Below are 288,358 nucleotides of genomic sequence, written 5' to 3'. Positions count from 1 at the left end.
ACATTCCGCAGCATGTCAATTCTTTGTGCGGAATCCGCAGCGGTTTTACACCTGCTCCATAATAGAAAACCGCAGGTGTAAAACCGCAGTGGAATCCGCACAAAAACCGCGGTAAATCCGCTGATATTCTGCAGGTAAAACGCAGTGCCTTTTACCTGCGGTTTTCACAAATCCGCTGCGGAAAAATCCGCAGACCTCAAGAATACGTGTGCAAATACTCTAATGGTGTTAGATGTTTTCAGTTAATGAGATGCTCGGGGCGGGACTGTAGACAGAGTCTTATCTTGGTACTCTAGGCTAGAGAAACCAAGAAGCGTGAATATGCTTCTGCCTGTTCAGTAACTGAAGTGCCTCCACGGACGCACGTTCAGTTAAAATCTATGTTGCTATGTAGGAAGACTTCCTGCACGGCAACAGTTAACAGCTGCCAGCCATTCAAAGGCCGGCAGCTGACGTCATTGTGCACGTTGCTGGCGTATGACGTCACTGCCATACGCAGGATGTCCACGTATTCACAAATCCAACGTTTATGTAAACTAGAAGCTTGGGCTGATAAATGGCAAATGAGCTTTAATGGGGATAAATGTAAGGTCATGCACTTGTGTAGAAGTAATAAGATGTATAACTATGTGCTTAATTCTAAAACTCTGGGCAAAACCGTCAATGAAAAAGACCTGGGTGTATGGGTGGATGACAAACTCACATTCAGTGGCCAGTATCAGGCAGCTGCTACAAAGGCAAATAAAATAATGGGATGCATTAAAAGAGGCATAGATGCTCATGAGGAGAACATAATTTTACCTCTATACAAGTCACTAGTGCGACCACACTTAGAATACTGTGCACAGTTCTGGTCTCCGGTGTATAAGAAAGACATAGCTGAACTGGAGCCGGTGCAGAGAAGAGTGACCAAGGTTATTAGAGGACTGGGGGGTCTGCAATACCAAGATAGGTTATTACACTTGGGGCTATTTAGTTTGGAGAAACGAAGGCTAAGGGGTGATCTTATGTTAATGTATAAATATATGAGGGGACAGTACAAAGACCTTACTGATTACCTTTTTAATCATAGACTGGTGACAGGGACAAGGGGGCATCCTCTACATCTGGAGGAAAGAAGGTTTAAGCATAATAACAGACGTGGATTCTTTACTGTAAGATCAGTGAGACTATGGAACTCTCTGCCGTATGATGTAATGAGTGATTCATTACTTAAATTTAAGAGGGGACTGGATACCTTTCTGGAAAAGTATAATGTTACAGGGTATATACTGTATACTAGATTCCTTGATAGGGCGTTGATCCAGGGAACTAGTCTGATTGCCGTATGTGGAGTCGGGAAGGAATTTTTTACCCCAATGTGGAGCTTACTCTTTGACACATGGTTTTTTTTTGCCTTCCTCTGGATCAACATGTTAGGGCATGTTAGGTTAGGCTATGGGTTGAACTAGATGGACTTAGTCTTCCTTCAACCTTAATAACTATGTAACGTGCCGTATGTAGTCTATCCACTACAACCCTAATCTTTGTTTGCAGGATTGTAATATGGATACTAAATAATTATCCCTATATTGATGATTGTTCTGCTATTAATCCGTAGGTTTAGCCCTCCTGTAGATATTAGTACACTGTGTTCCAAATTATTATGCAAATTGGATTTAAGTGTCATAAAGATTTAATTGTTTTGTTTTTCAAATAAACTCGTGGATGGTATTCAGGGCTCAATGGATCACTGAAATCAATCTTAAATTCATGTGATAATTGGTTTTCCAAGTGATTCTAATTAAAGGAAAACTACTTAAAAATGATGATCCACATTATTAAGCTGGTCACAGTGTTCAAGTAACATGGGAAAGAAAAAGGATCTCTCTGCTGCTGAAAAGCATCAAATAGTGCAATGCCTTGGTAAAGGGATGAAAACATTAGAAATTTCCCGAAAACTTAAGCGTAATCATCGTACTGTTAAGAGATTTGTGGCTGTATCTGAGCACAAATGTGTTTGTGCTGATAAAGGCATAATGAGGAAGATTTCTGCCGGGCAAGTTCATCAGATTAAGATAGCAGCTGCTAAAAAGCCATTACAAAGCAGCAAACAGATATTTGATGCTGCTGGTGCCTCTGGAGTCCCTCGAACCTCAAGGTGTAGGCTCCTTCAAAGGCATGCTGTGGTGCATAAACCTACTATTTAGCCACCCTTACAGTGTTCACAAGCAGAAATGGTTGTATTGGGCCCACACATATATGAAGACTAATTTCCAAACAGTCTTGTTTACTGATAAGTGTTGAGCAACCCTGGATGGTCCAAATGGATGTAGTAGTGGATGGTTGGTGGATGGCCACCATGTCCCAACAAGGCTTCTGTGATGAGGGAACAGCCGCCATCTTGGACGGGCATACTAACAGAGATTGGCGTGACTCCATTTTGCCTCCTGGTCACAGGTCTGCAGAGAGGAGTGCTCCTGGCCCCCACCTTTTCTAATGAACATAGTGCCTATTAGTATGGTAATCGGCTGAGCTCAGAGGAGATTGCAGAAGGTACTTCAAAGCTCAGTTAGGAAGCCACACCAGCAGGGGGCTTGGAAATGCTCAAGGGCTTAATTAAAGCACGCATGTCAAGGGGCCACTGGATACACATCTAGTATGGTCGTCCAGCCGAACCGTCTCTGACATGGAATCGTGAATTATGGACGCATCGTCCGAGGTAGCGGCTCATAAAAAATATTCCCCTCGTCCTAAAGAAATGGTGCATCTAATGGTGCGACTCCTGTATCCGTGGGAGGTCTGAAACCCGAGATATAGAGATCAGCCTCCCACAGGGACCGAATGGGTCCAGGTTTGATCCCAGTACGACCGGCAGAACAAACCACAGGCGCTGGTACTGCCCGTGTGCTGATCCGATCATCCTGAGAGCAGTTATCCCATTTATTAGATATTGGAACAAATATCGCAGGGAGGCAGAGGGGTGGAGATTGCTAAGCCCACCCAGCTACAGGGGGAGGGACACGGCAGGGTTAAGAGCTGGAACATGTGGAGAGTGACACACACAGAAGATGACCAGCTAAGAAACAGGGCATATGCCAGCCAGAGGGGGGCAAGCACACGCTTTCTGGGGGCTGCCCGGCAACTAAAGTTTTGGACCTGCGGAACGCTGCGCCCCCCGGCTTCCACAAGCGACCTCTAACCTGGTAAAGTGACCTCCAGCTTTATACCTTAAGCCTTGTATCATTGTTGTCATATTGTACTCTGACTGTAACTCTTGATATATTGTGATTGTATATTTCTTGTAATTACCTAGTGCGCCCTTAAGGCAATTAAATCATAAATTAATTTTGGGCTGATCCTTTTACTCTGATTGCGAATCTTAGAATACCCAGTGTGGGTAACAGGGCAGTCATTCCGGCGGCCATTTGCTCTAGGTGCAGTTCCAGTACTGACCTGAGAGACAAAGGGGGCGCCGGTGAGCTGTGCCTGTGTAGTGACGTCACGGATTGGTGACGTGGAAGGAACAGGGGCTTCCTTCACAGTGGTGGCAGCGTACGTGGGATCAGAGTAATAGTGTGCGTGGGACCCCTACTCCCAGACACTAAAGACTACCAGTGGTAACTTTCGCTGCTGGGGTCTTAAGGTCAGCCCAGCACTAGACGGTCAGAGTGTAAATATAATAAGTTGTGTGCAAGGTCAGGGTTACAGCTGTGTCAGTAACCAGAGGTTCCAAAGATGGCAGAGGGCACCAGGAGTGCAGTGAGGGCGCAGGCCAGTGCTATGGTCGATGAGGAGGTGGTGGTGGACTTTACTGTTCAAGGCGAGGGGGAGCTCAGCCCAGACTCCCCAAGGAGCCAGCCACCCGTGCTTAGTCCGGCAAGGGACTACCCACCACCTACCCGCCCCAGCCTGTCCACATCAGAGGCCCTTGTTGCAGCGGCAGTGGCACGTCTCGAGGCGGGTAATGAAGACGCCTATATGAGACTCATGGCAGCTGCAGAGAAGGCAGCGGAGGCCGAGCGTGCAGAACGCCGTGAAGCGGCGGAGCAAGAGCGTGCAGAACGCCGTGAGGCAGCGGAGCGGGCTGAGAAAGCTGCAGAGCGGGCAGAGAAAGCTGCAGAGCGGGCAGCGGAGCAAGCAGCGGCGGAGAGAGCAGCAGCGGAGAGAGCAGCGGAGCGCCAGCACCGACTGGAGATGGCTCAACACGGGCTCCCGCTGGACGCCCCAGCACCACCAGAGTCCAGGGTTTCCAAAGTCCGGGCCGAGGACTTCCCTCTGCTTGAGAAGGATGGAGACCTGGATTCCTTCTTGCTGGCCTTTGAAAGGACCTGCCTTCAACACCATCTGGCCCCGGATCAGTGGGCAAGATACCTGACCCCCCGTTTGAGGGGTAAGTCCCTGGAAGTTTTGGGGGACTTACCTGCCGGGGCGGAGCAGGACTACAGCAGCATCAAGCGGGCCCTGATCCAGCACTACAACCTCACCCCGGAGTCCTACCGCAAGAAGTTCCGGAGCCTGCAGCGGGGCCCAAAGGACACCTGGACCGACCACATGCGGGCGTTGCTGAGAGCTGCAGAGCACTGGACCTCGGGTCTAGCGCTCACCACCCGCCAGGAGGTCCAGGAACTGTTCGTCACGGAGCAGTTCTTGTGGAACTGCCCAGAGGACCTCCAGCAGTTCCTCCGTGACCGGAAACCAAAGGGGGCTTCTGCTACAGCCGCCCTGGCAGATGAGTATGCCAATAACAGGGCGCCTGAGCCGAAGAAGCCTGCCAGCAGCACCTGGAGAGGGGGTAAGCCCAATCCTGCCCCTGTTTCCCCAGCCCCCAGAGTGCAAGGGGTGTACCCCCCTGCTGCCCTCTCCAGGCCAGGCGCAGAACCCAGACGTTGTCATCACTGCAACCAGCTGGGACACTTCAAGTCTGCATGTCCCCAGCGTCTTAAGGCCCCATCCCTGTCCCTGGAACCGTCCACTGTTTTATGTGTGGGAGGGGGTGGTGGGAGGTCCCTGGACAATTACCAACCCGTCACTATCGGCCGCTCAGCGGTCATGGGACTGCGGGACACAGGCGCTGAACGAACCCTGGTACGTCCTGAGGTGGTGTCCCCTCAAGACTTGGTACCGGGAAAAACCCTTTCCGTCTCCGGAATTGGAGGCGTGGAACCAGCGCTGCCTGTCGCCAAGGTGTTTTTGGACTGGGGCGCCGGGAGGGGAGTGCGGGAGGTGGGAGTAACGTCAAATATTCCTGCCAATGTATTACTTGGGACCGATTTGGGGCGGATAGTGTCTCAGTATGTGGCCACTGAACCCCCAAGTTCGGCTCCCCAAGAATGTCATGACTCTACTGTGAATGTTGATGTGTTGAATGTGCCTCCAACAGTGGAGGAGGGATTGAAACCTGAGGGTAATCCATGCACGGACACCACACACACAGGGCTCACAGGGAGGACAGGTGAGGAGACTGTAGGGGAGAGCTCAGAGGTGGAGGGAGGGGCTGCTATGGGCAGTGTAGGGCCCCTAAGTGAATCCAGCCTGCTGAGTCTAGGGCCCCTGCAGGAAGAGGAACAGGCCATGGGGGGAGGAGGCGTCCCGGGAGAGGAGCCACCAGGTAAGACCCCAGGGCAGGAGTTCCCCACACCCGGGATGTCAGGATGGCAGGGAAGTCTGCCTGACCCGGCGGCTTGGTCAGGAGCCGGAGGGAAGCAGGCGCTACCCATGGGCACAGCGGTCGTGGCCGCTGTCACCAGGAGTGGGAGCGCCGGAGCCCAAAGAGCCTTGCAGAGGTCCGACGGCTTCCCCCTCTCTGACCAAGTGGCGGCCGAGTCATACAGCGGCCAGGAGACAGATCCCGGGGAGCTGACAGCGGATGTGGCAGTGTCGTCCATTCTCGCCACATCGAGTCAGGGATTTCAGGCAGCGTTGGAAGCTGATGCTAGCCTGAAAGCTCTCAAGGAGCAGGCGGCACAGCCTCCTGGGGAGTCAGACCGCGAGCGGGTGGTCTGGGACCAGGGATGGCTGTTCCAGGTAACGGTCCAGCAGGGTTCACCGGAGGCGTGGCCCAGGGACCGACAGTTAGGGGTACCCTATCCGCTCAGAGACAGAGGAGGCAGGGACAGCCTCAGAAAGAGAGGGAGAGGCAGAGACAGCCTCAGAGAGAGAGGGAGAGGCAGAGACAGCCTCAGAGAGGGACAGAGGAGGAGGCAGGGACAGCCTCAGAGACAGAGAGGAGGAGGCAGAGACAGCCTCAGAGAGAGAGAGGAGGGGGCAGGGACAGCCTCAGAAAGAGAGAGGGAGAGGCAGAGACAGCCTCAGAGAGAGAGGGAGAGGCAGAGACAGCCTCAGAGAGGGACAGAGGAGGAGGCAGAGACAGCCTCAGAGAGAGACAGAGGAGGAGGCAGGGACAGCCTCAGAAAGAGAGAGGGAGAGGCAGAGACAGCCTCAGAGAGGGACAGAGGAGGAGGCAGGGACAGCCTCAGGGAAAGAGAGAAGGAGGCAGAGACAGCCTCAGAGAGGGACAGAGGAGGAGGCAGGGACAGCCTCAGAGACAGAGAGGAGGAGGCAGAGACAGCCTCAGAGAGAGAGAGAGAGGAGGGGGCAGGGACAGCCTCAGAAAGAGAGAGGGAGAGGCAGAGACAGCCTCAGAGAGAGAGGGAGAGGCAGAGACAGCCTCAGAGAGGGACAGAGGAGGAGGCAGGGACAGCCTCAGAGACAGAGAGGAGGAGGCAGAGACAGCCTCAGAGAGAGACAGAGGAGGAGGCAGGGACAGCCTCAGAGACAGAGGAGGAGGCAGAGACAGCCTCAGAGAGAGACAGAGGAGGAGGCAGGGACAGCCTCAGAAAGAGAGAGGGAGAGGCAGAGACAGCCTCAGAGAGGGACAGAGGAGGAGGCAGGGACAGCCTCAGGGAAAGAGAGAAGGAGGCAGAGACAGCCTCAGAGAGGGACAGAGGAGGAGGCAGGGACAGCCTCAGAGACAGAGAGGAGGAGGCAGAGACAGCCTCAGAGAGAGAGAGAGGAGGGGGCAGGGACAGCCTCAGAAAGAGAGAGGGAGAGGCAGAGACAGCCTCAGAGAGAGAGGGAGAGGCAGAGACAGCCTCAGAGAGGGACAGAGGAGGAGGCAGGGACAGCCTCAGAGACAGAGAGGAGGAGGCACAGACAGCCTCAGAGAGAGACAGAGGAGGAGGCAGGGACAGCCTCAGAAAGAGAGAGGGAGAGGCAGAGACAGCCTCAGAGAGGGACAGAGGAGGAGGCAGGGACAGCCTCAGGGAAAGAGAGAAGGAGGCAGAGACAGCCTCAGAGAGAGACAGAGGAGGAGGCAGGGACAGCCTCAGAAAGAGAGAGGGAGAGGCAGAGACGGCCTCAGAGAGGGACAGAGGAGGAGGCAGGGACAGCTTCAGAGACAGAGGAGGAGGCAGAGACAGCCTCAGACAGAGGGAGGAGGAGACAGAGGCAGCCTCAGAGAAAGGAGGAGGAGGGGGCAGAGACAGCCTCAGACAGAGAGAGGAGGGGCAGAGACAGCCTCGGGGAGAGGCAGAGGAGGGGGCAGAGACCATGGTAACGCTGATGGGTTGTCCCGGCAAGGAGAAGGTGCGGAAGGGCGCATGGGGGAACACAGGAATGTGATGCCCCCTAGCGCCCTCTAAAGCAGGGAGGTGTGATGAGGGAACAGCCGCCATCTTGGACGGGCATACTAACAGAGATTGGCGTGACTCCATTTTGCCTCCTGGTCACAGGTCTGCAGAGAGGAGTGCTCCTGGCCCCCACCTTTTCTAATGAACATAGTGCCTATTAGTATGGTAATCGGCTGAGCTCAGAGGAGATTGCAGAAGGTACTTCAAAGCTCAGTTAGGAAGCCACACCAGCAGGGGGCTTGGAAATGCTCAAGGGCTTAATTAAAGCACGCATGTCAAGGGGCCACTGGATACACATCTAGTATGGTCGTCCAGCCGAACCGTCTCTGACATGGAATCGTGAATTATGGACGCATCGTCCGAGGTAGCGGCTCATAAAAAATATTCCCCTCGTCCTAAAGAAATGGTGCATCTAATGGTGCGACTCCTGTATCCGTGGGAGGTCTGAAACCCGAGATATAGAGATCAGCCTCCCACAGGGACCGAATGGGTCCAGGTTTGATCCCAGTACGACCGGCAGAACAAACCACAGGCGCTGGTACTGCCCGTGTGCTGATCCGATCATCCTGAGAGCAGTTATCCCATTTATTAGATATTGGAACAAATATCGCAGGGAGGCAGAGGGGTGGAGATTGCTAAGCCCACCCAGCTACAGGGGGAGGGACACGGCAGGGTTAAGAGCTGGAACATGTGGAGAGTGACACACACAGAAGATGACCAGCTAAGAAACAGGGCATATGCCAGCCAGAGGGGGGCAAGCACACGCTTTCTGGGGGCTGCCCGGCAACTAAAGTTTTGGACCTGCGGAACGCTGCGCCCCCCGGCTTCCACAAGCGACCTCTAACCTGGTAAAGTGACCTCCAGCTTTATACCTTAAGCCTTGTATCATTGTTGTTATATTGTACTCTGACTGTAACTCTTGATATATTGTGATTGTATATTTCTTGTAATTACCTAGTGCGCCCTTAAGGCAATTAAATCATAAATTAATTTTGGGCTGATCCTTTTACTCTGATTGCGAATCTTAGAATACCCAGTGTGGGTAACAGGGCAGTCATTCCGGCGGCCATTTGCTCTAGGTGCAGTTCCAGTACTGACCTGAGAGACAAAGGGGGCGCCGGTGAGCTGTGCCTGTGTAGTGACGTCACGGATTGGTGACGTGGAAGGAACAGGGGCTTCCTTCACAGCTTCAATGTCAGCAAGGAGGTGGAGGAGTCATGTTTGGGGCCGGAATCATGGAGAAATAGCTGGTAGGGACCTTTAAGGTTCCTGAAGGTGTGAAAATGACCTCTGCAAAGTATATAGAGTTTCTGACTGACAACCTTCCTCCATGGTATAAAAAGCAGAAATGTGCCTTCAGGAGCAAAATCATTTTCATGCATGACAATGCACCATTTCATGCTGCAAAGAATACCTCTGAGTCATTGGCTGCTATGGACATAAAAGGAGATAAACTCATGGTGTGGCCACCATCTTCCCCTGACCACAAGCCTATAGAGAACCTTTGGAGTATCATAAAGCAAAAGATGTATGAGGGTGGGAGGCCGTTAACATCAAAACAGCTGCTCTGGGAGGCTATTCTGACTTCATGCAAAGAAATACAAGCATAAACTCTCCAAAAACTCACAAGTTCAATGGATGCAAGAATTGTGAAAGTGATATCACAGAAGGAGTTCTATGTTAACATGTAACTTGGCCTGTTAGTAAGTTTTCGCTTTAAATAGCTGTTTTGTTCAGTGAATGTGACCTCCTAATGCTGCAAATTCCACAAATGAGCATTTTCAGTTCTTTAAAACATATCAAATGTTTAGAAATTCTACTGTGCCTAATAATTTGGAACAGTGCATTTTAAGTTTTTATTCATTTTGGTGATTATACTGTTATCATTGGGAGGTTTCTTCAATAAAATTCGATGTATACTCTAATGGGTGATTACTTTTATTAGACTGACTGTCCTTTGCACCAACCATTTAGGAAAATCCGATAAAAATGTAATTTGCATAATAATTTGGAACATAGTGTATACAATGTATTTAGTTCTTTCTATCACTATTTTGTTCTACTTATCCAAGTTACACTCCATATTCCAATAACTGGATTAATACTACTAATACTAACATACCATCACCAGAGTGTAAATATTATATCACTTGATATTATAATCTCTTCATTGCATATGTAATCTCTATCATCCATATAGCATTCTCACTGCTGTATTATATCTCTTATTACACTGTTGTTTTACCAATCTTGAACTAACACTTATTGCACTAATGCCCTCATAATATCAAACCCCTAGGGAATATAAGCACTAATGTTAACCTCATATACTGTAATGCAACTGATAGGTATGTTGTTACATTATAGCGGTGGCTGGTCCCAATCTTGTATAAACCTCTGCCTTCCCTTGCGGAACTGGTCACACCACAATTAGGCCTACTGTACTGTCCTATGCATTTGCTCCTATGTTAACAAATAAGAGCATTCTAATATAATTAGCACCAGTTGTTTATATCTATATCACTCATCCCTGTGCCTATTTAATGTAGCATATGCATCAAAGCATTTAACATCGCCAACACGCACACACACGCGCACTGGAGCAGAGATAGATTTTACTACTGGCCACGATAAAAGCCACTATTAATAAAAGTTCTATTTCATCTCTCATTGCACTGACCCAAGCCAGGGGGAATGAGGGTACATATGTGTTTATACTGGGGGGGGGGTATTTACATTTCAGTACTTTTATATTTCAGTAGGGGGGACCATCATAATGAGTGGAGGGACTGTGGAGTCATAGAATGTTGGCGTTGGAAGGGTCCTCCCAGGGTCATCATGTCCAACCCCCTGCTCAATGCAGGACTCACCCATCTCGGACAGATGTCTGTCCAGTCTCTGAAGATTTCCTCATAGTGTACATGTGTGGTGAGTTGCGGGCCGGGCCGGTGGGGGGATTTAACTGTGGGATACCATACTGTCTCTGTGGGTGAGCAAAAGATAAGTGGGCCTAAATAATGCAAAGATCCCCTAAATAATTAACAAAACAGCTCACCAACAATTGAAGGCCTTGTTTGTATAAAAACATACAATTTTTATTAATTCAAAGAAAATGACACACAAAGAACCATAAAGACTTTGAGATGGTGCAAAAAAAAAAAATGTGGCTATACCATAGATAATTGACACAAAATAACAGTCTTCATAAGAAACAGTTTTTTGAGAATAATTCAATATCATATCTGCTCATACAGAGTTATGAATCTGGACCTTAGCCAGACAAGGGGAAGAAGATCCCAAACAGAAAATTAATTTTGACAAATGATATAACCTAGAAAAACCTAACAGAATAAAGGGTAAGTAGCCAATAAAGTGCTTCGGGCATAACAAGGATATGGAGCCATATGTGATAAGTAACATTAACGATTAATCATTAAGTAACGATTAATCACAATGATCTTTTATGAGCACTATTCATTTCCAGCCATAATGCAGAAGGCTTTCAAACATTATGTTGCCACATAGTGGTGATAATTAGTAAACGGCAGACTGTGATTTGTCAAACACTTTTCATGAATAATTTTACTCCACTCGAATCCCTGATGGCATAGATTAATAGATCTAGCATATATATGGAATAAAATATTAGCTATGGACTTACATGATACCCCCAAAGATAAATATTTTGGTAAAGTATATGCAACAGCACAAGTGATAAAACACTGGTGAAATTACTACCAGTAACTATAAAGTGCTACGTGCAAACAAATACAAATTCTGAGGAAATTCCAGCACATGTGCTGTGCAGTATCAGCAAGTATCATATCCATATTTTACAACTAGGCATCAATAATTACTACTATTAAGTACAGATCAGCCATGTTCTAAGACCCCCTAACACACATTTTAAGTAGGCTTCTTCTGAAGGGGTATACAGTGACTAAGGTTGTCAGTCTTTTAAATGGTCCCTTAATAACCTCAGTAAATGTATGGCACTGCCGTCATGGTTAAATGATTAATTAGTTTGTATATATAACTTAATTCAAAGTGAAAAAAAGAACACCAATAAAAGATACAGGATTCCAAGGTAGGTCCTGTGAAAAAGTGCTGAAGTGCCAAGGCCCTTCAAAGGGCTAAGAAGAAAAAGAAAGAAAACCAACCAACTTCCCCAAACTTACTTTGGGGCCCAAGGATCCAACCACCTGCATCACCCTGTGTCAGTTATGGCCACAGAGAATGGAAGGGAGGATTTGTGCATCACACGGGTGAAAGGCAAAGATCTTAGGGCCCCAACGAAAATAGTGCAAAAGAAATTAAAATCTTTTGCGAGTAGATCACCTAGGGGAAAAAAAATCAAAATTCATGTTAACATCCCCATTGACACTTCCCTCTCAGCTGCCACTAAGCTTCTGTCTCTCACTTCTTCCTTCAGCCTCACTCAATGGTCTTCTGCAGCCACTCACAAAGATGGTCACACACTGGACCTCATCTTCACCCGCCTCTGCTCCCTATCTAACCTCTCTAACTCACCTCTCCCTCTTTCTGACCACAACCTACTTACATTCTCTTCCCTCTCCACTCCTTGTCTACAGTCCCCAACCCACAAACTTGCACACCCTCGCAGAAATCTTAAACACCTCGATCTACACTCAGTCTCTGAATCCGTTCTCCCTCTTACAGTAATAAGTTCCCTACACAATGCGGATGCCGCTGCTGCTCTATATAACACCACAAAAGCTGTAGCTTTGGAATCTGTTGCCCCTCTCACACATACCAAAGCTCGCAAAATCAACAGACAGCCCTGGCACACCAGCCTGATCAAAGAACTGAGGTGAGCCTCCAGGGCTGCTGAGCAGAGATTGAAAAGCTCCCACTCCAACTTCATCGCATTCAAACAGTCCCTCACTACTTTCAAGGCCACACTCGCCGCAGCTAAACAAACCTCATCTCTCATATCCTCCCTGTCTCACAACCCTAAACAGTTATTCAATACCTTCAATTCTCTCCTCCGTCCCCCAGCACCTCCTCCCTCCCCACTCATCTCAGCTGAAGACTTTGCCTCATTTTTCAAGCATAATATTGATAACATCAGAGAGTTTTGGTCGACAACCCCCAGAGCCCTTCCTCCCAACTGCCCAGCCATCCACCTCCAAAACCAACTTCTCCAACATTACAGAAGATCGACTCTCCACTCTACTCTTAAGATCGCATCTCACCACCTGTGCATTTGACCCGATCCCATCCCACTTCATCCCAAACCTCACCACAGTCTTCATCCCAACTCTAACCCATCTCAATCACGCCTATTTTCAAAAAGCCCTCTCCTCTGTATCTAGCCATCGCCCTATATCACTTCTCCCCTATGCCTCAAAACTACTGGAACAACACATCCATCTTGAACCGTCTTCCCATCTCTCTTCCTGCTCCCTCTTTGACCGCTTACAATCTGTCTTCCGGTCACACCACTCCACTGAAGCTGCCCTAACTACGGTCACCAATGACCTATTAAATACCATGAGCAAGCGACACTACTCTGTCCTCCGCCTGGACCTGTGCTCTGCCTTTGACACAGTGGACCATTCCCTATTACTACTGACCCTCTCATCCCTTGGCATCACAGACTTGGCCCTATCCTGGATCTCATCATACCTAACAGACCGGACATTCAGCGTCTCCCACTCGCACACCACCTCCTCACCTCGCCCCCTAGGAGTCCTGCAAGGTTCAGTCCTAGGGCCCCTGCTCTTCTCCATTTACACCTTTGGCCTGGGACAGCTCATAGAATCTCACGGCTTTCAGTATCACCTCTATGCTGATGACACAGATCTACATCTCTGGACCAGATATCACCTCCCTACTAACCAGAATCGCTCAATGTCTGTCCGCTATTCTATTTCACTCTTCTTTTCAGCTAGAATTCTAAAACTTACCTTGGACAAAACAGAATTCATCATCTTTCCCCAACTCACGAGACCCCCCCCCCCCCAACGAACCTATCCATTACAGTAAATGGCTGCCCACTCTCCCCAATCCCACAAGCTCACTGCCTCAGGGCAATCCTTGATACTGATGTCTCCAAACCACATCCAAGCCCTTTCCACTTCTTGCCGCCTTCAACTCAAAAATATTTTGCGGATCCATACATTCCTAAACCAAGAATCTGCAAAAACCCTAGTCCATACCCTCCAATCTATTCTAAACTCTGCTGCCTGACTAATCCACCTGTCCCCCCGCTATTCCCCAGCCTCTCCCCTGTCAATCCCGTCACTGGCTCCCTATTGCCCAGAGACTCCAGTACAAAAACCCTAACCATGACATACAAAGCCATCCACCACCTGTCTCCTCCATACATCTGTGACCTTGAATCCCCTCCGATCCTCACATGATCTCCTTCTCTACTCCCCTCTTATCTCCTCTTCCCACAATCGTATACAAGATTTCTCTCGCGCATCACCCCTACTCTGGAACTCTACCACAATATAGAAGACTCTCGCCTACCATCGAAACCTTCAAAAAGAACCTGAAGACCCACCTCTTCCGACAAGCCTACAACCTGCAGTAACCACCGATCCACCAAACTGCTGCACGACCAGCTCTACCCTCACCTACTGTATCCTCACCCATCTCTTGTAGATTGTGAGCCCCTACGGGCAGGGTCCTCTCCTACTGTACCAGTTGTGACTTGTATTGTTTAAGATTATTGTACTTGTCTTTATTATGTATACCCCTCCTCACATGTATAGCGCCATGAAATAAATGGTGCTATAATAAGTAATAATGTTAAAGCATACAGAAAATAAACAATAGGGTGCAAAGATCCAAGAAGTAGCCTGTCTATGGCCCCTGGGGTCCAGTCGCCACATAGGTACTGCACCTCAGGTAAGGAGGTGGCACCACCCAGGACTCTTAACAGTGACATCCAACAACACACACCAGTTCAGTCAGGGCACCTGGGCGTACCCTTAGGGAGGAAAGCCTCATCCCAGGCTGGATAGGAATAGGTGGGAGTGGGTGGGGTAGGTAAGAAAAGGGGAGGAGCTAAGAAGGCAGGAAGAGAGTGCAGAGAAGAGTGAGAAGTGGAGCTGAGCAGACGTGAGGGTCTGCAGCTCCTGACAGCCTGAAGACAATTGAGAGACAGAAGGAAGCTCCCGGGAGGAGAGAAAGGGTTCTAGGGGAACGGGCAGAGCAGAAGCCACCCGTGGAGCCCATATCCACGCCAACCGTAGTCGGGTGGAGGGACCAGGTCGCAGACGGGAGCGGCCCCAACTTAGTGGAATACTTAAAGTTCAGCTAAGAAATCGGAGTCTGTGGCTTTTGCAAATCACAGCCACATCCACCCATACTTCGCCAAAACGGCAGCCATATAGAATCCAGGGGACTGAAAGGACGTCACCTGACCAAGTTCATGGCTGCTGGCTTGGGTCACTGTGGGTAAGGCGCTGGGCAGGAGAAGTGGAAGCTGGTGCAGTGAGACTGCCAGAGAAAGGCATATGAAAGGCGTCCTGGAAAGGTGCATCCCAATTTGCCTGGGAGTTTGCTGGACCACTGACCCGGAGAACACAGCATCCGGCTGGCGCTTGTGGACTAGAGAACTGTGAGTAAAAGTGGAAACTGCACCCTGCTGTGTCCTTGCATTATTCCTACAACACCTGCCCAGCATAACCACCACCATCATCTTGTCATACAACACTACATCTGCCCTGGGGTTAGCTCTACCCATGGAGAGCTGCACCAATACTGCATCACCATCTGCCCCAGAGGATCTGAACTGCAGTGTCGGCCACCATCTCATTGCCGAAGTCCACGGGTGGTGTCACGAACATTTTCCTCAATTCCCTATAAACTATTTTTCCCTTTAATTACCATTTCACTTCTATTGGACACCCAGGGCCACGGACCGGGTCACTGCTGCCGTGACACATCCCCTTTAAAGAACTGTCGGACCCGGCCAGAGTCCCCCACGGCCCTTGGGGGCACTCCAAATCCATAAAGGTCAGACTGCAGGAGATGTGGAAAAATGAAGGAACCTAAAAATAGGATTAACATTGAGATTAAAAATAAAAAAGAGATTTGTACCCGTCAGAAAAATGGTGTAAAGCTCATGATTTCCTTCAGATCTTTTGGGCATACGGTATCAATCCTCCAAATCCAGCGTGATTCTAGTTGTGCTAGTTTCTTCAAGTCTCCTCTATTATTCACATGTACCCCATCAATGCCTCTTACTTTTAAAACTCTTGCATGGCAATCATGCACTAGTTTAAAGTGTTTGGGGATGAGCTTCAATTGAGAAATATCAATTGAGGGACACACCCATCACCCCCCCCCCCCCCGCGCGGCGGTGTGACGCGGGGTCCCAAACATTGCCATGGTGACCCGATGTCGTTATGACGACATCTGGGTCAGCAGAGCTAGGAAAGTTGTTTGATCATGTTCAGTGCATGATCAGCAACTTTGTCAGTGCAGAGCTGATAGTTTGCATAGTATTGGGATGCGGCTGCATCTTCATGCTATACAAGCGTTCAGCTGGCATAACATGATAGTCCCATAGTGGGACAAGGTAAAAAAGTAAGTTTTTTTTAAATAATAAAAATATATATAAAAAAAACCAAAAGATATATCCATAAAAAAGTACACATATTTGGTATTGTCGCGTCCAGAACGACCTAACTTATATAACTGTCCCACTAGTAAACCCCTTAGTGAACACCATAAAAATTGGTACAAAACAATGCTTTATCATGCCATCAAACAAAAAGTTAAATAAAGCGTGATAAAAAAGGATATAAACATGGTACTGCTGAAAACATCATCTTGTCCCACAAAAAAACACGGCTCTATCAGCGGAAAAATAAAAAAAGTTATAGCTTTAAGAATAAAGAGATGCAAAAATAATTATCTTTTTCTATAAAGTGATTTTTATTTTGTAAAAGCGCCAAAACAAAAAAAGATATAAATGAGGCATCGCTGTAATGGTACTGACTGTGACGCTGCAGGGAGGCGGATGCTAAGGGTATGTGCACACGTTGCGGATTCTGCTGCGGATTTTTCCGCTGCGGATTTGGAAAATCCACAGTGCAAAACCACTGCGGTTTTCACTGCGGATTTTCACACGGTTTCTTCTGCGGATTCCTCTGCGGGTTTTCAACTGCACTTTCTTATTGATGCTGGTTGAAAACCGCTGCGGAATCTGCACAAAGAAGTTACATGCTACTTCTTTTAATCCGCAGCTTTTCCGCAGCATGTGCACTGCGGTTTTTGTTTTCCATAGGTTAACATTGTACTGTACACCGCATGGAAAACTGCTGCGGATCCGCAGCGTCAAATCCGCTTCGGATCCGCAGCAAAAACCGCAACGTGTGAACATAGCCTAAGAGTGGACCCGCTGGACCATGGAACAGACCTACCCCTGGGCGAGCTGACCTAATGGAAACCGACCCCTATACAGGGATCGTCAGGAGCAAGCCCAGAGGTCACTAGAACCTCAGAGACCGATACCAAGAGGGGCGGCTCAAGCAGTGAACAGGAGATAGGATTGAATGGAGAGATGGGAGATTGAGAGATACAGGGGTGCAGGAGCCGTGAACACAGGTACTAGGACACAGACCGCAGCAACGGAAAAAAAAAGGTGAAACACAGATAGAGGATTATGCTACCAGGGCAGGGTACTGGAGTACTGATATATAGAAGACAGGAGAGGATACAAAGGCACGAGCGTGCGGTTGAAGGCATAGCAGTGCAAATGTATACAGTAGCGGTAAGGGCGCAAGCACACGATGCGGCAGGCGCAGGCCAGGGTTACAGAGCGAGTAGCAAGCAACCAGGCACATCCCCTTAGAGGAGGTGTCCAGAAATACCCAATGATTTACCCAGATTAGCTGCTGGGTTTTAATGAGCCAAAGCAACCAAAAGCATAAATTACAGGGAAAATGCGCGGGTGCTCTTTAAGGGACCCGACGCATGCGCAGATGCCGGGAAGAGCGTGCGAGCGGAAGCTGAGGAGATACATGGCGAGACCAAGCAGAGACAGAGCCAGGAGAGAAGACAGAAGGACCAGAACCAGCAGCGGGGGGATGGACCGCGATGGACTACGTAAGTGACCGGCAGGCAGGCACAGCGGCGGTGACACTGACCCGAAGAATAAAACTGCTTTATCAATTTTACCACACACGGAATGACATAAACCCTCACCACCACCCACAATAAATTCCTGAATTGCTGGTTTTTGTACATTCTGCCTCCCAAAAATCAAAACAGAAAGCGATCAAAAAATGTCATGTGCCTGAAAATTGCAAAATAAAAACGTCAACTCATCCCGCAAAAAAAAAACAAGTCATCACATGACTCTGTCAGCCAAAATATGGAGAAATTATAGCTTTCAAAATATTGTGATGCAAAAAAAAATATTTTTTGCAATAAAAGCATCTTTTAGTGTGTGACAGCAGACAAACATAAAAACACGATATAAATCTGGTATCGCTGTAATTGCACAAACCCGAAGAATAAAGTCGTCTAAACACTTATACTGCACGAAGAACGGCGTAAAAAATGGATGTTATGATTTAGCATAAAGAAAATGTTGCTGTTCCTTGGAAATAGTGCTATCCTTTGTTTGCCTCTTTGATTACTACTCATTTCATCCTTTTTAAGTCCATGAGGACTTTCCTCTGTTTAGATGTAAAATTAGCATTTTTAGGTCTCACTGACATTTTCTCAAGTTCCTCAGATACCAGTTTCACAAAAATCTCAATATTACGGTGGAGATTCAAAGATGGAAATTTTTATGATTGGGGTTTAAACCCATAACAACCGCCGATACGCCTTTTAACGGTGGCAGTTAAGGGTACTTAAACCACAGCGCCGAGACCCCAAAGAACATGATCGGGGTCATTTATAGCGACCCGTTTTGCGATCGCCGGTAATTAACCGTTTTAAAAAAAAATGCGGCGTGTCATTCTCTGTCCTCTGATGTGATCGCACATCAGAGGACAGAGAAATAGGGGGATTTGGGGACCCTGTTATACTTACCGGTGTCCCTGTGTCCTCCTGCGTCCCCTCCTGGCCGCCGGCTTCTTCCTCCGGGAAGAAAATGGCGGGCGCATGCGCAGTGCACCCGCCGTGATGTGCCGGCCGGCAGAGGAAGATTCTTCCTCTTGTTTTATTTTGGTCACTGTGAGGGTTAGGGTTGGGGCTAAAGTTAGGGTTGGGATTAAAGTTAGGGTTAGAGTTGGGATTAGGGTTTGGATTAGGGTTAGGGTTGGCATTAGGGTTATGTTTGGAGTTAGGGTTAGGTTTGGGATTAGGGTTAAGGTTAGGGTTGGGGTTAGGTTTGAGGTTAGGGTTGAGATTATGATTAGGGGTGTGTTGGGTTTAGATTTGGTTAGGGTTGGGATTAGGGTTAGAGGTGTTTTGGCGTTAGGGTTGTGATTAGGGTTATGGTTAGGGTTGGGATTAGGGTTAGGGGTGTTTTGGGGTTAGGGTTTTGATTAGGGTTATGGATTGGGTTGGGATTAGCATTAGGGGTGTGTTGGGGTTATGGTTGGAGTTAGAATTGGGGGGTTTCCACTGTTTAGGTACATCAGGGGGTCTCCAAACGCGACAGCCAATTTTGCGCTCAAAAAGTCAAATGGTGCTCCCTCCCTTCTGAGCTCTGCGGTGCGCCCAGTGGTTTACCCCCACATATGGGGTATCAGCGTTACTCAGGACTGATTGGACAACTTTTGGGGTTCAGTTTCTCCTGTTACCCTTGCGAAAATAAAAAATTGGGGGCTAAGAAATCATTTTTGTGGGAAAAAGAATTTTTTATTTTCATGGCTCTGTGTCAAACTTCTGTGAAGCACTTGGGTGTTCAAAATGCTCACCACATATCTAGATAATTTCCTTGGGGGGGTCTAGTTTCCAAAATAGGGTCACTTGTGGGGAGTTTCTACTGTTTAGGTACATCAGGGGCTCTGAAAATGCAACATGATACCGGCAGACCATTCCATCAAAGTACCGTATATACTCGAGTATAAGCCGAGATTTTCAGCCCATTTTTGGGGGCTGAAAGTCCCCATCTCAGCTTATACTCGAGTCATACCCGGGGGTCGGCAGGGGAGGGGGGCGGGGGCTGTGTAATTATACTCACCTACTGCTGGTGCGGTCCCTGCTTCTTCCAGCGCTGCATATTTTTCCTGTACTGAGCGGTCACATGGTCCCGCTCATTACAGTAATGAATATGCGGCTCCACCTCCCATAGACGTGGAGCCGCATATTCATTTCGGTAATGAGCGGTAACTGTGACCGCTCAATACAGGAAGAAGATGCAGCGCTAGAAGAAGCAGGGACCGCGCCAGCAGTAGGTGAGTATACAGCGCTGCGCAATATTTACCGCTCCTTGTTCCGGTGCGGCTCTGTCATCAGCGTCCTCTGGCTGTGACGCTCAGGTCAGAGGGCGCTGTGACATAGTCAGTGCGCGCCCTCTGCTGAACGTCACTGCTGAAGACGGAGCCGCACGAGGAGCAGGTAAATATTGAAAGTGCCGGGGGTCCTGAGCGAAGAGAGGTGAGTATGTGATTTTTTTTTTTTTATCGCAGCAAAAGCATATGGGGCAGTGACTCTACGGAGGATCTGTATGGGGCCATAACGATTGTGCAGCACTATAAGGGGCAGTGACTGTACGGAGCATCTGTATGGGGCCTGTCATGGTTCCCAATGGCAAGGGAACGTAAGAAACATATAAATAACGAACGAGCTCTCGGGTGATGGAAACTCGAGTTGACCGTGAGCTAAATCTACCACACAACTAATAGTGGCCAGGGAGCATACCTACGACTTCCTAGATGCCACGCGCCAGCCGGAGGACTAACTACACCTGGTAGAGGAAGAAACAGACCTGGCTTACCTCTAGGGAAATACCCCAAAAGATGATAGCAGCCCCCCACATGTAATAACGGTGAATTAAGAGGAAAAGACATACACAGTATGAAAGTAGATTTAGCAAAGAGAGGTCCACTTACTAGATAGCAGAAGGATACCAAAGAGGACTTCACGGTCAACTGAAAACCCTTTCAAAAACCATCCTGAAATTACTTTAAGACTCCTGTGTCAACTCATGACACAGGAGTGGCAATTTCAGCCCGCAAGAGCTTCCAGCTACAGAGAAAAACAAAAACTGCAAACTGGACAAAGATACAGAACAAAAGGACAAAGTCCACTTAGCTGATCAGCAGACTAGTAGCAGGAACATGCAACCGAAGCCTCTGGTTACAATGATGACCGGCAAGGAAATGACTGGAGAGCAAGGCTAAATAGGAAACTCCCAAACACTGATGGAAGCAGGTGAACAGAAGCAGCAAAGAGCAAACAAGTACCAGTACCACCAGCAACCACCAGGGGATCCCACAAAGCGGATACACAACAGTACCCTCCCCTTAAGGAGGGGGCACTGAACCCTCACAAGAACCGCCAGGGCGATCTGGATGAGCCCTATGAAAGGCACGAACCAAATCCGAGGCATGAACATCAGAGGCAGTTACCCAAGAATTATCTTCCTGACCATAGCCTTTCCATTTAACCAGATATTGAAGTCTCCGTCTGGAAATACGGGAGTCCAAGATCTTCTCTACGACGTACTCCAATTCACCCTCCACCAGCACAGGAGCAGGAGGTTCAGTAGAAGGAACCACCGGTACCTCATATCTCCGCAACAACGACCGATGGAAAACATTATGGATAGCGAAAGATGCCGGGAGGTCCAAACGAAAGGAAACAGGGTTAAGAATCTCCAAAATCCTATAAGGACCGATGAACCGAGGCTTAAATTTGGGAGAAGAAACCCTCATAGGGACAAAACGGGAAGACAACCACACCAAGTCCCCAACGCGAAGGTGGGGACCAACACGACGACGACGGTTAGCAAACTGCTGAGTCCTCTCCTGGGACAATTCCAAATTATCCACCACTTGTCCCCAAATCCGATGCAACCGATCCACTACGGCATCCACTCCAGGACAATCCGAAGATTCAACCTGACCAGATGAAAAACGCGGATGAAACCCAGAATTGCAAAAGAAAGGAGAAACCAAAGTGGCAGAACTAGCCCGATTATTAAGAGCAAACTCCGCCAACGGCAGAAAGGTAACCCAATCATCCTGATCCGCAGACACAAAACACCTCAAATAAGTCTCCAAAGTTTGATTAGTTCGCTCCGTCTGGCCATTGGTCTGAGGATGGAATGCAGACGAAAAGGACAAATCAATGCCCAACCTGGCACAGACTGCCCGCCAAAATCTAGACACGAACTGGGTACCCCTGTCAGAAACGATGTTTTCCGGAATACCATGCAAGCGAACCACATTTTGAAAAAACAGAGGGACCAACTCAGATGAGGAAGGCAACTTAGGCAATGGCACCAAATGAACCATTTTAGAAAAACGGTCACACACCACCCAGATGACAGACATCTTCTGAGAAACAGGGAGATCCGAGATAAAGTCCATAGAGATGTGCGTCCAAGGCCTCTTAGGAATAGGCAAGGGCAACAACAACCCACTAGCCCTAGAACAACAAGGCTTGGCCCGAGCACACACATCGCAAGACTGCACAAAAACACGCACATCTCGAGACAGGGAAGGCCACCAGAAGGATCTAGCCACCAAATCTCTGGTGCCAAAAATTCCCGGATGACCTGCCAGAGTAGAAAAATGAACTTCCGAGATGACTCTAGTGGTCCAATCGTCAGGAACAAACAGTCTACCAGACGGACAACGATCAGGTCTATCCACCTGAAATTCTTGCAAAGCACGTCGCAGGTCTGGAGAGACAGCAGACAAAAAGCGGCGCTTAAGCTCCCAAAAGGCCTCCACAGCAGCAGGGGACCAATTGGCAACATCAGCACCCTTTTTAGTCAAATCCGTCAGAGGTTTAGCAACGCCAGAAAAACCAGCTATAAATCGACGATAAAAATTAGCAAAGCCCAAGAATTTCTGAAGACTCTTCAGAGAAGTAGGCTGCGTCCAGTCGTAAATAGCCCGAACCTTGACAGGGTCCATCTCAATAGAAGAAGGGGAAAAAATGTACCCCAAAAAGGAAATTTTTTGAACCCCAAAAACACACTTTGAACCCTTTACACACAAAGAATTCTCCCGCAAAACCTGAAAAAACCCTCCTGACCTGCTGAACATGAGACTCCCAGTCATCAGAAAAAATCAAAATATCATCCAAGTACACAATCATAAACTTATCCAAATATTCACGGAAAATATCATGCATTAAGGACTGAAAGACAGAAGGTGCATTAGAAAGGCCGAAAGGCATTACCAAATACTCAAAATGGCCCTCAGGCGTATTAAATGCGGTTTTCCACTCATCCCCCTGCTTAATTCGCACCAAATTATACGCCCCACGAAGATCAATCTTAGAGAACCACTTAGCCCCCCTTATGCGAGCAAACAAATCAGTCAGCAAAGGCAACGGATACTGATATTTGACTGTAATTTTATTCAGGAGTCGATAATCAATACAAGGCCTCAGAGAGCCATCCTTTTTAGAGACAAAGAAAAAACCGGCTCCTAAAGGTGATGAAGAAGGACGAATATGTCCCTTTTCCAGGGACTCCTTAATATACTCGCGCATAGCAGCATGTTCAGGTACAGACAGGTTAAACAAACGACCCTTTGGAAATTTACTGCCAGGAATCAGATCTATGGCGCAATCACAATCCCTGTGAGGAGGGAGTGAACCAATTTTAGGCTCTTCAAAAATATCACGATAATCAGACAAAAATGCCGGAATCTCAGATGGAATAGATGACGAAATGGACACCAAAGGAGTGTCCCCATGAGCCCCCCGACATCCCCAGCTTAACACAGACATAGCTTTCCAGTCAAGGACTGGGTTATGAGACTGTAACCATGGTAATCCAAGCACCAAAACATCATGTAAATTGTACAACACAAGGAAGCGAATCACCTCCTGATGGTCTGGAGTCATACGCATAGTCACTTGCGTCCAGAACTGTGGTTTATTACAAGCCAAAGGTGTAGAATCAATACCCTTCAGAGGTATAGGGACTTCCAGAGGCTCTAAATCAAACCCACAGCGCCTGGCAAAGGACCAGTCCATAAGACTCAGAGCGGCGCCAGAGTCCACATAGGCATCCACGGTAATAACTGATAATGAACAAATCAAGGTTACAGACAGAATAAATTTAGACTGCAAAGTGCCAATTGAAATAGACTTGTCAACCTTCCTAGTACGTTTAGAGCATGCTGATATAACATGAGCAGAATCACCACAATAGAAGCATAACCCATTTTTACGCCTATAATTCTGCCGCTCGCTTCTGGACATAATTCTGTCACATTGCATTTTCTCTGGCGTCTCTTCAGAAGATACCGCCAAATGGTGCACGGGTTTGCGCTCCCGCAAACGCCGATCAATCTGAATCGCCATTGTCATGGACTCATTCAGACCTGTAGGCGCAGGGAACCCGACCATAACATCCTTAACGGCATCAGAAAGGCCCTCTCTGAAAATTGCCGCTAAGGCGCACTCATTCCACTGAGTAAGCACAGACCATTTACGAAATTTTTTGCAGTATATCTCAGCTTCATCTTGCCCTTGAGATAGTGCTATCAAAGCTTTTTCAGCTTGAATCTCCAAATTAGGTTCCTCATAAAGCAACCCTAAAGCCAGGAAAAATGCATCCACATTGAGCAACGCAGGATCCCCTGGTGCCAATGAAAATGCCCAATTTTGAGGGTCACCTCGCAGCAAAGAAATTACAATCTTAACCTGCTGGACAGGATCTCCTGAGGAGTGAGGTCTGAGAGAAAGGAATAATTTACAATTATATTTGAAATTCAGAAACCGAGATCTATCTCCGGAAAACACCTCTGGTGTAGGGATTTTAGGTTCAGAAATAGGAGTATGCATAACAAAATCTTGTAAATTTTGCACCTTCGTGGCAAGATTATTTAAACCTGCAGCCAAACTCTGAGGATCCATCTTTAAACAGGTGAGCTCAGAGCCATTCAAGGATTATAAGGAGAGAAAGGCAAAGGCTGTAATTAGAGCTGAAATACAACTGATCCAACTATGGAGCAAGCATAGGGGGGGGAAAAAAAAAATTTACAGACTTCTTTTTTCTCTCCTTTCTTCTGCCAATAAGTTTAACACAGGCCGGTCATACTGTCATGGTTCCCAATGGCAAGGGAACATAAGAAACATATAAATAACGAACGAGCTCTCGGGTGATGGAAACTCGAGTTGACCGTGAGCTAAATCTACCACACAACTAATAGTGGCCAGGGAGCATACCTACGACTTCCTAGATGCCACGCGCCAGCCGGAGGACTAACTACACCTGGTAGAGGAAGAAACAGACCTGGCTTACCTCTAGGGAAATACCCCAAAAGATGATAGCAGCCCCCCACATGTAATAACGGTGAATTAAGAGGAAAAGACATACACAGTATGAAAGTAGATTTAGCAAAGAGAGGTCCACTTACTAGATAGCAGAAGGATACCAAAGAGGACTTCACGGTCAACTGAAAACCCTTTCAAAAACCATCCTGAAATTACTTTAAGACTCCTGTGTCAATTCATGACACAGGAGTGGCAATTTCAGCCCGCAAGAGCTTCCAGCTACAGAGAAAAACAAAAACTGCAAACTGGACAAAGATACAGAACAAAAGGACAAAGTCCACTTAGCTGATCAGCAGACTAGTAGCAGGAACATGCAACCGAAGGCTCTGGTTACAATGATGACCGGCAAGGAAATGACTGGAGAGCAAGGCTAAATAGGAAACTCCCAAACACTGATGGAAGCAGGTGAACAGAAGCAGCAAAGAGCAAACAAGTACCAGTACCACCAGCAACCACCAGGGGAGCCCACAAAGCGGATACACAACAGGGGCCATAATGATTGTGCAGCACTATAAGGGGCAGTGACTGTACGGAGCATCTTATGGGGCCATGACAATTGTGCAGCACTATAAGGGGCAGTGACTGTACGGAGCATCTTATGGGGCCATAACGCTTGTGCAGCATTATAAGGGGCAGTGTCTGTACGGAGCATCTTATGGGGCCATAACGCTTGTGCAGCATTATAATGGGGCAAGTGACTGTACGGAGCATCTTATGGGGCCATAACGCTTGTGCAGCACTATATGGGGCAAGTGACTGTACGGAGCATCTTATGGGGCCATAACGCTTGTGCAGCACTATATGGGGCAAGTGACTGTATGGATGATCTTATGGGGCCATAACGTTTGTGCAGCACTATATGGGGCAAGTGACTGTATGGATGATCTTATGGGGCCATAACGTTTGTGCAGCACTGTATGGTGCAAGTGTCTGTATAGAGCATCTTATGGGGCCATAACATTTGTGCAGCACTATATAGGGCAAATATCTCTATGGAGCATCTTATGGGGCCCTTATTACCCTTTATGCAGGATTATATGGGGCATATTTTAATATGGAGCATCTAATGGGGCCCATCAAACTTTATGGAGCATTATATGGGGCTCCTGATTCAATATGGATTCAAAAACACAACCTACTGATGTCTCAATTAATTTTACTTTTATTGGTATCTATTTTTACTTTTGAAATTTACCGGTAGCTGCTGCATTTTCCACCCTAGGCTTATACTCGAGTCATTAAGTTTTCCCAGTTTTTTGTGGCAAAATTAGGGGGTCGGCTTATACTCGGGTCGGCTTATACTCGAGTATATACGGTATGCATTTTAAAACATCACTACTTCCCTTCCGAGCCCTGATGTGTGCCCAAACAGTGGTCCCCCCACATATGGGGTATCCGCGTATTCAGAACAAATTGGACAACAAATTTTGGGGTCCAATTTCTCCTGTTACCCTTGGGAAAATAAAAAATTGGGGGCTAAAAAAATCATTTTTGTGGGAAAAAAATATATATATTTTCACGACTTCTGTGAAGCACTTGGGCGTTCAGAGTGCTCACCATACATCTAGATAAGTTCCTTGGGGGTCTAGTTTCCAAAATGGGGTCACTTGTGGGGAGTTTCAACAGTTTAGGTACATCAGGGGCTCTGCAAACGCAACATAACGCCCACAGACCATTCTGTCTGCATTCCAAAACGGCGCGCCTTCCCTTCCGAGCTCTGCCATGCGCCCAAACAGTGGTCCCCCCCACATAAGAGAAATCAGTGTACTCAGCATAAATTGCACAATAAATTTTGGGGTCCAATTTGTCCTGTTACTTTTGTGAAAGTAAAAATTTGGAGGTGAAAAGATTATTTTTGTGGAAAAAATGTGATTTTTTATTTTCATGGCTCTACATTGTAAACTTCTGTGAAGCAGTTGGGGGTTCATAGTGCTCACCACACATCTAGATAAGCTCTTTGGGGGTCTAATTTCCAAAATGGGGTCACTTGTGGGAGGTTTCTACTGTTTAGGTACATTAGGAGCTCTGCAAATGCAACGTGACTTCCGCAGACCATTCCATCAGTCTGCATTTTAAAACGTCACTACTTCCCTTCCGAGCCCCGATGTGTGCCCAAACAGTGGTGTCCCCCCCCCACATATGGGGTATCAGCGTACTCAGGACAAACTGAACAACAAATTTTGTGGTCTAATTTCTCCTGTTACCCTTGAGAAAATAAAAAATTGCGAGCTAAAAAATCATTTTTGAGGGAAAAAAAAAGGGATTTTTTTATTTTTACGGCTCTACGTTATAAATTTCTGTGAGGCACTTGGGGGTTCAAAGTGCTCACCACACCTCCAGATAAGTTCCTTAATGGGTTTAGTTTAAAAAATGGGGTCACTTGTGGGGGGTTTCCACTGTTTAGGCATATCAGGGGCTCTCCAAACGTGACATGGCGTCCAATCTCAATTCCAGCCAATTTTGCATTAAAAAAGTCAAACGGAATTCCTTCTCTTCCAAGCTCTTCCATGGGCCCAAACTGTGGTTTACCCCCACATATGGGGTATCGGCGTACTCAGGACAAATTGCACAACAACTTTTCAGGTATAATTTCTCCAGTTACCCTTGTGAAAATAAAAATTTGGGGGCGAAAAGATCATTTATGTAGAAAAAATGTGATTTTTTATTTTCACAGCTCTACGTTATAAACTTCTGTGAAGCACCACACATCTAGACAAGTTCCTTAAAGGGTCTAGTTTCCAAAATGGTGTCATTTGTGGGGGTCTTCTACTTTTTAGGCACATCAGGGGCTCTCCAAATGTGACATGGCGTACAATCTCAATTCCAGCCAATTCTGGATTGAACAAGTCAAGCGGAACTCCTTCTCTTCCAAGCTCTGTCGTGCGCCCAAACTGTGGTTTACCCCCGCATATGGGGTATTGGCGTACTTAGGACAAATTGCACAACAACTTTTGGGGTCTAATTTCGCCTGTTACCCTTGTGAAAATAAAAATTTGGGGGCGAAAAATAATTTTTTTGCAAAAAAGGTGATTTTTTTATTTTCACAGCTGTACGTTATAAACTTTTGTGAAGCATTTGGGGGTTTAAAGTGCTCACCACACATCTAGTTAAGTTCCTTAAGGAGTCTAGATTCCAAAATGGTGTCACTTGTGGGGGGTTTCCACTGTTTAGGCACATCAGGGGCTCTCCAAACACGACATGGCATCCGATCTCAAGTCCAGCCAATTCTGCATTTAAAAAGTCAAATGGCACTCCTCTTCCAAGCCCTGCCGTGTGACCAAACAGTGGTTTACCCCCACATATGGGGTATCGGCGTATTCAAGAGAAATTGCACAACAAAATTTGTGGTTCATTTTCTATTTTTACACTTGTGAAAATAAAAAAAAATGATTCTGAAGTAAAATGTTTGCAAAAAAAAAGTTAAATGTTAATTTTTTCCTTCCACATTGTTTCAGTTCTGAGGAAGCGTCTGCGAAAAGGGGGGGCCACAGCGGCGTGGCGCAGGTCATATTCATCATGGGTAAGCACTGATAGATAGCTATGAGTTTATTTCTTGGGGGTTTCTCGGAGGATTGAAGAATCCTGATACGCACTTTAGCGGTGACATTAGCTGATGGGATAGTTTTGTTTCCCTCACTTACGTATACTTTAATATGATACTATATAGATATTGATTATTGTACTATTGCGGACACCACTGCCACATGTCCACCCGATTTTCAAGCTTGATGTTATGTATGACATTATTTATTGATGTAATTTTGAGATATAGTTAATAAATTTATATATTTTTACTAAAGTGGATGTTGCGGACATTACTCCATTTTTCTCTGGCGTTATTGTTCTAATTAGGAGTGTTCGGTTAAAAGGTGCTATAGACCTCACCACATGGTATTTGGTCTTTGTAGCCATTTATCATTGATGGTTCTAAGGTTGGACTATATTTATCACATTGTTTCAGTTGCTGTGAAGCACGTCAAGGGTTAATAAACTTCTTGAATGTGGTTTTGAGCACCTTGAGGGATGTAGTTTTTAGAATGGTGTCAAGTTTGGGTATTTTCTATCATGTACACCCCTCAGTGACTTTAAATGTGAGATGGTCCCTAAAAAAAATGGTTTTGTAAATTTTGCAAAAATGGGAAATCGCTGGTGGTCAACTTTTTTTTTATTTTTTATAATCTTTATTTTTTTTATATAGCTCTAACATATTCCGCAGCGCTTTAAAGTTTGCACACATTATCATCGCTGTCCCTGTTGGGGCTTACAATCTAAATTCCCTATCAGTATGTCTTTGGAATGTGGAAGGAAACCCACGCAAACACGGAGAGAACATACAAACTCTTTGCAGATGTTGTCCTTGGTGGGGTTTGAACCCAGGACTCCAGTGCTGCAAGGCTGCTGTGCTAACCACTGCGCCACCGTGCTGCCCGCTGGTCAACTTTTAACCCTTATAACTTCCTAACAAAATTTTTTTTTTTTTTCAAAATTGTGCTGATGTAAAGTAGACATGTGGGAAATGTTATTTATTAACTATTTTGTGTGACATATCTCTCTGATTTAAGGGCATAAAAATTCAAAGTTTGAAAATTGCAAAATTTTAAAACTTTTTGCCATATTTCCTTTTTTTTCATAAATAGTCGCAAGTAATATCGAAGAAATGTTACCACTAACATGAAGTACAATATGTCACAAAAAAAAATTCTCAGAATCAGCGGGATCTGTTAAAGCGTTCCAGAGTTATAACCTCATACAGTTACAGTGGTCAGAATTGTAAAAATTGGCTCGGTCATTAAGTACCAAATTGGCTCTATCACTAAGGGGTTAAAAATGTCGACTTGTTTACCTTCAGATTCTGTGGTCACTTCTGTCCCCTGCAATTCCTCTAGGGTTCCAGTGGATACTCTTTCTTGTGTAGTCCACATGTTCTCTTATCCATCTGCTTTGTCAAATATTTTCTTGAAAACCAATTTTTGAGCAAAGAGGTTCAAGTCTTTATCAGTGCAAAAAGATCAGGGGCAGGGAAAAATGTAAGGCCTAAAGTCAACTTCTTTGTGTGCAGGTGCTAAAACAATGTTAGACAAGTTGATTAACTGTAATTTATTTCCTGCTGTCCCCGGATTTTTGATATTTCATCTTCCCATTGCTGTGCATTTCTTGATTACCAGCTTTGCGTTTATTTCTTGTAATTACATCTGGTTCTCTTCTGCGGTATGGTGAACAAAAACCGTGAGCACTGCTACGGGGGTGCACGGGTAGGTTCCCACACCTTAGTATCATAAATATCGAAAACCCGGCACTCAACTTAAATGCAACTTGAAATTTATTGCGTAGTACAGAAAACGTTTCGGTCTAATGCGACCTTCTTCAGTTACGGGCCCGGGCACACACGCTGACAAGCGGTGGACACCGCGTCAAGCTCCGGATCCATTAAGCTCCCAGCCCACATAGGACTAGGGCAGTTATACTTCAGTTATTCCTACCAGACCTACTGAATTCTGCTCACCAAGCGACACGCTATTAACCTTATGTACGTAACTGAAGAAGGTCGCATTAGACCGAAACGTTTTCTGTACTACGCAATAAATTTCAAGTTGCATTTAAGTTGAGTGCCGGGTTTTCGATATTTATTTACTCTTCTGCGGTATGACTCCACACTAGTTCCACTGGAGGACATAGAGTTAATAGAAGGTGACCTATTCCTTTTTATTTCCTTTGGTGTAATAGTATACCATTTGTATACTCTTATTTTGGAAGTCATGAAGGTCTCTCTGAAATTTCTTGACTTAATTTCTTGGACCTCTTTCTCCCATGTAGGAAATTGCGCGTCAATCTCCATTTTAAAGGATTCCATTGCCCCTGCAGTCATCTCGGAGGTAAGTTTGTTTTGAATAGTTTCAATTTCTCCTTCCAATTCTTCAAAATTCTTTTTATTGGTTAAATTTAAGAGTTCCATTAAGGATCTAGAGCACAAATTACACGTTTCTTCCCATTTTATTCTAATGTTCTTAGTTCGAATTACCTCATCAACAAATGAGAATAAAGGTAAAACCTTAATTCTAAACCCCCTAGGAATCAGATTTTTCAAAAGGTAATTCTCTAAAAACATCTTATTTCACCAAATTCTAAGACCGGACCGCAGCGGGACCGCCCCTGGGTGAGTATAATCTAATGTCTTTTTCACCTCTATCAGGTAACATCGGCGGCTTATCTACAGCATGAATGCTGTAGATAAGCCCCTGATGACGGTGAGCTTACCTCACCATCGATTTTGGGGGTGACAGGTTCCCTTTAAGGGAAAATTAAATCCAAACCTACAGCATCCTGTGTGAAAAAGGGATTCCCCCCCCCCTTAAAACATAGATTAACTCTGGTTTATCACATCTTTGGGAAGCTGAGTTCAATTTCCCTATGCACACCCTGATTACTGCCACACCTGTTCTCAATCAAGAAATCACTTAAATAGGACCTGCCTGACAAAGTGAAGTAGACCAAAAGGACCTCAAAAGCTTTACCTCATGCCACCATCCAAAGAAATTCTGGAACAAATGAGAAACAAAGTAATTGAGATCTATCAGTCTGGAAAAGGTTATGAAGCCATTTCTCAAGCTTTAGGACTCCAGCGAACCACAATGTGAGCCATTATCAACAAATGACAAAAACGTGTAACAGTGGTGAACCTTTCTAGGAGTAGCCGACTGACCAAAATTACCCCAAGACCATAGGGACAACTCAAGCTAGAAGTCACAAAAGACCCCGCAACAACATCCGAAGAACTGTAGGCCTAACTTTCCTCAGTTAAGGTCTGTGTCCATGACTCCACCATAAGAAAGAGACTGGGCAAAAATGGCCTGCATGGCAAAGTTCCAAGACAAAAACCACTGCTGAGCAATAAGAACATAAAAGCTTGTCTCTGTCTTGCCAGAAAACATCTTGATGATATCCAAGACTTTTAGGAGAATACTCTGTTGACTGACGAGACAAAAGTTTGTATGATATCATAACAAAAATGCCCGCAATTAGAAATAAGTACTGGGGGAATAAGAAATTCTATCTTAACATTTCTTAAAAATATTTATTGATTCATAAACAGTAAAGCTGTGTGCACACGATGTGGATTTAGTGCGGACCCGCAGCGTTTTTTTCCGCGCAGAAACGCTGCAGATCCCCACTGTGATTTACAGTACAATGTAAATCAATGGGAAAAAAAAAAAAGCTGTGCGGAAAAATCAGTGCGGAATTTCTGCGGATTTCAAAGAAGTGCATGTCACTTCTTTTTTTCGGATCTGCAGCTTTTCTGCACCCCTCCATGTTAAAAAATCCGCAGTGGCAAAATCTGCAGAAAATCCGCACAAAATCCACAGCAATTCCGCATGAAAACCGCACAAAATCTGCATAAAAACCGCGGCAAATCCGCGGCTGCGGATTCTGCCAGGAGCTGCGGATTTTGTGCAGAAAATTCTGCACCTCTTTTCTTACGTGTGCACATAGTTTAAAACCATAAATAAACCTATAAAGGTAAAAAACAGGGATATGGACCTCCAAAAAGAGGGAGACGCACAGTGAGGCGCAGTCAAATCAGGACATAGTCAAATTATAATAATGCAAAAAAAGCAGGAGTTCATCTTTTGCAAGAAATCAGTATAAAGCTCAACACCATGGAAGGATAATATTCATATTCATAATATTAATATTCATTCAGAAGTGATCCTGATATCATCAAAAAAGAGGCATACTGATAAGGTGTAATTACAGTGGTATATCAAAAAATGTATTATAATCAGACAATTAGACAACAGCATGGTCAATTCAAAAGGCATAAAAAGATACAGTAGTTGCTATATACAGGAATTCACAAAATAATGAAATGCTACAAGGCTAAAAAATTCATATGTATAATGCCTGTTTAAGCATGGAGATAATGTGAACTATGCAAAGATACAATCATAATATGAAGACAGAATAAGCGGTACATTACCTAATGACAGTGACCATAGAAGAGATTGAAGTGACAGCTGTGCCTCCCCACTTCAACGCTTGTTTCACTCACGCTTCTTCCGGGGCCTCTTTAAACTCTGGGGGACAGGATGTTATATAGTAGCTATGTCCAATCAGATCACACAGTATACAGGGAGAAAAAAGAACGGACGTAAAAAGAATGAAAGAGAAGACTGTGTTGGAGGGATTTTATGGAACTAGTGACTTCAGGAAGGAGATTGCCCACTGATTGATACAGTATAAGCGGCGCATTTGCACTCCTGCTGCATCCCTTTTGTGCAAAAAGAACTTCTTGAACGATGCGCTGTGAACCACTTATTAGAACGTAAGCGGGTCACGTGATAGTGCACTTCAGGAAGTCAGGAAGGGTATGCCGGGTGCGCATGAGCACAACCAACCGACCATGGGTTATATAGAGCTGCTGCTACCATAGTGGATTAAGAAGATTGCAACCATGTCATGTAGTCAACCAATTGTCCCACAATAATGTGAGAAATACAAAATGAGTGTAAGGATAATGTATTAAGGTAGATGGGTAAAGAAAAGATGTTAACACCCCCATTGAAGTGAAAGAGTGTTTGATGAAGGCAAAGATAGATTGTAAACAAACAAAAAAAGGAATGAAAAAATAAGGTGTGGGGAGATGAAAGAAATGAGTGAATAAAGAGAGCAATTTTATTGAAAACATACCAACAATCTAAAAAAAATCATGTATAATGGAAGATATGGGAAAAATATAGGCCCATATAAAAAATCTTAAACAGAGTAATGATATGTTTTTCTAAAATACAGTATGAATTATTAAATTTATGTATAAAAAATAGTGCAAAAGATTAGTTAACATGGTTAGAAAAAAAATAAAATGAATAAAGGCATACATTCCATATAAATAACAGAATAACATAAAAGGAAGGGAAAGGGGAGAGAGGGATTTTGGGAATTAAAATGGTAATAAGAGATTTACATCATTTGGAAATAAAAAACAAATAGGCATGCTTACATAAAAAGACCAATAAAAAAAAGGAAAAACAAGATAAAAAGAAGAGGGCGGGACACTGGAAATTGATAGAAAACATAACATAGTCGTTTTTATTCTCTTGTCCTCATGCTTGTTAAAAGCTAGGTAAACAGTCCTCAAATGCTGTTGTAAGGAAGAGGATTCCTTGGAGAAAAATCTTCCTTATACCATGTAACGTACCAAAAAAGGGATTACGCCACTCTACGATAAGTACGGTAAATGGTGCATTAGAAAACAACAAAAAACGAATGCTGACCAACAGAAAACCTACCAACACAAAAGAAGTAACAAAAAATATTTATAATGAGACACACAAAATCAAACGAACAACTATAAAGATAAAAACAAAACCTCGAAAAAATATATGCAGTAACGCCAATTTACAGAAAATAACCAAATCCTGATGTTTCATTTAAGACCTGTGGTGTCAGAGAGCCCAAACAAAAGATTCATCTGCTCTCTAATTGGGCCAAGGTTTTACCCAAATCTCCTCCCCTTAGCCCCATATCAATCTGATCTATACCCTTTATTTTTACATGTCTAGAGTTGCAATTATAAAATTGCTTAATATGATATGGTATGGTTTTGAGGAGGGTAAGGTCATCCAGTTTTTGCCTTATCTATATCTTGGATGTGTTCCCTCACCCGTACCTTCAGTTCCCTGGTGGTAAGGCCCCAGAAATCTTCTGGCATGGACATTCTACGTAGAGTATAACGCCCTTTGAAGTGCCGTTCAGATGTTTTCTTATGTCAAATGTTTTATTGCCATCAATGTTTAAATGTTTACATTTCTTACCAGTTTTTGCTATTGTCAATATGGTATCTCACTACTAGGGTGACCAGACGTATAATGATCTCCACAGTGGTACTTATATAAAATCAATTTTTTATTAATATAAACCAGATAAAAATATATATAAGTTATACATACCAAGAAGGGTACATAATCCAGAAAAAGAGGGACTACACTACCATAGGATTTTAATAAAACAGAGGCTGTATGTATGTGAATAAGTTACCAAATTACCACCAATGAAATGTCAGAATAAATGATAGATATATAAATATTATCCCTGCCTAATATATACACATTTCCAGAACACAGGTGTCACTATTCATAAGTATGTGGGTAAGTCTCAGCTTATCCTCGTGATAACCTAGTGTATAGTAGACTATGAGAAATTGACATTCATAAGGTGGATAAGTAATGATTTATCATGTACCTCACAAACAGCCACGTGAAAATTCCTTGGCGTCCCTCTGCAGTGTGGGTGAAGGATTGGTGTAGGCCTGCTGTGCTGAGAGCCCTGATACCACATGCAACAGCTCAACCTGCTTTCAAGCTGAGCCACACTCAGGTGGCACAAATATAAGTTTCGTAAACTACTATTGTCAGAAAAATTTAAGGATAGTAACATGGGAAGTTGACTCAAAGATAGTGGAGGACTGCCGGTCTCGGAGGCCTACTGCTACAGGCAGCACACATGAAGGAGACCCAACCAGGGGTCTACACATTTACAAAAATTTGTGTCAGAGACCCACAAAGTGGCATTAATTTCACCACAGTAGAAATAGTACAATAGGGACCGATAGGTCTTCCACTATACCCAACCCAGCAGATGTAGAGTTGGACACCCAACCAGGAGTGTTCACATTTGCAAAAATTAGTGGCAGACACCAACAAAGTGGCATCAATTTCACAAGAGTAGAAACAGTACAATGGGAATTGACATCTCTTCCACTACAGCCAACCCTTCACATGGACACCCAACCAAGAGTGTTCACATTTCCAAAAATTAGGGCCTGACACCACTGAAGTGGTATCCATTTCACCAGAGTTGAAATAGTATAATGGTGACTGATTTCTCTTTCACTACAGCCACCCCAGCAGATGGAGAGACCCATTCAGGACTCTCCACATTTTCCAAAAATTATTGGCAGACACCACCAAAGTAGCATCAATTTCACAAGATTAGAAATAGTATAATAGGGATTGATATCTCTTCCACTACAGCCAACTCATTACATGGACACCCAACCAGGAGTGTTCACATTTCTAAAAATTAGGGCCTGACACCACTGAAGTGGCATCAATTTCAAAAGAGTAGAAATAGTATCATAGGGACCGACATGCCTTTCACTACAGACTACCCAGCAGACGTACACCCAATCAAGAGTCTTCAAATTTCAAAACATGAGGGCCTGACACCACCGAAGTGGCATCAATTTCATGAGAGTAGAAATATGTATAATAGGGACCAACACATCTTCCACTACAGCCAACCCAGCAGACCAGCCATGACTGTTCACATTTACACAAATTTGTGTTAACATCTGCAGCAGCAACAGGAGGCCCAGAAGCCACCCTAAAGATATCACAGAGTGCAGTTACGCGAGATTAATGCAGCACACAAAAAAAATGCAAAATCACCTAGTCTGTACAGTCTAAGATTGGGTTGCAAAAGTCCTTGGAGATCCATGACTTGTTCATCTTGATGAAAGTTAGGCGCTCTACACTTTCAAAGGAGAGCCGGCTGCGCTTATCAGTCTGGACACCACCACCATAACACTAATATTAGCTTTATAAGTGTTATTCATAAAAGCAATAACACAGGACGTTGTATCTGATATAGAGATGTCTGTGTGTTAAGTTTTGTTGCAGAAGGCATAAAGTTCCAAAGACATCTGTCTGGAGAATCCATAATTTATTACCTTGTTATTACTAGTGTTGAGCATTCCGATACTGCAAATATCGGGTATCGGAAGTTCCCATAGTGCAATAATGCACTATAATGGAGTGTGGGCGGTGCGTGGGCGGAGACTGTGCGGGACCGTGGGGGGGTCTGTGCGTGCCTGCCGGGGCCCTGTGCGGCATGCCGGGGCTCTGTGCTGCCTGCCGGGGCTCTGTGCGGCGTGCCGGGGCTCTGTGCGGCGTGCCGGGGCTCTGTGCGGCGTGCCGGGGCTCTGTGCGGCGTGCCGGGGCTCTGTGCTGCGTGCCGGGGCTCCGTGTGGGCTGCCGGGGCTCTGTGCGGGCTGCCGGGGCTCTGTGCGGGCTGCCGGGGCTCTGTGCGGGCTGCCGGGGCTCTGTGCGGGCTGCCGGGGCTCTGTGCGGCGTGCCGGGGCTCTCTGTGGGGCTATGTGCGGGCTGCCGTGGCTCTGTGCCTGTGTACAGTTATCATCCGATGGGACTTCAAGTCCCATCGGACGATGCCTGCTACAGTGACAGTGATTGACACATTAGCTAATGATGGGACCGTAGTAGTCCCATCATCCGGCTAATGTGAATGTGTTAAATGTAAAAAAAAAAACTACATGCTACATACTACACACATACATACTACATACATGCTACATACATACTACATGCATACTACATACAAACTACAAGCTACATACATGCTACATACATAGTACATGCTACATACATGCTACATACATACTACATAAATACTACATACATAACAATACATACATACTACATACATACATACTACATACAATACATTCATACATTACATACAATACATACAGACATACAGTGCATTAAACATAGAGTTCATACTCATCTTACAGATGCGTCATTTCCGGGGCGGCTGCGGACTGGTATTTGTAGCCGGGGGGGGGGGGGGGGGGATGCGGCAATATCCATGGCCCCTCTCTAGGCTATGAATATCAGCCCGCTATAAAATATAGGGGGACCCCGCGTCATTTTTTTGGGGGGTCCCCCTATTTTAATAGCCAGTAAAGGCTACGCAGACAGCTGCGGGCTGATATTCATAGCCCAGGCTACAAATATTGGCCCCCGGCCGTCGGCTTTCCCCCTCTGGCGCAGAAAATTTGCGCGGGAGCCCACGCCGTTTTTTCCATTTTTTTTTTAATTCAATGCTCATTAAGGCCTCTTTCATACTTGCGTCGGTACGGGTCTGTCGCTATGCGTCGGGCCGATGTACTGACGCACGTTGTGAAATTTGTGCACGACGTGGGCAGCGGATGCAGTTTTTCAACACATCCGCTGCCCATTCTGAAGTCCAGAGAGGAGGGGGCGAACGTTTTTTCGTGCCGACGGTCCGCCAAAACACGACGGATCCATTGCACGACGGACGCGACGTGTGGCCATCCGTCGCGATCCGTCAGTAGTACAAGTCTATGGGTAAAAAACGCATCCTGCGAGCACATTTGCAGGATCTTTTTTTTCCGCCGGATCCGTTTTTTTCTCATAGAGTTGTATTAGCGCAAGATTGCACCTGATGGCCACACGTTTCATCCGTTTTTTGCAGGATCTGTCAAAAAAGCTGTTTCCACCGGACGGAAAACACATACAGAGGAACGGTTTTTCTGTCCGGTGAAAAAACGCACAGCGACAGATCCGGCAAAAAACTTATGAAACTGAGATGTGAAATGATGAATCCGGCCTCCGAATCCGTTTTTTCATGCATGTTCCCATTCAAATCATGCACATTTTCCGTTTATTTATTTCCAAAAACTGCATCAAAACCGCGCAAAAACCGCACCAAAAACTGCATCAAAACTGCATCATAACTACACCAAAAACTGCATCAAAAACCTGCACCAAAAACTGCACGAAAACAGCACCAAAAAAACGCATCAAAAACCGCACCAAAAACCTGCACTGAAAACTGCATCAAAACCTGCATCAAAAACCGCACCAAAAACTGCATAAAAATCTGCACCAAAAACTGCATCAAAAACCGCACAAAAAAATGCAGCAAAAACAACCAAAACCTGCATCAAAAACAGCACCAAAAACCTGCATCAAAAACAGCACCAAAAACTGCATACAAATCTGCACCAAAAACTGCATAAAAAAACCACACCAAAAACCTGCACCAAAAACTGCCGTTTAGATGTGTTTTGGTGGTTTTTGGTGCAGTTTTTTATGCAGGTTTTGGTGCAGGTTTTTGATGCGGTTTTTGGTGCAGTTTTGATACAGTTTTTGGTGCGGTTTTTGCGCGGTTTTGATGCAGTTTTTAAATAAATAAATAAACGGAAAATGTGCATGATTTGAATGGAAACATGCATGAAAAAACAGATTCGGAGGCCGGATTCATCATTTCACATCTCAGTTTCATACGTTTTTTGCCGGATCCGTCGCTGTGCGTTTTTTCGTATGTGTTTCCCATCCGGCGGAAACAGCTTTTTTGACGGATCCTGCAAAAAACGTATGAAACGTGTGGCCATCAGGCGCAATCCGGCGCTAATACAACTCTATGAGAAAAAAACACATCCGGCGGAAAAAAACAGATCCTGCAAATGTGCTCGCAGGATGCGTTTTTTTTACCCATAGACTTGTACTAACGACGGATCGCGACGGATGGCCACACGTCGCGTCCATCGTGCAACGGATCCGTCGTGTTTTGGCGGACTTTCGGCACGCAAAAAACGTTCAAGTGAACTTTTTATGTCCGTCGCGTCCGCCATTTTCTACCGCACATGCGCGGATGAAACTCCGCCCCCTCCTCACCAGACTTCAGAATGGGCAGCGGATACATTGAAAAACTGCATCCGCAGCCCACGTCGTGCACAAATTTCACAACGTGCGTCGGTACGTCGGCCCGACGCATAGCGACGGACCTGTACCGACGCAAGTATAAAAGAGGCCTTAATGAACGTTGAATTAAAAAAGAAAAAAACGGCAATTTTCTGTGCCAGAGGGTGAAAGCCGACGGCCGGGGGCTAATATTTGTAGCCTGGGCTATGAATATCAGCCCGCAGCTGTCTGCGTAGCCTTTACTGGCAATTAAAATAGGGGGATCCCCCCAAAAAAATGACGTGGGGTCCCCCTATATTTTATAGCCAGAAAGGCTACGCAGACAGCTGCGGGCTGATATTCATAGCCTAGAGAGGGGCCATGGATATTGGCCCCCCCCGGCTACAAATACCAGTCCGTAGCCGCCCCAGAAATGGTGCATCTGTAAGATGCGCCAATTCCGGCACTTAGCCCCTCTCTTCCCACTCCCGTGTAGCGGTGGGATTTGGGGTAATAAGGGGTTAATGTCACCTTGCTATCGTAAGGTGACATTAAGCCGGGTTAATAACGGAGAGGCGTCAATGAGACGCCTATCCATTATTAATCCAATACTACCGTGTTTCCCCGAATATAAGCCAGTGTCTTATATTCTTTTTACCCCCAAAAGTCCCACTATGGCTTATTTTCGGGGTATGGCTTATATTAGCGAAAAAAAAAGGCGACTTAGGGGCAGAGCTGGGCTTTACATTAGTGCCTTTTTGGTGCCTTTACACCCCCGTTAGGCTGCCGAAATACCTTTGTGAAGTGGCCGTTTTGTCCTGTCACTCAAGTTGGTCAGGTCGGATGGGCGTGGTCACAGCGCTGTTTCTCCCCCAGAATCCTGCTCATCATTACGTTGGTGGCGTAGTGGTGTGCGCATGTCCAAAGAGAAGATCCACTGCCCAGGAGATTCAAAACAGCGCGGTCTTCGCTATTCGCCGTTTACCGGTGGGCGCGGCCATCTTTCCTGTGGCTGCGCGTGCGCAGATGGAGCGCTCTGCTGCCCGGGGCTTCAGGAAAATGGCCGCCGCGATCTCCATCTACGCACGCGCGGAATCCCGCGGCCATTTTCCTGAAGCCCCGGGCAGCAGAGCGCTCCATCTGCGCACGCGCGGCCACAGGAAAGATGGCCGCGCCCACCGGTAAACGGCGAATAGCGAAGACCGCGCTGTTTTGTTTGTTTAACCCTGCACTCGGGGCCACTAGAGAGAGGACAGAGGGGACCGAGGCAGTCAAAAGGTACCATGGCTTATATTTTCCACGTGTTTCCCACTACGGCTTATTTTCGGGGTATGGCTTATATTAACCGCCCCTTCTCTACCCCCCACTACGGCTTATTATCGGGGGGTGGCTTATTTTCGGGGAAAGACGGTAGTAAAGGGTTAATAAAACACACACACATTAGGAAAAAAGTATTTTAATATTCTTCATTTCCCCATACTTACCATACTTCAGCGCCTGCAAAAAACGTAAAATAATAAACCGTATACTACCTGTCCGCCGTAGTCCAATTAATAACGAGTGTTCCACGACGATCTCCCCTATAGAACAGTGACATCGGGTGATGCCACTGCTCTATAGGACCTTCAGTGACACTGACAGGAGACAATGGCTCCTGCAGTGCATCACTGAACTATAGTAACCTCTGAGTCTTACTTTGTCAATAGCTGCGTGGGAAAATTTCTCACAATGGCATATAGTGAGACTAGGGACTTTTTTTTTTTTACAGCGGCGGAGGAATACAGTGCGGAAGGATACCTTCCTCCCGTTATTGTGTTCCTGAAGCCCCTGAGAGCGGTCGCATCAGCTGATGCTGCCATTCTCCACGGGAGATCGTCGTGGGACACTCGTGGATTTCTGCGGACAGGGAGTATATTGGTTGTTTGTTATTTTAATCTTTTTTTACAGATGACACTGGCTTCGGAGAACAAAGTGACAAGTGATGGTGAGTATGAACTCTATGTTTAATGTACTGTATGTCTATATGTAATGTATGAATGCACTGTATGTAGTATGTATGTATGTATGTAGTATTTATGTAGTATGTATGTAGCATGTATATTGTATGTATTTAGCATGTATGTAGCATGTAGTATGTATGTAGCATGTATGTAGCATGTAGTATGTATGTAGCATGTAGTATGTATGTAGCATGTATGTAGTATGTATGTAATATGTATGTATGTAGTATTTTTTTTTTACATTTAACACATTAGCCGGATGATGGGACTACTACTGTCCTATCATTGGCTAATGTGTCAATCACTGTCACTGTAGCAGGCATCGTCCGATGGGACTTGAAGTCCCATCAGATGATAACTGTACACAGGCACAGAGCCCCGGCACGCCGTACAGAGCCCCGGCACGCCCGCACAGAGCCCCGGCACGCCCGCAGAGCCCGGCACGCCCGCACAGAGCCCTGCACAGAGCCCCGGCAGGCAGCACAGAGCCCCGGCAGGCCCGCACAGAGCCCCGGCAGCCCGCACAGAGCCCCGAGACACCCGTACAGATCCCCGGCAGGCACACACAGACCCCGCCCGCACACACAGACACGCAGTGTCCGCCCACGCACCGCCTACACTCTCCCCCCCTCCAGAACAGGATGTAGAAGGGACAGAAAGGGCTTATTTACATTCTCATATTTGTGTCCCATTGACTTGCATTGGTATCGGGTATCGGCGATATCCAATATTTTTTGGATATCGGCCAATCCAATCCGATACTTCTGGATATCGGACGGTATCGCTCAACACTAGTTATTACCAATTAAAATACTTTCTTTCCTAGGTAATGCACATGGCCATTCCCCTTTCTTTTGGGGGTGTAACACAATTCTTGTTGCTTGGGACCTGAAGGCAGACAAGAATTGTCCACTGAGAGAAACTGGATGTGTGTATTTTCTTGCTTCCGATGCTCGTTTGTATCTCAACCCAAATTACCGTATATACTTGAGTATAAGCCGACCCTGGTAAACTCGAGGCACCTACTTTTTCCATGGAAAACTGGGTAAGCTTATCGACTCGAGTATAAGCCGGGTATGCATTGTTGCCTCATCCCTGTCCTGCTATGTGTGGCTCCCCTGGTCCTGTCCTGGTATGTGGCTCCCACTGTCCTGGTATGTGTGGCTCCCCCTGTTTTATTCATGGCTCCCCCAGTTCCGCATTGCTCAGCTCCCTCGGTCCCGCATTGCTCACCTCCCCCGGTCCCGCATAGCTCAGCTCCCCCGATCCCACATTGCTAAACTCCCCTTGTCTCGCAATGCTCAGCTTCCCCGCTCCCGCATTGCTCAGCTCCCCAAGTCTGCATCTCCGTTGTCCGGCGTCGGCTGCTCTCCTCTCCTCAGCAGTCACGTGGTACCATTCATTAAAGTAATGAATATGCGCTCCATGCCTATGGGAGTAGAGACGCGTCCATATTCATTTCCTTAATGAGCGGTACCAAGTAACCACTCAGCACAGGAGAGAAGAGCTGCTGGCGCCGTGACAACGGAGATGCAGAGACGGAGGGTGAGTATGATGTCCGCTCCCCCTCCCAGCATTCTGGACAATTGACTCGTGTATAAGCCAATTGTGCTGAAAATCTCGGCTTATAAACGAGTACACAGTGCCTTGCAAAAGTATTCGGCCCCCTGGAACTTTTCAACCTTTTCCCACATATCATGCTTCAAACATAAAGATACCAAATGAAAATTTTTGGTGAAAAATCAACAACAAGTGGAACACAATTGTGAAGTTGAACGAAATATATTGGTTATTTTAAATTTTTGTGGAAATTCAAAAACTGAAAAGTGGGGCGTGCAATATTATTCGGCCCCTTTACTTTCAGTTCAGCAAACTCACTCCAGAAGTTCATTGTGGATCTCTGAATGATCCAATGTTGTCCTAAATGCCTAATGATGATAAATATAATCCACCTGTGTGTAATGTGTAATGCACTTGCTCTGTGATAGTCTCAGGGTTCTGTTTGAAGCACAGAGAGCATCATGAAGACCAAGGAACACAACAGGCAGGTCTGTGATACTGTTGGGGGAGGATCTGAAGTGATCCTTCACGGTTGACTGAGTGATTTTCAAATTAATCCACAGGGGGCGTTGCTGGCAACTGAGAATGACCAGACTGAGACATGTCTCTGGGAGGATCGAGCAGATCTCTAAGCCCCATTTATTATGTCACTTCGTTTGTAGTATTTAGAAAGTTATACTTCAACCAATAGTATAAAATCACGCTTGCAGCACTTAACCTATAAAAATACAGGAAAACCGTAAACAACATATATGGCCGTGTCTACGTGGCTTAGAAAAAAAACATAACAGCCTGTGTGTCAAGGTCTCCCAGAACAATACACCCTCAGTCTCATATCTTATTCAGGTTAGAACAATCTGGCCCTAAACAACTATGAACTTTTACCTAGTTAAATAACAGAATTTATCTTATAAACAACAAGATGGAGTCGAAAAGTACAAAATGAAGCCCGCTTTACTCTTTCTTAATTTTGGTCCTTCACAATCCCCCCTAGATACATTTTGTTAACTAATGTCCAGCATCAGAGGTACTATCCCAAGCTATAAGCTCGAGGGGTACTGGTCTTCACATGACTGGTGCCGTGTTACTAGCCATTGCTGTTGCGGCGTACCTGTCCCTCCTGTATGCTAGAATTTGCGAATACATTTTTGATGACGGTGGTGGGGATCTTTTGAAGGTAGCTATGCACTTGGCTTCAACATCTTCATCAGATAACTTTGTGAAATCGGTGTAGACAAGAGCAGGGGTGGCAACGCTTTTGGTATCATCAATAGCTGTCTTAGTGCAGAATTTCCTAATACATACAGAAATACACCAAAGAACAAGTTTTAATATTACATACATGACAAGAATAAAGGCAGCGATGTGTAACAAACTTTGCAAGATTCCAGCTATCCAGCCCCCAATTCCTTTGAACCAATTAGCTGGATTGAGAAAGGAGAAGGTGTCTGCTCACCAACTGTCTTTATTACGATCATTGTCTTTATTATATTGATCTCTGAGTCTTTGAATGTCTTCTAACTTTAACTTCATAGTGCTATTGGGATCTATATAATGACAGCAAGTGGGTCCAATAACCTGACACATACCACCCTGTGCTGCTGTTAAGTAATCCAGTACTATAGTATGTTCATTAGTGACTATGATAAGTTGGTTTTGAACAGCAACAGTAGTATTAAGTATATCCAATATATCCCAAATTTGGTCATCTAGATAGTCTGTGGCCCTAACCAATTTATCCCACATTTGTGTAATCATAGGGTAAATGAAAATAGAACTGACAATTTTATTGGCTATACCCATCTGTACTACATGAGGTCTCCCCGAAGGGCGGGGTGAGTTATCTGCAGCTCTTTTATATAATGCATGTTTGGGTATAGTCTGTGTATCCAACTGTTTATTTGAGAGGACAAAGGTGGCCGAGGTCAATCGACCTAGAGTACAAGTACCCTTTACCCCTACTGGCAACCATTTATAAGCATTGTCTCCACACACCCAGAACATATCAACAGGTAAATCCCATAAGGCTGAATGTTGTAGTACCAATCTATGGACTAAGTCTATAAATGCAGACACATTATGAAGCATACACCAAGTCGGAGACTGTCCCAAAAGACTACAATAACCCACATCAGGATTCCCGCAAGTGAGGGTTCCTGGCACATACCAGAGGACTCATTACAAGGTATATTGCCAGGAATACTAGCGCAGATGTATTTAGAACCTTGTAAAAGCAGACTAGAAAATGTCCATGATGTATTATGTATCATTCTTTCTAACAATATTGGTTTGAAGGCATCAGTAGAGTGTGAAGTCACATCAAAACTAATTTGTAAACCGTACGTTGGAACTTGGCCTAGATTGGTTAAACTAATCCTATTCTTAGGTACCCAAGCTCCTTCTTTATAGGCCAGATATTGAAGGTGTGAATTGCTCCCTGAAAGGTTACCTTGCCACCAAGGGTACCCCACCCATCCCACAATAGGTATACCAACAGTAGTATTCCATAATTTAGCATTATCTGTGGCATTGTTAGCAAATGTGTCAGAATAGTTGGTCCAGATAAACAACTCCTCAGGCGGGACGGGTATAGCCAAAAAGGGGATACTTGTGGCCGAGACTGGCGAATGTGTGCAAATCCAACAGTCTGCCAAAAACTGGGAATTATCCAACAATCTTCTCATGATGTTGTACAAACTTATTATTCAAGGATGTTGGGGAATTTAAGCTGTCCCATGTGGTTACCAATGTTATTATAGAAAACGCGAAAAACCAAAACATTATGTCCCCTTATTTGCTACTAGTCTGTTTGACCAGCTTGCAGTGCGATACGTGGATCCATGTCGGCCTTCCTTCCAGCTTTACTGATGTAGGAGTGATGAGGAGGACTTGATAAAGACCGTCATACAAGGGTTCCAGTCCGTGTTTTCTGATATGCCTTTTCACGACCACAAAATCACCAGGCTTCAAGTTGTGACAAGTGTCGGTTTCTGCTGAATCTGGAAGGGAAGAAGAAACTAGAGCATGGGTGTTAGCAAGATTTTTACTAAGCTGAATAACATATTGAACAGCACGGTCAGTTTCTTCTGATAACTGCTGAGGCTGGAAATTTGCAACTGAGGGCCTGGTACCAAACAATATCTCATATGGGGACAGGCCATGTTTTGAAATAGGGGTAGTATGAATATGGTACAGTACAATGGGTAGGAGCTCTGGCCATGGAGCAGTTGTCTCCTGCATCATTTTGGCCAATTGTCCCTTCAGTGTGCCGTTCAGCCTCTCAACTTTCCCACTGGATTGTGGATGGTACGGAGTATGGAGGGCTACAGTGGATCCAAGCATTGTCAGTACCTCCTGATACACATAAGAAGAAAAAGCCGGACCTTGGTCACTTTCAACGACTTCTGGAACACCATATCTGCATATGACTTCCATCACCAGTTTCTTTGCTGTAGTTTTTGCAGTCATGTTGGTGACGGGGAATGCTTCCGGCCAACTGGAGAACATGTTGACAACCACCAGACAATATTCATACCTTCCAGACTTAGGCAACGTGATGTGGTCCACCTGAAGCCTTTGGAAAGGATAGTCAGGCTTAGCAAGATGCTTCGGGGGTACACATTAAAGTTGACCGGGATTGCAGTCTGACAGATGTTACATGCACGGTTGAGTGCTGTCAGGACTGTAGAAATACCTGGAGCCCAGTAGAATTTTTGTACCAGGGCTAGGGCCTGGTTTTTTCCTCGATGTGTGGGCCCATGTGCCCACGTGGCAATAGCAGGGTACATCCGCTTAGGGAGACACAGAAGCTGGTCCTTTTTCCAGAGACCATTGTCCATACGTGCTCCATCAGCCTTCCACTGCTTCACTTCTTCCTTTCGTAACATTCTCTGCATCGTCATTTAGCGGTCTTGCGGGGTCCGACAGAAAACCTCAGTCTGTCGTGGATCATCAGGTTCCTGTAGAGTCAGTGTTTCTTGTAACTGTTTACGCTGAGAGCGTGTGGTCACCATAGTTAGTATGGTCGGTTCAACGGGTAGGAGAGCAGCAGCTTTTGCTTGCATATCTGCAAAGGCGTTACCAAGTCTGTGGACTGTTCCTAGGACCGTGCGCCTTGACCTTGATAATGGCTACCTGGGTAGGTAATTTGATTTAGTCCATGAGGGTTTTAACAGCTTCAGCATTCTTCACTGGAGCCCCGGCGGTAGTAATAAACCCTCGATTGGCCCATAAAGTTCCAAAATCATGAGCAATACCAATTGCATACCGTGAGTCCGTGTATATATTAGCCCGCCTGTCCTTGGCCAAAATACATGCAGTAGACAGAGCCTGAAGTTCTGCTTTTTGTGCGGACTGTGAGGGCGGGAGCGCAGCTGCGTACACTACAGTGTCTTCCGTAGTAACAGCGTATCTGGTGTGGAATCTGCCAAACTCATCATCATATCTTGAACCATTCGTGTATAACACCAGATCAGGATTTGGAAGTGGATTTTCGCTGACATTTGATGGAGTAGCTGTCTCTTCAGTCAAGAGTTGGGAACAGTCATGTTGGAAGTAATCCTCATCACTGCCATCTTTCTTGGGGACCGGCAGTAAAGTAGCGGGATTGATTGTAGTACAGTGATGCAATTTGACATAGTCAGGCAAAAGGAGTGAACATTGCAGCCGCAAATGTCGTTGTACAGTCAGATGTCTTGGCTATTGGAGTGTCAGTATTGCCGCATTATCATGCGGGGCAAAAATGTGCCTTTCAAGTCCAAGAATTATGCCTGCAGTCTTGTTAAGCAACGAGTGAGTGGCGTGAACTGCCCTTATGCAACTTGGTGATGCCCGGGCCACGGGGTTGAGGCGGGCCGAATAATAGCCCAGTGGTCGTTACTTATTGCCATGTGATTGTGTAAGTACCCCTGCTGCATGTCCTTCATTCTCAGACACATACAAATGGAACGGTCGAGTATAGTCCGGGATGCCCAAGGCAGGGGCAGAAGCAATAAGCCGCTTTAGTTCAGAGAAGGCACGATGAAGGCTTTCCATACAAACCGGTGATCTTTCCTTATAGTTAATTATACCGTCTTTTAAGGCATTGTAAAGGGGTTGCATTATGCGGGATGCATCCGGTATCCACTGACGACAATAAGTACATAGTCCAAGAAAACGCTGGAGTTCAGTCTCATCTTTCGGAAAAGGAAGGGAGCTGACGGCTATCTTTCTTCTGTGAGGTGTCTGACACTCTGAAGGAGACAGTGACCCAAAAATATCACTTGACCCAGGCAGAACTGAAGTTTCGAGGACGAAACCCGACAGTTCAGATCTGCCAGATACTTGAGGAGGCTAACAGTGGCAGCAATGTCTTCCTGCTCTGTCCGTGCACACAACAAAAAATCATCCACATACTGGAGCAGCGTAACATAGGGGTGATCTAACTGCCAGGGTAAAAGACACTCACCCATATTTTTTGCAAACTGATTTGGACTATTTTGGGCCCCTTGTGGCATAACTGTCCACATCAATTGTCCTCCCTGATACGTGAATGCAAACAGAAACTGGCAATCTGGGTGTAATGGAATGCTGAAGAAGGCATTGACAAGGTTGATGACTGTGAACCAAGCAGCATTCTGAGGTATCTGGGACAAGAGTATGTGGATTAGGCACCACCGGAGTTTCCAGAACAGTAGCTGCATTAACTGCCCGTAGATCTTGTACCAGCCGGTACACAGGGGGTTGGCCTGGTGAGGCCTTTTTCTTAACGGGAAACAAGGGTGTGTTACATGGGGAAACACAGGGTACCAGGGCACCATTATCGAGTAACGTTTGTATTTGCCCCTTGAGGCCCCGCTCCTGATCATGTTTCAAAGGGTATTGATGGACTTTGGGAAAAGGGGCACCAGGTTTGAGAAACAGTTTTACTGGTTCTACAGGCATTTTCCCTATATAATCTGGCCCTTTTGACCAAAGTTTGGGTGGTATCTCTGAGAGATATGGGGTGAGTCGCTGGTCCTCAGGCATTATTGGGGGTGGATCTGGGCCTATCGGGGCCATCATTACAGTGGGAAGGGCGTGTAGGATACAGATCTCCTCACTATCTTCATCTGCATAAGGGTCATATAATGTAAGGACCATCTGACCATCATCTTGGAATTGTATTCTGGAGCGGAACTGTGATAATAAATCTGCCCCCAGTAAATTTACCGGACATGTGGGAGAAATTACGAACTGAGCAGTAACTTCAGGGAAAGGTCCCACAGGGATTGGTTTTGTAAGAGTATGTTTATTGGGTCTGCCATCTACTCCAATTAAAACAAACTCTTGATCTGAGAATTGAATAGGGATATCCATAGGTGCATCTGATGACTTGATTATGGAATTGGCCGCCCCAGTGTCTACCATGAACTTAAAAAGGGTGTCCCTGACAAGAAGCCAGGAAGCGTGACTGATGAGCATGCCCCAGGTTTGGTGGAGGACATTGTGATGGCAGACCATGGTTGGCCACCCCTTCAGAATGGGCGATTATCAGGATTTTGGGGCTGTCTGCAACTAGAGTATCCCCCAGGGTTCCCAGTATTCAGGTTACGACTGGAAGGGGTAACTTGATGGTAGCATCTGTCAACAGGGGTATGACATTCTCTCTGAAAGTGACTGAGTCGGACACAGCGCCAGCACGGCAAGCGAGAACTGGTGCGGCAGGGCTGGGGAGGGGGGTTCCCAGACATAGGGTGGGAAGGGATATTGGAGTAGGGGACTGGATTTGTGTACGGTGGGAGGGCAGGAACTGGAATCTGCTGCTGCAGCAGGCCACTGATAAGGAAGGAGCTGTGTGCTTGCAGCTGGGGTGGGGGCTGGGGTTGGTGTAGGAATCGCTGCAGCTGCTGGTTTAACCTTTAATTTCCCTGCTGATGCAGGAGTGGCTAAATTCTGAAAACTTTTTACTATTTTCAATGCATCATCCGGAGTGGAAGTCTCGATATCAGGTCTGACTGACATTATTGCCTCTTTCAATTCATATTTAAGGCTGGACACCAAAGCTGCCACAAAAAGGTGTGAATGGGCTTTATTATACAGTGAAAACCCCAAATCTTTAAACACTACCATAAGACGCCCATAAAACTTCTGGGCAGTCTTTCCCTTGTCCTGTGTGACATCTGTGAGGGAGGTAGCTTGCTCCGTTAGTCTATCTTGTGCCCAAACTTTTAAAGCATTGCAGAAATTAACACCACTCTCATACGTTCCCCCATCCAAATTCACATTATGGGTTATGCCACCCTCAATAATTGGAAAATACCCCTCCTTAGCCTTCACTCGGAGTAAGTGTAACAGATCTCTCCGGGGAGTGGAATAAATTTCTCGATTCGCTGACATTTGTCTATAAAAGGCCATGGGGGAGGTTTCTGGATCGGGTAACTGGTTGCAAAGGGTGTTTATTTGGAATGGGGAAAAGGGGGTATACTTTTGCCTGTCAGGAGTAGTTTCCACATAATCTTCTTCAAATTCGGATATTACTGACTCGGGGGCAGGAGGAGGTGGCGGTAGTACGGGCACAAGAGGTATCTGCTGCGGAAGCGGGGCAGGAGGCTCTGTTACAGTTAGAGATTGTATTGCCTGATGGGCCGTTAGGCGGCTATCGAGGACAAATCGGACCTCCTCCAATTTTATGGAATTTTCCTGTATACACCGCTCTATTGCTAATACTATGACCATGGTGGCATCCTTCCTGGGATATTGAAAGATACTGGCAGACATTAATGGTATGGCCATTGTACGTTGAAGCATTGTACCGGGGGGGACAGAGGAGGCATACAGGATTGCGTTCTGGACAGCCTTGGTAATTGTTTGGACCTAGGAATGTTGGTAGGATTATATCGTGGTCCCACTGCATGTATTACATATTGACACGGCAGCTGTCCTGCTTTGGTTGCTGCGACCTGTCCTGTTTCTACCTGGCTATACGTTCGTATATATGAATTAGATTCTTCCTGTATCATGGGTCCGCCTTTCTGTAAAATTGTTACGGCCAGTCCTCCAGCATGGTGGAGTTGATTATTTGCGGCATTTACTATGGCCCCAACGTGCTGCTTCGTAAGATCCCCTGCCTCTATCCTAAAGAGCACATCATGACGGTGGGGTCCAGGAATAACATTGGAATACATTTTCTGGAAATCTTCTATCTCCTCTGTGTATCCTGTCTCTGACCGGGTGACTAAAGTAGGAGGTCGTGGATTCTCATGACCACTAGCAATACTAGGCATAGCAGGGACTGGTGCTGGATGATAAGTGCCGTCAGCGTTTAGCAAGGGAAAGGTGGGGGCTACAACTCCGGGTCTTCTTGCTCCACAATTGTAACAGACCTCCACTGAGAATTAGTAACTCTGCATACATCACAAATCCACCCGGCAGGATCATAGGGTAGGGGCGCACTGAATTTTGGCAATCCAGGATATATTGGTGCTTTGGGGTTGAGGGGAACGGAGCTTACAGTAGGGAGAAGAGGCTTGATTTCCTGGGGAGGGACCATATTATCTAGCAGGGAGACCCCCTGTCCCAGATCCTCATTTTTAGTTGTTTGTCTTTCTGGCACATTACCCTCAGTCACTTTCTCAATTCCTTCTTGCACCACAAAACATCCAGTCTTTGTAGTAGTAGACAACTTTCCTTTTTCAACGTAACAATAACAGAAACAACCAGAATTCACTTCCTCTTCTACTTCCACATAACCTTCATCACACAATTCATGTGACAGACCATGGAATTCCTCAGCGTCTTTAAGCAAACCATTATCAGTTAACCTTCCCTTGTTCTTTCTGATACCCTTGTCCCATAACGTAGGCTGTAGCCTCCCGCCCTTAGGAAAACCCATGATTGAGAATATTTTTCCTGCATTCCTGACAGATTTCTTTCACCGTCTTTGAATCATAAGACTAACAGTATCAGATCCATCACACAAATCCAAACTCTTCTTTTTCTTCCACGGAAACATGATTCTCCTTTAGAGCTAAATATCCTTACTTCAGTTGTACAGTACTGGAGCGGCCGTTCAGTCTGTTCCACCGGGTATGTCCCCCACTGGGACAACCCAAAATTCCAACACAGTACTCAGTGAAAGGAGGGTGTCTTAGACTATCCCTCCGGACACCCCTGGTTATATATATATCTATATATTCCTGAGTTACGTATCCTACCCATCTTCGATCACCTCACCACGCCTGATTCTAACAGTGATCAGGATTTCAGGATATTTTGACTAAAAAGAGAATTACATCACTGGTCAATCCGGGGTGTCCGTCTTTTATGAGGTACGGTTCGAACACTGGGCCCCCAACGGAACTACACCTCTATGTGATTCCACCCAAGAATCACCCCACCATTGGGGACAACCTCAGATCCTCTTTGCAGTAACAAACACAGGAAATCCACAACAAACGGTCAGTCTGAACAGTATAACCGCCAAGTTACCGGGGTTGTTGTGTGGGATGATCAGTCCCAATTTTCCAGTGCCTGTGTCCAGTCCGAGGGTCCTTTTTCTTGTTGTCCTCCGGGGGGCAGAAGCGTCCCTGTTTGGGGGCCCCACGTTGGGCACCAAGCTGTTGGGGGAGGATCGGAAGTGATCCTTCACGGTTGACTGAGTGATTTTCGAATTAATCCACAGAGCATTGGCGGCAACTGAGAATGACCAGACGGAGACGTGTCTCTGTTTGGGAGGATCGAGCAGATCTCTAAGCCCCGTTTATTATGTCACTTCTTTTGTAGTATTTAGCAAGTTATACTTCAACCAATAGTATAAAATCACACTTGCAGCACTTAACCCAAAAAAATACAGGAAAACCGGAAACTACATATATGGCCGTGTCTACGTGGCATAGAAAAAAAACATAACAGCCTGTGCGTCAAGGTCTCGCAGAACAATACACCCTCAGTCTCATATCTTATTCAGGCTAGAACAATCTGGCCCCACAACAACTATGAACTTTTACCTAGTTAAATAACAGAATTTCTCTTATAAACAACAGATGGAGTCGAAAAGCACAAAATGAAGCCTGCTTTACTCTTTCTTAATTTTAGTCCTTCACAATACTGTTGTGGAGAAGTTTAAAGCCGGATTTTTGATACAAAATGATTTCCAAAACATCCCAAGGAGCACTGTGCAAGCGATCATATTGAAATGGAAGGTATCATAACACTGCAAATCTACCAAGAACTGGCCGACCCTCTAAACTTTCATCTCAAACAAGGAGAAGATTAATAATAAATAATAATCTTTATTTTTATATAGCGCTAACATATTCCGCAGCGCTTTACAGGTTGCACACATTATCATCGCTGTCCCCAATGGGGCTCACAATCTAAATTCCCTATAGTATGTCTTTGGAATGTGGGAGGAAACAGGAGTACCCGGAAGAAACCCATGCAAACACGGGGAGAACATACAAACTCCTTGCAGATGTTGTCCTTGGTGGGATTATAACCCAGGACTCCAGCGCTGCAAGGTTGCAGTGCTAACCACTTAGCCACCGTGCTGCCCATTGTTACAGCCAGTCCTCCAGCATGGCGGAGTTGATTATTTGCGGCATTTACTATGGCCCCAACGTGCTGCTTCGTAAGATCCCGTCTCTATCTTGGCGGTGGATGCCGCGTCGGAGAGCACTGCAGCTCCAGGAATCTTCCTATTTGCTCATAGCAGGTTTGCCTACAACAACCACGCTGAACTAATTTTGATATATTAACTGATGAAGGTCACAATTGACCGAAACGTTTTCCTGTATTAACTACAATATTTTTTTCCTGCTGCATCCTACCTAAAGTTGAGTGCTAGGTCTCTTACTATTTGTCTATGGTTTGGGAACCTGTCCTTAGCACCCCTTCTCTAGTAGTGCTCACGGTTAAACTTTCCAGATACATGTCTGAGGGCGGTACAGAGGAAACTAAATGAAACTGGTTATACAACAAACATGATTGATTTTATTCTAAGACTGTTGAAATTAATATTGAAACAACTATTTTCTGTTTGGTGACACCTTTTATATGCAACAATGAGGGACTGCGATGGGTGCCAATATGGCGCCTGTGTATGCAAATTTAACTATGATGGCCATGGAGGAGGACCTCGTCTATGTGTCCAACCACTTTAGCAAAGTTTTGCAGTGGGGGAGGTACATAGATAATGTCCTCCTCCTATGGTTGGGCTCCTTACATGAACTTATGGAGTTTCATTGTTTTCTTAATGGGTTGGATCCGGATATAAAATTTACTTTGGTTCACTTGGGAGACTGAAATTCAGTTTCTTGATGTGATGATTAAAAATAACAATAGGCAATTGAGTATAGCATTGTTTGTGAAGCCTACTGAAAGGAATAATGTGTTAAGATTTGACAGCCACCACCCACGCAGGATGGTGGAATCACTTCCGTATAGCCAATATTTACAAACAAAAAGAATCAATAGTGATGCTACTACATTGGAAAAATCTTTGGACGGAATGACAAAAAAGTTTTAAGACCGTAAATACCAGAAACAACTCCTTGATAAAGCAACTCCTTGATAAATGGATGTGATTTATGTGGATAGATCTATGTTGCTGGAAAAAAATTCAAATGGGGATGAAGTTACTAAAAGGTTACCATTAGTGACCACATACTGTGAGGAGAGTAGGAAAATTACCAACATAATTAAACGGCATTGGCCAATGCTAGGAAAATGTCTTCCAGAAATAGTGGAATATAGGAGTCCATCTTTGATTTCATATAAAAGAGCTAAGAACATAAAGGATAGGATTGTCCTTTCTGATATAGGCTCACGTATAGCAACCATACAAACATCTCTAATGGGTAAAATTAGAACTGGATGTTAACCTTGTCTTAGTTCTATCAAATGTCCTAATATGATGAAGGGTGATTGATTTCAACACCCTGTAACTAAAGAGATTTTTCATATTAATCACTTCCTGACATGTTCATCTGAATTTATCTATCTCCTCCAATACCCCTGTAATTTGTGGTACGTGGGGGAGACTTCCTGGGATTTCAAAACTAAGATAAATCACCATAGATACACAATACGTAAATAGAGGTTAGACTTACCAGTATCCTTAACACTTTACATAAAAAAGACACTTTGAAAGAGATTTGAAGTTTAGGATCATTGACAACGTGCCACCTCTTTGAAGGGTTTGGTATCCAGTGAAGATGTTAAAAATTAGGGAGTTACAATGGATTAAAAAATTAAATACATTAAAACCATGCGGTCTTAACTCAGATTACAAACTAGGTGTTATTCTTTAGGTATGCTGTTTGCCTCTATTTTCTCTGATGGTTATCTCTCCTCCTTTATTGTGTAATTTACCAACTGGTTTAATAACCATAGATTTTTTTCCTTTTCTTACAGACTGTAATGCTGCTGGGGACTTGTTGGGACACATGATTCATCCCATTATGGATTTACATCAATATTGCAAATTATAGCATGCCATAATTTTCTTTTAGGAGTTATCTACATTTTGATTATTTTACCCTATATTGTCATAAGGATCCATAATAAAAATAAAAATGACCATACTGTGATTAAAAGACTCGCTTGTTGCAGACAATTGGGCATTATATGGAATGTCCGTTTTGGGGACAGAGGTTGAGTGCTGTGCCCTGTGAGGGGAACATAACTCCCACTGACCCCCTAGGTTAACAAGTTGCCAGCCCCAGCTCTTGGGGGGTGTTCCTGTTCCACTTAGGAATAATCCGTTGCCCTTATCATTTATGCTATGGGTCGTTTCAAGCAAATGGTCATTAACAATAAGCGGGTTGGATCTTTTGCAGTTCCGCCGACTGTGACGCTGTATCCACTTTGTATGGGAAGAATGTGTGGCTATGATCCCTTGAATAAGATGGCCCTGGGTGCTTTTAATAGTATATACGCATATACGCGGTCGCCATGAATGAGGGGCACAACTGTGCATGCGCTAGTAAATTTCCAATCATAGAGATAGCGCTGTAGTCGCCGGAGCGCAATTGTTCATGCACAGCAGATCACTGTGAGAATTATTCACGGTGATCTGCTGTGAAGACACTGTGCTTGAACTGCGGTGACCTCATCACTGGCATTTTCCCACGGTCCAGAGGTCAACGCAATTCAGCACTGCTGGGAGCGCAGCCTCAGTGACGTCACTGACACTGAAGCTCCGCTCCCAACAGCTCATTCACCAGTGGTTTTCAGCTGGGAAGGTCGCATCTTGGCACTGTCCTAGGTAGAAAACGAATTATCCCCAAGACATGGATTACGGCGTGGGACAGAACGACCTACAGGTATGGTATATTGTTGCTTTTTTATTTTACTTTTATTACAGGAGATCGAGGGCTTTGGTGGTATTAGGTGAGGTCGTAAGTATAGTTTAACCCCTTAACGACCGCCGATACGCCTTTTAACGGCGGCCGCTAAGGGTACTTAAACCACAGCGCCGTTAATTAACGGCGCTGTGGAAAAAGTGAATAGCGCCCCCCAGAGTCGGATTTTCTCTGGGGTCTCGGTTACCGGGGGTAGCCGAGACCCCAGAGAACATGATTCGGGGGTTTTTTACCGACCCCCGAGTTGCGATCGCCGGTAATTAACCGTTTACCGGCGATCGCAAAAAAAAAACAAAACGCGATTTCCCATTTAATTTCTCTGTCCTCCGATGTGAACTTAAAATCTTAAAAATGGCGGGCGCACGTGCAGTGCGCCCGCCGGCTGGCACCTGGGAGATCTTTGGGGTCTCGGCTGCTGGGGGTAGCCGAGACCCCAAAGAACATGATCGGGGTCGTTTTTTACCGACCCCTGTTTTGCGATCGCCGGTAATTAACTGTTTACCGGCGACCGCAAAAAAAAAAAAAAAAAAAAAAAAGTGATGCGTAATTCTCTGTCCTCTGATGTGATCGCACATCAGAGGACAGAGAAATAGGGGGATTCGGGGACCCTATCATACTTACCGGTGTCCCTGGGTCCTCCTGTGTCTTCTCCTGCCGGCCGGCTTCTTCCTATAGAAAGAAAATTGCGGGCGCATGCGCAGTGCGCCCGCTCTCTGCTGCCATCTGCCGGCCGGCAGGAGAGAAGAGTTGGGGCTAAAATTAGGGTTAGGGTTAGGGCTAGGGCTAAATTTAGGGTTAGGGTTGGAGCTAAATTTAGGGTTAGGGTTGGGGCTAAATTTAGGGTTAGGGCTGGGGCTAAATTTAGGGTTAGGGTTGGGGCTAAAGTTAGGGCTATAGTTAGAGTTGGGGCTAAAGTTAGGACTAGGGTTGCGGCTAAAGTTAGGGTTGGGATTAGGGTTTGGATTAGGGTTGGCATTAGGGTTACGTTTGGGATTACGGTTAGGTTTGGGATTAGGGTTAAGGGTAGGGTTGGGATTAGGGGTGTATTGGGATTAGGGTTAGGTTTGAGGTTAGGGTTGAGATTAGGATTAGGGGTGTGTTGGATTTAGGGTTCTGATTAGGGTTATGGTTGTTTTGAGGTTAGGGTTGCGATTATCCTTAGGGTTGTGATTAGGATTATGGATCGGGTTGGCATTAGGGTTAGGCCTCTTTCACACTTCAGTCTTTTGGCGTCAGTCTGAAACGGCCATTTTCATCAAATAGCGGATCCGCCATTTTTTTTGGCGGTTCCGCTATTTTCCCATAGACATGCATTAGCGACGGATTGTGGCGGATGGTCGTCCGTTCCATCCGCCATGTGACGGATCCGTCGAGATTTGGCGGACGTCATCTAGACATTGACGGCCATTGTAACGTTTTTTGTCTGCGCCGAAATGGCAGTTCGCGACGGATCCGTCGCGTTCGTCATCCCATAGAATGGCCGCCTATGGGCGACGGATCCGTTGTTACCGTCATTTCAGCGGATCCGTCGCCCCAATCCGCTTTTTCAATTGCGCATGCTCCAAAAAGTAGATACTTTTCCCAGACAACCCCCAAGTAATGGATCCGTCAAAAAAACGGATCCGTTAATACCGTTTTCTCAACAATTGTGACGGATCCGTCACTATGTCGGAGCTGACTGACGCCAAACAACTGAAGTGTGAAAGAAGCCTTAGGGGTGTGTTGGGGTTAGGGTTGGAGTTAGATTTGGGGGGTTTCCACTGTTTAGGTACATCAGGGGGTCTCTAAACGCCACAGCCAATTTTGCGCTCAAAAAGTCAAATGGTGCTCCCTCCCTTCCGAGCTCTGCCGTGCACCCAAACAGTGGTTTACCCCCACATATGGGGCATCAGCGTACTCGGGATAAATTGGACAACAACTTTTGGGGTCCAATTTCTCCTGTTACCCTTGTGAAAATAAAAACTTGGGGGCTAAAAAATTTTTTTTGTGGAAAAAAAAAATATTTTTTATTTTCACAACTCTGCATTATAAACGTCTGTGAAGCACTTGGGCATTCAAAGTTCTCACCACACATCTAGATAAGTTCCTTGGGGGCTCTAGTTTCCAAAATGGGGTCACTTGTGGGGGGTTTCTACTGTTTAGGTACATTAGGGTCTCTGCAAACGCAACATAATGCCCGCAGACCATTCTATCAAAGTCCGCATTCCAAAATGGGGTTCCTTCCCTTCCGAGCTCTGCCATGCGCTCAAACAGTGGTCCCCACCACACATGGGGTGTCAGTGTACTCAGCACAAATTGGACAACAACTTTTGGGGTCCAATTTCTCTTGTTACCCTTGTCAAAATAAAAATTTGGGGGCTCAAAAATCTTTTTTGTGGAAAAAAAATTTTATTTTTATTTTCACGACTCTGCATTATAAACTTCTGTGAAGCACTTGGGCATTCAAAGTTCTCACCACACATCTAGATAAGTTCCCTGGGGGGTCTAGTTTCCAAAATGGGGTCACTTGTGGGGGGTTTCTACTGTTTAGGCACATCAGGGGCTCTGCAATTGCAACATAACGCCCGCAGACCATTCTATCAAAGTCTGCATTCCAAAACGGCGCTCCTTCCCTTCCGAGCTCTGCCGTGCACCCAAACAGTGGTCCCCCCCCACACATGGGGTATCAGTGTACTCAGGACAAATTGGACAACAACTCTTGGGGTCTAATTTCTCTTGTTCCCTTGTGAAAATAAAAACTTGGGGGCTAAAAAATCTTTTTTGTGGAAAAAAAATATATTTTTTATTTTCACGACTCTGCATTATAAACTTCTGTGAAGCAGATGGGCATTCAAAGTTCTCACCACACATCTAGATAAGTTCCTTGGGGGGGTCTAGTTTCTAAAATGGGGTCACTTGTGGGGGGTTTCTACTGTTTAGGTACATCAAGGGCTCTGCAAATGCAACATAACGCCCGCAGACCATTCTATCAAAGTCTGCATTCCAAAACGGCGCTCCTTCCCTTCCGAGCTCTGCCATGCGCTCAAACAGTGGTTTACCCCAACATATGGGGTATCAGCCTACTCAGCATAAATTGCACAATAAATTTTGGGGTCCAATTTCTCCTGTTACCCTTGAGAAAATAAAAAATTGCAGGCTAAAAAATCATTTTTGAGGAAAAAAAAAGGATTTTTTATTTTCACGGCTCTACTTTATAAATTTCTGTGAAGAACTTGGGGGTTTAAAGTGCTCACCGCACATCTAGATAAGTTCCTTAAGTGGTCTAGTTTCCAAAATGGGGTCACTTGTGGGGGGTTTCTACTGTTTAGGCACATCAGGGGCTCTCCAAACGCGACATGGTGTCCGATCTCAATTCCAGCCAATTCTACATTGAAAAAGTAAAACTGCACTCCTTCTCTTCCAAGCTCTGCGGTGCGCCCAAACAGTGGTTTACCCCCACATATGGGGTATCGCCACACTCAGGAGAAATTGCACAACAACTTTTGTGGTCTAATTTCTCCTGTTACCCTTGTGAAAATAAATATTTTGGGGCAAAAAGATCATTTTTGTAGAAAAAATGCGATTTTTTATTTTCACGGCTCTACGTTATAAACTTCTGAGAAGCACCTGGGGGTTTAAAGTGCTCACCACACATCTAGTTAAGTTCCTTAAGGGGTCTAGTTTCCAAAATGGGGTCACTTGTGGGGGGTTTCCACTGTTTAGGCACATCAGGGGCTCTCTAAACGTGACATGGCATCTGATGTCAATTCCAGCCAATTCTGCATTGAAAAAGTCAAACGGCGCTCCTTCTCTTCCAAGCTCTGCGGTGCGCCCAAACAGTGGTTTACCCCCACATATGGGGTATCGGCGTATTCAGGAGAAATTGCACAAAAACATTTATGGTTAAATTTCTGTTTTTACACTTGTGAAAATAAAAAAAAATGGTTCTGAAGCAAAATGTTTGCAAAAAAAAGTTAAATGTTCATTTTTGCCTTCCACATTGTTTCAGTTCCTGTGAAGCACGTAAAGGGTTAATAAACTTCTTGAATGTGGTTTTGAGCACCTTGAGGGGTGCAGTTTTTAGAATGGTGTCACACTTGGTTATTTTCTATCATATAGACCCCTCAAAATGACTTCAAATGTGATGTGGTCCCTAAAAAAAAAATGGTGTTGTAAAAATGAGAAATTGCTGGTCAACTTTTAACCCTTATAACTCCCTAACGAAAAAAAATGTTGGTTCCAAAATTGTGCTGATGTAAAGTAGACATGTGGGAAATGTTATTTATTAACTATTTTTTGTGACATATCTCTCTGATTTACGGGCATAAAAATCCAAATTTTGAAAATTGCTAAATTTTTAATTTTTTTTGCCATATTTCCATTTTTTTCATAAATAATCGCAAGTAATATCAAAGAAATGTTACCACTAACATGAAGTACAATATGTCACGAAAAAACAATCTCAGAATCAGCAGGATCCGTTGAAGCGTTCCAGAGTTATAACCTCATAAAGTGACAGTGGTCAGAATTGTAAAAATTGGCCTGGTCATTAAGTACCAAATTGGCTCTGTCACTAAGGGGTTAAGAAAATTAAAGGAGTCTGTGTCTTTCAATTAAAGGACTTTTTTCTGGGTGTCTGTTTACTTACAATGTGACTATGGGGTCAGTAATGGGAGCGTCTTAATGACGCCTCTCCATTACTAACCTCGGGGCTTGATGTCACCTGATGTTGACATCAAACGCCCCCCCCCCATTACTCCACTTGCCACTGCTACAGGGCAAGTGGGAAAAGTGAGGCTAAGTGCCAGAATTGGCGCATCTTATAGATGTACCTTTTCTGGGGTGGCTGAGAGCTGATGTTTTAGCTGGGGGAGGGGCAGTATCCATGGCCCCTTACTAGGCTATTAATATCAGCCTGCAGCTGTCTGCATAGCCTTTGTTGGTTATTAATTATGGGGGGGGGGGGGGGACCTCACGTCTTTAGGGGGGGTCCCCCATTTTAATAGCCAGTAAAGGCTAAGCATACAGTTATGAGCTGATATTAATTGCCTGGGAAGCTCCATGGGTATTACCCCCTTGCCAGGCTGTAAACATCTTCCCCCAGTCGTCGGCATTCCCTCTGCTGGTTCCAAAAATTAAGTGGGAGCCCATGCCATTTTTTTCCTAAAAATAATCTTTAATTAATTAAATACATGTACAGTAAGCTGCACACACACACTGTATAAATTGTATTTGTCACAGACATCTATATATCTACCTATTCTATTTGTATTTACTGTATGTAATCCATTTCTTCTATCCCGTCGGCTCCGGCAGTGATTTTACAGAACACGGCAGATGATTTACCGGCTTTTCTTCTATCTATGCAATATAAATACATATATTTATTATTATATGTAATGTGTTACTGACATATATACGCGTAGGAGATAGATATATCTATATCTATATTCGTGATGAGCGAATATACTCGTTACTTGAGATTTCTCGAGCATGCTTGGGGGTCCTCAGAGTATTTTTTAGCACTCGATTTAGTTTTTAGCGCCGCAGCTGAATGATTTACATCTGTTAGCCAGCATAAGTACATGTGGGGGTTGCCTGGTTGCTAGGGAATCCCCACATGTAATCAAGCTGGCTAAGAGATGTAAATCATTCAGCTGAGTTGAGGAAAACTAAATCTCCGAGCACTAAAAAAAAATACTCGGAGGACACCCGAGCCTGCTCGAGAAATCACGAGTAACCATTATATTCGCCAGTAGCGTATCCAGGGGGGGGGCAGCCGGGGCATGTGCCCCGGGCGCAGCAGACAGGGGGGGCGCCAGCGGGCCGCCTGATGATGCGGCGGTCCAAGGAGGGGGTTGGCAGGGCCAGGGAGCGGGGGCTGTCTAATTATACTCACCTACTCCTGGCGTGGTCCCTGGCTGCCCGGCTTCTTCCTGTACTGGGCGGTCACATGGTACCGCTCATTACACTAATGAATATGCGGCTCCACCTCCCATAGGGGTGGAGCCGCATATTCATTACTGTAATGAGCGGTAACGGTGACCGCTCATTACAGGAAGAAGCAGCAGCGCCGGGGAAGCAGGGACTGCACCGCGCCAGGAGCAGGTGAGTATACGGGGAGGGGAGCGCTGCGCGATATTCACCTGCTCCTCGTTCCAGTCGCCGGTCCGTCTTCTGCAGTGACACTGAGGTCAGAGGGCGCGATGACGTAGTTAGTGCGCGCCCTCTGCCTAAACGTCAGTGCAGAGGAGGCGGGATATGGAGCGGCGGCTGGAACGAAGTCAGGTGAATATTGAAAGTGCCGGGAGCCTGAGTGACGGAGAGGTGAGTATGTGATTTTTTTTTTTTAATCGCAGTAACAGCAAATGGGGCAAATATCTGTATGGGGCATCTTATGGGGCCGTAACATTTGTGCAGCACTATATGGGGGCCATAATGTTTGTGCAGCACTATATGGGGGCCATAATGTTTGTGCACCACTATATGGGGGCCATAACGTTTGTGCAGCACTATGAATTATATGAATATTATTCACTCATCACATATATATATATATATATATATATATATATATATATATATATATATATATATATATATATATATTTTCTAACTTGTCACTCTGTAATTATACTTTACGCGGCAGATGATTTCCCAGCTTTTGTATCTAAATTATATATATATATATATATATATATATATATATATATAATTTGCTTGTGTGTTTTGACGAATATTTCCTTTGAAAACGATGTGTAAAAATGACAGAATTGCTCTATGTAAAAGCTCATGTTAAAATCGGATAGCAATCGCACTGCATTCTGATGTAAATCGGATGCTAATTGGGAAAAATTGGATTATATTGGACTGAGGAAAGCAATTGTTAAATTGTTACCATCCACCTCTCGTGTCTCCCTTTTTCCTATAGATTGTAAGCTTGCGAGCAGGGCCCTCACTCCTATTGGTATCTATTTTGAACTGTGATTTTTGTTATGCTGTAATGTCTATTGTCTGTACAAGTCCCCTCTATAATTTGTAAAGCGCTGCGGAATATGTTGGCGCTATATAAATAAAATTATTACTATTATACTCGCATAAAAAACACGACACTTGCATTACGCTTGTCCGACTCTGATGCATCAAAATCGGACCGATTTTAAAAATCGCCAATGTATCTCCAGCCAGTGATTTTATCAAAACTGCAGCAAGTGGCTCAGTAAGTGATAAATGGCTGGAATCAGTATATACACACACACGCTGTGGGCCAGTACGCTGTGATTTAGGCACATAGGACCTCGTTGTCCACGCCACAGCCAATCCCACACGTCTCCTTTGACAGCAGTGAGCACCGATTGCCTGCCCCGTGACCAATGGCACACAGCTGGTGCTGCACAGATTCCCGATGGTGACGACCCCTATAACAACACGGAGATAATAAGGGAGCGGTCTCACTATAGACTCTGCTTGGTGAAAATACAAAAAGTGACGAAAAATGAAAAGAAAAATTGACACCAGTACTCGACCTCATGACACGCCTTTACCTTGGCAGCAGGGGAGCATATGGCACTGAGGTGACCGCCATTTTTCTCCGCAGCTAACACTATAATCACTAGTGTCACTTTGGAGCTAAGGCGACCACAAGTCCCAGCACACCATGACACTCTGCAGTACGAACAGCAGAATTACCAGCACCAGCCCCGTTATAACAGACCAGACCTTTAACTTTCCCAGAAACTACAACTCCCAGAGTGCATTGCGATGTGAGCTACAAATTCATCCGCCGCTCAGAAAAAAAAAACCTCCTCATTACTCATCTTTCCCATATAGTCATTCCCTTCACAGACAGTAACCTGCGCGCCAGTGCAGAGACAGGCGGGACGAGCAGGGGAGTAAGCATCCGTATCGTCACTTTACAGCGGAGGAATACAGCGCGGAAGTCAGGGAGTGATCCTGTCAGTTTTCGCGCCTTTTTCGCAGCGCAAGGTCTTCTGGGAAGAGACTCGGTGTTTGCTACGAGAAGTGCGGGGAATTGGGAGAACTTTGGAGCCGGGAGGACGCGCTCACCGCCGCTATGCCGAGAGACGAGGCCGACCAGGAATCCTCCAATTCCTCGGACGGGGGCCCCGGGGAGCTGGTGCGGGAGCAGCTGGACAGTCTGTGCCGGGAGCTCAACTTGGACCAAGAGACGGCGGCCGAGACCATGAGCGACTTCACCAAGACGTGGAGCACGTACAGCCTGGAGGTGAGCGCTGCCGGGGCTCTGGGACGGACAGCTGGGGAGGCTGCCGTCACCTGAGGGAAAAAACTGGAAGCTTAGTACCTGGAGGGGAGGGCTAATGGGGCATCTGGGGTGCAGTAGTAGGGCGTGGTCTGGGAGTGTGGGCTCCTCCCACTCCTCAAGTTTCCGGCTCCACAGCTCTGGTCACTACTGAGCATGTGCATAAAGTGCAGCACAGATTCATCGCCTGTAGGACAGCACAGCCCTGGTCACTACTGAGCATGTGCATATTATATAGTGCAGATTCATCGCCTGTAGGACACCACAGCACTGGTCACTACTGAGCATGTGCATATTATATAGTGCAGATTCATCGCCTGTAGGACCCCACAGCCTTGGTCACTACTGAGCCTGTGCATATTATAAAGTGCAGCACAGATTCATCTCACCTAAAAGCCGAGATCCTTAGATCAGGAACAGAACGGACATTTCAGAACTTTCACTAATTCTAATGACAACATTTCCAGCATGTCCTGCATTGTACTACTGCACCCAATTCATTATATATTGTTGGAGTCGGTCCATTTTCTTCTGACACCACAGCCTTGGTGCATGGGGTGGCCTGAGGCTTATGGGGCTAGTGGGGGTGCACTGGTTGGGGGAAGGACGTGATGAGAGCTGCTCTGGAGGCACTGGTTGGGGATGGTCTGAGGTGATGGTGGACTGAAGGGTGCTGGCTCCCATTAGATCCCACTGCCCTCACTATGATACCCCAGAAGCTGTTTCCTACCAGGTATGGTGCTGTAAGGAAAAAAAAAAGTTACTAACTTTAGAAGACTCTAATTATAAAGATCTGAGGTCTACCTATTTCTTTCTTTCTGAATGACAAGTAACTTGTGTTTTTCTCATAGGGGGATGTCAAGCACTGGTTGGCCTGTGCTTTATACGCTGCATGTCGGAAAGGTTTCATCCCAACCGTTGGGAGAGGTGTAATGGAGGGTAACGGGGTGTCTCTTACCCGTATTCTTCGCTCTGCCAAGTTGAGGTTGGTTGACTCTATATCTCCCCTTTCCCCCTTTTTCTTTTTGTCCTCTGTTTTCTACCTGAAATAATGGTCTCATCATGCCCATCTACGTTCCACAGTCTGATACAGTTCTTCAATAAGATGAAGAAATGGATGGACATGTCCAATCTTCCCCAAGACTTCAGGGAGAGAGTGGAAAGGCTTGAGAGGAACTTTGAGGTTTCAACTGTAATATTCAAGAAGTTTGAACCAATATTCATGGATATATTTCAAAACCCTCATGAAGAGCTTCCAAGACTGCCCAGGAGCAGAAAGCAAAGGTAACCACAGAATACCGGTAGGTGATGGATGTCTTATTACTGGGACCACATTAATCACCAGAACAGGGGTCCTGTGTGACAATTATACCTTCTTGATGAGGAGTCCAGTCGCCCCAGCAGTTGTCTATGGGACTGATCTACATAGTGCAGTACAAGGCACAATAATATTGCGCTCTCGTGATGTGAAGACAATAGTGAGACCTTTCCTGGATGTTCAGTCTGGATTCTCTTATTGATATTTAAAAGATTCTAAGTCAGGACTGACTGTCAGTAAATCAGTCACAGAGGTGATGGGTCCTGCTTTACTATTGGACTGTAGTATTGATATTTGTGGTCTGCTTTTCAGGAAACTGCAGTGTAATGCGAAGGAGCTCTTTAACTTCTGCTGGACATTGTTTGTGTATACCAAAGGTGAGTGCGATCGGCAGTTATTTCAGACTGTGCCTTTGATAAAATGTCTTTGTTGTATAGCGTTGCTTTACTTTTCAATTTTTCTTTTTTAGGCAATTTCAGCCTAATAGGGGACGACTTGGTTAATTCCTACCACTTGCTTCTGTGCTGCCTGGATTTGGTTTATTCCCACACGTTGCAGTGCTCTTATAAGGATGATTTGCTAAATCCATCATTCACAGGTAAGCGGTTGTATTGTTTGCTATTCAGCTAGGAAACTGATTCGTCAAGACATGAGGAAGAGTCTTCTGGAGTAAGGTTTCTTTCACACTTGGGTCATTTTTTGGGGAAAAAAACGGATCCTGCAAATGTGCCCGCAGGATGCGTTTTTTGCCCATAGACTTGTATTGCCGATGGATCGCGACGTATGGACATACATTGTGTCTGTCGTGCACTGGATGCGTCGTGTGCTGGCGGACCGTCGGCACGAAAAAACGTTCAAGGGAACTTTTTTTCGTACGTCGGGTCCGCTATTTCCTTCCGCGCATGCTTCATCTCCATAAAGCATTTCAGCCGATGGAAGCATGAAGTGCTCCAAAATCTCATCTCCTGATAGCTAGCTGCATTGACCCTGCCCTTGATGAAACACAGTGGACCAACACCAGCAGCTGACATGGCACCCCACACCATCACTGACTGTGGGTACTTGACACTGGACTTCAGGCATTTTGGCATTTCCTTCTCCCCAGTCTTCCTCCAGACTCTGGCACCTTGATTTCCGAATGACATGCAAAATTTGCTTTCATCAGAAAAAAGTACTTGGGACCACTTAGCAACAGTCCAGTGCTGCTTCTCTGTAGCCCAGGTCAGGCGCTTCTGCCGCTGTTTATGGTTCAAACGTGGCTTGACCTGGGGAAATGCTGAAATGCTTTATGGAGATGAAGATTTCATTTTTCAGCACGACCTGGCACCTGCTCACAGTGCCAAAACCACTGGTAAATGGTTTACTGACCATGGTATTACTGTGCTCAATTGGCCAGCCAACTCTCCTGACCTGAACCCCATAGAGAATCTGTGGGATATTGTGAAGAGAAAGTTGAGAGACGCAAGACCCAACACTCTGGATGAGCTTAAGGCCGCTATTGAAGCATCCTGGGCCTCCATAACATCTCAGCAGTGTCACAGGCTGATTGCCTCCATGCCACGCCGCATTGAAGCAGTCATTTCTGCCAAAGGATTCCCGACAAAGTATTGAGTGCATAACTGAACATTATTATTTGATGGTTTTTTTGTTTGGTATTAAAAAACACTTTTATTTGATTGGTCGGGTGAAATATGCTAATTTATTGAGACAGGTTTTTTGGGTTATCAGGAGTTGTATGCCAAAATCATCAGTATTAAAACAATAAAAGACCTGACAAATTTCAGTTGGTGGATAATGAATCTATAGTATATGAAAGTTTAATTGTAATCATTACATTATGGTAAATAATGAAATTTAACACTATATGCTAATTTTTTGAGAAGGACCTGTATAAACATTAAATAAGTGGAAATCTGTTTTTCTGATGTTGTATTTCCATGTTTTCATGTCATCCCTAATTAGTGAGGTAAAACCCCACATAGTTAACCCCTTGACATTTCTTGATTGAGGCAGTTGGGTGTGTGTCACCGGTTCAGGAGATAAGCTGGCTCCACACAGGGCAGAGGCTGGCGCTGTTCCACAGCCGAAATCTGCCTTTAATGGCCAGACATCACTCTGAGTATTTAAGCCACACAAACCCACCTTGGCATTCGTTCTGAGCGCCCATTGCCCAGATGATAGTAGGTGTCGGGAGAGAATGAACATATGTTTCACTTAAACGTGGCTGTTCTCCATGTTTTGATAATTTTGCACACTTACCGTATATACTCGAGTATAAGACACCCCCCCCCCCCCCCCCCCCCTGTAATTTTGCCACAAAAAACTGGGAAAACTTAATGACTCGAGTATAACCCTAGGGTGGAAAATGCAGCAGCTACTGGTAAATATCATCAGTAAAAATAAATACCAATAAAAGTAAAATTAATTGAGACATCAGTAGGTTACGTGTTTTTGGAATATCCATATTGAATCAGAAGCCCCATATAATGCTCCATAAAGTTTATGATGGCCCCATAAGATGCTCCATATTAAAATATGCCCCATATAATCCTGCATAAAGGTTAATAATGGCCCCATAAGATGCTCCATATACACATTTGCCCAATATAATGCTGCACAAATGTTGATTATGGCCCCATAAGATGCTCCATAAAGAGATTTGCCCCATATAATGCTCCACAAACGTTAATTATGGCCCCATAAGATGCTCCATACAGACACTTGCCCCAATTGCTGTTGCTGCGATTCAAAAAAAAAAAAAAAAAAACACTAACATACTCGCCTCTGTCGCTCAGGCCCCCGACACTTTCAATATTCACCTGACTTCATCAGGCGCCGCTCCATCTTCAGCGTCTTCTGCACTGACGTTCAGGCAGAGGGCGCGCACTAACCACGTCACCACACCCTCTGACCTGAGCGTCACTGCAGAAGACGCTGAAGCCGGCGCTCCCCTCCCCGTTATACTCGCCTGTTCCTGGCGCTGTGCAGTCCCTGTTTCCCCGGCACCGCAGCTTCTTCCTGTATTTGAGCAGTTACCATTCATTACTGTAATGAGCGGTACCATGTGACCGCTCAGTACAGGAAGAAGCTGCGGCGCCGGGGAAGCAGGGACCTGCTGGGACCGCACCAGGAGCAGGTGAGTAGAATTACAGTCCCCGCTCCCCCTCCCCTGCCGACCCCTGGGTATGACTCAAGTATAAGCCGAGAGGGGGGCTTTCAACCAGGGTGGATTGATTTAAATCACGCCGATTTAAATCATGATTTAAATCACGATTTAAATCAAAAGATTTTTTTCTATTTAAATCGGATCGATTTAAATCATGATTTTAATCATGATTTAAATCACTGATTTAAATCAAAAGGTTTTTTTTAATATAAATCACGATTAAAATGAGAAGTGAGAGCAGTGCGCATGTGCGCCCATAGTTACACGGACGAAACTAGGGGCAACGATCTAACGCCAGGGTGAGGGGGGGACCCCAAAGTAAGTAAAAATCTTTTTTGTTTTACTATATGGCAATAGGTAGGTGTTTAAAAGCAGCATGTCTTAATTGTATAAACTATTAATAGCCTCCACATTTTGTTCATACTGCCCCTTTAATTCCACACTTCTAGCTTGGTTTCACTTTTGGTTTAGTTTCTTTTTCCATTCAGTTGACATGCCCAAACTTGTTGGATAGTCAGCATCCTACAGAAACCTCTGGAAGAGCATGGCATTGTGAATGTTACACATATACAGTCTTTATTCTACTGAGTTAAACAACTCAGCTTTATCTCATGATGGAAGAACCTTTGGATGGTAAAATATTTTCCTCAAAAAGCAGTTTATTGAAAAAAATCCGATTTAAATCAAAAAAATCCGATTTAAATCAAAAAAATCCGATTTTTTTGATTTTTTTAAAAAAACATTGATTTTTATCCACCCTGCTTTCAACCCCAAAAAATGGGGTGAAAATCTCAGCTTATACTCGAGTATATACGGTAATTTTTTTTTTTTAATATTATGTGAGGTTGTCACCCTTTTTAAAGTTTTGACATGTCCATAGTTTTCAACTATTTTGAAAATGTAATTCTTTTGTCTTCTTTTCTTGTCTGACCAGCAAAGTTGACCACTTCAGATAATGATGATGGCGAAGATCCTCCTTGTGTCATCAGTACATTATGTGACTATTACGATGGTCTTACAGTAGAAGCTAAAGGAATAAAGCAACATTACTTTAAGCCTTACATATCTAGATTGTATGACAGAAAGGTACGGTTTCTATTGTCATGTACTAAATATTAAGATGCAGCTCTAACTTTGAACGCCAAGCCTTTAGGGTTAATATTATGCACTAGTTATCTTTTTTTTTTTTTTTTTTTACAAATATATATTTACATGTGTATTTTGAGATATAAATATTTTTTTGAAAGGGAATTTTACTAAAAATGTTTCACAGTTAATCTTTTTAATGGTATTTGTTTTTCTGCACATTGGTGACTGCAAAGCGAGAAGTCTTTCTGTACTCACAGCTGATTTATAACCATAGACTATATCAAAGTTGAACTGAATTTTCATGTGATCATAAATTGACTGTGAGAAGGCTCAGAAAGACAGATGAGTTACAAGCTCACCAACAAAGAATCGGTAGCGATTATGAAGGAGCGAACGATAAAAAAAAATATATCAAATTTTATTTAGATATTTTAAAACATGCTTGACAAATTGTATAGTCAATGACACAGAAGATTGAAACTTATAATCACAATGGGACATGGTAACAAGAACTACAAAACAGGAACACTCCTCATAATCTAGCATATCTGGAATAATATAGAAATATTATAATGGGTATCGATTGGACTGATTGAAACAAATATTACCAAACATGTTATGAAATGGATACCTATATACCCTTGTTGTAATACTGCACATGTAAAGGACGGATCTAGAAACTATGAAAGACCAAATTTATATGTAGTAGGAGTGGAACCATAATAGGAATGACACAGTGGAGGCACATAGTCACACATCCGTCAAAATCGCTGATCCATAATGCAAGAGGTGTGTGTCCTGCTTACTCGGATTTCAATTAATTCAATAGATACATATTATAACACTAGATGGTGGCCTGATTCTAACGCTCAGGTATTCTAGAATATGTATAGTAGTATATAGCACAGCCCACGTAGTATATAGCACAGGCAACGCAGTATATAACACAGCCCAGTTAAAAAAAGAATTAACATAAAAAATAGTTATATACTCACCTTCTGGCGGCCCCCGGATCCAGCCCAGGCATTTAGTGATGCTCCGGTCCCAAGAATGCATTGCGGCAATAACATGTGATGATGTAGCGGTCTCGCGAGACCGCTACGTCATATCCGGTCATTGCGCAATACATTATTGGGACCGGAGCGTCATGAGGAGCGGGAAAGGCGCCGGATGGTGAGAATATAATGATTTTTTATTTTTAACATTAGATCCTTTTATTATTGATGGTGCATAGGCAGCATCAATAGTAAAAAGTTGGTCACACAGGGTTAATAGCAGCGTTAAGGAACTGCGTTACACCGCGTTATGCCGCGGTGTAACGTCCGTTTAACGTACTGCTAAACCGCTATGGGGGCACTGACTGGAGGGGAATAGGGAGGGGGCACTGATTGGAGGGGAGTAGGGAAGGGCGAATTCGCGGCCGGACTGTGGCCGTCGCTGATTGGTCGCGGCCGCGACCAATCAGCGACGCGGGATCTCCGTGACAGACGGAAGTGACCCTTAAACGATTATATAGATTTCAGTATTATTCTACATACGCTAGATTATGAGGCATGTTCCTCCTTTATAGTTCTAGTTATCATGCCCTATTGTGATTGTTTTAAACTTGTGTTATGGACTATGCAATTTGTCCATTATGTTTTACAATATCTAAATTAAATTTGATATTTTTATTATCGTTGATCGTTTACTCCTTAATAATTGCTATTGGTTCTTATGTTCTAACTAAGCAGGATCATCATACTATACATTCTTTAACTCATTCTGCAGTCAGCATGAACGAATGACTCTATTATCGCAGTCATGTTAGTTAGGTATGTGCGCACGATGGTATCTTCGTTTTGTCTTTTTTTTTTTTCTGTTTTTTGCAGTTTTGTCACAAAACGTAAACATATTGAACTGGTTTAAGGTCTGCAGCATGTTAATTCTTTCAGTGTTTTTGCAGCGTTTTTTCATCAATGCTATTGACATAGGAAAAAATTATGCAAAAATAAGTGTTTCTTTATGTAGCATTTTCAGCAAGTACTTAACATGTCACGTACTCAGATGCAGAGTTTCAGAGAAATGCAGGCTAGGGACCATGCATCTTGGATGACTGGTCTGAGGCAGGTCACTGGCTGCGTCTCCCGTTTCCCAATCCCTTCGACAAGTCTCCCCCCTCACCTGATTGTGTTGTGTAGCCCACAACAATTTCAAAACTTTGGTAAGCCAGCTGCTGCAGAACCATGGGTCCCAAACTAGAAGCATACTGCAGAGGAAAATTAAGGGTGTGTTTTTTTTTTTTTTTCTTTCTTTCCTGCCCTGCTGGTGGAGTCATACAGGACGGATCCAGGATACACAATGGTTGAAGAAATGCGGTTTTATTATAGACACGGCAATCCGGCGAATGGTTCCTGAGAAGTCCACATTTTTCTCACATTTTTCTCACTTTCAAATTGGCTGACGATCTCTGCGGCAGATTAACGTGTAAAGGGAATCTGTCACCTCAACCCCCCCCCACCTCCCGGGAGTTTAAAGACCTATTAATATGGGCATACACGTAATAGAAATGTTACATTAGTCCTACCTGTCTGCCTCATATTAACGGTCTTGATGCTAAGAAATGTTATATTCTGTCTTTATGTTAATGATTTCTTCCAGGATTCGGGGCGTGTGGTGCTGTAATAAATCCCTTCCTCCTGTCTCCATTATAATCCTTACCCTGTCCCATCAGCGTAAGTTAAGGCCCGGTAATCCCGTGCCCTGCACTCAGAAATACATACCCCATCCTCCATTCTATGGGCACTGCATTCAGGTATCTTCTGCACAGGCAAGTCACTGTGTTCTCCAGTGTGTGCCCCGATAATACGCTCTCCCTGCACAGTCATCGCTAGGAACCATGAGTACATGATGATGACTATGCAGGAAGAGGGGAGAGCACCTTAGGCTACTTTAACACTAGTCCATCGTACGGGCCCGTCGCAATGCGTCGGGCCGACGTACCGACGGACGCTGTGAAATAACTGCAAGACGTGGGCAGCGGATGCAGTTTTACAACGCATCCGCTGCCCATTCTGCAGTCCGGGGAGGAGGGGCGGAGTTTCGGCCACGCATGCGCGGTCGAAAATGGCGGACGTGACGCACAAAAAAATGTTACATGTAACCTTTTTTTTTTTTTTTTTTGAGCCGACGGTCCGCCAAAACACGACGCATCCGTCGCACGACGGATTCGACGTTTGTCCATACGTGACAATGCGTCGCTAATGCAAGTCTATGGAGAAAAAACACATCCTGCAGGCAACTTTGCAGGATGCGTTTTTTCTCCAAAACGATGCATTGCGACGTCCGTCACACAACACAAGTGTGAAAGTAGCCTTATCAGCGCACACACACCGGAGGTTACTGGAGCGGAAGTCGCCTGCTGAGAAGATCTGTGAATGCAGTGCCCACAGAAGGGAGGGTGAGGTATGTATTGTGGAGGGGAGTGCAGGGCGCAGGATTAATGGGCCTTAACTGACGCTGATTGGAGGAGGTAAGTATTACAATGAAAACAGGAGGATGGGATTTCTTACAGGCACCGCACGTCCGGAAGAAATCATTAACATAAAGAGAGAATATAACATTTCTCTATCGCCTCTCATTGGGGGACACAGGAACCATGGGTGTATGCTGCTGCCACTAGGAGGCTGACACTATGCACAAAAAAAAGTTAGCTCCTCCTCTGCAGTGTACACCCCACGGACTGGTATTATGCACTTCAGTTTAGCTTAGTGTCAGTAGGAGGTGGACACGGGTCTTTCATTAGACCCTTATCTACCTCAATGTGCGACGTTTTTCTTTTAGGTTTTCCGGAGGGATACAGGGTGAACAGTCACACCTGTAGTCCCACAATGCGGACTATGAGTATGGCGTGTACTGCCACCCCGTATCCTCATAGATCGCTCAGCAGGACCATGATCCTAGCACACAAGCGTACTCAGAAGTCCTGTCCTGCCTCCATCCCTCACCCACTCGCCCACCAGAGCCTGTCGGTTGCGGAGACGAGGACGTCCATTAGCTCCGTGGACGTCTCATCCCTTTTCAAGTTAGTACCGGCGTGGGATATTTGAGGTGAGTATTTTCCCAGAAAAAGGGGGTGCTTTATTTAGGGGGTTTCAGATGCGGGTCACCTTGCATGCAGGGATGTAGGGGTCTTTTCCCTGGAGCAATATGCATGGGCCTCCCATCTCTTCTCAGCTGCGTCGCCGCTTCCGTGGCTGCGCCAGCGCTGCCCCCTGTTCTGGCGCGACTGCCTTTTCGGTTTTCTGCCTTTTCGGTTTTCCGCGCTGCTTTCTTGCCCCTGTGACCGCGCTGTTCCGGCCGCTCTCAGCGGCCTCCTTACCATCGGTACCAGCGTGGCCTTGTCAGGCCGCCGCACCGCTTTGGGTCCCTGCGGCTGCGCTGCTCCGGCCGCTGTAAGCGGCTGCCATGCCTTTTCTCCAGCGTGGCGGCTTTGCCAGGCTGCCGAGCCGCGTCCTCCCTGCGGCGCTCTGTTCCGGCACCGCGGCCCTTCACTGGCAGTCACCGGTCTCTTAATTTAGGCCCCGGCCTACTTCCGGTGCCGGACTCCGCCCCCTTCCCTCTTTCATCGGGCGGGCTTTTCTCCCACCCGACAATTTCTCACTGCGGCACCACCCTTTCTCTTCCCAATGGTGCCATCTTGGGACTCCCGAACCACGAGTCCTCTCCTATCTGTACCGACGTTTGGCACCACTTCTCAGCGGTCACCATCCGCAGATCGGTCCCAATTGCGGCAGGAGCCCATACCACCCTCCTGCCTAAAGGACTACTTCTCGCCGGAGGCCCATACCACAAGCCGGACAGCTTTCTCTGGAATCCGTTTTTCGTCTGCCGTGAGTAGCTCTGCACTGCACACTGACACTCCCCTCTGCCCCCCTGTCCCCTAACCCTCTGGCATTTTCTTCAGGGACCTTTTTCAAAATGTTTACCTCTAAAGGGGGCCGCTCTCGTCCTCCTACTTCTTCCTCCTCCTACTTCTTCCTCTAATTCCTCTGCCTTAGTCAAATACTTTGCATGTTCGTCTTGTAACTGCAAACTTCCCTCAAGTCCGTCCTCTCCACTCTGTCAGGCCTGCAGCAACCCGATTGTTCCCAACGCCCAGGATCCCCCGGCCGCTCCGCTTGAGAGCGATACCCCCACCCCAGGCTGGGTTTTCTCTCTTGTCACAATCGGTGGCGGATCTAACACGGGTGTCTCAAACACTGGTGTCAATGCTGGACCGATTACCTCTGCAGACTCCCGCAGTAGCCAGCGGGTCACAGCAGCCTCCGTCCGAGCCCTCCAGCCGCAAAAGGTCCAGACAGGAACGCCGGTATCTCACCACACGATCCGTCTCTGCGGTCGACTTTCCCCCCGGTCCTCCTCCCCTGAGTCAGGCGAGGCGTTCTCAGATGTGCCTTCAGAGGATGTTACGGAGCTGGATTCGAACCAAATCGCTACCATGAGGGATATGGTTCAGAATCTCATTGGAGCGATAAATCAAACCTGTGGCATCAAGGAGTCCTCTACGGTACCCGCAGATCAAGCGGTTTCGTTTAGACGGGCTAAACTACCTTCCAAGTTTTTCGCTCCTCACCCGGAATTCTAGGAGATTATGACCAGAGAAAGAGAGAACCCGACCAGACGCTTTCAGAGAGGAAAGCGACTTGGCGTTTTATATCCGTTTTCTCTGGAGCTCACCGCTAATTGGACTGCTTCTCCTTCGGTGGATCCTCCAGTTTCCAGACTGTCCACCAACACGGTCCTTCCACTGTCCGGCAAAGCATCTCTGAAGGATTCCAATGATAGTCATAGAATCTTTCGCGAAGTCAGCCTTTGAAGCGGCCTCAGCTAGTCTTTGCCCGGCCTTTGCTTCCACTTGGGTTTCAAAATCCATATCCAAATGGGCCAAACAACGCCGTCGGGGCATTCTGGACAGGGCTCCACTTGGACAGCTGGCGGAACTTGCCAACCAGATTTCTCACGCGGGTGAATATCTGGTCTCCGCCTCCCTGTATGCCGCGTCTTGTGCGGCTCAGGCGTCCAGCAACGCGGTTGCCATCCGCCGGACCGTTTGGCTTAAGGCCTGGCAGGCGGATTTGTCTTCCAAAAAGTCCCTTACCAGCCTGCCTTTTCAGGGGTCTCATCTCTTTGGTGCTAAGCTGGACCAAATCATTAAGGACGCCACGGGGGGCACAAGTTCCCTTCTTCCCCAGGCCATAACTCGTCGTCCTCCTCCTAGACGTCAATTTCGGTCTTTTTGGCCTTTTCGCCACTTTGCGGCGTCAAACTCCTTTCCCCAGCAGCAACAGAGACCACAAGCACGTCAGGAGAAGAAGCCAGTATCCTTTAGGCCCACTCCTTCCTGGCGTCCTCGCTACTCCCAGGGTAGATCCTCCAGGTCCAGGACTGGAAGATCCATCTCGGCAAGACCCCGGCCCACCTCCAAGGCTGGGCGGCCGTCTCTTCTTCAGGGACGTCTGGATCTCCTCAGTAGAGGACGCATGGGTCAGGGATGTTGTATCCTCGGGATACAAGTTAGAGTTTGTTTCCCCGGGATCGTTTCTTTGAATCCCGACCTCCAAGAGACCCCGCTCTAGTTACAGGTTTCCCGGCCCAGAAGAACGGTTCACAGGTTTCTATTCAAACCTTTTTGTGGTACCGAAGAAAGACGGCAAGGTTTGTCCCATTCTGGACCTCAAATTACTGAACACGAGAGTTTGTCTGAAGCACTTCAGGATGGAATCCCTTCGTTCAGTAATTGCTTTCATGGAGGCTCAGGAATTTCTGTATTCCATAGATATTCAGGACGCCTACCTCCATGTCCCGATATTCCCGGGACATCACCGATTCCTGCGCTTTGCGGTGCTCCAGGAACATTTTCAGTTCTTCGCCCTGCCGTTCGGTCTTGCGACCGCCCCAAGAGTTTTCACGAAGATCATGGCGGCGCTGATGGCCATCTTGAGGGTCAGAGGCCTGGTTCTGTTTCCATACCTCGACGACATCCTCATCAAGGCTCCGTCCTTTTCTCAGGCTCACGAAAGCCTGTCCATCGTTCTCGACACCCTAGCCCTTTTCAGGTGGCTGGCCAACCGGAAGAAGCCCTGCCTTATTCCTTCTCAGCGCATCATCTTTCTGGGCATGCTCTTTGACACTCATCAGACCAAAGTCTTTCTTCCCGAAGACAAGAGATCCATCCTTCGTCGGGACATACGCTTGCTCCAGGGTCCTCGGCCTCCCTCCTTCTGATCAGCCATGAAGGTTCTGGGGAGGATGGTAGCAACATTGGAAGCGATTCCCTTTGCCCAATTTCATTCGCGACCCCTCCAGCAAGCCATTCTGTATCAGTGGGACAGATCTGTCTTCTCCGTGGATTGTCCGATCCGACTCCCCGGGTCAAACTGTCTCTCAACTGGTGGCTGACGTCACCTCTCATCTCCCAGGGCAGGTCCTTCCTTCCAGTTCACTGGCAAGTGGTGACGACGGACGCCAGCCTGCTCGGCTGGGGTGTGGTGTTTCGCCATCTGACTGTTCAGGGCCGTTGGTCGGCACAGGAGTCAACTCTGCCGATCAATGTCCTAGAGATTCGGGCCATCTTTCTGTCCCTCCGTCACTGGGAAAGGATTCTCGGGGGCCTACTAATCCAAATCCAGACAGACAACACCACGGCTGTGGCTTATGTCAACCATCAGGGGGGGACTCGGAGCTCCTTGGCCCTTGCTGAGGTATCAAAGATCCTCCTCTGGGCAGAGGCAACGGTCCCGGTGATATCCGCGGTGCATATCCCCGGCGTGACAATTGGGCCGCTGACTTTCTCAGCCGTGAGGGTCTCGCGGCAGGAGAATGGTCCTTGCATCAGGAAGTCTTCCATCAGATTTGACTTTGATGGGGACTCCGGACGTGGACCTCACGGCGTCTTAAACGAACAGGAAGGTTCCTCAGTTCGTCTCCAGGTCTCGCGATCCTCTTGCAGTGGGCGTTGACGCTCTGGCCATTCCTTGGTCACAGTTTGCGCTGCCCTACCTGTTCCCACCCCTTCCCTTGCTTCCCAAACTGTTGAAAAAAATCAAAGCGGAAGGGGTGCCGGTCATTCTGATCGCCCCGGATTGGCCCAGGAGAGCTTGGTTCGCGGAGATCGTCAACCTTCTTGCGGACGCCCCCTGGCACCTTCCAGACAGGCCCGATCTGCTGTCTCAGGGTCCGATCTGCCACCCGAATTCTTGGTCGCTCAGTTTAACGGCGTGGCTGTTGAGACCACAGTTCTAAGAGCGTCTGGCTTTTCGGACCGGGTGATTCACACCATGATCCAGGCTCGGAAGCCTTCGTCTTCCAGGATCTACTTTCATACCTGGAAGGCTTACTTCCGTTGGTGCGAGTCCAACCGCGTTCCATCTATGTCCTTTTCCCTGCCTTCCATCTTGGCCTTCCTTCAGGCAGGACTGGATTCGGGCCTTGCTCTTAGTTCCCTAAAGGGCCAGGTTTCTGCGCTCTCCATCCTTTTTCAGAAGACTTTATCTTCTCGGCCACAGGTTAAGACCTTCCTTCAAGGAGCAGCCCATGCTGTCCCTCCGTATAGGGCCCCGGTGGATTCATGGGATTTACATCTGGTCCTGGACGTTCTGAGGGTTTCCCCCTTTGAGCCTCTCAGGGAGATTCCCCTTTCAGTTCTATCGTGGAAGGTGGCTTTTCTTGTGGCCATCACTTCTATCCGCCGCGTTTCAGAGTTGGCGGCCCTCTCTTGCCGACCTCCGTTCTTGGTCATTCACCAAGACAAGGTGGTCCTCAGGTTCCTTCCTTCCTTCCTTCCTTCCTTCCTTCCTTCCTTCCTTCCTTCCTTCCTTCCTTCCTTCCTTCCTTCCTTCCTTCCTTCCTTCCTTCCTTCCTTCCTCAACGAGGACATCGTTCTACCTTCCTTTTGTCCAGCTCCGACTGTAGCGATAGTTGAACAAGCTGGACCTCGTCAGGGCAGTGAGGATCTACCTGGATAGAACGTCCGCTTTCCGGAAGACGGATTCTCTTTTCGTCATTCCTGAGGGCACGCGTAGAGGCCTACCGACTTCTAAAGGGACTATTGCTCGCTGGATCAGAATGGCAATTCTAGAGGCTTACCGGGTCAAGAACAGAGTGCCCCCCTCCTGGTATAAAGGCTCACTCTACCTGGGCAGTCGGCGCCTCCTGGGTGGTGCGCCACAGGGCTTCCTCTCTACAGCTTTGCAAAGCGGCAACCTGGTCTTCCATCCACACGTTCGCCAAGTTTTAAAGGTCCATACCTACGCTTCGGCAGAAGGATCTTGCAGGCGGCAGTGGTGAGTCCTCTGACCTGATGGAAGTACGTTTTTCCCACCCTAGGGACTGCTTTGGGACGTCCCATGGTTCCTGTGTCTCCCAATGAGAGGCCATAGAGAAAACAGGATTTTTGGTTGCTTACCATAAAATGTTTCTCGGAGCCTCCATTGGGGGACACAGCACCCTCCCATGTTATTCAGTTCTATTGTTCTGTGTTCTATGACTGTTCTCGTGTTTACAGTTCTCATGTTTTTTTCTCCTACTGCTTTCTCACTAACTGAAGTGCATAATGCCAGTCGGTGGGGTGTACACTGCAGAGGAGGAGCTAACTTTTTTTTGTGCATAGTGTCAGCCATCTAGTGGCAACAGCATACACCCATGGTTCCTGTGTCCCCCAATGGAGGCTCCGAGAAACAGATTTTATGGTAAGCAACCAAAAATCCTGTTTTCTCCGCATCAAGACCATTAACCCTGCTGTTCTGTTCGGGTCATAGTGACCCGAACAGACTTTTTGCGGCCCTGTAGATTTTTTTCTGTAAGTCTCTAAAACTTGAGACTCCTTGACTTTTCCTCATTTGGGGGGACCTACATATGAGTATATATATATATATTTTTTTTTTCGTTTACTTTTTGCTACACGAAAAAAGTTACACTAGTTCTGTTCGGGTCATAGTGACCCGGCATCGTTTTTTACAGCTGTGAGGCCATATTTTCAGTGAAATAAAGGACTTATAACCTCAGTTGGGTCTATTTATTGCATCTACTATTGTATATCAATTGATTTTTTTCCTAAATTATTTCAATGGGGTCGTACGCGCGCTCTACGGGGGGTATGCATTGAGATCTGCGCACCATAAAAATGGCTTTATATTGATTATTTTTGGTGCGCAGTCTATTCTAAAATGTAGAGTGCATCCGGAGAGATCACTAGGTGTGCACTACACGTGTATATTTTGCGCAGAACGGACTGCTCAGAACGCGCTGTCTAAGACGGTTTTTGTTTGTAAATCTGAGCTGTAAAGTCTTGCAAATAATTTTTTTGGCTAAGTAAGTCTGTCTTCCTGGCTTATCTGCTTGTTTTCAGAAGTTTTCAAAATGTTTGATTTGATTGTTTTGATTTTTTTTTTTTTTTACAAAAATGTGTATTTTTCTATTTTCGTTTTGCTCATTGATCTGTTTTTTCAGAATAAAAACAAAAAAAAAAGATTTCTGTTTCATTTTTCTTTTTTTTACTACCAAACATGTTCACAAACAGTCTAGTAAGCAAAAAGTTATAAAAAAAAATGAGTTAGAGTGTCTAAAATCAAGGTTTAATAAGCCGGGTCATAGTGACCCGAACAGAACTAGTGTATAGTAAATGCGAACAGAACAGCAGGGTTAATATGAGGCAGACAGGTAGTCCTAGTGTAACATTTGTTACCTGTATGTCCATGTTAATATGTCATATACGTCCCGAGGGGTGACAGGTTCCCTTTAATCTCTGTGCCGGAGATCTTTTCTGCTCATTTGCATGTAAAAAAAAAAAAAAGTGGGCGTCTCGTGAACCATTCATTGGATTCCAGATATCAAGGTATCATTTGACGTAACTTCTTATGACCTGCATGTCCATGTTAGCCTACTGACAGATTCACTATAAATTTATTTATTTATTTTTTTCCCAATTAAAAATGTAACTTTTGGAGTATCCAACTCTGTCATATTTGGTGTGTGTGTGTGTGTGTGTGTGTGTGTGTTTTTTTTCTTCATTGTAATTAAAAAAAAAAAAATGAGTGGTAACTCCTGTGGGACGTGCAGTGACTACCATTTTGATAGTTGCCTTTCATTTACCAGGCTATTACAAAAACGGTGATATTTATTGTAACATTTATCCTTCCCCACATGTATTTCAGATCATAAGAGGAGACTGTTTGCTGGATCTTTCAAGTTTTACAGACAATAAGTGCGTACATGTAATGGTTACATTTTACTTGCTTCCTAACTACTCCCTTTAATTATGGTGAAGCTTTTCTGCCATTACTTAGCTGCGTAATTAAAACTTTTAGGCTATGTGCACAGTTTGCGGGGTGACCTGCGGGTTCTCCCGCAGCGGATTTGATAAATCTGCAGGGCAAAACCACTGCGGTTATCCCTGCAGATTTATCGCGGTTTGTTCCGCGGTTTCCGCTGCGGGTTTCCGCCTATACTATTGATGTTGCATATGCAGCATCAATAGTAATGTTAAAATAATAAAAAAAAAAGTTTATATACTCACCCTCTGACGTCCCGATCTCCTCGGCGCTGCACCCGGCGGTCCGGTTCCAAAGATGATGTGCGAGAAGGACCCTTCGTGACGTCACGGTCATGTGACCGCGACGTCACGGTCATGTGACCGCGACGTCACCGCAGGTCCTGTTCGCACGGCAACTCTGACCGGCCGACCGCGTGCAGCTCCGAGAGGTGAGTATAACATGATTTTTATTTTAATTCTTTTTTTTACACACAAATATGGTTCCCAGGGCCTGGAGGAGAGTCTCCTCTCCTCCACCCTGGGTACCACCCACACATTATCCGCTTACTTCCCGCAACGTGGGCACAGCCCCATGCGGGAAGTAAGCGGATCAATGCATTCCTATGTGTGCAGAATCGCAGCGATTCTGCACAAAGAAGTGACATGCTGCGGAATGTAAACCGCTGCGTTTCTGCGCGGTTTTTCCCGCAGCATGTGCACAGCGGTTTCCATAGGGTTTACATGTAACTGTAAACGCTATGGAAACTGCTGCGGACCAGCAGCATCAAAATCGCCGCGGATCCGTGGGAAAACCCGCAAAGTGTGCACATAGCCTTAAGGGGTTCTCCGAGAATATCCTACAAATGGCCACCATTGCATATTTTAATTTGGTCATGTGTCAAGATGGGTTGCAACCTGAAGAAACACTGCTCAAGACATGTCTTGACTGTCAGAGGAGCAGGCTCATGAACACACACATACCTGATCTGCTCACTCATCTGCAGGGCTGGATCAGGAAAAAAAAAAAAAATTCTTGCTGGTTGGCTGAACAGCACAGCCATCCTCCCTCCCAGCTTCATCTTGCTCTGCTCATTTGTAAACTTGATCTACTGAATACAGGAAAGATCTTTGTACTGTGTTAGCCTACCGAATAGTCAGTCCGGCAGCTTTACAGCAGCGAACCGAGACTCGAATAGTCACAGCATAGCTTGGCACAAGGAAGGAAAAAACATGTTCTGCTCAGCTCAGTCAGCCGTTGAGGTGTGTTTTTTTTTTTTTTTTTTTTTTTTTTTTTTTTTTTTTTAAATTTTGTTCCTCCCCCGCTCTTCCATTGAGTAAGCAGATCAGGTATGTTTGTACACGATGCTGCTCCTTTGACACTGGAGACAAGTTTTTGAGTTTTCACTTTCTCGGAGAACCCTTTTAAAGAGTAACTAAGCTTTAACTGTGCGTGGGTTAAGTACTTGTGGGCTTTTTTAATTCCAATCATTCAAACATCCATCCGAGAGGAGATGGAGTGCAGCTCTTGCCTGAGTTTACATGCTGTACGGAGTCGGGAAACTATAGCCTATCCTTTTAATTGAATCTGGTCTCCATTGTTAGTGTGTGCTAAGGCAAGAGCTGTGCGCTCCTGTCACATAAAAAGTGCCTCTCTTGGCGGTAGTGGGTGGGAAGGTAGTTTGAGTGATCAGTGAGGTTCTTGGGACCCCATCAATCTGCTTGCAGTTAAAAGGGCCACATGAATATAAACAAAAATGAGAAATGTTTAGTTACTCTTTAAGGTATTTTACATTAAGTGGGTACTGTTTCCAACAAATTCACACTTGATTAACAGATGGAGATGCACCATATTTTATTGTACTAAAAAATGCACCTAAATTTAGACAAAAAATCTAGTAATTAAAATCTGCAAGCTGTTCTGAGGCGGTGTAGGGGTTAATGTAACACTTGCATAATAAACATTACTAATGCATAATGACTGTTTAGAGATACTGCAGAGCAACAGCTGAATCAGGATGTACTAGACTGATGCAGCTGAGCGTATCCTTAAATCACAAATTGTCTACATTTTGTGACATAAAGCAGACTAGTACCTGACCGTTTTCTTTACCACAGCATTGCATGTCAAATTCTGCCTTCCTGTCTGTGCTGCAGGCCCAACATTTTGCTCTGCACTTCCCTTTTCAGCTCCACAGCCATTGGAGCTTCACTGACGTGGGAGTAGGATTAAAGTAGGGGCAGCGGGGCACAGATATGTATCCATAAGCACAGCGCTGGAGAAATGGGGTGCTTTCTCTCTTGCCCTGAACTGAACAGAGTGGCCAGAGTCTAGCAGGGTGAGAGAATACCTAGCTGCAATATTCATTGTGACCAGGAGGAGTGCTACATGAGTCAGAGGAAGGTGGACTTCTGACTGCAGACTACAAGGCTGGGTGCTCACAATCTGGAACTAGCAGCTCATGTTTGCTGCGTTCAAAGCGGTGCCATCTGGTGAACGCAGTTGTATATACACACATGTTAACTGAACCATGCGGGTTCAGTTCAATACATTCCATAGGGGAGACTTCTCTTGCGTAGACTAGCGTCACCGCAAGTGAAATTGACGTGTTGCGGTCTGGAAAGATGCGTCGCATGTCAGTCTCCGCGGGTAAATGTCAGTCGTCTGTGGACACATAGAAGACATGGCTTTTCTTGAAATCCCATCCTCTATGCCAGTGATTTTCAACCAGTGTTCCGCGGCACACTAGTGTGCCGCGACACATGGTCGGGTGTGCCGCGGGGAAAGTTCCCCAAACTATGGTGCACCCTTTGTTTTGTACCCCGGCAATGCGCAGCGATGCGCAGTCACGGAATAAGGCTACTTTCACACACAGCATATTTGCTGCGTATTTTTACGCGCGCGTATTTTGCTGCTGCTTTACCTGCGTTTTTTTACGCAGGCAAAAAACGCAGCTGCTTTCACACACTGCGTTTTTTGCTGCGTTTTTTGCAGCTGCGTTTTTTTCAGCATTGTGTACTGAAAATAAAGTTTGTTTGAAAAAAAAAAAAAAGGGGAAAAAAAAAGTCATTGAGGTCATTTCCTCTCTTTATGACTCGGAATACAATACACACTGGAGTTAACATCATGTCGATTCTGCCAGCTGCAATGGCCTTGAGCCAAAGACGCCTCAGCAAGCGGAACAGACATCAGCTGGGGTTTACTAACCCCACTGTCACTAACCCCAGGTTACTAGGGCAGGCGTCAGTCAGACGCCCCCCCTCGTAACCCTGTACGGTAAGGGTATGTTCACACGATCCTGATTTCAATCCTTTTTTTTCAGGACAAAAACCGCAGCTCTTGGCAGAAAACGCAGGTGCGTTTTTGGTGCGTTTTTGATGCGGTTTTTAGTGCGTTTTTTTATGCAGTTTTCTCTGCAGATTGTCTGTGTTTGACACAAATAAAGCTTTAACTGCAGTGGGGGAAAAAAAAAAAGAAATGATGTCATTTCCTTGTCCAACCCTTTTCTTCTTCCATCCTCCATTTTGGGACTAAACACCAAAATGAGTGGACGTGTTTTGAATGACAGCGCTCCGCAGAGTGCTGAGCGTAGGCCAGATCACAGCTCGCGGATCCAGCTCTATCCAGCTATTTAAGTCTACGTTCACATTTGCGGTCTGTGCCGCAGCGTCGGGCGCCGCATGCGTCATGCGCCCCTATATTTAACATGGGGGCGCATGGACATGCGTCGCACTTGCGTTTTGCGCCGCATGCGTCACTGCAGCGCACGCATCCGGCCGCAGAGGACGCAGCAAAAATGCAAATCAATCAAAAAAAGGACGCATGCGGCGCACAACGCAAATGTGAACATAGCCTAAGTGCCACGTATTTAAGTGCCACGTATTTCTTTGCCACGTGCCACGTATTTCAGTGCCACGTATTTCAGTGCCACATATTTCAGTGCCACGTATCACGTATTTCAGTGCCACGTATTTCAGTGCCACGTATCACGTATTTCAGTGCCACGTATCAAAGTGCCACGTGCCACGTATCAAAGTGCCACGTATTTAAGTGACACGTGCCACGTATTTCAGTGCCACGTATCGCGTATTTCAGTGCCACGTATTTAAGTGACACGTATCACGTATAAGTGCCACGTGTCACGTATTTAATTGCCACATATTTAAGTGCCACGTATCAAGATTTTCCATGGAGAACAGACACATCCAGAGATATGTCTGCTCTCCACGGCTGCAGCAACACACTGACAGGAGCCATAGTTCCTGTCGGTGTGTCACTGCGCATGCGCGAGCGAGTTTACCGGCGGTCATTGACCCCGGCACTCTCGCTTAACGGCAGTGCTGCGTGGGAAAGTTCAACGCAGCTGTACTGCTGTTAACCGAGACGCCGGAGTCATTGAACTCCGGGACAGTACGCGATACACTGCTAGGAGCTTCGCTCCTGGCAGTGTATCGCCGGAGAGCAGCCGATCGGCGTGGGACACTCGTTTTATGGATTCTGCGGACAGGGAGTATGGATTTGGTTTATTATTTTTGGATTTTTTCCTGGAGGATCGAGGGCTTCGCCTACAAGTGTGCTGTTGGTGAGTATATACTCTATGTTATGTGTTGTATGTACTGTGTGTCATGTATGTGTATTGTGTGTAGGTGTTTTGTGTAACTTTACAATTGTGCTAAGTCGCCGGACACAGGGACAACTCTCCCATCCTAATGCCGGATGGGAGTAGTAGTCCCATACGGCGACTTAGCACAATGGTGGCACTAGCGTCGCATGGGGACACACACACACACACACACACACACACACACACACACACACACACACACACACACACACACACATCGATCAGCAGCCCCACGTTTAAGGACTCCATGCTGCTTCACTGGGGGGCGGGGGCTTCCCTCTTCCTGTCCGACGTCACGTCCGGTCCTGGGTGTCAACCCCTCCGTACAAAGACGCCGACACCCAGGACAAAGGCGCTGTGTGTGGAAGGTAATATGGGGCCCTAGGGGGATACGCAGACACGCCGCTGCGTAAAGAATTGACATGTCAATTCTTTTTACGCCGGCGTGTTTGCAGACAAAAGCGCCGCGTTTTTTTGCGGTGTGTCTGAACGGCAAAGTGAATTTCTCATTCACTTTGCCGGCAGACGAAAATGACATTGCGCATTTTTGAAAAGCGCCCGCAAAATAGCGCTCAAAAATGCGCTATGTCTGAAAGTAGCCTAACACATGCGCGAGCTTTGAACGCTCGCGCGACTTAATGACGTCACCGAGGCCGGCGCGTCATCCTGAGAACGGAGAGACTCTCGCATTTGCCCGCCGCCAAGGTAATGCCCGCCAATAATGCTGTGTATAATCATTAAGTCAGCAACAGCTCATTAACCCCTTCCCGACCTTTGACGCCACGTAGGCGTCATGAAAGTCTGTGCCAATCCGACCCATGACGCCTATGTGGCGTCATGGAATGATCGCGTCCCTGCAGATCGGGTGAAAGGGTTAACTCCAATTTCACCCGATCTGCAGGGACAGGGGGAGTGGTACTTCACCCAAGGGGGGGTGGCTTCACCCCCTCGTGGCTACGATCGCTCTGATTGGCTGTTGAAAGTGAAACTGCCAATCAGAGCGATTTGTAATATTTCACCTAAAAAAACTGGTGAAATATTACAATCCAGCCATGGCCGATGCTGCAATATCATCGGCCATGGCTGGAAACACTTATGTACCCACCACCACCGATCTCCTCTCCGGTCCTCCGTCCGGTGCTCCGCTCCCCTCCGTCGTACTGTCCGCTCCCCCGTCCTCCTGCCCGCTCCCCCCGTGCTCCGATGCCACCCCCCCGTCCTCCGATCCACCCCCCCATGCTCAGATCCTCTTCCCTCATACTTACCGGGCCTCCCGGTGTCCGTCCGTCTTCTCCATGGGCGCCGCCATCTTCCAAAATGGCGGGCGCATGCGCAGTGCGCCCGCCGAATCTGCCGGCTGGCAGATTCGTTCCAGGTATATTTTGATCACTGAGAGGTTATATCTCAGTGATCAAAATAAAAAAAAATTGTAAATGACCCCCCCCCCTTATCACCCCCATAGGTAGGGACAATAATAAAAAAAAAAGAAAATATTTTTTTTTCTGTTTCCACTAGGGTTAGGGTTAGAAGTAGGGTTAGGGTTAGGGCATGTGCACAAAAAAAAACTAAAAACAGGGAGAGACTGAGAACTGTTGAGGAAGAGCTTCGTGTGTGTCTTTCCACCATTCCTGCCAGGATATCCCTTTTGTGTTTATCGAAACAGGCCCAGGTTTCACACTGAGTGAGTATAAATACATTTAGAATCTATATTATTAACTATATGTTGAATATGTACTGTTTTAGTGTCATTTTGTGCCATTTTGGTTGGTGGTGTGCCCTGGGATTTTTTAAGTATAAAAAGTGTGCCGCGGCTCAAAAAAGGTTGAAAATCACTGCTCTATGCTGTCACAGCTGGCCGCTGCAGGTTTGACGCTGCATAAATACGCAGCGTCAAACCCTCAGCAGTTCTTGATCATGGGCACGTACCCTAAGGTTACATTCCCACAATGAGCTTTTGGTGAGGTTTTTGAAGCTGCAGAATTTCTGAACCTATGTTTTAAATTGGATTACTTGCGGATTTTAATTTTGTTTTTGTGTACCCCTTTTTTTTTTTGTTTTAATACATGTATCTAGTTTTTGATGCTGCATTTTTTTTTCTGTGTGTGAGATGCTTCAAATAAAGCTGCTTTGCTTTTCATACCTCCTGGTATTTGGCTTTGACAATTTTTTTTTTTTAAGGTGCGGAATACATGCTTTTTTTGTGTTTACACGGCGGCAAAGCGCTAATAATGCATGTGCGTTTTTTACTTGCTAATTTTTCGCATGTAATGCAAGTGTATGGGGAATATGCACACCGAAAACTCTGCTTTCAAATTTGAAACACGCAATGCAGGTCCGTTTACACTGAGTATATAAAGGCACAGTGGACATGAGATTTCTATAAATCTGATCCACTTTGGTGGAACTGTAAAGGTACCTTCACATTAAGCGACGCTGCAGCGATAGCGACAACGATGCCGATCGCTGCAGCGTCGCTGTTTGGTCGCTGGAGAGCTGTCACACAGACCGCTCTCCAGCGACCAGCGATGCCGAGGTCCCTGGGTAACCAGGGTAAACATCGGGTTACTAAGCGCAGGGCCGCGCTTAGTAACCCGATGTTTACCCTGGTTACCAGCGTAAAATGTAAAAAAAACAAACAGTACATACTTACATTCGCGTCCCCCGGCGTCCGCTTCCTGCACTGACTGAGCGCCGGCCCTAACAGCAGAGCGGTGACGTCACCGCTGTGCTGTACTTTCACTTTCACTTTACGGCGCTCAGTCAGTGTGGGAAGTGGACGCCGGGGGACGCGAAGGTGAGTATGTACTGTTTGTTTTTTTTACATTTTACGCTGGTAACCAGGGTAAACATCGGGTTACTAAGCGCGGCCCTGCGCTTAGTAACCCGATGTTTACCCTGGTTACCAGTGTAAAACATCGCTGGTATCGTTGCTTTTGGTGTCAAACACGACGATACACGCCGGTCTGACGACCAAATAAAGTTCTGAACTTTCAGCAACGACAAGCGATATCACAGCAGGATCCTGATCGCTGCTGCGTGTCAAACTAAACGATATCGCTAGCCAGGACGCTGCAACGTCACGGATCGCTAGCGATATCGTTTAGTGTGAAGGTACCTTAAGACACTGTTTTTGACGCATCAAAAATATGCGGCGTTAAAAACGCACCGGAAGCTCATCATGGGAACATAGCCCTAAGATGCACTTAATCTTTAGGCTATGCTCACAGGCTACATTTTTGCTGCATTTTTTTTTTCTGCAGGAAAAACCTGCTCTCGGCAGTAATGCAGTCGTTGCTATGTTTTTCAGGATCTCAAAGTTCAGCTTTGCTTGCATTGCTCATGGTTTTGAGGTGGGAAGGGGTCACCAATGCAAGACATGTGAAACCATAAAACCATTTTTTCCAGGTCGTCCCTTATGACAGCACCACAAGGAGGTTGCTCTTCATATCCTTGATAGGGACAGGAACACAGAAGAGGTTAAATAGCCCCTCCCCACCTCCACCCTTCAGTGTTTTTCCTGTCCCTATCAGGGACAGACGCAGGAGAGAGTTCTCCAGAAGATTGAATTTACCTGATTCCGGAGTCAGGTTTCGGAGAGCAGGCGCTCCCGAAGGCGGCCCTATCCCCCTGGAGGGGGCTCTGGCCGCGGGAGTCCCGTTGTGGAAATCTCCCCAGGTCGCTGGATACCGATGGAGGTCCCTCCGCGACGAAGGTAGAGCTGTGCGCTCCCTTAGGGCCGCCCCATCCCTTCACAAAGGGGCTCTGGGGCGGCAGCTGCGGCCGCGGTGTCCGGCACTTGCTCAGGGCTCCATGTGCGGCTGGCGCTGACATCGTTCCCCAACTTCCTGCCCAGGCTCCAGGGTCGGACGACGCCGATGACAACTTCCGGGGGGGCGTGGCCAGAATCCTGGGGTCGGCAGCGCCGGTGCATTTCCGGGTACGCCGGAAAGCCACAGGGGAAAGCAGCGGCCGGAACAGAATGGGGTCCGGATTGTGCGCCAGAATCTAGGTCCCAGGCTGGTCGGCGTGCGTTCCGGATAACGCATGCGCACTACAGCTGAGGACCTGGAATCACCATGGAGGCCAGCAGCTGAGCTCGGAAGGAGGACGAATCAGATGTCTTGAAGCTGGGTAAGACTGACTACTTAATGACGGACAAACTGACAGCACACTTGACTCAGTAAGATGGAAGGTGCTAGTCGTCCTGACGTCCAGTCCTCAGAGCCGCCCACGGACCATGTGAGTAGTACGTGGTATGGGATATTTTACAGGCTAGAGCCATAGCTACAGGGATTTCCTTTACCTTTACAGGATAAGGACATTCCTGAAATGCCAACTGTTAAGAAAAGGACCATCAGATGTCCGTTATGTAACACCAAACTCCCGGATGGCCATAAGAAGAAGTTATGCGAAAAATGTATCGCTAAACTCCTAAAAGACGAACAGTCTTCGCTATTAGATAGTATTAAAACAATGATCAGAGACGAAGTCCAAGCTACGGTATCTACAATGGTGCCACCCCAGTCTCCGCGGCCTAAAAGACCTAGATTAGATATGGACTTAACTTCTGAGGAAGGCGAGGTCTCAGGTTACTCTGATCCGGGCTCAGACGAAGAAGATAATTCGTCGGCTGTGTTCCCAGAAGAACGGAAAAAATACCGGTTCTCATCCGAAAATACAGACGTGCTGCTAAAAGCAGTTAGGAGCACTATGAAAATAGAGGACTCGTCCGAGCCATTATCAGTTCAAGATGAAATGTTCGGAGGACTAAGAACTCGCAGAAAGAGTTTTTCAGGTCAACAACCACATAACAGCAATGATAATGGAAGAATGGGAAGACGTGGGAAAGAAACTAATAGTCCCAAGAGACTTCAAGTACCGTCTTCCCTTTGACCCGGAAGAAACTAAAGTTTGGGAATCGGTCCCAAAAATTGATATTCCTGTGGCCAAGGTCACAAGGAAAACAGCTATTCCTTTTGAGGATTCGTCAGGGTTAAAGGACCCAATGGATAGAAGATCAGAGGATCTTCTCAAGAAAGCCTGGGAGTCGTCAGCCGCCATTATGAAGACGAACATAGCGGCTACCTCCGTAGCAAGATCCATGTGTCTTTGGGTAGACGAGCTGGAGAGCCATATTAAAGACAGAACTCCAAGAGAAGAAATCCTGAAATCTTTCAGTTCTAAAAATGGCGACTGATTTCATGGCGGACGCTTCAGCGGAATCAGTACGTTTTGCTGCAAGGAATAATGCACTTTCAAACGCAGCAAGAAGGGCCTTATGGCTGAGATCGTGGACAAGAGATACACAATCAAAAAATAAGCTGTGTTCGATTCCATTCTCAGGGTCTCACGTCTTTGGTCCAGTGCTCGACGAGCTTCTTGAGAAAGCGTCCGATAAGAAAAAAGGCTTCCCTGAAGAGAAGCCAAAGAAAACACAATTCTTTCGGAAAACTCGCTCCCACCCAAGACAAGACTACAGAGGGAAAGGGAAGTCCGGCAGATGGAGCTACCCTAAAGGGGGTAGAGGAAGAGGTTCCTTTCGAGACCAGTCAGCAGGACCCAGCAAACAATGACGACAACAACATAGGAGGAAGACTACAATACTTCCTAGAGGGATGGCAGAACATTTCTCAGAATCAGTGGATTCTGCAGACAGTTGCACAGGGGTACAAGATAGAGTTTACTCATCTACCCCCCAAGAGATTCTGTTTGACTCAGACGGAGTCGTCAGCAGTACATCACAGGCTAACAGACATACAGGAACTCGTAGAGTTACAGGTCATAGTTCCGGTACCCCATCATCAGCATTTTCAGGGGCATTACTCCAGTCTGTTCTCTATAAAAAAAACAAACGGAGAATACCGTACAATAATAAATTTAAAGCCATTAAACAGATGGGTAGCATACAAACGCTTCAAGATGGAATCTCTCAGGTCAATTATACCATTAATAAAAAAGAGCTCGGTAATGTGCACAATAGATCTCAAACATGCATATTATCATGTTCCCATCCATCCCTCACATCAAAAATTCCTCAGATTTGCAATAAGAAGCCGCAAGGGGATCCTTCATTTCCAATACCAGTGTCTACCATTCGGTCTCTCCTCTGCCCCGAGGATATTCACAAAGCTCATGACGGAGGTCATGGCCTATTTAAGAGAAAAAGAAGTTCTCATTGCACCATACCTGGACGATCTGTTGCTAATAGCAGATTCATCTCAACAGATGAAGAATCCTTAAAAATTACCATGGCCCTCCTGAAGCGTCTGGGGTGGATAATAAATCTAAAAAAGACAAGTCTCGAACCAGAGACACGGAAAATATTTCTGGGAGTACTACTAGATTCCGAACTGGAATACTCCTTCCTACCAGACCAAAAACAACGGTCACTCAAAAAAGAACTTCAGACGATAAAGAAACGCAAATTCATTTCCATCAGGAAGGCTATGAGGGTTCTAGGACTGATGACCTCATGTATCCCCAGCGTACAGTGGAGTCAATTTCACTCCAGAACGCTTCAAAGGGAAGTTCTTTCCGTATGGAACGGGAAAGAAAATTCTTTAGACAACAAGATGCGGTTACCCAGCGAGGTAAAACGGTCCCTCTCATGGTGGATCGACATAAAAAACACGAAAAGAGGAAAACCATGGAGAATATCTCCATGCGTAAATATAACCACCGATGCAAGCTCAGGTGGCTGGGGAGCCCACATAGAAGGACGATACCTTCAGGGGACATGGCCACCATCGGTACGCAACAGTTCCTCCAATTACAGGGAACTCAGAGCGGTCTGGGAAGCACTAAAGGGGTGCCAACACGAGGTGCAGGGACACCATATCCGAGTCTTCTCAGACAATTCGACCACGGTAGCCTTTCTCCTGCATCAGGGAGGACCGAGGCACCGTCCACTTCAAGCGCTAGCAGAGACAATATTCTCCTGGGCAGAGGATACTGTGAAGTCCATCACAGCAGTTCATCTAAAAGGCTCACAAAACCAAATAGCGGATTTTCTCAGCAGAGAGAAATTGCAGCCGACAGAGTGGTCTCTAAACGGAGAAGTCTTTGCTCAGCTAATCCAACAATGGGGCACTCCGCAGGTAGATTTATTTGCCACAAAGGACAATACAAAAACAAAAGAATTTTTCTCATTAAATCCAGGAGACAATCCAACTGGCATAGATGCCTTGGCTCAACATTGGGACATGGAACTTGCATACGCGTTTCCTCCCCTAGCTCTAATTCCCAGAGTTCTGAGAAAAATTCAGGAAAGTCCAGCGGTAGTGATCCTAATAGTGCCATATTGGCCCAAGAGAAGCTGGTTTCCTCTGCTGAAGTGGATGGCGATAGAAGACCCAGTGTTACTACCGCTGATGCGGGATCTTCTAACGCAAGGACCTCTGGTCCATCAAAATCTAAAAATGTTACAACTCTCAGCATGGATCTTGAGAGGGAAATCTTGAGATCAAAAGGACTGTCAGACTCGGTTATCTCAACCATGAAGGAAAGCAGAAAGCCGGTAACCTCGGCTATATACCAAAAAATTTGGAAGAAATGTTGTACTCAAACCAATACTCCAATATCCGTTCTACAAGAACCAGATATCTCCCAAATTTTAAATTTCCTCCAAACAGGGTTTGATATGGGCTTGGGGCCTAGTACGCTGTCATGAATCCCCAATGGCTAGGGATAGCACAGGACAAGCAAAGTACAAATAGATAACGGACGAGCTCTAGGGTGATGGAACCTGGGCTGACCGCTGCCCTACGCCTGACAAACGCAACTAGAGATAGCCAGGGAGCGTGCCTACGTTGGTTCTAGACGCCACGCACCAGCCTAAGAGCTAACTAGTACTGCAGAGAAAATAAAGACCTCACTTGCCTCCAGAGGAATGAACCCCAAAAGATATAGTTGCCCCCTCACATGTATTGACGGTGAAATGAGAGGAAGGCACACACATAGAGATGATATATATAGTTTTAGCAAATTGAGGCCCGCTGTAAACTAGAAAGCAGAACGATACAAAAGGGGACTGAGCGGTCAGCAAAAAACCCTAATCAAAAAAACCATCCTGAGATTACAAGAACCCATGTGCCAACTCATGGCACATGGGGAGAACCTCAGTCCACTAGAGCTACCAGCTAGCATAGAGACATAATAAGCAAGCTGGACAAAAAAACCAAACAACTGAAAATCAGCACTTAGCTTATCCTGAAAGATCTGGGAGCAGGTAGGCAGGAACCAAACAGCACATCTGAATACATTGATAGCCGGCAAGGGAATGACAGAAAGGCCAGGTAAAATAGGAAACACCCAGCCTCTGATGGACAGGTGGAAACCAAAGGCCGCAACCCACCAAAGTCACCCAGTACCAGCAGTAACCACCAGAGGGAGCCCACAAACAGAATCCACAACAGTACGCTAAAAGTACAAATCTCAGCGTTAAGTGCCTTTTATGATTATCCATTAGCAAACCATCCCTGGATAATGATACATCAAAGCTACGCAACGTATCAGACCGACAATAAGAAGTTCAGTACCCTCATGGAACCTCACATTGGTACTTAATGAATTACGGAAGACTCCATACGAGCCACTTGATCAGTCAGACCTAAGATCTGTAACATTCAAGACTGTCTTTCTGGTCGCAATACCGACAGCAAGGCGAATAGGCGAAATTCAAGCCTTGTCCATAACAGATCCATATTTAAAGATACAGGAAGACTGCATCATTCTAAGGTTGGATCCTTCGTTTCTTCCAAAAGTTGTGACGGACTTTCACAGAAGCCAGGAAATAATTTTGCCTACGTTCTGTCAGAACTTTAACAATGAAAAAGAACGTTCTCTCCATTCCCTGGATGTTAAGAGAACAGTTTTGCAGTATTTGAAACTTACAGATGGCTGGAGAATTGATCCAAATCTCTTTATACAGATGTCGGGGAAAAAGAGGCAAAAAAGCCTCAAAAGCGACTCTAGCTAGATGGATTAAATCTACTATTTGCGCTGCATATACTTCAGCTGGTGAATCCCCTCCAGAACATCTAAAAGCCCACTCTCTGAGAGCAATATCTGCTTCATGGGCAGAGAGCGCGGGTGCATCCATGGACCAAATTTGCCGGGCGGCAACTTGGTCTAGTTCAAATACCTTTTGTAGACATTACAAACTAGACGTTCTGTCAAAACAGACCGGCTTTGGGAGGAAGGTCCTCCAAGCTGTAATCCCGCCCTAAGTTGGAGTTATTTGGTATTTCTCCTTGTGGTGCTGTCATAAGGGACGACCTGGAAACTAGGAGTTAGACATACCGGTAACGGTATTTCCAGGAGTCCATTATGACAGCACCTATTATTTACCCTCCCTTGAACTCCTGTCTGATGTGTGATATAAACATGTATAGAGAGGAAGTTCAATAAAATTGCGTTGTATCCATCCTGGTGTGGTACTTGGTAAAATCACTGAAGGGTGGAGGTGGGGAGGGGCTATTTAACCTCTTCTGTGTTCCTGTCCCTATCAAGGATATGAAGAGCAACCTCCTTGTGGTGCTGTCATAATGGACTCCTGGAAATACCGTTACCGGTATGTCTAACTCCTAGGTTTTTTCTCCTTTGTCTCATTGGGGGACACAGGACTGTGGGTGCATGCTACTGCCGCCAGGAGGCTGACACTAAACATAAAAAAGTTAGCTCCTCCTCCGACGCATACACCCTGACGAGGTACATCTGTTTTTTTTTTTCCCCAGATATTAATTTTTTTCGTCCCCGGCTTCTGTCGGCTCTAGGCCGCGGGCAGAAGTCCCGCCCCCTGTATCCTCATGCGAGCACCGGAAATTTAGCTCCCGGCTTCAGCCGTCACTAGGCCGTGGAAATCCCGCCTCCGGAAGATGTTTCCCCACCCAGGGATTGCGTTGGGACGTCCTACAGTCCTGGGTTCCCCAATGAGACAAAGGAGAAATATGGATTTTTGTGTTACTCGACATAAAATCCTTTTCTCTGAGATGCTCATTGGGGGACACAGCTCCCGCCCTGTTAGCCAGATGGCTCCTTTTTGTCTTTTTTTTGCATTTATCAGTCGGTGGGGTTGTTTCTGGACATGTTGGTCCTGCATTAAAGCTGATTTACTTTTTGTTCTCCTACTGCTTTTGCACCAAACTGGGTTGCCTGCGGCCAGTGTCAGGGTAACCTTTCTTTATGTTTACTTAGTGTCAGTCTCCTGGTGACAGTAGCATACACCCACAGTCCTATGTCCCCCAATGAGCGTCTCGGAGAAAAGGATTTTACAGTACTACAAAAATCCATATTTTTCTTTGGGGGGGGTTGTAAATTTTGATCAAATTATTTGGTGAAAAAACATTCTGGAAAAAATAGTAACTATTGTGAACAAAAAAGGTCATGTGAGGTCGTGAAAAAATAGTTACAAATGTAACAGCAGGGGGAGGGGTGAATTGGTCAGGAATAGGTTACCGAAGACGTTGGCAGAGCATTGCATTAATTGGACATTGTTTACTTTCACACTTTGGTTGGCTTTTGAGTTGATCAGGTATTCAGTTTTACACCTTGATCAGTCAATATTTACTTTTCGCAAATTACTAAATTACTAATCCTAAACTGCCATTCTCAAGTGAAGAAACCAGGACATGGTTTAAACTTGCAAAAATTACAAATATAAATAAACTGTTTCACATCATAATGTACCTGTTCCTTTATTATTATTTTATTTTTTTATTTTTTTTACTGAAAAGCAGCAAAATCTGATACTTGCTTCTTTTGTACTTGCTCATTGCTTTCTATGGGTGAAAAAAAAACTTTAAAAATGCTGAAAAGTGCCGTTTTCCAATTCAGTCAGGGAAAAATAAAACTGTGCACATGAGATTTCTGAAATCACATTGCTCTTGCTGGTACTGTAAAACACAGGTTTTAATTTGCATAAAAAAACTCAACAAAAACACAACATGTGAACATAGCCTAAGGAATACTTTATCTTGCTAAAGTCATCTTGTAGTCCAAAATTATATTTGCTGGGGTTCCATATGTTTTCCGAGAGTAGGTTCTAGATCCACTTCACATTGTAGACTGTTTGGGGTTAGGCATGTAACATTTTTTTTTTTTTTTTTTTACAGTAAATTACTAAATAAGGAGTATGAGGAGTATGTCCTAACTGTAGGAGACTTTGATGAACGAATGTTCTTGGGAGCTGATGCAGATGAGGAAATCGGTACCCCTCGTAAATTTTTGACTGAGCTTCCATGTACTGTAGGCAACAGTACACCAAGGAAAAATTTGGAGTCCAGTCTCCAGCAACATTTTGAGAAGGTAGCATTCAAGGTCTTTATTTGTTTTTTGCTTGCAAACTGTCACTTGTGATAACTGGCATGAGACAATAGTGAGAGGGGCTAGCATTACCCTACCAATGTGCTGTCATTTTAGTATTCTGGGACATATTAGCAGATCTGCAGGTACAGATATCTGATTGGATTTGAACCTGCTGTAGCCTACCAAAGTTCAGTATTTTAAATCTGATTTTAAAACCTTAATAACTTGGCATATTGGGCCTTTGGGAGAAAGCCTTTTTTTATTTATTTCATTCTTGTATTCCAAGTGCCATAATTTACTCATTACGGTAAAAAAAAATTTTTCTGGGGAGAAGTGGGGAAAAGTGCAAACGAAGAGCAATTCTGTTCTTTGATGTTTTGAAGTTTACTCTAATTATGTGCTGCATAAATAGTGTTAACTTTTTTCATGCGATTATAGTACTTTTGAAGGTATAAAGTTTTATAATTTGTACAATAAATGCACTGTTTAACAATTTGTCTTTGTGTCTCTATATACTGAGGGGCACACATTTACAGTCTTCACTCAAAGGAGATGTATGACGGCTTATGTTTTACGTGATAATTAAGTGGTACCATTTTCTGGTACATTTGAATTTTTGGTCACTTTTTGGAGGTGGAATGACCAAAGTAACAGTGATTCTTGAAATTATTTTTTTTCTTTCATTAAAAACTGTTCACTCTTCAATTCAATTGACATGTTCACTTCATTCTGCAGGTCAGTACGATAAAAACAAAACCCAATGCGTTAATTTTTTTTGCCATTATCTGAGACCCATAACTTTTTTTTTTTTTTCTCCCTTCATTGGGGGACACAGAAAACCATGGGTGTATGTTGCTGCTGCTGCTAGGAAGCGGACACCAGGCAAAAAAAAATAAAAATTAGCTCCTCCATAGCAGTGTACACCCATTTTGAGGACTCTGAGACTCACCCCAAGCTTTGGGGAGGGAAATGAGGAAAAAGCATTTTTTTAAATTTTTTATAGACTGGTGGATTTTAGTCTGATTTTACGGTAGCTTACCGGTGGGATGTGGTGGAGCATGGTCGCTGCTACAGGAAGCTGGAGGTGAGGGGGGCCCTGGGCTGTCATAAAATTTCAGCTTTGATCAGAGTCCCCTTGCTTTACCTTTTGATTTCTCTGTGGTGGGCTTTGAGAAAATGGTTGCCAGAGACAACGCATGCGCAGATTAGGGTCTCTGCTCCTGACCTTTTCAGAGAACTCACAACTTTATTGCTGTTTCCCCTACCTGGGGTTACCCCAGGACAAGGTGGTCCTGTGTCCGATCCCTTCCTTTCTTCCGAAGTTCGTTTCCTCATTTTACTATAGTGAAGACATCGTTTCTCCTACGTATCATTGGGGGACACAGGACGAATGGGTGTTATGCTGCTGCCACCAGGAGGACACTAAGTTAAACACACACAAAAGATTAACTCCTCCCCTGCAGTATACACCCACAGACTGGACAATCCAGAGCCAGTTCTTACTTAGTGTCTCAGGAGGCACTTGGGTCCTCAGGACCCCACCAATTTTTTTGATTTAACGGAAAGAAGGGAGCGACAGGCAAATTTTTTAGCTCTGATCTCTCCCGCACCAACAACGGGCAAGTACACGGAGCGTTCCTCCTGTATCCTTTCCCGCAACGATGGATGCCAGCCCTGGCTCACCTTTCAGTGTGGCGACGGTTCCCTAGCGTCCCGATCTCCTTCCATCCTTCTCAGGCGACCATGGGGACTAATCATCCACCTAAGTCTCCTGGAGCCAGGGCACAGCCGGACAAATTGACAGGGCGTCCGCGCAGCCGCCCACTGCACCACCACTGAATATAGTGGCTGATACATGGCGGCAGTAGCTCTCCACCCTCTCCCTATCATGGTGAAGGTGGATGGAGCATCGGTCCCATCGCACAAGGTAAGTGCGGGGACCGACCAGCTGGCAGCAGGGGGCCCCCCTTACTCTCTTCTAAATGCGGCCCTGCAGCCGCGGGACAATGTGCGGCTCTGCAGCCGCGGGGCAGCGTGCGGCTCTGCAGCCGCGGGGCAACGTGCGGTTCTGCAGCCGCGGGGCAGCGGGTGGCTCTGCAGCCGCGGGGCAGCGTGCGGCTCTATAGCCGCTGGGCAGCGTTTACTCTCTGAGAGGGCTCGGCGGCTCCCAGGCCTGGGTCGGACTACAGCGCCCGCCTACAAGCATGCCGCCGCCCGCCCACGACACGCCCCCTCCCTGGGCGCTTCTCGCTCCCGAGAAGCGCCCTTCTCACTTCTCGGCGGCCATCTTGGACCAGGAAGTGCGCTGGCGGCTCTGCAGCACCGCAGCGCTCAGGACAGGAGGAAAGCTTCAGGATCTCCCTGCCAAGCCACCGCGGATCCTAGGTGAGACGCACCCAATAGGATTGCCTCCCCCCCCCTGCCAGTACGCTCACTCCACAGCAAATATGTCACAGTCTAGGCAAAAACGGACTGGAAAGACCCACTCTGTTATTTTTGCTGTGTGCACCTCCTGCAAGATTTCTCTGCCCCGAGGTCACACCACCCCGCTGTGCTCTGCCTGTGAAATGCCCGCGGCACAGGATAATCCGGCCTCTGACCCGGAATGTAGTGAGCCTAGTACCCCCGCATGGGCGTCCTCCCTTGCTCGATCTGTGGCATCCTTGGAAAGGACGATACAGTCCCTCCGTGAGCCGTCCCTTACCCAGGGTACTTCCAAGGATGATGTAACGCGGTCTAAGAACCCCTCACGGCCCAGAGGTCGTACCGTTTCCAGAAGCCCTCACTCATATAGAAAGAAGTCCAGGGTAATATCTCCGGTCCGTGATGAGCCTTCTGGTTCAGAGAGCGAAGTCTCTCGTCACTCATCCCCAGATCATAGCAGGGAATCTTTTCTGGACGACGCTTCCAGCGTGTCCTGTTCCCCAGAGTACCGTCATGACCAAGAGACCCTTGATTCTCTCATAGACTCTGTAAGTCAGACTCTACAGTTAGAGGAGGAAGCCCCGTCTAAGGCGGCTCATCCCGTGTCATTTGGGCGGACTACAAAGGCTCATAGGTTTTTTCCCACGCATCCTCAATTCAAGGACATTGTCGATCTCCATAGAGTCCGTCCGGATAAACGCTTCTCAGGTCAGAAGGCCATGCAATTGAAGTATCCGTTTGCTCAGGACCTTGCTAAGGAGTGGTCTCAGTCACCCTCCGTGGACCCGCCAGTGTCGCGGCTAGCCACAAAGGCGGTTCTATCTTCCTCCGAGGGCGCGTCCATCAAGCATCCCACGGATAGACAAATTGATCAGATGGCTCGCTCGGCTTTTGAAGCTTCCTCGGCTTCTCTCTTTCCTTCTTTTGCCGCCACATGGGTTGCAAAAGCCATGACTCATTGGGCCGAGTCTTTAGCCTCTACTGCACTTCATGCCGACTTACCCCCTGAGGTTTCTCACCTGGCCACTCAGATTGCCAGAGCGGGGGACTTTGTAGTTTCCGCATCCTTAGACGCGGCCAACTGTGCCTCACAGGCAGCGGCCAATGCTGTCACGGTCCGCAGATCCCTTTGGCTCAGGGACTGGAAAGCGGACTCAGGATCCAAAAAATCTCTCACGTCCCTTCCATACCAGGGTGAACGTCTGTTTGGGGACAAACTAGATAAAATGATCGCAGACTCCACAGGGGGAAAGAGCAAATTCCTTCCCCAGCAACGGACCTTTCGTCCCTTTCGCAACCAACAGGGCCGAGGCCGATATTTCCGTTTCGGTTCCAACTGGTCCAATCCTTCCTCCGCGCCACCTGGCGTCGGGAGAGGTCAGCGCAAGGACAGAACCTCCCAGCCATCTTACAAACCTTCTCCCTCTTGGAGAGGCAGACCCAGACAACAGGGGTCCAGGGGGTCCAGATCTAACAGGTCTCCTCCTCAATGACTCTTGGCAGACGCCAAAGGACACCGACAGAGTTGGCGGCCGCCTACTCTTCTTTCGGGACGCGTGGCTCTCGGTAGTTCCCGACCGATGGGTCCGCGATCTGGTATCCGTCGGTTACAAGATAGAGTTTGTCTCTCTTCCCCCATCTCGTTTCTTTCAGTCCCCTCCTCCCAGAGCAAGGGTCCGTCAGTATTTCCAGGCCATAAAATCGCTATGGGACGACGGGGTCATCATCCCGGTACCTCAGGACGAAAGGTACCAAGGTTTTTATTCCAATCTTTTCATTGTACCAAAGAAGGACGGCTCCGTACGTCCGATATTGGACCTCAAACTCCTCAACAGGTACGTCCGTGTACGTCAATTCCGAATGGAGTCCCTCCGCTCGGTAATTGCCTCTCTGGAAGAGGGCGAGTTTCTTGCATCTCTAGATGTTCAAGACGCTTACCTGCACATTCCCATTCTGCCGTCTCATCAGCGTTTTCTCCGCTTCGCGGTCCAGGGCCACCATTTTCAGTTTGTCGCCCTACCGTTCGGGCTGGCCACCGCTCCTCGGGTGTTCACCAAGGTCATGGCGGCTGCCGTGGCCATTCTCCATGCTCGAGGCATAGTGGTGTTGCCCTACCTGGACGACATTCTTATAAAGGGACCCTCTTTCCGGTCCTGTTCAGAGGCGGTAGATGTCACTATAAATACTCTTTCACGCCTGGGCTGGAAACTCAATTTCAAAAAATCTTCCCCAGTCCCGGCCCAAACCATACCCTACCTGGGCATGATCTTAGACTCCTCTCAGGGTCTAGTACTCTTGCCTCCGGAAAAGGTATCTACTCTACAGAGAGAAGTCCGGAAGCTTGCTCAACCTCGCTCTCACTCCCTACGCTTCTCCATGAGGGTACTCGGCAGGATGGTGGCGGCAATGGAGGCAGTGCCCTTTGCGGTTTTTCACCTCCGGCCCTTACAACACGCCATTCTGGCAGTATGGGACAGGAATCCCGCCTCGCTCGACCGCCGTCTCCTTCTCTCTCGCCAAATCAGACAATCCCTCAGGTGGTGGACCGAGAGGTCCTCCCTGACTCGGGGGAAGTCTTTCCTTCCGGTGCACTGGCTGGTTGTCACAACGGACGCCAGTCTCTTCGGCTGGGGTGCAGTGTTCCAGCGCCACTCGACCCAGGGTCGCTGGTCGCCGCAGGAGTCCCAGCTACCCATCAATATCTTAGAGATTCGGGCAATCAGACTAGCCCTCCATCATTTTCAGCAGTTCCTCTCCGGACGTGCGGTAAGAGTCCAGTCCGACAACGCTACTGCAGTAGCCTACGTCAACCGCCAAGGGGGCACTCGCAGCAAGGCGGCCATGGTCGAGGTGACGCTAATTCTCCGTTGGGCCGAGGCACATCATTCCATACTCTCAGCAGTTTTCATACCAGGCGTGGAAAACTGGGAAGCGGACTTTCTAAGTCGCCACAGCCTCGATCCCGGAGAGTGGTCTCTTCATCCCGCAGTCTTTCACCAGATCTGCTCTCGTTGGGGGACCCCGGACGTGGATCTAATGGCATCCCGCCTCAATTGTCAGGTTCCCGTCTTCATGGCCAGGTCTCACGACCCCTCAGCCTTCGGAGCCGACGCTCTCGTCCTCTCATGGCAGGGCTTCAGTCTCCCATACATCTTTCCCCCAATTCCCCTTCTGGGGAAGGTTATCAGGAAGATCAAGGCAGAACGGATTCCAGTAATCCTCATCGCTCCGGATTGGCCACGCAGGACATGGTATGCCGAGATGGTTCAACTGGTCTCAGACGTACCTTGGAGGCTGCCGAATCGCGCAGACCTCCTGTCTCAAGGGCCCATTTACCACCCGAACTCAGAGGCCCTGTGTTTAACGGCGTGGCCGTTGAGTCCTGGGTTCTGAGGCAGAAGGGGTTGTCTCAGACGGTGATATCTACCATGCTCCGTGCACGCAAGTCTTCTTCTATGCGCATCTACCACCGCGCTTGGAAGGCATACTTCGCCTGGTGCAGGGATCGGAGGGGTTCCCCCCTCCGTTTTTTCTATTCCTCACATTTTGGAATTCCTCCAATCAGGCGTAGACTTGGGTCTTGCACTCAGCTCTCTTAAGGGCCAAATTTCTGCTCTCTCGGTCCTTTTTCAGAGAAGGATCGCAAACAGATTGCAGGTCAGGACCTTTATCCAGGGGGTTTCTCATATGGTTCTGCCTTACAAGATGCCTTTGGAACCATGGGACCTGAACTTAGTTCTCTGTGCTCTTCAAGAGCCACCTTTTGAGCCCTTGCACGAGGTGTCTTTGCTGTTCTTGTCTTGGAAGATTGTCTTCCTCGTGGCTGTCACGTCTATTCGACGTGTCTCTGAGCTGGCAGCTCTGTCGTGCCGACCTCCTTTCCTCGTGTTCCACCAGGATAAGGTAGTTCTGCGGACATGTCCGACTTTTCTTCCGAAGGTCGTTTCCTCCTTCCATCTTAATGAGGAAATTGTTCTTCCCTCACTGTGCCCTGCGCCTTCCCACCCCACGGAAAGGGCGCTCCACACTCTGGACTTAGTGAGGGGTCTCAGACGTTATGTCTCCAGGACTGCGTCTTTCCGTAGATCAGATGCCTTGTTTGTTCTTCCGGAGGGGCCACGGAAGGGACTACCCGCTTCCAAGGCCTCCATTGCCAAGTGGATTCGCTCCGCCATCCAAGAGTCCTACCGTGTCAAGGGTCACGCTGCACCTCCGGGGATCAAGGCTCATTCTACCCGGTCAGTCGGCGCGTCCTGGGCCATCCGGCACCAGGCATCGGCAGCACAGGTCTGCAAGGCTGCTACATGGTCCAGTCTCCATACATTCACGAAACACTACCATGTGCACTTTCAGGCCTCGGCAGACGCTTCCGTCGGTAGGCGAATTCTACAAGCGGCTGTGTCTCATATGTAGTTTGTAGGCTCGCACAGCACTCATAACTTCTGGTGACCCGCCCAGGGACTGCTTTAGGACGTCCCATTCGTCCTGTGTCCCCCAATGATACGTAGGAGAAAAGGAGATTTTTGTGTACTCACCGTAAAATCTTTTTCTCCGAGTCATCATTGGGGGACACAGCACCCTCCCTGTTAGCCTAGTTGGCTCAATTGTTTTTTTCAGTCTGTGTTTGTTGACTTTGACATGTTTTCTGTTTGATAACTGGTTTACTCCTACTGCTTTGTTACCGAACTGGCTCTGGATTGTCCAGTCTGTGGGTGTATACTGCAGGGGAGGAGTTAATCTTTTGTGTGTGTTTAACTTAGTGTCCTCCTGGTGGCAGCAGCATAACACCCATTCGTCCTGTGTCCCCCAATGATGACTCGGAGAAAAAGATTTTACGGTGAGTACACAAAAATCTCCTTATTCCCTTCGCTTTGTACTTATCTTTCTCATCCTCAAGAACGATCGCTAAAGAAGCTGGACCTAGTGAGAGCTCTATGTCTCTACCTCTCCAGAATGGCACCCTTCAGATGAGTGACTTCTCTGTTGTAGTGCCCGGCGGTCATTTGCAGAGTCCTTCCTGCTTCTTGAACTACCATGGCCCGTTGTTTTTTCCATTCCTAAAGCCTGTCGAATAAGGGACAGAGTGCATCCACTAAGGCTGCTTTCACACTAGCGTCGGCACGGGGCCGTCGCTATGCGTTGTGAAAATAATGCCCGACGTGGACAGCGGAAGCAGTCTTACGACGCTTCCGCTGACCCATTGTAAGGTCCGGGGAGGTGGGGGCGGAGTTTCGGCCACGCATGCGCGGTCGAAAATGGCGGACACGACGCGCAAGAAAAGTTGCATGTAACTTTTTTTGTGCCGACAGTCCGCCAAAACACGACGCAACCGTCGCATGACGGTTGCGACGTGTGGCCATATGTCGCAATGCGTCGCTAATATTAGTCTATGGGGAAAAAAAGCATTCTGCAGACAACTTTGCAGGATGCGTTTTGTTCCTCCTAAACGACGCGTTGCGACGTACAGCCAACAACGCTAGAGTGAAAGTAGCCTAATGGTCGCTGCTCACTCCACTCGTGCAGTGGGACCTCCTGAGCTGTTTATCACCAGTTGTCAGCTTCGCAGCTTTGCAAAGCTGCTACATAGTCTTCCACTCATACCTTCTCAAAGTTCACACCTACACCTCGTCAGTTGTGAACCTCAGTAGAAGGGTCATGCAAGCCCAAGCTCAGACTTGAGTACTGTCCTTTTTGCAAACCCTTGGGACTGCTTTTGGTCATTCCGTGGTATTCTGTGTCCTCCAATAAAGTGATAGAGAAAATAAGATTTTGGGTTCTCTCCGTAAAAAGTTTCTTGGTGCCTTCATTGAGGGACACAGCACTCGCCCTTGTGTAAAGTTATCTTGGTTCGGCTATGTTTTCAGATACATTCTTGCCTTTTTGTTGCTTCTCCTACTGCTTTCTCACTAACTGATTAACTTTGTACCAGTTGGTGGGTGCACACACTGCTAGGGAGGAGCTTATGCTTTTTTGCTTAGTGGCAGCAGCATACAGCCATTATTTCCTGTGCTCCCCCAGTGAAGGCTCCAAGAAAGATTTTATGGTGAATAAACAAAATCCTTTTTTTTTTTTTTTTGAAACTGTTTTATTAGCACTTTCTTATTTTGCATAGTAACTTCTTTATCAAATATGATTTCATTTTCTTGCTAAGCTTTGATGAGCAAAAAGCTTCAATTCTGTTGTGTTTTGTTTTTTTTTTAAATGGCCAATGAGCAGGATAATAAAACTGGTATTTTAATAGCATGCATCAATGAGCTTTTTGTATTCTGTGCTTTATTTGTATGAGAATAACATTTAGCAAATAATTATTTTTCTCCATCTTGTTCTGAGTTCTGTATTATTTTGCTACATTCATTGTGAGGACTAAATTGTGGGGGCATTGATGGACTTGGAGCAGGTGCATTCTTCCTCTGTCCTACCTTGTTGTGACAGCGGCATATGAAAGATTAAATTGCCAGAATTGGGGAGAGCCCCAATGACCCAGGCAGTTGCAGCAGAAGCCAGGCTGTGTATGTCACTAGGGTTTCTGCAGCTGATCACACTGCAGAACCTATCCTGTGTGTTTCATTACTGATGTATACTGTACGTCTTGCTCATTGCAAAGTGATGTGCTCATAACTGATATACAATTGTGCTCAAAAGTTTACATACCCCAGCAGAATTTGTGCTTTCTTGGCGTTTTCAGAGAATCTGAATAACGCCAAAACGTTTTTCTCCACTCATGGTTAGTAGTTGGGTGAAGCCATTTATTGTCAAACTACTGTGTTTTTCTCTTTTTAAATCCATAATGACAACCCAAAACATCCAACTGACCCTGATCAAAAGTTCTCACACCCCATTTCTTAATAGTGTATTGCCCCCTCTAACATCAATGACAGCTTGAAGTCTTTTGTGGTAGTTGTGGATGAGGAACTTTATTTTCTCAGATGGTAAAACTGCCCACTCTTCTTGGCAAATAGCCTCCAGTTCCTGTAAATTCCTGGACTGTCTAGCATGAACTGTGCGCTTGAGATCTCCCCAGAGTGGCTCAATGATATTGAGGTCAGGAGACTGAGATGGCCACTCCGGAATCTTCACTTTGTTCTGCTGTAGCCAATGACAGGTCGACTTGGCCTTGTGTTTTGGATAGTTGTCATGTTGGAACGTTCAAGTACTTTTCATGCTCCGCTTCCGAGCTGATGATTGCAAATTGGCCTCCTGTATTTGCTGATCATGTGCTGCATTCATTTTTCCTTCAACTTTGACCAAACTTCCTGCGCCTTTGTGGCTCACACATCCCCCAAAACATCAGCAATCCACCTCTGTTCTTAACAGTAGGAATGGTACTCCTTTTATCATAGGCCTTGTTGATCTCTCTCCAAGTGTAACGTTTATGGTTGTGGCCAAAAAGTTCAATTTTGGTCTCATCACTCCAAATTACCTTGTTCCAGAAGTTTTGAGGCTTGTCTCTGCGGTTTTGCATATTGTAGATGAGATCCTTTGTGGCATTTGCGCAGTAATGGCTTTTTTCTGGCAACTCAACTATGCAGCCCATTTTTCTTTCCAAGTGCCTCATTATTTTGCGTCTTGAAACAACCACACTGCTAGTTTTCAGAGAGTCCAGTATTTCAGCGGATGTTATTTGTGGGCTTATCTTTGCATCCCGAATAATTTTCCTGGCAGTTGTGGTTTTGTTTTTACAGAGCCCCTGATTTTCCATTTGATGATCACAGTTTGAACGCTGCTTGGCATGATCAATTCCTTGGATATCTTTTTGTATCCCTTTCCTGATTTATGCAGTTGAACTACTTTTTCCCGTAGATCCGTTGACAATTCTTTTGCTCTCCCCATGACTCACAATCCAAAAGCGTCATTGGCTGGATGAAAGATGCAAGAGTCGGTCTGGATCTCAGAAACTCACTCAACTTTTATGCGCACACACTGATTACAAGCAAACAGGTCACAGGTGAGGATGTTACCTTTAGTAGCCATTGAAACCCATTTGTGACAACTTCTGTGCATGTTATCAGGCCAAAATCACCAGGGTATGTGAACTTTTGATCAGGGTCATTTGGATGTTTTGGGTTGTCATTATGATTTTAAAAAAAGAAACCACAGTAGTTTGACAATAAATGGCTTCACCCAACCACTAACCATGAGTGGAGAAAAAGTTTTGGTGTTATCATTCATGTTCTTTGAAAAAAGGCCAAGAAAAGCAAAAATTCTGCCGGGGTATGTAAACTTTTGTCTGGTTGGCGCCGTTCTACTAAATAAAATGATACCTTGGTTGATGAAATCCGTCTTGTGGTTGTTGTTTAACTGAAGACTGCAAATAAAGATTAATGAGATTCTGGGGCAGCCTGTAGGGAGTTTGTGGTGCTCTGCTTACATATGCATTTTTTTGGCTTATGACAGGTCACTGATCTCTCAATGAGTTACCCCCTATTTTACATACTGCATAGAATTATGGTGGGAGGAAAAAAAAATTCATCAGTCCGGCGGTGCTTGCGCTGTAGCATGATCTGGGGGATATTATGTAATATATTAATTTTATTTTGACATATGGTCTTGTTGTTAAAAAAAAAAACAAAAAAAAAAACAGAAAACAACAAACAAACGAAAAAACTAAATTTCTTAAAGGAAACCTGTCACCAGGCGTTTTTAACTAAATGAGCCACCTTGTGCAGCACTAATGCTGCATTTTCTCAAGGTGGCTTTTAGTTAAGGTCCCTTCCAACGCTGAAATAATCGTTTTTATAATTTGCCCCTCATACCTGTAGTCTGTCCGGGGGGCATGTCTTTTTCCCCCCGGACGCAAACTCCTCCCAGCCATCCCTCAGCTCCTCGGGGCGCCGTCTCCTCTGCAGTCATTAATGTCCCCGGCGCCTGCGCTGTAAGGTTGTTTTTTTTTTTTTTTTTTTATTGCAACAAAACTGTTGAAATAACATGAAAACAAGCATATTATCCACTGCATAATGCTACAGCGCCATTTCCTGCCTCAAACCATAATTATACGCAGCATGTAAAATGAGGGGCAAATCAGTGATCTGTCATAAGCTATACAGATGAATATGTAAGCAGAGCACCACATAAAGACCCCCACCCTCCCTCCACAGGCCGCCCTGGAGTATGGGAATCTCATTAACTGAAAACTACAAATACAGATTAAACAACAACCACAAGACTGATTTCATCACCCAAGGTATCATTTTAATCAGTGTAACGGCGCCAACCTGACACTGTCTGTAGGTTGCTGAGCAAAATTCTGCTGACAGGCTACCTTTAATCCCTTCATGACCCTGGGTATTTTCGTTTTTTAGTTTTTGTTTTTCGCTCCCCTCCTTCCCAGAGCCATAACTTTTTTATTTTCTCCTTCGCCTCATTGGGGGACACAGACCGTGGCACAAGGAGAATTTAGTCCCCGGCTTTTTCAGCCGGACTAGACCGTGGGTGTTATGCTGCTGCCACTAGGAGGACACTAAGTGATACAAAGAAAGTTAGCTCCTCCCCTGCAGTATACACCCTCCTGCTGGCCCTCAGCTAACCAGTTCTTGCTTAGTGTCTGTAGGAGGCACTTGGGTCTGTTTTCAGACCCCAACTTTCTTATTTTAATTTTAATTTTTCTGTAAATTTTTATTTTTTATTCAACGGAGCGCGGCGGCTCCATGCCGGGACGCGCACCGTTGGTGAGTAGAACCTGGCAGTGATGGGCTTCTGCAGCGGGATATTCACAGGCAGTCTCAGGCTTCCCTGTGGCCCAGCTCCTTGAGGTAACGCTCCAGCCGGCTATAAAACTTAGCTCCCGGCTTCGGCCGATGTGTAGGCCGCACCCCAGAAGCGCACTGTGGCGCCTTAAGGCGGCTCTGCCTTTTTTCCTGGCGTTTTTTGCCTGGCACGAAAGCTCTCAATTTTCTCGAGCAACGGGCGTGACCACCCCTCACTTCTACGCTGGCGCCGGCTGCAGAAATTTACGCCCCGGCTTGGGCCTATTCATGAAAGTCTCGAGGCTCCGCCCACGTCGTGCCTGTGGCTCCGCCCCCTGAATTGGCGCTTCTCGCTCGCTGCGAGATTTTACCTACACCCGCATGACCAGTATTCCTGGTCTTAAAGGCACGTGACCAGTATTCTCTGGTCTTAAAGGCACGTGACCAGTATTCTCTGGTCTTAAAGGCACGTGACCAGTATTCCCTGGTCTTAAGGGCACGTGACCAGTATTCCCTGGTCTTAAGGGCACGTGACCAGTATTCCCTGGTCTTAAGGGCACGTGACCAGTATTCCCTGGTCTTAAGGGCACGTGACCAGTATTCCCTGGTCTTAAGGGCACGTGACCAGTATTCCCTGTTTTTAAAGGAGCGTGACCAGAATTCCCGGGTCTTAAAGGCACGGGACCTGTATTTCCTGGTTTTAAAGGCACGGGACCAGTATTCCCTGGTCTTAAGGGCACACGACCAGTATTCCCTGGTCTTAAAGGCACACGACCAGTATTCCCTGGTCTTAAAGGCACATGACCAATCCGAAACTGGTCATAAATGAGGAGCCCTCTTCCGCTGAAGTTTATCCCAGTGTAACTAGTTCCCTCAGTCTAAACTCCCTTGTAGAGCTTTTGCCATCCAGTCCGGATATGCGATTCACTGGATAGAAGCCTCTACGTGGGACGCTATGCCTGGTCTGATTTTTAAGGGTGACAGGCACTTTAAAGGGCGCCGGTCTCCCCACACAATCAACAGACGGGCACATGAAGGTCGCTTCCAGGTATCCTTTTCTGCATCCAGGCCTAACGCCAGACAACCTGTCCTGTCCACCCGGAGACCTGAACTCTGTGGATGTACAGAGGCACCCTTTTTCGGGCGTCTGAGCACCCCCCTCTGCATCACCACTATTTAACAGAAGATGCAAGAAGGCGAATGTTCCCTCTCCACTTCCCTGTTAAGAGGATGGTGGATCGAGGCTCCTAATTTTTAACTCTGCAATGACCTGCTGGAAGCAGCGGCGCATTCTGCCACTCGGCAGATTAACCGGGTACAATCTCCTGTGGTTTACCTACCAGTATCCCTGCCCGATATGTCCTCAATTAAAAATGCCACGATCTGTCAAATAGCAAATCTGGTTTGTTCCGTTTTGCGGCTACGGGTCCAGCCCTCTACCCTCCCTAGCCGCCGCATGGATTGCTAGAGCAACGGTCTCCTGCCTGGAGACCTTAACTACTTTGATTCACACCAGTACCCCTTTCCTGAAGACAGTTCAGCTGGTCAATCAAATTTTTGAGCGGGAGACTAACGAAGGATCGTATGTTCCTACAGCCCCGACCAACAGTGAAAGGGTTGTCCAGGACAGTCTAGATCTAAGGGATCTTGGTTCCTAAAAGGGGAATGAGAAGTAGGACCGATCCCGGACCTCAAACTTCTAACAATTTTTTTCACAAGGTTCTTCTTCGAATGGAGTTCCTCCGCTCAGCCATTACTTCAACAAAAAAGGTGCAGTTTCTGGCATCCATCGACATTCGGGATGCCTAACCTCTTCAAAAATTCCTTTGCTTTTCCATTCGTGAACAGCATTTAAGTCACGACCTTGTCCTTCGGCCTTGCTACCGCACCCAGAGTGTTCGCAAGGGTCATGGCGGCTGTCATCTTGCACCTAGAGGCGTGGCCGTCCTGCCCTGTTTGGCCGACTGTTTACCCGCCCTTGCAGGACTACGCTAAGTCGCCAATATCACTTGTGATACCCTCTCACCTGGGCTGGTGGCTAGACTTAGACAACTTCTCATTTCCAGCCCAGCAGATATCCTTTTTGAGGATAATCCGGTACTCTTCCAGAAGGATGGTAAATTTCCCTCCAGACAAGGTCATGGTTTTTCAACAGGGAGCTCTTGCTCACTCATCCCCTCATTTCATTTGATTTGCTGGGAGAGTTCCAAAAAAAAAAAAAAAAAACGGAGACGACAATGGAAGCAGTTTCCTTAGCTCCGTTAGTTTTCAGCAAGTCAAGCAGCCTTTCAGACGATAGTCTCTGAGCTCCTTCTTCATCCAGGGTTTTTTTCTCCCGGTTCCATGGTTACTAGTAACTTCCAATGCCAGTCCTCTTCTCCCGATCATTGCTCTGGAGATCTCAAAGGTAGTCCTGTAGTAGGTCCACTACCTTATGGCGGGTCAACCCATCCGATTTCAATTGGACAACGCCACGGCTGTGTCATACGTCAATCATCTAGCGAGTACCCACGTTCAAGCACCATGGCCAAGGTACCTCACATGGGCCGAGATCTATCACTCGGTGATCTTGGCAGTACATATCCCAGGAGTAGAATTCTGGGCTGCGAACATATTTAGCCGTCAGGGTTTCACCTCAAGTGAGTGGGAACTTCACCCGGACGTCTTCCATCAGACCCGCCTTCACTGGAGCTCTACAGTTGTAGTTCGGATGGCGTCCTGACTGATCGCCTGTGTACTCGAGTTTGTTGTTCGGCCTCGAGATCCAAGAGCCATCGCACTGCATGCTCTGGTTATTCCGTGGTACCAGTTTCCACTTCCGAAAGCTTTTCAGAAGCAGAAAGGGCCCCAGTGATCCTCGGAAATCCGCACTGACCACGTCAGTTCGCTTGCGGAGCTGATAGCTTTCTGTCTTTCTGCAACAAAACTGCAAGTAGGGACCACCTCGCAGGATGTTTTCACATGTAGTTTTTTCCCTATTGCATACCGTTAGATCATTGGGATCTATTCTATTAGGGAAGGTCGCCCCCTTTTTTCTCGGCGATATCATCATCCTGACGAGTCTTCGGTGCTAACGGGTCTTTTCAGACTTTTTTCCCTTATTTCCTTCAAGGCAAGGTTGTCCTCAGGCCTTCCCCGTCCCTAGTTACCAAGGTGGTATTGTATTACTACTGTCATGAGGGCATAGTTCTTCCCTCATCTCTTTTGGCACCAGTCCACAAAATGGAATGAGTTCCCCATATTCCGAACGAAGCGAGTGCTTTGAGTAGGTACGTCTTGAGGACGGCGTCCTTCCGAAGGTTGGACACTGTATCTTGGGTTTCCTAACGGCAAGAGGAAGGCTTCCTGACGTTTACAGGAAGGGTTTGGCCGTCTTCATCGGCCATTTAGCCTGGTGTATTCCTTTCACCATCCAGGAGTCCTTCCGTATTAGATGACAGCCTATCTCCCTGTCTATCGTGGGTTCTAGGCACCAAGCGTCGACAAGACACGCCTTCAAGCTTGCGGATTTGTCCAGTCCGCATGCATTCTTGAAGCATTATAATTCCCAGACTTCCACAGATGTGACTCTGGGCAGGCGGACTCTGTAGGCCGCGGTGGCGCACTTGTAAGTAGCAGTTACACAGGGCCTGATCTGACGTTGTCCCCACCCAGGGACTGCTTTGGTACGTCCCACGGTCTGTGTCCCCCAATGAGGCGAAGGAGAAAGAGGGATTTTTGTGTACTCACCGTAAAATCCTTTTCTCTGAGCCAATCATTGGGGGACACAGCTCCCACCCTGGTATTGGCTTATGCTTGTTTTTATAATCCGATATGCTATACTCTCATATATAATATGACATGCTGTAAGCTAATATGTTGTTACTGATCTCCTACTGCTTTTTGCACCGAACTGGTTAGCTGAGGGCCAGCAGGAGGGTGTATACTGCAGGGGAGGAGCTAACTTTCTTTGTATCACTTAGTGTCCTCCTAGTGGCAAGCAGCATAACACCCACGGTCTAGTCCGGCTGAAAAAGCCGGGGACTAAATTCTCCTTGTGCCACGGTCTGTGTCCCCCAATGATTGGCTCGGAGAAAAGGATTTTACGGTGAGTACACAAAAATCCCTCTTTTCCATCAATATGGCCATGTGAGGGCTTATTTTTTGCCGGACGAGTTGAACTTTTGAACGACATCATTGGTTTTAGCATATCGTGTACTAGAAAACGGGAATAAAATTCCAAGTGTGGTGAAATTGCAAAAAAGTGCTATCCCACACTTGTTTTTTGTTTGGCTTTTTTTTTTCTAGGTTCACTAACTGCTAAAACTGACCTGCCATTGTGATTCTCCAGGTCATTACGAGTTCATAGACACCAAACGTGTAGGTTGTTTTTTATCTAAGCGGTGAAAAAAAAAAATCCAAACTTTGCTTAAAAAAAAAAAAAAAAAATGCGCCATTTTCCGATACCCGTAGCAACTCCATTTTTCACGATCTGGGGTCGGTTGAGGGCTTATTTTTTGCGTGCCGAGCTGACGTTATTAATGATAACCATTTTGGTGCAGATACGATCTTTTGATTGCCCATTATTGCATTTTAATGCATTGTTGCGGCGATAAAAAAAAACAAACATAATTCTGGCGTTTCAATTTTTTTTTTTTTCTTGCTACGTTGTTTAGCGATCAGGTTAATCCTTTTTTTATTGATCGGGCGATTTTTGAACACGGCGATACCAAACGTGTATATTTTTATTTTTTTATTTTATTTTATTTTGAATGGGGTGAAAGGGGGGTGATTTAAACTTCTATATTTTTTATTTTTTTTTGCCATGCTTCAATAGCCTCCATAGGAGGCTAGAAGCTGGCACAACTCGATCGTCTGTTAGGCCGGGATCACAAATACGCGAGATACAGCCGAGTTCTCGCAGGTGAAATGCCTCCTCTGGCGCCGGCATTCCGGAGCGTGCAGCTGCACAGCAACACATGGAGCTGCACGCTCCGCTCCCAAGTTCCGGCGCCAGAGGAGGGATTTAATCTGCGAGACTCGGCAGTATCTCGCGTATGTGTGATCCCGGCCTTACATAGAGGTGATGTACAGATCACCTCTATGTAGCAGAAATACAGCATTGCTATGAGCGCCGACCACAGGGTGGCGCTCATAGCAATCCGACATTAACAACCATAGAGGTCTCAATGAAACCTCTGGTTGTCATACTGACGCATCGCTGACCCCCGATCACGTGACGGGGGTCAGCGATGAGCACATTTCCGGTCACATGGCCGGAAGCGCTAATTAAATGCCGCTGTCGGCGTTTGACAGCGGCATTAAGCTAGTTAATAGCGGCAGGTGAATCGCGATTCCACCCGCTGCTATTGCGGGCACATGTCAGCTGTTCAAAACAGCTGACATGTCCCGGCTTTGAGATGCGGGCTCACCGCTGGAGCCCACATCAGAGCAGGGGATCTGACCTCGGACGTACTATCCCGTTCAAGGTCGTAAAGGAGTTAATACTGCAGAAATGAAGAGGAGAAAAAAAAATGACTTCCACAAATATTGTGTTTTTAAAAATGCAGAACTGTCTCTTCAAATAGATGCATACATTGTCTATTTCTTACTATGATCAAATAGTCTTTTCATTGGTCCTGTCTAAATTTTAACTAAAATAACAAAATTGCAGAGTACTCGCATAATGACATATTCAGGCAGACTAATTACGGTAGTTTGGTTTCTCCCGTATGTCTAACTTGCTGTCCACTGCCTATTGTGGTGTGCAGTTTCTCTAGCATCTGAGATAATGTAAACATGTTAACTTTATTTCTTTATGAAGGCAAATGTTGAGGTGTTCTGTTCTTTCCACTTTTGGCATCTGAAGAGAATGTGCTTATATGGGAGCTGTTACAGCAAACTGACCTCATGATCTGCCCATTATTTAATTTCCTTATTCTCTAGCAAAGCATCTGACCAAAATTTCAGTTGGAAGTATTGTCTTCGGAATGTGGTTGTAAAGCACCTCAGACCTTGGGCCTAACGCCTAGTCAGTGGTGACATTGCTATCTACCAGAGCCTTCTGGTAAATTTCTGGCACATTGTTCCGTCAGTAGTATTTATTATATGGTAATGTGATATATTGTTCCACAGAAGAGGTCATTTGCTCCATCCACTCCATTAACTGGTAGACGATACCTGAAGGAGAAGGAGGCGGTAATCACTCCGGTCTCATCAGCCACCCAGTGTGTGAGTAAGCTTCAGAGCATGGTGAGCGGACTCCGGAATACCCCCAGCGACCAGCTGATTACTATCTTTAAGTAGGTATCAGCTATACTTTATTTTCTTGCTCCTATATTAGTGATGGAGGTGTCAGACGTGTGTGGTTTTGCTCTAGGTCATGTGCCCGCAATCCGATTGAAAATATACAGAACACAGTGAATGAGGTCCAGAGACGCTTTTGTCATCATTATACTCAGCCATCAGGAGATCAGCCTGGTTCTCATATTGGTAAGCTTCTTGAAACCATTTGCTTGGACTTTTTTTGTTTTAGTTAATACATTTGGCATTACTTTTGCAGCAGTGATGTCGCCACTACAGTGTACGTCACCGTCTACATCAGCTGAGCTCAGTGATGTCTGCAGAGGTGATGTGCTCTGTAGTCCATGTAGGGCAGCTTGTAAAACAAAGGCAACTCTGTAGAGGAGAGACGTTGCTGGAACAGCGGAGAGTGAATACACGCTATTTTAGTCATTTAAACTAGTTCACGATGATGGACTGAATAAAGTTATTTGTAGGACCCCCCTCTAACCTGTTTAATAGAAAATTCTAAACTGCAACTTTTGCATATTAAAGCACTTATGTACATTAATAAACAACAAGGCCTATCTTTGTTTTCTATTTTCAGACTTTGCTGTTAATCGATGGAAGCTGGCCGAGATTTTGTACTATAAAGTATTAGAATCTATTGTTTTTCAAGAAATCAGGAGGCTTAATGGGAAAGACTTGACGGTAAGACGAGAAACTACTTGACCTTTCCTCACATTGATGCTTAACTGTAGGCTAAAAATTCACTGAAATTATTTGGCACCTGACTCGTAGGCTGGGTGCCCACGATCCGGATGTAGCAGTGCTTTAGACGCAGCGCATGTTTCTTTCTCGCCTCATTGGGGGACACAGGTAACCATGGGTGTATGCTGCTGTCACTAGGAGGCTGACACTATGCAAATAAAGAAGAAGTAACTCCTCCCCGGCAGTATACACCCTCCGACAGGCACCAGGCAACTCAGTTTTTGCTTAGTGTCTGTAGGAGGCGGACCTGGATCTAACCCCAGATCCGCATTTCTTTTACAAGGATTTGTTTTGTTTATTAACCTTTTCCCTTTCTTTTTCAGATTTTTCCTTCAGGGTAACGGTGCAGTTTTCTCACCCTGTTTTCCCCACTTTGAGCGACCGAGAGAGCAGTGTGGTATCACCCACATCGCACCCTCTCGGACCCGCTGGGCAGGACTTGTCCCCTGTCAGGGTGACCTTCTTCCTCGGTGGCCAGTCCTGCCCATTTTCCCCTTCTCATCCCTCTCCTCGGAGTGGGCTGAGAGGAAGACGGCGGTCACTTCTGCGCCGGAGAGTTTGTGGCGCGGGAAGGAGGACTTCTTCCAGCACCCTCTAGTCTACAAGGGATCCTGGTGGTTCCTCATCTCCAGGTAAGGGATCTTCAATCAACAAAGCCCCCCCCGCCCCCCTTCCTTCCCTCTCCCTGCCCTGCAGAGATCTCCATATAGCTTACCAGGCTTACCCCGGGGATAGGAGAGAGGGTCGCATTTTCAGGCGCTGGGATGCGCTAAACCGTGGGGAAAGGCTTCACATTAACGCCGGCATTCTTTCCCGCCATTTTTTTCTCTGTCTCTCCTGGCTTTAATCCTTTTTTGGCGCTTGAGCGCCCTCTGGTGGCGGCCGTCATTATTGCGGCCAGGAGTTTTTTCCTCCTGGCTTTTTCTTCACTTTCTTTTTGGCGCTTGAGCGCCCTCTGGTGGCGGACGGTATTATTGCGGCCAGTAATCTTTCAGTGCTGTTGGGGGCGTTTCTTCTGCTTCCCCTTCAGCGCTTGTGCCCGCCCACAGCGCCGCGCTGTCTCCGCGCTCTTTACCGCATCCTGCTCCCTGTCAGCGTCTGCTCACCGCGTGGGACAGAAGTTTTTCAGGGGAACACGGGCACCTGCAGCTGCCGCTGTCACTGGTTTTTTTGGCAGGCTCAGCGCTACTGCTCTCTCGGGCTCTACTCCTCCCGGCAGTACTTCTCCGCTCCAGGACAAGGTAATATCCACCTATGTCCGACCCCACCCCGGCCTTTGCCACTACACAGCCATACATTACGCCTGCGCTCACTGTAAGAAAAAGTGGGCCTCAGGTCACCCTTCACCCTTTTGCCCGTCCTGCGTTCCTCCCATCATGTCAGCTCCTCAAGAAGCTCCTAGGTCCCGGGATGAGTGCACCCCCCCCCCTCCCCCGGAGTGGGCTGTTGCAATGTCTCAATCAGTGTCCGACCTGACTAAGGTTTCTCAGTCCCTGGTCCAGGCACTTGAACGTATCCTGCTTCTCTCTAATGCCACCAGTGCCACGAACGCCTCACACGGCGATTCGCTTGCACCTGTCCTAGACCCTCAGAGGCAGACTGGACAAAAGAGACAGAAAACGGACCTTATCTAGATCCTCGTCCAGTTCCCTGGACTGGATACCCCTATCTGCCCGTTCCCCCTCCTCGTAGGCGGACGTCGGGTCTGATCTATCCTCTCAGTCGGAATCTGTCTCTGATGCAGATCAGACTTCCGAAACACAGGAGATGGTTGATAGCCTTATTTCGGCTATCATTCAGAAGCTTGATCTTAAGGAGGTTGAAGTGAGCTCTCAGGACGTCTCCGTTGTGTTTAAACGGATTAAACGTCCTTCTAGGTTTTTTTGTTTTTCGTAATCACAGGGAGTTTGACAACACTACCTCTACACACTGGGAAAACCCTGGCAAGCGTTTCCCTGGCAGGAAACTGCTTGACGTGTTATACCCTTTTCACTCTGACCTTGTCTCCAAATGGTCCGAGTCTCCTAAAGTCGACCCGCCCGTCTCCAGGCTATCTTCGCAGACGGTTCTGTCTATCCCGGACGCAGCTTCCCTTAAGGACCCCACGGACAGGCAAATCGAGGCATTAGCAAAATCGGCATTTGAGGCTTCCGGAGCCTCCCTTTGCCCTAGTTTCGCCTCGTCCTGGGTAGCCAAGGCTGTCTCAGCCTGGGCCAAAACCCTGCGCAGGGGCATTTTGGCCTCTGCTCCTGCTGAGGAACTGTCTGATTTGGCGCATCAGATTTCTCTTGCAGGAAAATACCTCATGAATGCCTCCCTTGATGCAGCGGCCTGCTCCACCAGGGCTAACGGCAACATTGTGGCCATTCGCCGGGTCCTTTGGCTAAAAGCGTGGAACGCTGACCCCGCTTCTAACAAAAAAAAAAATCCCTCACTGGTCTGCCCTTCCAGGGTTCTAGACTCTTCGGCACACAGCTGGATCAAATGATCTCGGATGCTACGGGTGGTAAGAGTACCTCCTTACCCCAGTCCAAGCCTAAACGTCCCTTCAACAGGAGGGGCCCCCAGTCCTTTCGTCCCTTTCGGTCCTTCGCCTCCTCAGGAAACTCCAACCAGGACCGTTCTTCCTCGCAAGGGGACCGAAGGAAACCTTCTTTCAGGCCTCAACCGTGCTGGAGAGCTAAGAGCCACCCCACAACACCATCTGGATCTCGGGGCCACAGGTCCTTTAATAAATGACGGGTCGCCCCCACCTGGAAATCCCTCCAGGGTGGGAGGTCGACTTCTCCTGTTCTCAGAGGTGTGGCTATCGGTAGTCGACGTCGCCTGGGTCAGGGAGATCGTCACTTCGGGCTATAAGATAGAATTTTCTTCGCCCCCAGGAAGACGTTTCCTGCTCTCGTCCTCCCAAACAGCCCTCCCACCTCTCAGGACTTCTCCGTAGTTCCGGTGCCTCATCGTGGGAGGTTTTTGGGTTTTTACTCAAACCTGTCCGTGGTTCCAAAAAAGGACGGTTCTCTTTGTCCAATTTTGGATCTCAAGTGGCTGAACCGCCATCTCCGGATTCGGCGTTTCAGGATGGAATCTCTACGCTCGGTGATCGCGTCTATGGAACCGGGGGAGTTTCTGTGTTCCGTGGATATCCGAGATGCGTACCTTCACGTCCCTATTTGCGTACGTCATCAGAGATTCCTCCGGTTCGCGATCCAGGGTCATCACTATCAGTTCACGGCCCTCCCTTTCGGTCTGGCGTCTGCGCCAGGGTCTTTACGAAGGTCATGGCAGCTGTCATGGCCATCCTACGTTCAAAGGGGATTCTGGTAATCCCATACCTCGATGACCTCTTGATCAAGGGCCGTCCCGTTGGGATTGCAGCCAGAGCCTCCAGCTTACTCTGGACACGCTTCTTCGCCTCGGCTGGATAATCAACTACCAGAAGTCTTCCCTGATTCCATCTCAGCGGCTGGAGTTCCTGGGCATGGAATTCGATACCTCTCAGGCTCAGGTCTTTCTCCCCAAGGAGAAGTTCCTTTCTCTTCGTCGGGGGGGTCAGAGCACTAAAGAACCCGAATCCTCCGTCTCTCCGCCTCGCCATGAGGGTTCTGGGAAAGATGGTCGCCTCCATGGAGGCGGTCCCCTATGCCCAGTTCCACTCTCGTCCCCTCCAGCTGGCCCTTCTGTCGGCCTGGGACAGGAATCCACTTTCCCTGGATCGCCCGCTTCGCCTCTCTCTCAAAGTGAAACAGTCTCTCTCTTGGTGGACGCTGTCCACCTCCATGCTGCGCGGGAGGTCATTTCTCCCTCCCCACTGGCAGGTGATCACCACCGACGCCAGTCTCCAAGGTTGTGGAGCAGTTTTTCTCCACCTCACGGCCCAGGGCCGCTGGACTGCTCAGGAGGCGCGCCTCCCTATCAACCTCTTGGAAATCAGAGCCATCTTCCTAGCCCTCATCCGCTGGGAGTCTCTTCTTTCAGGGAAAGCGGTCCGCATTCAGTCGGACAACGCCACGGCCGTGGCTTACATAAACCATCAGGGAAGGACTCACAGCACACAAGTCATGGCGGAAGTGGCAAAAATTCTGCGTTGGGCGGAGGGTCACGTTCCCTCTCTGTCAGCCGTCCACACACCAGGGGTGGACAATTGGGAAGCCGACTTTCTAAGTCGCCAGGGCATCGTGGCGGGCGAGTGGTCTCTTCTTCCCGCAATCTTCAGCCAGATTTGCCAGCGTTCCAGACGTCGACTTGATGGCCTCCCGGGCAAACCACAAGGTTCCCCAGTACGTCTCCAGATCTCGGGATCCGATGGCTGTCGGATGTGACGCACTCGTGATCCCGTGGACTCAGTCCTGCTGCCCTATCTGTTCCCACTCCTCCCCTTGATCCCAAGGGTCATAAAAAAGATCAAGACAGAAGGGGTCCCTGTACTCTTCCACCCGAATTCTCGGTCTCTGAATTTAACGGTATGGCCGTTGAGGCTGCGGTCCTGAAGAACACGGGTTTTTCTCATAGCGTCATCCAGACTATGATTAGGGCGAGAAAACCGGCTTCCTCGCGTATTTACCACAGGTGTTGGAAGGCTTTTTTCCGGTGGTGTCAGGACAACAATTTGTTTCCTATGACCTTTACCCTTCCTTCCCTTCTCAGCTTCCTTCAAACGGGCCTAGATGCGGGTCTTTCCCTTAGCACCTTGAAGGTTCAGATTTCCGCTCTGTCCCTTCTTTTTCAAAGAGACCTGGCTTCCCTGCCTCAGGTGAGGACCTTCATCCAGGGGGTCGCTCATATAGCTCCCCCTTATCGTTCTCCTGTCGAGCCTTGGGATCTCAACCTCGTCTTAGACGCCCTCCAGCATGCGCCCTTTGAACCGCTTCAGGACGTTTCCTTCTCGCTTCTATCCTGGAAGGTAGCCTCTTTGGTCGCCATCACTTCCATTAGAAGGGTGTCAGAGCTGGCGGCATTATCCTGTCGTTCTCCCTTTCTAGTCCTGCATCAGGACAAGGTGGTTCTTTGTCCGGTTCCTTCCTTTTTACCGAAGGTTGTCTCATCTTTTCACAACAATGAGGACATTGTCCTTCCTTTCTTTTGCCCTTCCCCGGTTCATCCACTGGAGAATTCTCTTCACAAGTTGGATGTGGTCAGGGCTATCCGAATTTACCTCGCCAGAACTGCCTCTTTTCGTCAGGCCGATCCTCTGTTCGTCGTCTCGGATGGGCGTCCAAAGGGACTCCCCGCCTCCAAGTCCACAATTGCTCGTTGGATCCGTTCGGCGGTTCTGGAGGCATACCGTGTTCATACCCTTCGGGGGTAAAGGCTCACTCTACCCAGGCTGTGGGAGCTTCCTGGCAGTTCGTCACCAAGCTTCAGCCTCGCAAGTTTGCAAGGCCGCAACGTGGTCATCCATTCACACCTTTGTAAAATTCTACAAGGTGCATACTCGGGCTTCTGCGGATGCAAGCCTGGGTAGGAGGATACTGCAGGCAGCGGTTTCTGACCGGCCGACCTAACTCCTCTTTTTCTGCAGAATATCCCACCCTAGGGACTGCTTTTGGACGTCCCATGGTTACCTGTGTCCCCCAATGATGCGAGAAAGAAAGAGGGATTTTTGGTTCTTACCGTAAAATCTTTTTCTTGGAGCCTTCATTGGGGGACACAGCACCCTCCCTTGAAGTTGTACCGTGTTGGCCAATTGGCCGTTGTTGTGGGTTGGTACATAGGTTGAGTTTTATATTACCTGTTCCTACTACTGCTTTTGCACCAACTGAGTTGCCTGGTGCCTGTCGGAGGGTGTATACTGCCGGGGAGGAGTTACTTCTTTATTTGCATAGTGTCAGCCTCCTAGTGACAACGGCATACACCCATGGTTACCTGTGTCCCCCAATGAAGGCTCCAAGAAAGAGATTTTACGGTAAGAACCAAAAATCCCTCTTTGCTGCGTACAAAGCGCTGCCGTCTATTGAGCAAAGGTAAATTCAAATGTGTTCACTGAACCATGCAGATTTACCGCAGTCAATACATTTCTATTGAAGTAAGAGATGCGCCGCATGTTAGTCTCCACAGGATATCCGTAGGCGTCTGTGGACGCATCGTGGACATGGAATTTCTTGAAATCCCATCCACTATGCTGTTACAGCTGGCTGCAGCGGGTTTGACGCTGCATAAATATTCAGTGTCAATCCCGCAGCAATTACTGATCGTGGACACATACCCTTAGAGAGTGATGCATTCAGGTGATGAGGTGCAGTAAATATTGCAGTTGCATGACTGTGTTGCAGGTGTTGATTCAGTAGCAGTTTCTACATGTGGGTGAAATACATCTTAATTTACATATTTTTTGAGAACTGTAACTGGTTTTTGTGGCCAAATTTCAAGTATTTATGTCACCTACAGATCTAATGCAATTTAACTTCAAGATCTGACTACATTCTACAAACCTATACATCGCCATTGTAAAACTCTGTCTTTTTTTTTTTTTTTTCTTTTGTAGGCATTACTGGAGCAGGATATTTTTCACCAATCTCTGCTGACATGCTGTTTAGAAATTGTTCTATTTGCTTATAGTTCTCCTCGAAAATTTCCTTGGACTATTGAAGTACTTAACCTTAGTCCATTCTATTTCTACAAGGTAAATTAGCTGGGGGGGGGGGGGGGGGGGAAATTGTTGCAAGGTTCAACTTCCAAAGTCTAAAGCTGGAGTTACACTAAACGACTTACCAACGATCACGACCAGCGACACGACCTGGCCGTGATCGTTGGTAAGTCGTTGTGTGGTCGCTGGGGAGCTGTCACACAGACAGCTCTCTCCAGCAACCAACGATCAGGGGAACGACTTCGGCATAGTTGAAAGTGTCTTCAACGATGCCGAAGTCCCCCTGCAGCACCCCGGTAACCAGGGTAAACATCGGGTTACTAAGCGCAGGGCCGCGCTTAGTAACCCGATATTTACCCTGGTTACCATTGTAAAAGTAAAAAAAAAAAACAGTACATACTCACTCACATTCTGATGTCTGTCACGTCCCCCGGCGTCCACAGGGTTAAAACTGCTTTCGGCAAGAGCGATGCTAATGCACGCGCTGCTGCCGAGAGCTTCCCTGCACTGAATGTGTCAGCGCCGGCAGTAACAGCGGTGACGTCACCGCTGTGCTCTGCTTTACGGCCGGCGCTGACAGTCAGTGCAGGGAAGCTCACGGCAGCAGCGCGTAACCCTGTGGACGCCGGGGGACGTGACAGACATCAGAGTGTGAGTATGTACTGTTTTTTTTTTTTTTTTTTTTTTTTTTTTTTTTTTTACTTTTACAATGGTAACCAGGGTAAACATCGGGTTACTAAGCGCGGCCCTGCGCTTAGTAACCTGATATTTACCCTGGTTACAAGTGAACACATCGCTGGATCGGCGTCACACACGCCGATCCAGCGATGACAGCGGGTGGACAGCGACCAAAAAATGGTCCTGACCATTCCTAACGACCAACGATCTCCCAGCAGGGGCCTGATCGTTGGTCGCTGTCACACATAACGAGATCGTTAGCGGGATCGTTGCTACGTCACCAAAAGCGTGACGTTGCAACGATATCGTTAACGATATCGTTATGTGTGACTCAGCCTTAAGAGGTTATATAAAAATGGTCCTTAAATGGCCACTGTAAAACTTAAATCAATAGTTCAAGTACATATAAGAAACTGTGTAATACGTTATCAGGGAAATATATTCTCCACTTATGAGCCATCTCTCCCCCTACCTCCTAAATTCATCATTCACTTTGAAAAAACAACATAACTCAACTACTTACTGCTCAGCACAAGAATGCCTGCCAGCACAGTGAAATGGCAGGTTACAGAACATGTTGAATTATATGGGGATATTGGAGGAAGTACAAGAGACGGATCATTTGTGCACTGAATGTCTGGCTTATCCCAGAGTTGGATTCACAGCTACACTTCCCATTACTGCAGGAATCCCTTCCTGTGTGCTGTGTCTGGGAGACATCATAGCAGCTAGTCTTCTCCCATCAGCTCAGGGTCACTTGCAAGTTAAAGAGCTCTCAAAGGGAAAAACTAGTAGAAATGCAGGATATGTCATATGATGAGCAGAGTTTAAGCCCTTAGTGACAGAGCCAATTTGGTACTTAACCCCTTACTGACATCGGACGGGATAGTACGTCCGATGTCAGCTCCCCTGCTTTGATGCAGGGCTCCGCGGTGAGCCCGCATCAAAGCCGGGACATGTCAGCTGTTTTGAACAGCTGACATGTGCCCGCAATAGCGGCGGGTGAAATCGCGATTCACCCGCCGCTATTAACTAGTTAAATGCCGCTGTCAAACGCGCATCGTATGATCGGAGGTCGGCGATGCTTCTCCATTGTAACCATAGAGGTCCTTGAGACCTCTATGGTTACTGATCGCCGGGTAGCTGTGAGCGCCACCCTGTGGTCGGCACTCACAGCACACCTGATTTTCTGCTACATAGCAGCGAACAGCAGATCGCTGCTATGTAGCAGAGGCGATCGTGCTGTGCCTGCTTCTAGCCTCCCATGGAGGCTATTGAAGCATGGCAAAAGTTAAAAAAAAAAATGTGAAAAAAATAAAAAAAATTATAAAAGTTTAAATCACCCCCCCTTTCGCCCCAATCAAAATAAATCAATAAAAAAAAAAATCAAATCTACACATATTTGGTATCGCCACGTTCAGAATCGCCCGATCTATCAATAAAAAAAAGCATTAACCTGATCGCTAAACGGCGTAACGAGAAAAAAAATCGTAACGCCAGAATTACGTTTTTTTGGTAGCCACGACATTGCATTAAAATGCAATAACGGGCAATCAAAAGAACGTATCTGCACCGAATTGGAATCCTTAAAAACGCCAGCTCGGCACGCAAAAAATAAGCCCTCAACTGACCCCAGATCATGAAAAATGGAGACGCTACGAGTATCGGAAAATGGCGCAATTTTTTTTTTTTTTTTTTTTTAGCAAAGTTTGGAATTTTTTTTTCACCACTTAGGTAAAAAATAACCTAGTCATGTTAGGTGTCTATGAACTCGTAATGACCTGGAGAATCATAATGGCAGGTCAGTTTTAGCATTTAGTGAACCTAGCAAAAAAGCCAAGCAAAAAACAAGTGTGGGATTGCACTTTTTTTGCAATTTCACCGCACTTGGAATTTTTTTCCCGTTTTCTAGTACACGACATGGTAAAACCAATGATGTCGTTCAAAATTACAACTCGTCCCGCAAAAAATAAGCCCTCACATGGCCAAATTGACGGAAAAATAAAAAAGGTATGGCTCTGGGAAGGAGGGGAGTGAAACGAACACGGAAAAACGAAAAATCCCACGGTCATGAAGGGGTTAATGACCAAGCCAATTTTTACAATTCTGACAACTGTCGCTTTATGAAGTTATTGAAGTTATAGCTCTAGAACGCTTCAATGTATCCCACTGAGATTGTTTTTTATCATGACATATTGTACTTCAGAAATTGAAAAATGATAAAGGTTGCACCACGATTTACCAAGAATTATTACTCTAGAACATAGAAAATGCATTACTGCCATAGAAAATGGGGGGGGAAAAAGCACTATAAAATGTACAAATGAAAAATGTATCTGCAAAAATTGCTATGAAAAAAGGAAGGTACTTCGCGCATAGATTGGCCCATATATGTGAGCCCAATTGCCACGTCAAGGCATCCTTCGTAAATTGTGTCCTCGTCCGGTTTTGTCACCTCTCCTGGGCAAAAAAGCCTACAATTTATGGGTCAGAAGTGGGCTAGCTAACTACTTAAAATAACCTGTGGCTGATGGGAGTGGGAGTGCGCATGTCCAAAAAGGCTATAATACAAATGGAGAAAAAGACCAGCACATCCAAGCTAGTGTGAACAGGCGCCAACCAAAAAAAGCATATAAATTGACAAACGATAAAGGTTGTACCATGATTTACTAAGAATGTTTACTCTAGAACATAGAAAATGCATTACTGCATTGGAAAATGGGGGGGGGGGGGGGGGAGCGCTATATAATGTACACATGAAATATTTATCTGCAAAAATTGCTATGAAAGGAGATTGATGGGGAGAGTGGCTTCTTGGGGGCTCCAGCGACCCTGTGCTGTGTGATGTAGAAAAATCGCTCCCCAACCGAGGAGACTGGCATTGGTGGTGACCTGTCCGTGGAGAGGAAGGAAGGACTTCCCACGTAGGACTGATGCTGATAGCGTCCACCAGGTCAGGGACTGCTTGCTGAGGAGGGAGACATACCTGCGGTGAGTCCCGGTCCCTCTGCAACGATCAGGATCACATCAGGAGCCCTCAGGTGGGTGAGGGTCACCAGAATCAGGGATCCTCCTTCCCGCACCGTATCCAGATGGTGCAGAAGACAGCGTCAATCCCTTACAAGAAGGGGGAGGCCACCGCTAGTGCCCACAGTCTTTCTCCCAGCCCTCTCCACCTGGAATCACCCTAAAGCACCCGTAAAGGTGACAGGGGATCAGATCCTGCCTTGCGGGACTGAGTGGGTGACACCACACTGCTCTCTGTCGCATAGGTACAGGAAAACAGAGTGAGAAATTACACCCTGTTACCCTAAGAAAAAGGAACCTGAAAGACAAAGGGAAAAAGGTTAATAAACAAACACAGGGAATATGAAAATGGATCTGGGAGCAGATCCAGGTCCGCCTCCTACAAGCAAAAAGCTTAGTGAGGTACTTGGTGCCTGTCAGTGGGTGTATACTGATGATGAGGTGCTTTGTTCCTTTTTGCCTAGTGTCAGCCTCCTTGCGAAAGCAGCATACACCCATGGTTACGTGTGTCCCTCCCAATGAAGTGATACAGAAATAACTTGTCCCATTTTTTTTTTTTGCAGTTGCCTTTATTCTGTTAACGGCGATTGCAACACTGCCGAGACCCCAGAGAAATTCCGACACTGGGGGGTGTTATACACTTATTTTTCTGAAAAATTACTTTAACATATGGTTACTCTTTTAAAACGAATATGTTGTGACATTCATGCTGCCTGGAGCACAGACATCATGAATCGGACACTTGCTGCATTATTGCATCTTATACAAAACCTATAAGAAACAAAGTGAGCAAAAACCCTGCTGTAACTAAGTAAAAAGCAAGAGTTCTTAAGAATACTATTTTTGATAAAAAATAGCATAAAAGCCATCCCGCCATCGACAAGTTGACTCTGATCGGGAAGTCCTACACTGTCTAATATTAAAAACCTTACCATGTGTCAAAGTTGACCTCGGTGTGTGAATAAGGGCAGACAAAAAGTACAGTCCCAACCAGTGGACACCAGTCTGGTGATTTCCAGCTCAGGAAAGGGAAGCCACACCCCAGCTTGCACAGAATGCAAAAATACTAAGAAAAAACACAAAAATTGAGCTTGTACTCACATCAGCCAACGCCTCTGATCGAAGGTAAACTTTCTATCGCCTGTCACAGCTGCAGGCGTTCTAACTGGTGGTGGTAATCTTACGATGGCAGCATGGGAAATACCTGATGGGTGCCAAACCCGAACAGTAACACTGACTTCCTAGGGATGTCATTGTTCGGGGTCTGTGCCCAAATAGTAGTTGTTGGCTTCGGACCCAAAACTTTACTATTTGAGTGCGCCCTTGACTAAACGCTAGTTTCTGGGGAAGGAAGCCATCAACCTGGAGCAGCAGTTTCATTGTACTCTTCAAAAGCCTATTTGCAGCAGGTAAAATATCTAGAGAAGAAATAATTAAAATCTGTTTATCACATAGGTCATTGAAGTGTTCATCCGGTCAGAGGATGGGTTGTCACGAGATATGGTGAAACACCTTAACAGCATTGAGGAACAGATCTTGGAGGAACGAGCCTGGACAGACAGCTCTGTTCTGTGGGACCTGCTTCGGGCATCAGAGACTGTGCCAACCTGTGAGGAGGTATGTATAGTGCACAAATTGTATGTGGATGCATATCTCAAAGGTGGTAATTATACTACTGAACCTACCTCGGGTATATTGATTGTGTTTTTCATATTTATTTTTCACTTTCAGGTTATAATGCCAAGCAACTTTGAATCTGGCAATGATGCAGGCTTAGGACATCTCCCTATGATGCCTGCTTCGCCAATCATTCATCCTCGTTTGAAAGAAGTCCGCACGGATCTTGGAGGCTCTTGCAGAAGAGGTATAGTTACTTTTGACTTGTATACTTCAAATGTAGCCATGTATATTGTCTGTGTAAGGGAGGGTAGTGGGGTGTATGGACTTAGCCAGTTGAAAAGATTGTTATTCGGCCTGAAAGTATCTCTGACATTTAGGCCATGTGCCTACGTTCAGGATTTTTAGCATTTTCTTCTCGTTTTTGCAGTGGTTTTCTGCTGCAAAAACACTTACATTAAGCATCCCATCGTTTTAATGCATTCTGCAATTTTTGTGCCCATGCTGCTTTTTTTTTTTTTTCCGCAAAAACGCATCGCAGAAAAAAACGCATCATGTTCATTAATTTTGCAGATTTTTTGCAATTTTGCAGCTATATTATTGCATTGGGAAGCTCCGGAAAAAAACTTGAGAAAAGCGCCAAAAAAAAAAAAAAAAACCGCGAGCGGATTTCCTGCGCAGGGAGTCTGGTTTTGCTCAGGAAAATTCTGCAGACCTTTTGCAACGTGGGCACATAGCCTGAGTCTTCAGGGGAAAAAAAAACAAACCCTTTTTTAGACACCACGATGGGATCTGCAAAGTTTTTTTTTTTGTTTGGTTGTTTCTCGCTCTTGTCATCTGTGTAAATCTATTTAGTGTACAGAATTCGAAGAAATCTCCCATGTAGTGATATTTGTTTAACCCCTTCACCCCCGGAGCTTTTTCCGTTTTTCGTTTTTCGCTCCCCTCCTTCCCAGAGCCATAACTTTTTTATTTTTCTGTCAATTTGGCCATGTGAGGGCTTATTTTTTGCGGGACGAGTTGTACTTTTGAACGACATCATTGGTTTTAGCATGTCGTGTACTAGAAAACGGGAAAAAAATTCCAAGTGCAGTGAAATTGCAAAAAAAGTGCAATCCCACACTTGTTTTTTGCTTGCCTATTTTGCTAGGTTCACTAAATGCTAAAACTGACCTGCCATTATGATTCTCCAGGTCACTACGAGTTCATAGACACCTAACATGACTAGGTTATTTTTCACCTAAGTGGTGAAAAAAAATTCCAAACTTTGCAAAAAACAAAACAAAATTGCGCCATTTTCCGATACTCGTAGCGTCTCCATTTTTCGTGATCTGGGGTCAGGTGAGGGCTTATTTTTTGCGTGCCGAGCTGGCGTTTTTAATGATAGCATTTTGGTGTAGATACGTTCTTTTGATCGCCCGTTATTGCATTTTATGCAATGTCGTGGCGACCAAAAAAACGTAAATCTGGCGTTTCGAATTTTTTTCTCATTACGCCATTTAGCGATCAGGTTAATGCTTTTTTTTTTATTGATAGATCGGGCGATTCTGAACGCGGCGATACCAAATATGTGTAGGTTGGGGTTTATTTTTATTGATTTATTTTGATTGGGGCGAAAGGGGGGTGATTTAAACTTTTATATATTTTTTTTTTTTCACATTTTTAAAAACTTTTTTTTTTTACTTTTGTCATGCTTCTATAGCCTCCATGGGAGGCTAGAAGCAGGCACAGCACGATCGGCTCTGCTACATAACAGCGATCATCAGATCGCTGTTATGTAGCTAAAATGCAGGTGTGCTGTGAGCGCCGACCACAGGGGGGCGCTCACAGCCACCGGTAATCAGTAACCATAGAGGTCTCAAGGACCTCTATGGTTACAATGGAGGAGCATCGCCGACCCCCGATCATGTGACGGGGGTCGGCGATGCGCTCATATCCGGCCGCACGGCCGGATGCGGTAGTTAAATGCCGCTGTCTGCATTTGACAGCGGCATTTAACTAGTTAATAGCGGCGGGTGATCGCGATTTCACCCGCCGCTATTGCGCGCACATGTCAGCTGTAAAAAACAGCTGACATGTCGCGACTTTGATGTGCGCTCACCGCCGGAGCGCACATCAAAGCGGGGGTCCCGACATGTGATGTACTATTCCGTCACATGTCGGGAAGGGGTTAACCCAGTCAGATAAAGGCGTGTTCTCATCTTATTGAATAGGAATGCACCACTCCGAAGCCTTCTGCTTGCTGGGAGATGTGTGTGTGTGTGTGTGTGTGTGTGTGTGTGTGTGTGTGTGTTGCTCCTGATTGATAGTTCGTGCAGCTGCCTGAGTGAGCTGTTGGAACCAACTTTGTGCTTTCTGGTAATACAGGCAGAGGCAGCTTTCCCTCTAACATCAGAGCGCATCGTTTGCAAGATCTAGAGAAAAGAGCTTCTAGTCACTGCTTTCCTTGCTTAGGAGACTGGCCACAGACCACATAGGTGGCCATAAACCTATTCAACAAATGGTTAACTATACAAAACCCTCTATTCTTGAGAAAAATTTTTTGATGATTTCAAAGTTGCTTGTTTATAGAAGTACTTTGCAAATTTAGTTATTTACAATGATAAGACCACTTCAACAAATGGAGAGACCTATAGTGGATGTCCCAGTAGTCAGGATAAAAACTGCAAAATGTACACTTTTCTTTTATCTACATAGTCGCCTAACAAAATTAAAAGGTACTTATTTAAAAACAGGCTTTTGATTAAAGGGATTTATAAATGTAGTGTTATTGAAGGTTTCTTTTTAATTTCCAAATCTAAGATCTGAAACGCCTATATCTCCTGCGCCTCATTGGAGGACACAGGACCATGGGTGTTATGCTGTTGCCACTAGGAGGCTGACACTAAGTAGACACAAAATGATTAGCTCCTGCAGTATACACCCAGACACTGGCTCCAGCTGAACCAGTTCAAGTTTAGTGTCAGTAGGAGGCATTGATTTTCTAGGAGGTCTGATTTTCAGACCACATCTGAATTTGATTTTATTTTTATTCCCAATATTTTTCAAAGGATTACAGAGGGGCAACGGATCCCTTAAGGGCTCCGCTCTCCCCAAATCTACAAGAGGTGGGAATGGGGAGTGTCGCCTCCACGTACCCCCTCCTGCATCGCTTGCTACGATATGCCTGAGATCTTTTTGAGTTAACAGGTCCCTTCAGGGCACCGCTCTCCCCACACCAATAATAGATGGGAACATGGAGTGTCGCCTCCATGTACCCCCCTCCTGCATCCAGGCCTATTAGTCATACCACACATTTGATCAGTCTGCTCCAAACCCTTCCACCATTGACGGACAGTCTCCTCATCACACTTGATATTTAAATCTCTTTACTCTAATATCAGCCATGAATTTAGGTTTATTTGCTATTAATCATTATCTAATGAAGGATGATTTGATGCCGGATAAACAAAGAATACATTCTGAATGGCATTTCCTTCATTCTTCAGAATAATGTTTTTTCCTTACCTACTATCGCCAGTTGAGGGGCTGCACAATGGGGACGAGGTTTGCCCCGAGTTATGCAAATCTTTTTATGGGGCTCTTCATATCCATTTACATTGCGCAAGCCGCTCTGGCTCCAACCCACGTTGTTTTATATCGTCGCTTTATCGATTTGTTCTTTATATGGAGAGGAACTAGGGAGGAGGCTATTTGGTTTGTGGCCCATTTGAACTCAAATTCTTGGGGGCTGACTTTTACATTTTATATTGCCGACGGAGCCATTCAATTCCTGGACTTGTCCATCCGGCTGGATGCCTCTGGGAGGTTTCCACAGCCATGCATTTCAAACAGGTTGACGTGAACAGGTATCTTGGGTTCGACAGTGGACACCTTCCCAGTTGGATCTAAAATATCCCATATGGGCAATATTGGAGAATATGTAAGAACTGTAGTAGTGAACATGATTTTTTTTTCTTAGAGTCACAAGTTCTGCAAAAAAGAGTTTTGGCTAAAAGATATCCAAAAAGGCTGCTGAATGATGCTCTTAATAGAACTAAGGCCTTGATGCAAGCAGATGGTATTGAAATGATCCACTCCACATCCAATTCAAAAGAACGGGATGATGTTAAAAATTTGAGTTTGGAAAAAACTTCAGCCAGTCTCGGCAGAAGCTCCAAAGATTGATAAATAAATACTGGTTTATTCTTATGAGTGACCCAGTTTTGTTGACAAGCTTGCCCACTAAATCAAGGATTATCTATAGGCGTAGCCAAAATCTTAGAAATGTAGTAGCTCCTAGTATAATATTATTATTATTATTATTATTATGCATTTATATAGCGCCATTTATTCCATGGCACTTTACATGTGAAAAGGGGCAAATATAGACATGCGTGTGCCTTGTATTGCTCATGTTTATTGTTCAAGTACAGAAGGAGAGAGGACCCTGCCATAGAGGGCTCAGTCTACAGGGGATGGGTGAGGATACACTAGGAGAGGGTAGAGCTGGTCGTGCAGCGGTTCAGCAGACTAAGGATCACTGCAGATTGTAGGCTTGTCTGAAGAGGTGGGGCTTCAGGCTCTTTTTGAAGGTTTCTGTGGTAGGCGAGAGTCTGATGTGTTGGGGTAGAGAGTTCCAGAGTCTGGGGGAAGCACGGGAGAAGTCTTGTCTGTGGTTGTGGGAAGACTAGCTAAGAGGGGAGTAGAGAAGGAGATCTTGAGAGGATCGAAGGTTGCGTGTGGGTAAGTACCGGGAGTCCATGTCGCAGATGTATGGAGGAGACAGGTTGTGGATGGCTTTGTATGTCATAGTAAGGGTTTTGAACTGGAGCCTCTGGACAATAGGAAGCCAGTGAAGGGCTTGGCAGAGAGGAGAGGCTGGGAAATAACAGGGAGACTGTTGGATTAGTCAGGCAGCAGAGTGTAGGATGGATTGGAATGGTGCTGGAGGGGAGATCAGAGAGTAGGAGGTTGCAGTAATCGAGGCGGGAGATAATGAGGGCGTGCACTAGCCACTAGCGTTTTTGTGGTTTCATGGTCAAGGAATGTACGGATCCGGGAAATATTTTTGAGTTTGAGTCGGCAGGCAAGTGCTTGGATGTGAGGCTTGAAAGAGAAGGCAGAGTCGAGGATCACCCTGAGGCACCGAGCATGTGGGACTGGGGAAAGTGAGCAGCCATTGACATTAATGTATAGGTTTGGTGGAGGGGTAGAGTGAGAAGGGGGAAAGATGATGAATTCTTTTTTGTCCATGTTCAGTTTTAGAAAGCGAGCAGAAATAGCAGATAGCTCTGTACTCACCAAAATCCCACAATGTCTGAGGTCGGGTCCAGATAGGTAGATCTATGTGTCATCGGCATAGAGATGATACTGCAAACCGTGGGATTCTATGAGCTGTCCCGAAGGTGTAGATGCAGAAGAGCAGGGGCCCTAGGACGGAGCCTTGGGGAACACCGACAGACGGGGTGAGATGAGGAGGTGGTGTGGGAGAGGGAGACACTGAATGTTCGGTCTGTTAGATATGACGAGATCCAGGATAAGGCCAAGTCTGTGATGCCAAGAAATGAGAGAATCTGTAGCAGGAGGGAGTGGTCCACAGTGTCAAAGGTAGAAGACAGGTCCAGGAGACGGACAGAGTAGTGTCTCTTGCTCTTGGCGGTTAGTTGGTCATTGGTGACTTTAGTTAAGGCAGTTTCAGTTGAGTGATGCAATCTGGCTTCCGATAGCAACTGGTCAAAGATGGAGCAGGAGGAGAGGTAGGAGGACAGTTCAAGATAGACATGCTGTTCCAGTAGTTTTGAGGCATAAGGGAGAAGAGATATCGGGCGATAGCTAGACACAGAGAATGGGTCTACGGAAGGCTTTTTGAGGATGGGTGTGATCGAGGCATGCTTGAAGGATGAGGGGAAGACACCAGTTGTGAGTGAGAGGTTGAAGAGATGTTTTAGGGTTGGGATGAAGACTGTGGCGAGGTTAGGGATGTGGGACGGGAGCTGGTCAAGTGTGCAAGTGGTGAGATGTGATCTTGACAGGAGGGTAGAAAGCTGATCTGTCATGGTGGAGAAGCTAGATTTGGAAGAACAAGGCTGAGCAGTTAAGAGGAGGGGCATTGTGGGCTGCTGGCCAAAGCTTTCTTTGATTGTATTGATCTTCTGCTTAAAAAAGAGACAAAGTCTTCAGCAGAAATGAGAGGAGAGGGAGGTGGTGCTGGGGGACGGAGTAGAGAATTGAAAGTGTTGAAAATCTGTTTAGGGTTGTGAGTCAGGGAGGATATGAGAGACGAGTACGTTTTGTTTTGTGGCAGTGAGTGTGGACTTGAAGCTGGCGAGGGACTGCTTGTATGCGATAAAGTGCTCGGTAGAACGGGATCTCTTCCATCTCTGCTCAGCAAACATGGAAGCCCGTCTCAGTTCTTCGGTCAGCCAGGGCTGCCTGTTGATTGTACGTGTTTTGCTGTGCGTGAGGGGGGCAGCTGAATCAAGTGCTGCTGTTATTTTGGTGTTGTATAAAGTGGCAGCAGCATCTGTGTCATGTAAGGAAGCTATGTCTGTAAGAGGGAAAAGGGACTCAGAGAGTGAGTGTAAATTGAGGTGTTTGAGATTTCTGCGAGATTGGGTGAGTTTGTGGAATGGGGGTTGCAAATGGAAAGGGAAGAAAATGTCAGTAGGTTGTGGTCAGACTGGGAGGGGTGAGTTAATGAGATTAGTAAGGGAACAGAGGCGGGTGAAGATGAGGTCCAGCATGTGGCCATCTTTGTGAGTGACCGCAGAGGACCTCATCTCCGAGCCACTCATTTTGGGACACAACACCCACCCTGTTGACCTGACGGCTTGAGTATGTTCTTTGGTTTGATGATTTTATACCCTTATGTAATGTTCTTGATTTCCTACTGCTTTGTCACGGAACTGGTTCGGCTGGAGCCAGTGTGTGGGTGTATACTGCAGAGGAGGAGCTAATCTTTTTGTGTCAGCCTCCTAGTGGCAGCAGCATAACACCCATGGTCCTGTGTCCCCCAATGAGGCGAAGGAGAAATGGGAGTTTCGGATCTTAGATTTGGAAATTAAAAAGAAACCTTCAAAACACTACATTTATAAATCCCTTTAATCAAAAGCCTTTTTTTAAATGAGTACCTTTTTATTTTGTTAGACAACTATCCAGATAAAAGAAAAGTGTCACGGATCCCTCTCCGTGCTGTCACTAATTCGTCACATATCTGCTCTCAGCACGTGACTTGGGGTTGTGCCTGCAAGGGTTAATCTATCTCCCCACTCTCAATCCAGCATTCAACCTCTGTCCTATGCTGTGATGGGAGCATAAATCATACACCCGCTCATACACGCTGCCACCACTCACCGAATACACGGGCAATGAGTCCCGGAAATTACTAATACTGTCTACCACTCATAAGGCTCACACACCTTAGGCTATGGATTCTTTAGAACATACAAGGTTCATCTGTTAGTTTTATGCTTTAATACAAAAAGGTTCAGTGCTTACAGTAAAGAAAAAGGTATAAAAATAATAAAGACATACAGGTATGCAAAACAGTATAAAATAAACAGGAGAAAACTTACAGAAAAAGCTAACTTGTAGTCTGCTTTTGCTCCCTGAGGGGGTGGGGGTGAATATGGAATTGGTGGAACACATCAGCTTCCCAGGCTGCCCTCACATGTGAACAATTTTGAATGTATACAAGCCAAATTTATAGAGTCAACCTGGAGGTCAGATTTCTAGACCAGCCCCTCAAGTTGATATTCTAATTGCTTGTTTTTTATTGGACCATGGCCGCGCTCCCAATGAATATATTATTTCTCTGAGACTCTTCCTGTAAAGCTTCCCGCAGATAGTGTCAGACTGTACTTGACATCTCTCTTCCAAAGAGCTAGGAGGTGTCAAATGTTCCCTTTCTTCTTGGTTCCCAGCACGACCCCCTGGTGAGATTTGGAGACAGAAGTCTGCTGTCTCAGGAAAATACATATTAAGGGTATGTGCACACGTTCAGTTTTTTTCGTGTTTTTTCGCGATAACGCTATAAAAACTCATTAGAAACGCATACATTATGCATCCTATCATTTAGAATGCATTCTGCATGTTTTGTGCACATGGTGCGTTTTTTTCCACGAAAAAAAACGCATTGCGGTAAAAAACCCAGCATGTTCATTAATTTTGCGGATTTTCTGCGTTTTTCCCGCAATTCTATGCATTTGGAAAAAAACGCATCATAAACGTGTCAAAAACGCATGAAAAAACGCAAAAAAAACGCATGCGGTTTTCTGAACGAAATGTCCGGTTTTTGTCAAGAAACTTTCTGCAAGAAATCCTGACATGTGCACATACCCTAACTCCTGGGTGAGACCTGCCCTGCTGCCTTCAGGACAGATGTTACATTATTACTAGTCACACATACCGTATATACTCGAGTATAAGCCGACCCGAGTATAAGCCGACCCCCCTAATTTTGCCACAAAAAACTGGGAAAACTTATTGACTCGAGTATAAGCCTAGGGTTGAAAATGCAGCAGCTACCGGTGAATTTCAAAATTAAAAATAGATGCTCCATACTGTTCATTATGGCCCCATAGATGCTCCACATAAAGCTGTGCCACATATAATGCTCTGCACTGTTCATTATGGCCCCATAGATGCTCCACATAAAGCTGTGCCATATATAATGCTCTGCACCGTTCAGTATAGCCCCATAGACGCTCCACATAAAGCTGCCCCATATATAATGCTCTGCACAGTTCATTATGGCCCCATAGATGCTCCATAGAAAGCTGTGCCATATACCATTATTATTATTATTATTATTATTATTATTATTCATTTTTATAGCGCCATTTATTCCATGGCGCTTTACATGTGAAATACGGGGGAAATATAGACAAATACATTAAACATGAGCAAAAAACAAGGCACACGGGTACATAAGGAGGGAGGACCCTGCCTGCGAGGGCTCACAATCTGCAGGGGATGGGTGATGATACACTAGGAGAGGGCAGAGCTGGTTGTGCGGCGGTTCAGTAGGTTCAGGATCACTGCAGGCTGTAGGCTTGTCGGAAGAGGTGAGTCTTCAGGTTCTTTTTGAAAGTTTCTATGGTAGGCGAGAGTCTGATGTGCTGGGGTAGAGAGTTCCAGAGTATGGGGGAAGCACGGGAGAAGTCTTGGATGCGGTTGTGGGAAGAAGAGATGAGAAGGGAGTAGAGAAGGAGGTCTTGAGAGGATCGGAGGTTGCGTGTTGGTAGGTACCGGTTGATCATGTCACAGATGTATGGAGGAGATAGGTTGTGGATGGCTTTGTAGGTCGTTGTGAGGGTTTTGAACTGGAGTCTCTGGGCAATAGGAAGCCAGTGAAGGGCTTGGCATAGGGGAGAGGCTGGGGAATAGCGGGGAGACAGGTAGATTAGTCGAGCAGCAGAGTGTAGGATGGATTGGAGTGGTGCTAGAGGGGAGTCCAGAGAGTAGGAGGTTGCAGTAGTCGAGGCGGGAGATGATAAGGGCATGCACTAGTGTTTTTGTGGTGTCACGGTCAAGGAATGCGCGGATCCGGGAAATGTTTTTGAGTTTGAGGCGGCAGGAGGAGGCAAGGGCTTGGATATGTGGCTTGAAAGAGAGGGCAGAGTCGAGGATCACCCCGAGGCACCGGGCGTGTGGGACTGGGGAAAGTGAGCAGCCATTGACATTGATGGATAGGTCTGGTGGAGGGGTAGAGTGAGATGGGGGAAAGATGATGAATTCTGTTTTGTCCATGTTCAGTTGTAGAAAGCGAGCAGAAAAGAAGGCTGAAATAGCAGACAGACAGTGCGGGATTTTGGTAAGTAAGGAGGTGAGGTCAGGTCCGGATAGGTAGATCTGCGTGTCATCAGCATAGAGATGGTACTGCATACCGTGGGATTCTATGAGCTGTCCCAGACCGAAGGTGTAGATGGAGAAGAGTAGGGGTCCTAGAACAGAGCCTTGAGGAGCACCGACTGACAAGGGGCGAGGTGAGGAGGTGGTGTGGCGGAGGGAGACACTGAATGTCCGATCTGTCAGATATGATGAGATCCAGGAAAGGGCCAAGTCTGTGATGCCAAGAGATGAGAGGATTTGTAGCAGAAGGGAGTGGTCCACAGTGTCAAAGGCAGAAGACAGGTCCAGGAGAAGGAGGACAGAGTAGTGTCGCTTGTTCCTGGCAGTTAGTAGGTCATTGGTGACTTTAGTTAGGGCAGTTTCAGTTGAGTGATGGGAACGGAAGCCAGATTGTAATCGATCAAAGAGGGAGCAGGAGGAGAGGTGAGAGGACAGTTCAAGATGGATGTGTTGCTCCAGCAATTTGGAGGCATAAGGAAGAAGAGATATCGGGCGATAGCTAGACACAGAGGATGGGTCGAGGGAGGGCTTTTTGAGGATGGGTGTGATCTTGGCATGTTTGAAGGATGAGGGGAAGACACCTGTTGTGAGTGAGAGGTTGAAGAGGTTCGTTAGGGTTGGGATGAAGACCGTGGAAAGGTTAGGGATGAGGTGAGATGGGAGCGGGTCGAGCGTGCAGGTGGTGAGGTGTGATCTCGACAGGAGGGTGGAGAGCTGATCTTCTGTCATGGTGGAGAAGCTGGTTTTGGAGGAGCAGGGGTGAGCAGCTAAGAGGGGCAGTGGGCGCTGTGGGCCAAAGCTTTCTCTGATCGTATCGATCTTCTGTTTAAAGAAAGAGGCAAAGTCTTCAGCAGAAATGAGAGGGGAGGGAGGGGGTGCAGGGGGACGGAGTAGAGAATTGAAAGTGTTGAAAAGCTGTTTAGGGTTGTGAGACAGGGAGGATATGAGAGATGAGAAGTAAGTTTGTTTTGCGGCAGTGAGCGCGGACTTGAAGCTGGCGAGGGACTGCTTGTATGCGGTGAAGTGGTCAGCAGAGCGGGATCGCTTCCATCTTCGCTCAGCGATCCTGGAAGCCCGTCTCAGTTCTTTAGTCAGGCTGGTCAGCCAGGGCTGCCTGTTGACTGTACGAGTTTTGCTATGCATGAGCGGGGCGGCCGAATTGAGTGTTGCTGTTATTGTGGCGTTATAAAAAGCAGCAGCAGCATTTGTGTCATGAAGGGAGGCTATGTCGGTAAGAGGGAGAAGGGACTCAGAGAGTGATTGTAAGTTGAGATGTTTGAGATTTCTGTGAGGGAGTTCGTGGAGTGGGGGTTGCACACTAGGAGAGGAGAGGGAAGAGAATGTCAGTAGGTTGTGGTCAGACAGGGGGAGGGGTGAGTTAGTGAGATTAGTAAGGGAGCAGAGGCGGGTGAAGACGAGGTCCAGCGTGTGGCCATCTTTGTGAGTGGCCTCAGAGGACCATTGAGTGAGGCCAAAGGAGGCAGTCAGTGATAAAAGTTTAGAGGCAGCTGAGGTGGAAGTGTCAATCGGGATGTTGAAATCACCCATGATGATAGTGGGGATGTCAACAGAGAGGAAATGGAGTAGCCATATACAATGCTCTGCACCTTTGATTATGGCCCCATAGATGCTCCATAGAAAGCTGTGCCATATACAATGCTGTGCACCTTTGATTATGGCCCCATAGATGCTCCATAGAAAGCTGTGCCATATAAAATGCTCTGCACCTTTGATTATGGCCCCATAGATAGCTGTGCCATATACAATGCTCTGCACCTTTGATTATGGCCCCATAGATAGCTGTGCCATATACAATGCCCTGCACCTTTGATTATGGCCCCATAGATAGCTGTGCCATATAGAATGCCCTGCACCTTTGATTATGGCCCCATAGATAGCTGTGCCATATATAATGCCCTGCACCTTTGATTATGGCCCCATAGATAGCTGTGCCATATATAATGCTCTGCACCTTTGATTATGGCCCCATAGATGCTCCACATAAAGCTGTGCCATATATATAATGCTCTGCACCGTTGCCCCATAGATACTCCACATAAATCTGTGCAATATACAATGCTGCTGCTGCAATAAAAAAAAAAACACATACTCACCTCTCTTGCTTGCAGCTCCTCAGCGTCCTGTCCCGGCGTCTCTCTGCACTGACTGATCAGGCAGAGGGCGGCGCGCGCACTATATGCGTCATCGCGCCCTCTGACCTGCACAGTCAGAACAAGAGGACGCGAAGACAGAGCGGCGCCCGGCGTGTGGAACGCGGACAGGTAACTATGAGATACTTACCTGCTCCCGGCGTCCCTGGCTCCTTCTCCCGGACAGCTGGTCTCCGGGTGCTGCAGCCTCTTCCTCGGTCAGCGGTCACCGTTACCGCTGATTAGAGGAATGAATTTGCGGCTCCACCCCTATGGGAGTGGAGTCCATATTCATTTCTCGAATGAGCGGTACCATGTGACCGCTGAACAGGGGACGAGCTGCGGCACCAAAGACCATGGGACGGGCAGGGGGAGCACCAGGAGCGCCGGGACTAGGTGAGTATGCGACACGCTCTCTCCCCCTCACCCGCCGACCCCACCGCCGACTGTGACTCGAGTATAAGCCGAGAGGGGCACTTTCAGCCCAAAAATTTGGGCTGAAAATCTCGGCTTATACTCGAGTATATACGGTATATAATTTCACCACAAAAAGTGTACATTTTGCAGTTTTTATCCTGACTACTGGGACATCCAGAATAGGCCTCTCCATTTGTTGAAGTGGTCTTATCATTGTAAATAACTAAAATTGCAAAGTACTTCTATAAACAAACAACTTTGAAATCGACTCATCAAAAATTTTCTCACGAATAGAGGGTTTGTATAGTTAACCATTTGTTGCCTAGGTTTATGGCCACCTATGTGGTCTGTCGCCAGTCTCCTAAGCAAGGAACGCAGTGACTAGAAGCTCTTTTTTCTAGATCTAACAAACGCTGTTGTGAATCTGGCCTGATCTCTGGATCCTGGCCAGCTTGAATGGTCCTGCGCTCTTCTGATGTTAGATGAGTGGCTCGGAGAAAAGGATTTTACGGTGAGAACACAAAAATCCCTGTTTTAACCCCTTAGTAACTAGCCAATTTTGACCTTATTGACCAAACCAAACTTTACAATTCTGACCAGTGTCACTTTGAGGTTAAAGCGCTGTAACTGTTTAAAGGATTCTGCTGATTTTGAGAGCTTTTTTTTCATGAGATATTGTAGTTCAGGTAGTAGTAAAATGTTTGATATGACTTTTGTTCATTTGTGAAAAAACAAAAGAAAATTAGCGAAAATTTGGAGTACTTTGTCATTTTCAAACTTTTGTTGCACAAAATAGTTAATAAATAGCATTTCCACATGTCTACTTTACATCAGCACCATTTTTGGAAATAAATTTTGTTAGGAAGTTGGAAGGGTTAAACGTTGACCAGCCATTTCTCACTTTTCCAATAAAATTTACAAAGCCGTTTTTTTAAGGACCACATCACATTTGAAGTGACTATGAGGGGCCTATATGACCGAAAATACCCAATAATGAAACCATGATAAAAACTGCACCCCTCAAGGTGCTCAAACACATTCAAGAGCATTTAATAACCCTTCAGTTGCTTCACAGGAACTAAAGCCATGTGGAAGAAGAAATATAACATTTAACCTTTTTTTTTTTCACACAAAATTTACTTTAGGTCTAAACATTTTTTTATTTTCAGAAGGATAACAGGAGAAAATGGGCCACAAAATTTGTCGGGCAATTTCTCTGGAATATGCCGATACCCCATATGTGGGGGAAAAATACTGTTTGGGCTTTTAAATAGTGCTTTCGGACATTGCGTACATCGCTGACCCCCTCATGTGATCAGCAATGCGTTGGCATGACAACCAGAGGTCTATTGAAGATCTCTATGATTGTTGATGCCGGATTGCTGTGAGCGCCACCCTGTGGTCGGCACTCGTAGCAATGCATAAAATTTAATAAAAAATATGAAAAAAATATAAAAGTTTAAATCACCCCCCCCCCCCCTTTCGCACTATTCAAAATAAAGCAATAAAAAAAAATCAAACCTACACATTTGGTATCGCTGCGTTCAGAATCGCCTGATCTATCAATAAAAAACCTGATCGCTAAACGGCGTAGCGAGAAAAAAAAATTGAAACTCCACAATTACGGGGGTTTTTTTTTTGTTGCCGCGACATTGAATTAAAATGCAATAACGGGCGATCAAAAGAACGTATCCGCACCAACATGGTATCATTACAAAACGTCAGCTCAGCGCGCAAAAAATAAGCCCTCACCCGACCCCAGATCACGAAAAATGGAGACACTACGGGTATCGGAAAATGGCACAAATTTTTTTGTTTTTTTTAAGCATAGTTTACATTTTTTTTTCACCAGTTGGATAAAAAAAAACAACCTATACATGTTTGGGGTCTATGAACTCGTAATGACCTGGACAATCATAATAATGGCAGGTCAGTTTTAGCAATGAGTGAGCCTAGCAAAAAAGCCAAACAAAAGGTGTTGGATTGGCCTTTTTCTTTTTTTTTTTTTTTGCAATTTCACCGTACTTGGAATTTTTTTTCCCGTTTTCTTGTACATGACATGCTTAAACCAATTATGCTGTTCCAAAGTATAGCTTGTCCCGCAAAAATTAAGCCCTCACATGGCCATATTGATGGAAAAATAAAAAAGTTATGGCTATGGGAAGAAGGGGAGCGGAAAAGGGAAAAAAAACCTGGTCATGAAGGGGTTAAAAAATTTAACCCTAACCCCAAATGCAAAGAATGGATTTTTTTTTTTTTTTTTTTTTTTCTAACAAAGGGGATTTCACTTAATATCACAGTGATTAAAATGAACCAATAGGAAAAATTCTCTATTGTTGTCAGGTATTGGCCAGCAGATCTCCATTTTTTATTTTTCCAGGGTGGTGATGCAGAGGACCCAGGGACGGAACAGGAGGTACAGGGGAGGCTCGGGGAACCTAATTTCTCTCTTCTCTGATCTGTATATCATGTCAAAAGAGAAATGATTTTAACAGCGGGCACAAGTTTTTTTTTTTTCTTTCTTTTTTTGCGTTTGCCATTCATTGAATAATGGCGATGACTTGATCAGGGCCGGATATTCTGGTCGCTGATCATGTTCTCCAGGGTCGGTTACCCCATTAGATTTTATGACTCTGGGGGACGCTATACCCTTATTCCCAATCACCATTTTAAAATGGCTATGAGGGAATAAGGCCCTTAGTGGCCGTCATTGAAATGCGTATCGGCTGTTGTAAAGGGGTGAAATAATCATGATGATGCTTAGTTTCTTAAGCATATTACTATTCATTTTTCAGATATGCAGCCACTGTCGCCACTTTCTGTCCATGAACGATACAACTCTCCTACTGCCGGCAGTGCTAAAAGGAGACTGTTTGGGGATGATGGGCCAAAGGAGTCACCAGTAGAAAGATTGCACACTACACCAGAGATTACCAGGATCAGAATTGTTCCCTGTCAGGCCTCAGAACAAATGTGTGTGTCTCCAGTTAAAACGCTGTGGTGTGGACAGAAGGTGAATATAACAGGTAATTGTTCACTGTCCTGATTATTTTAGGTCATTTTAAATGTCCACTATTTAACGTGTATATATATTTTGGATCATTACATTTCAGGTGTTCAGAATGAATCTGGTCAACAGTCTTCACAGTCGGTAAATACCTATCCACAGTCACAAAGTGAAAATGGCATTCAGGTCCCCCTGACGGCACAGTCTTTGGTTAGCCCTAAAAGTCAGCCCTTTAAATCCCAAGATGTCTGCTTTACATCTACTAACAAGCCCAAGAAAACAGGCTCTCTAGCTCTGTTCTTCAGGAAGGTATGGAGTTTTATTATTTTGTTTGACTGTCACACCACTAAAGAAAATAAATACAATCAGTTTCTACTTATGCTGTAGGTGTACCATTTGGCCAGTGTTCGTCTGAGAGACTTGTGTTTGAAGCTTGATTTGTGTAATGATTTGCGACGCAAGATTTGGACCCTGTTTGAGTACTCACTGGTTCACTGCACAGATCTGATGAAAGACAGACACATTGATCAGCTCCTTTTATGTGCAGTTTACATTATGGCAAAGGTAAGACTTCACTGTTCATGATCTCCTAATTCCTGTTTTTACCCTATAAGATCATTTTTATTGAGAAAATTCATGAATACGAACTCTTGTTGTTTTTAAGTTACAGTGAGACTTGCTTTTTTTTTTTTTTGACATGTCCTCATATAGTAATAAGCAATCCTATAAACACAAGGAAGCCTTATGCCAAGTTTATAAAAACAAGTATCTTTATTTAAACATATACGTAACCAAAAATTATAAAAAAAAATTGGGTGATACAAAAAATGTACTGGATCCAAAGGGTGTAAGCTGATTCCATAAAGGATTGAATAATTCCATATATTATCATGACTTTCTTATTGTTACAGAACATTAGTCTAAAGAGGTCATTTGTAGAAGTGTCTGAGATCAATATGGATTAGTCTGTAAGGCTTCTTTCACACTAGCGTCGGCACAGGGCCGTCGCTATGCGTCGGCCTGACGTGCCGACGCGCGTTGTGAAAGTAATGCCCGACGTGGGCAGCGGAAGCAGTCTTATGACGCTTCCGTTGCCCCATTATAATGTCCGGGGAGGAAGGGGAGGAAAATGGCACACGACGCCCAAAAAAAGTTACATGTAACGTTTTTTTGTGCCGACGGTCCGCCAAAACATGACGCAACCGTCTTGCGACGGTTGCGACGTGTGGCCATACGTCGCAATGCATCGCTAATGTAAGTCTATGGGGAAAAAACGCATCCTGCAGACAACTTTGCAGGATGCATTTTTTTTTCTCCCAAACGACGCAATGCGACGTATTCAAAACGACGCTAGTGTGAAAGTAGCCTAAGGAGATGAGCGACATACACAAAAATAGGAGTATGGTAGATATTAACCCCTTCATGACCTTTTCCGTGTTCATTTCTCGCTCCCCTCTTTCCCAGAGCCATAACTTTTTTTTTATTTTTCCGTCAATATGGCCATGTGAGGGCTTGTTTTTTGCGGGACGAGTTGTACTTTTGAACCACATCATTGGTTTTATCATGTTGTGTACTAGAAAACGGGAAAAAAAATTCCAAGTGCAGTGAAATTGCAAAAAAAGTGCAATCCCACACTTCTCTTTTGTTTTGGCTTTTTTACTAGGTTCACTAAATGCTAAAACTGACCTGCCATTGTGATTCTCTAGGTCATTACGAGTTCATAGACAACAAACATGTCTAGGTTCTCTTTTATCTGAGTAGTGAAAAAAATACCAAACTTTGCTAAAAAAACAAAACAAAAAAAAACGCCATTTTCCAATACCCGTAGTGTCTCCATTTTTCGTGATCTGGGGTTGGTTGAGGGCTTATTTTTTGCATTCCAAGCTGACTTTTTTATTGACACTACTTATATGCAGATACGTTCTTTTGATCACCCATTATTGCATTTTAATGCAATGTCGCGGCAACCAAAAAAAACGTAATTCTGGCGTTCAAACTTCTTTCTCGCTACGCTGTTTAGCAATCAGGTTAACCCTTTTTTTATTGATCGGGCGATTCTGAACGCGGCGATACTAAATATGTGCATGATTGATTTTTTTTTTTATTGTTTTATTTTGAATGGGGCGAAAGGGGGGTGATTTAAAGTTTATTTTATTTTTTTATTTTTTTTACTTTTACCATGCTTCAATAGCCTCAATAGTGCAATAGAAGCTGGCACAACTCGATCGGCTCTGCTACATAGCAGCGATCATCAGATCGCTCCTATGTAGCTGAATTCCTGCACTGCTATGAGCGCCGACCACAGGGTGGCGCTCACAGCAGTCCGGCATCAGCAACCATAGAGGTCTCAAGGACCTCTATGGTTACTATGCAGACGCATCGCTGACCCCCGATCATGTGACGGGGGTCGGCGATGCGCTCATTTCCGGCCCGGTGGCGCGGTTAAATGTTGCTGTCAGTGTTTGACAGCGGCATTTAACTTGTTAATAGTAGCGGGTGAATCGCGATTCCACCCGCTGCTATTGCGGGCACATGTTAGCTGTTCAAAACAGCTGAAATGTCCCGGCTTTGATGCAGGCTCACCGCCGGAGCCCACATCAAAGCGGGGGTTCTGACCTCGGACGTACTATCCCGTCCGAGGTCAGAAATGGGTTAAGAGTCAATGTTGCTCTTGTATTAAATTTTTATGTATGGGAGGGTGGGCGGGCTCCAGTGGTGAAGGTCTGTTAGGCCTCTTTCACACTTCCGTCGTGCATTCCCGTCACAATGCGTCGTTTTGTGAAGAAAAAAAAAAAGTTTTTTCCCCATAGACTTGTATTAGCGACGTATCGCGATGCATGGCTACACATTTCGACCGTCGCGCCCTGTATCCTGCGCAATTTGACGGCACGTCTGGGGAAAAACGTTCAATGAAGCGTTTTTTGTCAGCGTCGGAAAAACGTGCAACGACGCATCCTGCGGCATACGTGGTTGGATATAATGGCAGCCTATGGACACAGGATGCGTTGTTGCCTGTGAAAAGCAGGAATCCTGCGACGTATTGCGTTTTTCTATTCTGCGCATGCCTGGACGTATTTTTTCTAGTCTGGGGAAATATTCTCCCTCTCCCTCTCTAGAAATTTATACCTACGAATTCAGGCACTTACTCATTCGACGGATCCGTCAAGAAACTGGATGCGTTGGATCCGTTTTTCTTTATTTTCCTGACATCCGTCGATACGTCACAACAACGCATTATGACGGAATTGTGAAAGAAGCCTTAGTATAATAGCCTGAGTAATGCACTTTTTGAGTGCTCAAAAAATGTAACAAAGTGCATTCTTTATCGCTTCATTGGGGGACACAGGTAACCATGGGTGTATGCTGCTGTCGCTAGGAGGCTGATACTAGGCATAAAAGGAAAACTGCTCCTCCCCAGCAGTACACACCCACCAACAGGCACAAAGTACCTCAGTTTAAGCTTATTGTCTGTAGGAGGCAGATCTGGATCCATTTTCCTTTTCAGGTTCCCTGTGTGTGTTTATTAACCTTTTTCCCTTTGTCTTTCAGGATCCTTTTTTCTTAGGGTAACAGGGTGTAATTTCTTCTTAGGGTAACAGGGTGTAATTTCTCACCCTGTTTTCCATACTTATGCGACCAAGAGAGCAGTATAGTGTCACCCACATCGCCCACTCTCGGGCCCGCAAGGCAGGACCTGATCCCCTGTCGCCTTTTACAGGTGATTCCAGGTGGCGCATACTTTGCCTTTTCCCCACGCCTTCCCCCTTCTTGTAAGGGATTGACACTGTCTTCTGCACTTTCTGGATATGGTGCGGGAAGGAGGATCCCTATTCTAGTGACCCTCACCCACCCGAGGTCTCCTGATGTTTTCCTCATTGCTGCAGAGGAAACAGGACTCACCGCAGGTATGTCTCCCTGCTTTCCCTCCGCAGCGGCAGGCATCATCCCTGGGAACACTGTCCCTCCATCGCAACAGTCTGCACAGCCGCGACCATTTCTCCTATGGCCGGGCTCGGTTCTTGTGGACACTCCCCCTCCCTTTGCTGGCTGCATCCTTTTCTGGGACTCTTTAGCCACTCACCGTCGCGCGTTTAAATCGCGCCCTTTTTTTATTCAATAGGAGGCTTCTTCCTCTTCTTATCTATCTGTCCATGCCCCCTGTAGCGCGCACTTTTTCAGCGCGCTTTTTTCCGCTCCTATCACAGATCACAGAGCTTCTCCTTCCTGGCTGTTCACTCCCCCGGTGTGTCAGCCAATCGGAGGGGGAATTTCTTTTTCACCGGCCAGCAGATCTTGCTGGCTGTTCACGCCTCCGGCGTGTCAGCCAATAAAATGCTTGCTTTCTCTTTCACTGGCCGCCAGACTTCAGGGAGCAGTGACAGAGCCAAGACTGTATCAGCTTCTTACACCGCCATATCACGGGGGACACAGCTATATCCTAAGCTCTCTGCAGATCTGTGGACGCTCTGCTCATACAGTTGTGGCCAAAAGTATTGACACCCCTGCAATTCTGTCAGATAATACGCAGTTTGTTCCTGAAAATGATTGCAATCACAAATTCTTTGGTATTTATTATCTTCATTTAATTTGTCTTAAATGAAAAAACACAAAAGAGAATGAAGCAAAAAGCAAAACATTGGCCCATTTTTGGAGTTTTGAGTGAAATGATCAGACAAAAGTATTGGCACCCTCAGCCTAATACTTTGCACAACCTTTAGCCAAATTAACTGCGACCAACCGCTTCCGGTTTCCATTAATGAGTTTCTTACAATGCTCTGCTGGAATTTTAGACCATTCTTCTTTGGCAAACTGCTCCAGGTCCCTGATATTTGAAGGGTGCCTTCTCCAAACTGCCATTTTTAGAACTCTCCACAGGTGTTCTATGGGATTCAGGTCTGGACTCATTGCTGGCCACCTTAGAAGTCTCCAGTGCTTTCTCTCAAACCATTTTCTAGTGCTTTTTGAAGTGTGTTTTGGGTCATTGTCCTGCTGGAAGACCCATGACCTCTGAGGGAGACCCAGCTTTCTCACACTGGGCCCTACATTATGCTGCAAAATTTGTTGGTAGTCTTCAGACTTCATAATGCCATGCACACGGTCAAGCAGCCCAGTGCCAGAGGCAGCAAAGCAACCCCAAAACATCAGGGAACCTCCGCCATGTTTGACTGTAGGGACCGTGTTCTTTTCTTTGAATGCCTCTTTTTTTTTTTTTTTCTCCTGTAAACTCTGTTGATGCCTTTGCCCAAAAAGCTCTAGTTTGTCTCATCTGACCAGAGAACATTCTTCCAAAACGTTTTAGGCTTTTTCAGGTAAGTTTTGGCAAACTCCAGCCTGGCTTTTTTGTCTCTGGGTAAGAAGTGGGGTCTTCCTGGGTCTCCTACCATACAGTCCCTTTTAATTCAGACGCCGATGGATAGTACGGGTTGACACTGTTGTACCCTCGGACTGCAGGGCAGGGCAGCTTGAACTTGTTTGGATGTTAGTCGAGGTTTTTTATCCAACATCCGCACAATCTTGCGTTGAAATCTCTTGTCAATTTTTCTTTTCCGTCCACCTCTAGGGAGGTTAGCCACAGTGCCATGGGATTTAAACTTCTTGATGACACTGCGCACGGTAGACACAGGAACATTCAGGTCTTTGGAGATGGACTTGTAGCCTTGAGATTGCTCATGCTTCCTCACAATTTGGTTTCTCAAGTCCTCAGACAGTTCTTTGGTCTTCTTTCTTTTCTCCATGCTCAATGTGGTACACACAAGGACACAGGACAGAGGTTGAGTCAACTTTAATCCATGTCAACTGGCTGCAAGTGTGATTTAGTTATTGCCAACACCTGTTAGGTGCCACAGGTAAGTTACAGGTGCTGTTAATTACACAAATTGGAGAAGCATCACATGATTTTTCGAACAGTGCCAATACTTTTGTCCACCCCCTTTTTATGTTTGGTGTGGAATTATATCCAATTTGGCTTTAGGACAATTATTTTTGTGTTTTTTCATTTAAGAGAAATTAAATGAAGATAATAATACCAAAGAATTTGTTTGCAATCATTTTCAGGAAGAAACTGAGTATGATCTGCCATAATTGCAGGGGTGTCAATACTTTTGGCCACAACTGTAGGGGGACACAGCTTCCACAGTTTTCTGCTGGTCCTCGCTGGCATCGGGTAGGCTCTGTTAGCTTTGTCTTGGCTCCTCCACAGAGTACCCCGAAGGCTCAACTTATGCCCAACCCTCGTGAGGCTTCTTTTTGCCCCTCTAAGCCCACTGTAATTAACTATGTGTGTGCCCTCTGCAAAAATAAGTGGCCTTCAGTTGAGCCCTTCCCTTTCTGCCTGTCTGCAGCCCCTCCACCATGTCTGCTCCACAGGAGCCCTCTAACGCACAGGATGAGAGCACTCCTCTCCCTCTGGAGTGGGCTGTTGCCTTGTCTGTCGGTCTCTGACCTGACAAGGGTTTCAAAAACCCTGGTTCAGGTACTGGAGCAACTTCCACGTTTGTCTACTGCCACCAGTGCTCCAAACGCCTCTCACGGTGATTCGCATTCTCCTGACTGCGACCTTCACAGGGAAAAGTCAAGTACAAAGCAAATTAAGCGGGCTCTTTCCAGTTCTTCCTCTAGTTCTCAGGGTCCCTCTGCATCCTCGTGGATGCATTTCTCACCCCATGCCCCCTCCTCGGAGGCGGGTTTTGGGTCGGATGTGTATTCCCAGTCTGAGTCCGATACGGACCAGACCTCAAAGATGCAGGATATGGTCAATAGCCTTATCTTGGCAATTACTCAAACTCTAAACCTAATGGACGATGAGTCACCTGCTCAGGAGCACTCTTGTTTCCTTCAAACAGGTAAAACATCCTTCACGGAATTTCCGTTTTCACAATTTGAAGCGATTGTTTAAACACTGGGAACACCCTGAAAAGCGCTTCCCAGGAAGGAAGCAACTAGATATTATCTATTTTTAGCCCAGACCTCGTTGGTAAATGGACAGAATACCAAAATGTGGATCTGCTGGTTTCTCGCCTGTCTTCCAAGTCTTGTCTCTACCGAACGGTGCATCTCTTAAGGATTCTACGGATAGACAGATTGAATCATTGGCCAAGTCATCATTTGAAGTAGCTGGGTTTCCCTCTGTCCCATCTTTGCCTTCACCTTGGTGGCAAAGTCTGTTTGCATGGGCAAGAATGCTTTGTCAGGGTATTCTAGTGGCAGCTCCTCCGGATCAGATGGCAGATTTGGCAGAACAGATTGCCCATGCTGCCAAATATCTTTTGCCACAGAAGCAGCTGGTTGTTTCACTAGGGCTACCAGCAACATCATTGCTTTACGCCGCATTCTCTGGCTGAAAGCGTGGAATGCAGATCTGCCATCAAAAAAGTCCCTCACTAGCCTTGCCTTCCAAGGCTCTAGACTTTTTGGGTCCAAACTGGATCAAATTTTTTCCCGATGCTACCGGCGGAAAAATCACCTCGCTTCCCCAGTCCAAATCTAAACGTCTTTTTAAAGGGAATCTGTCACTCCAAAATTCGCCTATAAGCTAAGCCCACCGGCATCAGGGGCTTATCTATAGCATTGTGTAATGCTGTAGATAAGCCCCCGATGTAATCTGAAAGTAAGATTGATTATACTCACCCTGGGGCGGTCCCGCTGCGGTCCGGGTCCAGCGCCGCCCATCTTCATACGATGACGTCTTCTTTTTGCCGCGGCTCCTGCGCAGGCGTACTTTATCTGCCCTGTTGAGAGCAGAGCAAAGTACTGCATTGCGCAGGCACCAGGACTCTGACCTTTCCCGGCACCTGCGCACTGCAGTACTTTGTTCTGCCCTCAACAGGGCAGATAAAGTACGCCTGCGCAGGAGCCGCGGCAAGAAGCAAAGAAGACGTCCTCGTATGAAGATGGGAGGTGCTGGACCCGGACCGTGACGCCCATTGGACCTGACCGCCCCTGGGTGAGTATAATCTAACTTCTTTTTCTTATCTTTCAGGTTGCATCGGGGCTTATCTACAGCATTACAGAATGCTGTAGATAAGCCCCTGATGCCGGTGGCCTTAGCTTATAGGCGAATTTTGGGGTGACAGATTCCTTTTAATAAGAAGAGGTCACTTAAATTTCATTACTTTCGGCCCTTCTCTGCTTTGGGGACTTCCGTCCAGCAGGACCGCTCTTCCGCCCAAGGGGAAAGGAGGAAGAAGCCGTCTTTCAAACTTGCCTTGGAAGGGTCGCCCTTCCAAGTCTTCAGGGTCCTGTGCCAACAGGTTCTTCTCGGCGTGATGGGTAACCCCCACCCGGGAATCGATCCAGGGTGGGAGGACCAGCTTCTTCCGGGAAGTATGTTTGTCAGTGGTCGACGATGCCTGGGTCAGAGAGATGGTCACGATGGTCTTTTCTCCCCCCCCCCCCCCCCCCCCCCCCCCAGGAAGAAGTTTCTTTCCGTCTCACCCATCAAATCATCCATCTCAGGCCTGTGTCTTCCTTCCAAAGGAGACGTTTTTTCCGCCTCTCCCCTTGACTCAGTCGTAAACATTAAGACAGAAGTGGTTCACGTAATCCTGATGACTCCGGACTGGCCAAGACAGTCCTGGTACGCGAAGCTGGTATACATGCTCATGGATGCTCCCTGGAGGCTTCCAGACCATACAGATCTTCTGTCGTAAAGCCCCCTCTTCCACCAGAGTTCACAGTCTTGAGATTAACACCATGGCACTTGAGGCCACAGTTTTGTGGGAGGCTGTTTTTTCCCATCAGGTCATTCAGACCATGCTTAGGGCGAGAGAACCAGCAACCTCTGGTATCTACCACAGATGCTGGTAGGCTTTCTTCCGTTGGAGTGAGGACAAAAATTTGGTCCCTATGTCCTTTTCTCTTCCTTCCAATCTTGGTTTTCTACAAGTGGGTCTTGACTCTGGTCTATCACTCAGTACTCTTAAAGGGAACCTGTCACCCCCAAAATCAACGGTGAGGTAAGCTCACCGTCATCAGGGGCTTATCTACAGCATTCTGTAATGCTGTAGATAAGCCCCCGATGTTACCTGAAAGAGGGAAAAAAAAGGTGATATTTAATACTCACCCAGGGGCGGTCCCGCTGCGGTCCGGTCCCGCTGCGGTCCGGTCCAATAGGTGTCTCAGGTCTGCTCTGGCGCCTCCTATCTTCATTCCAAGACGTCCTCTTCTGGTCTTCAAGCTCCGGCGCAGGCGTACTTTGTCTGCCCTGTTGAGGGCAGAGCAAAGAACTAGTGTGCAGGCGCCGGGCCTCTCTGACCTTTCGGCGTGAAGACCAGAAGAGGATGTCCTGGAATGAAGATGGGAGGCGCTGTACCGGACCTGAGACGCCCATCGGAGCGGGACCGCCCCTGGGTGAGTATAATCTAATGTCTTTTTCTCCTCTTTCAGGTAACATCGGCGGCTTATCTACAGTATTACAGAATGCTGTAGATAAGCCCCTGATTACGGTGAGCTTACCTCACCATCGACTTTGGGGGTGACAGGTTCCCTTTAATGGGCAAGTTTCCGCTCTGTCAATTCTTTTCTAACGAAATCTGGCTTTTCGTTGCCAGGTGAAGACTTTTCTTCAAGGAGTCGCCCAACTGGCACCTCCTTATCGTCCTTATAGATCCATGGGATCTTAATCTTGACCTTGGCGCACTCCAGCGCTCTTCTTCTGAGCCCATTCAATACATTCCGTTTCCTCTCCTGCCATGGAAAGTTGCCATTATGTCCATCAGGAGAGTTTGAGTTACCAGCTTTATCCTGCCTCTCTGCGTTCCTGATTCTACATCAAAACAAGTTAGTTCTTAGACCTGTTCCTCCTTCTTGCCCAAGGTGGTTTCTTCAATTCACATTAATGAAGACATTGTCCTTCTTTCTCTATGCTCCTCTCCGGTATATCACCTGGAGAAGGCCCTCCACAAATTGGATCTGGTAAGAGCTATCCGAGTCTACCTTTCAAGGACTACTTCCTTTCGCCACTCTGATGCCTTATTTGTCATCTCTGAAGGTCTTCGTTAATGGCTTCCTGCTTTTAAGTCCACTATTGCCCGTTGGATTCGTTCGGCAATATTGGAGGCATACCGCGTTCAGGACAAACTGCCTCCTCTGGGGGTGAAGGCTCACTCCACTCGGGCAATGGGGGATTCCTGGGCAGTTCGTCACCAGGCCTCGGCTTTACAGATTTGTAAGGCCACAACCTGGTCATCTTTGCACACCTTCATGAGGAATTACAGGGTTCATACCCATGCCTCGTCTGATGCAGGTCAGGGAATGAAGGTGCTGCAAGCTGTGGTTACGCACTGGCTGGCCTAAGTCTGTTTTCTTTGCTTTTTTTCTGGTTCCCACCCTAGGGACTGCTTTTGGATGTCGCACGGTTACCTGTGTCCCTCAATTAAGTGATAAAGAGGGATTTTTGGTACTCACAATAAAATCTTTCTTGGAGCCTTCATTGGGGGACACAGCACCCTTCCTAAATGTTGGCTCTTTTGAGCCTATATGCCTTTGTTGTTGGATTGGTACATATTTTGAGTTTTGGTTGCTTCTCCTACTGCTTTAACACCAACTGAGGTACTTTGCGACTGTCGGTAGGTGTGTACTGCTGGGGAGGAGCGGTTTTAACTTTTTTGTCTAGTGTCAGCCTCCTAGCGAAAGCGGCATACACTCATGGTTACTTACCTGTGTTCCCCAATAAAGGCTCCAAGAAAGATTTTACGGTGAGTATCAAAAATTCCTCTTTAAGGCGTAAGCATAGTGCATAATTAAATATAAAAGTATACTGCTGCAGTCAAAGTTGATATATGTTTAAAGGTATTTTACCTATAACAGCACACTATGGTAAGATTTTAGCAGCACATCATGTCTCGCAGAACCCTCTCAGGAAGAAGCTAATGCGAAACGCGCGTTGGGGCCCTGTTCTGCATTCTCAGGTTGTGTACTTTTCCTTTGCCTATCTGCCTCATATTGTGCTGCTATTTTACCTTGTATGCCTACTCTCAGTGTAATTGTGCTGCTACTCCACATGATGTGTTGCTAAAATCTTTCCATGGTGTGTTACTATATGTTTAAAGGTATTTTACCTATATAAATTTTGACTGCAGCAGTATACTTTTAATTTCATTGTTCATTATGTTTATGCACTAAAGCACGTTATTACATTTTTTTGGATAAATCAACTTTATTGAAAGAACAATACAGAAATACAGTCTGAAGAATATAACTTGGTCGCGAACATGTAATTATTAACATGCGATTTGTAGTAAGTTTATGTTTAGTAACAAGAATTACAGCAAAGATTGTAACTCCGTCTACTCATTAAGCTGGTTGCTAATGTCGTTAAAATCAATAAAAAAGTTTATGAAACCTCAACCGCAATCCCAACTTTGCTAACTCGGGGTTAATATATATATAACAGTATCAGGTGGGAAAGGAGAGAGAGAGAAGTCCGAAGAGGGGGGGAAGGGATTATCTGGGGTGCAGCAAGAAAGGAAAGCAATATCTTAATTGATTGGTTCTATGTACACAGGACAAATCAAAATTAGTTTAGCTGCGTTATGAAGGCGTAAATTATAGTCATGGTGAAAATTAAGGTCCGGATAGCCACGTACCGTATATATTCGTGTATAAGCCAAGTTTTTCAGCCTTTTTTTTTTTTTTTTTTTTTTTATTTATCTTTGTCTGTTGAAAACGCCCCCCTCGGCTTATACGCAAGTCAATTGTCCCAGAAAGCCGGTGGGGGAGGGGGGAGAGGCAGAGCAGTGGGTCACAGAGGCAGGAGCCGGCGTCTGTGGCTAACACCTGTGCCGCTGCTGAAGAGAAATTAATATTCCTTTATCTTATAGTGCGCACAGTGACACCCACAGCAGCCGCCTTCCAGAAGACCTCCTACTCCGCCCCCCAGTGTACCCTCGTAGCATCCCGTTGGTCCTGGCGCCCTCGCATCATCTCATTGGTTCCGGCTTCCAGCAGCTCTTCCTGTGCTTAGCGATCACGTGGCATCACTTATTAAGGTAATGAGTATGCACACGTCTCCACTCCCATTGGCGTGGAGGGAGCATTCATTACCTTAATGAGCGGTGCCATGTGATCGCTCGGCACGAAGAGCTGCTGGCGCGGGAATGACATGTTGCAAGGGCACGCTGGAGGGTGAGTAGAATGTTTTTTGGTTTTTTTTTGTAATAGGAAGCTTGAATGCAAGGACTGGAGGGGGGGGAGCCACGCATACCAGGACAGCTACGGAGGGGGGAGCCACACATACCAGGACAGCTATGGAGGGGGGGGGGGGGAGCCACGCATACCAGGACAGCTAAGGAGGGGGGAGCCACGCATACCAGGACAACTACGGAAGGGGGGAGCCACGCATAACTGGACAGCTGCCGGGGGGAGGCACGCATACAAGGACAGCTACGGGGGAAGAGAGGGAGCCACGCATACAAGGACAGCGATGGGGGGAGCCATGCATACCAGGACAGGACGGGGAGAGCCACACATACCAGAACAGGGATGAGGGGACAATGCATACCCGGCTTATACTAGTCAATAAGCTTACCCAATTTTCCTTAGCAAAATTAGGTGCCTCGGCTTATACTCAGGTCGGCTTATACTCGAGTATATGTGGTATCTAATTCTGGAGATTCCCTAAATACGATCCAAGGAGCCCAAGTGTTGTAGATTTTATCTGGGGTTCCCGTTGCTTGACCTATCATTTGTTCCATTCTATGGATGTTAAGTTCCGCAACTAATTTGGAACGTGAGGGCAATTTTCTCTTGTTGACACAGCCGAGGAATCAAGTTCCTGGCTGCAGTAAGGAAATGTCTAATAAGACCCTTCTTGTATTGGATATTGTCATATCACTTAAGGATAATAAAGCTAACTCCATTGAAGGTCGGATCTTGAGGATAGATAATCTGTTATAGAGATCAAAAATTGCAGACCATAACTTCTTTTTGGGTGGACAAGCCCACCAGATATAGGCATATGTGCCGCCTTTTAGACATCTCCAAAAAGTTTCCGGAGTCCTTGGAAACATGGAGTGAACAGCAGAGGGGCATCTATACCACCTTGACAAGACCTTATAGCTCTTCTGTGACACCGAACACCGCGATGACCGAAATGTAAATAGAAGTATCTTTGACCTCGCCTCGGGTGATAGAGGTTTTCCCAAGTCACTCTCCCACTTTGAGAAAAATACTGGGAAATCGTGAAGGGAATTTGTCCTTCTTGATAGAGCTTATACAAAAGAGAGACTGTGTGGTCTGGAGGGCCCTCTGATAAGTAGAGCGCCTCAAAGGGAGTTAGTGGTCTACTAATGTTAGTTTGTTTAGTTATTGTATTGATAAAGATTTTCAATTGTTAGTAAAAGAACCAGGTCCCTGTGGATGGCTCCTCGCTTAACAATATTTCTTGGAGAGATTTTATTCCATTTTGAATTTACTTAGTCATGTATAATAGGTCGTGAGTCTGTGTTTGTGCAAAAAGTTCACCCAACCCATCCCTGCCATGAATGCTGGATTATCATAAACTGGGGTTAATGGTCCAGGTGATGTTGAGATTTGAAGACCCCCGTTACCTAGTTTGATTAATAGTATGATGTTCAGAGTAAGGAAAGGCAAAGAAGTACCTCTTCCCTCATCCCCGAAGGACCACATGAGAATCACGACCGTTAAGGCCATCTTCCAATTTGACCCACTTCTTATTTTTGCTATGGAATAAGTCATGTATGCATGTTCCAAGTGAAGCATAGCTATATGCTGTGAAATCTGGGGGACCTATTCCACCCATTTGCTTGGACCTGCTTAATAAAAAGTATGAAATACATGCTCGATTGTGTGACCAGACAAACTGAGTGATCGCTTTTTTGAGGCGGGTAAATATATATAGGAATTGTTTGAAAATAGTGTAGGAGACTTGGTAGTAGATCCATTTTAATTGCATTCGCCCTGCCAAACCATGATAGCTGTTGTTTGTGCCACTTCTCTAGATCCTGTTCTCTTTTGTGTAGAGCTACCATAAAGTTTGCTTCATATAACTGGGAGACTTTAGCGATTACCTTGACCCCGAGATAGGTGATAGAATCAAAGCGCCATTTGAAAGGGAAAGAGACGCAAGGCTAATCAGCCACTGTTGGTTGTAATGATATGTTCAATATCTGATTTATGGGAATTCATTTTGAAATTACTTAAAAGGCCAAATTTATGTAACTCCGAATTATTTGGCAGGCTTGTGGTAGAGGATGTGATGTAAAAGAGGATGTTGTCTGCAAATAGTGCCAATTGGTGTTCTTCCGATTGGAGTTGTATACCTTTTGATTGAGGGGTTGTTGCGTATTGCATTTGTAAGGTTCTCCATTGTTAGTGTATATAGGAGGGGTGAAAGTGAACAGCCCTGTCTCATACCATTCCGAATTGGGAATGAGTTTGATAGTGAGCCATTGACTTTAAGTTGCGCGCTAGGAGAGGTATATAGGGTTGAAATCCTGTGAAGCATATTTTCTTTTATACCAATTCCCTCCAACATCTGAAGTGTAAACACCCAATGAACGCTGTCGAAGGCCTTTTTGGCTTCGGATCGACATGATACACATGGGGATCCCCACCCTACCCACCACATCTATTAGAGAGATGGTCCATATATTATTGTCTCTTGCTTCCCGTCCTGGGACAAAACCAACTTGGTCTTGATTTATCAGCTTCGAAAGGAGAGGGTTTAATCTCTTTGCAATCATCTTTGCATATATTTTGATATCTAAGTTTATCAGTGAGATCGGGCAGTAACTACTACAGGTGGAGAGGTCCTTACCAGGTTTAGGGAGCTCTGAAATGTGGGTGTCTAGGGCCTGAGGGGGGAAGGAACCTCCGGGTGAAATAAAGTTGCATACGTTAGAAATATTGGACTTATCAGTGTGGCAAACTCTTTATAAAATCCGACCGAATACCCTAAGGGCAAGGGCTTTTGCCTTGCTTTGTCATTTTATGGTTTTAAAGACTTCCTCCAATATGAAATATTTTTCCAGGACTAGTAAATTCTCTAATGGGATTGTGGGCATTTTATTCTGTTGTAGGTATGTTTTGATTTTACTGTGAAGTGACTGTGTTGGCAGGTCTTTATAATGCCCCGCTATGTTATACAGAGCATTGTAATAATCACTGAAACTTGAAAGGATATCTCTTGTGCTATACACTTTCTCCCCCTTTCTATTTTTGATAACAAGGGATGTGTTTGAATTATGTGGGTTAATAGCTCTTGCCAATAATTTACTGCTTTTTTTTCCATATTGATAGAAGTGATTGGAGTCATTCTCTAAGGCTACTTTCACATTTCCGTCGGTACGGGGCCGTCGCAATCCGTCGGCCTGACGTACCGTCGGACGTTGTGCTAAATTTAGCACAACGTGGGCAGCGGATGCAGTTTTACAACGCATCCGCTGCCCATTGTGATGAGCGGGAAGGAGGGGGCGGAGTTCCGCCCGCGCATGCGCGGTTGGAAATGGCGGTCTGTCGTGACAAAAGTTACATTGAACGTTTTTTTTTTCTGCGATGTGCCCACCGAAACACGACGCATCCGTCGCACGACGGATGTGACATGTGCCCTTCCGTCGCGATCTTTCGCTTATATAAGTCTATGGGCAAAAAACGCATCCTGCAAGCACATTTGCAGGATCTGTTTTTTGCCCATTGCGACGGTGGACTAAAGACAGAAGTGTGAAAGTAGCCTAAAGCAACGTGATTTCTGATCTATTATGGCGAGTAACTTTTGCCTTGCTGTGGAGAGATGTGCGAGTGTATTGGCAGTGAGATCTTGTTTGTTTGCTTTCTAATGTATGAATTTGTTTTGATAATTTGGCTATTTCAGCAATTCTCTTCCCCCCTCAAAACGCCCTTCAGAGTTTCCCATTTAATAGAAGGACCTGTGGGATCCCCTTCATAATCTGCTATAAAATTGACTATCGTTTGTTCTACCTTGGACTTGCAAAAGGAGTCCTGTAGTAGATTCTCATTCAGGCGCCAAGAGAAGCCTGATTTTACATTAGAGTTTAAAAGGATTGAAAAGTATTTAGGCGCATGATCTGACCACAATATTGACCCCACATCAGCCTCCACTGGCAGATCTAGTAAGTTATGTGAAATGAAAAAGTAATAAATTCTGCTATAGATGTGAATTTGTGAGTAGAAACTATAATCTTTGGAGTTGGGGTGGAGAGCCCTCCAGACATCCACCAGCCTGATGCAAACCATCTGTTTTCATACTTGACTAATAACAGCCGAAAAATAAGAGGAATTACCCGAGGAGACGTGAATTGCAGGATTCATGGGTATGTTGAAGTCGACCCTGAGTATCACAGGAGAGCAGCCCGCAAACTCCCCAAGGCGCCTCTTGCACTCTGTTCCAAACTTCTATTGTCCTTGGTTTGGAAAATATACGTTAGCTATGACAAGTTTACGAGCTCCCCACGAAAATGAATCTACCCTCTTGATCTAAACCAAAGAATCTTAACTTTTCACAAATCATTCATGCCTGAAATCTTATCGAGACCCCTTTGTATTTGGAATATGGATTTGAGGTACCATTTTAGGATAGTATTTTGAAGTGCATTGTGGTGTTGCCTCCATTTTAAAATGGGTCTCCTGAAGCATTAGCACCGAGACTTGTTGTTTATGGTTGGAAAATAGAACCTGTCTTCTCTTTTCTGGTATATTTAGCCCCCTTATATTAAGGGAGCAAAACTTAATTTTATCCATAATCTAAATACTTTCTAGTGCTCCGGATTCCCGGGAATCTGCTCGGAGAGATCTGTGGAGTTGAAATGTGGTTGCATAGGGTAGGGTATTGGGGAGAGAGGGAAGAATGGAAAAAGAATGAAAACAATGATGAAGAAAATTGAATTAGAGCGAGAGCTCCGTGTTGTCACTGACGTGGTTTGTGGAACCACTGTGCCATAGACCGTGGAGAGCCTGGAGGGGCATGGCTAAGCGAACACCTGACCGTTCACTAGAGCCTCTGATGGTGAGGTTAGACTTGGCTCCCGATGAACGCCAGGTGCCACTCCAGGAAAGACCAACGGACATGCAGCAGCTGGCAGAGTTTGTATTAGAATGCAGCAGACAGCTCACATCCGAGTGCAGCAGGCAGTGTTTGTATGAGGCTGCCATCACACTAGCAGTATTTGGTCAGTATTTTACATCAGTATTTGTAAGCCAAAACCAGGAGTGGAACAATTAGAGGAAAAGTATAATAGAAACATGTGCACCACTTCTGCGTTTATCACCCACTCCTGGTTTTGGCTTACAAATACTGATGTAAAATACTGACCAAATACTGCTAGTGTGACGGCAGCCTTAGAGTGCACCAGGCAAGATCTGCAGTTGAGTGCAGCAGGGACTGGTATGCAACTTTGCACAACTTAGACTGTGAAATAGGAAGGTTGCTCAGGCACCTCCCCAGTGTGGAGGAAGCAATATATACATAATGTTCCACAGCCATTGGCTGGGGAGGAAATCGCAAGTGCACGCGCTGGCCCTTTAAGAGGGCGGAAACGCACTCACGTGTGCCCTAAGAACACGGCTAGAGGATCGGCTGGAAGCATGCAGAGCATGGGGAAGGGAAGAACTGCAGCATGGGTGAGTGAAGAGACCCGTCGAACACCCTGCCTGTCAGAGCAGGGATCTGGCGTGGCGCTAACATGCGTGTCTTGCGCCATTTGTGCTAACATTGGTAGTAGACTACCTACGCACCGTACAAGTAGAAAGGAAGCCTAGAACGGGCAATGACCTCCACCCACCATCAGGTCTCATGAACACATCAAACATTTGTTAATTTGTCTAAAATGGAGTAGATCTATCTGAACACAGAAGTGAACTTGCTATTAGGACTAAAGGTAATGGTAGTATAGATATCTATATAGGAAAGTATGGCCATGTCTGGTCAGACCCTGCGGTTCTGTGAGGAATCACTGCAGTGTCCCACCAAAGTGCCCATTGTCATTTATAACTTACAAACTCTGTAAACTAAGACCAGATAAAAACGAGACCTATTCACTTAATACAAAACACTCATGTTATACACAAAAAATAAACAAGATATGTATCCGTCCAGGCAGGACCACCGGTCCAAAAATTATCCCCTATTGTGGTCGGGTTTGACCTTTGTAGGAAGTGTAGACACAATGAAAAAATGGAAAAGGTGCTCATGTCAGGTTGGGAGAAGCTTCGCATTTGTTTCATTTTTTTAGATTGCTGGACCTTGAGCCATCTTAGTGGGGCTTCCAGAAGTGCTGGGATGGAGGGCCATTCTGGAAGATTTATCATTGGAATTTCGGAAGTTAGCGAAATCACCAATCCGTCGAAAAGTAGCTGATTTACCTCCTTTGAAAGCTGTTAAATTTAAAGGGGTCCTGTAGGGGACATCTCTTTAAGTTCTGATAGTAAAGGTTTTAGAGCTCTACGAAGTAACAATGTGCGTCTAGATAAGTCTGACAAGATTAGGATTTGATGGCCTTCGTATCTTAAGGTTCCTTATCTTTCTCGCGGCTGTTATTATGGCTTTTTTGACAGAAACAATGGACCCAACAAATGAAATCCCAGGGACTCATTTCAGATGTAGGTTTGGGGCCCAGGGACCAGTGGATCCTGTCACTCTATTGAGCTGGCCTCATTGTCATCAAGTATGTTCAGAAAAATCTTCAACACCTTGTGATCTAAGTCTGAGGGGCCAACGGACTCTGGCAGGCCACGTATGTGAATGTTGTTTCACCTGTTGCGATTTTCTAGGTCCTCTAGTCCAGATGAGATCTCCAGCCTTAAGGGTATGATCGATTTATGATCTCTCTGTGAGCTTGCAATTCCTGGAAAACATCTTCTTGGGTTTTCTCCACTTCTTCGATTCGCGAAGTAAATTGCATCTTCAAATTGCTTATTTCCTTTTTGTGTGTATTTTCAAGTCTACATTCAAACCCTTCTAAATCTTTTTGTGGTGAGAGCTTTTATGTATTTGAGGAAATGAGCATGGCAGATTTGAGCAGTGACTTTGTTCTTCTCTTCATACTCGTCAAATGATTTTGTGGGAGAGCCACGTGAGGCCTGGGACTCCCTTGAGTAGGAACTGTCTCGTGGTTTAGCTTGTGCCATTGCGGATCTCGTATGTCTAGCCTGGAGAGTTGAACTCGGATAGTGCTTCATGTCTTCCATGGTGCCCCTGGATTAGTGTTTGTGGTCTGGCCAGCAGACTGCCGGATGTGCTCATATGTGCCTGTAGCTCGTATTGCTTGTGGGTGGTTATGTAGAGGAGCAGAGAGTGGGGCAATCACCCCATTAGTCCCAGTCCCCCATCAGCAAGCCCCCTCCAAATTGTATGTTTATTTGTTAGGGTAGTTGTTAGGAGCGTATACAGAGTCCCAAAATAGAGGTACCGTTACACTAAACGACTTAACAACAATCACGACCAGCGATACGACCTGGCCGTGATCGTTAATAAGTCGTTGTGTGGTCGCTGGGGAGCTGTCACACAGACAGCGCTCTCCAGCGACCAACGATCAGGGGAACGACTTCGGCATCGTTGAAACGGTCTTCAACGATGCCAAAGTCCCCCTGCAGCACCCGGGTAACTAGGGTAAACATCATGTTACTAAGCGCAGGGCCGCGCTTAGTAACCCGATATTTACCCTGGTTACCATTGTAAAAGTTAAAAAAAAAAACAGTACATACTCACATTCTGATGTCTGTCACGTCCCCCGGCGTCCACAGGGTTAAAACTGCTTTCGGCAAGAGCGATGCTAATGCACGCGCTGCTGCCGAAAGCTTCCCTGCACTGAATGTGTCAGCGCCGGCAGTAACAGCAGTGACGTCACCGCTGTGCTCTGCTTTACGGCCGGCGCTGACAGTCAGTGCAGGAAGCTCTCGGCAGCAGCGCGTAACCCTGTGGACGCCGGGGGACGTGACAGACATCATAATGTGAGTATGTACTGTTTTTTTGTTTTTTTTTACTTTTACAATGGATATTTACCCCGGTTACAAGTGAACACATCGCTGGATCGGCGTCACACACGCCGATCCAGCGATGACAGCGGGTGATCAGCGACGAAATAAAGTTCTGGACTTCTAGCTCCGACCAGCGATATCACAGCGGGATCCAGATCGCTGCTGCGTGTCAAACACAACGAGATCGCTAACCAGGACGCTGTAACGTCACGGATCGTCGTCGTTCTCGCTGCAAAGTCGCTTAGTGTGAAGGTACCTTAAGACCTTCAAGGAGATATTAGGCTATGTGCACACGTAGGAAAAGAGGTGCAGAATTTTCTGCACAAATCCTCATGTCCTGGCAGAATCCACAGCCTCGGATTTTGTGCGGTTTTTATGCGGATTTTCTGCGGTTTTTGCCACTGCGGATTTTTATCATGGAGGGGGGCAGAAACGCTGAAGATCCGCACAAAAGAAGTGACATGCACTTCTTTAAAATCCACAGCAATTCTGCACTGATTTTTCTGCATCTGCACAGCTTTTTTTCCCCCCATTGAATAACATTGTACTGCACATCACAGTGCGGATCTGCAGCGTTTCTGCGCGGAAAAATCCGCTGCGGATCCGCATCGTGTGCACATAGCCTTAAAATGAGAAGGTTTTGGTACTATTCTGTAATCCGCCATTAGGTGACGACAAGACCTCTAAGAAGTTATACCAGAATTTTTCTGCTTGCTAATCTCTGCAAAGCTCACTTAGATTTATAAGAAATTTCAGACATGCAGGCATTGATTTTGACAAGGTTTGAGGTTAATCAGTAAGACAGCAAATCTCTGTTAAATTTGATGTCTGTTGGATTAATACATTTTGGCACAGGGGTATGTTCCCCCTTCAGTTCTTATCCTTCCAAAATGGTGACGGCTCCCTATGACGAGAAGAGCCCTCAGATGGTGAGCATGGCTGGTGAGTGGGCTTATAGTTGCCGACCAGGCTCCCGTCAGTGTGTCGCCACCCCCTCTCCTGCAAAGATCAAGCGCTCACAAGACTCCGGTGAAAACTCTGATGATCTGGATCCCAGCTGGGTGAGTATGGATCCTATGGACGGTGCTGCATGGCAGGCGTCGGGAGTCACGATTTCCTCCTACCTCCGATCCGGGATTCTCTGCAGCCGCAGCAGTATTACTGCACTCCCCTCCGGGCACCCTCCTGCTTCTGATACCCTCGGAGACGCAGGGACCACCCCACCAAGTCCTCCTTTGATCTCCCGGACTGCGTCACAGGGCCCGCAGGAGAGACCGCGGTTTCTGAGCCTCCGGTAGGCCCAACCCTCCGAACCTGTACGACCGCTCCAGAGGCCCCCTGCAGAGGAGTCACCCCGTTCGAGGTCACTCTTCAATTGGGTCCCAACTATGGGTGACCTGGTGATGTTCCCTTGGGACTCTTATTTCCCTCCTGCTGTGAGGTCTCCACCATGCGGCCTTCCCCTTCGGTTGCTGGACACATTACATTTTTTGAGCATTCTCTCGAAGAAAACTCAATGTTTGGACTATTGAAATCAATTTTCTTAGGCTATTATACTAGCAGACCTTCACCACAGGAGCCCACCCCATACAAAGAAATTTAATTACAAGAGCAACATTGACTGAGTAGGCTTTATTGGTAGATACTATCTACCGTACTCCTCTCTGTTTTTTGTGTATGTGGCTCATCTCCTTACAGACTAATCCATATTGGTCTCAGTCAGCTTCTACAAATAACCTCTTTAGACTAATGTTCGGTGACAATAGGAAACCAATGATGATATATGGAATTCTTCAACCCTTAATGGAATCAGTATACACCTTTTGTATCGCCCCCATTTTTTAATAGTTTTTGTGTATGTATATGTTTAAATAAATATACTTGTTTTTTAAAAACTATTTTAGAGAATTTTGACTAATACAAGGAGGTGTCAGTCGCATATGTTACCCACATTAAACAGTAGTGTGCTTTAGAGGAAGCAGCACATCTGTGCATTCAGCTGACTGTTCATTGAGATGAAAAATTAATACATTCTTAATTTACCTTGTGGTTGTGCTGTGGAGGAGTAAGGGTACCGTCTCACAGTGGCACTTTGGTCGCTACGATGGCACGATCCGTGACGCTCCAGCGTCGTAGACATCGGTCACACTTCGCAATGCACGACGCTGGAGCGATAATTTCATGATGTATTTGCGATGTAGAAGCCGTTGGTTACTGTGCGCACATCGTATACAACCTTTGTTACACGATGCGATCATGCTGCCACAGCGGAACACTTGACGAAAGAAAGTTTCAAACGATCTGCTACGACGTACGATTCTCAGCGGGGTCCCTGATCGCAGTAGCGTGTCAGACACAGCGATATCGTATGGATATCGCTGGAACGTCACGGATCGTGCCGTCGTAGCGACCAAAGTGCCACAGTGAGACAGTACCCTTAAACATTCGCTGCAAGTCCTCACAGATTGCAAATACATGTTGGAAGGTTAAAAGTGGACCACTGTGTTATCTCTCTGTAGGCAAGTCTTCCCAACAAAAAAGATTTGTCCAAAGTGCACAAGCTTTCTTTCACCACATAGTGATGAGTAAGGTTTCCTAGAGAGAGAGCCGAGCATACCTAGCAGTGAATTTTCCACAACGCTGGTTGGCATCATAGTCCTAGATTTCATGTTTCAAGTACTTACACAAACCTAAACAGGCAGTAGATCCTCTGTGGTATGGCACTGCAGCCATCAGTCTGAGATAACATGGGAAAATATCCCATCCTTCTGTTACCTTCGCTCTCCTCAAAAAAAGCCATAAATTAATGTTTTTAATACTGAAAACAAAAGCCTGGTAGTACATGGACTTTTCTTTTTTTGCCCACTAAGATAATCATATAACAATAATATTTTTTATTTCTGTGCTGGCAAAATATTCCGCATCAGTTTATATTTTAGAGGGGACTTGTAGAGACACTACAGAATAACACATAAATCAACAGATGCTAAAAGTATTGAGGGCCCTGCTCCCAATCTTGCAACGTTTCATTCTCTATTGATTCTGGTACTCATGTCTTACACAACTGTGATAATTCTAAATATCACAGTACCTTAAAGAGAATCTGTCATAATGGTACATGCTATAGTAGAATTCTGAAAGCTGTAGGCACCCTCTACAGTTCTCAAGAGTCCATGAACCTGGACATCTTTGTGTCCTGGAAGCAAATAATTGGCAAATATGACAACTGCTTTACAATAATTCACAGTGCTTTAGAACTTATTGATGCTATCCATTATGCTGAGTGAAAACATGTTTTTTGTCCAGGACTTCTATACTTACAACCTGTCTAAAGAATAGATCATCAATATCCAGTCGTTGAGGGTTGAACACTCCCACCAATCAGCTATTTGTATTTCCCTCTGTGGCCAGATATGCAGGGCCCTGCAGTGTAGTGGCCATTCTCTGGTATTGTGGCTAAGCTCCCATTCACTTCAGAGCTGCAGTACTCGAGTGGTTACACCATGCAAACAGCTGATTGGCAGGAATGCTGGTTGTCTCCCCCTCAACAATCTGATGTTGCTGGCTTAAATCCTAGAAAACCATTTTAAAACTTCAGGCACCTGCTACAGTTATTGGCAGGAGGAGCTCTGGACTCAGAGGTGCATGCTGCATGATTATTGCAGTGTGTACCTTCATGACGGATTCTCTTTACTGTACTTATTTCCAGAGTGATGGTAGTCAGACCGTGGAAGATGCTATGAAAAGCTTTAAGAGCTTATTTCACTGGCGTGGTTTCTTAGAAGACTATGAAATAGCTGGGGTATGTTATGATTTTACTTGTATTTTGGTAATTGTTTTCTTTGTGAACCTCCTCCCAACACAATATCATGCAGTCCAATTGTTTCTAATGACAGACTGTTATTTTTCTTAAACCGTCACCAACCTCCTACTGCAATATCCATATTTGTTCTGACTTAATGTTAAATTTTTGCTTTCTTTATCACTTCATTCGTGGACACAGGTGACCATGGGTGTGTGCTGCATTCGCTTGGAGGCTGACACTGGGCAAAAAAGTTAGCTCCTCCTCAGCAGGATACACCCATCAACTGGTCCAAAGCGTGCCAGTTTTCGCTTGGTGTCAGTAGGAGGCAGACCTGGTTCCAGGTCTGTTCTTTTTCTCCTTGGATCACCTTGTTGTGTTAGATCTATTCCTTGTCTTTCAGATTCTTCTCTTCAGGCTAACAGGGTGTAACGTCTGACTCTGTTTTCCCAAATTAGCAATCGAGAAAACATTGTGGTGCCATCCACATCTTACCTTCTGGTCTGCAAAGCAGGACCTTACCCCTGCACTTCTAACGTGTCTTATGACAGTTTGTCGTGGCCGGTCCTTTTCCTCACCCCAGCCCCCTCCTAGGAGAGGGCCGAGAGGAAGACAGTGGTCACTCCTCAGTGACCCTCACCCCTCAGTGATGAGACAGTCTTCTGCACCATCCAGGACCTCGACGGTTTGGGAAGGAGGAGGGGCGTCACTGGGAATGGGCGCCCTCACCTCGGAGCACCTCATGCCATCCTCTGGATGGAGAAGTAGTCGTGACTCCGTCCACACAGGCACTCTCCCTCCTTTTCTCCACAGTCCCCGCTTCACTAAGGATAGACAAGAACATAGTTTCTTTCCTCTTTGTAGCATCTGTTTTCCAGTGCGGCGAAATTTGCATCCAAGTAATTTAATACCCAGCTTTTCCAAGGTCTACACATTTTATTCACGTCCCCTCCTCCTCATGCGCAGCAGCCAAACAGGAAACAGCACTTAAGGGCTTGTTGTCATTCCTCCCTATGGGAGCGCGCCTTTCACTTACATGGCGGCTTTGTTCATGTCCCCCTAGGTGCGCACCAACCAATCGGCGCACAAGGGCTCACACACACGCCTTCTCTCCTATGGGAGTGTGTGTTTTATCCTCCGGTGGTCTGACCTAGATTCCCAGTCAGAATCTGATCCTGACACCAACCAGTCTTCCAAACTCCAGGATATGTTCATCAGCCTTATAACTGCTGTTAATCAGACCCTCAATAAAGAGGAGTGTTCTGCACTGGATCACTCCGTTTCATTCAAAAAAGCAACTCCCCTGACAGATTGAAGCCCTAGCCAAGTCCACCTTTGAGGCTGCTGGTGCTTCTCTCTGTCCTGTATTTGCTTTCTATAGGTAGCCAACTCTGTTAAGATGCCCTGTCGAAAATTTACCCAGGCATTATCAGCAGCCTCACTGGATGAACTGGCAGAGCTTGCGGATCAGATTGGCCATTCAGGTAAATATTTGCTTGCTGCATCTCTGGGCGCCGCCAGCTGTCCCGCCCACATTACTAGCAATATTGCAGCAATACACAGAATCCTCTGGCTCAGGGGCTGGAATGTGGACCCGGTCTCCAGAAAATCTCTTACCAGTCTCCTCTTCCAAGGATCATGGCTTTTTTGGGTCTAAGTTAGATCAGCTCATCTCAGACTCAACTTGCGGTAAGAGTGCATCGCTTTCCCTGCCTAAGCCAAAATGTCCATTCACCAGGAGACATTCTTTTCAGTTTCACCCCTTTCATCATTTCGCATTCCCTGGAACCTCCTCTCTGCGAGACTGGTCTCCTGCCCAGCGAGAGTAAAGAAAACCCGCCCTTCTAAATCCTCAAGGTCTTGATCCAATAGATTCTCTTCTGCATGACAAATCACCCCCACCTGGGAATCTACTCAGAGTGGGTGGCAGTCGTCTTTCACAAGGATGCGTGGCTCTCCATAGTCGGTGACAACTGGGTCAGGGAGATCGTTACTATGAAATACGAGATATAATTTTCTTCTCTCCTGCGCAGACGTTTCTTCATGTCCCGCCCTCCAAGGGTTCCAGCCCTAGTTCTTGACTTCTTTCACGCCATCGCCTCTCTCCTCCTGGGAAGGAATCATCGTACCCGTTCCCTCTCAAGAATTCTTCTGAGGATTTTATTCCCAACATCTTCATGGTTTCAAAGGCTCACTCCATCCAATCTTGATCCTGGATCTCCAGCTACTAAACCAGCGGGAGCGCCTGCATAATTTCAGGACTGAATCCCTCCTCTCGTTGATTACCTCTATGGAGCACGAGGAGTTCCTCTGCTCAGTGGACATCCAGTATGTCCACCACCACGTTCCGATTTGTTGCTCCATCAGATGTTTCTCCACTTTGTGGTCCAGGGGGCTCACTGCCAGTTCACAGCTCTACCCTTTGGACTGGCCTCTGCCCCAGGGTATTTATGAAGATGATGGCAGCAGTCATGGCCATTTTTCACTCTAAAGGGGACAGTTAGCTGCCCCTAACTGAAAGACCCGATCAAGAGCCCGTTTTTCCGAGACTGTTGCAAAAGTCTTCAGATCACCCTGGACACTCATAATTGTCTAGGCTGGGTAGTCAACACGGCAAAATCGTCTCTGATCCACAGCCAACGCCTTGTTTTCCTAAGCATGCTAATTTGATACTGCTCTTAAGTTATTCCAGAGGAGAAGATTTCGACACTTCGTCTGGGGTTTTGTTCCCTAAGACCCTCATCCCCATGCTTCAGCTTGAAAGGTCTAGGGAAGATGATTGCCCTCCAACTGGCCCTTCTGTCAGCTTGGAACAAAAACATTCTTCCCTGGATCACCTGATACTTCTGACTGTGGGAGGCAGTCATTGGCATGGTAGAGTCCACGCTCCATTAGGCACAGACACCAGCCTCCTCGGATCGGATGGGGGCGGTCTTCCTTCGACACATAGTCCAGGGTTGCTTGAACTCTTGGGAGACCTTTCTTCCCATTAACCTTTCGAGAGCAATCTCCCTCTCTCCTCCACTGGCCAGGACCTTCTAGCGGACTGTCCAGTTCGCATTCAATCTCACAATTCCACGGATGTGGAATAAACCACTAAGGCTATATGCACACGTTGGAGATCCACAGTATTTTTTCCACGTGGATTTGCAACAAATCCGCAATGAGTGCTCAGGCAATGCTAATTAATGGGAATCCAGAATTTGGTGTGCACTTCTGGTTTACATGATGTTATCAATGAAATAGAGACATCCTTGTATCAGAAGCCAATCGACCATCCAACATACCTTAAATGGGACAGTTTCCATCCAAAACACATAAAAGGCTCTGTCTACAGCCAAGCCATCAGATACAATCGCATATGTTAAAACCCCATGGATAGGGATGAACACCTTGGTCGCCTCGGAAAGACCTTTTTGAATCAGGGCTACCAACCAAGAACCGTTCAAAACCAAATTACAAGAGCCACTAGAATATCAAGGAATCACCTGCTACATTACAAAGCTAAAGAAGAAAATACCTGGGTGCCTCTAGTAGTCACCTACAATCCAAATCTGGAGGTGCTAAGGGGAGCTGCTAAGGGGAGCTGCATGGAAATTACAACCTTTACTACAAAAAGATGCTCGCTTACAATCCATTTTTCCATTCCCTCCCCCCTCCCCACTACTGTGTTTTAGGCAGCCCCCAAATCTAAGAAGCATCATTGTCAGAAGCTCTCTGTCCTCTCCAACAGCTGCAGGAACCTTACCCTGCAACAAGAAAAAAATGTAAAACCTGTCCATTTATAATGACCACGGACAAGATAAAGATTTTTGTATTCCAGATCACAGCACCATGGACATGAGATTACTTATTTTAAAAGGTAACTTCAAATCTGAGAGACAGAAAAGTCTGGGAGTATAAACGTATGACGATTTTTTACACTCTCAGTGCAGGAATGAATGTGTCACATGGATTTATGTATTTTTACATCAATTAAGGAATTTGCTCCTCAGACCTTATGGGGGCATCACAACACAGAACCAGACCCCAATCGGAGGACCATAAAACATTCACACTCCTTATCTATGAACTGTTCCAATATTTATCGACACAACTGTTTATCACTCTCCCATATTGGTAGTTCTGCTTTACGTTACCTGTCTGATCTATGGCATTATTCTTGTGTCCTGTTGTGTATAAATTTGTGATTCTTCAGATTTTGCATTATTCTATGCCTCATGAAGAGACCTGCATAGTCTCGAAAGCTTGCAATTTGTTACAATCTTTTCAGTTAGCCATTAAAAGGGATCAACCACTGAGGACTCTCAATTCTAAATATTTTTTCACATGCTGTGGAAAATTCTGCACTGATTCTCAGCGTTCTATTTTCCGCAGCATGTGAATTCTGCGTTTCTGCACTCATTGACTTACATTGAGTCAGTCTAAACCACAGGTGTAAAAAGGTCTACGGATTAGCTGTGGATTTGCATGCCAAAAACGCTGCAGAAAGGAAGGAGGAAGAGTGTGAGCGGAGAATGTGTGCGGGTCTGTCTGCGGGTGTCTGTGTGTAGCCAGGCATCATCTGATGGGACTACTACTCGCATCCAGCTATGTCTGCTGTCGCATATAACAGTGACAGCATAAGCGGATGATGGGACAGTAGTCCTTTCATCCGGCAACTGTGTTCAAGTGTGTGTGTGTGTGTATATATATATATAATGTAATATATATATATATATATATATATATATATATATATATATATATATATATATATATATATATATATATATATATATATATATATATATATATATATATATTTTCGCACTAAAATTGACAAATCTCCGGGCCCGGATGGGATACACCCCCGAGTACTGCAGCAACTAGGTGCAGTCATTGATAGACCATTATTTTTAATCTTTAAAGACTCTATAATAACAGGGTGTGTACCACAGGACTGGCGTATAGCAAATGGTGCCAATATTCAAAAAGGGGACAAAAACTGAACTCGGTAATTATAGGCCAGTAAGCTTAACCTCTACTGTGGGTAAAATCCTGGGTGGCATTCTAAGGGATGCTATACTGGAGTATCTGAAGAGGAATAACCTCATGACCCAGTATCAGCACGGGTTTACTAGGGACCGTTCATGTCAGACTAATCTGATCAGCTTCTATGAAGAGGTAAGTTCCGGACTGGACCAAGGGAACCCAGTGGACGTAGTGTATATGGATTTTTCAAAAGCTTTTGATACGGTGCCACACAAAAGGTTGATAAATAAAATGAGAATAATGGGGATAGGGGAAAATATGTGTAAATAGGTTAAGAGCTGGCTTAGGGATAGCAAACTAAGGGTGTTTATTAATGGAGCACACTCGGACTGGGTCGCGGTTAGCAGTGGGGTACCACAGGGGTCAGTATTGGGCCTTCTTCTTTTTAACATATTTATTAATGACCTTGTAGGGGGCATTCAGAGCAGAATTTCAATATTTGCAGACACTAAACTCTGCAGGGTAATCAATACAGAGGAGGACAATTTTATATTACAGGATGATTTATGTAAACTAGAAACTTGGGCTGATAAATGGCAAATGAACTTTAATGGGGATAAATGTAAGGTCATGCACTTGGGTAGAAGTAATAAGATGAATAACTATGTACTTAATTCTAAAACTCTGGGCAAAATGAAAAAGACCTGGGTGTATGGGTGGATGACAAACTCATTCAGTGGCCAGTGTCAGGCAGCTGCTACAAAGGCAAATAAAATAATGGGATGCATTAAAAGAGGCATAGATGCACATGAGGAGAACATAATTTTACCTCTATACAAGTCACTAGTTCGACCACACTTAGAATACTGTGCACAGTTCTGGTCTCCGGTGTATAAGAAAGACATAGCTGAACTAGAGCGGGTGCAGAAAAGAGCAACCAAGGTTATTAGAGGCCTGGGGGGTCTGCAAAAACCAAGATAGGTTATTACACTTGGGGCTATTTAGTTTGGAAAAACGAAGACTAAGGAGTGATCTTATTTTAATGTATAAATATATGAGGGGACAGTACAAAGACCTTTCTGATGATCTTTTTACTCATAGACCTGAGACAGGGACAAGAGGGCATCCTCTACGTCTGGAGGAAAGAAGGTTTAAGCATAATAATAGACGCAGATTCTTTACTGTAAGAGCAGCGAGACTATGGAACTCTCTGCCGTATGATGTTGTAATGAATGATTCATTACTTAAATTTAAGAGGGGACTGGATACCTTTCTGGAAAAGTATAATGTTACAGGGCATATATACTAGATTCCTTGATAGGGCGTTGATCCAGGGAACTAGTCTGATTGCCGTATGTGGAGTTGGGAAGGAATTTTTTTTCCCCAAAGTGGAGCTTACTATTTGCCACATGGGTTTTTTTTTGCCTTCCTCTGGATCAACATGTTAGGTTAAGCTATAGGTTGAACTAGATGGACTTAAAGTCTTCTTTCAACCTTAATAACTATGTTATTATGTTACTATAAAACATTCATACTCAGCAAACACCTACAGTAATTCCTCAACGCCCTCGATCTCTTGCAATAAAAATAATATTAAATGGACTACGGCGAAAAGGTAAATATATGGTGGTTTATTTTGAGTGTCCTACATCAGGAGATGTGACCGCTCTACACGGCTCCAAAAATACACTACGGGAGTGATTACCTCCTGTCAGTGTATCACTACTTGCGGCACCACTGCGTGAGAGAATTCACGCTGCGGTGCCGTGAGAGCACGAACTACGGTAGACTGTCAGTGTATCACCAGAGGCCGTGTAGAGCAGTCACATCTTGTTGTGGGACACTCGTTATTAAATGGACTATGGTGGACAGGGAATATTCGTGTTGGTTTATTATTTTTATTTTTGTTGGAGGCGATCGAGGGAGTCTGGGATTAAGCGATGCAGTAAGTATGGTTAATTATCATTAATAAAGGACTTAATTCTGGCTGTGTCTTTATTTGCCATACATCTATAGAATTAGTAATGGATAGGTGTCTTATTGACGCTTCTCCATTACTAATCCGTGGCTTGATGTCACCGGACAATACAAAGGTGACATCAACCCCCACAAATATGAACCCCACTTGCCACCGCTACAGGACAAGTGGGAAGAGTGAGGCTAAGTACCAGAATTGGTGCATCTATAGGATGCACTATGTCTGGGGCGGCTGCGAGATGATGTTTTTAGCCTGGGGGGTGCCAATATACATGGCCCCTTCCCAGGCTATTAATATCGGCCCACAGCTGTCTGCCTAGCCTTTGCTGGTTCGATTTTATAGGGGGACACCATGTAAAATTTTTTCTGAGGCGACCCTGTAAACTAGTCAGTAAAGGCTAAGCAAACATCTGTGAGCTGATATTAATAGCCTGGGAACCTTTGACTATTGGCTCCTTCCCAGAATATTAACATAAGCTGTCGGCTTTCTCTCTGCTGGTTAACGAAAATTCGCCGGAGCCCACGCAATTTTTTTTTTTTTTTAGGGTATTTTTCCTTGGTCAGAAACCGGCAGCGCTTTGTACGCATCACATGTCCGATCCGTCTAAAGCGCTGCTGGCTTTTGAACGCAGTGATTACAAATGTGTTCATTGAACCGTGCGGAATCACAGCACTCAATATATTGTACAGACACATGCTGACGTGTCTGTCAAATCCCATCCACTATGCTGTACTATCTGGATGCTGCGGGTTGGACGCTGCGGATGTACGCAGCGTCCAACCCGCACCATTTACTGACCGCAGGAACATACCCTTATAAAGTTTTTGAAAATTAAAATAGCATTTCACACAGATTTCGTGTGTATGTCTGGGTGTGTGTGTGTGTGTGTCTTTTATTTAACTCTTATTTACCACTTTATTAATGAGGGTATCTGTCTGACACCTGTTCATTACTAAACCTCGGGTTTGGAATTATATACAGTACAGACCAAAAGTTTGGACACACCTTCTTCTCATTTAAAGATTTTTCTGTATTTTCATGACTATGAAAATTGTACATTCACACTGTAGGCATCAAAATTATGAATTAACACATGTGGAATTATATACTTAACAAAAAAAAGTGTGAAACAGCTGAAATTATGTCTTATATTCTAGGTTCTTCAAAGTAGCCACCTTTTATTCGGACTCCCATGACAGCACCACGAGAGAGGGGATCCGCCCCCTTTAGGAACAGGAAACCCACAGATACAAAAGGGCGGCACCTCTCCCACGCATCAGTTGGTTTCCTGTTCCTAACGGGACGGGATCCTACAGATTTTACAAAAGGATCTCAGGCCGGCCGGCCGACTCAGGTAGCGAGGGGGTCTCCTACCTCGGCCGGTGCGGAGTCCCTGGTAGATGTTGCAATGGTCCTGGCAGGGCTGCATATAAGCGACATTCCAGCAGGGAGCGGTCACCGGTGGTGTCCTGTCTCCAGACCAGCGCCGCGTGAGTATGTCCCCTCCTTCTGGGGTGGCTGGGGTCTCAGGTATGCGGCGATGCTTGGCGCCATCCGGGTGTGCTGCGGCTCTGTCCGGCGTCCTCGCCGCTCTGTGCGCTGATGGTGAAGCGCTGGGAGGCCGGGTGACGCCGGGGGAGGAGTCGGCAGTCACTTCCGGGTTTCCGGGGTCCTGCGCATGCGCAGTGTATACCAAGATGGCGGCGCCCACCGGGTAGAGCGTCGCCGGCGTTCTGAGCCCCGGGGGTTTACCACCTGCACCAGGGGGAGGCCGGAAAATGTAATCAGGGGAGCGCTAGGCACAGCTGCTGACCGGAGGAGGGGTTATAAAAAGAACTCCAGATCGTGATCCCTTGCTTCTGGCCTCATATCTGGTGAAGATGGAGGACGAGCACGTGCAGCTTCTGGAAGAGGTGTCCCAGAAGCCTAAAGGGAAGGATCGCGACAGAAGGAGTAGTGAATCTGGCCACAAAAGCACCTCCAGACAGGGGTCTGGAGCATCAGCCAGTAGAAATCCCCCTCGTATTCCGGTACTTTTTCTTTGGGCAGCGCTGGTAAGTGATCTTCGTGAAAGTTCACTCAGTGACATGATTCCCCTCATATGTTCCATTATAGGGGAAGAAATGTGCCGGGAAGGTGAAACACAGGGAATGTGGAATCTGCGGGGTTCCCCTACCTGATTCGTGCCCTAAAAAGTTATGTGGCCCCTGTATTCAGCAGACGGTGAGGTCTCAGGAAAGGGGGAGAGCATTATATCTACAGGGATTAGATTGCTTTACTTACCCCCCTCAGGTGGCGGAGGAATCCCTTACTATGACCACCAGCTTAAATACCCCCCTCAGGTGGCGGAGGAATCCCTTACTATGACCACCAGCTTAAAGGAGATGATCAGAATGGAGGTCAGACAATCCTTAAAGGGTCTTTCCCAAGGAGGAAGCTCTAAATCCAAAGCTCCGTTACTCTCCGATTCTTCAGTAGAAGAGGATAAGGAGGAAGCTTTCTCCGGTTCGGCTGCGTCGTCCTCTTCCTCGGATGAGGACACCGCCCGCTTCTGTCTACCCCTCGAACGAGTGGATAAGCTGGTCAAGGCGGTCAGAGGAACGATGGGCATAACGGAACCGAGACCCCAACTTTCCAAGGAGGAAATTATGTTCAGTGGGTTGGAGCAGAAAAAACGTAGGGTCTTCCCGCTCAATGAAAAAATCCAGGGTCTCATCAATAAAGAGTGGAAAAAACCTGAGAGAAAGGGTTCCTTACCTCCAGCGCAGAAACGCAGATATCCGTTTGATGATCCTGCAGTCACCAACTGGGAAAAAGCACCTAAGTTGGATGCGGCAATAGCCAAGGTGGCAAAACGGGCCTCTCTCCCTTTTGAGGACATGGGGACCCTTAAGGACCCCCTTGATAGAAAAGCGGACACCTTTCTAAAAAGCACCTGGGAGATGGCGGCCGGTTCTTTAAGGCCTGCGGTGGCTTCAACCTGTACAGCCAGATCAATGATGGTCTGGTTGGAACAATTAGAGACTCAGTTAAAAGAAGGTGCATCAAGGGATTCTATTTTGACTGCCTTGCCACTGATCCAAGAAGCAGCTGCTTTCTTATCAGATGCATCTATTGACTCTGTCAAAATGGCTGCTAGGGCAGCAGGTCTCTCGAATGCGGCCAGAAGGGCTCTTTGGCTGAAATGTTGGCCAGGCGATATACAATCAAAATCAAAACTCTGCATCATTCCATGTAAAGAGGAGTATCTATTCGGGCCCACCTTAGATGAACTCCTAGAGAAAGCGGGAGATGACAAAAAGAAGTTCCCCAACCTGCTGGGGTCCTACCGTCGTCCCTTTAATAAAAGAAGGTTCGGTCGCGGAGGGAAGCGTACCTTTTCACCTTCAAGGGATCGGTCTAGGTGGGACGACAGACGTAGACGAGGTACGGGATATATGTTCCGTCGTTCCTCAAAAGAAAGGAAGAAGGAGGACAAATGACTAGGAGCCCCGGTGGGGGGCAGACTTTTACTTTTTGGTTCAGAATGGTCAGAGATCACGAATAGTGTCTGGGTGCAAGATACTATTTCTCGAGGTCTTACTCTTGAGTTTTGCCATACCCCACGGGATAAATTTATGTTAACGCCCTTACGTTCTAATCCCCTAGAACAGGGGTGGGGAACCTCGGCTCTCCAGCTGTTATAAAACTACAACTCCCAGCATGCCCTAGCAACTTGCAGCAGTTGAGGCATGCTGGGAATTGTAGTTCTCCCACAGCTGGAGAGCCAAGGTTCCTGACCCCTGCCCTAGAACAATCTGCTCTAGAAGAAGAGGTTTGGTCTCTCTGTTCTAAAAATGTTCTTATACAGGTTCCAGAGGCTGATAGAGGGAAAGGATTCTATTCTCCCTTGTTTCTTATTCAGAAACCTGATAACTCGTATAGAACCATTATAAATCTCAGACATCTTAATAGTTTTTTGGTTAAGCATACCTTTAAGATGGAGTCCATCAGCTCAACAATAAAGATACTGTTCAAAAACTGCTTTATGGTGGTAGTCGACTTAAAGGATGCCTATTACCACGTACCTATTCATGTGGATTTCCAGCAGTTCTTGAGGGTAGCAGTATTAATAGGAGGAGTGGTTTATCATTTTCAGTACAGAGCTCTTCCTTTCGGTATAACATCAGCCCCTAGAGTATTCACAAAAATAGTGGCGGAGGTGATGGCTCACTTGCGAGAATCTAATGTCCTTATTGTCCCATACCTTGACGATTTCCTCATAATAGGTAACTCGGTAGAACACTGTTTGTCCCAACTAGAACTAACTAGGATTAAGTTGGAACACCTGGGCTGGATAATTAATTTTGAAAAATCTCGATTACAGCCTCAAAAAATTCAGAAGTTTCTGGGCTTATTACTAGATTCAACTACACAACAGTGTTATCTTCCGGAAAATAAACTATCTCAGATTCAGCATCAGGTACTAAAAGCAGTAAATACACCCTCTATGACCCTGCGGCAAGCTATGTCCCTGTTGGGGTCCCTCACATCGTGCATTCCAGCTGTAAGGTGGGCACACTTTCACACTAGATCCCTCCAGAAAGAGATTTTGGTTAAGGATAGGATCTTGAGGGGTGTATTAGAGGAAAAAATAACGCTAGAACCAGCGACTCTCAAATCCCTAAGTTGGTGGCTGGACAGGGATAATATGTCAGCAGGTGTTCCCTGGATGATAGACGTGTCCCGTGTTGTGACTACGGATGCCAGCTCCTCAGGTTGGGGGGCTCACATGAACGACATTGTAGTGCAAGGCCAATGGGAACCATACTCCACATCCTCTTCCAATCAGAGAGAATTATTAGCAATCGAATTGTCAGTTAAAAACCTCCTCATGTATCTGCAGGGCCACCACGTCAGGATCCTCTCAGACAACCGGGTGGCAGTCTCCTATATAAATCATCAAGGAGGGACACACTCCGAGGCTCTGATGCAGATCACAGATCGTCTCCTCCGGATGGCAGAAGAGAATTTACAATCCTTGACTGCTTTGCACATCACAGGAAAAGACAACATAAAAGCGGACTTTCTCAGCCGCAATGTTCTAAAGCAAGGAGAATGGTCTCTAAACGGAGACATCTTCAAACAGATTGTACGCTTGTGGGGTCAACCGGTGGTGGACCTATTTGCCACAAGAGAAAACAAAAAAGTAAAAAACTTTTGTTCCCTAAATCCCAGGGAAAATCCACTGGCAGTGGACGCATTCCTCATAAAATGGGATTTTTCTCTGGCCTACGCCTTCCCACCACTGAACCTACTACCTCTAGTGGTGAGGAAGGTCAGAGAAGATTGTGCGAGACTCATTCTGATTGCTCCCTTTTGGCCCAGGAGAACCTGGTTTTCATGGCTCAGGACGATGTCAGTGGGCGATCCCTGGGTACTTCCAGACATCCCAAATTTACTCTCCCAGGGGCCGATACTCCATCCACAAGTGAAGGGACTTCATTTGACGGCTTGGGGTTTGAGCGGTCATTGTTAGAAAATAAAGGCTTCTCTCCTAAATTAGTCGATACCCTTTTAAGAAGTAGAAAGCCAATAACAACAAGAATCTACTCCAGAACCTGGAGAAAGTTCTTAACTTCCTCAGAATTTAATATTAATGATGGTGTACCAATACGTCAAATATTGGAATTTTTGCAAAGAGGGTTAGAGTTAAAACTCTCCACAAGCACATTAAAAGTACAAGTTTCTGCACTTGGGGCCCTGTTCTCATGTAATATTGGGGGAAACTACTGGGTGTCGAGATTCATTAAGGCGGTCGGTAGAATTAGACCACTTTATAGAAACAAAATGGTACCATGGGATTTAAATCTTGTCCTTTCTTCTTTGACAAAACCCCCTTTTGAGCCGTTGAATGAAGCCTCAGTCAGGATGTTGTCTCTCAAAACAGCTTTCCTAGTAGCTATAACATCAGCTCGCAGGATGGGAGACATCCAGGCACTCTCTAGACTTCCCCCGTATATAGAATTTCTCCAGGATAGAGTTATCCTTAGACCGGACCCAGCCTACTTACCAAAAGTAGTATCCCAGTTTCACAGATCGCAGGAGATAGTTTTACCTTCGTTTATCCCTAATCCTTCTAACCCTAAAGAAAGGGAGCTCCATACCTTAGATGTCAGGAGATGCCTTCTTCAATATATCTCGGTCACTAATGATTGGAAGAAGGATAATGCACTATTCCTGTCCTTCCAAGGTCCAAGGAAAGGGGCTAGAGCATCAAAATACATACTTGCTAAATGGATTAGGGAGGCTATCTCTCTTGCTTACACGACAGGTGGGGGTCCAGCTCCGCAGAATCTGAGGGCACATTCCACCCGAGCCATGGCGTCATCCTGGGCAGAGAGGTCTGGAGTGTCGGTCGACCAGATATGTAAGGCGGCCACATGGTCATCCCCTTCCACCTTTTTCAAACACTATAGATTGGACTTGGGGTTCTCCTCAGATCTCACCTTCGGGTTAAGGGTGCTGCAGGCTCTGGTCCCTCCCTAAAAAATGGCTTACATCTCTGTAAATCTCTCGTGGTGCTGTCATGGGAGTCCGAATAAAGCATTAAGCTACTTACGGGTAGCGGCATTTTTCGGAGGCCCATGACAGCACCCTTAGTTCCCTCCCTTTTTTCACATGGGGGTTGCACATCCTGGGTTTATCCTGTGTTATCTCATTTGTTACTTTATTAAAGTCATTTGTATTTAATTATTTGCAATATTGTGTTTGCTTGTCATTAACTGCGGTAGTCCTCTCAGGCTCTGTAATCCAACTGATGCGTGGGAGAGGTGCCGCCCTTTTGTATCTGTGGGTTTCCTGTTCCTAAAGGGGGCGGATCCCCTCTCTCGTGGTGCTGTCATGGGCCTCCGAAAAATGCCGCTACCCGTAAGTAGCTTAATGCTTTGCTTTGACTGCTTTGCACACTCTTGGCATTCTCCTGATGGGCTTCAAGAGGTAGTCACCGGGAATGATTTTCACTTCACAGGTGTGCCCTGTCAGGTTTAATAAGTGGGATTTCTTGCCTTATAAATGGGGTTGGGACCATCATTTGTGTTGTGCAGAAGTCTGGTGGATACACAGCTGATAGTCCTACTGAATAGACTGTAAGAATTTGTATTATGGCAAGAAAAAAGCAGCTAAGCAAAGAAAAATGAGTGGCCATCATTACTTTAAGAAATGAAGGTCAGTCTGTCCGAAAAATTGGGCAAACTTTGAAAGTGTCCCCAGGTACAGTGGCAAAAACCATCAAGCGCTACAATGAAAATGGCTCACATGAGGACCGCCCCAGGAAAGGAAGACCAAGAGTCACCTCTGCTTCTGAGGATAAGTTTATCCGAGTCACCAGCCTCCGAAATCACAGATTAACAGCAGCTCAGATTAGAGACCAGGTCAATGCCACACAGAGTTCTAGCAGCAGACACATCTCTACAACAACTGTTAAGAGGAGACTTTGTGCAGCAGGCCATGGTAAAATAGCTGCTAGGAAACCACTGGTAAGAACAGGTAACAAGCAGAAGAGACTTGTTTCGGCTAAAGAACACAAGGAATGGACATTAGACCAGTGGAAATCTGTGCTTTGGTCTGATGAGTCCAAATTTGAGATATTTGGTTCCAACCACCGTGTCTTTTTGCAACGCAGAAAAGGTGAACGGATGGACTCTACATGCCTGGTTCCCACAGTGAAGCATGGAGGAGGAGGTGTGGGGGTGCTTTGCTGGTGACACTGTTGGGAATTTATTCAAAATTGAAGGCATACTGAACTAGCATGGCTACCACAGCATCTTGCAGCGGCATGCTATTCCATCCGGTTTGCGTTTAGTTGGACCATCATTTATTTTTCAACAGGACAATGACCCCAAACACACCTTCAGGCTGTGTAATGGCTATTTGACCAAGAAGGAGAGTGATGGAGTCACCAGACCTGTACCCAATCGACATGGTTTGAGGTGAGCTGGACGGCAGAGTGAAGGCAAAAGGGCCAACAAGTGCTAAGCATCTCTGGGAACTCCTTCAAGATTGTTGGAAAACCATTCCCGGTGACTACGTCTTGAAGCTCATCAAGAGAATGCCAAGAGTGTGCAAAGCAGTCATCAAAGTAAAAGGTGGCTACTTTGAAGAACCTAGAATATAAGACATAACAAAAAAGTGTGAAACAACTGAAATTAAGTATATAATTCCACATGTGTTAATTCATAGTTTTGATGCCTTCAGTGTGAATGTAACCTCTTGGTTAATAGGAAGTGCCTGCAAAATTTCTTGTTACATAATCACTGTTCCAGAGACTTTACACAATCTTCCTCTTGGCCACAACTGAAGCTAATGCTCTTCAAAAGTTCAAGAACCCACAGTGTTTTACATTGAGAAGCTTTTATGCACTTGTCATGGCAAGCTGTAGCCCCGAAAGACAAATGTTAGCCCACAACTTTGTAGTCTACTTGTCTTTTGTAATTGTATTTTACAGGTGACAAAGGAAGAGAGGCTGTTTCATGACATCATGAAATGTTATCGTAATCAACCTCAAGCAGAGAGCCGTGTAAGTGAAAACAGATGTGACATGGTTTTATCTCTTTTGATGCTTTTATACAACAGCATTACATACTTGCTTGTTGGTTGTTAGGTGTATAGGCATGTATTACTGAAAAAAATGCCAGAAGAGCAGCAGAGAGACGCTGATTCCAGCCAAGATGTGGAAATGGTTGATTGTGGTAAGAAAACATTTGTCTTTGGATGAATTTTCATCTTGCTGATGCAGTAGTTGGCTTTATAGCCGGTGGTCTTGGTTTCCTGTTTTTGCCACGTCAGTCGTGTGCATTTAAATTTTATCTCTCAGACCATTTACCTCCTAACCTATAGCTCTCCAGCTGTTAGATACAAATTTATAACTCTCAGCCTAGGGATATCGGACATGTAGGAATTGTAGTTTTCAAACAGTCAAGGGGAGCCACAGTTTGGGTAACACTGCTTGACCCTATTTAGTTGGCTTGGTAAATGTTTCCTGCCTGTAAGTTTGCTATTTTGGTGTTATTCAAAGGAAGTTAATAATCTTGTTTTTCACTCCAGGCCATAGAATACAGTGGGTGATTAGCCAGTTTTCAAGCATAAACTTTACTGTACCTTGTTTTAATATCTCAGACAATGTAACCTTTATTGTATTCTTACTCTTCTACAGATTCCGATGACTCTCACTCATTCCCAAAACAAGCTTCTGAGACCAGTGAACTAGAAAGAGGAGACTTGATAACCTTTTATAACAATGTCTATGTGGAACGAATACAACTATTTGCACTTAAATATGCAGTCAGCACCAGTGACCATCTGGTAGGAACCTCATACCATAAAGCTAGGAGAGAACATGAATTTGTGGGCTTGTTACCTTCAGGAAAACTGTAGTGCTAATATCTTGGGAATTTCATAACTAAATTGGATGCTAATTGGTGTTGCTATTGTGGGGAAAGGGAAGTGTATGATATTCAGTGTTTATGGCCTTTGCATACCTGCTGGGTAAGTTTACTGTACAAGTCCAGTGTACACTAAAATCCCAGTGTGAACATAGGTTTAAAATGGTTTTCCTGTTTGGCCAACCTAATGCATCTGCCCCAGAGACCAGCCGGGTTGTTCTACTGCAAAAACTCCTAATTATCAGTTGGTGACTAGGGGAAGTGGTGGGTGGCCACATATTATACTTGTAGCAAGAGCATTATTTTTGGGACCTTAATTCCTTTGCGACCTATGACGTGTATATATAAGTCATAGGTTGCCTCCCTCTTTTTCGTGCGGGCTCCGGTGCTGAGGCTGCACCTTCTCCGGCAGATGACATCTGATCAGCTGTCATGTGCACCAAACAGCCGCGTGTGGAATCAGCTGTGTTAAATGCTGCGATCAGAGATTGACAGCGGCATTTAACTCTCGCAAACCAGATGTATCATTATCTCCACCCATTGGCACCGCTGTCACATGAAAATGGGGGAGCCGATGGGTTAGCATGACAACCCGTGGTCTGCAGGAGACCCCTGTGGTTATCATTGCCGAACTGCTATGAGCGCCTCCCCGTGATAAAAGATTTGAGCATTTTTGCTACACATAGCAGGGCTCTATCACACGTGATCAGATGATCGCAGCTTCAAATCTCCTAAGGGGACTATTGAAGCAGGTAAAAAGTGTCAAAAAAAAAAAAAATTAAAAAAAAAATGTAAAAGTTCAAATGCCTCATTTAAAAAAAAATACACATTTGGTATTGCCACGTTCAAAAACACCTGATCTATCAAAATATAAAAAGAATTAATTTGATCGGTAAATGGTGTAGCTAGGGGGAAAAAAAAAAAAAAACCGCAAGATTTGTTTTTTTTTTTGTCACACAAAATTGCAATAATGGGCAATCAAAACATTATATCTACGCCTTAATAGTATCGGTAAAAACGTCAGCATGTCGCGGGAAAAAAAATAAGCCCTCTCCTGGCCCCAGATCATGAAAAAAGGAGACTGTATGGGTCTCGGATAATGGCGCCTTTTTTTATTCTTTTTGTAACAAACTTTGTGTTTTGTTTTTTTTTGTTTTTAAGAATTAAATAAAAATTAAAAAAAGAACCCATACATGTTTGGCATCTACAAACTCTTAATGAACTGGAAAATCCTAGTGGCAGGTCCATTTTGCATTTAGTGAACATGGTAAAATAAAACCCCCAAAACAATTGTGGAATTTGTACTCTTTTTGCAATTTCATTGCATTTGGAATTCTTTTTTCCAGTACACTATATAGTAAATTCAATGGTGTCATTCGAAGTACAACTTGTCCCACGAAAAAACAAGCCGTCGCATGGCCATATTGACGGAAAATTAAAAAAAGTTATGGCTCTGGAAAAAAGGGGAGCAAAAAAAACAAAAGTGCAAAAACTGAAAAACCCAAGATGGTAAAGGGGTTAAAAGAGGTAGTCCACTACCATAACTCTGTTACTGATTTTATCATAAATGCTTAAGGACAGTAGCCCCAAATAATGCCATATACCTTTTCTACCGTTCTGCTTCGTTCCCAATGACCTGACATCAGCTCTGCTGTTACAGCCATCACTTTGTCATCAAGATGCAGATGAGCTGAGGTAAAAAACAATGGAATAGAGCTCCGTGGCCTGCTGTAGAAATGGTTATAATGGGGCGCTTTTTCTGCAGGTGCAACGTGAGCTCTGGTAAATAAAGCCCCAGCCTCCTACATGGCAAGGTATGCCAACCTGTCCGTTTCCAGAGCTTGGAAATTAGGGAGCTTTTCATGTGACGTTTAAGGAAGTCGTAGAATTCTCAGCCAGAGAATGTGACCAGGAGAGAATCTCCTTACAGAAGGATTTGGGAAAGCAAAGGATTTACAAAAACAGCTGTTCTATGGCAGGTAGTTCACATGAAAGGGACTTGCATCATTAATGGGGTTTGCTGCTACTTTAACATTGCTAGAGGCACTGTAAACACACCAAATGCATCAAAAAACGAATGGGTTAAGTGGCTTTCAAATGTAGACGTTACAAATGACAGCAGCTTTGTACTGCTGCTGGCTTTTCACGGTTTCCTTGCATGATTAAGAGATTATTCAGGGAAAATGTGGAAAGACCACAGCAGCACAGGGCAGTTGTACTTTGTAACCGCTGCATGTGAATACAGGCTTAAAACAGTTTACCTACATTAGGATATTGAGGGTGTATTGTTAGGATCGTCCATAAAATTCAGACCCAGATTCTCGGTTGTCATGTTTGGGGAAAGATGCATCAAAGTCAGGGACACGACCTATGAGGAAAACATACATCGTATGTCGTGAAGGGGTTAATGTAGGGTACTGCATTGTCTTATTGAATCGAATAGGTCAGCCTCCTCAGAAAGCAGACTTGCGGGAGTGCAGGGACTGCACACTCTCAATAGAAGTATGCTATCAATATGTCATATTGGTTATGATTTTTTTTTTTCTCTTTCATCTTTAGTCTGCTGTTCCTCCACTTTCCCCATTCCCCAGCATCAAACAACAAGCAGTCTCTCCACGTCGGGTATCCCAGCAGCATTCCATATATGTGTCTCCACATAAAAACACAAGTTGCCTCACCCCTCGCACAGCACTTCTATACAAGTTCAATGGAAGTCCTTCTAAAGTAAGTTTTTAAGATGTCCACTTCCACTAGCACGTTTATGTATGTATGCCTGTATGTATGTATGTGTGTGTGCATACATACAGACTGACAGACATACATTGCTCAAAAAAAATAAAGGGAACACTCAAACAGAATATAACTCCCAAGTAAATCAAACTTCTGTGAAATCAAACTATCCAGTTAGGAAGCAACACTGTTTGACAATCAATTTCACATGCTGTTGTGCAAATTGAATAGACAACAGATGGAAATTATTGGCAGTTATCAAGACACACACAAATAAAGGAGTGGTTCTACAGGTGGGGACCACAGACCACATCTCAGTACCAATGCTTTCTGGCTGATGTTTTGGTCACTTTTGAATGTTGGTTGTGCTTTCACACTCGCGGTAGCATGAGACGGACTCTACAACCCACACAAGCGCTCAGGTAGTGTAGCTCATCCAGGATGGCACATCAATGCGAGCTGTGGCAAGAAGGTTTGCAGTGTCTGTCAGCGTAGTGTCCAGAGGCTGGAAGCACTACCAGGAGACAAGCCAGTACACCAGGAGACGTGGAGTGGGCCGTAGGAGGGCAACAACCTAGTAGCAGGACCATTACCTCAGCCTTTGTGCAAGGAGGAACAGGAAGAGCACTGCCAGAGCCCTGCAAAATTACCTCCAGCAGGCCACAAATGTGCATGTGTCTGAACAAATGGTTAGAAACAGACTCCATGAGGATGGTCTGAGTGCCCGATGTCCACAGATGGGGTTTGTGCTCACAGCCAACACTGTGCAGGACGCTTGGCATTTGCCACAGAACACCAGGATTGGCAACTTCCCCACTGGCGCCCTGTGCTCTTCACAGATGAAAGCAAGTTCACACTGAGCAGATGTGACAGTCTGGAGACGCCGAGGAGAGCGATCTGCCTGCAACATCCTTCAGCATGACTGGTTTGGCAGCGGGTTAGTAATGGTGTGGGGTGGTATTTCTTTGGAGGGCCACACAGCCTTCCATGTGCTCACCAGAGGTAGCCTGACTGCCAATAGGTATCGAGATGAGATCCTCGGACCCCTTGTGAGACCATATGCTGGTGCGATTGGCCCTGGGTTCTGCCTAATGCAGGACAATGCCAGACCTCATGTGGCTGGAGTGTGTCAGCAGTTCCTGCAAGATGAAGGCATTGAAGCTATGGACTGGCTCGTCCGTTCCTCAGACCTGAATCCGATTGAACACATCTGGGACATCATGTCTCGCACCATCCACCAACATCACGTTGCACCACAGACTGTCCAGGAGTTGGCGGATGCTTTAGTCCAGGTCTGAGAGGAGATCCCTCAGGAGACAATCCGCCACCTCATCGGGAGCATGCCCAGGCATTGTAGGGAGGTCATACAGGCACGTGGAGGCCACACGCTACTGAGCATCATTTCCTTGTCTTGAGGCATTTCCACTGAAGTTGTATCAGCCTGTAACTTAATTTTCCACTTTGATTTTGAGCATCATTCCTACTTCAGACCTCCATGGGATATTAGTTGTGATTTACAGTACGTAACAATAATAATTTAAGATTTAGAACTGGAACATTTTATTCAGTGATATCTAGGATGCGGGATTTTAGTGTTCCCTTTATTTTTTTTGAGCATTGTGTGTCTGTGTGTGTGTATGCATGTGTATGTGTGTATGTGTATATATATATATATATATATATATATATATATATATATATATATATATATATATATATATATATGTGTATATATATATATATATATATATATGTATATATATATATATATATGTATATATGTGCAAGTAGGCTTCTATGTAATAGACCTGTCACTGTCCACTGATCCTGACTTGTTGTTGGAATTATCCCAAATAAAAAAAGTGCAAAAAAGACAACGTATAAAATAATTTTTATTGAAAATCATATAAAGTATAAAAAAAATCACAAAATATAGCTGATAATTGTGAGCACGATATAATATGAAAAGATGCCAACCAAAAATATTACAAAATAGTAAAAATATATAAACCTCCACACTAATATGGTATATCCAGCACTATTCCAAAAAATGCATAACAAATAAATTAATATATAAAAACCACTCAAAAGTGCATAGTGCAAAAAATTGTGCAAAATTTGTGCAAAAAAACTGTGCAATGAATAATACAGCAATATAAAAAATCAAAAAACATCATAAAAATTGTGTAACAAATAATAAATATTATGTGCAAACAGAATTTTTATACCTGTAATCACTACAGGACAAAGTGCAATAGTGCTATATAAATGCAATGACACTTAACAGGCCGATATTGCACAATATAATAAATAGGTTAATTGCACTTAAGCCTATAAAAATAATGGTGAAACTATGCTATAATAAGAAAATTGCTCCAATAGGACAATAAAGTGCAGGAAGTGCCGGTAACATATATACCGCTACCACATTACCATACCAGAGTGGATAAAGTAAATAAAATCCAGTAATATTGGAGGCTCCACATACCTACATGTGCTCAAACCCTACGCGCGTTTCGGCGCTTGCCTTCTTCCGGGGGGCGTATGCTATTTTCTTATTATAGCATAGTTTCACCATTATTTTTATAGGCTTAAGTGCAATTAACCTATTTATTATATTGTGCAATATCGGCCTGTTAAGTGTCATTGCATTTATATAGCACTATTGCACTTTGTTCTGTAGTGATTACAGGTATAAAAATTCTGTTTGCACATAATATTTATTATTTGTTACACAATTTTTATGATGTTTTTTGATTTTTTTATATTGCTGTATTATTCATTGCACAGTTTTTTGCACAATTTTTTGCACTATGCAGTTTTGAGTGGTTTTTATATATTTATTTGTTATGCATTTTTTGGAATAGTGCTGGGATATACCATATTAGTGTGGAGGTTTATATATTTTTACTATTTTGTAATATTTTTGGTTGGCATCTTTTCATATTATATCGTGCCACAATTATCAGCTATATTTTGTGATTATAATATTTTTTTATACTTTATATGATTTTCAATAAAAATAATTTTATACGTTGTGTTTTTTGCACTTTTTTATTTGGGATGATTTATGTATTTATTGGTGCATGACACAATATTTTGCATACAAGTGGTTACCTATCTGATTAATTAATTTGTTGTTGTAATTGTAGAGCTTGGAAGATATCAACAGCATGATTAAACAAGACCATAGGAGCCGCAAACGAGCAATAACCATTGACAGTGACTCTGAGTCTCCTGCAAAGAGGATGTGCACCGAGAGTGACGACGTATTGATAAAACGCCTTCAGGATGTTGTGAGCGAGAGGGCAATCCGTTAGAGGTTCTCTCGGTGTGACATTTCAGTGGATATTGCACATTTTAGTGGATATTGCACTGTTCAACAGTTGTGCCCACTGTGGTTTTTATCTTCTTGCGTCTGTAAGTCCTTGTTTTTATGCAGCATTATACCTATTTTAATCTTGTGTGTTCTATAAAACTACTTTTTACCAGTTGTACTGTGGTTGTTTTTATAAAACTCCTTTTAAAAGGTTTGCTAATCTGATGTACATCATGTAGAATTCTATTAAAGGACATTTTCAGTCCTTGGCTGACCACATTGCACTCACTGCTATTAATCTGTCATGATGTTCATTCTTAAAGGGGTTTTCTGAGATTTTCCAAAAGTTACATAAGAACAAGGAATATTTTAAAATATCCGTTTGTTGAATCACCCATTGCTTCAGTGGTCCATACCAGTCCTCAAAACGATCACATATGATACATTATTCACATGACTACCAAGGAAAATGATTGGCAGTTGAATGTTGTATTTTATTATTCCTGTAGGACCAGTGCAATGCAATGTCAGAATATCGGCGAGTATGTAATAGTTAAAGTGGAACATCCTTTATTCCTGAGAAACTTTTGCTAAAAAGCCTTAAATCTTTTTGCTTGATCTCAGAACTTGTGCTGTTTTGTCCTACAATTGTAGTATACTATTATAGAAAGCAGAGTTTCTCCACTGTGCCATTACATTAATCACAGTCAATTCTTATCTGGTAAAAAAAAAAATCCGTGAATTGATGGTTTAAATTTTTATTGTTAAACAGCATTGGCTTTGTTGTCAAATCCAAACTTTAATAAGCATTTACGGTATAAGAAACCTTATATCTTTGCATTAAGTATGTTAAAGACGCTCCGTATGCACAGTGAGCACCGCCTGTTTTTGGTTAGTTTGCAGTTTATATGTGTGCCAGGAACCATTGTCCTAATTTAAGAGACGATTGTAATGATTTTCATGAATAAGCATAACTGGTTCTTACTGCATTCGAAGACTACTGAATATCATTATGTATTACAAAGCAAAAGTGGTTGCCAGCACTTTTCATAGGTAAGAGGTTCACTGCAAACCAGACAATGTTGTGTAGCATCTACACATCTTGTACATTTGGGTGCTTACAAGCCTATGATTAAGTGTAGATGTCTGTGCTCTTTGCATGAGTGGCTAAGGAAAGGTTGGTTATTTTAGAGGCGGTGGTTAATGCCCGTTTGCACATATTTGTACATATGTACAATAAACTTTATCCTTGCTTTATTCCATCGTCTGTCTGTTTTTGTGTCTGATATTACTAAAAAATTTTCCACGAGATACTCAAATCCTCAGCCTGACATAACAGACTGTATAATTTTTTTTTGGGGGGGGGAGGGGGTTTGGAGAATTTTTAAAATGAAAAAAAAAAAAAAAAGTGGAACAAGGCTAGCATACAGAACTATGAAACTTATGCCTGCGAAGCTACGATTTTTCAAACACAGATACACCAGGCTCTCAGCCTGACATAACAGACTGTATATATAAAACAAGAGGGGATTATAGGGAGAGAAATGGGAAGCGCAGACTTCTGAGTGTGGCAGTTAGTTTCCAAAGGTGTATACTCAGTGTGAATCCACTCACCTTTTTGGTGTCTTGATATACTGCATATAGATCCAATCAATGGATCACTCCATTCCTCTTTCCATTCAGTTTGCTGCAGAGATCTGGGAACTGATGAGCGCACTGAACACTGCTTTCATAGGCGATAACACTGTGTAGATATTTCTCCCAGCAATTTGCGCTCCTGAAGGATGATGATGGAACTCGATATTCTGATTCAAGGATGATTTTTATTTCAAACTAAAATACAACCGGTTTCTACTACTTGTAGTCTTCCTCAGGTATAATGTCATGACATTATACCTGAGGAAGACTCCAAGTAGTCGAAACCGGTTGTATTTAAGTTTGAAATAAAAATAATCCTTGAATCTGAGCATCGAGTTCCATCATCATCCTTCAGGAGTGTGTATTGCTGGGAGAAATATATACAAAATAACATTACTGTATAAAAAAAATTTTGGGAGGGTGAATTTAAAAAAAAAAAACCCACAACAACAAGGCTAGCACACAGAACTATGATACGTATGCCTGCGAAGCTACGATTTTTCCACCAGATATAACAGTCGTCAGCCTCAGATAACGGACTGATGTAAATGTGGCCTTGATTTTTTTTGGGCACAACTAACAAACAAATAAATGTTAAAATAAGGGGGCTATGGATTGCTTTAGAATAAAAGGAGCAGGTATCAGGTGAAGGAAAAAAAAGCCACAGAAAACTGCAGCTAGATATATATTAAATAAGCAGCAACAGTCAGGCCTCTTTCACACGTCAGTGTCTCCGGTACGTGTAGTGACAGTTTTCTCACGTATCGGAGACACTGACACACGTAGACCCATTCAAATGAATGGGTCTATGCACGTCTCCGTGTTTTCACGGACCGTGTGTCCGTGTGCAAAACACAGAGACATGTCCGCTTATCTCCGGCAGCACGTACAGCAATACGTCCTGCACACGGAGAACAGTGTGCACTCTCCTCCGTGTGCACGTACCGCCCGCAGGTGAGACATCGCTACAGTAAGCGCTGTCCCCCCCCCCCCCCCCCCGCTGTGGTGCTGAAGGCGGCATTCATCTCTTCTCCCCGCAGGAGAAAAGAGATGAATGATCAAGTTTTTTTTTTTTTCTTGTTAATAATAAAATTGCATGTGACCCCCGCCTCCCACCCCCAGTGCGCCGCCCGGCCGCTTGCAGAAGAAATACTCACCCAGCTCCCGCGGTGTCTCCTCTCAGCGCCGGCAGAGTCTCCTGTATGAGCGGTCACGTGGTACCGCTCATTACAGTGAGGATTATGCGCATATTCCTCACTAATGAGCGGTACCACATGACCACTCACACAGTAGAGGCTGCCGGCGCTGAGAGGAGAGAGGAGACATCGCGGGAGCTGGCCGGGTGAGTATTTCTTCTGCAAGGGGCCGGGCGGCACACTGGGGGTGGGAGGCGGGGGTCACATGCAACTTTATTATTAACAAAAAATAAAAAAAAAATTGATCATTCATCTCTTCTTTCCTGTGGGGAGAAGAGATGAATGCCGCCTTCAGCACCACAGCGGGGGGGACAGCGCTTAGTGTACGCTGTCTCTCCTGCACGGTCCGTGTGGTCCTCAGGCGGCACACGGGTGCCGCACGTGTGCCACACTGATGTGCCACTTGAGCACACGGACACGGATAACTCCGGTACCGATTTCTCCGGTACCGGAATTATCTGGACGTGTGAAAGAGGCCTAATGGAGCTTTTGGAGTTATGCAGTGAGAGCTATGTACTCGCATACAATGCCTGCAGGCCTTGCACTGATGTGGATATGTGCAACACCCCAGGTGACCGGTTGTTGCAGTGATGTTGCCTTCCTTTCAGGATGGTGATGTCACGCTTGGAGGCAAGGGATATTCTATCAGGTAAGGAATTCACATTCAACACAATCTGAATCCAGGCCAGGAGGGGGAGCTCAGGACCCAGATTCAGGGGAGCTTCCTTACACTTTATGCATCTCGGTCTGGAGGAGAAGTCAGGCAGTCTGAAGGAGACAGTGGAGGGAGACAGTCAGTCTGTCTGGGCTAGTCTCCAGGAGGGAGAGATAGAGAAGGACGTCTGGAGCGGAAAAGGGGCCAAGCAGCCACGAGGGAGCTGCAGCCCCTGGAAGGAGTGATAAATTAAAGGAGTTGAATTGTGGAGGAGCTTAGAGGGAAGAAGCACAAAGGAGGAAGAGGCTCAGGAGGGGAACAGCAGGACACCCTTGAAGCCAGAGCACAGAAACCGGGAGCCCGAGGTCGTGTTGTTCTCCAGGACCCGTGACAGAACCGGAGAGCATAGGAGTGTATGTCAATTGCCTGCACCAAGTCTGAGGTGAAGCAGTAACTTGAGAGCCCGGGTCATGATAGGCAGTGTGAGCCTGTTTATAGGATCTCTATCGTACAGACATCTGTCTTAGGACAGGAGAGAGGGACTTTGCAACCAATCTTCAAGCGGCAGGGACCTCGCCAACTAAAGTAGAGCAAGTAGGAAAGGCTTACGGACCTCACCTGGCAGAGGGATCTCCTACTGCCTCCAAGCTGGCCGGACCACAGCTATCCTGCACTTGGACTGAGGACTGCTGACATCAGTAAACCAGGTAACGACTGGAAACGTGTCCTCGTTCTTTACTATACTATTCGGCAGCATCCCAACAGGTTAGTTCTTTAGGATGCGCATGATATGGTCTAATGATGCCATCTTTGAACTATAAGCTGACAACCTTAGAGACAGATTTCTAAACAGAGGTTACTCTGAAAATATTGTTCAGAAAGGCTACCGCAGGGCCAAATTCTCTAAGCGTATGTTCACACTGGGTGCTTTTGCTGCTTTTTTTTTCTGCAGCAAAACCTGATTTCTTGGCAGGAAAGAAGCTGAGGCAAAAACGCATTTTTTTAGTGCAGTTTAGGTGCGGTTTTTTTTCATGTGTTTTGGGGGCTAACTTGGGTCTCTTTGTGCATGCTAATAAAGATGAGCGCCCCCAGACAGAAAAAAACTACTTCCTGTAGAACCATACTTCCTTTAAAACGCCATCAATTCAAGGGCCGCTACAGTAAAATCACACTGACAGGTTAGAATAGAATGGATAGAATAGATAAACTTAGAATAAATATATATATATATATATATATATATATATATATATATATATATTGCACAGAAATATAGATAGTCCTTTATACCTCCGATCACAGCTGAGTGCTCTCGCTGTCTTCTGACAGCGTGGAAATCGCGGCTCCCTGACCGGCGGGGATGATTTCCCCGCCGATCAGAAGCAGTGTTTGACACTCTGTCATGCATATGACAGCGTGTCAAACACTGTATTGTCGGACCCCCATTCAAGTTAATGGGGATCGAGTCCGCTCTGCTGGATGACAGGCTGTATGGACGCATCATGCAGGCTGCCAACTAGATGCAGCGGTACCGAGTCTGAAGTCACATCCGGCTGTCCGTGAATTTTTCTGCTGCAGTATTTGCAGCGTTTTTCACCATCCATTCAAAAAAGCCCAGTGTGAACACACCCTAAAGGGTCAGACCTCCTATACCAACTGAAAAAAACCAAGGACAATGATGTGGCCAGATTCAACAAACTTACAAAATTACTCACAATATTAAATAAAAAACGACTGGAGTAATTTATTGTACTAAATGCCATTGTAACAAGCTATATGACGGACTCATCACACGTGAACTGCGTAAGAGAACATGTTCTGGACATCAAAGCAACAGCAGAAACAACTAACATTACTGAACTTAAGACTATACCTCGTCATTTTAAATTATGCCATAACTGTGATCATTCTCTACTTAAGGTTTGTGGCATTGACAAGATCAACATAGACATACGTGTGGGCAATTGGAAAAAGTGCTTGGCACAAAAACAAACTAGATGGATTACCATTCTAGACACCATGTCACCTAAAGGTCTCCATCAAGTGCTCACCTTAGTTTCTTTCTATTAATAGTTCTCTACAGCACAAAATAATTTTTATTGTATTTTATTTATTTTCTGATCATTATCTGTGTTTTTAATTTTTCTTTTTCCTTTCTTTTACTTCAGATCTTTCTCCGTTGATTATCAAATTTAATGTCACTATATATATGCTGCCAATCCTGTGGTTATATCATATCTATAATATAACGCTAGGAGCGTCACTCTGTCCAAAGCCTTTATAGACTGCGCAAGTGCGACGCTCCTAGCATTACAATATAGCCACAGTGTCCATATTCAAGAAAAAATGGCGCCGGAAAGCGTCGACTTCCGTGTCACAATCCTGCCCATATCACATAGTTTCCACCCCCACAGTGTCCCCACGCCCCAATTCCGGCCCATAAATGTCCCCCTGCTCCCGGAATCTGCGCCTGCGCAGTCCGCGCTTTCCGGTACCATTTTCTTGAATATATACTGCAGTGTGTCTTCAAGAAAATGGTGCCGGAAAGCGCGGACTGCGCAGGTGCCGATTCCGGGGGCGTGGGGCAGTACAGGCACGCTCAGTATAGCCGCACTCAGGTAGTACAGCCGCACTCAGGCAGTACAGGAACGCTCAGTACAGCTGCACTTCGTACAGCCGCACTCAGGTAGTACAGGCACGCTTAGTATAGCCGCACACAGGCAGTACAGCCACGCTCATTATAGCCCCACTCAGGCAGTACAGCCACGCTCATTATAACCGCACTCAGGCAGTACAGGCACGTTTAGTATAGCCGCACTCAGGCAGTACAGCCACACTTAGTATAGCCGCACTCAGTCAGTATAACCGCACTGAGGCAGTACAGGCACGCTCATTACAACCGCACTCGGGCAGTATAGGCACACTCAGTATAGCCGCACTCATGCAGTACAGCCACACTCGGTATAGTCGCACTCAGGCAGCACAGCCGCGCTCAGTATAGCCGCACTCAGGCAGTACAGCCACACTCAGGCAGGAGAGAGAGATGGGAGCAGCACATGACAATGGGGGACGCAGAATGGGTGCAGCACATAACAGAATGGGGGCACCGGATGGGATCAGCACATGACAGAATGGGGGCGCAGGATGGGAGCAGCACATGACAGCATGGGGGCGCAGGATGGGAGCAGCACATTACAGAATGGGGGCGCAGGATTGGAGCAGCACATGACAGCATGGGGGTGCAGGATGGGAGCAGCACATGAAAGAATGGGGCGCAGGACGGGAGCAGCACATGAAAGAATGGGGGCGTAGGATGGGAGCAGCACATGACAGGATGGGGGCGAAGGTTGAGTGCAGCACATGACAGGATGGGGGCGCAGGATGAGAGTTGCACATGACAGGATGGGGGCGCAGGATGGGAGCAGTAAATGACAGAATAGGGGCCCAGGATGGGAGCACAACATAACAGAGTGGGGCGCAGGATGGGAGCAGCACATTACAGAATGAGGGCGCAGGAAGAGAGTAGCACATGACAAGATGGAGGTGCACAAAACAGGATGAGGCGCAGGATAGGAGCAGCATATGACAGGATGGGGGCGCAAGATGGAAGCAGCACATACCAGGATGGAGACCATGTACCACTATAAATGCTCGCCACCCGGGTGTAGAACGGGTTCAATAGCTAGTAATATACATTTAAATTTTTTTTACAAGGCAAATAAAAACACAAGATAACCCTGCACAGACAAAATATTCATCATTCATTATTAATTTATCACTTTTATTCTGTTGTCAGTTTTTCACTATTGCATGTTTACACATATATTTATCCACATATTTTATATTGTTACACTACGCACTATATGGCTCACAATACACACCTCATTATCAGATTTCCTTTTGTCTCCCCTTTTATCCTATCACCATGTTGCAATATACTTTGTCTTTCCCCCTTTGCTTCTCACCTCTTCCCCTTATACACTAAAGGTACCGTCACACTAAACGATATCGCTAGCGATCCGTGACGTTGCAGCGTCCTCGCTAGCGATATCGTTTAGTTTGACACGCAGCAGCGATCAGGATCCTGCTGTGATGTCGCTGGTCGCTGAATAAAGTCCAGAACTTTATTTGGTCGTCCGATCGCCGTGTATCGTTGTGTTTGACACCAAAAGCAACGATACCAGCGATGTTTTACACTGGTAACCAGGGTAAACATCGGGTTACTAAGCGCAGGGCCGCGCTTAGTAACCCGATGTTTACCCTGGTTACCAGCGTAAAAGTAAAAAAAAACAAACAGTACATGCTCACCTGCGCGTCTCCCAGCGTCTGCTTCCTGCTCTGACTGAGATCCGGACCTAAAGTGAAAGTGAAAGCACAGCGGTGACGTCACCGCTCTGCTGTTAGGGCCGGAGCTCAGTCAGTGTCAGGAAGCAGACGCTGGGAGACGCGCAGGTGAGTATGTACTGTTTGTTTTTTTTACTTTTACGCTGGTAACCAGGGTAAACATCGGGTTACTAAGCGCGGCCCTGCGCTTAGCAACCCGATGTTTACCCTGGTTACCTGGGGACCTCGGCATCGTTGGTCGCTGGAGAGCGGTCTGTGTGACAGCTCTCCAGCGACCAAACAGCGACGCTGCAGCGATCGACATCGTTGTCGCTATCGCTGCAGCGTCGCTTAATGTGACGGTACCCTAAGGGTATGGGCACAAGTCAGGATTTCTTGCAGAAATTTCCTGAAGAAAACCGGAAATTTTCTGCAAGAAATCCGCATTTTTTTTTTGCGTTTTTTTTTTAGCATTTTGCAAGCGAAATTAGCTTGCAGAATGCTAAAGTTTTCCAAGCGATCTGTAGCATCGCTTGGAAAACTGACTGACATGTTGGTCACACTTGTCAAGCATAGTGTTTGACAAGTGTGACCAACTTTTTACTATAGATGCTGCCTATGCAGCATCAATAGTAAAAGATAGAATGTTTAAAAATAATAAAAAAAATGGTTATACTCACCTGCAGACAGCCGATCTCCTCAGCGGCGTCCGTTCCTATAGATGGTGTGCGTGTGTGCAGGACCTTCGATGACGTCGCGGTCACGTGAGCGGTCACATAAGCGGTCACGCGACCAATCACAAGACCGCGACGTCATCGCAGGTCCTTCACACACACCATCTATAGGAACATAAGCGGCAGCATGCACCGCTGAGAGGCAGGAAGACTTCGGGGCCATCGAAGGTGAGTATATCACTATTTTTTATTTTTATTCTTTTTTTTTTTTTTTTACCAATTATATGGTGCCCAGTCCGTGGAGGAGAGTCTCCTCTCCTCCACCCTGGGTACCAACCGCACATAATCTGCTTACTTCCCGCATGGTGGGCATAGCCACATGCGGAAAGTAAGTAGATCAATGCATTCCTAGGTGTGCGGAATCCCCGCAATTCCGCAAATTTAATGAACATGTTGCTATTTTTTCCACAATGCGATTTTTTCGCGGCAAAAAAATGCAACATTTGCACAAGAAATGCGGAATACACTGTAAATAATAGGAGGCATATGTAAGCGTTTTTTTCGCGAAAAATACTGAACGTGTGCACATGGCCTTAATCTCACTGTCACTCATTCACGCTATATCTTTATCATATATGTGATGGTGTGATATGCTGTGTGGGTATCATTTTTGTGTATATTTCTATTTTACTTATTTTCATGGTGTTGTCTTGTAGAAGGAGTTATTTGCTAATTGATGAATGACTGTTGCTGCCATCTGATATCAGCCCCCACAGTACTGTATTGTTTGCTAATATGCTAATGACATGTTGAACTAGCTTGTTGAAACAATGCGCCCCTGAGACCTTCCCCCTCCTGACCTGTGAATGAGGAGGGAGACTTAAAGGGAACCTGTCACCTGAATTTGGCGGACCAGTTTTGGGTCATATGGGTGGGGTTTTCGGGTGTTTGATTCACCCTTTCCTTACCCGCTGGCTGCATGCTGGCCGCAATATTGAAGTTCATTCTCTGTCCTCCGGAGTACACGCCAGCACAAGGCATATATTCAGGTGACAAGTTCCCTTTAAAATATCAGGGAGGTGAGACACAGATCAGTCCTGTGTGGAATGATGATGTGAAGACAGCACCTCAGAGAGAAAGAAGCGTATATGGCTTGTTATCCTCTGCTGGATTGTATGGACTCTCATCTCCCAGGGCTTTTATCTTCTTACTGAACTGCATTCGAATTCTGGACTATTTTATCCTTTGTGTGGTGGATCGTACATGGACCTTTTGTATTTTTGCCTAAATAAAGGTCTTGGAGTTGCTCACTATTCTCTTGCTCTGTTGATTGTGTGATACCGGAGAAGGACCCCGTGACAACTGGTGGAAAGCAGAGGGATCAACAGAGTGTAACCTAATGGAAAACCACACACAGAGTGAGTACAGAAATTGGACTGTATCCAGTTTACAGGAGAGAGCCAAGAGACCTGGCTGTGAACTACCAGGGACTGACTAAAGAAGCCTTAATTGACCTACTGGTGGGTGCTAGCCCGGCCACCTCCTCCCAGATGTCTGAAGGACGAGCACTGGAGACAGGGATCCCCACCCCAAAAAGCCAGTGGTTGGTGTGGTACGAAGAAGAGATGGCGGTTCTGGGCCCAGGCGTCTCTCAGGAGTACAAGGAGGAGGCTGCCCACTGGGCACAGCGGAGACAAGCAATGGAGCTTGAAAGAGGGAGTAACGCAATGTGGAGTGTAAACCCAACGGTCCGGAAGCCTGTACGGATCACCCGGACAGAGTTTAAGCCATTTGATGAGGCTTCTGGAGATGTGGAGGGGTCTAAGCTCTAAGCAGCAGTGTGCTGTAATGGAGGTGCCCCACTCTGGCTGGATGCGTTTCTTAGTGGGACTCCGGAACGGTAGCCTGGCGGAGGCTACCCGAACGATTGACGGCGGAATTGGGATTATAACATTGTAAAGCGGACTATCCTGGATTACCATGCTATCACCCCAGACTCATATAAGGCCAAGTTCCGAGACCTCCCATGCACTACGGGGGATCGTTTAGGATGTATGCACATAAGATGTCCCAAGAATGTCAAGAGATGGCTGGAAGCAGAAAACGCCTTTACTGTGGAAGATGTTATACAGGCAATACAATTTCTTGGCAAGTGCCCCACAGAGGTACGGGAATCGGTCCAGGAGCGCACGCCGTGCACCGTAGATAGAGCTGCAGCCCTGGCAGATGAAGCCCTAACTATCCAACCGCAATGGAGGAGGCTTCTGAACAATGAAGCACGGCCTTCTCCCGCGCCCCGTCCCCTTCCGATTATATCTGCCCTTCCACCTAGTTGCAAGCCGATGACAATCACGCCTCACAATCCTGGGCCCCAACAGTTCCGACAACAACCTTGTATCACAGAGAGGAGATGTTATGGGTGTGGGCAACCTGGACATTTGCAGTCTGGCCGTCCCTCAAGGATTCGGAGGAAGCCCCACCTTGTCCACTGCATCCTGTACACTCCATCCCGCCTGAGGAAGAGCTACCACCACCCCCACCAGAGTGAACCACCGACCACGGCACCATAGATACCCCTCCTGGCATGTACGGACTCCGGCCTTTGTCCTTTAGCTACCCAGAGCAACGGCAACGCCACCTGCAGGACGTCTTAATTGATGGATACAAAGTGTCAGGATTTAGAGATATGGAGGCATTCTGATTATCGCTGACCCCCCGTGTGGTTCGACCCGAGGCAATTTACCAGGGTCCGGAATTCCCATTGTCTTGGTGGGGGGGGGGGGGTGCCCGCAAATATATACAGCGAGCTTCTGTGCGATTGGATTATGGTTGTGGAGAAAAACTGTTGGATTGGAGTTGTGGGAGGACTTCATACAGATATCCTCCTTGGGAACGACATTGGGGAGTTACAGTGCCAATTTGTGGGAGCAGTCACTCGACTACAGGCCCTTCAAGCACTACGTCATCCAGACCTCACCACGAACCGCATCAGAGTTGGTAAGCAATACGTTTGCTGCTGGTACTACATTGGGAGAGTCTTGGCGTTTAGGAGAGAAATAGAGGGTGACACTACCTTAGCAGCCCTTAGGCTAAGGGCAGAAACTGGGCATATGGGAGATAATGGGGATGGCTTCACTCGAGAAAACGGACTGTATTATCGTGTAACAAAGGTCAGTGACAGGGGCAACCCTGACGCAACGACCAGGCAACTCATTGTCCCTCAGAAGTACAGGGCACAGCTACTCCAACTAGCCCATGACATCCCCTTGGCTGGGCATCAAGGGAGGAAAAGGACTGAAAAGAGACTCACTCAAAGTTTTTACTGACCTGGCATCTCGCAGTCGGTAGCCCGTTATTGCCGCACCTGCGATGTGTGCCAGCGAATGCAGCATCCAGGAGCTCGACATAAAGTACCCCTGCAATCCCTGTCCATAATTGAAGAACCATTTCAACGTGTAGCTGTCGACACCATAGGTCCTGTGGCTCACCCCAGCCGGCTGGAAATTAATATATCCTGACAGTGGTGGACTATGCCACTAGGTATCCTGAAGCTGAGGCTCTTGTTACCATCTTTACCTGGGTAGGGTTTCCTAGTGAAATATTATCGGATCAAGGCACTTAGTTCATGTCAGATCTGGTCCAGTCCCTATGGCATACCTGTGGTGTTCGAGCCAGTCGCACCACCCCTTACCAACTGCAGACCAACAGACTATGGGGTCATTCCACATCAAGTGGACCAGTTTTAAAAATCGTCCCCACTCGACCTTCTCCGATTTTGCTGAAAATTTATAAGGATGTACATGTATGTTTGAAAAGAGGTTCTGTAAATTTTTAGGGCCAGATCTCAAATACATTGGGCACTGTTGACCTTTCACTGGATGTTCCACCAAGCCGGCGGCTTCAGCTAAGAGGATTTTGCAAACTTTGGAACATAGCCATTAGAGTTCTATACTGGCTATGATGCTGAAATTTGGCATACTAGCTCAACTTTTGCTGCTAAACACGATAAAATTATTACCGGCTATGACAAAACAATATTTAGGCTGCAATTTTGTGTCAAAGTAGCTTGAAAAACGCGTCGCATAAAATTTATGCCAAACTTTGCCCATATATAACTGAAGACCAAAAACCAATAGTAACTGGTGCTTTGCCCTGTACACTAAACATCTACATGACTTTGCATTGCTGCAATATCATGGTCAAAGCATATGTATTTGTGGAAATATTCACACCCACATATGAGGAAAAACTTTAAAAAAAAACGAATTTTACCTATTTTTAGGTCAAATTACTCAAAAAGGGTACCCCTAAAATATATTAACTCTGATATCATTAGAAAAAGCACATTTTTCTCTACAAGGATCATTGGTTTTTTTTTTTTTTGGAGTCTCTCAGTTTAAGAAATGAAAAATGCCACTGAACACGGTGTTATTAATACGCAATGAATGGTAACTGCACTATTCAAACCCTTGCGTTGGTCCATGGTGGTTATACCACAACCAATTCCCTAAGAATTGGTATTATAATCCTATTAAGAATTGTAATAATGCTGTCTTTCGAGAATTGGCAGCCCCATCGCCTAGGAGCCATGGCCGATAGCCGTGCAAGGAAAGCCTCGGGCGGTCTCTTTATCGCAGGTTCTGAAGCCTGAGGGTGGGTGTCTTTGCCTAGGATCCCAAGCCTAATATTGGGTATCTTTTGTTGGTTCCCAAGCCATAAAGTTTAGTCTAAGTGGTCTGGAATTGTTGCTGAATTTGCAACATAATCGGTTCAGAGAAGCTGTATTGTCGGCCCATTGCTGTTGCAGCTGGTGCTGGAATTATTGCAATGATTGACTGCTCGGGAATCCAGCATGTATCATTTCTCACTGGCCAGTAAAAGAAGCTGGCTGGTCCATAAGGATGCATAAAATTTATTAATGCATCATGCTCGTCGACTGAAATTTCAGAAATATTTCCAATCCACCAGTTCCTTTTGTAAATGCAGGCAATGTATTGCCCTGGCTGGAGGTTTGCAATTGGCGCAAAAGGCATTTCTGATCTGACAGATCTATCTACATGGGCAATGAAAGATGATGGCTCATTTGACACCCTTGAAATGCGAATCTTTTTGTCATCAATTGGCACAAACTGGTGATTTTCTCTTGTTCCAGCAATTGTATGTCCATCTTTGAACCTTTCCTCTTGAACTACCTGTATTTCGTCAATTTTTTCTTTTGGAACAAAAAAAAACTTGATTCCATGCAGTTGCTCGTTGCAAAAGTTGAATAAATCCACCAGGGTCAGTATTTGGTTTTCAGTTGGGGGTTGAAGACTGGCACGAGCTGCCAACCTCTTTCCTGTCCCTCCAATCCCATCACAGGGCGACTTTCCATGACTGGTACCAAAAAAATTCCATTCAGCGCTGATATTGAAATCAGCATTGTGGTGGCACAAGTTGAGAAAATTTTTGAAATTTTTGTACTGGGCTGCAGATCCATCGCTGAAGTAGTGGATATGACGAATCCCATAGATGAGAGTCTTGAGATACTCCACAATTACTGTTAAGAAAGTGTGGACTGCAACTGTGTCATGTCGTGAGCAATCACTGATTATGCACAAGCTGATGTTCTGCGCAGCTTCACCATTTAACTCCTTGAAGTAAATTACAAATGGGTGATGGGTGTATTGTAGCTTGACTATTTTCCCAGTGGAAACCTTGAATGGCATTTTGAACAATAAATGAGTAATTTTCAGCAAAGTCCATAAGGATCACAAGCTCTCCAGGTCTCAGATTTTCTTTCAACGATTTCAGATAGCAACTTTGATGCTTGGCGATGAAATCTTCTATAGTCAGTTGTTTGGTATCAAGCGTGTCTCGATCAGTGTGAATCCATTGTTTGAACTCAATAATATCTTCAGGGTCACTGTTGACAAACACATTGACTAGAAATTCTTTTAAAACTTCAGGACCCGGGCATTTATCACAACGGCCAAGCATACAGTCCTTGGATTCAATTCCACAGACCATTTTGCATATGAACTCTTTGTAGTTATCATTGATTGGGCATGCTGCAAGCATTAGTTTGACATTTTGGTGAATGGTACACACACAAACGGAATGTGTTCCAGCAGATCCAACGGTTACGCGCCACTTTGGCCGAAGCTCACAAAACTTGGAAAATCCAATTTCAGGGCCATTCCGATCCCAATAGGCAACAAACATTTCCCTCATATTGCTCAGTAATAGTCGCTTTTGCATCTGCTTTTTTTCTCCTGCTATTCGCACTGATACATAGTCTTTTTTACCAGGGCACATTCGACTGAATTCATCATCCTCAAAAAATGCCTGCACCTTTTTCTTCACTTCCTCAGAAACTTTCTTGCCACACTTGATTCTAGGTAAAGCTAAGATCCCATGTTCACATTTAAGCTTTCGAGCTTGTTTGACAATTCGTTCAGAGACACCGAATTCGTCTGATATAGCCTTAATGGACCAACTTTTAGGTGCCAATGTCAAGATTTGTGTTATGATCTGGTGGCCTAAGAGCAGCATGATACGTACTCTGGAGAAGGTGGTACCTGTACTGACCGCAGACCCTGAACTTAACACCGCAACTAGAAGTAGCCGTGGAATGTACCTAGCGCTCCCTAGACATCTCGACACAGCCGGAGGACTAATTACCCCTAGAGATAGTTTTCCCTTTTCTATCTTGCCTCAGAGAAAATCCCCAAAAGATAGGCAGCCCCCCACAAATATTGACTGTGAGAGGAGAGGGAAAAAACATACACAGACGGAAATGAGAATTTAGCAAAAGAGGCCACTTCTAGCTAAATAGAAAGGATAGGACAGAGTACTATGCGGTCAGTATTAAAACACTAGAAAATATCCACCACAGAAAATACAAAATCTCCACAGCTAACTAAAGATATGGAGGGTATATCTGCATCTCCAGAGATACCAGCTTGGCTAAACAAATCCTTATACAGACCAAGCTGGACAAGAAAAATACATGGAAAAGAACTGAACAATAAGGCCACAACATGTGGACAGCAAAAATCAAGACCAGAACTTATCTTTGTTGAAATGAACTGCAAAGCGGAAGAGACCAGGCAGAGATGTGAATCCTCCAGGAACAATGGACAACTGGCACTGACTAAAGGGTGAAGCAAGACTAAATAGCCCAGTCAAAATTGCAAAAAGTGAACACACCTGATAATTGCTGCGATTCAGAGACAGCAGCGCTACCACTTACAACCACCGGAGGGAGCCCAAGAGCAGAATTCACAACAGTACCCCCCCCTTGAGGAGGGGTCACCGAACCCTCACCAGAGCCCCCAGGCCGATCCGGACGAGCCAAATGAAAGGCACGAACCAAATCATCAGCATGAACATCGGAGGCAACAACCCAAGAATTATCCTCCTGGCCATAACCCTTCCATTTGACAAGATACTGAAGCTTCGGCCTCGAAAAACGAGAATCCAAAATCTTCTCCATCACATACTCCAACTCCCCATCAATCAACACCGGGGCAGGAGGATCAACAGAGGGAACAACGGGCACCACATATTTCCGCAACAAAGATCTATGAAAAACATTATGGATGGAAAAAGAGGCTGGAAGGGCCAAACGAAAAGACACTCATAATCTCAGAAATCCTATAAGGGCCAATAAACCGAGGCTTAAACTTAGGGGAAGAAACCTTCATAGGGACATGACGGGAAGACAACCAGACCAAATCCCCAACCCGAAGCCGGGAACCAACACACCGACGACGGTTAGCAAAACGTTGAGCCCCCTCCTGAGACAACACCAAATTGTCAACAACATGAGCCCAAATTTGCTGCAACCTGTCAACCACAGAGTCCACCCCAGGACAATCAGAAGGCTCAACCTGCCCCGAAGAAAAACGAGGATGAAAACCAGAGTTACAAAAGAAGGGTGAAACCAAGGTAGCAGAACTAGCCCGATTATTAAGGGCAAACTCGGCCAATGGCAAGAAAGCCACCCAATCATCCTGATCAGCAGACACAAAGCATCTCAAATAAGTTTCCAAAGTCTGATTAGTTCGCTCGGTTTGGCCATTTGTCTGAGGATGAAATGCAGAAGAAAAAGACAAATCAATGCCCAGCCTAGCACAAAAGGCCCGCCAAAACCTAGAAACAAACTGGGAACCTCTATCGGACACAATATTCTCCGGAATGCCATGCAAACGAACCACATGCTGAAAAAACAACGGAACCAAATCAGAAGAGGAAGGCAATTTAGGCAAAGGTACCAAATGAACCATCTTAGAAAACCGGTCACAAACCACCCAGATAACAGACATCCTCTGGGAAACCGGAACATCTGAAATAAAATCCATAGAAATATGCGTTCAAGGCCTTTCAGGGACCAGCAAAGGCAAAAGCAACCCACTAGCACGGGAACAGCAAGGCTTGGCCCGCGCACAAGTCCCACAGGACTGCACAAAAGAACGCACATCCCGTGACAAAGAAGGCCACCAAAAGGACCTACCAACCAAATCTCTGGTACCAAAAATCCCAGGATGACCAGCTAACACAGAACAATGAACCTCCGAAATCACTTTACTAGTCCATCTGTCAGGAACAAACAATTTCCCCACTGGACAGCGGTCAGGTTTATCAGCCTGAAATTCCTGAAGAACCCGTCGTAAATCAGGGGAGATGGCAGAAAGAATCACCCCTTCCTTCAGAATACCGACCGGCTCAAGGACCCCAGGAGAATCAGGCAAAAAGCTCCTAGAGAGGGCATCAGCCTTAACATTCTTAGAACCCGGAAGATACGAGACCACAAAATCAAAACGGGAGAAAAACAGGGACCATCGGGCCTGTCTAGGATTCAGCCGTTTGGCAGACTCGAGATAAATCAGATTCTTATGATCAGTCAAGACCACAATACGGTGCTTGGCCCCCTCAAGCCAATGTCGCCACTCCTCAAGTGCCCACTTCATAGCCAACAACTCACGATTGCCGACATCATATTTGCGTTCCGCAGGCGAAAACTTTCGAGAAAAGAAGGCACACGGTTTCATCAAGGAACCATCAGAATTCCTCTGAGACAAAACGGCCCCTGCCCCAATCTCAGAAGCGTCAACCTCAACCTGAAAAGGAAGAGAAACATCCGGCTGACGCAACACCGGGGCAGAAGTAAATCGGCGTTTAAGCTCCTGAAAGGCAGAAACAGCCGCAGAGGACCAATTCGTCACATCAGCGCCTTTCTTCGTCAAATCGGTCAGGGGTTTAACCACACTGGAGAAGTTGGCAATGAAACGGCGATAAAAATTAGCAAAGCCCAAAAATTTCTGAAGGCTCTTCACGGATGTGGGCTGGATCCAATCATGAATGGCCTGAACCTTAACCGGATCCATTTCTATAGATGAGGGAGAAAAAATGAAGCCCAAAAAAGAAATCTTCTGTACTCCAAAGAGGCACTTAGACCCCTTCACAAACAAGGCATTATCATGAAGGATCTGAAATACCATCCTGACTTGTTTCACATGAGACTCCCAATCATCTGAAAAAATCAAAATATCATCCAAATATACAATCATGAATTTATCAAGATAATTCCGAAATATATCATGCATGAAGGACTGAAACACAGATGGAGCATTAGAGAGTCCGAATGGCATCACAAGGTATTCAAAATGGCCTTCGGGCGTATTAAACGCAGTTTTCCATTCGTCACCCTGCTTAATACGAACAATATAATATGCCCCTCGAAGGTCAATCTTAGTAAACCAACTAGCCCCCTTAATCCTAGCAAACAGATCAGAAAGCAAAGGCAAAGGGTATTGGAATTTGACCGTGATCTTATTCAAGAGGCGATAATCAATACAGGGTCTCAAGGAGCCATCTTTTTTGGCAACAAAAAAAAAACCTGCTCCCAATGGTGAAGAAGATGGCCGAATATGCCCCTTCTCCAAGGACTCCTTAACATAGCTCCGCATGGCGGTATGTTCTGGCACAGACAGATTGAAAAGTCGGCCCTTAGGGAACTTACAGCCTGGAATCAAGTCAATAGTACAATCACAGTCCCTATGCGGTGGAAGGGAACTGGACTTGGGCTCATTGAATACATCCTGGAAATCTGACAAAAACTCAAGAATTTCAGAAGTGGGGGAGGAGGCAATTGACATCAAAGGAACGTCACCATGAACCCCCTGACAACCCCAACTAGTCACAGACATAGATTTCCAATCTAATACCGGATTATGCACCTGTAACCATGGGAAACCCAGCACAACAGCATCATGCAAATTATGCAACACCAGAAAACGACAATCTTCCTGATGGGCTGGCGCCATGCACATGGTCAGCTGTGTCCAAAACTGAGGTTTATTTTTAGCCAACGGTGTAGCATCAAAACCCCTCAAAGGAATAGGACTCTGCAAAGGCTGCAAGGGGAAACCACAACGCCTGGCAAATTCTAAGTCCATTAAATTTAGAGCGGCGCCTGAATCCACAAATGCCATGACAGAAAATGACGATAATGAGCAGATCAGGGTCACAGATAACAGAAATTTAGGTTGTACAGTACTGATGGTAACAGAACAAGCGATTCTCTTGGTACGCTTAGGGCAATCAGAAATAACATGAGCAGAATCGCCGCAGTAAAAACACAACCTATTCTGACGTCTGAATCCTTGTCGTTCAGCTCTAGACACAATCCTATCACACTGCATAGGCTCAGGACTCCGCTCGGAAGACAATGCCATAGTGTGTACAACTCTGCGCTCTCGCAAGCGCCGATCATTCTGAATGGCCAGAGACATAGAATCACTCAGACCAGCAGGCGTGGGGAACCCCACCATAACATCTTTAACGGATTCAGAAAGACCCTTTCTGAAGATTGCCGCCAAGGCATCCTCATTCCATTTAGTCAGTACAGACCATTTTCTGAACTTCTGGTAATATGATTCTGCCGCTTCTTGACCCTGAGACAGGGCCAACAAGGTCTTCTCAGCATGATCCACTGAATTAGGTTCGTCATACAATAACCCAAGCGCCTGAAAAAAGGTGTCTACATTAAGCAACGCCGGATTCCCAGGTTCCAGGGCAAATGCCCAATCCTGAGGGTCACCACGCAGCAGAGATATAACAATTTTAACCTGCTGGATGGGATCACCAGAGGAACGGGGTTTCAGAGCAAAAAACAGTTTACAGTTATTTTTAAAGCTCAGAAATTTGGACCTATCCCCAAAAAACAAATCAGGAGTTGGAATTCTGGGCTCTAAAACCGGAGTCTGAACGATATAATCGGAAATACCCTGTACTCTAGCTGCAAGTTGATCCACACGAGAAGCCAATCCCTGAACATCCATATCAGCGCTGAACTCCTGAGCCACCCAGAGGTAAAGAGGGAAGAAAAAAAAAAAACACAACAGACTACAGAAAAAAAAATGGCTCAGCACTTTCCTTCCCTTCTTCTGAGATGCGGTTAACTCATTGTCGGCCAGTTGTACTGTTATGATCTGGTGGCCTAAGAGCAGCATGAGACGTACTCTGGAGAAGGTGGTACCTGTACTGACCGCAGACCCTGAACTTAACACCGCAACTAGAAGTAGCTGTGGAATGTACCTAGCGCTCCCTAGACATCTCGACACAGCCGGAGGACTAATTACCCCTAGAGATAGAAAAGGGAAAACTATCTTGCCTCAGAGAAAATCCCCAAAAGGTAGGCAGCCCACCCACAAATATTGACTGTGAGAGGATAGGGAAAAAACATACACAGACGGAAATGAGAATTTAGCAAAGGAGGCCACTTCTAGCTAAATAGAAAGGATAGGACAGAGTACTATGCGGTCAGTATTAAAACACTAGAAAATATCCACCACAGAAAATACAAAATCTCCACAGCTAACTAAAGATATGGAGGGTATATCTGCATCTCCAGAGAAACCAGCTTGGCTAAACAAATCCTTATACAGACCAAGCTGGACAAGAAAAATACATGGAAAAGAACTGAACAATAAGGCCACAACATGTGGACAGCAAAAATCAAGACCAGAACTTATCTTTGTTGAAATGAACTGCAAAGCAGAAGAGACCAGGCAGAGATGTGAATCCTCCAGGAACAATGGACAACTGGCACTGACTAAAGGGTGAAGCAAGACTAAATAGCCCAGTCAAAATTGCAAAAAGTGAACACACCTGATAATTGCTGCGATTCAGAGACAGCAGCGCTACCACTTACAACCACCGGAGGGACCCCAAGAGCAGAATTCACAACAGATTTGGACCTTTTCTGCCCGACTGGACACCTGCAGCTTTGGCTTCAAATCTGCCAAAAGGTGATTGTAATCCAGACACATTTTGCACTGTGCTCTTTTTGTTTGCTCCATGTCTTTCGGCTCAAGCCCTCCAATTGAAGCAATCTTGCTAGAAAATGCATTTTGTACCTGGCTTATCTTTCTCCTTGGATATCTGTTATGATCTGGTGGCCTAGGAGCAGCATGAGACGCACTCTGGAGAAGGTGGTATCTGTACTGACCGTGGACCCTGAACTTAACACCGCAACTAGAAGTAGCCGTGGGATGTACCTACTGATCCTAGACACCTTGACACAGCTGGAGGACTGTCATGATTCTCAATGGCGAGAGAACATAGCCCAGCATATATGAGAACTAGCTCTTGGAAGATGGAAACTATACTGACCATGAACTAAACCTGCCGCACAACTAGAAGTGGCCGGGTAGCATGCCTACGTTTTTTAACCCTAGATGCCCAGCGCCAGCCGGAGAACTACCTAATCCTAGCAGAGGAAAAGACAGTCCTGGCTCACCTCTAGAGAAATTTTCCCAAAAGGCAGACAGAGGCCCCCACATATATTGGCGGTGATTTCAGATGAAATGACAAACGTAGTATGAAAATAGGATTAGCAAAATCGAGGTCCGCTTTCTAGATAGCAGGAAGACAGAAAGGACACTTTCATGGTCAGCAGAAAACCCTATCAAAACACCATCCAGAAATTCCTTTAAGACTCTAGCATTAACTCATAACACCAGAGTGGCAATTTCCGATCACAAGAGCTTTCCAGACACAGTAACGAAACAGCAGCTGTGAACAGGAACAAAATGCAAAAACACAAAAGGACAAAAGTCCAACTTAGCTGGGAGTTGTCTAGTAGCAGGAACAAGCACAGAAGGCTTCTGATTACATTGTTGACCGGCAAGAAACTGACAGAGGAGCAAGGTTATATAGCGACTCCCACATCCTGATAGGAGCAGGTGAACAGAGGGGATGATGCACACAAGTTCAATTCCACAAGTGGCCACCGGGGGAGCCCAGAATCCAATTTCACAACAGTACCCCCCCCCTCAAGGAGGGGGCACCGAACCCTCACCAGAACCACCAGGGCGATCAGGATGAGCCCTATGAAAGGCACGGACAAGATCGGAGGCATGAACATCAGAGGCAGTGACCCAAGAATTATCCTCCTGACCGTATCCCTTCCATTTGACCAGATACTGGAGTCTCCGTCTGGAAACACGAGAGTCTAAGATCTTTTCCACAACGTACTCCAACTCACCCTCAACCAACACCGGAGCAGGAGGCTCAACGGAAGGCACAACCGGTACCTCATACCTGCGCAACAATGACCGATGAAAAACATTATGAATCGAAAAGGATGCAGGGAGGTCCAAACGGAAGGACACAGGGTTAAGAATCTCCAATATCTTGTACGGGCCGATGAACCGAGGCTTAAACTTAGGAGAAGAAACCCTCATAGGGACAAAACGAGAAGACAACCACACCAAGTCCCCAACACAAAGCCGAGGACCAACACGACGACGGCGGTTGGCAAAAAGCTGAGTCTTCTCCTGGGACAACTTCAAATTGTCCACCACCTGCCCCCAAATCTGATGCAACCTCTCCACCACAGCATCCACTCCAGGACAATCCGAAGATTCCACTTGACCGGAGGAAAATCGAGGATGAAACCCCAAATTACAGAAAAACGGGGACACCAAGGTGGCAGAGCTGGCCCGATTATTGAGGGCGAACTCCGCCAAAGGCAAAAAAGCAACCCAATCATCCTGATCCGCAGACACAAAACACCTCAAATATGTCTCCAAGGTCTGATTAGTCCGCTCGGTCTGGCCATTAGTCTGAGGATGGAAAGCAGACGAAAAAGACAAATCTATGCCCATCCTAGCACAGAATGCCCGCCAAAATCTAGACACGAATTGGGTCCCTCTGTCAGAAACGATATTCTCAGGAACACCATGCAAACGAACAACATTTTGAAAAAACAGAGGAACCAACTCGGAAGAAGAAGGCAACTTAGGCAAGGGAACCAGATGGACCATCTTAGAGAAACGGTCACACACCACCCAGATGACAGACATCTTCTGAGAAACAGGCAGATCCGAAATAAAATCCATCGAGATGTGCATCCAAGGCCTCTTCGGGATAGGCAAGGGCAACAACAATCCACTAGCCCGAGAACAACAAGGCTTGGCCCGAGCACAAACGTCACAAGACTGCACAAAGCCTCGCACATCTCGTGACAGGGAAGGCCACCAGAAGGACCTTGCCACCAAATCCCTGGTACCAAAGATTCCAGGATGACCTGCCAACGCAGAAGAATGAACCTCAGAGATGACTCTACTGGTCCAATCATCAGGAACAAACAGTCTACCAGGTGGGCAACGATCAGGTCTATCCGCCTGAAACTCCTGCAAGGCCCGCCGCAGGTCTGGAGAAACGGCAGACAATATCACTCCATCTTTAAGGATACCTGTGGGCTCAGAATTACCAGGGGAGTCAGGCTCAAAACTCCTAGAAAGGGCATCCGCCTTAACATTCTTAGAACCCGGTAGGTACGACACCACAAAATTAAACCGAGAGAAAAACAACGACCAGCGCACCTGTCTAGGATTCAGGCGCCTGGCAGACTCAAGGTAAATTAAATTTTTGTGGTCAGTCAATACCACCACCTGATGTCTGGCCCCCTCAAGCCAGTGACGCCACTCCTCAAAAGCCCACTTCATGGCCAAAAGCTCCCGATTCCCAATATCATAATTCCGCTCGGCGGGCGAAAATTTACGGGAAAAAAAAGCACAAGGTCTCATCACGGAGCAGTCGGAACTTCTCTGCGACAACACCGCCCCAGCTCCGATTTCAGAAGCGTCGACCTCAACCTGAAAAGGAAGAGCAACATCAGGCTGACGCAACACTGGGGCGGAAGAAAAGCGGCGCTTGAGCTCCCGAAAGGCCTCCACAGCATCAGGGGACCAATCAGCAACATCAGCACCCTTCTTAGTCAAATCAGTCAATGGTTTAACAACATCAGAAAAACCAGCAATAAATCGACGATAAAAGTTAGCAAAGCCCAAAAATTTCTGAAGACTCTTAAGAGAAGAGGGTTGCGTCCAATCACCAATAGCCTGAACCTTGACAGGATCCATCTCGATGGAAGAGGGGGAAAAAATGTATCCCAAGAAAGAAATCTTTTGAACCCCAAAAACACACTTAGAACCCTTCACACACAAGAAATTAGACCGCAAAACCTGAAAAACCCTCCTGACCTGCTGGACATGAGAGTCCCAGTCATCCGAAAAAATCAGAATATCATCCAGATACACAATCATAAATTTATCCAAATAATCGCGGAAAATGTCATGCATAAAGGACTGGAAGACTGAAGGGGCATTGGAAAGACCAAAAGGCATCACCAAATACTCAAAATGGCCCTCGGGCGTATTAAATGCGGTTTTCCACTCATCCCCCTGCTTGATTCGCACCAAATTATACGCCCCACGGAGATCAATCTTAGAGAACCACTTGGCCCCCTTTATACGAGCAAACAAATCAGTAAGCAGTGGTAACGGATATTGATATTTAACCGTGATTTTATTCAAAAGTCGATAATCAATACACGGCCTCAAAGAGCCGTCTTTCTTAGACACAAAGAAAAAACCGGCTCCTAAGGGAGATGACGAAGGACGAATATGTCCCTTTTCCAAGGACTCCTTTATATATTCTCGCATAGCAGCGTGTTCAGGCACAGACAGATTAAATAAACGACCCTTAGGGTATTTACTACCCGGAATCAAGTCTATGGCACAATCGCACTCCCGGTGCGGAGGTAGTGAACCAACCTTGGGTTCTTCAAAAACGTCACGAAAGTCAGACAAGAATTCAGGAATCTCAGAGGGAATAGATGATGAAATGGAAACCAAAGGTACGTCCCCATGAGTTCCTTTACATCCCCAGCTTAACACAGACATAGCTCTCCAGTCGAGGACTGGGTTATGAGATTGCAGCCATGGCAATCCCAGCACCAAAACATCATGTAGATTATACAGCACCAGAAAGCGAATAACCTCCTGGTGATCCGGATTAACACGCATAGTCACTTGTGTCCAGTATTGTGGTTTATTACTAGCCAATGGGGTGGAGTCAATCCCTTTCAGAGGTATCGGAGCCTCCAGTGGTTCCAAATCATACCCACAGCGTTTGGCAAAGGACCAATCCATAAGACTCAAAGCAGCGCCAGAGTCGACATAGGCGTCCGCGGTAATAGATGACAAAGAACAAATCAGGGTCACAGATAGAATAAACTTAGACTGTAAAGTGCTAATTGAAACAGACTTGTCAGGCTTCTTAGTACGCTTAAAGCATGCTGATATAACATGAGTTGAATCACCACAATAGAAGCACAACCCATTTTTTCGTCTAAAATTCTGCCGCTCGCTTCTGGACAGAATTCTATCACATTGCATATTTTCTGGCGTTTTCTCAGTAGACACCGCCAAATGGTGCACAGGTTTGCGCTCCCGCAGACGCCTATCGATCTGAATAGCCATCGTCATGGACTCATTCAGACTCGCAGGCACAGGGAACCCCACCATAACATCCTTAATGGCATCAGAGAGACCTTCTCTGAAAATCGCCGCCAGGGCGCACTCATTCCACTGAGTAAGCACAGACCATTTGCGGAATTTTTGGCAGTATATTTCAGCTTCATCTTGCCCCTGAGACAAGGACATCAAGGCCTTTTCCGCCTGAAGCTCTAAATGAGGTTCCTCATAAAGCAACCCCAAGGCCAGAAAAAACGCATCCACATTGAGCAACGCAGGATCCCCTGGTGCCAATGCAAAAGCCCAGTCTTGAGGGTCGCCCCGGAGCAAGGAAATTACAATCCTGACCTGCTGTGCAGGGTCTCCGGCAGAGCGAGACTTCAGGGACAAAAACAATTTGCAATTATTTTTAAAATTTTGAAAGTGAGATCTATTCCCCGAGAAGAATTCAGGCAAAGGAATTCTAGGCTCAGACATAGGTGCATGAACAACAAAATCTTGCAAATTTTGTACCTTTGTGGCGAGATTATTCAAACCTGTAGCTACACTCTGAAGATCCATTTGAAACAGGTGAACACAGAGCCATTCAAGGATTAGAAGGAGAGAAAGAGAGGAAGGCTGCAGTATAGGCAGACTAGCAAGAGATTCAATTAAGAGCACACTCAGAACTAGAGGAAAAAAAAAAAAAAAATTGTAGCAGACTTCTTTTTTCTCTCCTTTCTCAGCCAGTAATTTAACCCTTTTTTGGGCCGGTCAAACTGTCATGATTCTCAATGGCGAGAGAACATAGCCCAGCATATATGAGAACTAGCTCTTGGAAGATGGAAACTATACTGACCATGAACTAAACCTGCCGCACAACTAGAAGTGGCCGGGTAGCATGCCTACGTTTTTTAACCCTAGATGCCCAGCGCCAGCCGGAGAACTACCTAATCCTAGCAGAGGAAAAGACAGTCCTGGCTCACCTCTAGAGAAATTTTCCCAAAAGGCAGACAGAGGCCCCCACATATATTGGCGGTGATTTCAGATGAAATGACAAACGTAGTATGAAAATAGGATTAGCAAAATCGAGGTCCGCTTTCTAGATAGCAGGAAGACAGAAAGGACACTTTCATGGTCAGCAGAAAACCCTATCAAAACACCATCCAGAAATTCCTTTAAGACTCTAGCATTAACTCATAACACCAGAGTGGCAATTTCCGATCACAAGAGCTTTCCAGACACAGTAACGAAACAGCAGCTGTGAACAGGAACAAAATGCAAAAACACAAAAGGACAAAAGTCCAACTTAGCTGGGAGTTGTCTAGTAGCAGGAACAAGCACAGAAGGCTTCTGATTACATTGTTGACCGGCAAGAAACTGACAGAGGAGCAAGGTTATATAGCGACTCCCACATCCTGATAGGAGCAGGTGAACAGAGGGGATGATGCACACAAGTTCAATTCCACAAGTGGCCACCGGGGGAGCCCAGAATCCAATTTCACAACAGAGGACTAATTAACCCTATAGATAGAAAAGGGAAAACTATCTCGCCTCAGAGAAAATTCCCAAAGAACAGACAGCCCCCCACAAATATTGACTGTGAGAAGAGAGGAAAAAACATACACAGGCTGAAAACAGGATTTAGCAAAGGAGGTCAATCTAGCTAAATAGAAAAGATAGGACAGAGAACTATGCGGTCAGTATTAAAATACTAGGAAATATCCACCACAGAAAATACAAAAACTCCACATCTAACTAAAGACATGGAGGGTATATCTGCCTCTCCAGAGATTCCAGCCTGGCTGCATAAATCCTTACACAGATTAAGCTGGACAAGAAAAAACATGAAATGCACTGAACAATAAGGCCCACAAAATGAGGGCTGCAAAAACAAGCAGGACTTATCTTGGTGAAAAGAACAGCAAGCAGGAGAGACCAGGAAGGGATGTGAATCCTCCAGAAACAATGGACAACTGGCACTGACTAAAGGGTGAAGCCAGACTAAATAGCCCAGTCCAAAGTGGATACACCTGATGACTGCTGTGAAGGACAGACAGCAGCGCTACCACTTATAACCACCGGAGGGAGCCAAAGAACAGAATTCACAACAGATATTTAAGTGAATCCCGCTGGCTTACCCGTGGATATTTCAGAGGAGAGATGCCAATGGATGTTAAGCTTGAATTTAGACTTTCAGGAGAACATTCCATTCCATCTGGATCTGATTCAGAGGAAACTGGATTAGCTGATTTTCTCCTGTTAGCAAATTCTTTTCGACATGATGCACACATCTTCTGGCCAGTCTTCACATCATTCTTTGTAAATTCGTTCAACTGGTCAGCTGCTAACAAATTGATAGCTCGCAAATTCTTTTTGGTGTTATGACCTTTCTTCCCAAAAGGATTGCAACACGATTTTTGCAAATGCTCATATTTGGTCAAGAATGAAGCTTCATGATGTAAACAGATTTGTGAATGTTCGTCAAAATTTTGTCCCACTCGTCGACGCAGCAATTTCTGTTCATCTAATCCAAAGCTTGTAAACAATTTCAACTCATCCTTGCTATGGGTGAATGTCTTAAGGTGGCACTGCGAATTGTTCGCAAGGCCGATAGAGCACTGGGCCGATTCTTCATCAATTTCATTCTCCATCGCTAAAAAATAAATAATATATGCATTAAAATGTAACAATAGTCAATAACTTTTCATAAATAAAAAGGTTTATAGTTTTTTGATTATAATAGACGTTGCTAGCAACATTACAACTCTGTAACATGTGATAAGAATCTGAAAATCAAACACAAAATCAATGTATTACGCGCATAAATAACACCATGTTCAGTGGCATTTTTCATTTCTTAAATTGAGAGACTCCAAAAAAAAACAATGATCCTTGTAGAGAAAAATGTGCTCTTTCTAATGATATCAGAATTAATATATTTTAGGGGTACCCTTTTTGAGAAATTTGACCTAAAAATAGGTAAAATTCGTTTTTTTTAAGTTTTTCATCATATGTGGGTGTGAATATTTCCACAAATACATATGCTTTGACCGTGATATTGCAGCAATGCAAAGTCATGTAGATGTTTGGTGTACAGGGCAAAGCACCAGTTACTATTGGTTTTTGGTCTTGAGTTATATATGGGCAAAGTTTGGCATAAATTTTATGCGACGCGTTTTTCAAGCTACTTTGACACAAAATTGCGGCCAAAATATTGTTTTTTCATAGCCGGTAATAATTTTATCGTGTTTAGCAGCAAAAGTTGAGCTAGTATGCCAAATTTCAGCATCATAGCCAGTATAGAACTCTAATGGCTATATTCCAAAGTTTGCAAAATCCTCTTAGCTGAAGCCGCAGGCTTGGTGGAACCTCCAGTGAAAGGTCAACAGTGCCCAATGTATTTGAGATCTGCCCCTAAAAATTTACAGAACCTCTTTTCAAACATACATGTACATCCTTATAAATTTTCAGCAAAATCGGAGAAGGTCGAGTGGGGACCACTGGTCCACTTGACATGGAATGACCCTATGTGAACGCTTTAATGGAACCCTAAAAAATATGCTGAGGGCTTTTGTTGAAGTTGAAAAAGACTGGGAAAAATACCTGCCACATCTCCTCTTCGCCTATCGGGAGGTTCCCCAAGAGTCCACAGGGTTCTCTCCCTTCAAACTACTGTTTAGCCGGAAGGTCCTTGGACCTCTCACTCTTCTGAAAGAACATTTGGAGGGAGATATCTCAGACACCGGAATGCCCATCATTCCCTATGTTCTAGAGTTCAGAGACCATCTCGCCCAGCTAGCTACCATGGCTAAAGAACATCAGTGAATGGCCCAGTCCAGACAAAAAAGCTGGTATGACCGTAATGCCAGGACCCGGGAATTTATGGATTTATGAATTTATGTTATGACAACAAGTGCTCATGATTACTGCTTCCCCTGCCAACAAGCTTCAAGCAGTATGGGAAGGCCCTTATCAGGTTGTCAAGAAAATTAATGACACTAACTACATTATTGCCTTGGACAGAAAACCGTCCATGCTGAAAGACTACCACGACCGATCTCTGCCTGTTCTAGCTGTCTGCCACCCCCCTAGTGATACCGACGCCGACGAGTATCTCCCCGATCTTCTCCAGGTCGCCCAGGCGGGAGGATCACTGGAACAAGTGCCCCTGGGCTCCCATTTATCGGATATACAAAAAGACGATATTTTCGCCATACTAAGGCCAAGGGCTGCTGCTTTCTCCTCAAAGCCGGGAAAGACTACTCTCACCATCACCAGTCACCATGTGGAAACCCCCGGACAATGCCCCATCCAGCAGGCTGCCTACCGGGTTCCAGAGGCTGTTCAAGGTATGATAAAGAACGAACTGGAGGAGATGAAACAACTGGGAGTTGTTCAGCCATTTCACAGTTCTTGGGCCTCTCCTGTCGTCCTGGTCCCCAAGAAGGATGGTAAAACACGATTCTGCGCTGATTACAGACTAAATGATGCCACCAAGAGAGATGCTTACCCCATGCCCAGAATTGATGATCTATTGGATCGTCTGGCCAGTGCCCAAATTGTGACCACGTTAGACTTGAGAAAGGGGTACTGGCAGATACCCCTAACGGAGGACGCTCGGGAGCGCTCGGCCTTCACTACTCCTTTTGGGCTTTTTGAGTTCCTGGGAATGCCCTTTGGGATGAAAAATGCCCCCGCTGCTTTCCAGAGACTGGTAGATCAACTGTTAGAACAATCAGGACTTTGCCTGTGCTTACTTAGATGACATTGCCATTTTTAGCACCACCTGGGAGGAACATCTTAAACACTTGGGCATAGTGCTAGACTGTATCCTTGCTGCAGGACTGACCATTCGCCCTGAAAAATGCCAAATAGGGATGGCTGAGGTGCAGTACCTCGGGCATTGAGTAGTGGGTGGGACCATAAGGCCTGAGCCTGCCATGGTGGAAGCCATTAGCAACTGGTGTAGACCCCAGACTAAAAAGCAGGTACTTGCATTTTTAGGGACTGCTGGTTACTATCGAAAATTTGTTTCTAACTTCAGTACTTTGGCCAAACCCCTAACCGACCTGACCCGCAAGAACTTGCCTAGGAATGTGACGTGGAAGACTGCATGCGAGGATGCCTTTTCAGCGTTAAAGACCGCCTTCATCACTGCTCCTGTCTTGGCTGCCCCTGATTATAAGCGCAGGTTCTCCGTGCAGACAGATGCATCCACCTTTGGGATTGGGGCAGTACTTAGCCAAGTGAACGCCGCCAGAGAAGAACATCCTGTTGCTTTTGCCAGTCGGAAACAACTGGATCTGGAAGTTGCCTATGCTACTATTGAAAAGGAGTGCCTTGCCATCGTATGGGCGCTAAAAAAATTGCAGCCATACTTGTATGGCAGAGACTTTACAATTGTTACAGACCACAACCACTCACATGGCTGAACAGCGTATCAGGGGACAATGGAAGATTGCTGCGGTGGAGCTTGTCCTTACAACCCTACAGCTTCTCCATCCAGTACAAGCAGGAAAGCAAACATCAGAACGCCGATGGACTGTCTCGACAATAAGAACCATAGGCTCCCCAGGCCGACCTACCCCTGCCACTGTACAAGGAACTATAAATGATTGAGCAATGTGGACTAAAGTGAACAGGCCAGAGGTCTGTGTAGACCTCATAGCGTGCTCACTTATTATGAGGGGGGAGAGGTTGTGATGGTGTGATATGCTATATGGGTATCATTTTTGTGTATATTTCTATTTTACTTATTTTCAGTGTTCTCTTGTAGGAGTTATTTGCTAATTGATGAATGGCTGTTGCTGCCATCTGATATCAGCCCCCACAGTACTGTATTGTTTGCAAAATATGCTAATGACATGTTGATCTAGCTTGTTGAAACAATGAGCCCCTGAGACCTTCCCCCTCCTGACCTGTGAAAGAGGAGGGAGACTTAAAATATGAGGGAGGTGAGACACAGATCAGTTTTGTGTGGAATGATGATGGGTTCACAGCATATCAGAGAGAAAGAAGAGAATATGGACTATGCTATACTCTGCTGAATTGTTGGACTTTTATCCTGTTACTGAACTGCATTCGTGTTCTGGACTATTTTATCCTTTGTTTGGTGGATCGTATATGGACCTTTCATATTTTTGCCTAAAGGTCTTGGGATTGTTCATTCTTCGCTGGCTCTGTTGATTGTGTGGTACCGGAGAAGGACCCTGTGACAGATGGGCACTATATACAGTGGCTGATGAGCACTATATACAGTGACTGATGAGCACGATATACAATGACTAATGGGCTCTATGTACAGTGACTGATTAGCACTATATACAGTGACTGATGATCACTATATATAGTGACTGATGGGCTCTATGTACAGTGACTGATGAGCACTATATACAGTGACAGGCTCTATGTACAGTGACTGATGAGTACTATATACAGTGACTGATGGGCTCTATGTACAGTGACTGATGAGCACTATATACAATGACAGATGGGCTCTATGTACAGTGACTGATGAGCACTATATACAGTGACTGATGTACACTATATACAGTGACTGATGTACACTATATACAGTGACTGATGTACACTATATACAGTGACTGATGTACACTATATACAGTGACTGATGAGCAGTATATACAGTGACTGATGAGCACTATATACAGTGACTGATGAGCAGTATATACAGTGACTGATGAGCACTATATACAGTGACTGATAAGCACTATATACAGTGACTGATGATCACTATATATAGTGACTGATGGGCTCTATGTACAGTGACTGATGAACACTATATACAGTGACAGGTTCTATGTACAGTGACTGATGAGTACTATATACAGTGACTGATGGGCTCTATGTACGGTGACTGATGAGCACTATATACAATGACAGATGGGCTCTATGTACAGTGACTGATGAGCACTATATACAGTGACTGATGTACACTATATACAGTGACTGATGTACACTATATACAGTGACTGATGTACACTATATACAGTGACTGATGAGCACTATAAACAGTGACTGATGAGCACTATATACAGTAACTGATGAGCACTATATACAGTGACTGATGAGCACTATATACAGTGACTGATGAGCACTATATACAGTAACTGATGAGCACTATATACAGTGACTGATGAGCACTATATACAATGACCGATGACCACTATATACAGTGACCGATGAGCACTATATACAGTGACCGATGAGCAGTATATACAGTGACCGATGAGCACTATATACAGTGACCGATGAGCAGTATATACAGTGACCGATGAGCACTATATAAAGTGACTGATGAGCAGTATATACAGTGACTGATGAGCACTATATACAGTGACTGATAAGCACTATATACAGTGACTGATGATCACTATATATAGTGACTGATGGGCTCTATGTACAGTGACTGATGAGTACTATATACAGTGACTGATGGGCTCTATGTACAGTGACTGATGAGCACTATATACAATGACAGATGGGCTCTATGTACAGTGACTGATGAGCACTATATACAGTGACTGATGTACACTATATACAGTGACTGATGTAGACTATATACAGTGACTGATGTACACTATATACACTGATGTACACTATATACAGTGACTGATGAGCACTATATACAGTGACTGATAGGCAGTGTATACAGTGATTGATGGGCACTGTATATAGTGACTGATGAGCACTACACACACTGATGAACACTATACACAGTGATTGATGAGAAGTATATACAGTGACTGATGGGCACTATATACAGTGACTGATGGGCACTATATACAGTGACTGATGATCACTATATACAGTGACTGATGGGCAGTATATACAGTGACTGATGGGCACTATATACAGTGACTGATGAGCACTATATGCAGTGACTGATGAGCACTATATACAGTGATGAGAACTATATACAGTGACTGATGGGCACTATATACAGTGACTGATGAGCACTATATGCAGTGACTGATGAGCACTATATACAGTGACTGATGAGCACTATATACAGTGACTGATTGGCACTATATACAGCGACTGATGAGCACTATATACAGTGACTGATGGGCACTATATACAGTGACTGATTATACAGTGACTGATGAGCACTATATACGGTGACTGATGAGCACTGTATACAGTGACTGGTGAGCACTATATACAGTGACTGATGAGCACTATATACAGTGACTGATGAGCACTATATAGTGACTGATGTACACTATATACAGTGACTGATGAGCACTATATACAGAGACTGATGAGCACTATATACAGTGACTGATGAGCAATATATAGTGACTGATGAGCACTATATATAGTGACTGATGAGCACTTTATACAGTGACTGATGAGCACTTTATACAGTGACTGATGAGCACTTTATACAGTGACTGATGAGCACTATATACAGTGACTGATGAGCACTATATACAGTGACTGATGAGCACTATATACAGTGACTGATGAGCACTATATACAGTGATAGATGAGCACTATATACAGTGACTGATGAGCACTATATACAGTGACTGATGAGCACTATATACAGTGACTGATGAGCACTATATACAGTGACTGATGAGCACTAAATACAGTGACTGGTGAGCACTATATACAGTGACTGATGAGCATTATATACAGTGACTGATGAGCACTATATACAGTGACTGATGAGCACTATATACAGTAACTGATGAGCACTATATACAGTGACCGATGAGCACTATATACAATGACCGATGACCACTATATACAGTGACCGATGAGCACTATGTACAGTGACCGATGAGCAGTATATACAGTGACCGATGAGCACTATATACAGTGACTGATGAGCAGTATATACAGTGACTGATGAGCACTATATACAGTGACTGATGAGCAGTATATACAGTGACTGATCAGCACTATATACAGTGACTGATAAGCACTATATACAGTGACTGATGAGCACTATATACAGTGACTGATGAGCACTATATAGAGTGACTGATGAGCACTATATACAGTGACTGATGAGCACTATATACAGTGACTGATGAGCAGTATATAAACTGTCTGATGAGCACTATATACAGTGACTGATGAGCACTATACACAGTGACTGATGAGCACTATATACAGAGACTGATGACCACCATATACAGTGACTGATGAACACTATATACAGTGACTGATGAGCACTCTATACAGTGACTGATGAGCACTATATACAGTGACTGATGAGCACCATATACAGAGACTGATGAACAGTATATACTGTGTCTGATGAGCACTTTATACAGTGACTGACGCACACTATATACAGTGACTGACGAGCACTATATACAGTGACTGATGAGCACTATATACAGTGACTGATGAGCACTAGTGACTGATGAGCACTACATAGTGACTGATGAGCACTATATAGTGACTGATGAGCACTTTATACAGTGACTGATGAGCACTATATACAGTGACTGATGAGCACTATATACAGTGATAGATGAGCACTATATACAGTGACTGATGAGCACTATATACAGTGACTGATGAGCACTAGATACAGTGACTGATGAGCACTAAATACAGTGACTGGTGAGCACTATATACAGTGACTGATGAGCATTATATACAGTGACTGATGAGCACTATATACAGTGACTGATGAGCACTATATACAGTAACTGATGAGCACTATATACAGTGACTGATGAGCACTATATACAATGACTGATGACCACTATATACAGTGACCGATGAGCACTATATACAGTGACCGATGAGCAGTATATACAGTGACCGATGAGCACTATATACAGTGACTGATGAGCAGTATATACAGTGACTGATGAGCACTATATACAGTGACTGATGAGCACTATATACAGTGATTGATGAGCACTATATACAGTGACTGATAAGCACTATATACAGTGACTGATGAGCACTATATAGAGTGACTGATGAGCACTATATACAGTGACTGATGAGCACTATATACAGTGACTGATGAGCAGTATATAAACTGTCTGATGAGCACTATATACAGTGACTGATGAGCACTATACACAGTGACTGATGAGCACTATATACAGAGACTGATGACCACCATATACAGTGACTGATGAACACTATATACAGTGACTGATGAGCACTCTATACAGTGACTGATGAGCACTATATACAGTGACTGACGAGCACTATATACAGTGACTGATGAGCACTATATACAGTGACTGATGAGCACTAGTGACTGATGAGCACTATATAGTGACTGATGAGCACTATATAGTGACTGATGAGCACTTTATACAGTGACTGATGAGCACTATATACAGTGACTGATGAGCACTATATACAGTGACTGATGAGTACTATATATAGTGATAGATGAGCACTATATACAGTGACTGATGAGCACTATACAGTGACTGACGAGCATTATATACAGTGACTGATGAGCATTATAATCAGTGTCTGATGAGCACTATATACAGTGACTGATGAACACTATATACAGTGACTGATGAGCACTGTATACAGTGACTGATGAGCATTATAAACAGTGTCTGATGAGCACTATATACAGTGACTGATGAGCATTATAAACAGTGTCTGATGAGCACTATATACAGTGACTGATGAGCACTATATGCAGTGACTGATGAGCACTATATACAGTGACTGATGAGCACTAAATACAGTGACTGATGAGCACTATATACAGTGACTGATGAGCACCATATACAGTGACTGATGAAGAGTATATACTGTGTCTGATGAGCACTATATACAGTGACTGATGCGCACTATATCCAGTGACTGATGAGCACTATATAGTGACTGATGAGCACTATATAGTGACTGATGAGCACTATATAGTGACTGATGAGCACTATATAGTGACTGATGAGCACTATACAGTGACTGATGAGCACTTTATACAGTGACTGATGAGAACTATATACAGTGACTGATGAGCACTATATACAGTGACTGATGAGCACTATATACAGTGAATGAAGAGCACTATATACAGTGATAGATGAGCACTATATACAGTGACTGATGAGCACTATATACAGTGACTGATGAGCACTATATACAGTGACTGATGAGCACTATATACAGTGACTGATGAGCTCTAAATACAGTGACTGGTGAGCACTATATAGAATGACTGATGAGCACTATATACAGTGACTGATGAGCAGTATATACAGTGACTGATGAGCACTATATACAGTGACTGATGAGCACTATATAGTGACTGATGAGCACTATATAGTGACTGATGAGCACTTTATACAGTGACTGATGAGAACTATATACAGTGACTGATGAGCACTATATACAGTGACTGATGAGCACTATAAACAGTGACTGATGAGCACTATATACAGTGACTGATGAGCACTATATACAGTGACTGATGAGCACTATATACAGGGACTGATGAGCACTATATACAGTGACTGATGAGCAGTATATACAGTGACTGATGAGCACTATATACAGTGACTGATGAGCAGTATATACAGTGACTGATGAGCAGTATATACAGTGACTGATGAGCACTATATACAGTGACTGATGAGCACTATATACAGTGACTGATGAGCACTATATACAGTGACTGATGAGCACTATATACAGTGACTGATGAGCACTATATACAGTGACTGATGAGCAGTATATAAACTGTCTGATGAGCACTATATACAGTGACTGATGAGCACTATACACAGTGACTGATGAGCACTATATACAGTGACTGATGAGCACTATATACAGAGACTGATGACCACCATATACAGTGACTGATGAACACTATATACAGTGACTGATGAGCACTCTATACAGTGACTGATGAGCACTATATACAGTGACTGATGAGCACCATATACAGTGACTGATGAACAGTATATACTGTGTTTGATGAGCTTTATATACAGTGACTGACGCACACTATATACAGTGACTGACGAGCACTATATACAGTGACTGATGAGCACTATATACAGTGACTGATGAGCACTAGTGACTGATGAGCACTATATAGTGACTGATGAGCACTATATAGTGACTGATGAGCACTATATAGTGACTGATGAGATCTATATACAGTGACAGATGAACACTATATACAGTGACTGATGAGCACTGTATACAGTGACTGATGAGCATTATAAACAGTGTCTGATGAGCACTATATACAGTGACTGATGAGCATTATAAACAGTGTCTGATGAGCACTATATACAGTGACTGATGAGCACTATATGCAGTGACTGATGAGCACTATATACAGTGACTGATGAGCACTATATACAGTGACTTGTCACGGATTGGGGTGACTTTAGACCAGCAGACGGCTATCACATGTGCAGGGGGCTTATCCTAGTTTTCCTCCACTACCACAATGTGATGAAAAGAACACACACAATGCTATTGACCTCTTAGTTTACAGCAGGGGCTTATTTTAGGTATCCCACTGCTCTTCAATATACCATGAACTGCAGGGATTTGTGTATCCCGCTTACAGTTTCACTCAACACTTGCAGCTCTCTGGCGCCCCCCTTACTCTCAGGTCAGATTAGGTACTGCACCTAGGGTAATTAGTCGCCAGAAAGGCTGCCTGCTATGTACTGGCTATTGGGCGCGCTGCAGCGACGCGATAACTACTCCCACTCAGGCAGGAACAATAATTATCAAGCCTCAGTCGCTACAGTGACCCCCCAAAAGCCGGCACACGGTAAGCTGCCACCAGCTCCGATCAAACGGGTCCGGAGCTAACCCCAAAACAGTAGCGTAATTCCCCTTCAAGAGACTTAGGGTACGTTTTTAGAGCAGGGAGAAAGGACTGGCATGAAATAATATACCCCACAGAATGTAGGCAGTGCTTTTTATAAAAATATTTTACAAAGATGTTACAAATGAGACAATTGCAAATATGTACAAGGTAATTATGAAAATAAAAGGATTATAGGAAGAAAAGATAACTCACATGTTCTTAGTTCATATCAGTTCAGGCAAACACCATGCTAGGGGGAGGGGCTCCCAAAAATCCCAATGCATGAGGTACAGCTCTTCAGGTCAGACCCACATGTTCTTCCAGCAACAGACTGCCTGCTGGAGTCCGGCCAAAACAGTTATAGTTTAGCCTGGTGACATCACCAAAAGGGCTGGCTATCCCAGTCCCTCCTCTCTCTGCATTCTGACTAAGTATAAGCTAAATCTTTCTAAGACTTGTAATTCCGCTGCTGAACATATCATAATCGCACCATACCCCTCATTCATCTCGTATCATCGCCGGCATTCCAGTGAGACCAAACATGTCCCACCTGTCACGCACACTGACAGAGAAATCCCTACCTCTGTACCAGATGGAGCTAGAAACCTGTGTTTCGAGGGATGGGTAGATCCTCCGAGTGTGATTATGACGATATATTTTTGTGTTCGTATTTTAAATCGTTTGCCTAATATCTTTCAAAAACAGAACAAAAGACTTTCATGATTCTAGAATCTTCTCTAACAGTTAAAGCTGAGCACTTTCTACTACAGGAAATGCCGGTCGTAAATGCCTTTCGTCAATAAAACTCTCTTCCCCCATGCACAGTGGAAAGGCAGCTCAACTCTGAAGTAAAAGAGAAGGGGGGGTTTCTTAGCCCACATCCTGGGCTGACAAGAGAAACTAAACCTATATGATATTTCATACCATATCGTGACACCTCCCCCTTTTAGCGTGCGCTACGAGGGCAGAACCTCTCGGTATGCCTCCATGCGCACCTCCGTGGGTTCACCCTGGCGGGAGAGTCCATCTGCATTACCATGCTCTTTGCCCGCTTTGTGTTTAATGGTGAAGTCAAATTGCTGAAGGGCAAGGCTCCAGCGTAGCAACCTGCCATTGGTTCCACACATGGTGCTTAGCCAGCGCAGAGGGTTGTGGTCGGTCACCACCGTGAAGGTGCGACCGTACAAGTAGGGCTGCAAGCGCTGCAGGGCCCAGACTATGGCCAGGCACTCCTTCTCAATGGTGGAGTAGGCCACTTCCCTCGGCAAAAGTTTCCGGCTCAGGTACAACACGGGGTGCTCTTGGTCCTCCGAGTCAACCTGGCTGAGCACAGCACCAAGGCCAAACTCGCTGGCGTCGGTCTGTACCAAGAACGGTCGACTGCTGTCGACTGCTTTCAACACAGGGGCGTTGCACAGTGCTGTCTTCAACGCCTGGAAGGCCCCCTCACAGCCATCTGTCCAGTTGACGATGTGGGGTAGTTTCTTCCTGGTGAGGTCCGTCAAAGGTTTTGACAGGCTACTGTAGTGCTGCACGAAGCGCCTATAGTACCCTGCAGTGCCCAGGAAGTACATCACCTGTTTCTTGTTCCTGGGAGTGGGCCAGTTCACGATCACGCCCACTTTGTCAGGCTCTGGCTTTAGGGTGTTTCCGCCTACCCGGTGCCCCAGGTAGTGAACCTCCCTCATGCCCATCTGGCACTTTCCCGGCTTGATAGTCAGTCCTGCTCGGTGAATTCGCCCGAGCACCTCCTCGAGATGCTGCAGGTGTTCATCCCAGGAGGGACTGAAGATGGCAATGTCATCTAAGTACGCCACAGCGTACTTCTCCAGTCCCTGAAGCAGGAGATTGACCATCCACTGGAAAGTGGCAGGGGCATTCTTCATGCCGAAGGGCATGACCGTGGACTCATACAGTCCAAAGGGTGTGATAAAGGCGGACTTCTCCTGCGCCTCGGGGCTCAGGGGAATCTGCCAGTATCCGCGACTCAGATCCATTATTGTCAGGTATTTTGCGCCAGCTAACTTCTCAAGCAGCTCCTCGATGCGCGGCATTGGGTGCGCGTCAGAGGCTGTAATGGCATTGAGCCCCCTGTAGTCCACGCAGAACCGGGTGGTCCGGTCCTTCTTTGGCACGAGAACTACAGGTGAGGCCCATGCGCTCTTTGACCGTCGAATCACCCCCAGCTGTAACATCTCATCGATCTCCTGGCGCATAATCTGCTGCACCTGGTCAGAGATTCGATAGGGTGTTCGCCGTAGTGGGGCATGATTCCCGGTGTCCACCTCGTGGACCGCTAACTCAGTCCTTCCAGGCCGGTTGGAGAACACGACCCGGAAGGGTTCCAGTGTGGTTTGCAACTGCAACCGCTGTGGTTCATCTAGCGAGGCGCTTACCTCCACGTCCTCAATGGACCCACGGGCCCTGGCTTGGGCCAGCATGTCCAGGAGGGCGTCTTCCTCCCCGTCTTCGGGTGCGCTGCAGACCGGTAGGACGAAAGTTTCACGTTCGTGATGAGCCTTCATCATGTTGACGTGAAAGGCCTTTCGCCTACCCCGAGTGTGGTCAAGCGTGACCACATAGGTGACCGGGTTGAGCTGTTGGAGGTCGACGTATGGGCCCTCCCAGGCTGCCTGAAGCTTATCCGTTGGTACAGGAACCAGCACCCACACCTTTTGACCCATGTGGTAGGTCCGCTCCCGGGCGTTCTGGTCGTACCAGTGCTTCTGATCAGCCTGAGCCTGCGTCATGTTGTCATGCACCAACTGCGTCAAGGTCTGCATCTTGTCACGGAAGCGTATGACATACTCCACTATGGACACTTCAGAAGGGTTCGGCTCCTCTTCCCAGGATTCTCTTACCAACCCAAGGGGTCCCCGGACTCGCCTGCCGTACAGGAGCTCGAAGGGGGAGAACCCCGTCGAGGCCTGCGGAACCTCTCTGTAAGCGAATAGCAGGTGTGGGAGGTACCGCTCCCAGTCGCGCCCTTGAGTCTCAACCAGCATGCGTAGCATCTGTTTGAGGGTACCATTGAAGCGTTCACACAAGCCATTGGTCTGTGGGTGATACGCACTCGATACCAGGTGCTTCACCTGCATTTTCTTACAGAGAGCCTCCATTAGGTGAGACATAAATTGGGTCCCTCGATCAGTAAGCATTTCCCTGGGAAATCCTACCCGTGAAAAGATGGCCAACAGGGCATCCGCCACCTTATCTGCCCTAGTTGACGACAGAGCTACTGCCTCTGGGTACCGGGTAGCGTAGTCTACCACAGTAAGAATATATCGCTTTCCAGAGCTGCTGGAGACGGCCAGCGGGCCCACAATGTCCACCGCAATCCTCTGGAAAGGCTCCTCTATCACTGGCAAAGGGATCAGGGGAGCCTTAAGAGCAGGCCCCGCCTTCCCCACTCTTTGACAGGTGACACAGGAGCGGCAGTAGTTTGACACATCTGTCCCCATCTTAGGCCAATAGAAGTGTTGAGACAGCCGGGCCTTAGTTTTGCTGATCCCCAAGTGTCCAGCTAGCGGGATCTCATGGGCAATCCGCAACAACTCACCCCGGAATTGCTGTGGGACGACCAGCTGTCTTTCCCTCAACCACTCCTTTTGTGATTCTCCGGGTACTGTCTCCCGGTACAACCTTCCTCCTTCCCAGAACACCTTCTCCTTATCAGTCTCAGAGAATGACGTCCCGGCGAGTTGTCTCAAACTCTCTAGGCTCGCATCTGTGTGCAGAGCGGCCTGAAACTCCTGGCTAGGGGAAGCCAAAAGCGATGTCAGGGTCCCTTCCCCACGGGAACCCTCTTGGACCTGCTCTGGGTCCACCTCTGGTTCAGTCATACTGATGACTGAGGAGGGTCCGGGAGGCAGACAGTTATCTGTGTTCCGGGCACTCTGACTGCGGGTGACAGCAGCTACGTAGGCTGTCTCCCCGGGAATTTCTACAGACCCATCAGCTGATGCTGCTATGGGCTCTACCTCCCCATCCACCCCCGTTACCTCAGGAGCATTGCTACTTATGGGCCAGTTACCTTCCTCGGTGGCACTGGTCAATTGCATGGCATCACCTTCCTCACGGTTCCCATGTATCTCCCCATTTCCGGTAGCACCGACACTTGCCCCTGCTAGGGGTTCCTCTGCCGTCTCACTCCGCAGAGCGACGTGGCTGAGCACTCCTGTACCTATGGACACATCAACTTTCACAGAAACATCATTATCAGATACAGTTGGCACAGGTACAACATTTTCACCATCAATCCTAGGAAAAAAATGGTTAACAGATGCATCACTACAAGATAAAGCATGGTCAGGTAACACATGCGATTTCCCATCATCATCATCATCATCATCATCATCACCAGGGTTAACTTTACCCTCATTAGTAGATTGGGGAGGGGTGTCAATGACGTAGTATGCAAACAACCTCCCCAAATCAGTCCCCAACAAAACATCAGTGGGCAAATTATCAGACAGCCCCACTTCCTTCACCCCGCTCCCGGCACCCCAATCAATAAAAACCCGGGCCATCGGTAAGGGACAGCTGATGCCCCCAATCCCAGTGACAGTTAGGGTTTTCCCCGGAATGATTTCTTCAGGGGCCGCCAGTTCGGGTCGGATGAGGGTTCGTTCAGCCCCGGTGTCCTTGAGGCCTGTAGCAACACAACCTCCCACAATGACACGCTGTACGTTATCACACCCCCTCCCAGCCACACCACCCACCAAAAGAACTGCTGCATTAGGGCCTGGGATGAGGGGTTCTTCTGCTTGGCTGGACATCGGTGACTGAGGTGTCCAGTCTGCCTGCAGTGGTAACACTGGCGAAGTTCGGTGGTTGGTCTGGTGCTGTTGGCCACGGGGACAGGACCTCTGGTGGGTTGGCTGGCAGGGGTACTGGCGTTGGCTGCAGGCTTACCCCCTCTCCAGCTGGTGGTGACTGGCTTCCGCACTTCCGATCTACGGTTGGCCTCATAGGCATCGGCAATCTGCGCTGCTTTCGTCACGTCTTTGGGTTCTCTGTCCATCACGAACTGTCGCACCTCAGTTGGGCAAAGATGGAAGAACTGGTCTTTGATCATCAGGTCTCGCAGCTGTGCAAAGGTGGTCACTGACAGTCCTTGGGTCCACTGGTCAAAGTGGGTCCCCAGTCCATGCACCACATCACTGTAACTGTCGTGTGGGCCACGCTGGAGGGTCCGAAACTTTTTACGGTACACCTCGGGTGTAAGCTGGTACTTAGCTATGAGAGCCTGCTTGATGGCCTCATAGTCACCATCTTGTTCTTGAGGGAGTGCAGCAAACGCCTCCAGAGCTTTTCCTCTCAGCCCTGGTGTCAGGTATCGTGCCCATTCTTGTGAAGGCAGCTGGTACTGTCTGCAGGCTTTCTCAAAGGCCCGCAGAAAAGTGTCCAAGTCCCCATCCTTTTCCATAACAGGAAAGTGGTCGGGCCGGGGCTTTGGTGTCTGAGCGCTGCTGGGCTCACGGCTCTGGGACGACCCCTGCATTTGCAGTTGGGCCATCTGCAGCTGGTACTCCCGCTGCGCTTGGGCCTCTCGCTCGGCTCGCTGGGCCTGGGCCTCTCGCTCGGCTCTCTCAGCCTCTCGCTGGGCCTCTCGCTCGGCTCGGGCCTCGGCCTCCTGCCGGTATTGCTGAATCAGCTGCCGACGTCCCTCATGGTCGTCAGTGGGGAATTCTTTCAAGGCCGCCTGCAGGTGGGGGTCCAATTCGCCCGGATTGCTAACGAGGCGAGCATTCAGTGGTTGGACCTCTGCTGCAGCACCATGTTCGCTGGTGCTGGCATCTGCGGCCTCTGGGCTCTGTGAGTGGTCTAGAGCGACTTCCCATTGCATCAGGACTGCGACCAGTTGGCTTTTGTTTGCATAGTCAATGTGCTGTGACTTGCACAAGGCCACAAGGGTGTCTTTGGTCTGCTGCTCATAAAAGGTTTCTCCCAGCACAACCATGGTTGCCAAATAAAAGATAGGATAGAAAGACGAAGAAAAAGGGAAGGGATAATTACCAGTACACAATTGTCTCACAACTAATAAGCACTGAGTTCGTTCTCCCAAACTTATTTGCGCAGGGTTCTCGCAAGAACTTTCTGCAAGTTTTTAGTGAGAGGAATGATTGCTCAAACCAAATCACTAATGCTCTAATATCCCACCGCTGCCACCAATATGTCACGGATTGGGGTGACTTTAGACCAGCAGACGGCTATCACATGTGCAGGGGGCTTATCCTAGTTTTCCTCCACTGCCACAATGTGATGAAAAGAACACACACAATGCTATTGACCTCTTAGTTTACAGCAGGGGCTTATTTTAGGTATCCCACTGCTCTTCAATATACCATGAACTGCAGGGATTTGTGTATCCCGCTTACAGTTTCACTCAACACTTGCAGCTCTCTGGCGCCCCCCTTACTCTCAGGTCAGATTAGGTACTGCACCTAGGGTAATTAGTCGCCAGAAAGGCTGCCTGCTATGTACTGGCTATTAGGCGTGCTGCAGCGACGCGATAACTACTCCCACTCAGGCAGGAACAATAATTATCAAGCCGCAGTCGCTACAGTGACCCCCCAAAAGCCGGCACACGGTAAGCTGCCACCAGCTCCGATCAAACGGGTCCGGAGCTAACCCCAAAACAGTAGCGCAATTCCCCTTCAAGAGACTTAGGGTACCTTTTTAGAGCAGGGAGAAAGGACTGGCATGAAATAATATACCCCACAGAATGTAGGCAGTGCTTTTTATAAAAATATTTTACAAAGATGTTACAAATGAGACAATTGCAAATATGTACAAGGTAATTATGAAAATAAAAGGATTAAAGGAAGAAAAGATAACTCACATGTTCTTAGTTCATATCAGTTCAGGCAAACACCATGCTAGGGGGAAGGGCTCCCAAAAATCCCAATGCATGAGGTACAGCTCTTCAGGTCAGACCCACATGTTCTTCCAGCAACAGACTGCCTGCTGGAGTCCGGCCAAAACAGTTATAGTTTAGCCTGGTGACATCACCAAAAGGGCTGGCTATCCCAGTCCCTCCTCTCTCTGCATTCTGACTAAGTATAAGCTAAATCTTTCTAAGACTTGTAATTCCGCTGCTGAACATATCATAATCGCACCATACCCCTCATTCATCTCGTATCATCGCCGGCATTCCAGTGAGACCAAACATGTCCCACCTGTCACGCACACTGACAGAGAAATCCCTACCTCTGTACCAGATGGAGCTAGAAACCTGTGTTTCGAGGGATGGGTAGATCCTCCGAGTGTGATTATGACGATATATTTTTGTGTTCGTATTTTAAATCGTTTGCCTAATATCTTTCAAAAACAGAACAAAGGACTTTCATGATTCTAGAATCTTCTCTAACAGTTAAAGCTGAGCACTTTCTACTACAGGAAATGCCGGTCGTAAATGCCTTTCGTCAATAAAACTCTCTTCCCCCATGCACAGTGGAAAGGCAGCTCAACTCTGAAGTAAAAGAGAAGGGGGGGGGGGGGTTTCTTAGCCCACATCCTGGGCTGACAAGAGAAACTAAACCTATATGATATTTCATACCATATCGTGACATGACTGATGAGCACTATATACAGTGACTGATCAGCACCATATACAGTGACTGATGAACAGTATATAGTGACTGATGAGCACTATATAGTGACTGATGAGCACTATATAGTGACTGATGAGCACTATACAGTGACTGATGAGCACTTTATACAGTGACTGATGAGAAATATATACAGTGACTGATGAGCACTATATACAGTGACTGATGAGCACTATATACAGTGAATGAAGAGCACTATATACAGTGATAGATGAGCACTATATACAGTGACTGATGAGCACTATATACAGTGACTGATGAGCACTATATACAGTGACTGATGAGCACTATATACAGTGACTGATGAGCTCTAAATACAGTGACTGGTGAGCAGTATATAGAGTGACTGATGAGCACTATATACAGTGACTGATGAGCACCATATACAGTGACTGATGAACAGTATATACTGTGTCTGATGAGCACTATATACAGTGACTGATGCACACTATATACAGTGACTGATGAGCACTATATAGTGACTGATGAGCACTATATAGTGACTGATGAGCACTATACAGTGACTGATGAGCACTTTATACAGTGACTGATGAGAAATATATACAGTGACTGATGAGCACTATATACAGTGACTGATGAGCACTATATACAGTGAATGAAGAGCACTATATACAGTGATAGATGAGCACTATATACAGTGACTGATGAGCACTATATACAGTGACTGATGAGCACTATATACAGTGACTGATGAGCACTATATACAGTGACTGATGAGCTCTAAATACAGTGACTGGTGAGCACTATATAGAGTGACTGATGAGCACTATATACAGTGACTGATGAGCACCATATACAGTGACTGATGAACAGTATATACTGTGTCTGATGAGCACTATATACAGTGACTGATGCGCACTATATACAGTGACTGATGAGCACTATATAGTGACTGATGAGCACTATATAGTGACTGATGAGCACTATATAGTGACTGATGAGCACTATACAGTGACTGATGAGCACTTTATACAGTGACTGATGAGAACTATATACAGTGACTGATGAGCACTATATACAGTGACTGATGAGCACTATATACAGTGATAGATGAGCACTATATACAGTGACTGATGAGCACTATATACAGTGACTGATGAGCAGTATATACAGTGACGGATGAGCACTATATACAGTGACTGATGAGCACTATATACAGTGACTGATGAGCACTATATAGTGACTGATGAGCACTATATAGTGACTGATGAGCACTATATAGTGACTGATGAGCACTTTATACAGTGACTGATGAGAACTATATACAGTGACTGATGAGCACTATATACAGTGACTGATGAGCACTATATACAGTGACTGATGAGCACTATATACAGTGATAGATGAGCACTATATACAGTGACTGATGAGCACTATATACAGTGACTGATGAGCACTATATACAGTGACTGATGAGCACTATATACAGTGACTGATGAGCAGTATATACAGTGACTGATGAGCACTATATACAGTGACTGATGAGCAGTATATACAGTGACTGATGAGCAGTATATACAGTGACTGATGAGCACTATATACAGTGACTGATGAGCACTATATACAGTGACTGATGAGCACTATATACAGTGACTGATGAGCCCTATATACAGTGACTGATAAGCACTATATACAGTGACTGATGAGCACTATATACAGTGACTGATGAACACTATATAGAGTGACTGATGAGCACTATATACAGTGACTGATGAGCACTATATACAGTGACTGATGAGCACTATATACAGCGACTGATGAGCAGTATATAAACTGTCTGATGAGCACTATATACAGTGACTGATGAGCACTATACACAGTGACTGATGAGCACTATATACAGAGACTGATGACCACCATATACAGTGACTGATGAACACTATATACAGTGACTGATGAGCACTCTATACAGTGACTGATGAGCACTATATACAGTGACTGATGAGCACCATATACAATGACTGATGAACAGTATATACTGTGTCTGATGAGCACTATATACAGTGACTGACGCACACTATATACAGTGACTGACGAGCACTATATACAGTGACTGATGAGCACTATATACAGTGACTGATGAGCACTAGTGACTGATGAGCACTATAGAGTGACTAATGAGCACTATATAGTGACTGATGAGCGCTATATACAGTGTCTGATGAGCACTATATACAGTGACTGATGAGCATTATAAACAGTGTCTGATGAGCACTATATACAGTGACTGATGGACACTATATACAGTGACTGATGAGCACTATAGTGACTGATGAGCACTGTATACAGTGACCGATGAGCATTATAAACAGTGTCTGATGAGCACTATATACAGTGACTGATGAGCATTATAAACAGTGTCTGATGAGCACTATATACAGTGACTGATGAGCACTAAATACAGTGACTGGTGAGCACTATATACAGTGACTGATGAGCACTATATACAGTGACTGATGGGCACTATATACAGTGACTGATGAGCACTATATAGTGACTGATGAGCACTATATACAGTGACTGATGCGCACTATACTGTGGCTGATGGGCCCTATATACAGTGACTGATGAGCACTATATGCAGTGACTGATGAGCACTATATAGTGACTGATGAGCACTATATACAGTGACTGATGAGCACTATATACAGTGACTGATGAGCACTATATAGTGACTGATGAGCACTATATACAGTGACTGATGCGCACTATACAGTGACTGATGAGCAGTATATACAGTGACTGATGAGCACTATATAGTGACTGATGAGCACTATATACAGTGACTGATGAGCACTATATACAGTGACTGATGGGCCCTATATACAGTGACTGATGAGCACTATATACAGTGACTGATGAGCACTATATACAGTGTCTCATGAGCACTATATACAGTGACTGATGAACACTATATACAGTGACTGATGCGCACTATACAGTGACTGATGGGCCCTATATACAGTGACTGATGAGCACTATACAGTGACTGATGAGCACTATATACAGTGTCTCATGAGCACTATATACAGTGACTGATGAACACTATATACAGTGACTGATGCGCACTATACAGTGACTGATGGGCCCTATACACAGTGACTGATGAGCACTATATACAGTGACTGATGAGCACTATATACAGTGACTGATGAGCACTATATACAGTGACTGATGAGCACTATATACAGTGACTGATGAACACTGATGAGCACTATATACAGTGACTGATGAGCACTATATGCAGTGACTGATGAGCAGTATACAGTGACTGATGAGCACTATATACAGTGACTGATGAGCACTATATACAGTGACTGATGAGCACTATATAGTGACTGATGGGCACTATATGCAGTGACTGATGAGCAGTATACAGTGACTGATGAGCACTATATACAGTGACTGATGAGCAATATATACAGTGACTGATGAGCAGTATATATAGTGACTGATGAGCACTATATACAGTGACTGATGAGCACTATATACAGTGACTGATGAGCACTATATACAGTGACTGATGAGCACTATATACAGTGACTGATGAGCACTATATACAGTGACTGATGAGCAGTATATACAGTGACTGATGAGCACTATATACAGTGACTGATGGGCACTATATACAGTGACTGATGAGCACTATATACAGTGACTGATGCGCACTATATACAGTGATTGATGAGCACTATATACAGTGACTGATGAGCACTATATACAGTGACAGATGGGCACTATATACAGTGACTGATGGGCTCTGTACAGTGACTGATGACCCCACAGGATTGCACCGACCATTTCTACAGCCATCACACTGGAATACTCCCCTGCATAGCAAGTTAGCAACAGCTCGGCCAGACCCCCCCTCCCCCACCCCTCTTTAGAAGTAACTTGTGACGTCACAGTAGCGTCAGTGACAGTTATGGAACGTAACGGAGGCTGCGCGCATTACCTGCCAAACCGCGGAGGAGCAACAAGCAAGTAAGGAGTCTCGGCCACCGGAGGAGGAGCCACAACCAGAGAGGAACGGAGGAGCTGCCGGCGGAATGGGGAACTGCCGGGTAATCGAGGTGCAGAGATCGTCTACTGATGCAGAGGCTCCATCTTGTGGCCATCGTGAGTTATAACAGCTTCTTGTCTCCAGGCAGCTATTTAATGAGAGAAAGGAAAGAATGAAATCTGTTGCCCATAGCAACCAAGTACAACTTCCTTTACTTATAGTTCTATAGATAGTGGAAACTGTGCTGTAAATAGTTAATTCGGGCAAGAACTACGTTACATTTAGATGGTTTCATGAATATTTCTAGGTGTGTGTATAGATGCATGTGATGTGTATATGCATAGAGGTATATTTCTGTGACTGCATGATTATATAAAGGTATATGAGTGTATGAATATGTATATATCAGGATGTTCATTAGTGTATATATAAATGTATATGTGTGTGTACGTATATCAGGTATAGTTGTATATAGAGATATATAAGTGTATGTATGGCAAATTGGCAATGTGTATATATTTGTGACTACATCTATATATAAATGTATATGTGTGTGTATATAGATGTATATGTGTATATAAGGATGGTTATTAGTGTGACTACATATATATAAATGTATACGTGTGTGTATATAGATGTATATGTGTATATAAGGATGGTTATTAGTGTGACTACATATATATAAATGTATATGTGTGTGTATATAGATGTATATGTGTATATAAGGATGGTTATTAGTGTGACTACATATATATAAATGTATACGTGTGTGTATATAGATGTATATGTGTATATAAGGATGGTTATTAGTGTGACTACATATATATAAATGTATATGTGTGTGTATATAGATGTATATGTGTATATAAGGATGGTTATTAGTGTGACTACATATATATAAATGTATACGTGTATGTATAGATGTATATGTGTATATAAGGATGGTTATTAGTGTAACTACATATATATAAATGTATACGTGTGTATATATAGATGTATATGTGTATATAAGGATGGTTATCAGTGTGACTACATATATATAAATGTATACGTGTGTGTATATAGATGTATATGTGTATATAAGGATGCTTATTAGTGTGACTACATATATATAAATGTATACGTGTGTATGTATAGATGTATATGTGTATATAAGGATGGTTATTAGTGTGACTACATATATATAAATGTATACGTGTGTGTATAGATGTATATTTGTATATAAGGATGGTTATTAGTGTGACTACATATATATAAATGTATACGTGTGTATGTATAGATGTATATGTGTATATAAGGATGGTTATTAGTGTGACTACATATATATAAATGTATACGTGTGTATATAGATGTATATGTGTATATAAGGATGGTTATTAGTGTGACTACATATATATAAATGTATACGTGTGTGTATATAGATGTATATGTGTATATAAGGATGGTTATTAGTGTGACTACATATATATAAATGTATACGTGTGTATGTATAGATGTATATGTGTAGATAAGGATGGTTATTAGTGTGACTACATATATATAAATGTATACGTGTGTATATGTATAGATGTATATGTGTATATAAGGATGGTTATTAGTGTGACTACATATATATAAATGTATACGTGTGTATGTATAGATGTATATGTGTATATAAGGATGGTTATTAGTGTGACTACATATATATAAATGTATACGTGTGTGTATAGATGTATATTTGTATATAAGGATGGTTATTAGTGTGACTACATATATATAAATGTATACGTGTGTATGTATAGATGTATATGTGTATATAAGGATGGTTATTAGTGTGACTACATATATATAAATGTATACGTGTGTATATAGATGTATATGTGTATATAAGGATGGTTATTAGTGTGACTACATATATATAAATGTATACGTGTGTGTATATAGATGTATATGTGTATATAAGGATGGTTATTAGTGTGACTACATATATATAAATGTATACGTGTGTATGTATAGATGTATATGTGTAGATAAGGATGGTTATTAGTGTGACTACATATATATAAATGTATACGTGTGTATATGTATAGATGTATATGTGTATATAAGGATGGTTATTAGTGTGACTACATATATATAAATGTATACGTGTGTATGTATAGATGTATATGTGTATATAAGGATGGTTATTAGTGTGACTACATATATATAAATGTATACGTGTGTGTATATATAGATGTATATGTATATAAGGATGGTTATTAGTGTGACTACATATATATAAATGTATACGTGTGTATGTATAGATGTATATGTGTATATAAGGATGGTTATTAGTGTGACTACATATATATAAATGTATACGTGTATATATAGATGTATATGTGTATATAAGGATGGTTATTAGTGTGACTACATATATATAAATGTATACGTGTGTATATAGATGTATATGTGTATATAAGGATGGTTATTAGTGTGACTACATATATATAAATGTATACGTGTGTATATATAGATGTATATGTTGCAAAAAAGAGAGTATTACAAAGCAACATAGCTAAATTAAGATCTGTATTACTCAGTTGCTTTCTATAGGAATTTACTTATAAACCAAGCCGTACAACAGCACATGAAAAAGGTGTGGAGACCACATAAACGACCAAAAACTGGAAACTCAATTTTATAAACAATTTTATTAAGTATATAAAAAATATTACACATCAAGAGAAACAGGACATGAAGAGTACAAAATGGGATTATGGTGCCAGACACTGCACCGAGATATAAGTGTGTCAACGGACAAACAGACCACAGACTCCTAATAATAAAGGATAACAGTATAGAGGAGAGGACATCGGAGTATAAATAATCGGAGTATAAATAATCCTGCAGGTGTGGGGCATATAATAATGTTACACCCTAATCCCAGGGTATGGGCACTAAAAATATTACCAATTATAATCCACCACACAGGGTATATATATACTAAGTATCTAAGGCCCATCCATATTTCCACGCCCTTGGGAAAAGTCACATGAGAAATAGAATTAAAATTCCATCATACATCCTGCTTACCAAAAACCCCGCTAATCAAATCAGCACCACTGATAGAGAGTCTCCATGTGGCTCCACAGTTGGCCGGCCACTCAGCCTGTATAGTATATTACCTCTCACAGAAGGGGGGTAGAGAAAAGAATGCTCCGGTGTCCCTGGGTCCGGTCCGCTGGTCACCCGACGCGCGTTTCGGAGCCCGCAAGCTCCTTCGTCAGGGGGCGTGTCTGATGCTTGGGACAGACGGGGTTTAAATAGTGGAAAGCCAATCACCGCCGCGGCGCTAGCCGGATGTGACGCAGGCGTCAACCCGGAAACCGGAACTCAACACGACAGCGGCGTCATGTATGAGCGTCGCCATAACCATGGCGACCACTCAAACATAGAGACGCCGAAAGTCGCAGGGAGTGACGGCACCGAGCGCGCATGCGTGCAGGCGGCGCCGCAACAGTGAGTGGGTCCACAAAGAATAAGAAAATATGTATCAAATAAATGAAAAGAAAAAATAAAAATAAAAAGAAAAAGGTAAATACATGGAATAAGCTAAATGAAGCTCAAAAATAATTATGAACCCACCAGGGCACATAACATAGCATACATACTGTATATATGGGCAACACCCAAAAGCAAATAACAGCCAAAAAATCCCCGCACATGCAAATTTAACAAACATATGCAATAAATATAACCACGTGATACCACCTAGCTAAATCAATATTAAGACAGAAAAACATATATTCATAGAAGAAAAGTACTAGAGCATCAATAATTTACATGAAAAAGATATGCCATATATAAAAAGTGATGATGCACAGTAGTATAGGCGATGGCCGAGAAATGGTAAAAAGGCTTGAGTCCCAAACGAGAACCATCAGACAGTCCATAACATAGATATCTAAAAAATAATTAAAAACAATATTAAAAACAAACACAAAAAATACCACAATGCAAGTGTACCACACCACCCGTGCACTGTCAGGATCACAAAAATGGCGCATAACTTATTGTTTCGTTCAGACCGTGGGGGTGGACAGTATTCAAAGTCCACATCCACCGAGTCTCGAGTTGTGCCAACCGTTGTGAGATACGGCCACCCCTAATATTTGGTTCCACCATGTCAATACCTTTAACACGTAAGGCATTGCCATTGCATTGGTGATGAGACTTAAAGTGCCTCGGTATTGTTTTAAGCGTATGAACATCCATAACGCCTGCTGCTTCCTCAATCCCCAGGACGTGTTCCCGTACTCTTTTTTTCAACTGTCGGGTTGTTAGTCCTACGTAAATCAACGGGCAGGGACACACCGCATAATATACAACGTTCCTTGAAGTACATGTTATATATTTAGTTATTTTAAAACTTTTTTGTCCTGAGGAATCAACAAATGTATCGTCCCTGGAGATGTTACTGCATGCTACGCATCTACCACAGGCACGACAGCCACCCCTTGGTTTATATGGAGAACTATTCAGAAATGTTCTCAATGGGTTGGGTACATAGTGGCTGCGTACCAAATGGTCGCGTATATTTTTGGCCCTACGGAACGTAATAGACGGACGATCAGGCAATAATTTGGCCAAAGTCAAATCCGTTTTTAAAATTGGCCAAGCTCGTTCCAAGGCACTCCGTATGGCATCTGCTCTGGAGTTATAATTAGTGACGAACCTGACCACCTCAGATCCGTCACTTGTAGCACTATTACCATAAAGCAGACCATTTCTGTCACTATGTTTAGCACGCAGGTACGCCTTTTTGATGGCACGGTTACTATATCCCCGTTCTTTAAATCGCGTTTTAAGGTCCCTAGCCTGAATCTCGAACTCAATATCGGTGGAACATATACGACGTATCCGTAGGAACTGTCCAATAGGAACAGCTCTCACCATATGGGCTGGATGAGAGGAGGCGGCATGAAGGAGCATATTTGTTGATGTCGGCTTCCTGTAAATTGTGGTCTGAATTGTATCCGTGCAATCCCTACTCAATGTTACATCCAAGAATTCAATATTAGTACTACTTGATGTTGCTGTCAGTTTAATATTCATTTCATTGGTGTTCAGGGCAGCCACAAACTCCAGGAAAGCCTCACTATCACCCTGCCAGACAACAAAAATGTCGTCTATGTAGCGCGCCCATAAGAGGACACGCTCCATAGACGACAGACCGTCTGACCGTAGGAGGTCCCTTTCCCACAGCCCCAGGAACAGATTGGCATAGGACGGCGCAAAGGCCGCCCCCATGGCTGTTCCCTGGAGCTGCAGGAAAAAGGACCCCCTAAACGTGAAAAAGTTATGAGTCAGTGTGAATTCCAGGACCTCAAGAAAAAATGCCACAAATTCAGGAGACCATCTAGATGTAGATAGAAAAAATTTGGTAGCCGCCAGTCCATCACTGTGTCGGATGGAAGTATATAGGGACTCTACATCCATCACCCCCATAATAGTATCTTCCCCCAATTTAAGGTCATCAACACGGCGTAATAGTTGGCTTGTATCCTTCAAAAAAGAAGGAAGCTCCTCCACCAGTGGTTGAAGGATTGCATCAATCCACTTGTTGATTGATTCTAAATAGTTCCCACAACCTGACACAATCGGGCGTCCGGGAGGTACGGACAAGTTTTTGTGTGTCTTGGGGAGCAAATAAAAAGTCGCTATCGTTGGTTCTGGTACGACTAGTGCAGTACTTAATTCCTTAGTAATGATACCACTCTCGGTAGCTCTATTAAGGATCTCCCTGAGTTGCGCGCAGAAGGCGGACAAAGGGTTATAGGTCAATTTCTTGTAGCATGTGGGATTTAATAGTTGGCGCATGGCTTCCTGCTCATACATTACCTTAGGCCATAACACAATGTTACCCCCCTTGTCCGCCGACTTTATCACAACATCAGGGAGATCCTTAAGCTGCTTAAGGCGTGATCTCTCTTGTCTTGTTAAATTGTCGTTTTTTAAGGATTGCGGGATCTTGGCCACTTCCTCACTTACCACCTTCACAAAAGTGTCTATAGCACTGCAACTCGCTAAAGGAGGAAATTTCTTAGAACGTACACGAATTGTTGATGGAATCATACCTCCTTCCTCCATCATGTGCTCCCTGGACAGCTCCTCCAAGATTCTTAGGGCTGACTGCTCACTCTCTGTAGGGAATAATTCATGAAGGTTATTATCAAAGAAATGTCTCTTAAATATCAAGGATCGGGCAAAAAGATGCAAGTCCTTGATAACTGTAAAACGGTCAATGCCTGCTGTTGGTGAAAATGACAATCCCTTACACAGAAGTGAACAGTCAGCCCCAGAAAGAGTATATTTGCTCAGATTAATTACCTTATTGTCATCTTTGGTAGACTCAAAATTTCGTGGTCTATATCTCTTATATGGATGGTAATTATGGTTCCTTGCTCTACCATAGCTCGTTCCTGAACGTGTGACGGCTGATGATGCTGATATATCAGATTGAGAGCTAGCAGAAGATATAGAAGTATTGGACCCACTACGTTGAATATGGTGTTGCTGTATGGAGGACTTCCTCCATTGATATACATTTTGGGTCTGATAATCCTTTGTGTCTCTATTCAATTTAGAGGCCTGTGTCTCACTAATCTTTTTCACAGATGTCTCCACAACCTTGTCCATCTGTATCTCATAGTTCTTTAATTGCTCGTCGGAGCACTTACTCCGCAACTCAGATAATGCCGGATCGATTTTTTTGTCTAATTCATCAATAGTTTTGATGTTAAGCCCAATGAGCAATTTCATCAGGGTAACAGAACAGGAGCTGCAAGCCTCCTCCCATCCAGCCACAAACTCCAGATCATCCACTGGAAAGGTTGGCACAACTCGGACTCGGAGGCCCCTGGGAATCATTTTCTTTACAAGATATTTCTCTAGGAATGTCTTGTTCCACCAGAGCCTGGTTCGCTTTAGAACCATCTTCTTCATTGATTCAAAAATAATGTCGCCACTGTGATCCTTAACAGGCACACCACCTGCCCCATCATGTCCAAAAACCTGTTCAATTTGTCCCAGCCAGGACTTTTCCCTGGCTCTGAAATCCATAATACCCCAAGGCGTACCTGTGCAAAACACAGAAAAACAATATAATGCAAAAAAGAGAGTATTACAAAGCAACATAGCTAAATTAAGATCTGTATTACTCAGTTGCTTTCTATAGGAATTTACTTATAAACCAAGCCGTACAACAGCACATGAAAAAGGTGTGGAGACCACATAAACGACCAAAAACTGGAAACTCAATTTTATAAACAATTTTATTAAGTATATAAAAAATATTACACATCAAGAGAAACAGGACATGAAGAGTACAAAATGGGATTATGGTGCCAGACACTGCACCGAGATATAAGTGTGTCAACGGACAAACAGACCACAGACTCCTAATAATAAAGGATAACAGTATAGAGGAGAGGACATCGGAGTATAAATAATCGGAGTATAAATAATCCTGCAGGTGTGGGGCATATAATAATGTTACACCCTAATCCCAGGGTATGGGCACTAAAAATATTACCAATTATAATCCACCACACAGGGTATATATATACTAAGTATCTAAGGCCCATCCATATTTCCACGCCCTTGGGAAAAGTCACATGAGAAATAGAATTAAAATTCCATCATACATCCTGCTTACCAAAAACCCCGCTAATCAAATCAGCACCACTGATAGAGAGTCTCCATGTGGCTCCACAGTTGGCCGGCCACTCAGCCTGTATAGTATATTACCTCTCACAGAAGGGGGGTAGAGAAAAGAATGCTCCGGTGTCCCTGGGTCCGGTCCGCTGGTCACCCGACGCGCGTTTCGGAGCCCGCAAGCTCCTTCGTCAGGGGGCGTGTCTGATGCTTGGGACAGACGGGGTTTAAATAGTGGAAAGCCAATCACCGCCGCGGCGCTAGCCGGATGTGACGCAGGCGTCAACCCGGAAACCGGAACTCAACACGACAGCGGCGTCATGTATGAGCGTCGCCATAACCATGGCGACCACTCAAACATAGAGACGCCGAAAGTCGCAGGGAGTGACGGCACCGAGCGCGCATGCGTGCAGGCGGCGCCGCAACAGTGAGTGGGTCCACAAAGAATAAGAAAATATGTATCAAATAAATGAAAAGAAAAAATAAAAATAAAAAGAAAAAGGTAAATACATGGAATAAGCTAAATGAAGCTCAAAAATAATTATGAACCCACCAGGGCACATAACATAGCATACATACAGTGCCTACAAGTAGTATTCAACCCCCTGCAGATTTAGCAGGTTTACACATTTGGAATTAACTTGGCATTGTGACATTTGGACTGTAGATCAGCCTGGAAGTGTTAAATGCACTGCAGCAAAAAAGAATGTTATTTCTTTGTTTATTTTTTTTTTAAATTGGGAAAAGTCTTTTCAGAGGGTCATTTAGTATTCAACCCCTCAACCCACCAGAATTCTGTTTGGTTCCCCTAAAGTATTAAGAAGTAGTTCAGGCACAAAGAACAATGAGCTTCACATGTTTGGATTAATTATCTCTTTTTCCAGCCTTTTCTGACTATTTAAGACCCTCCCCAAACTTGTGAACAGCACTCATACATGGTCAACATGGGAAAGACAAAGGAGCATTCCAAGGCCATCAGAGACAAGATCGTGGAGGGTCACAAGGCTGGCAAGGGGTACAAAACCCTTTCCAAGGAGTTGGGCCTACCTGTCTCCACTGTTGGGAGCATCATCCGGAAGTGGAAGGCTTATGGAACTACTGTTAGCCTTCCACGGCCTGGACAGCCTTTGAAAGTTTCCTCCCGTGCCGAGGCCAGGCTTGTCCGAAGAGTCAAGGCTAACCCAAGGACAACAAGGAAGGAGCTCCGGGAAGATCTCATGGCAGTGGAGACATTGGTTTCAGTCAATACCATAAGTAACGTACTCCACCGCAATGGTCTCCGTTCCAGACGAGCCCGTAAGGTACCTTTACTTTCAAAGCGTCATGTCAAGGCTCGTCTACAGTTTGCTCATGATCACTTGGAGGACTCTGAGACTGATTGGTTCAAGGTTCTCTGGTCTGATGAGACCAAGATCGAGATCTTTGGTGCCAACCACACACGTGACGTTTGGAGACTGGATGGCACTGCATACGACCCCAAGAATACCATCCCTACAGTCAAGCATGGTGGTGGCAGCATCATGCTGTGGGGCTGTTTCTCAGCCAAGGAGCCTGGCCATCTGGCCCGCATCCATGGGAAGATGGATAGCACGGCCTACCTGGAGATTTTGGCCAAGAACCTCCGCTCCTCCATCAAGGATCTTAAGATGGGTTGTCATTTCATCTTCCAACAAGAAAACGACCCAAAGCACACAGCCAAGAAAACCAAGGCCTGGTTCAAGAGGCAAAAAATCAAGGTGTTGCAGTGGCCTAGTCAGTCTCCTGACCTTAACCCAATTGAAAACTTGTGGAAGGAGCTCAAGATTAAAGTCCACATGAGACACCCAAAGAACCTAGATAACTTGGAGAAGATCTGCATGGAGGAGTGGGCCAAGATAACTCCAGAGACCTGTGCCGGCCTGATCAGGTCTTAGAAAAGACGATTATTAGCTGTAATTGCAAACAAAGGTTATTCCACAAAATATTAAACCTAGGGGTTGAATAATAATTGACCCACACTTTTATGTTTAAAATTTATAAAAATTTAACTGAGCAACAAAACTTTTTGGTTTGTAAGATTTATGCATCTGTTAATAAATCCTGCTCTTGTTTGAAGTTTGAAGGCTCTAACTTATTTGCATCTTATTAAACCTGCTAAATCTGCAGGGGGTTGAATACTACTTGTAGGCACTGTATATATGGGCAACACCCAAAAGCAAATAACAGCCAAAAGCATCAGACACGCCCCCTGACGAAGGAGCTTGCGGGCTCTGAAACGCGCATCGGGTGACCAGCGGACCGGACCCAGGGACACCGGAGCATTCTTTTCTCTACCCCCCTTCTGTGAGAGGTAATATACTATACAGGCTGAGTGGCCGGCCAACTGTGGAGCCACATGGAGACTCTCTATCAGTGGTGCTGATTTGATTAGCGGGGTTTTTGGTAAGCAGGATGTATGATGGAATTTTAATTCTATTTCTCATGTGACTTTTCCCAAGGGCGTGGAAATATGGATGGGCCTTAGATACTTAGTATATATATACCCTGTGTGGTGGATTATAATTGGTAATATTTTTAGTGCCCATACCCTGGGATTAGGGTGTAACATTATTATATGCCCCACACCTGCAGGATTATTTATACTCCGATTATTTATACTCCGATGTCCTCTCCTCTATACTGTTATCCTTTATTATTAGGAGTCTGTGGTCTGTTTGTCCGTTGACACACTTATATCTCGGTGCAGTGTCTGGCACCATAATCCCATTTTGTACTCTTCATGTCCTGTTTCTCTTGATGTGTAATATTTTTTATATACTTAATAAAATTGTTTATAAAATTGAGTTTCCAGTTTTTGGTCGTTTATGTGGTCTCCACACCTTTTTCATAGATGTATATGTGTATATAAGGATGGTTATTAGTGTGACTACATATATATAAATGTATACGTGTGTGTATATAGATGTATATGTGTATATAAGGATGGTTATTAGTGTGACTACATATATATAAATGTATACGTGTGTATGTATAGATGTATATGTGTATATAAGGATGGTTATTAGTGTGACTACATATATATAAATGTATACGTGTATATATAGATGTATATGTGTATATAAGGATGGTTATTAGTGTGACTACATATATATAAATGTATACGTGTGTATATAGATGTATATGTGTATATAAGGATGGTTATTAGTGTGACTACATATATATAAATGTATACGTGTGTGTATATAGATGTATATGTGTATATAAGGATGGTTATCAGTGTGACTACATATATATAAATGTATACGTGTGTATGTATAGATGTATATGTGTATATAAGGATGGTTATTAGTGTGACTACATATATATAAATGTATACGTGTATATATAGATGTATATGTGTATATAAGGATGGTTATTAGTGTGACTACATATATATAAATGTATACGTGTGTATATAGATGTATATGTGTATATAAGGATGGTTATTAGTGTGACTACATATATATAAATGTATACGTGTGTGTATATAGATGTATATGTGTATATAAGGACGGTTATTAGTGTGACTACATTCATATATACACACACACACAAGTTACATAGATATATATAGTATGGATAGATAAGTTTGTACTTTTCAAATCTGAAATGACAACACCAAGAAGGAAAGGTCGTGGAATTATGGAAATCAGCTGTGCTGTACTGTGAGGTTCTGCAGCATCTGAGACTTTATTGCTCCACAACTCTTGCTCCAAATGCGGACAAGGAATATTAATTTATTGGAAGTGGAGGAAATCTGGTGTATCGTGATGAGGTATCAGAAATAAGCCTAGACCAATGACTGACAGGCATGGTTATGCCATACGTGGACAGACACCGGTCTCTCTCTCAATAACTTCAAGTTCTTCACATTTCCTTCTCACACTAGTGATAGAGTTATTCTGCATTTCGAATCGATGAATTTTCTGGACGCTCAGGTTACTGCTTGCTATTTCAGCCAGTTATGGAACATTGGTTTAAGGAATATACAAATTCTGGAAGTACAAAGGCATTGCTAAATGGGCCAGAAACATCTGGATTTTTTAGGGAACTTTGTTGTAGATAGAAGATAATATGTGTGGTATTTAATAACATATCAGATAAACCACTGGATGAAAAGAGTTGTGGCGAAAAAAGATCAATCATGGAGTGACACATTTAGGAAGATTTAGACACGCCTTTAAGAGTCACAAAGACGGATTCATTTTCCTTATGACATTTAAAACATAATTATTATATGTTCAGAACCATTGATTTTCTAGACCATCAGACGCTATTTTGCTTTTATCAACAAATAATTGTAGACATTGATGTGAAAATATGCATCGATTATAGAGGTGAAATAATTAGCTAAAATGATTGGAGGCAATTAGATGTTCTACCATCATGTATGCATGCCCTAAAGACTAACATACAAGTTGTTAAATTAGTTTTCTGTGGCCTAATGGTTCAGAATTTTTATCACTTTGTCAATTGGTGAGATGGCAAATCTCGTTCCTTCCGTATGCATGTTGTGACCCAATTCTTTCAAAGAAAATGGTCCAGAATGGTACTTTTCTTTAGGTGCAGAGAAAACAAATGGTCTGCGTACTTCAGATGGCGCATGTCCAGGAAATGATTTCACCACCTCCACCATGCACGTCAACAACGCAAACACATGCCAAAATGCATTTATACGCATGCACGCGCCGTCAGGTTTTTTTGTGTCATGCGTAAGATGATGCAGAGTAAAACCACAGCATAAGTATGTGTTTGCATGCATTTGCGCATGCAGAAGATACGCTGCGTAAAAAACGCTAATGTGTACCTAGCCTTAGGAAGTTCTGGATACCACCTATCTACAGATCTAGCCATCGATGAGTGTACATCTCCTCATCAGAATCAAGTTCTCCAAATGAGCCTTCATATTCTTTTTGGGTTTATCAAGGTAGTTATGTTTTCTGAACCATTGAATTTTCTGTACCATCAGGCACTTTCTTGGTTTTAACCTATACAATTGGAAATTTGGTGTGAAAAATACACCACTTTTGGAGATGGAATGGCCAGCTGAAGGGGTTGGAGGAGGCTGGATTTTTTTAACATCATGTATGCATGCCCTAAAGACTAACATACAAGTTGGTAAATTATTTTTTTTGTGGCCTAATGGTTCAGAATTTTTACAACTTTGTCAATTGGTGAGATGGCAAACCTCGTTCCTTCCGTATGCATGTTGTGACCCAATTCTTTCAAAGAAGATGGTCCAGAATGGTACCTTTCTTTAGGTGGAGAGAAAATAAATGGTATCCATTGATGAGATATGAGAAGAATGCACTGACCAACGGATGAAAAGAATAGTGCCCACAATACACAAAAGATGGATGGTGGTGCAACATATTTAGAGAGCTCTTGACACTATTTGCACACCTCTTAAAGTATGGCCATTTCTTCAGCAAAATCAAGTTTTTTACATATGTGTTCAACATCTTCACAGCTGTAGAACCGTGATGAGACATCAATGGATAAAACGGACTGTCACAATCCACAACTGTTGGACTGTGAAAGGACACATTTAAGAAGTTCCGGACACCACCTATTACAACTCTAGCCATTGAAAGTGGCGAGCTCTTCATCAGAATCAAGTTATTCAAACATATCTTTTTGGGTTTATCAATGTAGTTGTTATGTTTTCTGAACCGTTGGATTTTATGTACCATCAGGTACTTTCCTGTTTTTTAACCTATACAATAGGAAATATTGGTGTGAAAAATATACCAATTTTGGAGATGGAATGGCCAGCTGAAGGGGTTGGAGGAGGCTGGTATTTTTGACATCATGTATGCATGCCATGAAGACTAACATACATGTTGTTAAATTATTTTTTGGTGGCCTGTTGTTTCAGAATATTTACTCGTTTGACAATTGTTGAGTTGGCTAATCTTTTTTCTTTCGTATTCATGCTGGGCCCTAATTCTTTCAAACAATTCCATCCAGAATGGTACCTCTAGGTGGAAAGAAGAGAAAATAATCATGTCCACTGATGATAAATTAGTAGAACTCACCGAAAGATGGATGAAAAGAATAGTGGTGCAATACTCAAAAATTGGAGTGTGGTGCAACATACAGTATTTGGAGAGCTCTGGACTCTACTTGCATACAAATCTTAAGGAATGGACATTGCTTTAGAAAGATCAAGTTTTTCAAATATGTGACAAATTCTCTACAGCTGTAAAACTATTATGAGAGAAAGAATGTCTCATCAATAAACACAAGGACTGTGGCACAATCTACAAGTGTGGGACTGTGAAGAGATACATTTAGGCTGGTTTCACATTAGCGTATCTGTGCGCAGCGTATGATCCACACAGATCCGCATGCGTCATGCATATATATCTTTAACCTGGTGTATGCAGGGACATGCGTTTCCATGAGTTTGTATGCGGATATTTACACATGTTTTGTTTCGCGGTGTGCGGTGATGTCCGGCGACTTTGAGGCATCAAATATTGCGCAATCATGCACTTGTGGATGATTGCGAATGAGTACGTGAAAACAATGCTTTACTGTATGGGAATGCATTGGTACGCAAGGACAAGCATACGCATGCGTTCGATACGCATGCGTACTTCAGACGGCGCATATCCAGCAAATGATTTCGCCACCTACACCATGCACGTCAACAACGCAAACACATGCCAAAATGCATTTACACGCATGCACGCGCAGCAAGTTTTTTTGTGTCATGCGTAAGATGATGCAGAGTAAAACCACAGCATAAGCATGTGTTTGCATGCATTTGCGCATGCAGATGACACGCTGCGCAAAAAACGCTAATGTGTACCTAGCCTTAGGAAGTTCTGGACACCACCTATCTACAGATCTAGCCATCAATGAGTGTACATCTCCTCATCAGAATCAAGTTCTCCAAATGAGCCTTCATATTCTTTTTGGGTTTATCAAGGTAGTTATTATGTTTTCTGAACCATTGAATTTTCTGTACCATCAGGCACTTTCTTGGTTCTAACCTATACAATTGGAAATTTGGTGTGAAAAATACACCATTTTTGGAGATGGAATGGCCAGCTGAAGGGGTTGGAGGAGGCTGGATTTTTTTAACATCATGTATGCATGCCCTAAAGCACTGGCGTAGCTAGAGCTTTTGCCGCCCGGGGCTGATTCCGAGTTTGGCGCCCCCCCCCATTGCCGTCACTCAATGCCGGGCACCGCCCCCTCAGCACTGTTTACCCATGAAATCCGATGCCTGCGCTGTGTATCGCTGTTTGGTGCAGAGAGCTCTGGCCGTCTGACGTCACAGCTAGGCTTGCAGACTGCGCCTGTGCGGCCACCCACCTTGGTAATCCCAGCCCCACAGTGTGTTATGCATTATGCAGAGTGCGGGGCTGGGATTCACAAGCAGGGCGGCCGCACAGGCGCAGTGTCCAGCATTGCCCCAGTGTGTCCAGCATTGCCTTAGTGTGTCCAGCAATCTGCCCCAGTGTCCAGCATTGCCCCCAGTGTCCAGCATTGCCCCCAGTGTGTCCAGCAATCTGCCCCAGTGTCCAGCATTGCCCCCAGTGTGTCCAGCATTGCCTTAGTGTGTCCAGCAATCTGCCCCATTGTCCAGCATTGCCCCCAGTGTCCAGAATTGCCCCCAGTGTCCAGCAATCTGCCCCAGTGTCCAGCATTGCCCCCAGTGTGTCCAGCAATCTGCCCCAGTGTCCAGCATTGCCCCAGTGTGTCCAGCAATCTGCCCCAGTGTCCAGTATTGCCCCCAGTGTGTCCAGCAATCTGCCCCAGTGTCCAGCATTGCCCCCAGTGTGTCCAGCAATCTGCCCCAGTGTCCAGCATTGCCCCCAGTGTGTCCAGCAATCTGCCCCAGTGTCCGGCATTGCCCCCAGTGTGTCCAGCAATCTGCCCCAGTGTCCAGCATTGCCCCCAGTGTGTCCAGCATTGCCCCCAGTGTGTCCAGCAATCTGCCCCCAGTGCGTCCAGCAATCTGCCCCCAGTGCGTCCAGCAATCTGCCCCCAGTGCATCCAGCAATCTGCCCCCAGTGTCCAGCATTGCCCCCAATGTCCAGCATTGCCCCCAGTGTGTCCAGCAATCTGCCCCAGTGTCCATCATTGCCCCCAGTGTGTCCAGCAATCTGCCCCAGTGTCCAGCATTGCCCCCAGTGTGTCCAGCAATCTGCCCCAGTGTCCAGCATTGCCCCCAGTGTGTCCAGCAATCTGCCCCAGTGTCCAGCATTGCCCCCAGTGTGTCCAGCATTGCCCCCAGTGTGTCCAGCATTGCCCCCAGTGTGTCCAGCATTGCCCCCAGTGCGTCCAGCAATCTGCCCCCAGTGCGTCCAGCAATCTGCCCCCAGTGCGTCCAGCAATCTGCCCCCAGTGCGTCCAGCAATCTGCCCCCAGTCTGTCTCCAGCATATTGCCCCCAGTCTGTCTCCAGCATATTGCCCCCAGTCTGTCTCCAGCATATTGCCCCCAGTCTGTCTGAGTCAGACATAAAGAAAAAAAAAAAAAAAGTAAAATCCTCACCTCTCCCGTTCCCAGCGCAGGTCCGGTGCACTCAGCGTCTCTCCGGCTCTGCAACGCTCAGGACAGAGAGGCTGAGCGCGCAGTGATGACGTCATCGCACCCTCTGCCCTGAGACGTCGCAGAGTCAGAGGGCGCTGAAGACGCTGCAGCTGCCGCAGGAACCAGGAGAGGTGAGTATTAGAACGGGGGCCCCAATGCCAGCGCTGGCACCGGGAGGGGGGGGCCTGGTCGTGGCAGCGGTCGGCGCCGCCCGAAGATTTAAAGGGCCCGCGTCTCTTTTTTTTTTTTCTTCTTCCTCCTCCTCTCTGGGTCGGAGCCGCCCCCGGCATTGTGCCGCCCGGGGCGGCCCGCCCCCCCCCGCACCCCCCTTCCTACGCCACTGCCCTAAAGACTAACATACAAGTTGTTAAATTATTTTTTTTGTGGCCTAATGGTTCAGAATTTTTACAACTTTGTCAATTGGTGAGATGGCAAATCTCGTTCCTTCCGTATCCATGTTGTGACCCAATTCTTTCAAAGAAAATGGTCCAGAATGGTACCTTTCTTTAGGTGGAGAGAAAAGAAATGGTATCCATTGACGAGATATGAGAAGAATGCACTGACCAATGGATGAAAAGAATAGTGTACACAATACACAAAAGATGGACGGTGGTGCAACATATTTAGAGAGCTCTTGACACTATTTGCACACCTCTTAAAGTATGGCCATTTCTTCAGCAAAATCTAGTTTTTTACATATGTGTTCAACATCTTCACAGCTGTAGAACCGTGTTGAGACATCAATGGATAAAACGGACTGTCACAATCCACAACTGTTGGACTGTGAAAGGACACATTTAAGAAGTTCTGGACACCACCTACTTACAACTCTAGCCATTGAAAGTGGCAAGCTCTTCATCAGAATCAAGTTATTCAAACATATCTTTTGGGGTTTATCAATGTAGTTGTTATGTTTTCTGAACCGTTGGATTTTATGTACCATCAGGTACTTTCCTGTTTTTTAACCTATACAATAGGAAATATTGGTGTGCAAAATATACCAATTTTGGAGATGGAATGGCCAGCTGAAGGGGTTGGAGGAGGCTGGTATTTTTGACATCATGTATGCATGCCATGAAGACTAACATACATGTTGTTAAATGATTTTTTGGTGGCCTGTTGTTTCAGAATATTTACTCGTTTGACAATTGTTGAGTTGGCTAATCTTTTTTCTTTCGTATTCATGCTGGGCCCTAATTCTTTCAAACAATTCCATCCAGAATGGTACCTCTAGGTGGAAAGAAGAGAAATGAATCATGTCCACTCATGATAAATTAGTAGAACTCACCGAAAGATGGATGAAAAGAATAGTGGCGCAATACTCAAAAATTGGAGTGTGGTGCAACATACAGTATTTGGAGAGCTCTGGACTCTAAGTACTTGCATACAAATCTTAAGGAATGGACATTGCTTTAGAAAGATCAAGTTTTTCAAATATGTGACAACTTCTCTACAGCTGTAAAACTATTATGAGAGAAAGAATGTCTCATCAATAAACACAAGGACTGTGGCACAAACTACAACTGTTGGACTGTGAAGAGATACATTTAGGGTGGTTTCACATTAGCGTATCTGTGCGCAGCGTATGATCCACACAGATCCGCATGCGTCATGTATATATATCTTTAACCTGGTGTATGCAGGGACATGCGTTTCCATGAGTTTGCATGCGGATGTTTACAAATGTTTTGTTTCGCGGTGTGCGTTGATGTCCGGCGACTTTGAGGCATCAAATATTGCGCAATCATGCACTTGTGGATGATTACGAATGAGTACGTGAAAACAAAGCATTACTGTCTATGGGAATGCATTGGTACGCAAGGACATGTATACGCATGCGTTCGATACGCATGTGTACTTCAGACGGCGCATATCCAGGAAATGATTTCGCCACCTCCACCATGCAAGTCAACAACGCAAACACATGCCAAAATGCATTTAAATGCATGCACGCGCAGCAAGTTTTTTTGTGTCATGCGTAAGATGATGCAGAGTAAAACCACAGCATAAGCATGTGTTTGCATGCATTTGCGCATGCAGATGACACGCTGGGCAAAAAACGCTAATGTGTACCTAGCCTTAGGAAGTTCTGGACACCACCTATCTACAGATCTAGCCATGAATGAGTGTACATCTCCTCATCAGAATCAAGTTCTCCAAATGAGCCTTCATATTCTTTTTGGGTTTATCAAGGTAGTTATTATGTTTTCTGAACCATTGAATTTTCTGTACCATCAGGCACTTTCTTGGTTTTAACCTATACAATTGGAAATTTGGTGTGAAAAATACACCACTTTTGGAGATGGAATGGCCAGCTGAAGGGGTTGGAGGAGGCTGGATTTTTTTAACATCATGTATGCATGCCCTAAAGACTAACATACAAGTTGTTAAATTATTTTTTTGTGGCCTTATGGTTCAGAATTTTTACAACTTTGTCAATTGGTGAGATGGCAAATCTCGTTCATTCCGTATGCATGTTGTGACCCAATTCTTTCAAAGAAAATGGTCCAGAAAGGTACCTTTCTTTAGGTGGAGAGAATAGAAATGGTATCCATTGATGAGATATGAGAAGAATGTACTGACCAATGGATGAAAAGAATAGTGTACACAATACTCAAAAGATGGACGGTGGTGCAACATATTTAGAGAGCTCTTGACACTATTTGCACACCTCTTAAAGTATGGCCATTTCTTCAGCAAAATCAAGTTTTTTACATATGTGTTCAACATCTTCACAGCTGTAGACCCGTGATGAGACATCAATGGATAAAATGGACTGTCACAATCCATAACTGTTGGACTGTCAAAGGACACATTTAAGAAGTTCCTTACACCACCTACTTACAACTCTAGCCATTGAAAGTGGCAAGCTCTTCATCAGAATCAAGTTATTCAAACATATCTTTTTGGGTTTATCAATGTAGTTGTTATGTTTTCTGAACCGTTGGATTTTATGTACCAACAGGTACTTTCCTGTTTTTTAACCTATACAATAGGAAATATTGGTGTGAAAAATATACCAATTTTGGAGATGGAATGGCCAGCTGAAGGGGTTGGAGGAGGCTGGTGTTTTTGACATCATGTATGCATGCCATGAAGACTAACATACATGTTGTTAAATTATTTTTTGGTGGCCTGTTGTTTCAGAATATTTACTCGTTTGACAATTGTTGAGTTGGCTAATCCTTTTTCTTTCGCATTCATGCTGGGCCCTAATTCTTTCAAACAATTCCATCCAGAATGGTACCTCTAGGTGGAAAGAAAATAAATGAATCATGTCCACTGATGATAAATTAGTAGAACTCACCGAAAGATGGATGAAAAGAATAGTTGCGCAATACTCAAAAATTGGAGTGTGGTGCAACATACAGTATTTGGAGAGCTCTGGACTCTAAGCACTTGCATACAAATCTTAAGGAATGGACATTGCTTTAGAAAGATCAAGTTTTTCAAATATGTGACAAATTCTCTACAGCTGTAAAACTATTATGAGAGAAAGAATGTCTCATCAATAAACACAAGGACTGTGGCACAATCTACAACTGTGGGACTGTGAAGAAATACATTTAGGCTGGTTTCACATTAGCGTATCTGTGCGCAGCGTATGATCCACACAGATCCGCATGCGTCATGCATATATATCTTTAACCTGGTGTATGCAGGGACATACGTTTCCATGAGTTTGTATGCGGATGTGTACACATGTTTTGTTTCGCAGTGTGCAGTGATGTCCGGCGACTTTGAGGCATCAAATATTGCGCAATCATGCACTTGTGGATGATTGCGAATGAGTACGTGAAAACAATGCATTACTGTATGGGAATGCATTGGTACGCAAGAACATGCATACGCATGCGTTCGATACGCATGTGTACTTCAGATGGCGCATATCCAGGAAATGATTTCACCACCTCCACCATGCAAGTCAACAACGCAAACACATGCCAAAATGCATTTAAATGCATGCACGCGCAGCAAGTTTTTTTGTGTCATGCGTAAGATGATGCAGAGTAAAACCACAGCATAAGCATGTGTTTGCATGCATTTGCGCATGCAGATGACACGCTGGGCAAAAAACGCTAATGTGTACCTAGCCTTAGGAAGTTCTGGACACCACCTATCTACAGATCTAGCCATGAATGAGTGTACATCTCCTCATCAGAATAAAGTTCTCCAAATGAGCCTTCATATTCTTTTTGGGTTTATCAAGGTAGTTATTATGTTTTCTGAACCATTGAATTTTCTGTACCATCAGGCACTTTCTTGGTTTTAACCTATACAATTGGAAATTTGGTGTGAAAAATACACTACTTTTGGAGATGGAATGGCCAGCTGAAGGGGTTGGAGGAGGCTGGATTTTTTTAACATCATGTATGCATGCCCTAAAGACTAACATACAAGTTGTTAAAATATTTTTTTTGTAGCCTAATGGTTCAGAATTTTTACAACTTTGTCAATTGGTGAGATGGCAAATCTCGTTCCTTTTGTATGCATGTTGTGACCCAATTCTTTCAAAGAAGATGGTCCAGAATGGTACCTTTCTTTAGGTGGAGAGAAAAGAAATGGTATCCATTGATGAGATATGAGAAGAATGCACTGACCAATGGATAAAAAGAATAGTGTACACAATACACAAAAGATGGACGGTGGTGCAACATGTTTAGAGAGCTCTTGACACTATTTGCACACCTCTTAAAGTATGGCCATTTCTTCAGCAAAATCTAGTTTTTTACATATGTGTTCAACATCTTCACAGCTGTAGAACCGTGATGAGACATCAATGGATAAAATGGACTGTCACAATCCACAACTGTTGGACTGTGAAAGGACACATTTAAGAAGTTCTGGACACCACCTACTTACAACTCTAGCCATTGAAAGTGGCAAGCTCTTCATCAGAATCAAGTTATTCAAACATATCTTTTTGGGTTTATCAATGTAGTTGTTATGTTTTCTGAACCGTTGGATTTTATGTACCATCAGGTACTTTCCTGTTTTTTAACCTATACAATAGGAAATATTGGTGTGAAAAATATACCAATTTTGGAGATGGAATGGCCAGCTGAAGGGGTTGGAGGAGGCTGGTATTTTTGACATCATGTATGCATGCCATGAAGACTAACATACATGTTGTTAAATGATTTTTTGGTGGCCTGTTGTTTCAGAATATTTACTCGTTTGACAATTGTTGAGTTGGCTAATCTTTTTTCTTTCGTATTCATGCTGGGCCCTAATTCTTTCAAACAATTCCATCCAGAATGGTACCTCTAGGTGGAAAGAAGAGAAATGAATCATGTCCACTCATGATAAATTAGTAGAACTCACCGAAAGATGGATGAAAAGAATAGTGGCGCAATACTCAAAAATTGGAGTGTGGTGCAACATACAGTATTTGGAGAGCTCTGGACTCTTAGTACTTGCATACAAATCTTAAGGAATGGACATTGCTTTAGAAAGATCAAGTTTTTCAAATATGTGACAACTTCTCTACAGCTGTAAAACTATTATGAGAGAAAGAATGTCTCATCAATAAACACAAGGACTGTGGCACAAACTACAACTGTTGGACTGTGAAGAGATACATTTAGGCTGGTTTCACATTAGCGTATCTGTGCGCAGCGTATGATCCACACAGATCCGCATGCGTCATGTATATATATCTTTAACCTGGTGTATGCAGGGACATGCGTTTCCATGAGTTTGCATGCGGATGTTTACAAATGTTTTGTTTCGCGGTGTGCGTTGATGTCCGGCGACTTTGAGGCATCAAATATTGCGCAATCATGCACTTGTGGATGATTGCGAATGAGTACGTGAAAACAATGCATTACTGTATGGGAATGCATTGGTACGCAAGAACATGCATACGCATGCGTTCGATACGCATGTGTACTTCAGACGGCGCATATCCAGGAAATGATTTCGCCACCTCCACCATGCAAGTCAACAACGCAAACACATGCCAAAATGCATTTAAATGCATGCACGCGCAGCAAGTTTTTTTGTGTCATGCGTAAGATGATGCAGAGTAAAACCACAGCATAAGCATGTGTTTGCATGCATTTGCGCATGCAGATGACACGCTGGGCAAAAAACGCTAATGTGTACCTAGCCTTAGGAAGTTCTGGACACCACCTATCTACAGATCTAGCCATGAATGAGTGTACATCTCCTCATCAGAATCAAGTTCTCCAAATGAGCCTTCATTTTTTTTTTTTCGGTTTATCAAGGTAGTTATTATGTTTTCTGAACCATTGAATTTTCTGTACCATCAGGCACTTTCTTGGTTTTAACCTATACAATTGGAAATTTGGTGTGAAAAATACACCACTTTTGGAGATGGAATGGCCAGCTGAAGGGGTTGGAGGAGGCTGGATTTTTTTAACATCATGTATGCATGCCCTAAAGACTAACATACAAGTTGTTAAATTATTTTTTTGTGGCCTTATGGTTCAGAATTTTTACAACTTTGTCAATTGGTGAGATGGCAAATCTCGTTCATTCCGTATGCATGTTGTGACCCAATTCTTTCAAAGAAAATGGTCCAGAAAGGTACCTTTCTTTAGGTGGAGAGAATAGAAATGGTATCCATTGATGAGATATGAGAAGAATGTACTGACCAATGGATGAAAAGAATAGTGTACACAATACTCAAAAGATGGACGGTGGTGCAACATATTTAGAGAGCTCTTGACACTATTTGCACACCTCTTAAAGTATGGCCATTTCTTCAGCAAAATCAAGTTTTTTACATATGTGTTCAACATCTTCACAGCTGTAGACCCGTGATGAGACATCAATGGATAAAATGGACTGTCACAATCCATAACTGTTGGACTGTCAAAGGACACATTTAAGAAGTTCCTTACACCACCTACTTACAACTCTAGCCATTGAAAGTGGCAAGCTCTTCATCAGAATCAAGTTATTCAAACATATCTTTTTGGGTTTATCAATGTAGTTGTTATGTTTTCTGAACCGTTGGATTTTATGTACCAACAGGTACTTTCCTGTTTTTTAACCTATACAATAGGAAATATTGGTGTGAAAAATATACCAATTTTGGAAATGGAATGGCCAGCTGAAGGGGTTGGAGGAGGCTGGTGTTTTTGACATCATGTATGCATGCCATGAAGACTAACATACATGTTGTTAAATTATTTTTTGGTGGCCTGTTGTTTCAGAATATTTACTCGTTTGACAATTGTTGAGTTGGCTAATCCTTTTTCTTTCGCATTCATGCTGGGCCCTAATTCTTTCAAACAATTCCATCCAGAATGGTACCTCTAGGTGGAAAGAAAAGAAATGAATCATGTCCACTGATGATAAATTAGTAGAACTCACCGAAAGATGGATGAAAAGAATAGTTGCGCAATACTCAAAAATTGGAGTGTGGTGCAACATACAGTATTTGGAGAGCTCTGGACTCTAAGCACTTGCATACAAATCTTAAGGAATGGACATTGCTTTAGAAAGATCAAGTTTTTCAAATATGTGACAACTTCTCTACAGCTGTAAAACTATTATGAGAGAAAGAATGTCTCATCAATAAACACAAGGACTGTGGCACAATCTACAACTGTTGGACTGTGAAGAAATACATTTAGGCTGGTTTCACATTAGCGTATCTGTGCGCAGCGTATGATCCACACAGATCCGCATGCGTCATGCATATATATCTTTAACCTGGTGTATGCAGGGACATGCGTTTCCATGAGCTTGTATGCAGATGTGTACACATGTTTTGTTTCGCGGTGTGCGGTGATGTCCGGCGACTTTGAGGCATCAAATATTGCGCAATCATGCACTTGTGGATGATTGCGAATGAGTACGTGAAAACAATGCATTACTGTCTATGGGAATGCATTGGTACGCCAAGACATGCATACACATGCAATCGATACGCATGCGTACTTCAGACGGCGCATAGCCAGGAAATGATTTCACCACCTCCACCATGCAAGTCAACAACGCAAACACATGCCAAAATGCATTTAAACGCATGCACGCCCAGCAAGTTTTTTTGTGTCATGCGTAAGATGATGCAGAGTAAAACCACAGCATAAGTATGTGTTTGCATGCATTTGCTCATACAGATGACACGCTGCGCAAAAAAAGCTAATGTGTACCTAGCCTTAGGAAGTTCTGGACACCACCTATCTACAGATCTAGCCATGAATGAGTGTACATCTCCTCATCAGAATAAAGTTCTCCAAATGAGCCTTCATATTCTTTTTGGGTTTATCAAGGTAGTTATTATGTTTTCTGAACCATTGAATTTTCTGTACCATCAGGCACTTTCTTGGTTTTAACCTATACAATTGGAAATTTGGTGTGAAAAATACACCACTTTTGGAGATGGAATGGCCAGCTGAAGGGGTTGGAGGAGGCTGGATTTTTTTAACATCATGTATGCATGCCCTAAAGACTAACATACAAGTTGTTAAATTATTTTTTTGTGGCCTAATGGTTCAGAATTTTTACAACTTTGTCAATTGGTGAGATGGCAAATCTCGTTCATTCCGTATGCATGTTGTGACCCAATTCTTTCAAAGAAAATGGTCCAGAAAGGTACCTTTCTTTAGGTGGAGAGAATAGAAATGGTATCCATTGATGAGATATGAGAAGAATGTACTGACCAATGGATGAAAAGAATAGTGTACACAATACACAAAAGATGGACGGTGGTGCCACATATTTAGAGAGCTCTTGACACTATTTGCACACCTCTTAAAGTATGGCCATTTCTTCTGCAAAATCAAGTTCTTTACATATGTGTTCAACATCTTCACAGCTGTAGAACCGTGTTGAGACATCAATGGATAAAACGGACTGTCACAATCCACAACTGTTGGACTGTGAAAGGACACATTTAAGAAGTTCTGGACACCACCTACTTACAACTCTAGCCATTGAAAGTGGCAGGCTCTTCATCAGAATCAAGTTATTCAAACATATCTTTTTGGGTTTATCAATGTAGTTGTTATGATTTCTGAACCGTTGGATTTTATGTACCATCAGGTACTTTCCTGTTTTTTAACCTATACAATAGGAAATATTGGTGTGAAAAATATACCAGTTTTGGAGATGGAATGGCCAGCTGAAGGGGTTGGAGGAGGCTGGTATTTTTGACATCATGTATGCATGCCATGAAGACTAACATACATGTTGTTAAATTATTTTTTGGTGGCCTGTTGTTTCAGAATATTTACTCGTTTGACAGTTGTTGAGTTGGCTAAACTTTTTTCTTTCGTATTCATGCTGGGCCCTAATTCTTTCAAACAATTCCATCCAGAATGGTACCTCTAGGTGGAAAGAAGAGAAATGAATCATGTCCACTGATGATAAATTAGTAGAACTCACCGAAAGATGGATGAAAAGAATAGTGGCGCAATACTCAAAAATTGGAGTGTGGTGCAACATACAGTATTTGGAGACCTCTGGACTCTAAGTACTTGCATACAAATCTTAAGGAATGGACATTGCTTTAGAAAGATCAAGTTTTTCAAATATGTGACAACTTCTCTACAGCTGTAAAACTATTATGAGAGAAAGAATGTCTCATCAATAAACACAAGGACTGTGGCACAATCTACAACTGTTGGACTGTGAAGAAATACATTTAGGCTGGTTTCACATTAGGGTATCTGTGCGCAGCGTATGATCCAAACAGATCCGCATGCGTCATGCATATATATCTTTAACCTAGCGTATGCAGGGACATGCGTTTCCATGAGTTTGTATGCAGATGTGTACACATGTTTTGTTTCGCGGTGTGCGGTGATGTCCGGCGACTTTGAGGCATCAAATATTGCGCAATCATGCACTTGTGGATGATTGCGAATGAGTACGTGAAAACAATGCATTACTGTATGGGAATGCATTGGTACGCAAGAACATGCATACGCATGCGTTCGATACGCATGTGTACTTCAGACGGCGCATATCCAGGAAATGATTTCGCCACCTCCACCATGCAAGTGAACAACGCAATCACATGCCAAAATGCATTTAAATGCATGCACGCGCAGCAAGTTTTTTTGTGTCATGCGTAAGATGATGCAGAGTAAAACCACAGCATAAGCATGTGTTTGCATGCATTTGCGCATGCAGATGACACGCTGGGCAAAAAACGCTAATGTGTACCTAGCTTTAGGAAGTTCTGGACACCACCTATCTACAGATCTAGCCATGAATGAGTGTACATCTCCTCATCAGAATCAAGTTCTCCAAATGAGCCTTCATTTTTTTTTTTGGGGTTTATCAAGGTAGTTATTATGTTTTCTGAACCATTGAATTTTCTGTACCATCAGGCACTTTCTTGGTTTTAACCTATACAATTGGAAATTTGGTGTGAAAAATACACCACTTTTGGAGATGGAATGGCCAGCTGAAGGGGTTGGAGGAGGCTGGATTTTTTTAACATCATGTATGCATGCCCTAAAGACTAACATACAAGTTGTTAAATTATTTTTTTGTGGCCTTATGGTTCAGAATTTTTACAACTTTGTCAATTGGTGAGATGGCAAATCTCGTTCATTCCGTATGCATGTTGTGACCCAATTCTTTCAAAGAAAATGGTCCAGAAAGGTACCTTTCTTTAGGTGGAGAGAATAGAAATGGTATCCATTGATGAGATATGAGAAGAATGTACTGACCAATGGATGAAAAGAATAGTGTACACAATACTCAAAAGATGGACGGTGGTGCAACATATTTAGAGAGCTCTTGACACTATTTGCACACCTCTTAAAGTATGGCCATTTCTTCAGCAAAATCAAGTTTTTTACATATGTGTTCAACATCTTCACAGCTGTAGACCCGTGATGAGACATCAATGGATAAAATGGACTGTCACAATCCATAACTGTTGGACTGTCAAAGGACACATTTAAGAAGTTCCTTACACCACCTACTTACAACTCTAGCCATTGAAAGTGGCAAGCTCTTCATCAGAATCAAGTTATTCAAACATATCTTTTTGGGTTTATCAATGTAGTTGTTATGTTTTCTGAACCGTTGGATTTTATGTACCAACAGGTACTTTCCTGTTTTTTAACCTATACAATAGGAAATATTGGTGTGAAAAATATACCAATTTTGGAGATGGAATGGCCAGCTGAAGGGGTTGGAGGAGGCTGGTGTTTTTGACATCATGTATGCATGCCATGAAGACTAACATACATGTTGTTAAATTATTTTTTGGTGGCCTGTTGTTTCAGAATATTTACTCGTTTGACAATTGTTGAGTTGGCTAATCCTTTTTCTTTCGCATTCATGCTGGGCCCTAATTCTTTCAAACAATTCCATCCAGAATGGTACCTCTAGGTGGAAAGAAAAGAAATGAATCATGTCCACTGATGATAAATTAGTAGAACTCACCGAAAGATGGATGAAAAGAATAGTTGCGCAATACTCAAAAATTGGAGTGTGGTGCAACATACAGTATTTGGAGAGCTCTGGACTCTAAGCACTTGCATACAAATCTTAAGGAATGGACATTGCTTTAGAAAGATCAAGTTTTTCAAATATGTGACAAATTCTCTACAGCTGTAAAACTATTATGAGAGAAAGAATGTCTCATCAATAAACACAAGGACTGTGGCACAATCTACAACTGTGGGACTGTGAAGAAATACATTTAGGCTGGTTTCACATTAGCGTATCTGTGCGCAGCGTATGATCCACACAGATCCGCATGCGTCATGCATATATATCTTTAACCTGGTGTATGCAGGGACATACGTTTCCATGAGTTTGTATGCGGATGTGTACACATGTTTTGTTTCGCAGTGTGCAGTGATGTCCGGCGACTTTGAGGCATCAAATATTGCGCAATCATGCACTTGTGGATGATTGCGAATGAGTACGTGAAAACAATGCATTACTGTATGGGAATGCATTGGTACGCAAGAACATGCATACGCATGCGTTCGATACGCATGTGTACTTCAGATGGCGCATATCCAGGAAATGATTTCACCACCTCCACCATGCAAGTCAACAACGCAAACACATGCCAAAATGCATTTAAATGCATGCACGCGCAGCAAGTTTTTTTGTGTCATGCGTAAGATGATGCAGAGTAAAACCACAGCATAAGCATGTGTTTGCATGCATTTGCGCATGCAGATGACACGCTGGGCAAAAAACGCTAATGTGTACCTAGCTTTAGGAAGTTCTGGACACCACCTATCTACAGATCTAGCCATGAATGAGTGTACATCTCCTCATCAGAATAAAGTTCTCCAAATGAGCCTTCATATTCTTTTTGGGTTTATCAAGGTAGTTATTATGTTTTCTGAACCATTGAATTTTCTGTACCATCAGGCACTTTCTTGGTTTTAACCTATACAATTGGAAATTTGGTGTGAAAAATACACTACTTTTGGAGATGGAATGGCCAGCTGAAGGGGTTGGAGGAGGCTGGATTTTTTTAACATCATGTATGCATGCCCTAAAGACTAACATACAAGTTGTTAAAATATTTTTTTTGTAGCCTAATGGTTCAGAATTTTTACAACTTTGTCAATTGGTGAGATGGCAAATCTCGTTCCTTTTGTATGCATGTTGTGACCCAATTCTTTCAAAGAAGATGGTCCAGAATGGTACCTTTCTTTAGGTGGAGAGAAAAGAAATGGTATCCATTGATGAGATATGAGAAGAATGCACTGACCAATGGATAAAAAGAATAGTGTACACAATACACAAAAGATGGACGGTGGTGCAACATATTTAGAGAGCTCTTGACACTATTTGCACACCTCTTAAAGTATGGCCATTTGTTCAGCAAAATCAAGTTTTTTACATATGTGTTCAACATCTTCACAGCTGTAGAACCGTGATGAGACATCAATGGATAAAATGGACTGTCACAATCCACAACTGTTGGACTGTGAAAGGACACATTTAAGAAGTTCTGCACACCACCTACTTACAACTCTAGCCATTGAAAGTGGCAAGCTCTTCATCAGAATCAAGTTATTCAAACATATCTTTTGGGGTTTATCAATGTAGTTGTTATGTTTTCTGAACCGTTGGATTTTATGTACCATCAGGTACTTTCCTGTTTTTTAACCCATACAATAGGAAATATTGGTGTGAAAAATATACCAATTTTGGAGATGGAATGGCCAGCTGAAGGGGTTGGAGGAGGCTGGTATTTTTGACATCATGTATGCATGCCATGAAGACTAACATACATGTTGTTAAATGATTTTTTGGTGGCCTGTTGTTTCAGAATATTTACTCGTTTGACAATTGTTGAGTTGGCTAATCTTTTTTCTTTCGTATTCATGCTGGGCCCTAATTCTTTCAAACAATTCCATCCAGAATGGTACCTCTAGGTGGAAAGAAGAGAAATGAATCATGTCCACTCATGATAAATTAGTAGAACTCACCGAAAGATGGATGAAAAGAATAGTGGCGCAATACTCAAAAATTGGAGTGTGGTGCAACATACAGTATTTGGAGAGCTCTGGACTCTTAGTACTTGCATACAAATCTTAAGGAATGGACATTGCTTTAGAAAGATCAAGTTTTTCAAATATGTGACAACTTCTCTACAGCTGTAAAACTATTATGAGAGAAAGAATGTCTCATCAATAAACACAAGGACTGTGGCACAAACTACAACTGTTGGACTGTGAAGAGATACATTTAGGCTGGTTTCACATTAGCGTATCTGTGCGCAGCGTATGATCCACACAGATCCGCATGCGTCATGTATATATATCTTTAACCTGGTGTATGCAGGGACATGCGTTTCCATGAGTTTGCATGCGGATGTTTACAAATGTTTTGTTTCGCGGTGTGCGTTGATGTCCGGCGACTTTGAGGCATCAAATATTGCGCAATCATGCACTTGTGGATGATTGCGAATGAGTACGTGAAAACAATGCATTACTGTCTATGGGAATGCATTGGTACGCCAAGACATGCATACACATGCAATCGATACGCATGCGTACTTCAGACGGCGCATAGCCAGGAAATGATTTCACCACCTCCACCATGCAAGTCAACAACGCAAACACATGCCAAAATGCATTTAAACGCATGCACGCCCAGCAAGTTTTTTTGTGTCATGCGTAAGATGATGCAGAGTAAAACCACAGCATAAGTATGTGTTTGCATGCATTTGCTCATACAGATGACACGCTGCGCAAAAAAAGCTAATGTGTACCTAGCCTTAGGAAGTTCTGGACACCACCTATCTACAGATCTAGCCATGAATGAGTGTACATCTCCTCATCAGAATCAAGTTCTCCAAATGAGCCTTCATATTCTTTTTGGGTTTATCAAGGTAGTTATTATGTTTTCTGAACCATTGAATTTTCTGTACCATCAGGCACTTTCTTGGTTTTAACCTATACAATTGGAAATTTGGTGTGAAAAATACACCACTTTTGGAGATGGAATGGCCAGCTGAAGGGGTTGGAGGAGGCTGGATTTTTTTAACATCATGTATGCATGCCCTAAAGACTAACATACAAGTTGTTAAATTATTTTTTTGTGGCCTAATGGTTCAGAATTTTTACAACTTTGTCAATTGGTGAGATGGCAAATCTCGTTCATTCCGTATGCATGTTGTGACCCAATTCTTTCAAAGAAAATGGTCCAGAAAGGTACCTTTCTTTAGGTGGAGAGAATAGAAATGGTATCCATTGATGAGATATGAGAAGAATGTACTGACCAATGGATGAAAAGAATAGTGTACACAATACACAAAAGATGGACGGTGGTGCCACATATTTAGAGAGCTCTTGACACTATTTGCACACCTCTTAAAGTATGGCCATTTCTTCTGCAAAATCAAGTTCTTTACATATGTGTTCAACATCTTCACAGCTGTAGAACCGTGTTGAGACATCAATGGATAAAACGGACTGTCACAATCCACAACTGTTGGACTGTGAAAGGACACATTTAAGAAGTTCTGGACACCACCTACTTACAACTCTAGCCATTGAAAGTGGCTAGCTCTTCATCAGAATCAAGTTATTCAAACATATCTTTTTGGGTTTATCAATGTAGTTGTTATGATTTCTGAACCGTTGGATTTTATGTACCATCAGGTACTTTCCTGTTTTTTAACCTATACAATAGGAAATATTGGTGTGAAAAATATACCAGTTTTGGAGATGGAATGGCCAGCTGAAGGGGTTGGAGGAGGCTGGTATTTTTGACATCATGTATGCATGCCATGAAGACTAACATACATGTTGTTAAATTATTTTTTGGTGGCCTGTTGTTTCAGAATATTTACTCGTTTGACAGTTGTTGAGTTGGCTAAACTTTTTTCTTTCGTATTCATGCTGGGCCCTAATTCTTTCAAACAATTCCATCCAGAATGGTACCTCTAGGTGGAAAGAAGAGAAATGAATCATGTCCACTGATGATAAATTAGTAGAACTCACCGAAAGATGGATGAAAAGAATAGTGGCGCAATACTCAAAAATTGGAGTGTGGTGCAACATACAGTATTTGGAGACCTCTGGACTCTAAGTACTTGCATACAAATCTTAAGGAATGGACATTGCTTTAGAAAGATCAAGTTTTTCAAATATGTGACAACTTCTCTACAGCTGTAAAACTATTATGAGAGAAAGAATGTCTCATCAATAAACACAAGGACTGTGGCACAATCTACAACTGTTGGACTGTGAAGAAATACATTTAGGCTGGTTTCACATTAGGGTATCTGTGCGCAGCGTATGATCCAAACAGATCCGCATGCGTCATGCATATATATCTTTAACCTAGCGTATGCAGGGACATGCGTTTCCATGAGTTTGTATGCAGATGTGTACACATGTTTTGTTTCGCGGTGTGCGGTGATGTCCGGCGACTTTGAGGCATCAAATATTGCGCAATCATGCACTTGTGGATGATTGCGAATGAGTACGTGAAAACAATGCATTACTGTATGGGAATGCATTGGTACGCAAGAACATGCATACGCATGCGTTCGATACGCATGTGTACTTCAGACGGCGCATATCCAGGAAATGATTTCGCCACCTCCACCATGCAAGTGAACAACGCAATCACATGCCAAAATGCATTTAAATGCATGCACGCGCAGCAAGTTTTTTTGTGTCATGCGTAAGATGATGCAGAGTAAAACCACAGCATAAGCATGTGTTTGCATGCATTTGCGCATGCAGATGACACGCTGGGCAAAAAACGCTAATGTGTACCTAGCCTTAGGAAGTTCTGGACACCACCTATCTACAGATCTAGCCATCAATGAGTGTACAACTCCTCATCAGAATAAAGTTCTCCAAATGAGCCTTCATATTCTTTTTGGGTTTATCAAGGTAGTTATTATGTTTTCTGAACCATTGAATTTTCTGTACCATCAGGCACTTTCTTGGTTTTAACCTATACAATTGGAAATTTGGTGTGAAAAATACACTACTTTTGGAGATGGAATGGCCAGCTGAAGGGGTTGGAGGAGGCTGGATTTTTTTAACATCATGTATGCATGCCCTAAAGACTAACATACAAGTTGTTAAAATATTTTTTTTGTAGCCTAATGGTTCAGAATTTTTACAACTTTGTCAATTGGTGAGATGGCAAATCTCGTTCCTTTTGTATGCATGTTGTGACCCAATTCTTTCAAAGAAGATGGTCCAGAATGGTACCTTTCTTTAGGTGGAGAGAAAATAAATGGTATCCATTGATGAGATATGAGAAGAATGCACTGACCAATGGATGAAAAGAATAGTGTACACAATACACAAAAGATGGACGGTGGTGCAACATGTTTAGAGAGCTCTTGACACTATTTGCACACCTCTTAAAGTATGGCCATTTCTTCAGCAAAATCTAGTTTTTTACATATGTGTTTAACATCTTCACAGCTGTAGAACCGTGATGAGACATCAATGGATAAAATGGACTGTCACAATCCACAACTGTTGGACTGTGAAAGGACACATTTAAGAAGTTCCGGACACCACCTACTTACAACTCTAGCCATTGAAAGTGGCAAGCACTTCATCAGAATCAAGTTATTCAAACATATCTTTTTGGGTTTATCAATGTAGTTGTTATGTTTTCTGAACCGTTGGATTTTATGTACCATCAGGTACTTTCCTGTTTTTTAACCTATACAATAGGAAATATTGGTGTGAAAAATATACCAATTTTGGAGATGGAATGGCCAGCTGAAGGGGTTGGAGGAGGCTGGTATTTTTGACATCATGTATGCATGCCATGAAGACTAACATACATGTTGTTAAATTATTTTTTGGTGGCCTGTTGTTTCAGAATATTTACTCGTTTGACAATTGTTGAGTTGGCTAATCTTTTTTCTTTCGTATTCATGCTGGGCCCTAATTCTTTCAAACAATTCCATCCAGAATGGTACCTCTAGGTGGAAAGAAGAGAAATGAATCATGTCCACTGATGATAAATTAGTAGAACTCACCGAAAGATGGATGAAAAGAATAGTGGCGCAATACTCAAAATTGGAGTGTGGTGCAACATACAGTATTTGGAGAGCTCTGGACTCTAATTACTTGCATACAAATCTTAAGGAATGGACATTGCTTTAGAAAGATCAAGTTTTTCAAATATGTGACAACTTCTCTACAGCTGTAAAACTATTATGAGAGAAAGAATGTCTCATCAATAAACACAAGGACTGTGGCACAATCTACAACTGTTGGACTGTGAAGAAATACATTTAGGCTGGTTTCACATTAGCGTATCTGTGCACAGCGTATGATCCACACAGACCCGCATGCGTCATGCATATACACTCACCGGCCACTTTATTAGGTACACCATGCTAGTAACGGGTTGGACCCCCTTTTGCCTTCAGAACTGCCTCAATTCTTCGTGGCATAGATTCAACAAGGTGCTGGAAGCATTCCTCAGAGATTTTGGTCCATATTGACATGATGGCATCACACAGTTGCCGCAGATTTGTCGGCTGCACATCCCAAAGATGCTCCATACAAGGCAGGATGGATCCATGCTTTCATGTTGTTTACGCCAAATTCTGACCCTACCATCCGAATGTCGCAGCAGAAATCGAGACTCATCAGACCAAGCAACGTTTTTCCAATCTTCTACTGTCCAATTTCGATGAGCTTGTACAAATTGTAGCCTCAGTTTCCTGTTCTTAGCTGAAAGGAGTGGTACCCGGTGTGGTCTTCTGCTGCTGTAGCCCATCTGCCTCAAAGTTCGACGCACTGTGTGTTCAGAGATGCTCTTAGGCCTACCTTGGTTGTAACGGGTGGCGATTTGAGTCACTGTTGCCTTTCTATCAGCTCGAACCAGTCTGCCCATTCTCCTCTGACCTCTGGCATCAACAAGGAATTTCCGCTCACAGAACTGCCGCTCACTGGATTTTTTTTCTTTTTCGGACCATTCTCTGTAAACCCTAGAGATGGTTGTGCGTGAAAATCCCAGTAGATCAGCAGTTTCTGAAATACTCAGACCAGCCCTTCTGGCACCAACAACCATGCCACGTTCAAAGGCACTCAAATCACCTTTCTTCCCCATACTGATGCTCGGTTTGAACTGCAGGAGATTGTCTTGACCATGTCTACATGCCTAAATGCACTGAGTTGCCGCCATGTGATTGGCTGATTAGAAATTAAGTGTTAACAAGAAGTTGGACAGGTGTACCTAATAAAGTGGCCGGTGAGTGTATATCTTTAACCTGGTGTATGCAGGGATATGCATTTCCATGAGCTTGTATGCGGATGTGTACACATGTTTTGTTTCGCGGTGTGCGGTGATGTCCGGCGACTTTGAGGCATCAAATATTGCGCAATCATGCACTTGTGGATGATTGCGAATGAGTACGTGAAAACAATGCATTACTGTCTATGGAAATGCATTGGTACGCAAGAACATGCATACGCATGCGTTCGATACGCATGCGTACTTCAGACGGCGCATATCCAGGAAATGATTTTGCCACCTCCACCATGCAAGTCAACAAAGCAAACACATGCCAAAATGCATTTAAACGCATGCACGCGCAGCAAGTTTTTTTGTGTCATGCGTAAGATGATGCAGAGTAAAACCACAGCATAAGCATGTGTTTGCTTGCATTTGCGCATGCAGATGACACGCTGCGCAAAAAACGCTAATGTGTACCTAGCCTTAGGAAGTTCTGGACACCACCTATCTACAGATCTAGCCATCAATGAGTGTACATCTCATCAGAATCAAGTTCTCCAAATGAGCCTTCATATTCTTTTTGGGTTTATCAAGTTAGTTATGTTTTCTGAACCATTGAATTTTCTGTACCATCAGGCACTTTCTTGGTTTTAACCTATACAATTGGAAATGTGGTGTGAAAAATACACCACTTTTGGAGATGGAATGGCCAGCTGAAGGGGTTGGAGGAGGCTGGATTTTTTTAAAATCATGTATGCATGCCCTAAAGGCTAACATACAAGTTGTTAAATTATTTTTTTTGTGGCCTAATGGTTCAGAATTTTTACAACTTTGTCAATTGGTGAAATGGCAAATCTCGTTCCTTCCATACTCATGTTGTGACCCAATTCTTTCAAAGAAAATAAATGGTCCAGAATGGTACCTTTCTTTAGGTGGAGAGAAAAGAAATGGTATCCATTGATGAGATATGAGAAGAATGCACTGACCAATAGATGAAAAGAATAGTGTACACAATACACAAAAGATGGACGGTGGTGCAACATATTTAGAGAGCTCTTGACACTATTTGCACACCTCTTAAAGTATGGCCATTTCTTCAGCAAAATCAAGTTTTTTACATATGTGTTCAATATCTTCACAGCTGTAGACCCGTGATGAGACATCAATGGATAAAATGGACTGTCACAATCCACAACTGTTGGACTGTGAAAGGACACATTTAAGAAGTTCCGGACACCACCTACTTACAACTCTAGCCATTGAAAGTGGCAAGCTCTTCATCAGAATCAAGTTATTCAAACATATCTTTTTGGGTTTATCAATGTAGTTGTTATGTTTTCTGAACCGTTGGATTTTATGTACCATCAGGTACTTTCCTGTTTTTTAACCTATACAATAGGAAATATTGGTGTGAAAAATATACCAATTTTGGAGATGGAATGGCCAGCTGAAGGGGTTGGAGGAGGCTGGTATTTTTGACATCATGTATGCATGCCATGAAGACTAACATACATGTTGTTAAATTATTTTTTGGTGGCCTGTTTTTTCAGAATATTTACTCGTTTGACAGTTGTTGAGTTGGCTAATCTTTTTTCTTTCGTATTCATGCTGGGCCCTAATTCTTTCAAACAATTCCATCCAGAATGGTACCTCTAGGTGGAAAGAAGAGAAATGAATCATGACCATTGATGATAAATTAGTAGAACTCACCGAAAGATGGATGAAAAGAATAGTGGCGCAATACTCAAAAATTGGAGTGTGGTGCAACATACAGTATTTGGAGAGCTCTGGACTCTAAGTACTTGCATACAAATCTTAAGGAATGGACATTGCTTTAGAAAGATCAAGTTTTTCAAATATGTGACAACTTCTCTACAGCTGTAAAACTATTATGAGAGAAAGAATGTCTCATCAATAAACACAAGGACTGTGGCACAATCTACAACTGTTGGACTGTGAAGAAATACATTTAGGCTGGTTTCACGTTAGCGTATCTGTGCGCAGCGTATGATCCAAACAGATCCGCATGCGTCATGCATATATATCTTTAACCTGGTGTATGCAGGGACATGCGTTTCCATGAGTTCTTATGCAGATGTGTACACATGTTTTGTTTCGCGGTGTGCGGTGATGTCCGGCGACTTTGAGGCATCAAATATTGCGCAATCATGCACTTGTGGATGATTGCGAATGAGTACGTGAAAACAATGCATTACTGTCTATGGGAATGCATTGGTACGCCAAGACATGCATACGCATGCAATCGATACGCATGCGTACTTCAGACGGCGCATAGCCAGGAAATGATTTCACCACCTCCACCATGCAAGTCAACAACGCAAACACATGCCAAAATGCATTTAAACGCATGCACGCCCAGCAAGTTTTTTTGTGTCATGAGTAAGATGATGCAGAGTAAAACCACAGCATAAGTATGTGTTTGCATGCATTTGCTCATACAGATGAAACGCTGCGCAAAAAAAGCTAATGTGTACCTAGCCTTAGGAAGTTCTGGACACCACCTATCTACAGATCTAGCCATGAATGAGTGTACATCTCATCAGAATCAAGTTCTCCAAATGAGCCTTCATATTCTTTTTGGGTTTATCAAGGTAGTTATTATGTTTTCTGAACCATTGAATTTTCTGTACCATCAGGCACTTTCTTGGTTTTAACCTATACAATTGGAAATTTGGTGTGAAAAATACACCACTTTTGGAGATGGAATGGCCAGCTGAAGGGGTTGGAGGAGGCTGGATTTTTTTAACATCATGTATGCATGCCCTAAAGACTAACATACAAGTTGTTAAATTATTTTTTTTGTGGCCTTATGGTTCAGAATTTTTACAACTTTGTCAATTGGTGAGATGGCAAATCTCGTTCCTTCCGTATGCATGTTGTGACCCAATTCTTTCAAAGAAAATGGTCCAGAAAGGTACCTTTCTTTAGGTGGAGAGAATAGAAATGGTATCCATTGATGAGATATGAGAAGAATGTACTGACCAATGGATGAAAAGAATAGTGTACACAATACACAAAAGATGGACGGTGGTGCAACATATTTAGAGAGCTCTTGACACTATTTGCACACCTCTTAAAGTATGGCCATTTGTTCAGCAAAATCAAGTTTTTTACATATGTGTTCAACATCTTCACAGCTGTAGAACCGTGATGAGACATCAATGGATAAAACGGACTGTCACAATCCACAACTGTTTGACTGTGAAAGGACACATTTAAGAAGTTCTGGACACCACCTACTTACAACTCTAGCCATTGAAAGTGGCAAGCTCTTCATCAGAATCAAGTTATTCAAACATATCTTTTGGGGTTTATCAATGTAGTTGTTATGTTTTCTGAACCGTTGGATTTTATGGACCATCAGGTACTTTCCTGTTTTTTAACCTATACAATAGGAAATATTGGTGTGAAACATATACCAATTTTGGAGATGGAATGGCCAGCTGAAGGGGTTGGAGGAGGCTGGTATTTTTGACATCATGTATGCATGCCATGAAGACTAACATACATGTTGTTAAATGATTTTTTGGTGGCCTGTTGTTTCAGAATATTTACTCGTTTGACAATTGTTGAGTTGGCTAATCTTTTTTCTTTCGTATTAATGCTGGGCCCTAATTCTTTCAAACAATTCCATCCAGAATGGTACCTCTAGGTGGAAAGAAGAGAAATGAATCATGTCCACTCATGATAAATTAGTAGAACTCACCGAAAGATGGATGAAAAGAATAGTGGCGCAATACTCAAAAATTGGAGTGTGGTGCAACATACAGTATTTGGAGAGCTCTGGACTCTTAGTACTTGCATACAAATCTTAAGGAATGGACATTGCTTTAGAAAGATCAAGTTTTTCAAATATGTGACAACTTCTCTACAGCTGTAAAACTATTATGAGAGAAAGAATGTCTCATCAATAAACACAAGGACTGTGGCACAATCTACAACTGTTGGACTGTGAAGAAATACATTTAGGCTGGTTTCACATTAGCGTATCTGTGCACAGCGTATGATCCACACAGATCTGCATGCGTCATGCATATATATCTTTAACCTGGTGTATGCAGGGACATGCGTTTCCATGAGTTTGTATGCGGATGTGTACACATGTTTTGTTTCGCGGTGTGCGGTGATGTCCGGCGACTTTGAGGCATCAAATATTGTGCAATCATGCACTTGTGGATGATTGCGAATGAGTACGTGAAAACAATGCATTACTGTCTATGGGAATGCATTGGTACGCAAGGACATGCATACGCATGCGTTCGATACGCATGCGTACTTCAGACGGCACATATCCAGGAAATGATTTCACCACCTCCACCATGCATGTCAACAACGCAAACACATGCCAAAATGTATTTAAACACATGCACGCCCAGCAAGTTTTATTGTGTCATGCGTAAGATGATGCAGAGTAAAACCACAGCATAAGCATGTGTTTGCATGCATTTGCTCATACAGATGACACGCTGCGCAAAAAACGCTAATGTGTACCTAGCCTTAGGAAGTTCTGGACACCACCTATCTACAGATCTAGCCATGAATGAGTGTACATCTCCTCATCAGAATCAAGTTCTCCAAATGAGCCTTCATATTCTTTTTGGGTTTATCAAGGTAGTTATTATGTTTTCTGAACCATTGAATTTTCTGTACCATCAGGCACTTTCTTGGTTTTAACCTATACAATTGGAAATTTGGTGTGAAAAATACACCACTTTTGGAGATGGAATGGCCAGCTGAAGGGGTTGGAGGAGGCTGGATTTTTTTAACATCATGTATGCATGCCCTAAAGACTAACATACAAATTGTTAAATTATTTTTTTTTGTGGCCTAATGGTTCAGAATTTTTACAACTTTGTCAATTGGTGAGATGGCAAATCTCGTTCCTTCCCTATGCATGTTGTGACCCAATTCTTTCAAAGAAAATGGTCCAGAAAGGTACCTTTCTTTAGGTGGAGAGAAAAGAAATGGTATCCATTGATGAGATATGAGAAGAATGCACTGACCAATGGATGAAAAGAATAGTGTACACAATACACAAAAGATGGACGGTGGTGCAACATATTTAGAGAGCTCTTGACACTATTTGCACACCTCTTAAAGTATGGCCATTTCTTCAGCAAAATCAAGTTTTTTACATATGTGTTCAACATCTTCACAGCTGTAGAACCGTGATGAGACATCAATGGATAAAACGGACTGTCACAATCCACAACTGTTGGACTGTGAAAGGACACATTTAAGAAGTTCTGGACACCACCTAGTTACAACTCTAGCCATTGAAAGTGGCGAGCTCTTCATCAGAATCAAGTTATTCAAACATATCTTTTTGGGTTTATCAATGTAGTTGTTATGTTTTCTGAACCGTTGGATTTTATGTACCATCAGGTACTTTCCTGTTTTTTAACCTATACAATAGGAAATATTGGTGTGAAAAATATACCAATTTTGGAGATGGAATGGCCAGCTGAAGGGGTTGGAGTAGGCTGGTATTTTTGACATCATGTATGCATGCCATGAAGACTAACATACATGTTGTTAAATTATTTTTTGGTGGCCTGTTGTTTCAGAATATTTACTCGTTTGACAATTGTTGAGTTGGCTAATCTTTTTTCTTTCGTATTCATGCTGGGCCCTAATTCTTTCAAACAATTCCATCCAGAATGGTACCTCTAGGTGGAAAGAAGAGAAATTAATCATGTCCACTGATGATAAATTAGTAGAACTCATCAAAAGATGGATGAAAAGAATAGTGGCGCAATACTCAAAAATTGGAGTGTGGTGCAACATACAGTATTTGGAGAGCTCTGGACTCTACTTGCATACAAATCTGAAGGAATGGACATTGCTTTAGAAAGCTCAAGTTTTTCAAATATGTGACAACTTCTCTACAGCTGTAAAACTATTATGAGAGAAAGAATGTCTCATCAAGAAACACAAGGACTGTGGCACAATCTACAACTGTTGGACTGTGAAGAAATACATTTAGGCTGGTTTCACATTAGCGTATCTGTGCGCAGCGACTGATCCACACAGATCCGCATGCGTCATGCATATATATCTTTAACCTGGTGTATGCAGGGACATGCGTTTCCATGAGCTTGTATGCGGATGTGTACACATGTTTTGTTTCGCGGTGTGCGGTGATGTCCGGCGACTTTGAGGCATCAAATATTGCGCAATCATGCACTTGTGGATGATTGCGAATGAGTACGTGAAAAGAATATATTACTGTCTATGGGAATGCATTGGTACGCCAAGACATGCATACGCATGCGTTCGATACGCATGCGTACTTCAGACGGCGCATATCCAGGAAATGATTTCACCACCTCCACCATGCAAGTCAACAACGCAAACACATGCCAAAATGCATTTAAACGCATGCACGCCCAGCAAGTTTTTTTGTGTCATGCGTAAGATGATGCAGAGTAAAACCACAGCATAAGCATGTGTTTGCATGCATTTGCGCATGCAGATGATACGCTGGGCAAAAAACGCTAATGTGTACCTAGCCTTAGGAAGTTCTGGACACCACCTATTTACAGATCTAGCCATCAATGAGTGTACATCTCCTCATCAGAATAAAGTTCTCCAAATGAGCCTTCATATTCTTTTTGGGTTTATCAAGGTAGTTATTATGTTTTCTGAACCATTGAATTTTCTGTACCATCAGGCACTTTCTTGGTTTTAACCTATACAATTGGAAATTTGGTGTGAAAAATACACCACTTTTGGAGATGGAATGGCCAGCTGAAGGGGTTGGAGGAGGCTGGATTTTTTTAACATCATGTATGCATGCCCTAAAGACTAACATACAAGTTGTTAAATTATTTTTTTTGTGGCCTAATGGTTCAGAATTTTTACAACTTTGTCAATTGGTGAGATGGCAAATCTCGTTCCTTCCGTATGCATGTTGTGACCCAATTCTTTCAAAGAAAATGGTCCAGAAAGGTACCTTTCTTTAGGTGGAGAGAAAAGAAATGGTATCCATTGATGCGATATGAGAAGAATGCACTGACCAATGGATGAAAAGAATAGTGTACACAATACACAAAAGATGGACGGTGGTGCAACATATTTAGAGAGCTCTTGACACTATTTGCACACCTCTTAAAGTATGGCCATTTGTTCAGCAAAATCAAGTTTTTTACATATGTGTTCAACATCTTCACAGCTGTAGAACCGTGATGAGACATCAATGGATAAAACGGACTGTCACAATCCACAACTGTTTGACTGTGAAAGGACACATTTAAGAAGTTCTGGATACCACCTACTTACAACTCTAGCCATTGAAAGTGGCAAGCTCTTCATCAGAATCAAGTTATTCAAACATATCTTTTGGGGTTTATCAATGTAGTTGTTATGTTTTCTGAACCGTTGGATTTTATGGACCATCAGGTACTTTCCTGTTTTTTAACCTATACAATAGGAAATATTGGTGTGAAACATATACCAATTTTGGAGATGGAATGGCCAGCTGAAGGGGTTGGAGGAGGCTGGTATTTTTGACATCATGTATGCATGCCATGAAGACTAACATACATGTTGTTAAATGATTTTTTGGTGGCCTGTTGTTTCAGAATATTTACTCGTTTGACAATTGTTGAGTTGGCTAATCTTTTTTCTTTCGTATTCATGCTGGGCCCTAATTCTTTCAAACAATTCCATCCAGAATGGTACCTCTAGGTGGAAAGAAGAGAAATGAATCATGTCCACTGATGATAAATTAGTAGAACTCACCGAAAGATGGATGAAAAGAATAGTGGCGCAATACTCAAAAATTGGAGTGTGGTGCAACATACAGTATTTGGAGAGCTCTGGACTCTTAGTACTTGCATACAAATCTTAAGGAATGGACATTGCTTTAGAAAGATCAAGTTTTTCAAATATGTGACAACTTCTCTACAGCTGTAAAACTATTATGAGAGAAAGAATGTCTCATCAATAAACACAAGGACTGTGGCACAATCTACAACTGTTGGACTGTGAAGAAATACATTTAGGCTGGTTTCACATTAGCGTATCTGTGCACAGCGTATGATCCACACAGATCTGCATGCGTCATGCATATATATCTTTAACCTGGTGTATGCAGGGACATGCGTTTCCATGAGTTTGTATGCGGATGTGTACACATGTTTTGTTTCGCGGTGTGCGGTGATGTCCGGCGACTTTGAGGCATCAAATATTGTGCAATCATGCACTTGTGGATGATTGCGAATGAGTACGTGAAAACAATGCATTACTGTCTATGGGAATGCATTGGTACGCAAGGACATGCATACGCATGCGTTCGATACGCATGCGTACTTCAGACGGTGCATAGCCAGGAAATGATTTCGCCACCTCCACCATGCAAGTCAACAACGCAAACAAATGCCAAAATGTATTTAAACACATGCACGCCCAGCAAGTTTTATTGTGTCATGCGTAAGATGATGCAGAGTAAAACCACAGCATAAGCATGTGTTTGCATGCATTTGCTCATACAGATGACACGCTGCGCAAAAAACGCTAATGTGTACCTAGCCTTAGGAAGTTCTGGACACCACCTATCTACAGATCTAGCCATGAATGAGTGTACATCTCCTCATCAGAATCAAGTTCTCCAAATGAGCCTTCATATTCTTTTTGGGTTTATCAAGGTAGTTATTATGTTTTCTGAACCATTGAATTTTCTGTACCATCAGGCACTTTCTTGGTTTTAACCTATACAATTGGAAATTTGGTGTGAAAAATACACCACTTTTGGAGATGGAATGGCCAGCTGAAGGGGTTGGAGGAGGCTGGATTTTTTTAACATCATGTATGCATGCCCTAAAGACTAACATACAAATTGTTAAATTATTTTTTTTGTGGCCTAATGGTTCAGAATTTTTACAACTTTGTCAATTGGTGAGATGGCAAATCTCGTTCCTTCCCTATGCATGTTGTGACCCAATTCTTTCAAAGAAAATGGTCCAGAAAGGTACCTTTCTTTAGGTGGAGAGAAAAGAAATGGTATCCATTGATGAGATATGAGAAGAATGCACTGACCAACGGATGAAAAGAATAGTGTACACAATACACAAAAGATGGACGGTGGTGCAACATATTTAGAGAGCTCTTGACACTATTTGCACACCTCTTAAAGTATGGCCATTTCTTCAGCAAAATCAAGTTTTTTACATATGTGTTCAACATCTTCACAGCTGTAGAACCGTGATGAGACATCAATGGATAAAACGGACTGTCACAATCCACAACTGTTGGACTGTGAAAGGACACATTTAAGAAGTTCTGGACACCACCTAGTTACAACTCTAGCCATTGAAAGTGGCGAGCTCTTCATCAGAATCAAGTTATTCAAACATATCTTTTTGGGTTTATCAATGTAGTTGTTATGTTTTCTGAACCGTTGGATTTTATGTACCATCAGGTACTTTCCTGTTTTTTAACCTATACAATAGGAAATATTGGTGTGAAAAATATACCAATTTTGGAGATGGAATGGCCAGCTGAAGGGGTTGGAGTAGGCTGGTATTTTTGACATCATGTATGCATGCCATGAAGACTAACATACATGTTGTTAAATTATTTTTTGGTGGCCTGTTGTTTCAGAATATTTACTCGTTTGACAATTGTTGAGTTGGCTAATCTTTTTTCTTTCGTATTCATGCTGGGCCCTAATTCTTTCAAACAATTCCATCCAGAATGGTACCTCTAGGTGGAAAGAAGAGAAATTAATCATGTCCACTGATGATAAATTAGTAGAACTCATCAAAAGATGGATGAAAAGAATAGTGGCGCAATACTCAAAAATTGGAGTGTGGTGCAACATACAGTATATGGAGAGCTCTGGACTCTACTTGCATACAAATCTTAAGGAATGGACATTGCTTTAGAAAGCTCAAGTTTTTCAAATATGTGACAACTTCTCTACAGCTGTAAAACTATTATGAGAGAAAGAATGTCTCATCAAGAAACACAAGGACTGTGGCACAATCTACAACTGTTGGACTGTGAAGAAATACATTTAGGCTGGTTTCACATTAGCGTATCTGTGCGCAGCAACTGATCCACACAGATCCGCATGCGTCATGCATATATATCTTTAACCTGTTGTATGCAGGGACATGCGTTTCCATGAGCTTGTATGCGGATGTGTACACATGTTTTGTTTCGCGGTGTGCGGTGATGTCCGGCGACTTTGAGGCATCAAATATTGCGCAATCATGCACTTGTGGATGATTGCGAATGAGTACGTGAAAAGAATATATTACTGTCTATGGGAATGCATTGGTACGCCAAGACATGCATACGCATGCGTTCGATACGCATGCGTACTTCAGACGGCGCATATCCAGGAAATGATTTCACCACCTCCACCATGCAAGTCAACAACGCAAACACATGCCAAAATGCATTTAAACGCATGCACGCCCAGCAAGTTTTTTTGTGTCATGCGTAAGATGATGCAGAGTAAAACCACAGCATAAGCATGTGTTTGCATGCATTTGCGCATGCAGATGATACGCTGGGCAAAAAACGCTAATGTGTACCTAGCCTTAGGAAGTTCTGGACACCACCTATTTACAGATCTAGCCATCAATGAGTGTACATCTCCTCATCAGAATAAAGTTCTCCAAATGAGCCTTCATATTCTTTTTGGGTTTATCAAGGTAGTTATTATGTTTTCTGAACCATTGAATTTTCTGTACCATCAGGCACTTTCTTGGTTTTAACCTATACAATTGGAAATTTGGTGTGAAAAATACACCACTTTTGGAGATGGAATGGCCAGCTGAAGGGGTTGGAGGAGGCTGGATTTTTTTAACATCATGTATGCATGCCCTAAAGACTAACATACAAGTTGTTAAATTATTTTTTTTGTGGCCTAATGGTTCAGAATTTTTACAACTTTGTCAATTGGTGAGATGGCAAATCTCGTTCCTTCCGTATGCATGTTGTGACCCAATTCTTTCAAAGAAAATGGTCCAGAAAGGTACCTTTCTTTAGGTGGAGAGAAAAGAAATGGTATCCATTGATGCGATATGAGAAGAATGCACTGACCAATGGATGAAAAGAATAGTGTACACAATACACAAAAGATGGACGGTGGTGCAACATATTTAGAGAGCTCTTGACACTATTTGCACACCTCTTAAAGTATGGCCATTTCTTCAGCAAAATCAAGTTTTTTACATATGTGTTCAACATCTTCACAGCTGTAGAACTGTGATGAGACATCAGTGGATAAAACGGACTGTCACAATCCACAACTGTTGGACTGTGAAAGGACACATTTAAGAAGTTCTGGACACCACCTACTTACAACTCTAGCCATTGAAAGTGGCAAGCTCTTCATCAGAATCAAGTTATTCAAACATATCTTTTTGGGTTTATCAATGTAGTTGTTATGTTTTCTGAACCGTTGGATTTTATGTACCATCAGGTACTTTCCTGTTTTTTAACCTATACAATAGGAAATATTGGTGTGAAAAATATACCAATTTTGGAGATGGAATGGCCAGCTGAAGGGGTTGGAGGAGGCTGGTATTTTTTACATCATGTATGCATGCCATGAAGACTAACATACATGTTGTTAAATTATTTTTTGGTGGCCTGTTGTTTCAGAATATTTACTCGTTTGACAATTGTTGAGTTGGCTAATCTTTTTTCTTTCGTATTCATGCTGGGCCCTAATTCTTTCAAACAATTCCATCCAGAATGGTACCTCTAGGTGGAAAGAAGAGAAATTAATCATGTTCACTGATGATAAATTAGTAGAACTCACCAAAAGATGGATGAAAAGAATAGTGGCGCAATACACAAAAATTGGAGTGTGGTGCAACATACAGTATTTGGAGAGCTCTGGACTCTAAGTACTTGCATACAAATCTTAAGGAATGGACATTGCTTTAGAAAGATCAAGTTTTTCAAATATGTGACAACTTCTCTACAGCTGTAAAACTATTATGAGAGAAAGAATGTCTCATCAATAAACACAAGGACTGTGGCACAATCTACAACTGTTGGACTGTGAAGAAATACATTTAGGCTGGTTTCACATTAGCGTATCTGTGCGCAGCGTATGATCCAAACAGATCCGCATGCGTCATGCATATATATCTTTAACCTGGTGTATGCAGGGACATGCGTTTCCATGAGTTCGTATGCGGATGTGTACACATGTTTTGTTTTGCGGTGTGCGGTGATGTCCGGCGACTTTGAGGCATCAAATATTGCGCAATCATGCACTTGTGGATGATTGCAAATGAGTACGTGAAAACAATGCATTACTGTCTATGGGAATGCATTGGTACGCCAAGACATGCATACGCATGCGTTCGATACGCATGCGTACTTCAGACGGCGCATATCCAGGAAATGATTTCACCACCTCCACCATGCAAGTCAACAACGCAAACACATGCCGAAATGCATTTAAACGCATGCACGCGCAGCAAGTTTTTTTTGTGTCATGCGTAAGATGATGCAGAGTAAAACCACAGCATAAGCATGTGTTTGCATGCATTTGCGCATGCAGATGACACGCTGCGCAAAAATGCTAATATGTACCTAGCCTTAGGAAGTTCTGGACACCACCTATCTACAGATCTAGCCATGAATGAGTGTACATCTCCTCATCAGAATCAAGTTCTCCAAATGAGCCTTCATATTCTTTTTGGTTTTATCAAGGTAGTTATTATGTTTTCTGAACCATTGAATTTTCTGTACCATCAGGCACTTTCTTGGTTTTAACCTATACAATTGGAAATTTGGTGTGAAAAATACACCACTTTTGGAGATGGAATGGCCAGCTGAAGGGGTTGGAGGAGGCTGGATTTTTTTAACATCATGTATGCATGCCCTAAAGACTAACATACAAGTTGGTAAATTATTTTTTTTGTGGCCTAATGGTTCAGAATTTTTACAACTTTGTCAATTAAATGAGGGATTCATTAATTAAATTTAAGAGGGGACTGGATGCCTTTCTGGAAAAGTATAATGTTACAGGGTATATATATTAGATTCCTTGATAAGGTGTTGATCCAGGGAACTAGTCTGATTGCCGTATGTGGGGTCGGGAAGGAATTTTTTTCCCCATGATGGAGCTTACTCTTACCACATGGGGTTTTTTTGCCTTCCCCTGGATCAACATGTTAGGGCATGTTAGGTTAGGCTATGGGTTGAACTAGATGGACTTAAAGTCTTCCTTCAACCTTAATAACTATGTAACTATGTAACTGTGTAATTGGTGAGATGGCAAATCTCTTTCCTTCCGTATGCATGTTGTGACCCAATTCTTTCAAAGAAAATGGTCCAGAATGGTACTTTTCTTTAGGTGGAGAGAAAAGAAATGGTATCCATTGATGAGATATGACAAGAATGCACTGACCAATGGATGAAAAGAATAGTGTACACAATACACAAAAGATGGACGGTGGTGCAACATATTTAGAGAGCTCTTGAAACTATTTGCACACCTCTTAAAGTATGGCCATTTCTTCAGCAAAATCAAGTTTTTTACATATGTGTTCAACATCTTCACAGCTGTAGAACCGTGATGAGACATCAATGGATAAAACGGACTGTCACAATCCACAACTGTTGGACTGTGAAAGGACACATTTAAGAAGTTCCGGACACCACCTACTTACAACTCT

At 44.8% G+C, this 288,358-nt stretch overlaps 1 protein-coding gene across 2 annotated transcripts; it reads left to right on the top strand.

Moving 5' to 3' along the window:
• The first annotated feature begins 64,219 nt into the window (after positions 1-64,219).
• Positions 64,220-190,247, top strand: RBL1 (RB transcriptional corepressor like 1). Of its 2 annotated transcripts, XM_077251918.1 has the most exons (23): positions 64,234-64,623; positions 65,511-65,644; positions 65,743-65,943; positions 66,290-66,354; positions 66,447-66,575; positions 70,078-70,229; positions 81,425-81,474; positions 97,256-97,448; positions 115,670-115,836; positions 115,914-116,026; positions 116,424-116,527; positions 123,069-123,206; positions 128,331-128,492; positions 128,607-128,739; positions 143,689-143,919; positions 144,007-144,209; positions 144,288-144,464; positions 167,560-167,652; positions 183,090-183,161; positions 183,246-183,333; positions 183,798-183,946; positions 186,586-186,750; positions 189,909-190,247. In XM_077251918.1, the coding sequence occupies exons 1-23, from the start codon at positions 64,453-64,455 to the stop codon at positions 190,074-190,076; spliced, it is 3,258 nt and encodes a 1,085-aa protein (XP_077108033.1). In that variant the 5' UTR covers positions 64,234-64,452; the 3' UTR covers positions 190,077-190,247. The 2 variants fall into 2 exon arrangements, with proteins under 2 accessions (XP_077108035.1, XP_077108033.1); XM_077251920.1 differs by lacking the exon at positions 167,560-167,652 and having other exon boundaries at positions 64,220-64,623.
• The last annotated feature ends 98,111 nt before the right edge of the window (positions 190,248-288,358 follow it).

Source organism: Ranitomeya variabilis, chromosome 4, assembly GCF_051348905.1.
Source record: "Ranitomeya variabilis isolate aRanVar5 chromosome 4, aRanVar5.hap1, whole genome shotgun sequence".
Taxonomy (NCBI): Eukaryota; Metazoa; Chordata; class Amphibia; order Anura; family Dendrobatidae; genus Ranitomeya; species Ranitomeya variabilis.
The sequence above is the reverse complement of the archived record's forward strand: the minus strand, read 5'-3'. Positions and strand labels throughout refer to the sequence as shown.

What these genes read in the sequence shown, in the direction of transcription:
- RBL1 (XM_077251918.1), top strand. Translation starts at nt 64,453, where the DNA reads ATGCCGAGAGACGAGGCCGACCAGGAATCCTCCAATTCCTCGGACGGG. An exon ending in TGTGGAAATGGTTGATTGTG is followed by an intron (nt 183,334 to 183,797) that starts GTAAGAAAACAT and finishes ACTCTTCTACAG; the next exon opens with ATTCCGATGACTCTCACTCA. An exon ending in TCAGCACCAGTGACCATCTG is followed by an intron (nt 183,947 to 186,585) that starts GTAGGAACCTCA and finishes TTTCATCTTTAG; the next exon opens with TCTGCTGTTCCTCCACTTTC.